This window comes from Melanostigma gelatinosum (assembly GCF_949748355.1).
Source record: "Melanostigma gelatinosum genome assembly, chromosome: 14".
NCBI classification, from domain to species: domain Eukaryota; kingdom Metazoa; phylum Chordata; class Actinopteri; order Perciformes; family Zoarcidae; genus Melanostigma; species Melanostigma gelatinosum.
In genome coordinates this window covers 7983032-8218176 of record NC_136647.1, presented here as the reverse complement: position 1 = coordinate 8218176, position 235145 = coordinate 7983032, and the positions used below count along the sequence as shown (strand labels likewise).

Sequence of the window (235145 nt, the reverse complement as noted above, 5' to 3'; positions counted from 1 at the left end):
GCGATGTCAGTGTGTAGTTTGGGGAAAAGCACAAACACTGCAGGGGGATGTGATGGTGTGACAGGCAAATCAGGTTTAGAGGGAGGAGAGGAGAGACAACTGATGTCAGCTGCTGCTTACAAGTGCTGTTGCATTATTTTCAGTCCTCTTACCTGTTCAAGTAAAAAAAAAAAAAATCAAATACACCCTTAAAATGTCCTACATGCTTTCAAACTTTATATGTGTATTTTTATTTACACATATATTTGTCTGTATTTATTTTCAAACTGCTCCTTCCAAAGTGTTCGTCATTACAGGGGGCATTTAACTATCCTCCCAAGCCCCCATAAAAGGCTGTTTTTCCCTGCCTAAGCAATGCATGATGCATGACCTGCATCATGCATCCTCCAGTGTCCAGATTTCTACTGTTAAAGGGTCAGTTCATGCAATTTATTATCTAATTTGGGGTGAACTGACCCTTCAATTATGTCACATGTGTGATTTACTGCTGTTTCATGAAACAAAACCCCAAATACAGCGAACGAAACAAGGAACCCTTGTGTGTGCTTACAGTTAAACCTCAAACCTATTTACATCTTGCACGTTTACTGTACCGTCACACACACACACACACACACACACACTGTGACACAGCCTGGCCTTACGTCATCGGTCGGATACACTTCCCTGAGTGAACCATTAGGGGGCAGTGTTGTCCCAGATCTGGATCCCTTTTGTCTGTTTCCTATTCCCACAGCTGCTTAAATCTTAAGTGTTGATCTGAGGTCAGAGTTGGGATTTCCACAGCAGTCGTAGAGGTCAAGATTTGGAACAGTGAAGCCCATCCTAAGTCAGCAGTCGGACAGGGACCGTGAAACATCTGCTGATGTTCTTTCCTGCTGCATCCCCACAGATGCATCAGGTGTAGAGTGCAGGCTGTTATCGACAACAGCACCTCAGGGAGCTGTGTTTGTGTGGGTGTGGACATGTGTGTGATGTATGTATCCATGATTGTGCTCATTGGATCTTACTGGTACAGAGAAACAACCAGTAAACAGATACAATACACAGCACAGGGGAGGGGGGGGGGGGGGGTAGATCATGCCCTCCAGAGCTGCACACGTGACTGAATAACAACCAGCTGAAGGCGTGAGTGTTTGTGCTTTCCCCAAACTATACACTGACATTTCTGATATGGCTTTTTAATGGATTTTCCTTCTCTTCTCCCGTCTGTCGTCTCTACCTCCTGAATGCATTTCCTCTCGACGGCCTTTTCGTTCTTGCCTTCCCTCCATCCCCCCTTTCTCCTCAATCATTTCATTTCTTCTCCTCCCTTTGCCCTCTTTTATGTATTTCCTCTTCTTCCAGATTCCTGCTAGTGTGTGTGTGTGTGTGTGTTTGTGAATAAAGAGAGGCGAGAGGGAGAGAGGTGTGGAGGGACCTGCAAAGCTGGAGCAGTTGTCCCCCTGGTGATACTTCTATCCAGGACAACAAGCGCCACCTGGGGTTTACATAACACACACTTGCTCACACGCTCTCTTCGTATCACTTTCTCTGTGATACTCCTTTGTTTAATCCTTGCCCTTCCGATGTCTCTCTCTCTCTCACACACACACACACTCATCGTCGTTGTGGAGGGGGGGGGGCATTGAGCTGCTGGTTCGCCCTGCAGCTACAGCTGTAGAAGCCTTGACAGTCTGTATGGGAGTGCTCTGCCACTGAGTTGTGTGTTTGTGTGTGTGATGATGATGGAAGCTCAGAATTGGTTGGCACCGCTCCTTCTATAGATTTTTAGATGTTCTATAGATTTTCTTTCTTCCCGAAGACAGACAGGAGGAGGATTTCATTGTGGGAATGATTTGACTTCAAAAACCACAGTCATACACAGGGATTATAAGACTAGAGATTTGCTTGCTTTTGTAGTTTTTGTTCCGCGCCAGGACTATATTCCTCTCTGCTAAAGAATTTATCCTTAAATTCCTTGGAAGACAAGAAAAGGGGAGGATCATTTATTTCACCATGTAAGCTGTCGGCCCTTTGAGGTCATTAAAACATGGCAGTAACCAGAAATATGGCAGATGGCTTTCTTTTCCTCTGGCATTAATTGAAATAAACAAATATGGGCAATGTTTACAATTTTGTCATGGATCGTACTGAATTATTTGGATGTATTTTAGAAAAATGTATGTTTGAAAACATTAAAGCAGTTGATGATGAATTCAGTAGCATGGCATTGCTTATAGCTGCAGATTAGTATTGGTCCCATGTTAAATTTGGACAACCTACCCAGAGGTAAAGAATGGATTTATACATTGTAACTAAATGATGAAACCATTTATATGTAACCAAACAGAAACACCAAATTCCACTTCAAAGTTAAAATTTCAATTAGGGGTACGTGTCAGCTTCAAAGGAGGTGACCACATTTATAAGGTAGCTGAAGCAATGTGAGGCAAGAAACAGGTCAAATAGTTTATACGGTTTCTTTGTTGTTGTTCAAAGAGTGCAACGTTGCAAATAATCCTCCAGAATAAAATCTGGATAATTTCTTCCCCAGAAGTATACCTCATAATTTACTGTGGGAATATTCTTAATTATGTATTTAATTAATTAATATTCAAAAAATGGAGGGTGGCAAAATAATCCAAGGCATACAATTGTGAGTTTTAAACACCTCTATAATAAAACACTTGCATTTTGAGGGTGTTCAAACAGAAATGCATCTCTGTTGAATGTCACTCATTCTTGTTGGAATGCCTTAAAGTCGGCAGATGCAAAGTTTTCTTGATTTATTCTTGCCCTCCTGCATAGATTCCATCTATACTCACAGTTGTGCCACGACGCTGCTTTATCCACGTCTCGCTGCTCTTGTAGAGGTGTAAGTTTCCACCATCTCGTTTAGTTCCTGTAGAGCTCCAATACAGACACACAAATGATCACGCTACCACTGGCTTTTTGGATCTTCGTCCTACAAAAACATGCACATTTCTGACGTGAGCATGGATTATGAAAGGACGGGTCCTTGATATCTCCCTGCAGACTTGGAGGACCAATATTGCATGATGTCAGTACGGAGCCCGAAATGTCCAACAGAAAACCTGAGGGGATGAACACTTCATTTGACGGTGTCATGATGGCTTATTCCTTGTGACAACTTCAAAGTGAATCTTTAGGCCAGATGATCTTTTTGGCATTTCGCTGTGCAATGAGGAATCTTAACAGAAGTCACTTCACACAGAGACCCTTCTTGTAGGGGCCCCTTGGCCCCCAGGGCCTCTGATCTGTGTCACTGTCTGATTGGCTCGCTCAGAAATCCACCCCTGGACGTGTGGGGTGCAAACCTAAACCCATGAGCAATGGAAAACAGTTTTGTGATCTGATGAGTCATCTATTTCCCACTCGACACATTGACATCTTCAGCACACTGTCTGCCAGTTGTGATGTGTCGGAGTGTTCTGCATAGTAGCTAAAGAACCTTAAAACAAGGTAGATGACTGTATACTGCTGGCTGATCATATTTCCACACACAGTATTCCCACAAACAATTCAAATATGGATTTAAAAACACCAGAGTGATGTCTGGTGTCCTTTGGGCCTCTCCAGTCACCAGATGTAAACATCATTTCTATTTCAAATCTGTGAACTAGATTTCTCCCTCCTTCATTCCTCTAAGACCAATACCTCTTTGCCCTACGAAGAAAGCCAAATATCACACACACAGATGATATTGTGCAAATCCAAGTGGACTGAAGTTGTCCACGAAGAAAACGCAGGTCCAACTCCTTTATGCGTCATAAATCTTTCGGGGTTTTCGACAGGTAATTATGTCTCATGCACGCATTCTTTTCTTAAAGGAATAGTTCAACATTTTGGGAAATATGTGCACTGCTCTTACAGGGAGTTATGAAGTGAAGCTACTTCTTGGTCAACAGTGGCAGTGACTTCCTGGAGTCTGTGTGTGAAATCACAGCTTATCATTTTGACAATTCTCTTTTGGTATGGTCTAAACTTACTTCCAGTCTTGCAAAACTAATCGTATCCCGGCTTCACACATGACAGTTGTCCCCTCGGAAACAATATCCAAAGTGTCCCATCAACTTTTGTTTTATAGCCTACATTTGTATTACTTGTCAATCATCCTAATTCCATTGCACATAATACATCATTTATGAATATAAGGTGCAAATGTGTCGAAACTTATAAGGTATTTAAATGAGCTTTCAACATAACATCATTTTTTTGTAAACCGTGCAGTGACTTATTTTCTCATTCTGTCAAACTATGTTGGCAGCAAATAACAGAACACTGTTAAAAGAACCGTTTGTTGCCATTAGTATGAAGGTAATGTAAAAGAATGCTGCAGTTTTAGGAAATGACAACTGGCGTGGCAGCATTTTTGGACTAATTGTAATTTTCACATTTTATGTTTTTTTTTCACATTTCCACAGAACTCAAAACAACTAAAAATAAAACAAAATGATTCAATAAGACTCCAAAAACATTCTGTTGCTCCACATAACAGCACAGGCTGGTGGAACACTGTCCCTGGAGATGAACCTCTCGTTACCCACTCTATTTACTGCCGGCTGAGGAGGGTAGATGCCATGCAGCTCTGACAGAACGACGCTTCACTTTAAGCTCCGGGGCTTGTGTCCTGTAATATCTCTACAATCTGTGGGTATCAGTGCAGCACTGGTTGCTGGAAAAAGGTCAAATGTGCTGCGTTGACTGGGATAAATAAAGGTTTAAAAACAACTGTCAGTCAACATGATGCCTGGAAATACGCTATGGAAAGTGACATCTTACTTATTCGGTGTGTCAGCATAACATTGCGGATGGATATCCCTGATAGAAACATTAAACATGTAAATCATGTATTATTTTAATTTCCTATCTGGCTTCATACCTGCCTACCTGTCAGTCTCACACCCTTATTTACGCTGTTGTTAATGATTTATGTACCGTTGATTTTGCATGGGAAACAAACTTGCAAATATTTAGTCCACATCATGTGTCACTTGCATCGTGATGTAGTCTTTAGTCAATAACTCTGTTTCTGCACATCATCTTAGGCAACTCCTACAGGCCATTTTCAATCCGTCAGCCCTGTCACATTAGCTGTTCTGTACTGCATGTCTTCTATATTTCTCTCCATACCTAATGTCATGTGACCTATAACTTTTCATGCTGTATGTGTGTGTGTGTGTGTGTTTGTATAGTTTGAGACTGCTTCATAGCTTACATGACATGAAGGGTTGTTACAGGCTGGCATGTGTTGCATAATGCTTTTATCTCTACGACACACACTTCCACAGTCCTGCCATTGATGTAGGTGTTCTATCATCTGGCACATCCAAAGTGTGTGTGTGTGTGTGTGTGTGTGTGTGTGTGATTACTACATGTCAAAAGTCTGCAGTGCCTTAGTAAGTGTGGAAAAATCTGTAGGTGTGCGCTGCGAAGGCAGTTGAAATGATGCGGAGAGGAAAAAGAGAGTGAGTGTGCAAACGAGTGATGCAAAGTCTTTGGGGTTTCGTCTTCTCCATCGTCTAGCCCTCTCCGCACTCCCTCCCTCCCTCGCTCCACCCGTCCTCCCCTCCCTCACTGCTGGCATGCTCGACTTATGTAGCAGCTTCAGGCGTGGTCCAGAGACATTCCTCATCTTGACGACAAACACATCAGCTGCATGCCGGCTAACTATTGTGGCCAATAATCAGAGGCAGACATCGCTCCAATTAGGATGTTTACATGGGTGGACTGTTCCATTAATAGTCCTGTTTCCATACTGCAGACTGTGATTAATGGTGAATGACGCATCCTACATGTCATGTCGAAATATCACAGTCTCTCTGAACTGTTTAGCCGCAAACCTAATGTTTCTCCCCGGATGCCTGAGTGACATAACCTTGTGGCTACATTCATGACAGCTGTTCTTTTGTACAAAAACATGTTTTTAAGAGAAAGGCCATCACTTGTTTAATGGCACATAGCCCCACTGGATGATGCTAGTTTGTAGCCTTGACAGTGTTCTTAAATAAACAATGTAAGGGACCTTCGCAATTGTGGTCATATTTGATTGAAGTATAATTAGTAACCAATTTAAGTGCATTCCGAGGATGCTTGTAATGTTTAAGCAGTCCATTTGACCATTGGTTTGTGATTGCTAATGTGGATTTTCCAAATCAAGTATTTACCCAGTAATGAAACCTGATTAAATCGCTGGGTTTCCTAAGAAGTACCATCAAGCTGCAGGCTGCCTGCTCGGTGTTTTTCAGAATAAGGTCCCTTTTTTAGTTCTGCCTGCAGGCTTGGAGGACCAATAGTGCTAAACGTCCAGCAGAACACCTGAGGGGATAAACACTTTCTTTGAAGGTGTCATGATGGCTTCTTTCTTGCGGCAGCTTTAAAATGAATGTTTAGGTCATCCCTTTAGTTTGCTTGAAATATATTTATGTCACTTCACTGTGCAATGATAAATCGTAACAGCAGTCACATCACACGGAATCTCTTGCTTGTAGGGGCCCCTTGACCCCCCCCCCCCCCCCCCCAGGGGCCTCTGATCTGTGTCTGGTTGGCCCGCTCAGAAATGCATCCATGTGAGGGGTGCAAACCTGAACCTATGAGCAATGAAAAACAATACTGTGGTCTGATGAATTATCTATTTCCAACGTGACAGCTGTGGTTAAAGTAATTATAAGCTAATGTAGGAACGAGCTGTGTCTCTTTACCGCTGTTCCGTTTACCTCCAGTGTTGTCAGTCAATGTTCAAGCGACCCTTTCAACCATTGCTTTATGTTTGCGGATGTGGGTTGAAACCGGCTTCTTCAGGGATTTTCAAAGAATTACCTGTGTGTGTGTGTGTGTGCGTGTGACACATAAGAATAATTTAGCATGGTGTCATATGCACTAGCTTTCAATAGAATGAAACATCAAAGCAACTAGCAGCTCTGTGGAGCTCATTATCGCACACACACAAACACACATCTGTCACAGAAAAGGGGCCTCTGACATTTAGTCTATAGTTGGAAATCTTTGAATTTAGCTAAAGTCCATCTGTCGTGTGTGTGTGTGTGTAAATGTTCCTCTGCTTCATTTTGAAATGTCCTTGAATAATTTGCAACCTCTACAGAACCATATACAGAATGAAATGAGAACTACTGTGATTGAATTACATTCCACCTGCCTACTTGCTGAAGCTAAAATATTCAACTGCTTCTCTTTGTGGGGTTGAGTTTTCTTCTCACCACCTACATATACTCATGCGCTGATTAATCCTTTCGAATGATACACTGTGTTTGTGTGTGAACGAGAGACAGTTATACGTATACAGGGGGAGAGAGATGAAAGATGAAAGCTGGTTTCCATCATTCAGGTGGGGGCTAGTATCCTAGTAATGGATTACCTTATCGCAGACCTCTAGATGAGTGTGTGTGCGCCTGTCACAGTTGTCACTTAGAGACATGACCAGAGCATTTTCCTTACAGGCGGGCGGCTAACTGCTCTTTTTCACCTGTCCACATCCCTCACTCCACTCTCGCCCCCACCCACGTGCTTCAAAAAGGATCAGACATTATATACGGTGTTCTTTAAGAGTCACATTGCATTGTACAGGAAAAAACTGCATGCTGCATGGAATTGTTTCATTTGTTGTTTTGGACGATGTAAATGTGTTACTTTGCCACCTTATGAAAACATTCTAGCCCTTTGGCCAAGCTCAGTTGTGCCTTTCAGCATCCTGGGACTATGACCGTTATGAACTCAGGATGCTGATGAACAAGATGTCCTTACCGGCCCGTTTATGTGTTAGTTTAAAGTAACCGACTTGCAAATTGTTAGCTTGGTTCATATTTGGAAGGTGGGGACACTGGATATTAGTGTATTTAAAGCATTTGTGTCCATCTCTTGTCGGATTCTTACCATTTTTCTCTCCCTACCTCTTCATTTAACTGCATACTAACTTTAGTGTCATTTCAGACCCTGGCACTTCCCCCTGACCTGCAATAATGCCTGTTCCCTCCATTCCTCCATCACCTGACTGCCCCACCCACCTGCTCACCTGTTCCCATTTCCCTCATTACCCTTGCAGTGTATATACCAGCCCTTGTTTACCGATTGTTTTCTCATGTATTCCCCAGTAAGTGTTCCAGCCTATTCATCTGCCTGCTGCCTGGCTGCACGATATTCTGCCTGTACGCTGGACTTTTGCCGAACGCAACCTTTTTGTTGTTTGCCTGCCTGGTTTTCTGACCACTGTCTGTGTTTTTGACTACAAGTAGAGACAAACCTTTATGTTTATCTGCCTGGTCTCTGTGTCATGCTTTTGGGTCCAAACCTGCAGTCGCTGAGTCATGACATGGAGAGACAGTAACACATATTAAACTACTACATTCACTAAAAAGACTGTAACTTTAGAAGATACCCACTTGATTTGTCTGACTCGGAAAGTCAAAGCCTCAATTCGTTAGGAAGGGATTTCTTCTTATGTTTCAATTGGCTTCTGACACACCTGTCCTTTAAATCTGTGGTTGTGGATGAATTGTGTCCATTCTTGTTTTGAGCACCACTTTCACCATGTGTGAAATTTGACTTGATTGTTCCCACCCACATTTCAGCTAAAATCCCACACAGTTGACATGAGATATACATATAAACACCCATATTATGGGCTTTAAAGACCACATTACCTGCTGCACTGTGCATGACAAATGTAGCTGAATGGAGAGAATGTAGCACCAGAGGGTTTGCAGGCAATTTTCCACTGGAGACAACCGTGCCAGAAATATGGATTTTGCCCTCGTACTGCGAGGTATTTTACACTAATGCCTCCATTAAATGCCCAATGGTATAATTTATTACGAAGACACCGCCTTTTCTCCTCACTGTGCTATCGTGATGGCAGGCCGAGAAATATCCACAGACGGTGTGTGAAGAATAATAAGGGGAGGAAAGTTCAAGGAATTAGATAAAGTCGGGAGGTAGGGACAGTAAAAGGAAGGCAAAAAGTATAATTAAAAAAAGGAAAATCTTGCCATGATGTAACACCTAATGTGTCACTTCTGATGTCACGGAACTGTTCAATTTTAACAGCAGAATTACAAAGTCATTCATTTACAGCGACCGGGGAAACAAATCTATAACTTCAAATAGTGCCTTTCAAAACAACTGTCCTTGTGCGTCCTTATCTGCTCTCTTTCTGTCTGAACATGATCACATCCCTGCAGCAGTTTAACCCTGATTAGCCCTCTAAAAGGAAATCTCAGTAGTTATATAGCTGCCCTGGATAAAATGAGGCTGCTGTGTAAAAGGAGAAGCTACAGTGTCTTAGTTATCTGCATTATTATTATGTTATAAAGCATTCTCTTAAATGCTCTTCTATGGCGCACTTTTTGACAGCATCTTTTCAAACTAAATAACAAAAAGTACATAAAGTCAGCTTTACCACACAGGGCAGATATAATGTGAGTACAAACAAAGTTTTCCACAGCAACTGATTACATGAAGTCTTTTAAGAGTTTGCAATTCAATAAGAAATCCATTATCTTGATCCCATTGGGCTTCAGTGCAATATGCTGTACTGCATACTGATTTATTCAACTGAAATTCAATTCTTACACTACAGGGATTGTGCCCATACTTTTCTTTTACTATAATAACACATATATGTATTGACCCTGTGGTTTATCATAATTTGTTAAATGAAAACATGACTGATTTTAACTTTTCAAGAACGTCAGGAAAAACATTTCTCTCTTGGGCCATCCTCCATCTCTCTGCCTCTAACCATCCCTATTTTCATTTCTCCCTCACTCTGCCGCTTCTCCCCCCTCACTATGTGTTCTGTCTCCGTGGCTCGGTAATCATGCAGACAACCATGTGTAATTGAAGCTCATGTGTAGGAGAGGGGTTGGTGTAACACTCAGCCTGGGCCCATGAGCCACAGCTTTGAAAGGGAAGACCCAGAGTATCAAATGAATCAATGTTGAAGTCAGAAGAAGGCAGCACAGTTACTGAGAGTACAAAAACCGATGGAAAAGGACTGAGTAAAGAAGGGGGTGGGGGGGCTGCAGGGGGATGTGATTGTGTGACAGGCAAATCAGGTTTAGAGGGAGGAGAGGAGACAGATCGGTGCCTGAAATAGTTTAGAGACAACATCGTAAACATTGTATTTTGGGTTTCTCCTAACACAGAAAAAGTATGGCGCACCTTTTTTTTTGTAAATGGTCTTTATTCTCAAAAGCAGAGTACACAGTTATACATTGCACATGTCATTTTTCATTCCCCCCCCCCCCCCCAACATTCCCCCAACACAGAACAAATCACACTGCTTCAATCATCAAAAAGCACATTACAGTATTAGCAGCTCAAGTATACACAAAAGTAAAAATGGTGTAGGAGGGTATTACAGACGAACAGAAACCAGTAATGAGTTCCTGGAAATTGGAAGTTATTGCTATTCTTAATTCCTACAACAACGTCAAGATAACTAACTCAATTTAAAAAAAAAATTTTTTTTTAATCGGACATGGCCACAGAAATGGTTTATGAGTCTAATGAGAGAGTCTTCAATTTATCAAAGTATGGTATGATCGGACCCCAAGTAGATTCGAATTTCTCAGGCTGTCGCCGCAGCGAGAACTTAATTTTCTCCAATTTTACAAAGAACACCAGGTCCTTTAACCACATGGAGGAACTGGGAGGACGAGGTGACTTCCAGTCCAATAGGATTCTCCTTCGTGCCAAGAGGGTTGAGAAAGCAATTCTGTTTTTGTGTTGCTTCATTAACGTCTGACCTCCACTCCCCTGAACACCAAAGATGCAGTATGGCGCACCTTTGCAAAGGTATAGTTCTCAAGCCGTCGGTGGAGACACTCAGATCAGGGATGGTATATTTTAATGAGCCTGCTTGTGACACAGAAAGCGATAGCCAAATGTGAATTGCTTGTTGAATCAAATGTTTTCTTAACTAGGCAGCACATAAATAATTGACTGGGTTGTTTTATTTCACAGTCTGTGGGCCGGTAGGCACTCCAGATACCCAAATGTATGTACACCAGCACTGAAAAAGCGAGTTTTTCAAGATATGTCCCCGTTAACACAAGGTAGATTTCTCATCAATGGGTTTCACCTTGTAAATTTAAGTCTGATGTTTCCTTCCAAAATGGCAACCGAAATGCCGCCTTGGCATGACTCACTCTTCTGTCTTTGTCTTGTATTTTTTCATTTCCTGTCAATGAGCCTTGTTGGAAAAGTATCAACATCTTTGCACTGCTGATACCAAACGGGTCCATCGCACCCTTCCACAGTGTTGTTTTGATAATTTGCTGTTTTGAAGCACAACTTACTGCACATACGTTGTTGAAATGTAGTAGAGAGCTTTTGAGATATGATGTTTTATCATTACATTTTTATATTGTCCAATATGCTTTCAACAGGCAAGTAGTAGCTTATTAATATCCTTTCACCAATTTATTTTTGGCACACCAAAACTTGCTTCGCTTTTTTATCTATTGGTTCCACTATTGCTGGTCTATTCTTTTGTGTGTGTGTGTGTGTGTGGGTGTGTGTGGGTGTGTATTTGTGCATGTGTGGTGACATCTCTTGTTTTGGGTTTATGTACAGGATTCAGGAGGAAATGGACAGGCAAAGAGCCAACCAAGAGATGTAAGCTGCTTTTTGTTTTGCACAGAAAAAAACATTAGCTACAAGAACAGGGACAAGGACACACACACACACACACACATACACACACACACACACACACATCCCTGTTCTTCTACCTTTGTGAGGACACACATTGACATAATGCACTCCCTAACCCCTTACCCTTACCTTAACCGTCACAACAAAATGCCGAACCCTTTCCCTAACTCTATCCAAGTCAGGCCTTGGAATGAAGTGAGGATCGACCAAAATGGCTTCACTTTTCAAAGATGTCCCCAATCTGAAGGACTACAAGTCAAATAGGCCCTCACGAAGATAGAAGTACAAGTGTACACACACACACACACACACACACACACACACACACACACACTAAAAGACTTACCTCACTGCTTTGTCGCTTCTTTAACCAGTCAAGCATGTGTTGAGAGGCTTACCAGCAGCAGTGTCTCTCTCTCTCTCTCTCTCTCTCTCTCTCTCTCTCTCTCTCTCTCTCTCTCTCTCTCTCTCTCTCTCTGTTGATTCAAGGATTGAGAAATGTTCCGCTTTTTAATCATGGGCATACAGGATTCACACATCAATTAATATAACGGATATAATTTAACATGTATCCATGGTGTTGAATCCTGGATATTGTGTGTACGTGTATTTTGTCTTGTTTATTGAGGACTATGAAGGTGAAGTAAGATTTCCTGAGATGTCAGCGAAGAGATTCAGCACCCTACACCACAATAAATATGAGGTGATGCTGTGAAAGGTGTGAGTTCATTTTTGAAGATAATAATTACAGACTTTCATTGTGGGCCTGAAGAAGATCGAAATATTGCCTTTATAAGAGAAATAAACCATTCATTTGGAGCCTAACGGTGTGCCCTGAGATTCATTCTGTAACACTTCCATTCCATGGATCTCTTCATCAGGAGTCAGTTCTACCAGTTGTTCTTAACCATTGAAGTTACAGTCTTTAGTGCAAGTCCAGTAGAGGGATATCACTCAATACTCATTCATTGATTTGATCAACTCAGATTCTTCGTATTTGCTTTGGTTTGAAAGGTCATTTTGCAAGAGGAGGAGGAATGATGATTACAATGCCCAATAAGTATTTTGCGGCACAAGTCAGCATGTGGGTTTTGTTGTTTCAAGAGAGACCTGGGAACTAATCACTCTAAACCATAGGCCTCTGGCTCAGGCCCCTACTCAAAAAGGACATGCCCAAGACGAACAATATCTCTACAAGGTCTATTTGAATACTCTTTTTATGGTAATAAAGTTAACACTTGTGAGCTTTCCGCAGAGGTGTAAGCATCAGTATATATGTTACTGGGTATTATGATGATAAAAAGCAGATGGAACACCGCCTTACAAAGCTGTGCACTTTTAGAGTGAATGTTCCTTTACAATAATGCAGTTGCTGCCCAAAACCCCTAATGGACCATATCACATTATCTGAACAGCCTGTACAGACTGATACTAATACAGTGAAGCAGAGCAAAGATGGAGAGGTTTAAGTAGAGGCATGTTTTGGTGGAATCTCAAATTGGCCATTTGGGTACATTTGGGTACCATCTATGCCTTTTGATATTTTCTCTGGCAACTGTAAAACTCAGAATTTTATTTACAAAGTAAGTACTGTCGAATGCAGTTTTGATTCAACAGGGACATTCTACTTTATCATAACATTGCACCATGCACTTTTATATATCCGGTGCATTGTGAGACAGAATAGCCACAAAGGCATACTGGCTTGCATACTGCAAAATGCGACCAGATGCAGTCGGACATCCTGGTATTTCTGGCATACTGCATTTGACATGGCAAGTATTGAGACATACTAAATAACTGTACTATATAGTGTGGTGGTATGTGTATAGGAGTATACACAACGAGGCTTTAAAAGCAAACTACAGTAGGCGTGATGAAGTCTAGCAACAGTTTGTTTTAGGACCCATAAAAACCTTCACGAGTGGGGTATATACTGACCTATTGTACATATTCGCTACATATTGAAGACAATTTGTTAAAATCTCTCAAGCTTGTGTTAACCACATACCTTTTTGCAGGCATCTAACCAAAACATTGAGTTCGAGACACAGATTTTAGGATTCATTCGTTAAGGAGTACCAATCTCAAGCCTGCAAAACGGGGCGGGGTTCAGCGTTAAACGTTTAATCCGTGATTTGATTGGTTTAACCGTTGAATTTGGAAGGGGTTAAACATTTCAATGTTTTGGACTTAGGTTTGATGTTAGCTGACAATGTCATAGGGTAGTAGAAGTAGTAAAATCGCTAGTACCACTATGGAGCATGCACCTTTAGTGTGTTTTTTGCTATGTGCTCACTTAGTTGTGTGGTGTTGGTATTGTGTTTAGTTTTGGTAAAAATGGTGGTCATGAGGTTTTAGTCCAGCCTCGTCCAGTTATGTGGTATGCGGGATGAATATGTCGCTACATTATTGAACATGTACTTATCTTCACACACACATTTAGAGATGAATTCACAACTGAATGTGAAACTTTCTCTTTGAAACAGAATGACTCATGTTCAAAGGTCAAACAGTAAGCTTCTGAGGACTGTTTTCAAACCACTTCAAAACATGGATGTAGGTTTTTCACAAGCTGCCAAAATGCACATTATAAATAGGAGACAGACACGACATGATGAAAGAAAAATGTTGTTAATCCAGTAATATCATACAACAAATAAGTACAAATGCAGACATCTGGTATTTCAATTTATGCCTTCGTGGTGCTGGACATCCTCCATTCTAATCATCAGCTCTGTGTGGGCTGCCATTGTCTTTATATCGGATTAACAATTGTCTGTTCACTTGATGTCACTCCAGAGTAAACTCCTTCTCGAGTGACATCTGCCACGGCCGTTTCTCTCTTTGAAATGCAGCCAGACCCTCTTGAAATAAGGGCCTCCTATAAAAGCTCAGAAAAAAAAGAGATGTAGAGCATTTGGCGGCCTCAATTTCCTTTTCTCCTGTGGTTATTTTTGGAAACAAACAGTAAAACTCTGGAATCTGGGACAGCACAAAACAAACAAGAACACACTGACATTCAAAATCCTGAAAAAGATTGAGCTTCACCTCACTGAACTTGACCTTGTTCTGTTAGCTCAGGTTACTGTTTGTATCAATATTGTTAGTCAGCCCAATCGTTTTTTAGTCCAATTTGAAGTAACAAACACACATGCTATAATACACTAATATATTCAGTAAGACTAGTACACTGGGTCTGGCAAAGAATGCCATTCATCCTTTAATCAAACAATATTTCAATTATTTGAATAGATTGTTGGCTCTGCCTCAATGTTCTGCCTGAATCGATTCGAACCGTCCAGTCGTCCGATGTCAATTCAGAAATACGTCACTGCACATGAACATTGCTTCCAAAAATTGGCCTATAGTGTGACATTTTAATACCTGAGTTCAACAATGATTGAATATGCGTTTGTCTATGATAACCTTTGTTATGCTAATAGGACAGGTTTGCCTGTCTCTAGTTTGCCTCATACATTGTGACATGACCGGCACAGCGGATTGGAATGGAAAGATACAAATATTTCCCGTCAGTATTGAAATATACTTCATATATATACACCTGTGTGTGTGTGTATGTGTAAACGATTAGGCTAAGATAGCTAACATGTGCTCATGTTCGTGGTCACCTTAATAATTCTGACATTGTGCAGTGTGATGGAGAGCAGACAGACACCAGTGTGGCCAGGCATAGCAGAGGCAGCCTCCTTTTGTCGCTGAGCACTTGGGATTGCGACCGAGTGAAGGGAAGTTTTCTTCCATAACTCCTCCACACAACTTGATTACTGACCAACATCACGATACTATTGTCCCACTAGCCTTTTTAAAATGGCAACCAAACATCAGGCATCTTCCACAGGGATAAACAAAAACATTGATTTTGTCCCTGTCAACATTTTTTAGAATGATTCATTCATCATTTGAATGTATTTTTTTCAGATAAAAGCTATTATTTTATTCGGCATCTTTCTAAAAGCTCTGTGGATGTTTTCTTTAATGATTTGTCGAAATACAAATGCTGACAATATGACCTTTAAAACTCAAGCGTAGAATTGTGTGTGTTAGCACCACACCTTGTATTTATTATTTAGATAATGTAACTACAGCTACAAGTCACAAGCCATATGAAATCATACTTCTAAAAAGCATAGGATATAACTGCTGCAGTTCTCATTTTGCCTGTGATTGTAGTTGGTGGAAACACTCATGCATCATTTTTGAGAAAGGGACCTTTTGTGTTGTGGTGGAGAAGCCAGAGGTAGAGGCTTGTGTAGCATCCCAGCCTGCATGTGCTGAAGGATTGATGAGAGCCAAACACCATCACCACCACCATACAGCTCATTAAAATGATCGAAAACCAGTCCCAGTGAAGTATAAAATATTAACTTGACTGTGACATTCAATATCTATCATTTGATAGACACTGCAATTAAGATAAGGAGGTTTAAATGCATTAGCACTTCTTTTTCAAACATTTGTGCCAAAGCTGCTTTTGCACAGTTCTTTTTTTTAAATGACTGTCTAATCTAAGTCAGTGTTGAAGGTGTGTGCTTTGTTGTCATTTAAGTGAGCTTGTGCTGCATCAGTTTGTATTTTAATTAAGCTACATGCTTTTTGATCTAGTCCTGTAGGCAAATAAAGTAACTTGTCAAAGTCAAACCACTTCAAAAATTGAAGCCACATTACCCGTCATTCTTTTTAGTGTAGTGTCAAAATGTTTTTAAACTAGACATGACGGATCCTTGTATAATCAAGGCTATTTATCAAGGCAACTAATCAGAAAACCACTTCGAAGCTGCATCAGCTTGGATTCTGGCGTAGGTTTCATTTCAACATTGGGGGAACACATATATATAAATAAATACAATTTACGTAATTAAATCATTCTGATGAATTTATAACCTGCACTTTTACGTAATAGCTCATTTGTGTTTCAGAAAAAAGTCTCCTCATGTTTAAACCAGGCTACGCACATCAAAAACAGGCGCGTCATCAAAAACAGGCACATGCAAATATCCCCAAAGAACACCCCCTTCAAAAATATTGCTTCCAGCACCCGCCGATGAACAAAGGGGGGGCCGACAGAATCATGAACAAAAATTTGTTATTTAATTTGAAGTTGAATGTCGCCCAACATGTTATCATTTATTTATTTCATTACCCGGACTCCCTACTGGTTACTACCAAGGTAAAAACTACTCTTCATGGGGTCCAACACTGCATAACAATGTGAAAACAAATATGTCATTTTTAATCCAAAGCAAAAAGGAAACAAGCATAATACACCCAAAACAACAAATCAAGCTCTCTCTTATAGCTCATCTTGTATCAACCCCTATGAACTGCTTGTAACTTGGGCCCTGTCCATGAAGAACATCTGGACAAATCTATTCCATTTGGTTTCAGCTGGAACAGAGGTAATAAAACAGTGAGAAAGACACTCGTGAGTTAGATGGACCACAGCCTTTGTCTGAGCTGCCAATCGGTTCTCTTTTTCGTCTGTAACCTTTAGAGAGGATGTGACATTAGTGTCTTCAGATGTGATTTAATACAAATATGGTCTTTGACATTCATCAGTAGCTTCGCGGCTCCTCGCTCATCTCTCATTGGTTCCCTCTCATAGTCTCATCCATCTCTGATTTCCAGCCTTTCACTTTCGCCCTCCGTCCATCTCTGTCTTCCTCCCATGTTGCTCCTCCCTCCTGCCTGTCAGCCACCTGAGGGCAGAGCCAGGTAGTGAAAGAAATACAATCTGAGTTTGGTGCTGAAATGGAGAGAGAGAGAGAGAGAGAGAGAGAGAGAGAGAGAGAGAGAGAGAGAGAGAGAGAGAAGGTGTAGAACAATTGTGGCTTCCATTTTAAATGGAAAAACAACAGGTGATCATTAACTCTTCGCCAAAGTCTGCTGACCTGAGGGGACAGTTCGTTAGAAAGCCTTTGTGTGACAGGCTGAGTAATTCCACCTTTCCCCAAATATCTAGGTCCCGTGTGACATCAGATTAATGGCCACTATGGAGAAATGTAAACGTTTCTGAACGATCTCTGCTCCGTTGTGGCCTAAAAATAGAAGCTGCTGATATGATTCAGTCAATACTATTCCCCTTGGGAGGGAGTCAGAAATAGTAGTGCAGAAATAATGAGTAGGTGTCTTTTTTAAAAGGGAAACTTTCACCTTCCTTTCTTAAAATTTACCGATACAGGGAAAAACTTCAGAGAGAACAGGGGGGAGTACAACGGAGCATATTACAGGAATGGGTGGCAAGAATATATGTTGCCCCCAGGGCCACACAGCGAGACTTGCCAAGTATGATACACACACCTCTAGGGTGCACTTGCACTCCTGGGGGGGGGGGCATAAGCAACACAGATATGCTGCTATGAAGGCTAAAGAACTGCTATAATGAACAGACTTCCATTTGTGTTTAAATTTGCAGCTCAATGAGGCTTGTTTTTGCGCACTCAGGTCCAAATGCATTATCAACCCGCATGGTGAAACCAAAACTATTATTTCTCAGTTTCAATCTGTACCATCAGAGCCCTGAAAATGGATTAGATGAGGAGCAGAGTGTGTGTACCGTACCTGAACATTGCAGCTCATATTGCTTATTGTATTCACGGACGAAAATGGGGATGACGGAATGTACATGAACTGTTAATGTGGAGGCACAGGGAGACAGATTTACAGTGGCGATCATTTAAACCGAAAGCAGGAAGAATCCTGACACATTCAACGATTCCTTGACTGCGATGCACCCAAAACAATTTCTCGCTCGAGTGACCGTACTTGCTTGTTCTGCAATCTGATTAAGCGGACTCTCGGTCGGTGAAGAGGCAAGCGAGGGTCTCTGTCTTCTCGCTCTCTTTTTCAACCATCCGTCCACTCGCCGCTTAATAACAGTCATCTATAAGGATAACTGCTAGATTGATCGCGACATGCCTGGGGCTAATGGCATCCATTTGTTAGATTAGCGTCTGTTCTATTTGCAGAAAAAAGTTGCCACTGCCATCAGCAGTTTCAAAATATAGATACCACTTTCCAAACCTGTAAATTGAATCATTCAAATGCCGTATGTATCCATTTATGCATTGGGCGTTGCCTGCAAATTTACACGGGCACTCACCAACACAAAGCCCACACACACACACGCACACACACACACACACACACACACACACACACACACACACACACACACACACACACACACACTAATGTACAACATGTGATGCCAGAATATGACCCGACACTGACTCAGGAGAAAGTGATGCAGATCGCAGTACTGGCACTCGGATGTGATTGAAATCTTGAATTATTTGAATTATTCTCCAAACTGGTGATGAAATGAATCTTAAAGGAGGCTGACAGCATAATACCCTATGAGGCTTAATACGAGTCAGACAGGACAATCCTGGAAATGACAAAGAGCTAAATTAGATGAGATGTTGGCAATACTTTTTTATGATGAGAACATTAAATAGAAAGAAACAAAGGCTTATTATTCGAATATTGTTGCTTTATGTTGAATATAGATAACCAATCTCAGCCACTATTTGGAACTTTATTTTTATTTTGGCAATATTGTAGAATTCTGTTTTTCCTGCTTCACATTCTGTATAAACTTTCAATTGAAGGAGCTGCTCAGTACTCAGTATTTAAAGGTCGTAAATTGGGGCAGTGAGTCACTTCTGATTCCATAAGGTGTTCAACATTACGGGGGACGAGTTAGATATTAAGGCACTCTCATTTTCAAAATAAAAGATTCCCCCGACATGGTTCATTTGACTGTAATATACAAGGTGTGAGTCAAAATTATGAATTCTACTAATGTACAGCTCACTGATAAAGTCAACTACTGTAATCACATCATGTTTGATAAACAGATGTCTGGTCACGCTGGTAGTTCTTTTGCTGAATCCACTGAATTAAATGGCTGAATTCCATTTAGCTGCTTCAGTTTCAGGGGTCCTGGTTTTACTTGTTATCTCTGGTTTTGTCCTAAAGTACTAAAATACGAACATGAACTGCCTCTATCCTTTGGTTTTCTCAATACAACAAAGTGTTTGCAGGTAAAGTATAGCAATAAGAGACAGAAATGTCATCATTTTAGTATGAATATGATGATTACTGGAACTTCGTATGTAATTTAGTAATGATGAAAGGTAAGTAAAAAATTTGGCTCATATTTTTTCAAGTCTAAAAATTCTTACAATCTATATTAGAAAATGGTGAATGTGAGTCTTTACAGTCTCTAATGCATGGTAACCCTTTCTATTAGTCACACTAAGTAGTGCGTCATTTAAAGTTAAACACAAATACCAAATAATTGAAGCCATTACACTAGACACTTAGCACATGGTGATTTTGTTATAAACTAATTGTATGACTCATCAGTTCGAGTAATTACAATGTAGGATTAGGAGGGGAAAACTGTTTAATCGTATGCGTCCAAGGATTTCCTTAAATTAAAATAACAGATTAAATTGTCATATGTCTTATTATTCTCACCAAGTACTTTGGTTTTAAGGGGAGACATAGCAAATGTCAGTCATGCTACATTTCCCTTCAAATATGTTTTGAGAGCATCTTCTCCAGAAGCAGGGGTAGAATATGATGTAAGTAACAGATGAGTTTCAGTATGGTTCACCTCAGCTTAATGTTGGGATTGAAGAAACCTTCTCATGTTTTGTCTGAAGGACTTGCACTTGATATCAGTCTGTTTGATATGTAAATTAAAATAAATATATATATCTTCGATTCTAGATGAAGTCTCTCAGCGTTATCTGCTGGAGAAAACTTTTTTCAGTTTCACCTGAGATGCTTCTTTGGATTGGACTTTTGAAGAAGCCGACTCAGACTGAGTCATAAAGTAATGCTCTAAACACTGAAGTTTTCATGCTCAACGAAGAACGAGACTACTCACCTTACCAGTACAGAAACCCATGCAGAGACACAACAAAGAAATACACTAAAAGCAAGGTGTTAAGTCAATGTGATACAACTGTAAACGCAGTATTTTGGTGAAGGTTTTCAGTTTGACGGCAACAGACATCAAATGTTGTGTTTACTTTCACACTGGCAGTCCTGCAACATCTGTAACAACTCCCCCCCCCCCCCCCCCCACACACACACACACAGTTCCAACTACCTTCTATTCTGGGGATCATAATTATTTGATGCCGGAGCTTCTGGTTTCTCAACCCCCCCTTCTGTACACACGATCCATCTTTGAATAATTTAGCACAGGGAGCTGAAAAAGGTGGTCCCTTAAAACAGCAGGTACTTCCAAACTCAGGAGGCACACCACACGGAGAGAGCTTTATCTCATCTAGCCGTCCACCCACTCCTTACACGCATCTCTTCTGTCGGGCTCTTGTACCCACGTTCTTCAATCAAGCTGTATCTCAATCCATTCTTTCATCCAGACATCCTCACATTCTTTTCATCGCACCAGGGACCACGGTGTCCGCCCCAGGTAAGGAACTCCCTGGATAGACTGACGAGCTCTCTCGACGTCCCGTCCTCAATCAGCCACCATGGAGGAACTCCAGAGAAAACTGACTCAACGCTATGAAGGCACCAAGCCCAGAAAGGTGAGTTATTTACAGCATGTGGCTTTATATTACACAGCTAGCTGAAGCTGGTGTGCTTGAAGATGTTTCTCGGCTTCGAAGTGCACCTGATGTCAAACTGCAAACTGAAGAAAGCAGGATGTTAGCTTGTACGTTGACATGCTGCAAATGTATACACCCCCAGCAGTTGTTTTTTTCTCCCCATAAATCTTCTTTTGTGTGCTAGCAAGCTATGCAAATAAGTATCTTAACAGCAGTTTACATGCCACTGCATCTTTTCAGCATGTAAAACCTTGGAGTATAAACATGTCAACTCAAAACAACAGGTGAGGTTCAAGCTGGCGTCGTCCTACAGCGGTCGGGTGCTGAAGCACGTGTATGAGGACGGTCAAGTGCTGGACAGTCCAGAGGAGAAATACCCTCACAGCTTCGTTCACCGCAAGATCCCTCCCAACCACTTGGAGGTGGAGCAGCTCTGTGGGTTTGAGGAGGCTCATGGGGACCAACCGGGTGGGTTTTTCTCATTGTGTAACACGCAACCACTGTGTCTGACTTTATATGCGCGACTGCACTGAGGTCTGTTTGTGTGGGCTGTAAGCCAGTAACCAGGGAGACCAACATGTTGGGTCTATTACATGTGTGTATGGTACTCCAGCCTATGCATTGGAGGGTTTTCCATGAAATTATTTTGGTTTCACAGTAATATGATGGCTGTGTGTGATTGAGACTTTGCTGTGCAGTGTGTTTGTAATCGTGTGTGCACAGTAGAATTGTCAGAATGCTTACAAACATCTCAAGTACAAAGTGTTACAGCAATCTTTGTGATGATGATGGGACACAACTCAAAGCCACGCAATTAGAGGTTCAACAGCCCACCTATACGTGCACTTATCATGCTGTCGTCTGCAATCAGTAAGACGTGGACTATAGGCGAATAACAACATGCTGAGCTGAAACCTGTTGTTTCGCTCACCCAGTTGTACAAGAAAGACATTTTCTCTGCTCTGATGATGGAGTAAATCTAGCCAAATCTAATATCGAGCTGATTCCTGAGTGCAAATGATACAACAGATCACCATTTTGTCAGTTGGAACGCGACCAATTTCAAAGATGAAATGCCAAGCTATTTTAGTAAGTTTATACTGTCGTGAGAATGCACATATTCAAAACATTGTTAGAAATAGTGTCTAGTGTTCAGTTAATAGATTAGTTTGACATTAAAGGTAAATAAGCTTATTTGCTTTGTTGCAGAGAGTTAGATGAGAAGATTGATACCACCCTTATATTTGTACAGTATAAATTAAGCAGCCACTTAGCTTAGCTTAGCATAGAGACTGAAAACAGGGGCAAACTGCTTTCCAAAGCCTACCAGCACCTCTAGACCTCACTAATTGAGATATCTAACTGAAGTGTAATAATTATATTTAGTCATTTCTGAGAATTGAGTAAGTGGTGCCACTTACTCAAATACATGATTGGACGTTGAATGTTGTTAAGACGGAGGATTTGGTAAGGCTAGGATGCTATGCTAACACAGCTAGCCTTGATGATCACAGTTAGTAGAATTGGGAGGCTGTTCTCTCTCAGCATATCAAAGGGAAATGCATGCTGTTTGTGGATAAAACCTGGACCCTAGTCTCAAAGTTCTAGTCCAAGTTATCACTCTATCCTGACAACATGTTTTATTCTGTATACCCAGGCGTGTACCCTCCAATGGGGCTCATTGCCCAGAGAATAAACGTGTACAGAGGAATGGGAATCTACAAGCCTGCTGCAGGCCAGACTGAGGAAGTAGAGGGAGATGCTAAAGTAAGCAATAATGCTGATTTTTAAAAGTGTCAACTTTTGTCTGAATATTAAGTACTGAGACCTATCTTTACAATCCTAATTCATTCTCCAGTACAGTAAAGCAGAAATCAGAAACCATACGATTCTGTTGAATGCTGATTACAATGTTCATCATGACAACAGTTTACTTAATTGTGATCTTAAAAAAACACAGTTTGGTATTGGAGATTGTGCTGTAGAACCAGAACAATTGTCAGTGCAACATATGTAGTTATTTATACCTATTTGTACCTACAGAAAAAGCCGGTTAACACCTTTTAAATTATGATTTTGTTTTCTGACACCCTTTGAATGGTAAGTTACTAATTGTGAAGCATGATCACTATGCAACGTCTCTGTGGGTATACTTGTATCGAGGCAATTGTAATAAGAAAGTATCACAGCTCCTTGAAAGAGTTTTTTGTTTTTGAAACCCCACAGAGCTTTGCATGGTACATATTCAGAAAATCAAACAGACACGACAAAATAAACATACGCAATTACCAGCTGACGCAAAGTAATTTAACAATGAATTCATACATCTTTAGAACAGAACAAGCAAACACAACTTTACAAAAGAATATAAGAATCTTTGGGTAATTAAAGCACCAACTGCTTGCTTTTCTGTCATAAAATTGTACAGCAATTTAAGTTGAACTGCAAAATTGTTCCTCTGAAAGGAAAAAGCCTTGCTGAGCTGCTGTGGCAGTGGCTTCATTAGTGCAGCAGGCGGAGGTCAGCGACATCGCCTGCTGGCTTCGTGTCATTTTCATTTCTTTTATCCTCTAAACAAAGGCATGCATGGCCCTGGTGACCAAGGCCAGTATTCATCACATGTATCAGTTGAAAACAGCAATCTGGCTTTAGTTTATCCTTTCAGGGCATTATTGAAAGAATGACACGGTGGTCCTAGAGGAGCACCCTGAGCAAAGTCTAATAAGTTCCTCCCTGATGTATATGACTCCAATGCTTTCTCTCTGTTTTTCATAATAAGGGAGATTCACTGGCAAAAAAAATGCACTTTATCTGATTTTAATTTCTGAATGTATGAATAAATGAAACCTATCAGATACTTTTTTTTTTTTAAAGTGGGCCAAAAAAGAGCGTTTGGAAAGTCAGAAATATCAGGGCTTAGCAAAGTAATCACTGAGTGATTGGTAATCAACAATGCAGCCCTGCTGATATGGATGTGGAAGTTAGAATCTGATTAATTTTGTCCATATAAGCATTCATTTTTCTGATTCGCTCTAGACGATATTCATTGACCCACCATTGGAGCACTTCCACGGCTTGGATCAATATGAAACTCTTCCAGTTAAATCATCAGTGCAAAAGATAAACAAACAAAAAATATCTGGTACAAGCACATAAAATGTGTCAGACTGTAGAAGTTATGCAGATTTAGATAACACACAGAAGAAAATCTGTGTTAAAAGTACTGCAGTTTCCAATTTCTCAGCTACAAAGCATGTTGTGTTCTGCGCAAGAGATGTGACTCTTCATCTGCATTCAACGAGAAAACCTCTTCTCACCCACACAAAGCCCACAGCTAAACATGGGCACTCTCTCAGTTCCAAGGATGGAATCTGGGAGTTGTCAGAAATCGGTAACACAACGAGATGCTAATGATTTAATCCGAGGATGCACCAGTTGTTGTAACTGATGTAGGATTATATCTGACGCGTTCTGTTTTCGTCAGTCCTCAGTGTTGGACTTTGGCAAGATAATCATCTACACCAGCAATCTGCGCATCATCAGAGCACCGCAGAGGAAGCCTGAAGCGTTGCGGCACACAGTGCCTCCTGTGGACTTGGAGGGATACCCAAAGGCCAGGGAGAGGGGGAGCAGGAGGAGGGCTAGAGCTCTTTGTACCCTGGATGGGGAGGAGAAGGAGGAGAAACAGATCATCAGCGACACAGAGACCAAGGTAATGATCCTTGGCCAAATTATTCTCAGCGGTGCGGTAGGGGTTTTTATCACCCTGCTTCTGTTTCTTGGTATTCTGTCTCACCATGTGCTTCTACCCCCCCCCCCCCCCTCTCCATCTCTGCATATGTCTTCAGCCGCCCTTTATCTGCAATTTAAAGAGTGTAGCTGCGGGATCGTCTGTGCAGCCATATTGTTGTAATTTTAAACTGTTCACAGAGGGCTGTTCATTCTCATCCCACAATCTTTTCTTTTTCCCTGTAACTGCCACCGTCCTAGTCTTATCTGTCAACTGTGAACACATACTGATGAGTCCACAGTTTCACTCTGCCCTTGCAGCATTTGCTTGCCACTTGCCAGCCCGCAAGGATACCTAGCTCACTATTATCCCCCCCCCCCCCTCTCACCTCCTTGGCTGATTACTGCTCTTTTCCCCTCACTCCCTCCATTGTTTTATCACCGATTTCGTTATTTTCTCATTTTCTCTGCCTCTGTAAGAGAAAAAGTTCACTCTCAGCCTTTTGTTTTTCATTATTTGGCACTCTCACTCCTCCATGTTCATTTATTTTCTTTATCATCTTTGTCTTTGTAGCCCTGCCGCAAAGGTAATGTTTCACTGTCTTTGTTTCTGTATTTCTACACAGGCATAGATTTATACACTGGACCTGCAATTTTGCAACTGTTTACACAATCTGGGCGTAGATTTCACAACCGGTACAACAGCTGATCATCCCAGTGCAATGCATGATACACACCGCTAAATGCTATGTGCATGCAGCTTAAACTAATTATATGCATCAAAACACTTTCGTGAAAAAAACTTTTGTTAAAAGAAAAGTAGTTTGTAGTGCATTTCAACCGCAAACACTTTACTTTAGGAGTCCCACATGTTTGGTTTATCCATTCAAGGCTACTGTAGAAACATGTCGGTGCAACTCCGTGAACATGACAGCTCCGTATGTAGATTTTACATACGGAGCTGTCATGAAATCTCCATAGCAATAACATCCTGGTTGCTCGGGACAATTCCCAGCCCTCATTGTGCAAAGTTGTCGCTAGAAACTGTTTCTACTGATTTACGACATAATAGTTTGTATAGATTTACGTCTTCTGTAAGTATCCTGCCTCATGTCACCTATAATCTACAGGCAGCTGCTTGTTAGTCAGCATTTTATTGTAATGACCAGCTGGCTGTATAAATGACACAGCTACTTACCATATAGGCATTTCATTATAAATAATATCGGAACGTCGTGAAGGTTGTTTGGTGTTTGCCAGTAGGCCAGCCAGTTAAACTATAGCTGTGTTGATTGTCGCTGTTTATGAACAGGATAAAGTTGTTGCAAGTTAATAATAAGCTTTTAAACAGTTGCAGTGTAAATATTAGTAATATGTTTGTTGAGCATATCCTTATATGTGTAGCAAAGCCATGTTGAGTGGCCTGTGCAGTGATGTCACATGGGAGGATGTGTGCCTGTGTGCACTGGAATGCTGTTGTGCGCATGCGCAAATAAAAGGTCCGACTTGTGTTCCCAGACCAAAGAAACAATGGCGGTGTGTTCTTTTTCTCCCGTGAATGCTAGCTACTAGGAGCTACTAGCTAACTACTTTGGCGACTGAAATAACGTAGAGAGCTGCAGGAATGTCTAACGCTACAATGTTTGAATGTAAAAGTGTGGTTTGTTCTAAATATTGATGCATGTGACACATTTAGATAAATTATATACAGCAGTTTTTTACAAAAATACAAAAAAACTTGACTTCCAACTTCCCTTTTCAGTTAATTCTCCATCCTTATGTTCCTAGTCTTTCTCACTCTTTCCAACCTCTTCCTCCCTTTTTTTTTTTACCGTTTTCCTGTTACAGTTCCTCGGCTTCACCTCCTCTCGCTCCTCCTCTTCTCCCCGCTGATGTGTTTCTTCTGTCTCCAGGAGGCCGACAGCTGCCAGCATTGTCGCGGTTCGGGCTGCGCTCCCTGCTCTCTGTGTCACGGCAGCAAGCTGTCCATGCTCGCGAACCGCTTCAATGAGTCCATCAGTGGTCTGCGTTGCCAAGCCTGCTACCCCCATGGTCTGGAGAAGTGCCAGGCTTGCTCCAGCAAATAGCACCGTTTGGCTGACACCCGTGGCTGAGAGTGAGTGAGTGAGTGAGTGAATGAGAGTGTGTAGCTGTGAGTGAGTGTAGGCCCGGTGTGCTGTGGGTTTGTCACAATTTGTCTCAGCGGCAATATTGCTGTAATCCAAAGTGTTCTTGGTGGGGTGTTTCGAGGCACTACTAGGAAACATAAGCCATCATTGGAAAGGGGAATTATGAGCGATGCAGCGGGTACAAAATTATAAAATACAATTACTGTGTGCAGTGAACATGGCTCGATAACATGAACACATAATCGCTTTTGTGTTGTCACATTATTTTGCATCTATGGCCTTCTTCCTGATGAAGGCGGCTCCACGGCAGTTATTCGTTTTATTAAAATGATGCAAACATTTTGCCTTTTAGTTTCATCTACTGGGAATGCTGCCCTGTCCATATCTCCCCTCTCTATTCACCAGAGAGAAGAACACATTTTATATCCCAACATGTTCTATTGTTAGAGGGTAACTGATGCTTTCTTTTTTTTTCACAATGAGGGGAAAAAGAGACTGGGAGATGGAAAGACAGATTAGGAACCACAGCCAGAATGAAAGATGAGTGAGTGATTCAAAAAGGAGACAGTTGCATAAAAAGGTAACAAAATAACTTGTTTGATCAATGATTCGAGAGCATTCCACCCGGTAATTGCGAAATGCACTAAGGAGGGTGATATGATGACACAATAGCAGTCTTTAGCATTTTGTGTTTAAAGCTGTTAGTGAGGAAATAACTTTCACACTTTATAAAGCCACATTTTAAATACAAAATATTGACTTTGGGTGGTGTATTACTTAAAGACGTTATGAGATAAAGATAAGAAGAAAAGGAGAGCAGATAAATAAATGACAAAATGACTGGAGGCAATAATTATGTTTTTTTAATTTTTATTAATAATTTTAGTCACAAGTTATTTGTTTTCAAATTTTTACCCACACAGTTTTGGTATATGAATGAAATAAAACACGTACTTAATCAATGCCTCTTTTTATTTTGTCCAGCAACTGCTGTTTGAAAGTTGTTGTTTTTTTGTATTTCGGTATTAACACAGGATTACCATATCAGCTTAACCCCAAACAAATCTATAAAATATATGGACTCATGCGGCTGGTAATACAGTTCAATTAAAGGTAGTGAAGTCAGACAGTAACCTTATGTTCTCCTGCAGTTAAGGATTCATTCTCTTGCCTCTTCACCAAGCCTCAGAGCAGCCAGAAGTGTCAGTATCTCATCATTTTTTATTTTCATGGCAGTAATCTGGACAAATCTAAATGCACCTGGTATTTGGATCAGCATCTTGATTCTAACCACAACGTCTGTGACTGTAATGTGTGAAAGTCATTCCTTAAGTGTTTGATGTGTTTTCACGGTAGGTTAGGAATGTTAGTTTGTGTGATCCCAGCTTGGAAACTAAATGAAACGTGACAATAAAAACAAATGCAACACGCTGCATAATTCCGAGTCATTACAGCTGCAATCAACCACAATGTTTGGTAGCGCGCCATTTCAGGATCATTTAACAGAAAAGGAAGCGCGGAATTTAAATATCACCCTCATAGTAAACTGTTGTACATTAATAGTTTTCCGCGCTTAATAATCATCTGCAATTGTGTCTGTGACATCAACATCTATTGTACCAGGATTACATTAACCCATTACAAGCTAACATAAAACGAGTAACCACATCATTTTTGCATTTTACTTGTTTGCAGATGGCTGTAGGTGGAGTTACCAATTTATCTTTTTGAAAACTATTTAATAACAAAGCCCTTTGTATACGGTAATCAGATATGAACTGCACTGAACCTGGGACGTTTTGCAGTAGCTTGTTACCACTATCCGCACGCTGCAAGGCAGAGATGCTCGATCAAAATCAGTGTTAGCAGTTGACTAAGGTGTCGGTGGCACAAAGTCATGCCAGAACAAGCACCCCCAGACCATTACAGCCAACTATCCCTGCCCCTGTACCATATCTTTGTGCTGGCATTTCCATTATTTTGTCTTATTATGTTAGATAGCCTCACACTCTAAACTAAAAAGCAGACTGTATGGCTGTACGGCTTATCAGCAGCCTGGTCAAAAAGTCCTATCAGCAATCTAATGCCTATTTCTGGGACGAAAAGAGGAACATGAGTCTTCAGTCTCCCTCTTTTTTCTCTCTCTCTCTCTCAAAATAATCTGCCAACCATGCTGAAGTTAAAACTGAGCTTTGTCATTTCAACTCCCATTCTCGCTCAGTATTCCACAAGGCAGCCTAAGTGAGGCAGAATTGGGTCACAGAACTATTGTTGGCCTCCCTTGTCCCACAGGATCTACACAGCAGTGATACTCTACATACGGCCTATGGGACAAATCTGGATAGAGTGCAGACCATTTTCTAATTCACAATGAAAAAAAATAGACTTACAATCGGACAATTCTTTTGTACTTTGAATGTAAATAAGGTGCCACAGCGCATACAAATAGAGTACTAATGTTTGTTTTAAAAAAAGAGACCTTCCCCCTCTGCAGAGATGCTCACAAGTCCTTTTTTGCAAATCCAAGTCAAGTCAGTCTTTGCGTTAGAGTCCAAGTCAAGTCTCTTATGGTTGCAATGCACGTTTTATGATGTGCTGCATGCCATCTGGTCTGCTCAGAACACATCCATATCTGAGGAATTCAAAGCATGTACTGTCTCTTCAACGTACGGTAACAGCATTGATTAGCTGTTTGTTATAACTGTTGCAACAGGCTGTTGCAATACAATATGAAAACAACTTTAACAGAGTAACAGAGTAACAAAGTTGTCAAATAAATCCCGAAGAACAATACAAACAAATGCTTAATAAAAAAATAACAATTTAGAAAGGGGGATATAGCACAAAAACGACAACATTGTACGATATTTAATGGTAAAGGCAGGAAAAACACCCACCCAAAAATGACAGAAATGTAACTCCCAAATGAATAAGATGACCAGCCAGACCTAAAGAGGTTTAAAAGAACGGTGATCAGAATGTTGGGGCACTGGATACAAATGTCTTTGTGATGAAACATTGCCTGTTCTGTCTGATATATTTTGAGAGCCACAACCTAATGTGTGGTGGTCCCCAAAGGACAAATAAAAGTGAAGTACAACACTTCTATTTGTCCTTTGTTTTCAAAAAAAAAAAAAAAAATGGATAATGTGCTTACTATGTCTTTTGGTAACAGAGCTCTTAACCCGTCTACAATTTAACCGTTTTTCAAAGCAAAACAACAAACATCTTGCAGGCATTTACAGACTAATTCACTGACTTTTGTTCAACATGCCATACGGGAGGACACACACTGCCCACATATGCGTAAAGCCACAATATCTGCTATGCTTGTGATATATTGTGGAACATTACATCAAATCATTTATTTGAGATCTCCATTAACAAATAAGGGCCTGTTTAATCACAGCAGCTAGCCTACATTGCCTCGTGAATACAGAGGGCAAGACTTTCCTCCGCTGGCAGCATCATCATTTATGATGCTTTATAGATATATCTGTGATCTCTTGTAGCCCATTTGTAATATACAACACAGAACAGAGAGCAGACTGGGTATGCATAAATCATAAACTCTCATTCAGTAATATTTTGCACTGTGTGGGGAAGTGATACACGATTAATCTGCAACCACATCCCTTTTCATCACTTTCCTTTTGTTTATCAATACACATCATTATAATGAATGAATCTCTCTTGCGTACATCACCAGCCACCCACCTTACCGAGCTTATAACATGCCATTAATTAATACACACAGTTTGATGTCAAATTCTGCAGACCTTTCACTCTGCCCAGAGAGTGAACAACAAAATATAATCTTTTCACTGGATTGCCTGGTAAGTCAGACACATTACCAGCTCTGTTGATTGCCTGTTCCCTTAAGTTGGAGCAGAAGGGGGTTGGAGTGATTGGAGAGATTTCCCTTCAGAGGATGGATCAGGCTTTAAGCCTCCATCACGGCAAGTCTCGTCCACACTGAGGAATCACTCCTAATTGCTGATCCGGACCTTTTCATGGGAGAAGAAGATCCTGCTACAGAGTATTCATATCTAGATTTTTTTCAAGTGTATGTACATTTTAAGTGTATATGATGTCATGTATAGGCATGTGTTTGTCAGACCGTCCATATGTGATCAAGTTCTCCGTGTAGGAAAATGTGGCAGATCTCCTGTGAATTGAATACGTCACATATGAAAATAACAATCTCACATCTGCTGTACAAACATTTCACAGTTGACTATACTCTGTCAGCACATGTGGTTTTCAGGTTTTACATGTGAATGCTAATGATCACCCAATGTCGTGAGCACAGAGAACACGATGTAAGAGGAGACGATGGTTCTGTCTTGATGTTCTCTTCTTCCGGGGTGTTGGGTTTTCTACCTTGTGGAATAATTGTACTTGATGCATTATGGATGCTAGGGCCAGACCTTGTATTTGCAAATGAGATTACACGATCAAATATCACTGTGTTTGTGTAACATGGGCACTTTGACATCTTGCGTCCTGATGTAATGCAAGTAGTGCCTAACACCCCTAGAGGGTCACTCTGGGGCAAACTGACAGCTTAAAACTGAATTTATGAGGCAGAAATTCAATTATCACCAGGGGCGGAAGTAACATGTTACATCTTGCTCTTGTTACAGTCACAAAGTTGTTTTTTGTGGAGTCTACTTGTACTTTTTGAATTATTAAACTTGTACTGAAGTAGGCTACTCCTAATCTCGAGTATTGACCTTACTGAGTACATTTTTTTTTTAAAGTACTCATAAAGCTTCGGTCTAGCAAATGCAACATAACGAAGAATCATGTCATGATGGTTCATGGTTCGCATTGTCAGTTGTGGAGAAAGTATTCAGATACTTTACTCCAGTAAAAGTAGAAATACTGCACTGTGAAAATATTCCACTACAAGTAAAAGTCCTGCATTTAACACCTTACTTCAGGTAAAAGTAAGCAAACAGCCCTGTTGCAGCTTTGTGAAGATGCATTTTTTTAAGAAGCAGTTTTCAATATGGAAGCAGTTTTTTAAGAAGCAACGTAGCCTCGAGTTGTGGCATTTTTTTAAACCCACAAACGAACACTTAATTGAATTCAGTAAATTAGAAAATCAAATAAGCACCAAGTTGACATACATGGTTTTCACTAGACAGGAAGGATATGAAACACTGTCAGACAAAATGTACAATAGGATATTTGCCTCTGAGATAGTAGTAGGCTTTAACATCATCTAAAATAGTAGTAAAAACAAAAAAAGTATCCTCCAAGTACCTCAAAATTGTACTTAAGTACAGTACTTGAGTATATGTAAATGCGCATGCCACCACTGCACATTATAGGACAGTTTAAGTATATTTTACTTTATCAGTGATTTCAAGCACCACCTGACAAGCATGCTAAGTGACCCAAATCAAATTGGCTTAAAACTTAAATTTTTTTTTGTTTACTTGAGTACAATATTCGTACTCCATCCAACCCTGCTTCGAACAGTGTGCTGGGGCTAGAAACATCCAGAAGAGGATACTAAGAGCATTCTTCATCTGTGGTGTCAAAAAAACTGTGACGAATCTTTCAAATTGTATCCCCGGATTCGCCCTCCGGGTTAGCAGGAACTTCTCATGAATCTATCCTTTTCCCAGTCTGCACACCTGCACCTGCAAAGAGAGGGAGAGGGAGAGGAGAGAGTGAGATTCAAGAAGATAAGGAGCAAATTAAAGCGTCCTCATTGCTTTTCAGCCACACTCGGAGAGAGAGAGAGCTCCTTTTACTGCCTCAAATTCCCATTCTGGAGGCTTGACTGACATTCTGTGTTCATGTGCATGACGGGAGAATCCAAATCCGACAATACCACGAGCAGAGAATGTAATAATGTAACAATGTATGGAGATGATTCAGAAACTATTAGGGCTGGACCCAACTTGACTGTTCGTTTGTTGATAGGTATTTGGTTTGTAATTTTGGGACTTTTTTTTAAACTCTTCTAGATTACAAACATGCATAAAACACCAAGCGTTTTTGAAAATGTGTTTTATTCAATGACAAATAACAATACAAATACGATAGAGTACTGTAACGGTACCCTTAAAAAAATAGTGCTATGTAGTAAAGATATAGATATGTTTCAGACACAAGTTCTTTCAAAGGGAAATGTTTGTCTTTCAATGTGGCTAAAATAGGATTCAAATAAATTGATAATCTGTGAATTAGGGATTCCGGATGCCAATCAGCGTTCTCTGCTTTAATGCGACGTGTGATGGGCCCACTAGCAGCTACAACTCACACAGCCGGGATTTCCTGCCTGCATGCTTCTCTGAACAAAGAGATGTCTGAGCCAGCGTCAGTTTACAGATTGAAAACAAAAATGTCTGCACTCATAATATTATGAGAGATGCAATTATCACATAGGAGCTCTACAGTCCTACAGTCTGGTTCTAACAGTGGCCATGCTCTTTGTCTGTTTTGGAAAAAGAGTGTTACTTAACATACTATGTGGGGGAATTTAGGTAATCTGCATATATTTCTCTACTAACTCTTAATCTCAAAGTGAATTTCCATTACCAACACTTTTCACATTATGCCACTGCTGTTACAGCTCACCACTAAAAGGATTTTCTTTTTCTCGAAAATGAAAAATAAAGTCCATAAACTCCAAACTGTATTAACTGTATGCATGAAGCAGAACCTCAAGGCTGCTGCTCAGAACATCAACATATTCTTCTATGAGCATTTGCATATGTTACCAACTCATTTCACAGCCATTATTTGATTAAAACGACTCTAGACACTGCTTGTTTTATGGTACAGGAGCATAGAGGACAAAAAGAGCAACTAAAACCTGCAGTGTCCTGAATCCAAAGGGCACGTTTAATCGTTTTAGTTTAAAAGGACGGAGGGCAAAATGTCCCCCCCCCCCCCGAAACAGACATGGGCCACTATCTTCATAGTCTCAGACAGAATTTAGCTTCACACTGCAGCAAATGCCAAAATTTCATCATACACTCCAGGAAACTAGAATTAATTTCTCTCTCAGTATATGTACAATGCTAAGGATGGAAATGGTGTAACAGCATTGGAAGGCTTTGTGCTCCATTTGGTTTCTCTAAATTCCCTTGTGTTTATGAATTCCCCAGTGTGGCTCAGACTCACTTACAAAGACCATGAAAAAAGAGAAATACAAGTTTTTCCCATTTATAATTCAGAGGTCTCCAGACGCATGAATTCCTCTGAACACCCTCGCTGATAATGATTTGTAGATTAGCATTGTGTAAAATGTATGTGTCTTCTCTGCCAGAAGGAAAGAAAATATGTCTTTGCTTTCTTATTTGTTCTTCTTTCAGAAAATCATATCAGAGAGGAAGATGAGATTTCATAAAAGATTATACACTTTGATTTGGCACAATAAGCATTGCTCCTGAAGGTGCAGTGAATCTAAGCAGCAGTGTCCACGTTATATATGGCTTTACAGACCAAAAGAAGTAGGGTCATTTCCTCATAGACTTCTATGCAATCAGACTTATTTTTGAGCCGCCGAATGTTTAAAGCACTTTCTCATTGGCTCCACTTTTCTAACTGGGAGGTCGTCTGGCATTACCAGCAGAGCTCATTGTCTCCAGTGGATGTGATTTTGGTGTTTGTATATCAGCTGGTGCATGCTGCTGGAGGTGTGCGTGGCAATCATCTCAGTAAATCCCTCACTGAGCGGAGTTTATGTTTGTTTTATTAACTCTCTGATTGTATAAGCTCCCACCACCATCTGTCTTGCACAATGTAAATATGAAGGCTGTTATTCCTGATGTGACGGATGACTGATGAAACATGTTTCTACTTCTGTGTGATTCATTTCAACTGTATTTCTGCCACTTTGGTATTTAAGCTGCTTAAAGTAGTTAGACGTTGTCTTTTATCTGCTTCTTTCTCTCTATTACACAATTTCATCTCTTCCTGTGCCAACTGCAATTTGTCTTTGATTGAGTGCACACATTTGTGCCCTCAAGATAGATATTACACGAGCGAATGAATAATAATTCGTGCTTAATTTACCTGTTTGATTAAATATGATTCAACAAAAGGAATGCAAACAGTTGCCAGCCCTCAACAAATCTTTTACTGCTGTTGCTTTCGCAACAGTAAAACTACAGTATTTTACCGTCTCCGTTTGCTGTCCTTTCCTTCCAAACCCAATGCCACTGCTGTGGAGTGAGAGTGACTGAAGCACACACACACACTGTTGTTTCCTTGCACAGCCTTCACTCTGTACGCTTTGCAGTTTGTGCTCCTTGCAATGAACTTGCAATTATTACGGGTAGAAATGCGTGACACACCAGAAATGGAATCCGTTTGCTTTCTACTGTGAAGACAGATGCAGCCCGTGGCTCCTTTCTGGGCGGAAAAGACACCACTCAAAAGAGTTATATGCGTAACATAGAGGTTGCTGTGATTCAAAATAGAATATGTTATCCTTGCAGATATGGTAATGCTATGATGGTAAAGATATGGATATAGAATAGTGGCTCGCTTAAAATCATAATGTAGGCCCTACTGTATGTGCTCAAGTTTAAATTGCTTTAAATGGATGCACACATCCATTTTTAACTGACAGCAACTCCAGATTGGTGGAAACGTTACTGCCCGTGCAGCTTACTTGAATACTATTTCATGCTCTTATTAACGATTCCTGCAGCAGAAGGTATTGTCTCGTTTGACTCTCTTTCTACGTGAAGCAAAGCAATTTACTGCTGCGGACGGGGGAAGCAACGGAATGTATTTTAGACACCTAAATATGAGGCTCATCTTAAAGAGTCGATATCTGTTTACCCCATTAAGTATATTTAAAACATTTTCACTGCTTTATAAGTTTCAATTTCTGTTCAGTTACCCATCGGAAATATTCTAAATATAAGCGTACACCTAAACTCATATTTGTATTTGAAGGTGGACCTTTGTGTTAGGTGTCTTAAAAACGTTTTGCCGCTGCCCTGGTCCAACACCACTTTAAAACACCGGAACCATCCCTTTAATGCGACAGGTGCAACATTAAAGATGGTGATAATGATCAGTCAGACAAAGACAATGATAAGGTCATTTATTTTCATGTTCCTATTCTATCCCATCCTATACTATCAGTAACTTTAGAAAACTTTAAAAACACTGAATGACCTGTATCCTGGAAAACTGAAACCAAATATGACTGACAAGCCAGGATTACATTGACCAAACTGTGTCCCAAAGCACACATTACGATCCAGCTTCTTGTGGACTCCTCGTAAAATCGTGTGTTTTCTTCCTCCAACCTGAAATCGTACAACCCAAGACAATGTGAGAACAAATGTATGCTCGCTCACAGTGTTTTTCACAATCAGGACAGTGAAAAGAGGAATTATGAGACATAATGCAAGGTTCTAAATCACTTTGACTGTTGTCCCGTTCCAATTGAAAAGAATTGATAAATTCTACCCGTGAAACAATTCCCTATTTGTTATCACGTCTAACTGTGAGCCAGCCAGTGCTGCCAGTGCCACAGCACCATTTCCAGAATCCCACCACGCCAGCCCCAGCCAAGCTGTTCGCAAAGTGCTCATCTTTGAAGAGCTGGAGTCCAATCAGCGAAGGAGATGGGGGCAGGGCATCAATTCTACAATTGGGCTGCTCTCCAACCTATATCTTGGATTGAGACAGACGGATGGAAGCGCAGAGATGCTGTGATGGTTGAGGCAGCTGCAGCAGTAGATTGCATTATGAGAGAGAGAGGCTGATTGACACAGAAGGCTGGTTAATTTGGATTACAATGGCAGTTATAAGAATAGTTCTTGAGAGCTGTGGGCACAAGTGTGCGGTGTGATTGAGTGTGTGGGTCTGTGGTAGTGTTGATGTGATCATTTCACACCTTTGGGACAAGTGAAATAGTTTGTCCTGTGTTTCTTATTTTTTTAAACAATAGTTTTGTTATTGCTCATAAACATGGTTATATAACCTGTTGCTAGTATGTCATCTCATAGATGCTTTTAAGGTGAAGCAGGGAAAAAGCAGCACACTTTACATTTATTTTTATATTGTTCTCTCCCTGAGCACTCCTTGTGTTATGATTTCTAAACGCTAAGTGTCAAATGTGCACTCTATTTTATTCGGATCCGATACTATGAGTGATTTAGTAATTTCCCCATTCAAGCAGGTAGCCATTTTCATAAGCCTGTGATCTTCTCCAACAGTTTCAGCAACCTGTTGGCCAGCAAACACTCTACCCCACCTGCAATTTGTTAGTTGACAGTTTGGTGTGTTGTGTCTAAATCATCTTTGACTGCGAATAATAAGCCCGAGATGGAAAATCCTCACAGAGGGTTGCTCTGCTAGAGCAGAGACAAACGGACGACACGAAAGAGGGCTCACTTTCACTCAAATTCCTTCCAGCCTTTAACTTTAGAAAACTAATCTCTGTGTGCCTGCCAGTTCCTCTGATCCCTTGGCCTGTTTCTTTCTCTGCTGGCTCCTTCAAGGGCCATCTCTCCGAGCGATTTATTTGCTGTTCATTTGTTGGCTTGTTACAAGCACATGGAGGTGGTGAGTGGCCTCATAATCCAGTAAAAGTGAAGGTGGGAGATAACTGACAGGTAGTGCTGGCTGGTGACCAACTGCGGATGTCAATTTTACAATTTCACCACCTGTGATATTCATCGGTGTAGTCACCACAGACTAGCCTCTGAGAACCGTTATGTTGTTTGCCTATGACTGTGGGAGCCACGAGATATTGACCTTCCACTTCTTAAATTACACTCAAATACAACTTTGAACAAAGGCCAGGTGTCTCTCTCTCTCTCTCTCTCTCTCTGAATATACTGGTACGCTCTTTCTGTGTTCGGTGTAGCTTTTTTTTCTGTCTTGTCAATTGGTTGAATTGAAGTAGAGCGAATTTTCAAGCTGTTCTAGGTTGCCAACTTCATGGCCTGCAGACTGCTTTAGAGGACATCCTTGATAGAATGAAGTGAATTCTAAAGCAGATGTGACAGTGACTTGTTTACCCTGAAGAACCACGAGTTATCCCTGCGACTGCTGACTTTATTACCCGTCTAACACCTCCTTTGGGAGGTAATGGAGTAAGTTGTGACTCAGGGTTGTTTGTGTGTGTGTGTGTGTGTGTGTGTGTGTGTGAGAGAGAGCTCTTCTGTGCTCACAAGAAACAAAGCTTTCATGGATAGGAAGATGGGGAAAAAATCCCCCAAAGTGAGGACACAAGCTGTGATTCAACCCACTTTTTTTGTGTGACAAGAAGATTGCTCCTGTGAGTCCAGTATTTACGGCTTGTGCCAGCGAGGTGCTCAAGTATGCCTCATCTTAATTATAATGTTATGGTTTCCAGACTTATTCTGTAAAAAACCCTTTTGCAGATACATATATTTATGTCCCCCCTCACCTCCCAAAATACACCCATGTAAACAAACACATACACATACACAGATCCTTTTTGCTGTGACCTCCTTCAGAGAATGAATTTGATATATTTTCATAAACAAATCAAAATAATAAAATAATAATGTAAAAAAAAGAAAAGAAAAAAAACAATTATATATATGTATATACATATATATATATATATATATATATGTACACAATGTTCACATCCACAATGGATGTAATAAAAGATTTTTGTCTTATTCTTTTCATGTTTTTTATTTTTTATTAGTTTCCGGTGTGTGTGGGTTTCAAGTTCAGCATTGCAAATGTAGCACACTTGGATGGATAAACACACATGGGAGAAGATTGCCTTCCAGGCTTCTTGCCTGAAATCTTCTTTCTGGATAGAAAACCCATCCTGCAAGAAATCTCCTTAGGTTTAGGCAACAAACCCACATGGTTGGGTTTAGGAAAATATCATGGTTTGGGTTCAAATAAACCCTCTCTGGCAGAATGGCCTGAAGGCAAACTTCATCCATGTGCTAGATAAACAAGGCCTTAGTTTAGAATGCATGAACTGTTTATTTTCACCAGGCTCCGTAAAGCATACAGGCATATCAGGATCACTACATCTCTACTTATTAGAAGCTCTGGGTCAATTCTGTCAACAGTTACACATCCTCAAGACCTCTAAGGTCCACAGGCTGATTTCACCGGCCTGTGTGTGACGTGTAGATCCTGATTCACTTGTAACAATAAGACATCAGTTTTCTGCCACCATTTATTTCCCTTTCAGAAAAATGCAACAACAGTAAAATATAGCAAAATCAAATGAATGTGCCTTATGAAATTCAGCATTACAATTCCATTTTGATGAATAGGAGAGAGGTACCCAGCATTGTGTTGTGCTGCATTGTTCATACTGTCAAGAAAATTCATTCAAAGTGTAATGTAAAGAATAATATAGTAGCTTTTGGGTGTTCAAGCTTTAATGAGATACTGCTGCATGTAAATACTACGTCAGACCTTGTTGAATTACATGCGTAGTTCCTTCAATGAAAAAAGAAAACATTTGTGGATACAGGAAGTTGCATCAAACATGAAGTTGATGCACTTTCTGCTTAATTGTATGTACATTCTAAAACTACAATCACCGTCGGTCAACTTTGATTTAAGGTTCTGCTGGAGTTTTTAGTGTGAACTTGTGCATCATGAAAATATGCATCGCTCAAGGCTCAGTGTATGATACGACTGGTAAAATGAAGTTGCCAAGTTAGTAATAAGTTTCATGTCCTTCAAAGAGCAGAGACAGGGAGGGACATTAGAGAGGGAGGAAGACAGACAGACAGACAGAGACTGAGAGATCTGGCAGCGGTGCAGTGTTTTCAGAGTTTGGGAGGTCAGAAATGTACTTCTCGTGTGGAGCCGCTTTGGGCGCTGGGCTGACTCTGATTTCTCCTTCTTGCAAGTTAACTCCAGCTGGCAGAGAACTTGCAAGGCGAGCTGAAGGTGACAGCAGGAGAGGCTTGAAAGAGTGGAGCAGGTACTGCTGAGAACAGGGCTCGTGTGGAATTCAGCTCGAGAGTCAAATGGTGACAAACTCTACTATATCTTATTTTATACAAGGTATCATTAATGCACATCTTCAGCAATGGCTGGCCGAGCAACTTCTTTTTTTTCGGATTTAAATTAGCTGCTGTGAATTGTTTGACATTCAGATATCATGAGACCTCTTGTTCATAACACGTACAGTATTTTTGTTGTGCGTTTGGGGGCGAAAGAGTGAAAAAAACCCCCATCAATCAATGTCCTTGAGCTACAGCGTACCACCTTAAACAAGATTTCATAAGCAAGAGGAAATGGTGGCACACTGGGAAATTGCCTTATATTGACCATGTCGAGGGCGATCTTTTGTCAAGGGTAGCAGCTCTGAGGACAACCAGAAGGGAAACAACCCAGGTATGCGTTCAGAAAGTTACCTGGAAAAGAGAATCTTCAAAGAAACACATTTTATTGCTTTCTGCTCTGAGCTGGGGTTAATCTTCTGCTTTCACGCAAACTAAAGCAGAAAACACACTGCCACTCTAGTGCCGCATCTTATGACACGGCACTAGAGTGGCACCAGGAAGCGTATTTTTACACTGTGTTTTCACTAACTTTACTGAAGTAAAAGATCCGACTGCTTCTTCCACAGCTGCTTCAGCGTTAGATCATGTGTGGATGATGATAGATAGGTGATGTCTCCCCCCAAGCTATCATTTTTTTGTCTCTACAATGACGGGATTGTGCGTTTTATAGCTTGGGGAATTTCTCGACCATAACAACGAGTGTCTCTTCATCCATTCATCGACACACATAAGAGACAGCGGCGGCAAGACTTGAGGAAAGGAAGTGGAGCTGCCATGGGAGCAGATAAGAGAGGAAACGGTAGTGAGCAGAGTGTCTGGTCTAACTCGCTGGCTACATGCAACTATTTGCTGTTAACAATTAATTTGACAACTTTGTAGGAAGCAGCACTGACATAACAATCTTTTGTGGGCACGTCTGACAGGGATGTGGTCTCTTCATGCCACAGTGCTGGCCAACTGATCTGAATAACTGTATGCATTAATTAGTAGCAAGGCTTGTAATTAGGGAATTGGGCTCAGGTGTGTCTTGATCCATGTGCCGATTGGATAGCAGCCTCACCTCACACAATTGACCCAAGAGCAGCTTGCAGCACCCGACTTGGCGCAGTCGTATCGGGGCCTGCTTGGGGCGATTTTCCACAGTTCTGACTGATGTTCTTTTGGCACCCATATTACCGTTTAACCTGGTCGGGCAAATCGCTGTGGTTAAGGCCTGTATTAGATGAAGGCACTCTGCTGTGCACATGAGACTCTGCAGTCGACTGTGGTTCTGTGCCTCTTGCTCTGAAATGTGCCTTTTGGGTCCTTTTCAGATTGAAGCAGAGGGTTTGCCTAAAAATAGGACTTTTTGTCAGTGGTGATAAAAAGGAGTGCCGTCCATTAGGCGGGTGGAACACGGCGCTCCTACATCATGATTGGCGTTTTACAACCAATCTCTGTTCCAAAGATACTTACAAATGCAAGAATAGATGGAATAGATGGAAATATATTTATCATGTCACAGGCTAAATGATGTGTTTTGTATTTTACAGGGCTGGCTGGAAGGTCATCAGAGTGCAATTTCCAACAATAGTCAAAAGACGATTTCAAATGATGTAATCTATATTCCATCAATATGTAGGGCCTTTAGGCTCCTGCTTTTCACACCGTTACTGGCCCCTGAGCAACAGAACGGCACCACCAGAGAGGGAGAGACAGAAATCTTTGTTGTATCTTTTCTACTTCAATGACCTCATAAGACCCGAGGTCTCCCGTAGTAAGCTTTAGTCATGCATGAAGCCTGTTTCTCTTTGCCTCAATGGCCATCCCTTCTCATTTCAACGAGGCACATATTGATTTCCCTTTAACCTCTGAATGATGAATACAGATTGGTACCGTTCCCTTTGACACAAGATATCAATTGTTGAGATATGTTTACTGTGGCACAAATAACTTACAGGTCTGGACCGTGAAAGGAAGCTAGAAATTGTTTGATGTTATAAAAACAGATGCCATTTACAGCGCTGACAAATATGTGCTGTGGATGACATTATACCACGGCGAGGATGTATTTTTCAGAGCTATGATGCTAGTGATGTTCATTCCATTCCTAAAACCTTTTCTCATTTGGGATCAAATTGTAAATGTAGCTTCATAATTAAAACAGTCCTTTGGTTTTTAATCCATTTCTCTGCATCCTCCATGACATATCCTTCCTTATTTATTAACAATTAACATGTCAACCAGTTTCTGCAGAGATGCACGAGACTCTGATTTGCCAGTAAGCCTTGGTTGAACAGATTGCTGTCCTCCGTCTCTTTTCTTGAATGCAGGCCTCCCCATCAATCGAGTTACAGTGCAGAGGAATCGGGATATCACTGCAAGCAGGAACACAGGTGATTAACGAGTGTTGGTGGAATCGTGCTGCGAATATAGTTGGGGTGTGTTCATGTGCGACTATTTGCTGTGAAAGTGTTGATAGCCGGGATGTGTGCACACGCTGAAGTGCTTATGCATTTCTGTTACGGTCAACAGCCGTGCTTTCAACACATCCATAAGTTTGAATAAAAGACAGCTGTTTGTAGTGTCAGTAGATGGTATAGAACTTTGATGGAGGAGGAGATAAAGGCAACGGTAACTACTGGCTCTTGAAAGGTACTCAATCAGTGTGCTGTATCTTAATTGTATCCTGAATGAAGTTATTGAGTTAATTATGGCTATATATTCATGAGATAATGAAGAATGGCACTCTAAAAGAAAATCTGAATCACCCTTTTGCAGGTTTCTTTTTAGAAATGTGTTTTCAATGGGACAGAAGTGCTATGTTCACAGTGTAACCTCAGAGACTGAGAAGCAAAAGTGAATGTTCAGAAACAGTATCTTTATATTTTAACCAACATTATTTGAACTTAACCCACACTGAAGTTCACACGAACTAACCCAGACCCCTTCCTGCCATTAGTCAGGGTTACCGGTGTAAAAACAAGGACATAATCCCACACTGGACTCTCAAACACTGCCAGTCGTGAGGGTTACAATGCCTGGCCGGGCTCCAGGTCCTGCTAGGATGAGCTAAACCCAGCCAAAGACAGCCCGTGTCACTCCACTGGCTCCCTGTCGCTGCTAGCATTAAAGGCCCTACACACACGTTTTCACTTAGTTGCCTGATTAGACCACACCTGAGGCCCGTTTAGGCGTGCACACGCTGTGCTTTATTAACATCTGCCTGAACCTTTTGACCCGTTTTGCTGCAGCTCTTCGGGTGAGAGATATCAAACAAACCTTTGCGATTCTTAGTGGTTCATGGATGCACCCAATTTCGACATGAGCAGAAGTCTAATTAACCAGGATTATGTAAAAACACCTGAGAGGGTGTGCTGGGCAGAGTGCTTGAAGTGGAAAACAGTAAGTGGCGGTTCTCCCCTTATTCACATATTAGCGTGTGTGTCGGTTGGTGTAAGCAGTCATTATAACACTCAGAATTTCTACAGCAAATTTACGGTTGTGGGTTTGAATCACACAAGAACACAACTTTAAATCGTGTGTTTACCAGAGATGGGATCACAAGTTTCATGGAAATATGTCAATCAGGATTACAAAAAGCAGAACAAATTACTAATGGACTAAAGCAAATGATCCGTCAACTAAATGACAAAGGTGCACTGTGAGTCAGGAAAAGTCAGGCCTGAATAATTTACTATAATGTATGAAGTTTAAACTGTCCACCCAAAAAGTTGATTGAAGTTTAATGTGCACATTATTTTAGATTTGGAGTGTCCCTATTCCTTAATAATAAAGAATGACCTCCTTGCCCGGACGCCTGTTCGCCCGTTACAAAATGTATTACAGTGTATGGCAGCTCTGCACTCTGGAGTATCATAGCTGGGTCTGTGGTCAGCGGACTCCTCTCTTTCTTATTCTGTTCAATTTCCCAGAGATAAAGCCACTATCGATCAACTACCCATCCTGCCACACCCCATCCCTCCCCACCTTTGACCTACCCTGCTCAAGTAAGCGAGGGACTACACTCAACTGCCTGTCTTTGTCTATTGCTCAATCCCAGCCTCCCTCCATCTCTCTCTCTCTCTTTTCTCCCCGCAAACACTTTAATGCATCATTTATTTGTTCCATTACCCTCCAAACAGCAAAGCAGAGATGCTGGTTATTGTAAGAACAGGCTCCAGAGTTCAGCGCGGAGCAGAACGCCATGTTCTCTAATGCTTGCAAATTCACATCAAGCACAGCAGATTACACAATTAGCTGTAAGATTTACTCAATAACGGGGAACGTTCTGATTGCAGGGGTTGCTGGATGAATAACTTCACCTGCCGAAGTCATGCTGGGAGCTGAGTAGACTGGCAAGCAATATCACAAATATCGGCCGCTGCACAAGCTGTGATTGATCGCAATTTGCTTGCAAAAGTCATTCTGACTGACTGATGCGTGTTTTGACAGCTGAACTCACATTCATCTTGGACTTTGCATCGATGTATTCCTATAAACATGAATTTATGTAAATGTGTACGTTTACATTCATAAGTCTTTTTGTTTATGTGGAAGTGTCTGCATCCACTTATTTGTGTGGACCCTGAGATTGAGGGAAGAAACAAAAGTCCTTGCCAACACTGGAAGCACTCCTCGGAAAATGATGAATTCAAGTAGGTACCGCAGTTGGCAACATTTTCTCTGATGGGGGTCTGTTGTCAATACAGTGTATCTCTGCGGGTATAGTGGAGAAGAAGAAACTTTGCTTAGCATTATCTGAGGAGAAAGCATTTTTAACAAAATGACAAAAGTTATTTTTCCCGATATATTTTGTCTTAATGCAAGCAACGAAGCACATACACTTACTTTTTGATTCTGTACTGTTCTGTATTTGTTGTGGAAGACCATCTATCCAGAATCCTAAATATTTTTTTCTGAAGTGCTCCCCATATTTGATTCTATTTGTTCGAATTTGTTTCGGTTTGGTGAGGCACAAAAAAAGACTTGGTCAGGTTCAGGGAAAGATAATGTTTTGGGTTAAAATGAGTAGTTAAGGTGAAGGGACCTCATTCATTGTGGTTAGAATAATACAGTTATGGATGAAGTCAGGGAACCACTGTGATATCCAGAGGAAGCGCGAAACGAACATCCGTCTTCCGTGTGAAAATTTGATCAAACCCGGCTTCATCCCCATGCGAACTTTGACACATTAACGTCGTCATTTTCAAAACCAAATTTATTCAGTGTTTTAATTGATATTGATTGTAGTGTCTTGTAGTGGGTGAACTGATTTTCCTTTTGGTTGTTTGGCAAGTGCATTATTTGCATCGCTGTTGATTCTACAAGCTGTGAAGTATGGATTTTCATGTTTGGGTGTTATGAGTTTTATGGGCTGAATTGATTAACTCTCTTGGGTAGTGGTCCTTCATGTATACCTAATTTTCCGCCACTTCAGCTGAATGAGTGCATAATACGTATGAGTGCATAATACATTTTTATTCTTACGGCTTGACAGAGACTTGAAGCCTAATCAGTTTTAATTTCTTAGCACTTCTCTGCAGCCTTCGCATTTCTATACAAAAATGATAATGGAGTATTTCCATTGCTGACAGGAAAGGATGGAAGAAGCAGAATGCTGATATTCCAGATGATGATTCCTCTGTAGCTGCTCTTCATAATCGCATCAAATGATTGGGGGCACTTTTCTGTTCACAAAGCTGTACAAAAGTTAAGAATAATCATAATTTACAACATGAGCAATCTCAAAACATGGATTGGATAGAGGATTCTAAACACATTTCTTGCTCTCCCTTAGAACCGTCAGTAGTGCTTTCTACACTGAACAGAAATATAAATGCAACACTGACATTTTCTCTGCCATTTTTCGCGACTTCAAATAAAATATCAAAGACTTTTTTCTATGCACACAAAAAGCTTATTTCTCTTAAATTATGAGCAAACATTTGTTTTAAATGAATCCGTGTTAGCGAGCACTTCTTCTTGCCATGATAATCCATCCACCTGACGGGTGTGGCATATCAAGATGCTAATTCAACAGCATGGGTATTACACAGTAGAGGCTTGGGCTGGTCACAATAAATGGCCACTCTAAAATGTGCAATTTTAGCTTGAGAGAAATACATTTATTAGGAACTCTGATATATGAATTTTGCATGACTACAGAAATGCATTTCTGAGCACACAGGATTCATCTCACTTCTCCAAAGGGCCAGACTCCATCGGCGGTGAGCATTTCCAAGTCCGTTACGATGATAGAATGCACTCAGGTTGAGACCCTGCTGAGGAATACCAGATTTGCTTCCCTGAGACGGTTTCTGACAGTTTTTGCAGAAATTCGTTGTTTGTGCAAACCAACTGTTGCGTCAGCTGTGTGGGTGGATGGTCTCAGATGATCTTGCAACTGAAGAAGTTGGATGTGGAGGTCCTCGGGTGGTGTGGTTACACGTGGTGTAACCACCCATTGCAGACTTCTCTCATTTACAGCGTTCCTATACAAATTAATTCAGCTTGTCACCTCTGCAACGTGAACACAATGTGCAATAACATACCTAACACCTATTAAAGCTGAAGTTTATTTTTCAGTGTATGTGTACGCTTTGGCAATATGTCCGTGCAATCTTGTGCTTTTCCAAAATAAACACCCCCTCGATTCCACGCAGGATTTTCTTATACGATATGTATATTTGTGTTCAGGCGTTGGAAGCAAAGGGAGAAAAAAACAAAAAGACATTATAGGTCTTAGCTCATCTCTTTGACCCTCTATAGGTTGATCTTTCTTGTAATAAACCCAACCACTATCTACCCAATTAGAACACTCAGCGATTGAAAGTGTAGCGTAAATCGAAGGTTGCATCACGTAAGAGTGGATGGTCTGCATTTAATTGATAAATGATGAATAAGAAGCCTGGTGTTAAATTATTAAAGCGTCCTCTACTTAGTCAGGGAGGATTGCATGCTAGCGCTACTTTAAGTTGTATTCTATATCATTCAGACTTGGCGGGGTTGGAATGCTACTTCTTCGGAATCAAAAGAAAACCGTCGTGCTGTGATGTGAAACACAGCCCAAACCAAATAACATTGTTTCACCTTTTGGAATTGAAGACAGTATTTGGGCTCAGTGATGAAAAGTGGAAAGAAATGTCAACACTGCCAGTGTGTGGAGTTTGAGAACAGTTCAGGTTAGACGCGGCTCGTTTTGGTACCAGCCATTTTCAGAACTTGAATGGGAAATAATATTCAGCCAGATCAAGGCTGTCATTTCAAGTGACACAATGCTACTGATTCAATATTCTATCATAGGTTCGCAATTAAAATCTCTATTGCAAGAAACTTCTAAAATAAACATGGATTTTAACCCAATTAATAACTTAAACTAATTCACAAGGTAACCGTTTAAGGTCAAGCTTTGGTTTGCGATGAGTTATTCCCATTTGGATGCCACTCGGTATCCATGAAGAAGCCTGCAAACTTCTCATCAACTTTCAGTGATGCATAATGAACAAGTGGAGGAGAAGTTCTGAGCTGATCTGAATTTGTACTGTGCTATATTAGATGAGAAGTGGGGAGTGGAGCTGCCGAGCAGTCAAAGAGCAATCAAAGTCTCACTTTTGTCTGGCACATTACGGCAGACGGTGGACACGAGGACTCGCACTAGTATGAGTGGAAGGAGGGAAGGCGAATGCGGGAAGAGAGAGAGAGCGAGAGAGAGAGGGATAAAATATGCAGTAGATGGATATGGTGCAGTGAGAGAGCGAGAGGCACATTAGCGCATGAAGCACAGGATGAGCAGAATTTCATGCTCTTGTGCTCCCAATGTCATGGTGTAAGAGCTATGTATTTCCCAAAATGTCTTGAAAAAGTTTTCAACATTGCCAGAACAATTCATCATTTTCTGCTCACACAATTAGAACATCCTCATTCTTTTGTGAGGAAAAACTTGCTATCAGAACTTTTCAAATGACAGCAGGCGTTGGCCCAGATAGGAGGACACATACCAAATCCTCTTGTTTGTATCTGATTTAATTTAAAGATGTTGAATATTGTTGTCCTTTTTAGTTGCAAGTACTGCTCAGTGTTGTACATGTGTAATACTGATGCAATAAGAAAAGCCTCAAGTTTTTGCTACATTTTGTTCCTGTATCACCAAAACATCTGCATTTGAGTTTTAGCTAAAGAAAGACTGAGTGTTTGACACTTTTCAACCAAAAAGGAGAAGACAAATTGAATTGGCCTCCAGTTGAAAACATGTGCAGTTTTGATAATTGTATAGATATTTGTTACATCTGGCTGCTGGTGCTGCGTTGTCCTGATTGTTTGGCGTGCATGTGTGCTTTCAGTGTGGGCTTGGCTGGTACGTGCCAGTGCTGTAAATAATTAGCATTGATGTAGACGGTTCATTAAAGAACACCTAAAGGGAAAGTCTCCGTTGCCCGTTCCTCAGCAAGGGGTAATTTGCAGGAGATGAGTCTACCATTCTCCATGTCAGCAGGAAGCTAATTGTTGTTTGTTTGCTTTCTTTTTTTTTTTCCAGTGGGATGTGAATCCCTCCAGCAGGGTATTGGCGGCGGCGGTGGTGAGATTGGGGAGGGGGACAAAGAAAGATACACAAGCAGCGAGACAAAGAGTCAGAGAGAGAGAGAGAGAGAGAGAGAGAGAGAAAGGGCAAGCAAGATTGCGAGATAGTCATTATTGCCTCCACTAATGAGAAATTAATTATACCACAGCTGGCTGCGCAGACTGTATTAGTGGAGGCTGAACGTAGGGGGCAGCATGCGGGATCAGTCAGCCTTGGAGGCGTTTGGGAATTTGGGGCAGACAAGATGTACCAAATTCAGAAAACGTGGAGAACAATCAACAGCTAAGAGCAAAAGAGATTGAAGTTTGTGATGTTACAAAGCCTTTTAGAAGATGGTGTGAAATCAAAGACAAACCTCAGGAAACAGGAATATGTTAAATAGACTAACCCAATTTGAGAAAACTTCAATAATAAAAGAAGCTTTTTTTCATGCTGGCAAGCTCACACAGATAAACAGTGTTCTCTTGACATTACAGCTGGACTAAAGTGCAGTAATGTATAGATGTGCATGTCTCACATTTAATTTGTATGCACATTCTGGGATTGCAAATATCTCAGCACAGCTCATACCAACTGCCAATACTTCTGCGTCATAACCCCAGCAGATTCAGCTGTGAGCTTGACATTTCAGCTTTTCTATACCTTACACATCCATTCAAATGTGATGTCAAATCAATGGACGCGCACTTTGTTTGTCTGAAGATCGGGTGGTAGCACACAGTAACAGACATGCTTTTTGAGTTTCCTCCAAGAATTTAAATTCACGCTATAGCCTAAAACATGCTTATTAAGTGTAACTAACTTTGCATTGTGGGAGAAAAAGAATGCAAATGAAACGCTCAATAGAAATATCAAAGTGGGCTCAAAATGTTTTAATGGAAAATAAATTCGAAAAATTCAAAATCCTCAAATAACCTGCGGCTCTTTGTACAATACTACCATAAAATAGTGCTTCTGAAAGATAAAATGTTTCTGTAATAAAGGACTGCACTACCCAAAAGCTCAAAATGGGATTTATCTAGCACTGACTCGGTGTGTATTGCTTCAACAAAAGATTCAAGTGAGTTCAGGAGATCCAACAGGTCTTTGCTTGTACGCAGAATTAACAGTTATAGGAGTTATTATTAATTTCTTGTCACAAAACATTGACCGGTCATTACAGATGTACGGCATGTTCTGTAATCAATCGCCTACCAAGGCACGATGTCGAATAAACTCACCCGAAAGACTCTTCATCTCATTTACTGTCGGTGTTCTTATCCACCGGCTAGAAACACCATCCTCACGGTGCTGATTTGGCATCAGACTGGAGCACTCACTGTAGCTAGCGTAGAAAAGGCCATCCACCAGCCAACTGCAAGGCGTTAACGTGTGTCTGTTTGCACAGATGCATCTTTGTGCCTGCAGCGGGTCACTCAGTTATGAAGGGCCCCGGTAGGCTTGATATTCAATTACGTGATGGAGTATTTGTGAGGCGAGGCCGATGGCGCTGTAAAACCGCTGCATGGTCTGAAGGTATGCGCCATGGTTAATTTAGCTCTAATAATGAGACGGAGGAGGAGGAGGAGGAGGAGGAGGAGGAGACTGCGGGGGCAGTGCAATATGGGGAGGGATGAAGCAGAGTGATGTTGCAGATGTGACTTAAACACGTGGACAATGCAGTAAAACAGAAGACACACTTTGCAAACTGTGCAGTATAGATGAAACTGTTTTGTCGGATAAAAACATTTGAGATGGAGAAAATGCAATGGCTGAGATTTAAAAAACAAGTTGAAAAATGTGAAGAAAAGAGAAAGTGTAAAAAAGGTGAGGGTGAGGTCAGTTTAGACGGATGAGAAGAAAATGCTGCCAGTGCTGCGACAAGTGCTCTAACTCCCTCTTATTAGAAGAGGGAGGAACATATCTCTCCCTATGGATTTAGGCCATTTAAAAAATACACATACACACACAACCTCTAAAGTAGCAATATTGATCACAATAAGCTGTTCCTACTCACTCCAGTAATTGTGTGTATGTTGTTGGCTGTCGTTGGTTTCTGAAGCAGAGAGCAGGAGGGAAGCCAGTTACACATATTTACATCTTAATTCAGTCTTTGCTCGTTTTTTGATTGGAAAAAAAGAAAAAGAAAGATTTAGCTTGTTCTGGTACCTCAAATGGACAAAGTTTTAATGAGAAGAATGTTTTCTGAGTTACTGTCCTCCAGAAGTCCTTCAATGCCAACCCAAAGGTATGCTGAATATTTTTGGAAACACATTTGAAGCAATATATATTAATGCGATATATTTTTGGCAAAATGTACATCTATTAGTGAAAGTCTGTACTTCACCTTCCAGCTATGGGTAGACTAAACCCATAACACTAGAACGGGACAGAAACTGGGAGGATATGCCGGTAGACTTTCTGCAGGCACTGCAATCCGACTCTGAATGTCAGCGATTTGGAGAGCAGCCCTATTTCCTCTGCCAGAAATGAGGTCTATCATCTCTATGAGAGACGGAGAAACAAAGGCTTGTTGTTCCCGATGGCGCTCATCAATCTGAATATAACAGTGAGTTGTTTCATATGGGTAATTCTTCCCTGCTGCGACACTCTCTACACCACTGCTGGCTTCAGGGCAGCAGGCTAGCCACCTATCTACATAACAACAATGGACCAATTACCTGAGTATCCACACACACACACACACAGAGCCACAATGATGCTCACACAACAGTGGCAGATATTCACACACATATATGCACACACAATTACAGACATATCCAGGCCTCATGCTTGCTTAAATAGTTTTACAGTTCCATATCCACAGCCATCTTATTACGAAGCCTTGTTGCAAAAGAGGTCGCGATGACTCAGTATACAGACTTGACCTCCTTTTACATTTTCTGGCAATGATTCTCTGATTCAAACAACAAGTTTTGGTGCCGAAATTGAACCAAACCTTAACCATTGTGTCTGCGAAAATCATTTTTGTAACTGTTATACACTCAGTTGCCAGTTACTTAGGTACAGAGGAGTTGTTGCTGTCGGTACACACATTACATGGGGTGGTATAGTGCAATGCAGTTGTACAGCATCCCAAACCGCAGCATCCAAAATCAGAAAGTTGAATCCCTACCTCTCTGAAACAGTTTTCCTTCACGAAGGCAGGATTTATTGCAGGACTGTTCTATTGGACTGCATTAGTTTCAGCTCAGTGTATACCTCAAAAAACTGACAGCAGAGTGTATGTTACGTAATCGCTTTGGAAGGCTCTGACAAATGATGTCGTCCTGCCAAAAAACCCTGCTTGTATGTGTTATTTTAGAAGGCAGTGACGAATGGTGAATTAAGTTTAATTTGGAGGACTTAGTAACCTTACAGTGGCTAGCATTACACGTGAGGTCTTGGTGGGGCACTTGGGTTTGGGTAATGACTAATCCATTTTTTTCCAGTGGAGCTGTTTGTCATTTACACTAAAAGTTCAGTGGAGAGTGTTTAATGTGAATAAAATAGTTGGAAGTGAGCTAATAAGCATTTACTTAACAGTGTCTATGCAAAGATGGCCTGGCCATAACCTCCACATCATGCTCTTGGTCACTTACGCATGCTGCACAAGATAATATCCCCCCCCCCTCTCTCTCAGACATTACATCACACCAAAGGTATGAACAGTATGAACACTTCTGGATTGACAGAATGTTGGCTGGCCCCTCCACACATATCTCATGGTCATCTCATGGTTGACTGAGCCAGGTGTGTGTTATCAATGAGTCTAATTAGGAGGTTGTTTACCAAGCTGCTGATATTCACTGGCCTTTTCACATTGTTTTTCTGGGGCAGGGCAGGCCCATGTGGGGGATATAGACTGCCTCAAAATAAAGATATACAGTGCAGTATACACAGCTGTTGTGCACACATACAGACACACAAACCAATTTGTGGCCATGGTTCCCTGCAAAGGGAGACACAGACCTGAAATTCACAGTGTTTCCTCTGGCTGGGTCTGTAGCGGCGAGAGACTGAATCATATACAATCACTCTGAACATTCAAAACTCCACCTGGCAGTCTCTTTAGAAGGCATACACACCTACACAAACAGATGCTTAGGCAGGCAGGGAGTTAATTAGTCTTGACCTGCGGATTAAGGGAATGAATTGCATGAAAACCTTGGAAAATAATACATGTCAATACATTACCCTGGCTATTTTGAGGAGCAGATTTTAACAGAATGACACCTGTTTGTATCCACTGTGTTTAGACCAATATATAATACCCACAAAGACTATTTCTGTCATGTTTTTGCTATCTGATGGCTAGCGGTGTCGCCTCACACCAAGGTGGTCCTGGGTTCAGTCACGACTCAGCTTTCTGGGGTTAATGTGGGTTTGCGCCACTCTGTTCATGGATTATGTGTCCAAAATACCAGCTCTGGGCCCTCGATTGCCTGATTATATGTTGATGTCTGTGTAGTCAGTATTGACTTCTATTTAGTTTGAAAACATGATTGTCGTTGCAAGTTGAGTCCATATGGTTCAATTAAGGTGGCAGTGATTGCTCGTGTGGAAGGTGAAATGGGCAATGACAAGAGACGGAGATAGAGGGAGAAATCAATGACAAAGAAGCAGAACAGGTCCAGACTGCAACCACTTACCGTTTATTTATTTAGCGAGGAAAAAGAGAGTGGGGGAAAAAGAGAAGAAAGAAGGGTGAAGGAGGGGAATGGCAATTCCCCTGTGTCCGAACAAAAGCTTACACTCGTTTTCATCATGGTGGAAGCTGGCGGTAACACGGACCAAGTCAGAGGAGCAGGGAAGTCTTTCAGTGCTGGTGTGCGTGCACCTCGTGTGTGTCCAGCGAAGAACGTTATGGTTGACCAGGCAAACATTGTGTGGGCTTACTCAGCGGGCAGTGAGGGCGCCAGAGCTGAAGAACACATTTAGTCTCAGAAGGCCGCCTCTGTCACTCAACCACTGCTGCTCAACCACTCTGAAGATACTGACCTTTGATTCTTTCTTTTTGTATTTATCTTCCTCTGTCTTCCTTTTCATCTGTGCCTATTTTCTCACTTTCTCAAGCTCTCCTTCATTTATCTTTTGGTATGTGTTTTGGGGTTTCTCTGCATCTCTTCCTCTACCTCGTTCTTTCCATCTATTCCTTTCTCTCTCTTTCTCAAACTAACTTCAAATCCATCTCACTTTTTTCCGCCCTTTCAGTTGAATGAAATCCACTTTAATTCAGTTCAGCAACTTTGGCAACATGTAATGATATTTACCAACAACAACAAACATTTGTTTGATGAAGAAGATTTAAGTGCACTTTCACAATGAAAAGAGCAGGACTGTAACAGTTGTGCTGGCTAAAGGCTAATAAAGGCATTGTTGTGTAGTTGCTACATGACTACTAGGATGTTGATATGTTACATGTGTTCTAGTAGCCTGCTAGGGCATCTCTTTATTGTTGCTATGGTTTTCTGGGTGCAGCATCAAAATGTGGAGAGGAGTAAAGAAGTGCAAGGAAGGAGGGTTGAGCCTATCTCCTCCAAAATTGAACCAAAAAGCACTCTGGGAGCCCTTATCACTACGACATGAAGGAGCCCGCAAATGGCCAAAATAGATAATTCTATGACACAAATGTTTACAGAATGAAATTAAAAAATAAATAATTAATAGTGAAAAATGCATCCTCACTACTTCCATTTTTCGTAACGTTTTGTGATCAACAACAAGCTGACTTTGAGAAGCTGTAAATTCTATATTTCAAACGCATCAAAGCTAAGGATCCTCACACTTTTTTTGTATTCAGATTTATTTCTTAGTTGGATGGAACTCAATGTTTTTTCAAAGATTATTGAAAACAATAGGTGAATGTCTTCATGTAGATGCATGTTTGAGCTGTATGGACTGTGCATAACATTGATTGAAGACTGAGGAAGTCCAGCACTTTATCATCATTGTTTATAATGATGATTATCATCACCAATAGGCTGAATCTTTGTAATTGGATCATATCAATCACTCTACTATGAATTTTGGCTAACACCTAAAGTGAAGACTTGTAAAATTTCCCATGAACCCTCTGTAAGTCAGAACGAGCCTTGAACCCCTTCTTACCCCTTACATTACAATGTGTCTTCTATCCAGATAACGTTTAACCTGATTACATTGACATTTGGTAATATGTGTCTCCAGGGTCCACATTGAGATCCGATTGAGATCCCATCTGTCCAACAACAGAACGTTACATCCTCCTCTCATTTGTGGTTGTAGCCGTTGTCCAGCATTTCTTTGGCCACTAAAACATTTAAAAAATGGCTCGGTTGTGATAAGAATTGCCAAGTTTTGCTTGTATAGTTTATTTTGACCAAAGCAGACACTTGGTTTCGCCTTGACTCCATCCACGAGTGTCTTGGATATCCATTTTGACAAGCTCTCTTGGTTGCTTTCTTGCTAGTAGCTAAGCTCGCTAAGTGGCTAATGGCTGCCACTCGCTGGTTTGGAACAGTCACATGCTAGGGCTGTAGTCGACGAAAGAAAATCTCGGCATAAGGTGTAAAGGTGGTATTGGACAGTCCGTTTGAGAACTGGACAGCTCTCACCACTCCAGACTTTCAGTCTGCAAACTTGGGGAGGTCCTGTTTGAATGTTTCATGCCTTTGTTTTCTTCTAGTTATTATACTACCTCAACATTCATGACAATAAAGCATGTATAATTTGACAGCGAGAGAGACACGGAGACGGTTTGAACGATAATGTTTGCAGCTGGGCAATCAGAATGAGTAAAGAAGTAATTGGAGAGTCACTTAATTATTATTAGTAGCAGTTGAAGTGGTCCCAGAGGGGGAGAGGGATCTGCCGGTATATTTGGGGCTCCAGCTGAGTCTGTGTGCCTAATTAAAACTGATGAGTCACATTTGGTGACTTCAGTTAAATTCAGAATGGAAGACATGTTGTCAAAGTAAAAAAAAAGTATAACTTGTGTCTTATTAATCAACACTGTTACAGTGCCCTGCATGTGACCGCCGTAGGATGTTCGATTTCAGTTTGACTGGGAGAGAATGATAGGCATGATCAGTGGCATACATTGACGGATCAGTTCATCCCAATAGCAGTCACGAAAATGTCCAACTTTGCCGTTGTAGTATCGAGCCATGCAGATATGCTCTGTTGTTTTATGTGCCAATGTGTAACTGAGACGTCTGCCACCGTCGTACAATAGGAGGTGAATGTAAATCCCTTCTGCTGAGAGCGCTCAAAAATGAATTGGAAAATGATACAACAACTGGGGGAGGAATAGTCCACCCAAAGAGTGGGATAACATAGAGGATACATGACAAAGATGAAAATAGTTGTTTGTTATTTAAAGCACACTAATCAGTCAGTATAGGCCTATTTTTGGGCCATGTTAGAAATGATATTAGATTCATGTTCATTTGAATGCACGTGGCGCACACATCATTTTTTTTACTGTCTCATATGGTAGTTTGTCATCTTGAGAAAGTAAATGATGCAGTTTAGTCCAGCCTCTCCCAGTAGGTGTGCTTTAGCGTTGCACTGTACGTCTTGCTGCTGGGGGACTACGTGACTCGTCACCGGTCCATTTCGATGCTCTCTGGCTGTGGGAAGAAAATGCTAATAAACAGCACAAGTGCTCATCCTTTCTCTGCAAAAGTGATTTGATGTTATTTTTCGAACAAAACAGTGTATAATGAAATTTATCTTCCTCTTTCTGTTTCTCAGTCATACTCCCGCACCCCCTCCCTCCTTTGTGTTAGTGTGCATATGTTTTGAGGATGTTCATTAGCTATCAAGTCAAATTCATACATATTTCCCACTTCATAACGGGCCCGGCGGCCAATTCATTTGAGAATATGAGTATATGAGAGTATGGTAATTTGAGCTGAGGCAGAGGGAAAGAATGGGCTCTGCCTGTCACTTGAAGATGTTGAATTCCTCTGGTTGCTGCATTGGGAGAAAATTAGCAAGTAATTTGATCATGATTGATGGCGGGTTATAGATTCGAAACGGAACTGAATTGTCGAGCAGGAATAATAAAGCCAGATGGCATTCATGCGATGGCATTCATGCTATGGCATGCTTTTGTTTTTAGTGTGTGTAAAAAATAAAAGTATCACTCGATTCTGCATTGTCTGCGCAATAGCTTCAACTGAACGAGTAACCAACAGGTCCTGAATTTGAGCTACACAGCCTTTCAACATATGCAACTATGACTGAAAGTAGTAATGTGTCAGAGCTGGGAGCTTAGAAGCCATTTAACTTATTTATGCACTCACACTAATACAGTAGATTGAGCACAAGTGTATTGGATGTACCGGTATGAGAAATATAGTTTTGTGGGGCGGGACAACAGGATTAAGCCTTGGATTTTGACTGCAGAAGCCATTTCAGCATCTGTAATGACATATCAAGCACAGATCAAGTATCTAATCAGAGTACAATCAATCATCCTGCCAATCAATTAAAGTCACATTGCAGTATGTGAAGAATCAATTAAGGTATTTTGAGATATGCTCTGCGGGACCTCCAGTGAGAGGAATCGTGGCAAAGCCGTCATGTAATTAGTCCATTCGAAGAGCATGATAATGAATGGGATTGTCATGTCGACTGCTCATTTGAGTCCAATAATGGATCATATAATTAGCAGAGGGATAGAAACATTGTCTTTTTCCTCCACTGTAATTCATCTTTTCATTGAACAGACTTTCCACAAAGACCTCAGATCTTACTTGAAATGCATTTGCAGTAAAATACGTAATGAAATAGACAGGCTCATGATTTACACAGAAACCCACTAATTCAGAGAAAGCTATATCAAGAGTTATCTTGATATTGATATCGAGCCTGTAATTCATAAAACGAGTCCAAAACGTTTTCAAAAGTTCAATAATTACTATTTAAGAAACTTGTTTGATTTAGAAAATGAACGACAGCTGAGTTGTACATCTGTGTCTAGCCTATTCGTTGAATCATAACATAATATTCAGCCTTTTGAAAAATCCACTGTTTCCCTACCAGAATGCTGCCATGCTGCCATATTTACTCCATCTCATCATTTTAAACTTGCAAACTGCGAAAAACATATGGCAAGGACATCAGAGCAACTTTATGAAGAGTGGCTGAAGAAATGCCTCAAAATACTCTGCAGCAATGCATCTGGAGAGTCATCAGGGAGATGCCGAGCAGCTGAGACAATTCAGTGTAGATTGAAGAATTGTCATGCGATGCAGGGCGCCCAGCCATGACATATCATAAACAAGATGAAAGGTTTCTTCTATGGGAAAATAGTCCTCCACATTGACATGTTTCTGATCGTGCAACTCGGGAAAAGAGGTGCTCGTTCTTCTTCCAACTCAGCTGGTCTTCTCAACTCGTACTGTACATCATCTGGATGAGCTGTCTGTGTTGAAACATTGTCTAGCCTGAGGCAGAGCACACTGGCATCTGGCAAAATCAAAACAGATGCTGGAACTCTGGATGATGAACAAATAAAAGTCTGCTGATAAACCCAAAAGCAACGTTTTATTGAGGGGGTCTCATGTCTCGCACATTTAGTTTTACTGTTACTGTTGTTTAATGCAACTTAGTGCTTTCTGCAGGTGTTGTTGTTGTAACTTTGGCTCACTGCTTGCTCAAATTGTCACAAAACACAGGGGATACTTTAAGCTACTATCGTCTTGTCGTAGAAAGTACATTTTCCTTGGTGTTTTCAGGCACCTGCGTAGTAATGTGCCGGCTAATTTTGTGTGGCACATTCAGTTTGACTCATTTCTGTCGATTGCTGATTTATATTTTTGCAGGTGTGTGTGTGTGTGTGTGTGTGTGTGTGTGTGTGTGTGTGTGTGCGGCACCCTACGTAGTTACTGCTAAAAGATGTGTTTGGAATGTAAAATACATTTTACATCCAAAATACTCCCAATAGATGTGAAATTGTGCCAGCTCTTCACACTGTTTTTCCTTAATTATTTTTCGTATTGTTGTTTGAAACGCCCATCCCTAAATTACACCTTAAACATCAGTGAGATACAAATTCAAAAACATTATAGTGTTTGAAATCCTTGTCTTTTTGCTTGGAAACAAGTGGTCTGACTGAGCTTTGCATACATATCGAGATCATTTTCATATCTAATGCGTTTTCAATGCATTCCCCTCACAAAGCCATTTCCCACGCAACTATTATAGATGCATCTTTCTTTATTTCAGAGCCGCACTCTCATGATTTAAGAATTATAGCTGCGATACTGCAGAATACGAACCCAAACAGGGCTGTTATCTGTAGAAGGAGAGAGGCATCAATCACTCCGAGACCAGAATAAAGGGCAGCAATGGGAGTAATTATCTGTGGTAAAAGACAATGACGTGTGACTCTGTATAAAACCTCACAGGCTAAAAACACCCAGCTCAATGCTTTCTTTATCAATTGCATTAAGACTTAAATAAGCCATGGGGACTGTTAGGGAACGTTTTATAAGGAGGTTTATAAAGCAGAGCTGACTTTTTATTCGCTATATTGGCTTTCTTTGAAAAAGTAGTTCAGATACATGAGTCATCATATTTGCAAAGTCTTTTCACAGTAGTGCAACAGTACCACTGATTATAGGGCTTGTAGTGTTACAACTTGAAGTGTGATGTATTGAGACCTGGATCAGTACATGTATTGCAAGATGAAATACAAATGATACCAATGTGAAGTAAACTATAATACTATATCTCCACAGAAGTGTGAAGTCTGGTTTCATTGCACAAAAAAAGAGCCTCTACAATATTCACACCTTTCAGGCAGTAAATATGCTGTGGACATAAATACAGACGAGATGACTCCATTCAGTTGCTTGTGGAAGAAATGCAGTGAAAGAAAAGCAAACGTAAACTTTAGATAAAGAAATCAAGCAGGTTGAAGTGAGGAACTGTGATGGAAAATAAAACAAATGGAAAATAAAACAAATGGATAAATTCTGATGTGTTATAGGCACTTGAATTACAATTAACCTAAAGTTATCTTTTTAACTTTGGTGCAGTGGCAAAATCAGATCTTCAGCTCTTATTCACAAGGCACGGAGTCATTGTTAGTCTAAAAAAACACTTGCTCCCCATATTGCCCTGACATCCTGCATAATTCAGGAAGACATTGAACTAAGAAAGCGAGATATGATTTAAATGCTGCTTCCATGCAACGTGAACACAAAATGCTCAAAAAAGTATGCTACATTATTAATTCCGTGCTGCTGCAATGCATTCTCTGTTGGCCTCTAGTTTAATTGAATCCAATGGGGTTTGTAAGGAGCTGGAGAACTGGCTTGGAATCAAGAGGCCACATGCATGTTATTCTTTGACATGCATCTGTGGTTTTGTGATTGGATGTGCCAAAAGTACCCCATGCAGTTAGATCATTCTGTATAATTTGGTGCCGCGAGCTCTCATTAAACCTATCTCGAGACTGAGGCCTTTGATCAGCCTACGGTCGAACCAAATGTAAATAGTTCAATGAGCATGTCATTTCTACTTTGCGGTCCTGAGCCACATCATTATTGACTAAACGTTTCGCTTGGTCATATTTCAGTTGACGAAAAGTGTTTTCAGAAAGGAGGAGACGAGTGCACAATATCTATCATGTTTATGACCACAGCTTTATATCATTTTTCCTAACAAAGTTCAGAAAGAGTTTAAGGGCAACATTTTGACTTTTAGTCATTGAAACTGACTTCGTGTGTGTGTGTGTGTGTGTGTGTGTAAAGTATATATATTTCTGCTATAGGTTTTTTTATTATACCCACTTACTGAACTCAAATACAAGCTTTACATTTAATGGAACAATGGCTCCTTTTGTTTGATTAGGGGAGAAATAAACATACAGCAGCCAACCACATTAGTGAACATGGAATTTGTGAAAAGATTTGATTGGTGGTTATAAACAAACAGCATTATGCTTGAAAAGCACCTCCTCAGTTGTCAATTGCAAGTGAAACACATGACATGCAGACTCACACAAAGTTAGCATCGGGCAGCCAGTCTGCTCCACCTGTTGGCTCTCAGTGGCTCTGCCTGCCTCTCCATGTGGATGTTCCTCAGTGATGGACAGTGGCTCATAAAAGTAGCCCACAGTTTGACTCGAATAACGTGTCATAAAAACTGAAGTAATCCACTGGCTCTTCAAAATACGGTTGTCAACTGCAATAGCAGACTGCTGGCGATGCCCCCAGGCGGACAGAAGAGAACGAACCTGCTCTCTGCCAAAGTCTCCCTGTTGTCCCCTCTACCCACTGACATCTGGAACCTTAGAGATTCGTGGCACATAGAGGTCAGTGGCAAATATTATACACCACTGCAATATGACAAATACACAGACATGGGGCTGGGAACAGTCGTTTTAAGCCGTTAAATGTAGCATTTTCTCAAACGTCAGACAAAATATGCTCACCTCCATTCTCAGGCTCCTTGTACAGTATTTTGAAGAGGATGAACACTAGAGAAATTCATAAACCTGCAGCATTTTTAAAACAGGATTAAGGATAATTTTAGTACTGAATATACATGGAAGCACATTGATTTGTTTTTTTCATCTTATCTCTGTTCTTATGTGGTGAAACCTCATACGCTGCCATTTTGACCAGGAATGTTATGTAAAAGAGATTCGAAATCTCAATGGGATTATCCTGGCTAAATAAATACGATGAAGATAAAAGACATAAAAGCGAACACCACCTATTTAACAGTGATGATATACATTTCAACTAATATCAGTTTGAATTTATTAAAGGACAGGTTTTTTTTTTTAATCTTAATACAAAACATGGCCATATGTACAATGGCCTGTCTGTATTTGTTTTTCCTGTCTGTAATGGCCGCCATTACAATAAAAGCGAGCCCAACTCAAAATCAACCCATTAATTGAAATATACTGTAAATCACAACCACAATTAAGTGCATTTAATTTTTCCCTCCACTCTCAATGTGAAAGCAGAAGAACAATAGTTGGCTTGCAGCTTTCGATGGAACTTCACTGTTGATAAACATCATCATGAGAGAGATTTGCCATGCCTAATTGATATAATATGCTTGGAAATTAGTCTCATTTACTTGGCAGAAAATGCACTCTCACCACCAATATTGCCTGTTACTGTATCTTGACATATCTCTCACTTAGTGGAGGCGTACAGAGTTGTTTGGAGGATGTTGGAATTATATTAATAGACAAAGGCTGCTCAGGAGCTTAATTAATGGAGGGGGAACGTTTGCTGCGTTTTCTTCTCAGCCAAAATCACACTCAAAGAGATGCGATCAACCCATCTTTTTTTTTACCACCTTGCACCTTTTTGTCCTCTGGTCACTTAAAAAATACTGCAAAACATCAAAATAATTTTCCTCTTGGACGGTCAAAACGGTTTGAGCACTGCTTTATTTAAAACATTATTTTAAGGATTTATTTGCAGCACCTTCACTAGTTGTGTAATTTCTAGCTTCCTGTCTTCTCTCACACTGGGCTGTTGTGTATGCCATAAAAAACACTGGCAGTATTCTCATTTTTATAGAAGCTCACACTATTAGTTTTCTGCACATTTTCCCTGCATGGGAATCAGTTATTTGAAGGCTGAACTGCACCACATCGTCCACTCTTCTCTTCCTCTCTTTCAATATCTCTCCTTTCTCTCTGCCTCTCCTCAGTGATGCACCCCAGCCAAGAGCCATATACAGAGAAATTAATACCCCTAACCAAACACAGAAGCCCGTTTCACAAATACTTTAATACTCGTAAACACATGTATAAATATTTTAGCATATATTTCGATTTTCTTTTTTTCATTTTGGGCTGTACCTCTTGGGCTTATCTCCCTTTTTTTCTTTAATTTAATTCATGGAAAAAAGAAAACCTGAAACATTTCTCTAGTCTCTACTCATTGCAGCTTATCATTGCTCCCCCTGGTACTCAAAGGCACATAGTGAAAGGCACATATAATCGAACTTACACACAGAAATCCAAACATACACAGTGCTGCAAGTGATTTAAAAGTGAGCACACCTTTTGAAAAGTATAACTTTGAATGTTTTTTTTTTCTCAAATAATGAAAGCTGAAATAGTGTAAGACTTCAGTTTGGTTTATTTAGAATTCTTTTTAATTATTGAACTTTGCTGTTCTTGTCCCAAAGCAAGTGCACACACCAAACTGCTTCATTGACTCCGTGAACCTCAGTAGGGCATCAGTGCATGTGGATTTAGGATAGATATGCAGGAGGACCAATTCTAATTACCATGTGTAAAGTGAGAAATAAGGCTTCTAAATCGTCTGGCTTTAAAGTCTTTAATGCTTAAGCAATTAACTGAGAATAACATGAACAGGGCTAGGGCCAACGGCAATGGGATATCAGGACTGGTGCTGTCCAGCTAATGCACAACAACATGATTTATAATGTGTTATACAGATGGTAAAATGCTGCCTTGCTAACACCTGCTGTGCATCACGCACCAGCACATTTAACAGCAAGTGTCACACCTCCTCTGTAGGAAAACTGGCTAAGGCTATTTCAATCAGGAGAGACTTGTTTCATAATTACAGGATAGTGCGGGGTTAGACAGCCCATAGTGGAATATGGTAGGATTTCAACAGATCCCGAAACATATGGCAGGGTCGGCCCTGCGGAGGGTCCGAGCGCAGGACTGGATAGGTGAGGGTCAAGCTAGACCGCAGACAAGGATAGGTGGGGTCATATTTAGACCGCAGCGTAGGATAGTAATGGGTCACGTTTAGACCGCAGAGCAGAATAGGGGGGTTCAAGAGAGAACGTAGAACAGCACTGTTGGCGGCCCCCACATGTTTGGGGTCTGACTGCCTCAGCACAACCAGACCGGGTGAGCTCACCCGGGAAACTAGAACGTATGTCATCCTTTGACAGGTCTCGCATCACTCGGACCACGAAACAGAAATGATGTCATATCTGACTGCGAAATTAGAAATTTGTCAACTCTGGACAGGTCTCTTATCATACGGACCAGGAAATTAGAAACGGGGCACCTCAGACCCACCTTTTCTTTTAGGAAAGTAAAACGGTCCCGTCGGACCAGGAAACACACGTTAAGCCAGGTCACGTTCACCTCGGAAAACAGTCACGATAAGCCAGGTCACGTGAGACCAGGAGATTGGGAAACAGTGTTAGACCAATCAGATGGAGAAAACGGTCGAGTCACACCAGAGGAATAGAGCAAGGTAAACGAAGCAGGGAGGGCACGGTACCGAACCGTGCTGAGAAATCCATTAGTACGCTAGCGACATGTCTTTCGTGCTGTTATAAGGAACACTTCCAGAAGGATATACTGCTATGAGCTACCACGCATAATGTGACCTAAACCCATACTATAACAACCAACGTGACCATGTCACCACCACCAGTTATATGCATTCCTTACCGGATTTTACGGCTTCAATGATCTTTGATTCTCGAGGACGGTGTTGAGATCGGGGCGGATGTACGATGTGAAGGCAGAGGATGACCAGCGACCCAATTTTTGTAGGGTCGTAGCGGAGATGCCTTGGTTAGCCGCTGAAGTAGCGGCCCCTATTCTAAAAGAGTGCCCCGAGTATAGCTGAGGCGATAAATGAAGTCTAGTGAGGACAACTACGAAATGAGAGTTCAACCAATGTTTAGATAACAGACCATAACCTGGGGTAAGAAACAGGGGAGACGTGGGGCACGTAATAGGCCTCAACTGTAGGAACTTAACCATGGATTGGAACGGGTAAAACCCAGAGTCTATGCGAGCCACAATCACTGAGCAAGCACCTCCGCATTTTGAATGCTTGAGCCATTAGTCATAATGATCAGTATGAAAAGTCAAATCGGCAAAAGTTGGCTGAAACACCGCCGCAGGACACAGCGGGGCTATGTGGCCCGAATTCCCGCACGAACCACACGAAACAGTTGGTGTGCCACCCGCGACCAAGACCAGTAACTCTGTATCCAGCACTGACCAGTCCAACCGGGAGTTATACTGCGAAATATACAGGGCGGCTTTGCTGGAGAACGCCTTATGGTACTGGTAAAATATGCTCCTTGCATATTTCAGCTGTAGCTCGCCGATCAGTGCCATGTAGGTGTCTATCTCCTGTCTTCTGTCTGGGTAGACCGCACATAGCACGTCCCGATAAACCCCGAACGCTACCATGAACTGCCCAATTGACAAATCTCTGATTAGCCTCGGATCTGTCGATTTAAACACTGCAGCGATGTTACCACTGCCAGCTACGCTTGTATCACACTCGGGGGAGGGCAGCATTATGCTCATCAAATTGATGTCTCTCCCCTGAAGGATTTTAGACCTAAGCCGAGGCGTAATGTTAGCTGCCTGAGGGATGTACGACCTACCCATTGGCGGAGCCGGTACTGCCGATGCCAGCGAATGTTCGGCTACTACCAACTGCGAAGAAGTGGAGGCCTGGCTCAGCATGCCGGCTGGTTGCCGCATGGAGTCCTGGGTGGCTGTGATGGTAACTGATGCCGGCACCGGAATTGCCGCGTTCCCCAGGGATTGCAGGCGCGCCTCGATGGCGTGCATGGAGCTCACCAGTGACTGCAGAGTGGAGATGACGCCGTTGTCTGTGTTAGATGGGCCCGGAGTTGCTGGTGGAGCCGTATTCCGAGACAGTGCCTCTATCCTCTTCGCCTGTGGTGCTTGGGCTGAGCCGGTTTTCTTCGCTCTTTTCCGCCCTGGCGCAGGCGCTGGCAGGGGATCTACTGGCTCGCTGCTAACTGTGAGCCTCAACAGCTCCCGGAGCTGGGATAGCGGAAGGCCTGGTGCTGGATTGATGCCCCGACCTTCCAGCTGGGCCAAGAGGGTTTCTTGCTCGTCTAGGTGGGAGCCGCTACGCCGCTACGCCGCTACGCCGCCCGAGGCGAGTGCTTCTGCGGCGGACGCCCGGCAGGCTGCATGCCAGCTCCCGCGGGCTGCCTGCCGGCTCCGGCTGGCTCTCAAGAATGTGACTTGCATGTCTGACAAACGGATCAAAATACATTCCCAGAGTTCTGTATTTGCAGTAGGCATATGGACATCCAATAATGGTCATTTAATGTGTTTGTTTATCTCAAATGAGGTCTGAACCAGTGATCTTTCAGTTGGGAGCCATCTGAGTCTGCTAAAATAAACAAAATAATGACTATTAACTTCTCAGTATAATAAATGTTTCACTTTACTTGTTGGTGCACGGAAAGAGTCAAGTAATGTGTGAATAAGTCGTTACTACAGTAGTTTGTGCTGGTTCAGAGTTAATCAGGAATGAAGAAAGTTCATTGATATTCATGAACTAATCATTACCAAATGATTCATTCACTTAAATCTCCCTCTGTTGTCTAGTAACTAATGTTTTACAATGAAATCTCTAAATCTGAGTTATTCACAAACTGCTCATTAACATATTTTGCCAAACTCATTACTTAGTAACTACTCCTCACATTTGTGTTACCCTAATGTGAATTAAAGAAAAGCACAGACCTCATCAAGAAGCTGACGATTTCAAAGTTTGTAGCCAGAATTATATCAGTGAGCACTTCTCATTGTGTTACTGCATGGCCCTGAAGGCTGTTGTTCAGCTTCAGGGCCACAGTGGTAGAGCAGCCTCACTCTACCTTTGACTACTGCTAGACTTGATTCATCTTAACTGTTTCGATTCAAGATGGCCATCTGTTTTGGTTTTTATCCTGCGACACCTGCTTCTGTCTCTCTGGGACACAGTCCCGGACAAAGGACAAAGATTGAACCAGAGCGTCACTGACAACTATTACGGGCTGCGAATCACACTGCCCAAACCACACAGTCACATGTGTGCTGGGAGCTTCTCTCTGACAGCTTTTTGAGTTTTCAATCAGGCTGTTTACGTGAATCTACAACTCCAAACATTAGTGTAGACCCCCCAGCAACTTGAGATGCTCTGGAGAGTTTCTCTCCAAGAGTTGTTCAGTGTTCACTTACATTGTCTGACTTCCAAAAGCTCCTCAAGGAAGGTAATTAGTGAAATCAGTTAAACATTTGGTTTCGAATTTAACCTGATGGTAATTATGGAGTCTCGGAGTGCCAAGTAAACATTTACCTAAGAAAGAGAGAGAGAGTTCCTGCTCAGTCACCTTGGGGGGAAACCGAGGCAAAACAAAGCGTTATCACAGTGTGAGATGTCGCACTGTTAATTGAACAACACAGGTGTTTCTTCCACCGTTTTTTTTTCTTTGTTGATGTTGCCTTTTTATCATGGTTAATCTCGGGGCATTCCATTCTCACACAGTGTGATCCTATTAGATACATTGCAAAGCATCATGGGGGACACGAGGATTGTAAACCCTTGTCATTTGAGATGGAGACAATGATGGAAAATAACCTCATGGCTATACCTTGCAATATGTATGTGTCATTGGACACTACTTCTGCTAATAACTAATACAGAGTACCAGCACTGGTAATAGACGAGTCACTGTTGTGTGAAATATGTGCAACCATATTTGTGTTCTGTTCAAACACCTTTTAATTATTTATTGCCAAGTAGGGATACATCATTTTATGTCGGAAAATTCACCGTCTGAATTGTCATTCTGACCTGAACTGTCAAATTTGTGCATTTACAGAAATAAAATGCTGAACTAACTTACCCGACAGTAATGTTCCTACAGACCCGTTGTAACGACATTCAGCCTCTTACAAGAAACAGAGGGAGCAATCTGTTACCCACTTCACCAATAAAATAAAAATATAAATAAAGCATCTGCCCTCGTAGCTCCCCTTCTGGGAATACATTCAGCAGAAATCAATAGTTCCCTCTGAGAAGCACACTGTGCATGCGTGTGAGAGTTTGTGTCAGAGTCTACAGAGGGAGACTTTTCCACGCTGACACACATCCCACTTCTCTGGCACAAAGATCGACAAGGTTCCTCCCACAGATCAGAGGTTAATAAGGAGTGGGCGCACCTCACTGACTGGCTGGACTGCTGCCGCTGTGTCCATTTACCAACATTTGCCCCTCGTTCACCTTAAATCATATTCACGGTCAAGTAGTTTCTTGAATACCGGTAAATGAAAGACGGGCATCAATATTTTATGAGACCATGTTATGTGATGCCTTTCCTTTGCTGTCCTTCATGCCTCACACCATCTTGTTCTTCTCTAATCCTTTTCCTGCTGTCCTCACATAGTCCTCTCTCTCTACTAACTATATTTCTTATCAAAGCACCCCCACCACACTCCATGTTTATCCCTCCGCAACCTCACACTCCATCCTACGCTCTATATGTGTCAGGTTGTCCAAGTGAATGTGTTTATTCAGCTCTGTAACATGCATATTTGTAGTACTGTTGCCATGGAGGCTTGGCTTGTTTAATTGATACGTTCAATTTGTCGTTATCAGACTTTTTTTTTTGTATTTTCAATTAAACGTTATCTCAAATAGTTTTTGCAGCACACGTTACTATTCCTCAGCTATTCTTGACATTTCTTTAGTGCCATTAATTGTTAAGGTAAATTAGAAAAGGGTATATTTAATTTGAGCATCATTTGAGGTAAGCCACATGGCTTCTCAGAACGGCGAACACATTACGTGCAAATCTTGGCACAGCCCCATGAGAATAACTCTGCAAAGGCAGTCAAGTGTTCTCTAGCAGATAATCGTTCCTTTCAGCTTTAAGCTCTCTCCAATAACCAAAGTGTTTTGTTACCACAGCAATGATTGAATTGCTTCGCCTCTTTCACTTGCTGATGAACCAGCCGCTCGCTTTAAACATTCAGAGAGCCAGCTGCCTTTGTCAACTCACACGAATCTTTTTTAAATCACTCTTGATGATCGATGAGCTGAAGTGTTAAAATGTGTCAGTGTATGCGGTGAGCTGTGGTTTCCTCCAGTGCGCATGTAAAGTTTACCGACTAAAATGCCATTCTCAAGTGGAGAAAACTAGCACACCCGCAGTCAATGAAGTGAATTTTTCATCCTCATGAAATATGATAGTAGTTTTACAAGGGAGTGCATGGGTCATACTTTATCGCCCCCTCTGTCAACTTAAATCAACAGTTTGCAGTACATTTTGACAAGAGAGAAAAGGTTACAGTATACACCTTTTTGCATGCAGCCCCAAGCAGGGCATGGCAGTCAGGATCAGGACATCCTCAAAGTCAGCTTCCCCAACCTTTATGATAACAGACTGTTGGAAAAAGCCCTGCCTCCTCTTCCTGAAGCATCTGACAGTTTTGAGAACTTTAAATCTTTCTCCTTTACTCTAACGTCCTGCCACACACACGTTTTGGCCTCTGCAACCACAAAAGCTACAGTCGCTGTGGTCTGGTGCTAGCTGTCTGCTATGTCAGGACTTCCTGAGCTTTTTTTTTATTTCAACCTGATGGTATTTTTCACAGGTTCCTCCATGGGCCCTTATCATGAAACACACTGACAATCTTCTGGCCACAGCTCAGAGCAGCTGTTTTGCCAAAGGAGGCCTTGGAATAGACCCAGTTGGACTGCTTAGATAAGTGTTCCAGGTAAATCACTTTCATTTCTTTTTTTTAGGATACATTACATGCCCTGATTGGGTGATTATGGTATGCATTTATATATGTTATAAATACAACTATTGGCACTTTTTATCCATAACATTTTGACAATGAGGTTGTAGTTAGTATTTTTTTTAGTTCACTGGTTCTTTAAGCTGCCATATTGAAATATTTTCTGATCAAAAAGAACTGCAGTTCTGATGGAAGTAGATCAAAGTGAATGCATTTGAACATGAAGTGACTAAACTCTAAAATAGCCACAACATATTCAGCTATCTGGCTCAGCCCTCAAGTCAGCAAGTGTTCCTCTCAGACAGGATCAATTTAAACCCTCCACCAGTGTGACCCTTATCAGATTGGTCTGCAGAGTTGATATCTCCCCCTCAGCAGTCCTTAATGCAGATTGATACCTGAATGACCATTACCAAGACATCAATCTCCATTCAATTGCCTTCTGGGGAATATAGCTTGGTAATAAGTTTGGAAAATGACCACTTTTTGCCAGCTGATGGTAATTCACTATGTATGCAGGCTGTCAAATACATGGGCTGAGATCTTTGATCAAAGCTTATGAATGTTTTGAAGTGGTTTAGAAAATATAAAGGGAGGGGGAGGGTAAGAGATGTGGGTAGAGAGGGAAAGAGGGATATTTGGGGGTATAGGGAGAAGGGGATAAAGAAAAAGGGGATTCACACTTTTAGGAAACGGGTGAATACTTTAAAATGATCTTTCGTGGAAGAATGCTTCACTTTTTTCTTTTTCTTTTATTTTACCCAGCCGTTTTTCTACCAATTAAAGGCTCCAGCGTGAAATATTATAGCGCATGCACTTTGCAGTGTTCAGTTGGATTATGTTTTTGCACACGCATATAACCAAAAAACACAGACACTGTGTTTATCTTGGCGTAACCATTCGTTTTTTCAGTCTCGGCTTCATTACACAATGAAAACACAGTTGTATCTCACATTCTTTGCTCATAATGGTAAAAAGTGACCATGGGGGCAGCAATTGCATATACTGTAAGTCATGCATACTTTACTGCAGCAATGATGCAGCTTTACAAAAAACAACAAACAAACAAAAACCACATGATGTTCACTGTGATGTAAGTCACTAAAGGTAAGTTGATTTTCCAACTGTGCAGAAATGAAGGGTGCTGCATACGATATTGGGTTCTACCTAGACTGTAGCAAATAAAAAAATGAACCAATTAATGAATCCGAACCACTGGATTAGTCCTGAATAATGAAAACTGCGCGACGTTTCCTTTCACAACAAGACGCAAAAAAGTAGTCGTATGTCATGTGTGAGCCAATTGCCAGTCCTGCGATATGACCGATTCGCACATTGGGATGTCGATGCTGAAAACGATATGCCGTGCAGCCCAGCTATGAGCCCATTGACCTTACTGCTGTGATAACAACAACAACAACAAGGTTTCAGCTTTTTATGATTTCATGTAGTAGTTTCCAATTAACTTCCTCAATGCCATAAGAAGCAACTGGCGGGAAATGAAAAGAGAACCATTCGTCTGAGTCGGAATGTGTGTGGCTTTCTGTGAAAAGCGTACTCTTTTTTTTCAATTCTAGATGGAACAGATGCGTTTTTACACCCTCACTGGTTATCTTCAAACACTTAAGTCTTTTGCCTGTCAATTTTTGAAGGAACTGAATTATTGTAGAGTCATTTTCCTGGGCTGCTTGCATTTAATGTGAGAAATATGCCCCCATTTGTATTTGTTTTAGTGTTGAGCTATCACACATACCTCCGGTGAGGTGAATTGAGTGTGTGAGCACCTTATCTTTCTACCGCTGTAAATCAGCCACATGCAACAACTGTACGTCACTGAATACTGACTAAAATAAGATTAGGGTAAATGAGATGGAGAGAAAATGGTCCACCCTATGATTCATTGTGGCAAATGGACTCTGGACATGTACACAAGTCCTTTTAAAAATGGGCACTAGATGAAAATAACACGTAACAGAGGCAGAATATACAGTAGAGGAAAAATAGAGGGACATCTGGTTTAGGAAAGAAATCAACACAGGCGATATAAAACAAAGCGAGAAGGTCATAAACAGCACTCCAGTGGTCGAGTTAATGGCCAAAAAGAGCTGCAAGACAAATGCATCTTCCGTAAAGAGGTCAACAAAACAGCATTTGGGTGTCATACATCTCCAAATAGCAATTACTTTCGGAGTTAAAGATGGAGAAATCTACCCACCCACTACAACAGTGGCAATAAACAGCATATTCAAATTACATCAAGTACACTTTTCCTTTAGAGATTGTCTTTCTCTTCCTTTGGCATTTTTATTACAAAGAGAGCCAATTACGGCGCTGTGGCCTGAAACTATCGCTTAATGTAGTCCCTAATATTAGTGCGATGCCAACGCCCAGAGGAGAATGATATGGACACAATTATATATTGCATTTCTTCTGCTTGTACAGGTAATCTTAGGATAAATTGTCATAAGGAATAATTCAATCTCCATTTACTCTGTCCATGAAATTCCATGCTCCAGTCGTATTGAATGGACACGCTGTCACGTCCGCATAAGAGAATTAAAGACAATGTAAGACCTTGAGCTATTATAGTACCTACTGTGTCCTTATCAAGGTGGTGTTCATTCTAAAATGGAGTAATCTTATGTAAGAATAATTCAGGAACTTCCCAGTTGTAAGATGACTTAGAATTATTTCTGCATAATGAGGAAACTTTGACAGAATCATCACAATCATGGCTGTACTTCTGTATGCTAAACGTGAACATGAACGAGCTATATTCTTTACTTTTTCCCTTCTGTGATCATAAGGGACGACAGAGGAGCAATCAAGTTGTCCTAATACCGTCACGTTTCTTTGATGCTCTTCAGGAAATCATGGAAATTAATTTCTGCATGACACTGATATTTGAATTTGTGAACAGATGCATGTTTGTGAAAAGAAGCAGTCAATTGTTATTTCACAAGTGAGTTTGGTAGCTGTTATTATTCATACATGGTGCATTTCTTTTTTTCATATCGCATTACATAACACATGATTATAAACATTTTTGGTGCCATTATCCAAAGCCTCTTTCCCGACCACATATTTAACACAAGTAACCCCAAACAACATGGAGCTCCAGATGATTTGCCAATACCTGTTTGGATTTAGTGCTATTAGCAAATTCCAGCATGCATTGATTCGTCGACTAAGGATTTCTTTGGTCGAGGACAGCCCTGCTCTACACAGCAATGTGTGCGGATCGATTCCTTTTAATTCAGTTTAGTATTTCTTTGATCCACCAACCATCCTATTGTTTGTTGGATTTGCGTATCTTTTTAATCGTTTCTTATTCCCCAGTATGCAACTCACATATAGCACGAGTCTGATGCTGTGGATTTTGAGCATGTCCTCAGTGTACAGTGTGGACCTTTGACCCTGATGGAAATACAGATGGACCAACAGGCAAACACAGACCTGTGGCAGTAGAGGTCTCAACGAAGATCAGAATGGATAACGCGTTCTCCCTCGAATGTTTTAGTCATGACGCCCCTAAATAGAACACTAATGATGGAAATCAGTAAGCTTTTGAATGTCCTAACCTAATAGTTATTTCTCCAGCTTCGTCTCATGATGAAACAATGAATACTTCATGAGCTGCAACATTTCCGGCTTTAAAACTAATTTTTTTTCAGCCTGATCTCTGTGTTTTGAAGCAAGAAATACATTGCCCACTCAGTTTTTAAGCCCCTCTTCCGAACTTTTTTTTTTTTTAAATCACAAAATGTATCCGATTAAACTCTAAAACTACTCTCATAACACCTTCGGTGCTCTGCGATCGCACTGAGTGCAGGCTTTGTTCTACACAAGGCGAGACAAACCTGGGCATTTTTAGTATTCTGTTCTGTTCTGTTCATCTGTGTTTTTCTCTCAAGGGTGTGCGCATCAGCTTTGGCAGACCACTTTCACTGGAAGAGAAATTAGAGATTTATTTGAAGAAATACAAATAAACTGAATACAAACAGATTTTTCCCAGTGTGATATTGTAATTGAAATTGCAGAGTACTAGACGTTTTAAGAGAGAGCAAGACAAAGAAAAAAGATAATCTCATAATTCAAACTGATCAAAATGTGATCCTTTGGGTTTGAAGTTTAAAAAAATAATTCTGGAAGAAAGGATGAATAAATAGAGGGAAAACGCTTATTCGTGCTGGGATGGCTGCGTATCTTTTCAGCGATCCGCCCTGACTTTGAAGAATCTTTGCAGACAGTCTATCCAGGCCAAACCAAATGGACATTATAATCCAGGTCACAACGCCATTACACTTTCACTCTGTTTCCAAAGTGTTTCTAGCTCTGAGTCACGGCTAACCTGACGAATCAAAAGAGACATGAAAGCGTTGCTCCTTTTGAACCAGAGTCATTAGCAGCAGCAACCGCAGGGACTCAGTGGCATTGCAAACAGTGCACTGTTTAATCACTGGGATAGTGGCTGCATTTACCCAGAATCCACACACGTCTGACAGTTGCGTGAAGTTTTACAGTCAAGTTTCGATGCAGAGCTCTGGTTGGCTTGCTGCTATCTCCAGCTGGATGTCTGCCTAATATGATATCTCATATTGAAGAGGACGGAGATGCTCTTTCTGTGGAAATTCCAACCTTCTACACCTCTGTCTACACTTACTGTAGAAGACTGTGGTGACCACTACTTAGACTGCTGGACGTATTAGCAAACTATTTACACTGAAAATCCATATAAATCAGTGTCAGATCCATCAGCGCACCACATTATACATACTGTAAGTTTGCGGTTTTGTTCACCCATCCAACCAACCCAACTTTGTGGCTCCTTTTTTATTTTTTACATGTTTTTGGGCTTTTTGCCTTTCTTTGACAGTGCAGAGAGAGACAAGGACAATGAAGCGAAAGACGGGTGTGACATGCAATATAGGTCCGCCACATGACAGTTGAACTGTGGACGTTGCAGTTACTTATGTGGTATGCGGCTTAACATATAAAGTGGCCATCTATGACACCTTTTATTGTAATTAGTGACGTGCCCTTCATTTCCCAAAGATCACATTTTTTCATCCACCATAAATCAGTGCAGACATTTGTTTTAGCGTGACTTCTATCCAATTAGTTACAAAGGGTCTGTATAATTTTCCATTATTCCTCTTGCCTTCCACCTCTTATTGGTCTTTCAGATGGAAATCATTCTCACAGTGTGTTGACACACCATTTTCACCAGGTCACATGAGTTCCTGTAATTATGCAAATGGCTATGGTTGTGTGAATTGAGAGTTCAAGCTGGTCAATAGGTTGGAGAGAGGGATCATGGGTACAGCTGCGGTTCAAGGTACTGCCAATTTTACTATGCATGACTTATTATGAGAATCGTATGCACATTTTGTCCCTGATGCAATTCTTTGCAATACAAAACTTTTGTCAAGTTAAAGGGAAACTTTCTGTGGGAGGTATGTGCAAATGAACGATGTCTGGCTTCGCTCTATGTACCAGCGCCCCTAACTATGACATTTTGGACAGCAGTTTGCAGAGGCATACAACCACGAGACGACTATTCTATTCTTCTCACTGTATTGTCCTTTTTCAGAAGTCTCCCACTGTTCAAACATCCCGCACCAACCAAAGACTAAATATCATGAAGATAAGATGTCTGTGAGGACATCCCAGAAAATCCCATCCTATCTCTCGAACCTTGTTTGTTAAAATAGAGAAGTTGCACAACTCTGTCTGGATCAGCATTGGTTGGTTATTGGTCACCATGAATTCTACATGCATACACATATTTCATCCACCCATTCACCGTTGGTACAGCACTCTAGCACTGACACAGATAAAAACTTCTCTCTTAATGATGTATTTACCGCTTATTATAGGTTGTGGGTCAATGACAAATCCAGTCCCGGTTGAAATGACAGAAAAATGATTGGTTTCTCTTCCTTGCAGCACAGCAATGAGCTAGGCATTGTGATGTTTGTCTCATCTGAATCCTGGAGAGATGAAATGACAGCCAGTCTTTTTCTCTCTCGCTTCCTGATGCACCCATGTTGTTCGCCATATTTCTATTGCCAGGACATCTCCTTCATTACGCTTTCCTTCACCATACCAAGGAATACTTTCTACACACATGCACATATTGTTTACTTGAAAATACATGTACTGTACACAGTCATTCTCCTTCCTCATTTCAACCTGAGACAGGCGAGATATCACAAACGAGAGCAGCTGTGCAAATGTCACTGTATCAAACATTGTGTTTCCCAAATTGAGGTCAGCTACTCCATTGATTTTACTCCAGGTTTCAGGTTCTTGAGGTGGCAGCTGTTTTACGCCCAATGGAGGAAAAGAGTAAGACAAATAAAAGATCTGGAGAAGAAAGGTGGGAAAAGGGAAGAAGACAGAATGAGGTGATGGAGGAAATGAGGACGGAAGGGCAGAAAAAACAGAAGAAAGTGAAGGAAGGGGGGAAAGAACAGAGAGTAGGGGGGGGATACAGATACAGGGAATGAGTTGCAGGAGCAAGAAAACGAGGGACAGAATGAAAGCAGCGATGATGGATGGATGGACTGAGATAGAGAGGGAGGGAGGTGTCCAGTTGAATGTTGGTGAGGATTTCTCTGTGTTAACACAATACCTTGTCATGTTCTGCTTGTCTGAGGGCTAAAACCTATCAGATCTATCATCCTTCATCAGCTGCAGAAATGGCGATCAATACTGCCTCAGCTGATGTCTGTGGCAGTATTCAAACTATTTGTGCTCCGTTGAGGTAAATCAAGTGATTCTGAGTGAGTGAAAAGATCACACTGAACATGGGAAAAGAAGCAGGAGAAATGTGAACGAGTCTCTCTTTCAGCTAGTTTGTGCAAATATGAATATTTGCACAAACAAATGCTTTTGCCAACAATCTGCAAAGCTGCTTTTCTAGTATCAACATTGAGGAATGAGTCATCATATCAACTCAAATCGTTGCTTCTGTTTGAAATTTTTTTTGTCATATTAAGTGAGTCCATAGTCAGATTTTTGTCTTTTATATATTTTCTAATTGAGTTTCTGTCATACCTTCTTGCCTTGTGTGTTAGAATGTCCATATCATTAATGGGACAATTGTAATGGCCTCTTTAGTTGTAAAATGCTATTTCAGGTGACTTTATTAGGTGCACCTGACCAATCTAAACCTTGCAATACAACAACCACTCAATAATCTACTGCTTCTAATACAGCTGGCTTGCAGTACATCTTGCTCGTTTGTTGACACTGTGTCAACTCCATTGCAGTTTTTGAGGCTGAAGATTAAGAAAGTGTTAAATTGGAATACATTATGCTGAAAGATGCCTTTGTTGTAATAAGGTAATAATAGAAAAAGGTGACCTAAACATACTCTTGGGTTTCATTGACTTATATATTAAATCGTGCCTTCCTGTAATGTATGTCAATCACATCCATTCACATTCCCTTTAATCAATTAATGGGAAAAATGCCAGAACAGAACAGAGAACTACAGATATGTATTATTCCGAACACGACCCGGACTCCACTGTGAGCAAAGGTGTGGGAGGCAGAGGTGTCTGTGTCCAGAGCAGAATATAGCAAACTTCTAGAAGCAGCTAATTAGAGCTAAGATGAATGCCCAGCAGGGAATGAGCCAAGGTTAGGCCCCATCTGGACCTGTTTCACACAGATAACAAACGCAATGGGCCTTCAGTCGCTACTAAAGATAGACCTATAACCTATGCATATGCCCCTGCGATCAAGTCTTTTTTTCTATTGCACACTACAAAACTGGTTTAATTTGTGGTTGTGTGTGCAGGGGGGCTTTGTTACATTGTCACTTAAGATCAGTGTGGCTCTTGTCTATACGCTAACTGGCTTGCTCCTATACAGCTGTGCTCAAAGGAGGAACATCCATTAGAACAGTTCCACGAATGAGTTCATGACTCTGAAAGAAAGGTTGCATGCTTTTTAATATGGAACCCATAATTCTACATCCACAAATCTCCCATTTTGAAATCCTGTTTTTAAAGAGACAAACAATATACATACCTGCATTCTAGACAGAGGACTTTATGCGATGTACCATATTGTTCCTGCATTTAAATTCCTCCTTCCCCATGTTTAACAAAGCGCCTTAAGCATGACAGAGATTTGAGAAGAAGAAGATGCCTTTAATCTGAAAAATACAGTGAAGCTCTATAAATACTTGTCAATCCAGGAGGAGTAAAACAAGCCAGACCGGCCATTTGACTGGCAGCTGGAATAAAGGAGCACACAAAATCACTGCGACAGCGTCCAAGTGACCATGACAAATACGCAATCTGTAAAACAAGAACAGCGGAGGTTTTTATGGTGGGTGTTTGAACAGGGGGGGTGAAAACACATTTGTGTTTCTGCCAGCAGAGACTCGAGTTCTCACACAGCCAGATGGCTGGTGCTGTCTTGATTTGTCTGTCCCGGCCAGCTAAAATAGATAATTACACACCTTGGTGCCAGAAACTGGCTGCTACACATCAGCTGAAGTGGCTGAGTATTATGAGTATTATATCGGTGGAGAACTAAATGGCCTATCTAGCTGAGTGTTTTCGAGTAAACATGTGTTTTGCCTATTGCCAAATACAAAGTATTCCAAAATGTCAAAGGGTCTCCTCAGCAGTTCTACAGGTACATAATGGTTCAACAATCTTTGTAAGATTGAAACGAGTTATTTTCAACATTTGAGGTGCTAATTCAAGGATGAAATCCACAATGTCTCTCTTATGTTACCTCTCAATATGCAGAGCTACGACACCTTCAATAGAAACACAGAGGCACACATTTACAGTGCATTGCCTTAGGCAGAAGGAAAACGCATTGAGCAGTCAGACAGCACATTAAACCACCGCAGGGATAATCTTCAAATGAAAAATATGTCTAATAGAGAGAGAACACTGGTCCCAACTGTTTTCTTCTTCCTCTGACGACAGGATAATTCTATTTACATATTTAGCTTTGTTCTCTTGAGCGCCAATTTCTTTCCAACTGCGAACACTTGCTGATTGTTATGCATAGGCGCTGTAAAGAGAACTCAGGCTGCAGGTCAGAAAGGTGTTTCTCCAATGCCCCCTATGTGCGAAACAATAGGGCCTAATAATAAATGGCGTTCTAGCTATGCGCACCATCTTTGTTATGACTCTAAGATTCTCCGGCTCTTTTTTTTAGAGCAGAACCCATCGAGCAAAAATGAGCTGCAGGGCAGGAGGTGTTTGGCGTACTGGCCCAGTGGGAGACTGAACCGAGCTTAATAAATGACTTGTTTGCCAGAAGAGGAATCTTATGAAAAGGAATGGAAAGGAGTTCACCACAGTAAAGTGCAAAGATCGAGAGGTCTGTCGCTGTCGCTCTTACTGTGGACAGCGAATGAATCAGCAAATACAGGGAAAATAAGGAGAAAAAAGGCAGAGTACATCATATCATATCGGCCCACTGTATTTTACAGATGTTGAACGTTAGAGTAGGAAAGCGAAACAAAGCCACACGTGCAAAATAAATAAAAAGTCAAAACAAATTCAAGAAGATTTATCAGGAATGATGAGTTGCTTTTACATCTTTTCCCAACTCGCAGAAAATACATTCCCAAAAAGCAACCAGACAGCTTAATAGTTCTTTTAACAATAGCACAGCATGGCAAGCCAACAAAAGGCCACATCTGTCATCAGCTCAACAGCACAACAGGTTGAAGTTGTGTCCCCCCCCCCCCCCCCATGTTATTAATTAAAGCCTGAGTCAGTGAATGTATTGATGATGAATTCCTGCATATGCCTGACCTCAGGCGGTGGCGTTAGTGTTTGCATTTTTGATTAAAAATCTTCCAGAAATACTAACTACAGTAATAATTATTACTTTGTACGGCATGTGAATTGGAGTTCTGTATGAGCACTCGCTGTGAGTTGAGCTTAGGTACAGATACTTGTAGATGATCCAGAATATAATATATTTAAATGTTGCCAATGCTCTGTTACCCATCACTTCTTTATTCCAGGTTGATACATACATTTGTAAGTACATTCAAACAATGCAATCATTCCAACATTATTGAAGCAATTTGTTTTATTTGACTTTTTCTGAATATTACTATTAATGATAACAGGAAAATATGCAGGGTTGTGAAAGAAACACGTTGCCATAAATGTAGCCGTTTTTCCATTCAGCACAAATCGTCTGATATTTTGGATATTTGAAAGAAATAAAATAAAAAATCTGAATTGAAAGTCCACTCACTTGCTTCTTGCAAAACTTTTAGCTGTATACTAACACAGTCTTCAATATTTGATGTACTTATTGTGGTGCTGAAAAGATGAATCCATTAGTTGATGTACAGATAAATAATGTACAACTGTTTTGATAATTAATGAATCCCTTCAAATTCTCCCGCTTTACAAGGGTATGAAGGGTACTATATGGCGACTGTGGCTAAGTGGATAGCAGGGCCGTCTTTCAATCAAAGGATCGGCGATTCGATCTCCGGCTCCACTAGTCGCATGCCGATGTACTTCAGCAAGACACTTAACCCCAAAATTGCTCCCTTAGCTGTGCCTACGGTGTGGAAATGTGATAGAATCTGAATTGTAAGTCGCTTTGGATAAAAGCGTCTGCTAAATGACTGTAATGCATATGAATGTTCTATTTTTGTGACATCAGTTTATATTAATATTGTTTCGTATTTTTTTATATTTGTTGTATTGGCTCTTGATGGATGGTTATCCAGTTGCTCCCGTTACGGCTGACGGGAGTCCACAGCCTGCTATCATGAGATGTTATCGCCCTCGAGGTAAAATGTCTTTTGTGCAGGACAGAATTTAGAGCCATGCTGTAGACTTGCTCCCCTTACCCCAAACCTATTGGTGACATTTCTAATTCATGTACCTCGCCGTAGTCTCCCTGAGGACATCTCACTTTCTCTCTTTTATTGATATTGATGGTGTGATGTCTGGGTGCGGGGACTGTGACAGCTCACTCTCTAAAGCAGCACTTGGATTATTTGCTGCTGTGTGCAAAGCAATAATGTATTTGTCACCTGCTGCCAAACGCCATACATTCCACCATTCATCTTTTTGTGTTCCACTTTCTGTACAACAAAGCAAAAATATGATCCTGCTTTCTGAGGGCAGGTAGGTGAATATATGGGGATCTGAAATCAGATTTTTGGGGGAAAAACTGCAAGCCGTTATTCAAGAAACAATTGGCTCAGCGTGGTGCTCCTGACTGAACGGGACAGAGGGCTCTGCATTGCCGGGTGCTCAACAGGATGCTCCTCGCATTAACGTTGCAACGGCGCCAGGGTTTTCTACTCCGCCCCAACCAGCCACCAGAGAAAAAACTCAAACTTTTTCGAGCAGCTAATATCTGGGATCTGTTCCTCTCTGTGAGAGGCGACTGATGCTCGAAATTAGAAGAGGGCTCTCCATTTACACTGTAACATAGACTCTGTCTTTCTCCCTCTTTATGCATGTTTGTGTGTGTTGTTGTAAGCATGCATATGGATGAGATGGATATTGGTGCACAGTAAGCCAGCCATTACCTTTTTAGTGATGCACTTTTCTGTATTGTATGCTACACTATGGGCTTATAATGATTTTGGGACTTGTATTTGAAGCCGCAACAACAGTTGTAGCTTGGGGGAGTAGGGAAGGGCATTGAAAAAGTCGGAGCCCCAGGGCTCATGGTGCTTTAATGTGTAACTTCACCCCAAGGTCTCAGCCTAAGTCCACCCAATACATCATTTTGGAAAATGGAAAAAAAAAGTGGGCAATTGGGGCTTAGAGATGAAACCACGGCCACTGCCGTGCGACAAAAGCCTCAAAGCAGCGTTGACTATTATGACAGCTACAGTAGCCTGTAGCTAGGTATCACGATTCCCATCGCTCATCTTATACCTAATCTTCAAGCAGGTAAAGGCTAAATATGACTGGTGAGTGGACCGTGCACTGTTTTGCCCAGCCTTTGCCGTCTGGTTTAAAGCAGAGTCTCTGTCTGTATTGCTTTACTTGGAATCGACAACCGTTATCAGATCAGTCTTACTTTTGGCGGGTGTATTGCAGAGAACCCAAAGTAGTGCAGTGTCGAGTGCAAGCTCTTGAGATATACATATTTATTAGCAGTGCGTTATGTACACGCTGTGTAGTACATTGTGAGGGGACCCCTATTAACTTATTTACAGCAAATGGCTTGCTTGGTACTAGGGCAATCACAACTGCTGCATTTTGGTAGTCACTGACTTCTCTCAAAAATTAGATGACGAATCGATTAATCGCAAGAGACGAATCCAAGGAATCCATTCTCGAGTGTTGTTTGGATGAGTGGCTCTCAAGAAAACTGCATGCAGCAATAATGGAGGCCAATATATCTTCACATTAATATCGGGCACTGCACTAGTCTGAAATACATCCATGAAATCTTGGATAGATTAAGTAGGTTATTTATAGAGAGCTGTATCAGGGGGTTATTCTCTCTGTGTCGTGGTGCGTCAGTCTCTAACAATAGTTGAAAGCAGTGGATTTGCTGGAGCAGAAAGATTGGGACTTCCTCTGTGATGCCTTGAAATAGAGTCAGAGCCGAGACAATGATGTCACAGGCGTTCAGATGGAGATCATAGGGCTGTGCCTTCTTAGAATAGTTCTCCTGTACAAATGACGCCCCGTCAACAGAAGTGCCTGGCCCATCCCTTGCTGTCTCTTTAGGGTACAGACCTAATCACTGAATATATTAAATGTGATTGGCTGGCTTTTGTGCCGATGCATCTAACCTCAATTACATCTCATTCCTGTAATGACTGAGCCAATTTAATTGGATGGATGAAAGCGAGATCTCCGCCACAGTAAACTAAGCTATTGTGTCCTATTTGTCACCCAATAGCAGCATGCACGCATCACACGGTGGAGGGGCCTGGGGTTGCTCCAAGGCTTCCTTTTTTTCTGCCAGCTTCCTCAGTAAAATCACTAAATGGAATGAACATAATTGGTGATTCTGAGGGCAGAACTGTGTGGCACCATGGAGGTCCAGACTTATCTAAATTCAAATTGAAACACAATAGCCATTTTAAATGTCAAAAGAACTGAGGTTCAGTCTTGGTCTGAAATTACCAAAAGATAGAAAACACAACAGCAGTTTGTCTGTTTACTTAATCGCTGTCAAACTGTTTACAACATGAACAACACAGACATTTTGTATTTTCAAATGGCAATTATGAAAGCACCTTTCTTTCCAAGCAAATGAAACGTTTTCCACTTTCAGTTCCAGCTATTCTCAGCTTGGGTCTTTTATGGGACCGAATATTGCTTTGAAAATGCCTTTTCACTCTTCCGCTATTTCGTTGTTGCCTGCTATTACCTTCTTGCTAAAAGGATTTGACTCCCATCTCTACGTATTCTTACAGTGGCACTCTCCTTGATTTCCTGTCCATATCAGAAAACGGAGGATTCAACATTTGCAAATATTTCTTGGTGTTTGTTTTAACTGGGATGCAGAAGTAGTGGAAGTTTTGATTGTGCAGCGTAATAAATGACACAAATCAAATACTACAGTATGTGCACGCTAACACAAGCCATGAAGATATTTTCCCATATTATGCTAATCATATCTGCCAGGATAAAATAACGGTACAGAATACAAAAGGTTTGCTTTTATAATAAATATAGGTATTTCCTTTGTCATTACAACTAGTGTCATACTACCTCTAACTTCAGTCCATATAAGCGCATTGTGAAGGCTCTGCAATACGTTTTATTACATTCACTGTGTTAATATTGACTTTCAATAACATGCAATTCAGACCTGATTGAAAAGCAATGCCCATTTCTATTCTGTTATTGCCTCTGGAGATGAAACCGATCTACTCACAGCTTGCAGGAGGGATTCAGTGATGTATTGATGGATAAAGCTTTCATTTCGGAGAAAAAGGTAATATCCGTGGTATTTCCTTTTTAAAATATTTTTGGCTTTGCATTTTTAAGTTACACAAAAAATCCATTTTAAGACTGATACCATGTTTCTTTTAGATTCAGAACCATTAAAGTTGGCTATGGCCAAGAGAAATCCTACATACTGTACCTTGAGTCTGCACTTATATTATGCAGATTAGGTCTTACTTTAAAATCAGCTTCTAAACTTTTCAAAACATCTCATTTACGATAGCAAATTCACAATAAGAAACGGCGAACAAAAATAAATCAATACATGATGATGAATTAAATCAATTAGTAACCTCAACATCTCTGAGGCTGTTTTCAAATGACTCAAAAACTACTTATTGTAAATCTGGAACAACTAAATACTGACCTGATTCAATTATCAGGTGCCTTCTAACTAATTCCTTGCTCATTGGTTCTCAGGGTTTTGTATACCTTCTTGTGACCTCCAAAGAAACAGGTTGCAATCTGCCATAAAACGGAAAGGGGATTAAGCAGCTCTGCACGGATCAAGTAGGATGTACCATGACATTTCCACCATAAATGGATGCAAATTCACCTCAATGCAGAAAATGAAGTGTTTGACGCTCAACGTTTCTTGAGGGTATACCCTTCGACTCAATATGTGTCACCCAAATGTTGAATAAAAGCCCTACACCCTTGACCTTTGCTTTACAGCTATAGTCTGTATGCTAATATAGCTCTTAGGTAAGTATAGCTCTTGAATGCTATTTAGTAAAACAGTTACTTTGTGTGTATTCACAATCGAAGAACCAATGCAGCATCATGCTCTTAACTATTCCACTAGCAATATCACGGTTCCCTCTGGCCCTTCAATATATTCATGCTTTGATTTAAGTCATAGTGTAGAAAAATGTGAATACAGTTTGTAAGGATTTGAGCTGACATTGATTTTGGATTTCACACCACTGTATTACAGGTTAGGAAACCAGCTTGACTAATGAGCTCTACGCATGAAGAAGTAACTCATTTGTCTGCTTGCACCTGTCTGCCCTGAGCTGCTGACCCTGGTTTGATGTTTGGGGATTTGAGCCTCTCTTTAATCTCAACAGCACTCACCTTGCCAATCTAACACAGGCCCCTCTTGCTCTCCGCAGAGCCACACTCAGCTTTTAGGCTTCATACATGATAATAACTGGGCTTCCATGTTGGCAGGCTCCAGTGTTCGCCAGGATTCAAATCACTAGTGGCCTTCTCCTTGGCAGCGGTTAACAGGTATCCACATGAAGAAAAGGCTGTTTCCAGATTTCTCTAGTCGGGCTCGCTCTACTACTTCTGTGTTGCTGTAACATGTTGGCTTTCAGGCTTCACACTTTGAAATAATCGGCTGGGCTTACATTTGACGTTGCTGTCACTCTGCCCAGGAGAGGAAAATAGTCCATATATAGAGTTTTCAGCCGTACAAGGAGTAAGCCCAGCAATGGATCAGGAAATGCAAATAATGATTTCGGTGATTTCTGAAGACAATTAGTGTAAGTGTTTGAAACACTGGAACTATGGTATCAAATTGTAGCGAAAATCAAAAATGGACATTTGTAAACTGCAGATACACATATGCCCTGCTTGCAACATGGCCTACCTACAGTACAGCTGGTTAATGCCATATGGTCAGCTGGTATGTCCGAAACCCTGGTGCCGAAGCAGTGATTTGCAAAGATTTTGTGACCATCTTTCAATCTCAAATATCAAAATTAAATCTGCAGTTTGCTGTTAAATTAATGAGCACATCCAAGTCCCATGGTATAGTTGAGGTTTCAACAAATGTCATTCAATTCTTTCAGCACTTTCCTATTTTGGGGAGTAATAACTTCTATGGTTTACTTTTACAGTTGCTACTTGAGTCAATGAAATATCCAGTTTTCTTCTTGTGTTTATCACAGTTTTGAGAGCTAGAATAATGGTTATCTCCCAGTAATTGGAAAATTATGAAATTTTGCACCTGACTTTATAAAGTTGAACTGGTTTAAATCTCAAAAATGGAACTGTCTTTTCAAAAATTGCCTGTTCAGCCATCAAAGATATCTCACAGGTACATGTACTCGGGCCTTTATTGCTCTGCATAAATGAAGGACCTTCCAACAGCTGACCAAGGGCCCAATCGACACGGCTGCAGATGACACCGTTCCTTACTACCTATCACGTAGTGAGAATGACAGAGTTGTGACAGCAGGCTCTAACAGAGGATGTAGAGAGAACTGGCTTACTGTATGGTTTGTAGTTAACAAGCTTTCCCTAAATCCTTCAAAATGAAAATCCATGTTTGGGCTTTATATATTTAGGTGTGACGATGGCTAAGGTCATTAAAAAGTGGCAGCTGGGCATCCAATGTAGAGCGAACCTTTTTGTAAACAGCTATTGCCGATGTTCTTTGTCTTACACACTGTGAAACAGACGATCTTCCCGCAGTGCTGCAGTGCAACGAAACAGGGCTAGACCAGAATGATTCAGCAGGTGATCAACAGACCCGACTTAAGAGGGCCGTGTAAACCGCATATCCTGCTGTGCACGTGAGATGAAGCTAAACAGCTGGTCCTGACACTTCAGTACAAATACAATTTAAAGACATTTTGAAGAAAACATACACGCTGAAGGTAGAATACATCTTCGACGGTACAGATCTAACATGATTTATTACACAACAGAAGACTATACTTACGTGCGGTACTGTATTTGTTTACCGGCCTCGCCATGCGTAGTACAATTAATCACAGTGCTTACATTAATGAGTATCCTCCATTAATCCGACAGAGCGTTACAGGAATAGTCACAGCCTTGTAGCGTAGCTAACAGGGCCTGCTCACGATGTGTAAAGCAAACACTAAATGCATCATGTGATAATGCACATACACAGCAAGGCAAGTTTATTTGTATAGCACATTTCAACAACAAGGTAATTCAAAGTGCTTCACATAAAAGCATTAAAAGCATCAAAACATAAGGCAAAAGAAAAGGAGATTTAAAAACAATTAAGAACATGCATTGCATTAAAACATTAAAAACAGTGTAAGAAATAAAATGCAGTAGTAAAATGCAAAAATGCAGGAAATTGATTAATATATGAATTGAATGTGGTTCAATTAAAGGCAGCAGCAAACAGAAAAGTCTTCAATCTTGATTTAAATGAGCTGAGGGTCTCAGCAGACCTGCAGCTTTCTGGGACTTTGTTCCAGATATGTGGAGCAGAAAAACTGAACGCTGCTTCTCCATGTTTAGTTCTGACTCTGGGAACAGAAAGTAGACCGGTCCCAGACGACCTGAGGGGTCGGGATGGTTCGTAAGGTAGCAGCAGATCGGAGATGTATTTTGGCCCTAAACCATTCAGTGCTTTGTAAACCAACAGCAGGATTTTAAAGTCAATTCTTTGTTGGACAGGAAGCCGGTGCAAAGACCTCAGAACTGGGGTGAGTAATCAGTAATGGCTACACACACAGAAACACAAGTTTTCAGCCTTGCTGACTTAAGAGATATAAAGATTTTGCACCAAGTTGATGAAGCATGTTAGATCGTATTCCCGCAAGGCACTTTAATTAACACATTAAATATTACAATGTTGTGCAATATTAATGTACCCCCCCCTCCCCCTTCTCCCCCCCACATTGTTGGTGTATGCATAAAGGCTGACTATGTTTGTGTATTTATGCATGTACTGTATAGAATATGTTTGTGTTTTGGATTTATTTTATTGTTCAAATTAATGAGGTGTTGGAAACGTGTCTCCTGAAGTTACAGCCAAAAGCACAACAGAGATGGCGGCTGATTTTAGTTTTTTTATTTTATTTTGGCATATTTTGGCGAATTTGGCGTTCCTTCTTGGAAAGGAATAATGGAACACATTCTGTGGAATAACAATGCTGTCCAGTGGCTTCGTTGATCCGGCATCAGCAGCGAAGATGCACAAGCTGTTGACAGCAGAGGCAGCCAAATATTGTGAGTCAACATATCTAAAAATATACCAGGTCAACAATGAGATAAAAATAGATAGTGGTGTGTAGTGTGCCTGAAGAAAGTACTGTGCACTCTCAGAGTGGCTTACTTCTTAACCGTAGCGCTGCCATGCAGGTTAAAGGGATTGAAGTCATGAGATTTGGTTTACATCTTCTCAACTTTCAAGAAAGCGTTCAAACAATGGAATAAAAACCTGAATGCAAGTATAACATAGCTGGCAAAGATGTATGCAGGCAAGACTTAGCGTTTACAGTCTTGCAAACCTACATTGGATTTAAGATAAGATGCTCAAAGATGTTTTATTTTGACACTAAAATATGTGTTTCATCTTAATTGATTTTGAAAAAAAAAGTAATCTCTTTCTCCTCACACTCGACAAGACAAAACTAAATCCTCTTCCATTTACCCAACACCAGCACTGCAGATACATTTAACACAGTCACACCTCACCCTATATAATTAGCACATCTGTATGAACAACAGCAGACTAATGGACTTGGGTGACTCTTCAAACTTCATTTGCAACAACACACTGTATAAACAGGCGACCATGATCCTGATGGCTTGAAAATCAGTTCTGAGAAATGTTGGAAGTATTCACTATTCACAGGTGAAGCATTTCAATCAATGCAAATGTTCAGCCACATAACAAAGTATACTGCCAGTGTTACTCTCATTACTCAATTAATGCTTTTAGACATTTTATTTTTACATGTTTTTCAAAGTTGCACATTATCCAACATTTGACTGATACATTATGCAGTCCGGAGTGTACCACTGAAATAATTAGTCGTTTCATGTTCAATTATATTAAATAAATTGATTCGTCAAATGTTAATTTAAGTGATGCGTTTAAAAAAATCTAAAAATATACCCTTTAAAAAACGATTTTGTATTCTAAAATGGGATGTATTTATTTGACATGCGTGCCACCATACTTAATTTCAATAGATTTGCCTCTTTTAACATTTACAGTTTAAGTTCAACACTGCTTTACTGTTTATAGACAGATGTTTAAGCAATGTGTCGCCTGAAAGTGAAATCTCCGACCTCCAAGAACAGCAACAGGAGCTCTACAGTATTTGGCAAACTGTCATCCGTTGCTGTTATCTGTCTTTTCTGTTCACTTCTGTTTCTTCTTTCTGTCCCCATGTGTTTCTCTGAGATACGTCCTTGTAGGATACAAGTGGGTAGTGAGGGAGGAGAGGAAACTAGCAGATAAAAGAACACACCCAATTTAAAAATGGCGTATGAAATTATCTCGGTCTTCAGCTTCAGACTTACACAAGATTGCATTTTACAGTCTGTAGTTAATCAGTGCTCAAAATATCTCTCATGAATATGTATTAAAGAAATTAATTCACATATCTCAAATCAATTTCCCCATTGTTGGGGAATGTGGAATACCAGCGATAATGAAACGTACAATAATAAACCTAAATCCTGCAGTAGACATAAAAGGCATATTAAAGGCTCCCTGTGGAGTTTTCTTGTAAACAAACACTGTATTATTGGCATTTTCTAACCAAAACGCATTGTGCGAATCATTAAGACTCAACAAAAATGTTCTTTTCTCATCAAAGATGTATTGATTGCTGATGCTGATTCATTTAATATTTTTGGAAACCTGCTTTGTTTACATCCATGTTCTTCTTCCCTGCCTTTTGATGGCGAAGAGCGACTGCCACCAACTAAGAATAGTGTGGAACCGACGGCAGAAATGTCTGCCATCACCAGTCAGCTTCTGCATATATGTGTATCATTTTGTTAATAAAACAAGAGATGCAATCAAAACAGGGACTCCCTGATCAAATAATTGCTAGTGGTCACAAAGTCCAACCGATATCACAATGACAATGCTGTTAGTATTGGCACATCAGCATCAGCATATACACTGACTAACAGGGTACGTTTTTAAACCGCTGTAATATGCTGCAGCTTATTAGCTATCTAGCAAACTGACGTCAGTGCACTTTCCTCTGGGGGTATTTAGACAGCGAGCCAAGGAGCAACTCAAGACATGTCTTTCTTTTATCTGAGATAAGACGGAGACGGTTTGTTCTTGTTCATATCCAAAATCTGTGGCTGTTATGTTATATCTCAGAGTGCTGTCTGGCTTTTAGGCAGTGTGAGATTAGCATTTAGAATTGGTCAAATTATTCTTGCAAAAAATATGCTGGAATAAACATGTATTTTAAAGATCCAAGCAAAAACGTAATTAAATAATCTTAGACAATGTAACTTTGATGTAATTGCTGATTTTATCAAATGTAATCTGGTCTGCATTTTGAGTAAGTGCTCCTCTTAAGTAAAAAGAGCATGGGTCCTCCATGTGGCCTTTGATTAAAAAGCAGCAGCACCAAAAACTAAGATAAAAAAAAGAAACTGTTATACTATAAATTCAGTATAAGGTGCGGCATTAAATGTTTGATTTTCAAATAATCCAAAAGTATTCAGATGGAATCACAATTTGTATTGTAATCCCATGGATGTCTGTACTAATTACCTCCATGTAATTTGTATTCAGTAACTGACGACATTTCAAAGTAATGTAGCTCAGCAGCTCTCAAATCTCACAAAGCATCCTGTGTTAAGCTTGCAGTCGTTAGCCCTTTGCTGACAGGACTCCTGTACTGTGTATTAAAAAGCCTGCTGTATCTATTATGTGACTTTCATTGCACAGCAGGGCCTCGAGTAATGTTTGGCTCGGTACAGTTCACATAGAAAAAGAGAATGCATTAAATGTCCTTTTACTCATCTTGTCAATGGGATAGTGGCTCCAGGACATGGTTAACGCAGGATCAGCTTATTGTGCACAAAGGGCTTGTACCATTGTTCGCTCCACAATGCCTGGCAGTGTGCATCATTCAGCTGTGTTGTTGAGAAAATCATCCGGACTATAGTTGCAACAATGGCGATACACGCGGCTGATCTGATTGCAGTGCAGGACCGCCCGCTTTCATCTGTGATGCTGGAAAACAGATCATGTTGCTGAAGCGCTTATCTTGGAGATGGATGCTGACAGCTAACACAGGCTCTGTGCGCTCCCCCCCCCCCCTAGCTCTTCATCTTTTATTTCCTCCTTAATCCCATTGCTGATGTTCTTCTGCTCCTTTCCTTCCTTACTCCTCCACCTGTCCCTACACCTGCATTGAGTTGTCTTCATGCTGCTTCTCTGCCTACAAAGTGTCTTTTCTTATCCTCAATATCTGCGACTTATTTTTGTTTCCTCCCTTTTCCTTTCCTCCCTTTTTAATCTTTATTCCATCCATCTGCCCGGCTTACTTTCCATCTATCTTGTCCATCCTCTAACCTCTCCCTCCCTCTGCCTCTCCCTCATTTCCCTCCCTTTTCTCACCTTTTATCCTATTTAATACCTTTTCCTCTTTCATCACTCTTTTAGCACCTTTCCCTTACACTTCCATCCACACCCCACACCCCACATTCTACATTTCTTGTTTCATCAGTGTCTTCATTGCTGGATCAGGCCAGATCTAAGAGCCACATGTAGCCGCCATCGCCTGATCTTGAGAAGATAGCTGATCCCAGTGATGCTATTTTAAGCCTGTCATGCATACTCTCCCTCCTCTTCCCTTCCATGGAGAGCTGGCAGCTACAAAGAGGGACTTGAAACATGCATTCTTCCCTCACAACCAGACTTTCTCTTCCTGATTGTGACTTTGAAATCAGTATAATTATCTGTATTGCCAGGAGACGAGCCAGTCGGACAGAAATAGCTCTCCATATGCCAAATGGATGACAAATTAATTGTCTTGAAGTTTTGTCAGAGGACTTAGAGGCAAGTTTTTTTTTTATGGTGAATGTGGACTTTTTAAAACGTGTGTCTTCATTTTCATTTTTAGCTTCTCTGATTAGTCTTTGGTCCTAGTGGCCACCATGAGAACTGTACCCTCAAAGACTTTGATAGACATCTGCAGGATCAGTGAAGGCGCTTTAAGTGGAAAAAGGTTGCTTTTGAAGATTGGGAAGTAATTGTCTTGGCTAGGAAATTGCACGACTCACATTTGTTGGTCTGTTTCTAAATTAAATTATTGTATGTATGTCAATATTTAACATCATCAGGCCTTCATTTCCCAAACGACCACACACACTTCTGCGTCATACATTATCCTCTTGTATCTTGTTCTCGTCTGTTCTTTTCTTTCTTCATGATTTCTGATTCCCCCTGTTCACGTGATTGATGCAGTTGCAGGGAGTTGCAGGCATGTTATGCATTAGACTAGGACAGGGGTATTCAATTAATACTCAACGAGGTCCAGTTAGAGAGAATCTCCTCATACAAAGGTCCGGAACATCACAATAATGTCTAACGTGCGCTATGATTTAGTCCCATATATTGGTTGTAGGTCCAGGTCCGGATACAACGGCGTCTGGGTCTGGACCCGGACCGCGGTCACCCTATTAGTGACCCCTGGAGTATAGGACCTAACCAAAAAGGCTGATGTTCTACAGCCAATGCCCGATAATATGACTATAAACACTAACACTTTGCCACAATAGACAGTACTTCAATGCAGCAGTTTGGTATGAGCGTCTTACCGTTTTTCAATTGAGGGGAGCTGATCAGCTCACCTTCAGATTCACTGACCACCACAGCAAAGGCAGATGAGAAGTAGGAATAAAGGCAAGTCTTAGGTCGCTGTACAGAATGTCTTGTTTATTGTTGTCGTCATACATTTTCAAAATGACTATATGCTTTGAATCTAAAGACTATTCGATGATTTGAACTCTAAATGTAGACATGGTAACACCTGGAATGCAGGGTAACTCTCACCACAGATGTTTGGCTGTTCATGGAAAACAATAATTTAGTTTCTGGACATGAATCCATGTATCATTTGATCGGCATGTTTTCCTAATTCCATAATACCAAAATACTATATCATATTTTCTGAAGGATTTATGTTGAAACGAGTATTTCCATGAACAATTTTCATATGCCTCGGGTGAGAATAACTCTGTTTTGCAGGAGCTCAGTCACACTGCAGACTTTTTATTTGATAATGTTATACACCTGTGGAGGAACAGCAGACACTATCAACACATTTGTGCTTATCTTTTTTTTTCTTCTTCTTTTTTTTTGCAAGTTTTCTTTTTTCTGTTAAATGTCAGTTTTTTGACATAATCTTTTTCACAAGAACAGACTAAGTTAAATCTGTTATATGTTTTGTATACCAACATGCTCACAATGTATCTGAACCATTTTTTCTTTTCCTTTTTAGTGTCAGAACAAAAACGGACGCCCTTTTGTTCCAAACAGTATGTGCCAGGTGCTATTGGAATCGATGATTTTGACAAATTCAAAGACGGGAGGAAAATAACAGGGCCTGCAGTCATGTACATTGGCTTCACTTGCAGGGCATGACCATAACTTCAGGAAAGAAAATCTGTAGACGGGCACTCCAAGACCACATTAATTCACAAACTAAACATCACTTCAGTCGCTCTTCTTTTTCATACATCACATTTGACTAAAAACCAAATTGAAGTCATTCTTATTCAATTCGTTTTTAACATCATCATCTTTTTTTCTTCTTTTTTTTTCAGGCCCAAAGAACTGAATATCAATTTATGTGGTCTAAAGGTGAAAACTGGTTAGCTTTCTCTCTCATGACAGACACAATATTTGTGACTGTTGTTGTGCATGTAAGGTGATTATTGATTTATCTCTTTTTCAAATACTTGTTTGTGTTTCTGTATAACTCTATACATTGTGCAAAAACAGCTGTATTCTACTCTAGAAGGCCACCGGGTGTCTTGGTATGCATTTTCCCTCTGTGTCTGTTCAACAGCATTTCTCCCGTCTTAAGACAAATCTGTGTTTGAAAATGCTCTCGGATAGATTTACGTGACCGACCGACCGACCTTGATGTTGAATCATCTCAAAGTAAACGAAACCCAACACATTTTTAAAAATGGTAGGCAGAGTCAAGCAAACACGGTTCCTAGTATCCCTTTGCTTAAGCTGGACTGAATAAAAGCAGCACAAGACTAGATCTACTGCGGATGTCAAAATTAACTTTACAAACTAAAATATGCAAAAAGCTACGCAACATCTCTCTTGACAATCCGAGATGTTCATCTTTTATATGGATCATGTTTATTCAAACTGTGTTGGATCATTTGCCCAGATAATAGTTGTGCCAGCAGCTGAAAACACACATTTATAAGTAAAAGAGAAACATCTTCATACAGTGTCTTCAGTCAGCATGCTGTTCTCAGAAAGCTTAAAGCAATAATCAAACAAAAGCAAACTATTGTCTGGCCTAACGCTAAAATTCAGCTGTTTCCTCCTGTATTTACAAGCTGTTTGAATCTAAAAACTTCTGCAAAAAGTGAACATTTTTTCCTTTGGTTCAGACCAGGAATGCTAACCGAGAATACAACACCACTACGCATTTCATATAGTGCAGTCTGTTTTGTTGTGAGTTGGCTCATAACTCCAGCACATGAGACTGTTATGTTTAAGTTCTGATTCTCAGCTTTGACGTATTGGGAAATGTAGAAATGTTGTCTTGTTGTATTGTTCTGAAATTGGGGGAAAAGTGCTGTTTACCATTATATATTGCTACCAGCCTAATCGTAAACCTTAAACCAATTCTTCACCCTAAAATGTACTGATGTACGTTATGAGGACACGATTCAGTATTCACCCGATGGGGATGTAAAAAAAAACCCAAACAGTGTTAGAAGCTGAAAGTCAGCACTTTAACTTAATAGTTGTTGTTTCATTTCAAATCCTATGTCCCAGAGTACAAAGCCGAAACAACAACAAATGCACACAACACTTTCTGACTGCACTGCACGGTAACAAACGCTTCAGGGATCGATTGTTTGTTTTAAGGCATGAACATCTTCAGATTTATTGATTTCAATCCAGCATTGCTGAAATGTCGTAGTCACCAGTGAATGCTTGTGTTGCTTGTGTTGCGCTGTCAGACAAATGTGCTGACAACCAGTTTATGATTATGTTGTCTCGGAAAGCAAGTTGCTCATCATTTGTTATAGTGGTAAATATAGGCTATAATATGTTATAGGTGTGTCCTCGTCGCTGATGGGCCAATACTCTAAATGATAAAACAGGAATGGCAGTATTACATTAGCGTCAGTCTATTGCATCACTAAAAACAGCGCGGCAGCCACACCTCATGGATTTGCGTGTTATATACAGATCGTATAATACATTATTCTGGTTAGGTATGATTTATGGTGTTTATTTACATATATTGTGTGGTGTGCATTACAGTAACATATCTCAACTTCAGCTCATAAGATAAATGACTCCAAAATGAAAATGTAATATTCCAGTATTGTAGAAAAATATGTCATATTCATTGTATGGACATGAGGAAAATGGTTGGTTTGCATCTAGCACCTATTGCAACCATATTAATGTATACTATAATAAACCACAGCCGACGTATGGGCACCACTGAATATATATAACTACAGATATCTTACTACCCAAGAACCACTTCTCTTACAGGAAATGCATGGTATGGGCAACATAAGGGCATTGGATAATCTATTCATTTAAAGGCCTTTAGATAGAAAAATAAGTATAATAGAACATTTTTTATTAAATTGGGGTATTTTTTTAAATCTTTGAATAACATTACATTATGCATATTTTATATTTGCATATGTGTGTGTGCTTTTAATTTCACTTTAAACTTTGTGCTGTGTAAAAGCTATGATTTTTTATAAGGCCCATTCCTCTACACGTTCATAAGCTGCAATAACAAAACATATTGAGAACTTGAATTATGTTTCACCGTGAAAATGCTTTCCACTGTGTCCTCTTTTTTTTTGTCCTACTACTACTACCAAGACTGCCTTTCTGAACTATCATCTGTACAAGACAGTTAATCAATATTTATAACATCTTTTCATCATATTTGTCTATCACACTATTCAGAAATAACTTGATTTTTAAGCTGGGACCGACAAACTTCTCTCTGTATGCAGTTGTTTATCTTATCAGCTACTTCCCTCTGATGGAAACTTAAACTAAATCTGATCAAATTTGTCTCACACATTAGACATAGTGAGGTCATTGAAGCTTCCTTCCACAGTACTTTGGACATCATGCTATGTCTGCCATCTTTGTTGTTTCTGTAACCACAATACATCACAATAACTGAACCAGGAGAACATCAACACAAACATGAATAATGGCTAATTTTCACGAAATACATAACCAGCTTGTCTTTGAAAGTTACCCAGGGGCTTCATTCATGACTGTAAAGAAGAACCACATCTATCAGCTCTTTCACTGTGCCCTATCGTCAATAACTATCAATCACCATGCCAACAGTCCAGGCAGAAAGCATCCGTCTGTGTTGATGGGTTAGCCTGTGTAGCCATTCTGTCTATTTACTGTAGGTGTCATATTCAGCACGGTTTAAATTACCTCATAATTGATCGCCTTCTCTGTGGGAATGAATGCGAGTGTTGGGTTATTTTTGATAAAGTTATTGGCTAAAAAGGCTATGATGTAATTGGAAAAGTGTGTGTTGAATCAGGACTTTTCTTTATGGAACCTTTCCCCTATGGTTTGACCATCAAACACAATCCTTCACTCTTTCACTTATCTTTCACACAGTAACCTGGGAATTGCTCCACATCCAGCCAACACAGCAAACATCAATGCAATGCAGGGTAGTTTGATTCACTCGGGGTACGTTTGCAACGTAACTGATATTAGAAGAAGAAAATGAATTGTGCCGCTGATGAAATTGTACCGCCTCCTGCTTCAAAAGTCCCCAAATGTTGCCTAAAAGTTAAGTAATTGACACAGCTGTTTACGCCAACCTGGCAGCGGAGCGCTCTAAGAGTATTTATAGTGAGAGCACTGTCGAGACAGCATGAATTATTAATGGTTCCTGATGTAGATTTATTCATGCCCTCTAGGCCGCCTGGGTGCTCACACACACACCCACACACACACACACACACACACATTAACACACACATTCACATACTAAATCAGTTCGTCTCTGTGGACTAAAACTGTAGCTCCGGTGATGGTTTTCCATGGAAATTATGACGGATGACAGTGTGTATAGTCCAGTAACCCTCGGTAACCCCCATTGTTGCCATGAGCAAGCCTTCAGTTGGTTGATCGGCTCATGGAGGTTGTCTTTCACCCACATTGGATTAGTCCTCAGGGATATAATTATTCAAGGCTCTGAAGCATTCAGCAAGTGCGGCACATACGTACAGTACATACAGTAGACCTAAACTACATACACACACATACGTACTATGTCAATAAGAGAACAGTCTGGTTTTTATGCTTTTTACTAGCTTCTGTGTAGACTTTCAACCTACTGGCATGAAGGTGACATTTCTCCCAGTAACCGGATTCTAATGAGTTTGGTGTTATCTCCCTTTTGTTGCAAAAGTCATGATCAAAAAACATGTAAACTGATCCTTGGCCTCATGTGTCTGCACCCTCTGTCCAGTTTCCTGGCTCAGACGCGGTACTTTCTCAGCAAGTCGGCCTGCCACATGTACTTCTTCTCGGGGAACCTCTCTGGGATCTTGATCTTGTGGAAGTCTTGAATGCACTTTTCCAACTCCTCCTCGACCGTCGGCTTCTCTTTTGCTGGACGTTTCTTGCACGTGCTGGTGTCGCGGGAGCTCGCGGTGAGTGTGCGCAACAAGTCACTCTTCCGCCGCTGCTCGGACTGCTGGAGCATGGCGATGGGGCCCTTTTTCAGCGGCCTGTCCAGGGTTTGGACGTTGGCGTGGGGGTGTGACTGGCGGCTGACCGGGCCGCAGATGACTGTTCCCTGGGGAGAGCTGGCCTCTGATTGGCTCTCAGAGCTGGAGGTGGAGAGCTCGTTGAACGAGGTGCCGCTCTCGCCCTCGTTGTCACCCTTGTGGTTCTTGCAGCAGCAGTCGCATCCAGGGGAGGACCAACGTGATGGACCACCTGGAAAGAGACAAAACCAGGAGAGGAAGCTTACGTTAGAGTTAAGGCAGAGCTATTTCTTTCCCCCTTTTCTTTCTTTTGAGGCCGATCATCATGAAGAGTAAAACGAGACGGTGACACAAAGAGAGCCACAAATTAGTCAGACAGGAGAAGAAAGACAATGTAAGAAGCACTGAAGACAGACAAAAGGGAAGGTCAGCTTTAGCCAAATGGCTATCACCTGGAACAAAGTGGCGTGACATCAGAGACACCTGGCTTGCTTCTCGTCTAAATATGGAAATGAGCTGGCTGTCTGTGGGACAAGCCTACTCCTACTGTACATTGTTCAGAGAGCTACCCTCATAGATCCATGCTGTTACTTGAAACAAGTGAAAGAGCTACAACCAATTGCAAAACACACCACGAACGTCCAGATTTACATTCTAAGAATGCTTTTACAGTAAAACTCTAATGACAATGGTATTTCAACTTCATTATACACTATATTGTAGCAATATTGTTACCGGCAAACAACGTGTAAAACTAGAGTCTGGCAATTTAATAATGAGAAGAGGTTAAACTCTACAGATATTATACATGCAAACACTAAAAACCTTCCAATCAACATGACTGGAGTCGTTTTATTAGAAATAAATAATAATATATAAAATAGCCGAGTGAGCTTTGATGTAGTGATTTTCCAGGTTCAGAGATGTCTAGGTGACATCGTTTCAGCAGCATTAAAATGATACCTTTTCAATGTATTACAGGTCTTAACTACATGTTATAGTTTAAGTACCGTGAGAGTACCGTTTTTTCAAATTGTGTGCAATGCTTGGAATTGAAGTGGTGTCAGGTCAGATGAGAGTTTCTATTAAACTGATTATCTCTCAAACATACCATCATTACACTTGAGTACCACGACTGTTTTCACCTGACCTGGAACTTCCAGTGAGTCATACAAAAGTTGAGAGATATCTCACTGATGATGAGTTTGAGGCAGCTGCCCAGAAGTTGTGGTCTTTGAATCAATAACGAGAAAAAATGCAGTGATCCGCAATCATAGCTGAAAGAAATCTGTTGCCCAGCCTGCCCTCTGTGTGGGTGTACAGCGAAAGGCTGAAAGACTCACTGGAACCAGAGCAGCAACCTCTCACTGCAGGAAGAAGCCATTTATTTTCATGCTAACCTCCTGAATAATTGAAAGGGTATCTGTTGCTGATGGACTCCACTCTGTTTAGTGAGGAGAGAGATCAAAACCCCGAAAGGCAAACACACACACACACACACACACACACACACACACACACAGGCGACGTTCCTCCATTCAGATTTTGAGACCCGCCCCCTCAAACATGAGCGCAGGCTTCCGCTTTTGATGCATCCTCTACTCATCAAGTTCAATAGCAGTGTTGTTTCTTTTCATGTGCGGCATTTCACTTCAAACGAGATAGAACAAGACTATAAATAATGCTGCTTAAAATAAATGGCGCCCCTGTTTTTACTTCCTGTCCTCAGCAATATATTTGGCTTGTTTTCGGAGAGGCAGCGTAACAGAAATCAATTCATCCAACCAATATGTGTTCCTCTGAGTACCACTCATAAAACAGTTACCACATATTGTAACTATATTTATGTCAGTATAAACTGAAGAAATATTTATATGGACGACTTTGACACTTGCACCAACTGTTATTCTAAGGACACATATTAAGTCCATAAAATAAAAATAAAATATATATATAAATATATATATATTGCTACCAGCCTAATCGTAAACCTTAAACCAAGTCTTCACGCTAAAATGTAATGATGTACGTTATGAGGGATAGATATGTTTGTCCCCATAAGGAAGGCAAATCACCACGATGTGACTGTAAACTGATTTAGTCCCCACAAGATGGATAAAACACACCCACACACACACACACTGCTGCCTACTGTATATTAAATAAACATCACAAATCCAAGCCAGTGACAGAAATGGAACGCTACATCCTTTGTCACCCACAGCAGCTCTGGATCTTTTCCATTACCACAGGCATTTTACAGCTCGCACATGCACAAACACACACAATATAGAGAATACACTAAGCTCTAATCGTGTGATTTAAAAGGTACACATACAATTAGAAATGTATCAGCCTGTTTGTTATACAGTTGCTGGATAAAGGACATAACCCCATGATGGGTGCAATTACGTCTCCCCCCCAAACCTTTGTTTAGGGACACATGAGTTAATTTATGCCACTCTGAGTGAATAGCTAGCTCTCTGATCGATGACACGATGAGATACAAACTCGTAATTGGTGTTTTGAAAAATGGCCCCAGACTCTGGTGAATTGTTTAGTCTGCCAGTAGCCAATCTGCCCGTCCAAATAACATTAACACGATGAGACGGCTAAAGCAGCTGTAACAAATGTCTTAAAGAGCCTTGCGTGTGTGTGTGTGTGTGTGTGTGCGTGTGTGTGTGTGTGTGTGTGGCCTTTCATCTGTACACTATATGACATTCTGATTAAACCTCTGTGTAGCTCATGACACAGTGAGTCTTGACAGCAAGACGCTGCTTTAATTTACAGGTAGTGTGTCTCGCTATTAGCCTAGCTAACACTTAAGACTACCAGGGAGGGGGCTGATTGATCGCTTTAGATTTCCTGTCAAACCTTAAGCTTCATGACAAATTGTTCAACAAATAATTCAATTGGGACCACCACATACAGGGACTTTAGAATCCAAGCACTGATTTGTAAAATAGGTTATTGAGTTGTATCGCCTCTCTCAGCTACACAGTGATACTTTAATTAGGTTCCCAGAAGGATGTATCAGCGTGCAGTGTTGATGCTTTGTAGCACATTCAGTCATGTTAGTGGTAAAACCAATTTACCCTGCTAATTGAAATTTAAAAAAAAAAAGTGTAAATGTAAAGACTGAATTTTCTCATTCTCATTTCTCATTTCTGGTTATAATATCTTGGTAATTAAGGTGACAATGTAATCACTGTTTATGTAATGTTCATTCAGTTATTTTTGTCTCATTTTCTGTCTGGTTGAACTAATTTCTATCTTTTATTGCTTCTTACAGGCGAATCACTGAAGTCAGGTACATTTTTCTGCATCACACAGTAACTCCTCTCCATTTTAGGACTCCTCAAAAAAAAAACGTTGCATAACTTGATCCAATGCAAGGATCCTAAAGTTCAGGCTATTTTGTCTAACCGTAGGTTAATGATGCATTTTGACAGTGTGCTCTAGAGATTCAAAATGTATTCTGATAGAGGTGCCATAATTAAAGGTCAAGGTTTCAGAGTGAAAAGGCAATAGCTGGCACATAAATTGATGGATTTTAATTATACTGGGGAGGAATTATGCATCTTGTTACTTGTGACTGGCCCAACGGATGCCTGCATCCATCACTCTAGGGGAAAATTTCTACTTGAAAGTTAGCTTCACTTTCAGCTCTTGAGGTCATTTAAACTGCAGGAACTGCGATACATTTCCCCATCATACCTTGGCACTCCACTTACTGGGGCATTGTATTTGTACATCTTGTGAAAAAAGCATACATGATCGTTAGAGAATGACCAATTTCCTGTCTAGTCATCATCATAGAAGAGGAAGTTTAGCACTCACAATGCCAGGATGTTGACAGTTTCTCACGATGACAAGTATGCGACACTACTGAATGATCCGCTCACTCAGAAAATAACCTGATGTTCTATGTTCATGTCAGTCAGGAGATACCAAAGGGAGAGCGTGTCCCCACTTCCTGTCAATCACGTGGGCACGTGCACGTGGGCACGTCAGACTTTTTGGAAAAATGCAGAATTAATGACAGGAGTCGAGGAGGAGGCGCGGCTACTGAAGCAAGAATGTGTCTGAATACTAATGTTTAATTTAGTAACTCGTGGCACCCTATGTACAATTCTCGAGACTGAGACATCGCTTTAAATCTGCATTAAAAAGCGTGTCATTTACAAAAGGATTTGTAAGAAAGAAGAGCGAACTATTTAGTAAATGATAAAAGATCCAACTTAAATCCGCTGACAGATCATAGTACCGGGAATCTATTCAAACTTGACTGTACATCGCGACATGTTCAATAGATCTCCTGCATTGTTACATGTAAAAACAGCAACCCAAAAGAAAGACAAGAGGACTTATGGCTGGAAGGCAGCCAGCTCAAACTTGGACCCTCAGGCTAAAATTGGGCAAGAAAGTGTGCCAGGAGCGCTTGCCTTGGATTCCTGAGCATGGCAGTTAATCCCAAAACAGCCACAGGGACCAACAGAAAAGACTTTGCTTCCTGAGTGAGATTGTGTTTAACTGTTTACATTTACGGCAGGGAAAATCTTTGCTGAGCAAATCTAGTGTTTTAGTGTCATATAACTTAGTTATATGACTTTGTTATGGCAAGAAGACTGAATTAATAATGTGCTTATGACTTGTGTTACGTTCATGCCCAGATTGCAAATTAGGTAACAAAAAGAGTAAAGAAAAGAATTGTACATAAAACGAAGTTTATTTGTGCGTTTCTGTACTCCTTAATCTTTCTCAGTTTCCGTGTGTGTGTTTCTGAACATGCTTCGGCAGGTGGGTGTAAATGTAGATGTTGTCCACAGTATGTGTAGGCCTAATGTAGTATATGTGGCATGCTGTGCTCTCATGTGAGAGTAACGTCACGCTTTCCTTCAGGGCTGAGGGCAGGATGTTGTGTGTGTGTGTGTTTATGCACATAGGAATGCATACGTGTACGGTGGCTGTCACAGTACAGGCACATGTGTGTAACACGTGACAGATGATGCACCATAGGCGAGAGCCTTTTTTCAGGTGTGTTTGTGTTTTTCACTGGCGCCTCACTTCCTCCATATAGGCTATATTATACATGTTGTAGTGCGGCGTGTGTGTGTAAAGTATGCACCAATGGCAGGTGAGGACGCCTGTGGTCATCCCTCTGTGTGTAAGTCACATTGGCCTTGGAACCATTATCTGTATGCCATTGGGCAGTGAAAGGGAGGCAGATGTCAGGTAGGGTTCCCATTCGTGTCATCAGAGGTGTCAGACTGTCGGCCGTGCCTCTGGCCAGCATCACTCAGCACACACATCCTGTGTGTGTGTGTGTGTGTGTGTGTGTGTGTGTGTGTGTGTGTGTGTGTGTGTGTCGGTGCCTTGTGTTGTACTGTGCAGCAGTTGATTCATGTGATCTCATGTTGTTTCTCTTCCAGGGAAGTGGGCAAGAGGTCTGACTGATGTCACATGCTATTACACACACACACACACACAAACACAAACACACACACACACAAACACACACACACACACGCACACAGAATGCTTCCTGACAGGTGCTCCGGGCTCTGATGTATTGATCTCAGCGGGTAGCTTCACAACTTGTGTTAGCTCTGGTCAGTAAAAAGACCTGGCTGACTCTCACTGTGCTCACAATTAACTAGAATTAACCTACGCTCACGCACTCAAACACATTCAGAACAAACCCAATTTTCTATCCACATATCATCAATCATGCTTTGCCACCCGGATTTCTGATTTTGAATTTTCCCTAAGATTTGCAGAATTTCGCCCCAACCATTGACCTATATATCACCACACTATCTATTAACCTGAACATAGCCATTTGACTTGTGATGCTTGTCCACATCAGGACACACTCTAGTAAGTAAGCACTGCAGTAAGCACTGAATGACTGAGCACATGAGCAAGCTTCTTTAATTATATTGTCTTCTTCCATCCCCATTCAACCCCATTAAACCCCATTAAACCCCATCAACGGTTTTAATTTCAAATGTCTTTAAACTCATGGAGCACGATTTTCTTTTGTTCCCATAATATTGCAGCAGATAAGATCATCATGTCAGGTCTTCTGTAGAAAAAGTAAATGTTTCCTCATTGAGTAGAGATTCAAAATTAGGGAAAGGCTACAGACTGTGGAGTGTTTGGGGATGATATAAAGGGCACACACATGCACAATACGTTGCCATCTCTTCTCCCTTTTTCCGTTTTGATTTATTTTCTTGTCCTCCATTTCTTTCCAGCTTTCTCTCCTCCTCTCCCCATGTATCTCTCCTGTAGCAGTCCCCTCCTAATGTCTGTATCGATGGGTTGGGGCATCACGGGAAGTGTATGGACGATTGCCCTCTGATTGATTTCTGTCATACAGCCTCTCAGCACTGGGAGGCTGTTCACCTGAGATAAATGATGCTGGCACAACAAAAGCAAATAAACCTCTTCTATCCATCACTTCCTCTCCGTCAGTTCTTTCTTCTGCTTCCCACCTCGACTCTGCCATCTGCATCCCTTCGTCACCGTGTCTCGCTCTGTACGCCTTCTCTTCCTGTCTCTCCCTTCTCGTGTTGCTTTTTCATTTGCATGTCTGTTCAATGCTTTTTTTATGTTTCGTTTTTTCTCTCTTGCTAACTTATTGTTCTTCCTATTTCGATATTTTGGCAAGTCAGCAGTAATTTTAAGTGTAATTTAATTTGTACTGAACAGACAACTGGTCGGACCAGTTGTAATATCTTGAAATAATGCAAATTATGTACGTAATCTAACAATAGGGCCAGAGAACACCAAGAACAGTTGTGAAAGATAAACTCACTGATTGTAAATAATTTAAATCCAGTCCTTTCAGCATTTGTTTTGACAATCATTGTCATTAGAGTTAAGCTACATAATGTGTGAACTTTATGCACTCAGACACTTCTTACATACCATCAAAGCTTATTTCGTGATAGCGTTGAAATTTCCTTTTTTTTTTTTCATATAATCATTGTGTCATACTGTCCTCCAGTGGATTCATGAAATTTAAACATTATTTAACATGTGGCTGTAAAATACCAAATGTTAGCTTTAGAGGATTTTGTAAAGAAATGTAGCATTTATTTCTCCCTCTCTAAACGTGTTTTACTCTGACCTAACATTAACTTGTATTACTTATAGCACTGGTCCACAGCTAATCTATCAATACACTATTTTAATACACAAGATTACTGCGGTTCTGATGCTAACTGGACCCAGTTTGGTTGATTCATATCAATAATGCTGTTCGTCCAATTTGTTTCTTTTTGTAGAGTGAATGGCAATGATAGTACATAAGGTCTTTGTCAAATGGTGCCATAACAACATATAAAGCACAAGCTTCTATGTATAAGCCTCAGATCATACAGTTACTGTATGCTAGTGATCATTAATGCACTTAACTCTCAAATGCTTTTGCTACAATCCCAAGGAAAGTTGTGATTATATGAGTGAGTGTTTAATCCACCGAGCGACAACAGTGAGAGAACAGCAAGGAAGAGTTTGTTTTTCCCTTGAGAATCAGACCGATGTGTAGCGCCATAGAGGAATCAATCAGAGAAGAGGGAAGATGAGGCGCTGGCTGTACCCCGTGAGTCTATTTTCTGGTTCAGAGCTGATATCACTGCTATGAAATGGATTCTATTTTGGTTCAAAAGCTCAGAAATGCTCTTTGGGTCCACAAAGTTGGTCTTATTTTATTGTTAATGGAGCAGCGCCCAGCGCCAAGTTACAACCTGATGCCATCACAGGATAAAAGTGATAATGTGTTTATCCCGATAAAGAGATTATATTTTATTTTATTAAATCTGCGGGGCAAAGAGAGGTCATTTGACATCATTCAGAGTCTTGCCCAAGGACACTTCAGCGTGACAGATGCTGGTCCAGTGTGAACCTGCAGGAGCCTGCTTTACATCTCAGCTGTCGGGTTTCTCGCTGGGTAGAAGCTCAGTTGGTCAGATATTGATTGAACTGTCCCTGGGAATGAGCTCTGGACAAAGACATCAGCTGCCAGATGAAAATTCAGCACATTCAGAATGCAAAAGGCGTGTGTTTCTAAGCAGATTGTTTGTTCAAGCCATATTTGCAAGGTTGACATAATAGATAATGAGAATAAAGCATTTCTTCCCCCTCCCTCTTCCCTCGCTCTTCTTCTCCCTGTATTTCTCTTGATGCAGCATAATTAGTTCGTCGCAAGGCAGCGTGAAATGACACGTTTGACTGTTCAGCTTCTTCAAACCAGCCACTTCTTTTATGCCAACGTGCTTTCACCCCCGTATTTAAGGGTCCCGCGCCACGCTGAGTGTACTTCTGCACTCACATTGTTTTGTTTTGTGTGTCCTCTGAGTGGAAATTCCTCTCTTCTGTACAAGCAGGTGTTCTTTCATTGCCCTTCTGAGAGTGACACAGCTTGGTGACAGGAGTTTCTATTTCTAGCAGCACATTTATTTCCCTATTGCTGTCCCTCATTCTTTCCATCTATTGATTTTCTCCTCTCCTCCAGCCCTAGGGTCTTTACTGTAAATCTCAGGGTGTCTATTATAAAGTGACTATAAAGTAATTGTCTTAAAATGTATGTAATACAAGCCTCTGCGTGTATAATTCACCATGTGTTTCAGAAGCACAGCCGCAGGCTTTTTCCTGAGCGTTGAGAAGAGGTACTTTGGCAAAATTAGCGCAAGTTCCGAGGATAAATGTACCGGTAATACCACTGGCACTCGCTTTTATTCTCGTTTCAAGTTGAAAATGCGGAAGAAACAATTTGTAGCAGTAGGGGTGGATTGGGAACAGAACAATGCAATGAATTTGCAAGTATGGTTTGAAGTTCTAGTAGGTTTGAACATTACCCATTAATGTCTAACCTAGACCAGCAGTGCCCCAGTTGTAACAATGGGGACTTGGGTTGATTACCAATCAAGCCTCCTCTTCAAATGTTAGTTTTTTTGGACGGGCACCAGCTTCCGTTAGCATTCATTAATGACACTTGCAAATTATCACTTTCAACCCACCGAACACAGACTGCTCTCTTAAACATTCATCATGATGCAAACGAATGCTCCTTCTCTGAAACAACAACTCTGGTCCGTCTCTCACAGCTCACACTGAGCGGCCAGGCCATCAGTGCACACACTGTTCTTTATACAGTATTTACAACTTTCTTTTAATTATCCTGCTTATCAATAAATGTTACAAGATAAATGAGAAATGTTCAAAGTTTGGAAAAAAACAGCTGTAGCATTTATTTCATAAGTTGTAGAGATGAAACAACAGCATTCATGCATTCCCCTTTTTTGGTCATATTGCAACTCCCGGTCCGTAATATTATCTTCAGGTCTGCTCACAGCCATCAATCAATCCACATATCTGTCAATGAATCCTACAGCTATTCCTCCATTATCTCTTTACCTTTGACCCATTAATTCATTATCCATCCTTTGTACGTTCATGAACTGGAACAGCAAACAATGTTACTAAAAACGTTATTGATAAATATCAATAGAACGTCGATGCAAAGGGTAAAAGTGGCTCTTGGATTTACCAAAATGCTGGTAGAATTCAAAATGAGGGTGAAATCAATTATCAGCAGCAGTCTCCAGCTGCAGTTTTCGTGCTGATTTTAAACATTCACGTCCCCAGTGGGCAAACATGGGTGATTAATGAGAGCCTACAACCAGGTGATTCTTTACAGTGAGAAAAATAGAGTGGTTTTTAATCTGAAAGCAACCGAGCGAGCAGCCTGAAGCCGCAAAAAATCTTGGCGCCGTGCAGCAGTAGAGGAAAATACAGGCCGCACATACAGTAGAGTGCTGCCACATCAATAGAGATAACAACTCAACTCTACAGTCAAAGGGTGGAAGGCGTACGGAGAGAAGGATGTGGCAACTTCTGAAAGGCAGATTTAGACAAATTTACAACACTCTGGAATAAGTATTGGTATGATGTGAAATTGAACAAAACAATATTGAGTTTAGGAAAGAATCTGACCCAAAAAGAAGTTGATTTCTGTGGCTGGGTGTTGTCATAGAAATGAAAGGACAAAACATTGAAGTTTATGAGCATACGCACTGTAAACATTTGAAAAATTGATGAAGGCATGGTAACACAAGTGCATCCTGCCAAAACTTGTGAGGAGCAACATACACAGTGTCCAGTGATAAATGATCTAAAATCAACTAACTGTAATCAAAGACCGTAATCGCGAAACAATCGCACAATCATTATCACTGCCCAGCAGAGCGCTCACCAGCCGCTATCTCTGTCACACACGTTCACTCAGTATCCATCTGTTACACACGCACACACACACACACACACACACACACACACACACACACACAAGGTTGGGAATGTTACTTTCACAAATGTAATTGCTGACAGGTTACTGAATGTCTCCTCATGACGGTAGTAATCCTGACCCTGTGCTGCTCTGTGATGGTTTCAGTCATATCTTGGATGGCTCTGCTTGCAAACTCGAGGATCTGAGGTTAAATGGCGCTTCATTTCATTTTAATTCCCCCATTATCATCATCGGAAAAATGATGATCCGTTTTTCATCTTTTATAAAATGACTTCATTAATTATTTTCTTTGTCATCATAAGCAACATTGGGCCTTATTGTCTCTCTCTTTCTTCTCATCTCCTTTTCCCTCCAGTGACGAGTCTCATTTTTGTTCAGTTTACATCCACTTGTTTCATAAATTCTCAGTCAATCTTCACCCTTTGTCTCCCCAATCTCTCATCTGACCCCTCTTACCCCTTTGTGCCAACATAATGGAGTGCCATTGCAGACTTTCTCTCTCTGTCTCTCTTTCTTTCTTTCGTCTGCAGTCTCGCTTTTTGGTTATTTTTCCAGTCATTTGGTCTAAGTCTATAGTTTGTAGCTCCATCCTCCATGGGAAATGATGATTGAGCTTCATTATCACATTGTCTGTCGTCTCGCACAGCCAGACCTATCTTCACAGTGTTAGATCCTGGGTACTTCTGGCCCGATACGGGGCTAATTACTGACTCAGCTCTCTATTAAAAGATTCTCGAGCTGGTGTTCTGGCGAGGGAACTCGCCTGGCTCCGCTAACTGCCGTTACTCCCGACGTCTACCCTGCTTCCTCCGGTCAGAGCGCACTCGGCCGAGAGACCAGTCCTGGCCCCGGGCGCTCACACCAGTCGCGTCGGTTATGGCAGCTTCCCTCTTATGGATCCGTGCTCTTGGTAAATGCCAGGTTAGGTTTTAACGGCTAGGATTAATTCTTGCTAAAACCGTAAGGGGTTGTTAAGTGGATTCGGTCTCTAGGATAACCTTTCAGAACTCAGTTGTTAGACATACAATAGCTTTAACTTTTTACTGTCACGAGGAACTCTTTACTACCTCAGCAAATTAATGCACTTGAGAATTTCACTTTAAATGCAGATTAGATATTTATTGCAGGTTATATTAGTTAGTTTTGCAAGGGTTACAGCTACAGCTCACATAAAATGTCACTACACATGATTAGTCAATTTAATTATCTTCTTCGATTATACTCATTAGTTTTAGTCGCCGAGACGGCTCGGTTGGAGCTGGATGTCCAATGGTGCGATGAAAAAGGTTCTTTTGGAGTTGTTAGGAGCGAAGGTCAGGCCTGACCCTCGATCCTCCCGCTCCGCAACGGAGCCCGTTCAGCTGTTCTCAAAACTCAGTACAAAGTCTTTCTCAGGCAGCGGCGGCTTTCTCAGTTGTCCAGATGTTAAGAGGCGAGCGGTGGGGAGAGTTAGAACCTTCGTCTTTTAATCTCAATGTCCACGAACAGAGGTCTCTTTTCCGTGAACAGAGACGAAGTCCTCAATACATCAGCTGCAGGCTTTAGTATCTTCTTCCGATGCGCTTGGTACGGCATCCGCGATGAAATCCCAGCCTTGCTCTTTGCAAGCATGTCCTTATATTCCTCATATGGGCTGTGATCAGCCCCCACCTGTTTGGTCCATTACTCATCCCCCCTCCCTCTGGAAAGGGCGTTAAGCCGAACATTGCCTGTATGACTCAACTTATTACATCAGTTTCTGGATCTTTCCACTTGACTACACCCAACATCTGGTCTTGATTACAGCAATGTCATTCTTGCCCAATACTTGCCCAATACATTTATCTCAGCTCCACAGAACACACAGAAACATTCATTACATTTGTTTAAATCATTTCTATGCAGTTAACCATTTGTTACACAATTGATTAGAACATTTCGTTATATTATTCATACATTTTATCTGTTTGATTACATTTCAACGTTGAATATATGCTTTGCGCTCTTATAGCCTGACTTCTCTCCCTTGAATGTGTCGACATGTTACCGAGGCAGCGCTGAGAGGTCAACTCTTCTTGACACCCCCTTCTTGAGGTCTCAAGCTGCCGCATTGTGCCCCAAGTAATCCTCTAGGAACTCATCGTCGTCCTCGGCGGTGATGACGAGAACGTCGTCTTCCGGCTCGGATTCGTGTTGCCAGCTGTCGAGCACCACCAGGCCTTCCATACCTGGTGGCTGGAGATCCAGGAGGGCGTTGTCATCTTCCTCGTCATCTATGGCATCCTTCATCTGCTCGTCCAGGCTCAGCACCAGGGCCAACACATTCTGGTTCAGAATGCTGTCAGGGGAGAGGGAGGCCGGAGTAGGGACGGGGCTGGTTGATGCTTTGTCCTCATCCTCGCCTGGAACTATCAATCCTTCAGGGATTACCTCCACCAGCTCTCCGCAGTCCTCGTCGTATCCCCACATCCCCATTAGATTTGGTACTACTCCTGCGAGCATCGTCTGGCTACCCACGTCTCGGTGTTCCACACCCGGGATGCTTGCCGTGTCGTCGTCTTCTTCTGGAGTTGGTAGTGGATACTGCAGGGCGGGCAGGCGTGGTCCAATGACGACGAAGCGGCCATCGGTGAGGTGGGTGCTGGACACCCGGATGCCATCAGGATACGCCCATATTTTTGTGTATACTGGGCAGTATACACCATCAGCATAGAGCAGGACCTCCGGTGGAGTTCTTCCAGCGGAAGTCCACACTGGTTTTGCTTTAGCCTCTAATTCCATACAGTCGACTACATTCATCGCAGGCATATAAGGGGTACTTCCTTTGCAGAAGAGGCCGCTGGCTGCTCCTACCGGGAATTGCCCCAGGTAGCATTGGGTGCACCATAGGGCTTGGTTTACCTCCCACAGGTGCAACATTAGCTCCGGAGGAATCCCACAGCGGACACAGCAGACCTCCTCCTGAATGTTGTTAAACACAAAGACTTCATTAATCATTACATTTTTCAGCGCATTTTTACAAGCCAAGCTTTAGCAAGCAGGGGGTGGTCTTATTTTCATTCTTTTTTAAGGCCCCCTCTCATTATTGGAGCGCTTTGCAGAGCGCCGCAGAGCCAGAGAATGCAGCCATGGAGATGCCAACACCATTGGAGGAGGTGTTAGGCCTGGGCTTGTAGGCCTAACCCTTCTTGGAAACAAAGGCTCATACAGCATGAGCCAGGCTGCTATCCCGATTGATGATCCAGAACCCAACCAGTAGATGGCGACAGTTATGCCCCAACCTATGCCCCAAAGAGCAATGGCGCCGATCTTGTGGAGCCAACGCCCTCTTCCTCTTTCTTTCATAGCCATGGTCATGACCACGAGATACGTCAGGGCTGTAACCGCCAGAAAGGCCTCGACGATTGCCGAGACCATCTTCAGGGGGTTGTAGAAAACTGCAGCGACGTCGATTACCAGCCAGATGATCACCATTCCACCTTTTACTAGACCGCAGCGAGTAGAGTCGATGTGGATTCTCCCCAGGAGGTATGTAGCGAACCATGTCAGGGTAAGCCACAGTGATCCTCGATAGATGTTTTCAATCGCTGTTTTCAGACACCCTACAACCAGGGCCAGTATTCTTAGCGGCTGATTCATGGACCATTCGCCCATGCAACAGTAGAAGAACCATATGATCTCAAGGACCCAAAAGTCCAGGTCGGTTAAGCGAATAAATGGCCTGCATCTGCGTGCTGTGTCGGAGGAGTTCTGTAATGCTTCAGTTATACTCATTCCGAAGGTGGTCATGCCTGGAGTCACAATAGTTGTGGTGTTGGTCATACTCACTCCGAAGGTGGTCATGCCTGGGTGAGAAGTGGTGTTCATGCCGGGAGGTGCAAGGGTTGTGGTGTTGGTCATGTTGGTCATCTTGGCTTTCTTAGGTTTATTCGTTCTTATTTCAGTATGAGGCTCTTGGTTGAGGTTCCGGGTCTGCAATGGCTATGGCGCTCCTGTCGTTCACTCTTTATAGGAGGGTGGACTCCTCCTTCCTTCGTGGGAGGAGTCCCTTCTTCACTTCTCCTTTATCCTTCAACTTCCCCTTAAAGCACGAGGCAACAGTGGCTGCTACCCCGCCCTTAATGGCGGCACAGATTATTAGGCCCAAGATGACAATTCCAATTATCATCAACAAATAAGGCCAAAGCCAGGAGAACAAACTCCCCATCCATCCCTTTATGACCGAGAATCCTTCTCCAATCTTCCCTGCCACTTCTTCCACTACGATGGTTGCGGTCCCGGCTATGGAGGCTCCTGTTAGTTCGATCCAACTGCACTCGTGCTCTCGTCGGCCGCTCCCGCAACTCAGCCAGTGTTCTTCTGGCTCGTAGCATGTTCCGTTCCCGTAGAGGCGGTTAGCTCCTACCCATTCAAATCCTTTGTCTTCTTTACCCTCGCAGAGGCTTTTCCTGAAGGCGTGGCCCTCAGCTAGAAAGACTGTAGGGTCGGTTACTGGGGGAATGATTTGGCCGTTCACGTTCACTCTGTCTTTCATGCGATGGCCCAGGATTAAGTTGGTACAGCTGCTAGTCAGAGGCCCTGACCGTCTCCATTTCCCGTCTCTAGCCTTCACCCAGGTTACCTCTTGCACGTGGGTTTCATATTCTGCTCCATAGTGGGTCTGGCAATGGTCTTCCCATCCTGGCACAGTCTCACAATGTCCCCCGGCCAGGCTGATGTTGCAGGTCGTGTTTCCTCGATTGCATTCCATCTTCCAGGGCCGCGGGCCCACATATGGTTCTGGTCGGCTCCAAACCCCAGGCCAGATGTCTCTTTCTTTCGAGTACACTGTGGCCAGGTACTGATACTTCACCCAGTAGTTGTTGGTTTGAGTTAGACATGGCACCACCCATTCTAACACTTCATCCTTCTGTAGGCCCCACCAGGTTGAACCGTCGTCCCGGGTGTGGGCCTCTTTCCATGCCTGCAGGGTTCCTTTGATCGTCTGGTTCGTCTTCAGGCCTGTGCAGTCATATAGCCACGTTCCCCAAGCCCGATACCACTCTTGCCAGAGTGTGCATCTCGGGGAGGCGCCGTCGGCTAGATACTCTGTTCCATTCAGAGCGATGAACATTTTGTTGGTCACACAAGTGTCAATCTTTTGGAAATCCCCTCTTGGGGCTGTCATTAACTCCTCGGGTTTCGGCAGCTTTTGTACATACATGTCGGTTGTCCGTGGTCCCAAAAGGCCGTAGCTGGCTCTGGAGTATCCCTCCTTGAAGGCTCCTTTGAAATGCTTTAGCTCGGTTATCCATATCCACGGCAGGGTGTTGTTGAGCCAGGCCTCGTGCCGGGCATTAGGTTCGGGTAGATAGATGAACTTATGAGCCTGATACTGTGGTTTGTTTACCGGAGTTATTACGAAGTAATTCTGACCTTCGCAATAAAAGAACACATTCCAGAAGCACTTATCTAGGAGAGGGAGCTTGCTTTTTATACAATGCTGCGTCCATTTCCTGCTTCTATTTCTCCGAAGACTGTCACTTGACTTGAATAGCGGCGGCGGCTGTTCTTCTTTTTCCTCTGGAACCGTCTCTGAAGCCGTAGGTTGTACTTCCACTACTTCTTCTTCCCTCTGCTGCGTGACATTCATGGCTCGGCTGGTGAGGTTGCTCCGCTGGCAGTCGGTGGAGTTTCCTAGTGTGGTGTTACCTAGTGGCCTCACTGGCCTCACTTTAACTTTCACCCGCTGTGGTTTACGTCGCGGTTGTGTGGCCTCACAGGTGAGATTGTAGTGTCCCCAGAACATTCCGTCTGCCGGTAAAATCATCAAACACGTATCATTGCGGTGGCTCGCTGCATAGGTTACCTCGGGTTTCCAGTATCCCTCGTTCCCTTGCTCTGACCATGAGACACATGCCCATGAACAGTACCAGCCTGGGACACCGTTTTCGGGGTAGATCCAATTACACTGTGCCCGTTTTTCTTCTTGTGCTTTCTTCATTATTACCGTAATCTTCATCTCCGCTCCTAGCGTAGATACTTCATCTATCCTCCATGTCGAATTCTCTATTCCCTTCTGGAATTCGCCTGCCCAGTCTGTTTCTTCACCCGTGTTGTTGATTCTTGAATCGTTGATTTTCTGATCCCAGATAGTCATCCACGCGATGATAGTAGCTGTCAGGTTCGGTGGCGTCCCACCCCCTTCTTGGACTTGACGGGTTGCATTAGATCCAACCTCAAGGTCCAACCAGGGCGAGGCGCGCTTCTGTCCAGCGAGTTGAGAGAGAACGATCGTTCCAGAGTCGACCGTCCAACATGTCTGGTCGAACGTCTTTGTGGTAGTGTAGGACACCCTCACATGAGTGAGGGCCCATGGGATACTACCATAGTAGTACAGTATAGCCAGGACAGAGCACAGTCCTGCAAGTACTGCTACTACCTTAGCCATTAAGCAAAGCCATAGTCGTTTTTCATTCCGAGGTCGTTTACTTGATTGGTCTAGTCGCTTGCCGGGGCGTCTTAAGGAGACGGGGGTAAAGGTTGAGGAGCGCCTAAATTCATGAACTCTCCCATGAAGTAGTGGGAGATCCATGGTGTCGGATTCTGCAGTGCTCTGGTCGGTAGCACCTCTGGAAGAGGAGCTAGGCATCCGGAGCTGAGGCGCGGGGGAGAGTCAGGATCGCACTGACTAATCCTGCCCTTCAGGAGCTGGTGATATAGCACCGATGGGTATCTGCCAATGGCTAAGTCCAGCCCCCGCCACACCCACTGGTAGTAGGTGACGATTAAGGAGGGGGAGCAGGGGGGGGGTGCAAAGCAACCCTCGTTCACAGCATTATTTTGCCGCAGCCATGCGTAGATCTGTCTGTCCACTGGGTCGATAAGGATCCGGACTTTGGCAAGAGATGCGTATAACGGCTGACCGTCGTCCGTCTGGAGCTCCGTTACTTTAGCCCATGCTGCCAAGGGTTCGTGAAGGTTAAGCCGGCCAAACCCCGTAGTCCGTAATCTGGAAGGAGGCAATTCCCTCATGGTCAGGCATGGGTCCGGGTTCGGTGGGCCAAGGCCTGGCAGGCGGTAATGAACCATACGCAGCTCTATGTCTTGGTTCTCAATTACACAGCGCGCGCTGTTTTTCACGTGGAGCGCTATGAGACGCCGCATGACCGGGCTGGTGGTCCAGATCACATTTTCACCCAGCGAAAGATCAACATAGTCGTTTTGCAAATAATCAGCATAGTTAGGACCCCAGCGCAACTTCAACCGCAGACCCATAACTGAGATGAAAACGGTATTCAGGATCCAGGGGGATTGGTCAGGACAAGGGAGGACTGGCTGCAGCAGCCACGGATGGGTCCGATTGACTCTGTCATATTGGAGTTGCCATCCTGTGCGAAAAGCAGTCAGCAATTCCGCCTTCCCGGGTATTGACAGGTCAATCGAGCGCCTATATTCGCCATTGCTGCAGAAATAGGCGCCGGATCCACAGAGGCCTTTTCGGTAGGCAAAATCGCGTTGGGGTCTGTCCAAAAAGACATTTTCGTTCGGCAATTGCAGATATGGCCTTCTTTGTGCGAGGAGGGACTGAGAGACTATTGATAGGTCCCTGCAATCTTTGTTTGGTGGGTTTGGCAGCGACATGTTGACAATCAAGGTCCGTTTCTTCCAGCAGCTATACTTTTCTAAGTGCTGCTACTGCGAGGCTTTCCACCCCGCTGCAGTTTGCGAAATGACTTCCGTGCCCAAGCGGTCAAACCTTTTGCGTCTGCGCGTGGGTCTGGAGGAGGCTCCGCCTCATCCGCTCTGGTCAGCTCCACCCCGACGGAGTACACACCGTCGAATGGAACCATCACGGTTTTCAGCGTCACCATGACGCGCATTGTGCGGGTCTCCCATGTAGGCGTTGGCGCTCTGGACGCCCAGGAGCCCGGTATTTGCATAGCACCGTTTCTGCGCCATCCCTCTGGGGTGACCGTGAAAATCTTACTCTTTTCCTTGGTCCTGGCACCGGTGTGGTGGAAGGCGTCCAGATCTGTGGTGGAATACTGGAGATTCGTGCCGCGAGCACCAGCTTCTGTTGGTACCGGGGCAAGCTCACGTATTGGCACATCAGGATCACAAAACACCTCCTCAATTAACTCGCGCCAGGTTGTTAATTCCCAGGGCCCCAGCCACCCCTCTCGTGTTGCCATCTCCAAGCGGCAATCGGGTAGGTTTGCTGCGGTGGCTGTGTACCCTGGGTCATCAGGGCTGCGAAAGACCCTGAAGGCCGCTGGGATCTGTACGGAAGACAGGGGCGGGTTGATAACTTCGGCCTGGCCTGGGCTGTATGGCCAGTTCCTTTGCACTGACTCCCACCAGGATCTCATGGGGACTTCACCACGGTTTCCACTTGCTTCTTGTGGGTCGCCGTCGAGTAGGTCCATAGATGGTGCCGAGGGTCCCCCAGTCGCCGCGTGAGATAGATCCACAGGAGCGGCAGCACCCTCACCTTCCCACGAGGCGGGTGCCAGGGTTTGTATTGGCTGAAGAAACTTTCTCACCTGCCATCCGTCGGCTGCTCCAGCTTGCACCAGCAGTCCATTCAGCTGGAGTACGGAGCAAGACGCACAGAGGAGCAGCCTGTGTCCATCCCATTGGCAGACACAGTCCTTAAGGTTCAGCTTTGTCCCCCGCAGATCCCACTGGATGACGAAGTGCATCCTTGGTAAAAGCGCTATACGACAAAAACCGCACACATATGCATCCAAAACCTTCACTGGTTTGTGGGTCATACGGTCAAATTCCTTTCTTCGTCCAGAGACCCGGTGTGGTTTCTTGTTTCCGGGTCCCTGCCATGTGAGGTTAAGGGTGGTCGGCAGCAGGCAGACCACACAATCATTCTTTATTTCTTTCCATGTTAAGACTTCGTTCTCTTCTGAGAGAAAGCCTTTCTTCGCATACTCCAACTTCTTCTTGGCTCTTCCTGCCCAGAGCCCCGTAGTACTCCTTCTCATGTTAACCACCCCTTTGACATTGGCCACTCTGACAAAGGGTGGTAAAGCTTGTATGTGGGTGGCCATTTTTGAGTTCCTGGTTTTCTCCTAGTACGGAACTGGCTTCAGCTGCCCTACTCCTTGGATTCCTTTCTTCTTGAGTTGAACAGTATTACTGTCCAATATCTTGACAACTATGTCTGATTTATCGTACTTGGCTTTGACTGCAGAGTTAGAAGCACCGACCTGAGCCTTGATCCAGACGCGCTGTCCTACTCGAAGTGGCACTTTTTGCTCAAGCTTGGGCTCTTTATCTTCGGAGCCCCGCCCCACTTCCTGTGATGTGAAGGGGCGGCGCATCAGCTCCTCCGCAGGGGAGGGCCTGTCACTTCGGTAGCGGTCGTTCAGGGTTTTGGCGATCTCCAGGGTCTTAGTGCTCCATTCTCTCGAGTTGGCATTTTTCCCAATCCAACTTTTCACCAAGCCAATGGTCCTTTCCACCACCCCGTTAGCCTGGGGGGTGTAAGGGGGAGAGTAAATCCTCATTACCCCATGCTGTTGGCACCACTGGTCCACTTTAGCGTTGCGAAAATGCGTTCCGTTGTCGGTCCTGAGCTCTTTAGGCAACCCTAAGTAGCCACAGACTTGGTCCAGCATGCTAACAACACTGTTGCCATTAGCTTTTCTTACGGCTTTTGTGGTTACATACCCTGACATGGAGTCCACAAGCACCAACAGGTACTTTTCTCCACATTTACCCGGTACCCCTAAGGGTCCTGCCACATCCATGCAGATAGAACCCCAGGGTACGGTACTTTTAATGGTGAGTCCTCCCACTCTTTGTCCTCTCCTTCCTGCGTTGTATCGACCACACAACTCACAGTCTTGAAGGATTCTGCGGACTTCTTTTTCAGGAATCCAGAGTCGCTGCTTTTCCAGTTCCCTTCGTGTTGGAACGGTGCCTGCATGTCCAAGTGCTCCATGCACTGCTTGCACCACCTCCTTCACGTTCTCTTCTGGGACTACCCGTCCTTTGGGCAAATCTTCCCACTTCTCGATCCCAACAAAGACAATTTGTCTCATCTGGACGAAACGATCCACTTCTTCGTTTCCTTGCCAATGAGTTCCTGCTCGCGTGTGGGCCCTCTGGTGCACCACTTCAAGCTCCATTGTTAGCCTCAATTCGGCTATTTTTCTCCATAGGTTTTCGTGAGCTACTTTCTTGTTTTTAGCACTCTCAAAACCATTTTCTTCCCATATGGACAGGTCTTCATTAAGGGCCTGAGCACAGTAATAACTATCAGTTATGACTCTAGCTCTTTTCACCTTTCTTCGCTCCAACTCGAGCAAACCTTCCAGTATTGCTGTCACCTCCCCGGTCTGGGCACTGCCGGGGATTTGGCCTCGTTGTCTGAAGCGCTCCTTCTCATTGTGCTTGAGAATGAAGCCCCAGTAGGCCTTGTCGTCTTGTCCTTTTCGCGAGCCGTCGGTGTATAGAGTCCACTCTATCGGTTCGGCTGGCTTCTCGGCCTGAGTCGCCTTTTTCTTACTCACGGGTTGTGCAGGGCCGATTTCGAGGTCTGGGTCCAGCAGGATGTCTTCCCAACGTCCCCACCTCGCGTTCGTCGCCTTCGTGCTCTCTACCGTGGCTTTTCTTAGGAATCGATGGACCTGGCTTTGCGTGAGGACCCTGATGCCCTGCCCTTGAGCAAGGTCTTTCAGAGTGCTCCAATATCTTGCCAGTACTGCCAACTCCTTCTCTTCTGCTGGATATTTCTTTTCCACGGAGGACAGGGTGTAGCTCCACAAAGTGACTATTCCCCCGCCCTCATTGCACACTTTTACCACTGCGTCGTCGTCGTTGCAACTGACCTCTGCCACCAGCTTGGTTGTAAGGCTTCGTGGCTCCAGCCGCAAAGCGTCTTTAATGGCTGTTTGGAGGTTTTCCAAATTGTTTTGATCCGTTGCGGTCCATTCCCACTTCTTGTGGGCGTCTTCTGGCTTTTCTTTTCGTAGTTTTACATACAGTGGTCTTGCATACCTCTGGTAGCTAGGGACATGGTCCCTAACGTAGTTGCAGAGCCCCAGCACCTGCTGTAGTTCGTTCAGCGAGGTTGGCGGGTCGATCTGTTCCACTTTTTCCCGGAATCCGTCCGAGAGTCCCAGGTCGTTGGAGACCTGGAATCCCAGGTAGTTCACTTGGAATCGTCCAAATTGGCATTTTTTCAGATTCAATTTCAAGCCTGCTGCTGTTAGTCGTTCTACGACTTGTCTCAATTTTTGCAGATGTTCTTCTTCGGTGTCATCCGCAATGAATACATCATCGATGTAGATTGTTGTCTCTAGGCCGTCAAGTATATCCATTACGGCCGACTGGAAAACATTCGGAGAGTTTTTGTAGCCTTGCGGTAGCCGTTCCCAGACGTACGCTTTACCTTTGTGGGTGAACGCTGTCTTGCCTTGGGAGGCTTTGGCTAGCCTCAACGAGAAAAATCCGTTTGCCAGATCTATGCAGGATTTGTACCTTTTCAGTCTTAGTGTCTTCAGCGTCCCTTGTGGGTTGATCAGGCTGGCGCGGTTGGCGACAGTCCTGCGGTTGAGGGCCTTAAAGTTGATAACAGGTCTCCATCCTCCTCCCGATGACTCAGGCTTCTTGACTGCCTGTATTGGGCTGTTTGTGATGGGATTTGGCTCCTCGCGCACCACTCCTAGTTCGCTGAGCTCCGTGACTATCAGGTCCATTTCTGCAACGGCCCCTGGATTCAGGGGGTATTGGCGGACGGGCGGGTGTACACCCCCTTCTATGGTGTGGGTGTATTTCGCACCCATGTCTCCACAGTCATTTTTGAACCTAGCCACTCCGGCTTTGGAAAGTATGTCTTCTAGCGTTTCTTTTCCCTCCGGAGAAAGGTCGCTGTCTTCGATTTGTTGCTTGGTCACTTCTGGAATGTTCACTGGTTTGTACCACTCCGGTGATAACGATCCCATCTGGATTAGTTTTGCCCCGAGGACTCTGAGTCGCTGTTGTATTGGGGTTCGATTTCCTGGGCTGCTATGCAGCTCTTTTAAGTCTGTTATTGTCATTAAATTGTAGGGTCCTAGAGCCCATACAACTCCTTTCCAGACGCCAAACGGAATCTTTTTGATGGTTCCGTCGGCTAGTTGAACAGTCAGGTGTCCTTTTGTTTCAAGGCATTTGCGGGTCATCGACACTTCTGCACCAGTATCTACCTGATAGGGGATTCCATCCACGTCGGTGTATATGTCGTCCCCCACCCAGTAGGCATGATCCACTGTGACCCGCGCCCGCTTAGCCATTACTTTCTCTGCCCTTCGCTCCCAGCTTCCTGGCGGGAGGCACGAAGGGCCTGTTTCTGTTCTGTCGTCAGCTTGTTGTAATCCTCGGTAGAGAGAAAACCGCTCTTGTTGGCTGATGGGGGCCGTGGCCCCTCCTGTTGTTGATCCGGCTGGGCCCTGTGGTAAACGCCCTGCCTCTGGAAGCCTTCTTGCCTTGGAGCTCCCTGCTCCCTCTGGTTGCCTTGTGAACCCCGCTGAGGTCCTTGCTCTCGCGGGTAGCCTTGGTAGCCTTGAGAACCCCTCCGGAATCCTGGCTCACGCTCGTAGTTTTGTGGACTCCTCTGGAATCCTCCCGACTGCCTTCTCTGTGTCTGTGAAGGACCGGGTCCCTCGGTGGGCCTTGCGTTGTCATACGAGGGCCTGGGAGCCGGCGGCTTCGGCTGGTTTCCTTTTTCTCTTTTCTCTTCCAAGTGTTTTTTCTTCAAATCCCATTTTCTTACTGTTTCTTGGATTTGTTCGGTGGTACTTTTGCTGATGTTTAGGGTCACAAAATCGATGTCATTCATTAGGCCCTTTGTCAGCTTCCTAAGGACTTGCACACTTCTGTCCGGCGGAATCGCCTGTCGTAAGGCGTACCATGCCTGGGTGAGAGTTTGCCCTTTGTCTAAGCTTTTTCTTGCCTTTTCGATGTGTGACTCCTCGTCTTCGCAGTCTTCCAACACTAATCTTCGGTAGTGCTGTTCCGCGGTTTCTTCGGGACCCATCGGTTGGTCCGTCACATGAGCCAGCCACAATCTTTTCGCCTCATCGTTTGTGGAGCTAGCTTTTACCATAAGCCATTTCTGCGTCAGGTATTCTTGCACCGATTCTTTTGGGTCTCGGTTTGTCACCATCGCCTTGATCTTTTTGAACTCACCAAAGCTCTGGGTGGAAGCCCGCATCTTTATTATGCAGTCATTTTCTTCAGCGGTGGCGAGGCAGCTGCTTCGTGCGAGGCTCTGCCCTGGAGGTGGCTGTTCGTCCTCGCTGCCCGAGATGTCTTGCCTCCGCGCTTTGTCTTCCTCCGCTGCCAGCTTGTAGGCTGCTTTCTTCAGGCGTCGCAACATGACGTCGTACACGATTGTCACAAAGCCTGTGCGAAAGTTACCCGTCAGCTCCGTGGCTGTTGCGAGGGAGCCGTAGGTCGGGGTCATTAGAAAATTCGCCCATTCTCTTTTTGTCGCGTAGACCATTGTTCCTTTCATTCCTTCGAGGTCGTGCAGCCATATTTCTGGAACATCATAATTTGTTTGACCGACCTCTGGAGCATAGGCTTTTCTTCCGTCTTTGGTGGTCATGGGCCCGTAACGATCGTCTCGGGGGAATTTCAGCGAAGCCGTGCACACTGAAACTAGGGGCAGCGCGTTCTTCTTGCCTTTTCTGCTTCCTATCCTCAGGTCGGTCATTCCTCCCGGAGCCTCGTATTCGATGGAGGTCAGGCTTGGCGCCGTTTCTTCTTCATCTGAACTTACATCTGCGGCTTCTTCCTGCGCCTCTCGTTCTGGTTCTGCTGACGGCGAGGCCGGCTGAACTGGTTCTGGTGTTCTCTGTGGAGTCCTCGGACTTTCCCTGGTCCCGCCTGGACTTTGGAACCTTATCATGGGCTCTTCTCCTCCTCCGGAGTAGCGCATTGTCTGCAGGCCGACGGACTCTGCTGGGCTGGGGAACCCCCGTGGAGGTTTGGTTGGCGCGGGGGTTTCCTCTTCTGTCTGCACCGCTACTGTCCGGGGAGAGGGGATTGGAGTTCTCTTTTCCTTTTGTGGTTTTTCCTGGCTTGAGCTGACCTGTGGACGTCGCTCCTCCCGTGCTGAAGGACCGGGTGTTGATTCCTCGTAGCTCCTCTGCTCGGTCCTGGTTTCTCTCTTCAATCTTACTGATTGCGGGAGCCGTGGCAGAACTGCTTTCGCAACTGGGGCGTTCTCGTCCTTGTATTCCGGCGGTCCTGCCCTCCAGTTGTTTGGCCCCTCCGTTTTGAAGAGGGGTCTCAGTATTCTCTCTTTTCTCTCTTGGTATTGGGCCACCGAGGTGACTATCACCAACTCGCGGATTTTGTTCCACCCGTGGGGAGCGTTCATCAGGAGGTGCAGAATCCTCATTGCCGCTTCTTCTGCTACCTCCCAGGGTAGGTTGCCGGACCTGGCGCCGTCGTTACATATAACGACTCTTTTGAAGGACAATTCGCTTGCTCGGGTGACTCCTTTTTCTAATGCCTCCTCTATGCTGTCCCGATAGGCGTCTTGATCTTCGCCATCTTCATATCCTTCGATCGGTACGTGTAGCACCGCATAATGTCTTGATTCTCCGCCGCTCGTAACCACCACCTCCTCCTGTCTTTGTCTGCATCCCGGGAGGCGCCCCTCAAGCTCTTCTTTGTAGAGGCTGCCTGCCTCTCTTACCAGATTCTTTCTGAACCGGGAGATATGAGGCTTTAGATGTGAGTTGGTTAAGACAACCAGTCCATGGCTGTCTATGTCCCAAGGCTCTCCGAAGTGGTTATATGCGGTTAACCCTGTCTGGTTCGCATATTTCTTGGTCCCCTCGGGCATCTTTTTCAACTTTTGAAGATGCTCTTCTGGGTTCGGGGAGTGAACATGTCTGGTCTTACCCCTAGCTTTCTGGGGCCGCCTCGGCTCTGGGCCGTTGTAGTCCTTCAGGACCTTTTTTACTGCAGCGGCAGCGGGAGTCCCGGATTGCATGAAGGGCGGGAGCAGTTGGTACTCGGCGCTCCTGTCCAGCGTTGAGTCTCCCTTCACATCGTCTTCCTCCGAGGTTTGCCCGCCCTCGGCGCTGTCCAGCCCTTTCTCTCCTTCGGACTCCGTGGACTCCTCTGACTCGGAGACCACGGAGACCTCTGTCCCGTTGGTGCTGATCTGATCTTCATCGGCAACCTCCTTGTAGCTTGGTTCTTTGGCTATGTATGCCGCTATGGCGTCTTGCTCTTTTTTATTCTCTTTGTAGCGGGGGGTGGCTTTTACCTTCTGCTTGATAGTCACTGCCCCTGCTCTGATTTCTGCGGCCAGCATCTTCACGACTGGGTCGTATTCTTTTGACGGGCTGATTACGGTGGTTATTTTTCCTTTAATCGTCTCCATTACCACTAGCCACCACTGTAGCCACTCTTTCACTGTCTTCTTGGTTTTCGGGGGTGCTTCACACCCTACCACTGCCAACACCATTCCTGACTCAAGGGTGAGGGGAGCAAGATAACCCCCCTTCTTCTCGCAGAACTCTTGTACTTTTTCTCCCACCTTCGCCTTATCTGTTTCTTCATGCAGGACGAATAGGTGTTGTTGGACAGACTCGTCCCAGGTGTCCCATCCTCTGCCATTCAGGATGATCTGATGTTGGACCTCGCTTCCGCGTTGTGCCCCTGGATACGGCATCGGTGTCGGTACTCCCGATGTCGCTCCGTGTGGTCCAGCGTCGTCCCTCTGCTGGTCCGGGCTGTCATTTGTTGCCTGGTCCGGGGTCGATGGCGCTGGCACGTCCTGCTGAGCCGTCACCGTCGTCTGCGGGCTGCCTCCTTCGCCGTCGGGTCCTCTCTGCTGTCCGGTGGCGATTCCTCCATCAGGGCCGTTGGCTCGTCCCGCTGGGTCGCCTCCGCCGCTGTCGGATCCTCCGGGCGATACTTCCATCTTGGACTTTGTCTTTGTCTTTGTTGTCTCGAGTCGCCTTCCTCCCAAAGCCTCTCGTCGCGCGTTGAGGAAGGGATGGGATCAGGCTCTGGTCCCTCTACAGGTCGGGCGAGTCTGGTCGATGCTCCCCGTCGCCTGCGGATTCTCCTGTGTTGGCCTGTAAATACCACACACAGCTTCGATGCGTGGATGTCTTCGCAATCGGACTTCTTCGAGGCTTGGGCAGCTTTGCTTTCTACCACAACGCCTCACCTCAGGTCTTTTCGTTCACGAACGACAGCCTCTCTTAGCTGCCGGGGTTCTTCTTTTGGACTCAACGTACTCCTTTTCTGTCGAGCCCCACGTTGGGCGCCACGTGTTAGATCCTGGGTACTTCTGGCCCGATACGGGGCTAATTACTGACTCAGCTCTCTATTAAAAGATTCTCGAGCTGGTGTTCTGGCGAGGGAACTCGCCTGGCTCCGCTAACTGCCGTTACTCCCGACGTCTACCCTGCTTCCTCCGGTCAGAGCGCACTCGGCCGAGAGACCAGTCCTGGCCCCGGGCGCTCACACCAGTCGCGTCGGTTATGGCAGCTTCCCTCTTATGGATCCGTGCTCTTGGTAAATGCCAGGTTAGGTTTTAACGGCTAGGATTAATTCTTGCTAAAACCGTAAGGGGTTGTTAAGTGGATTCGGTCTCTAGGATAACCTTTCAGAACTCAGTTGTTAGACATACAATAGCTTTAACTTTTTACTGTCACGAGGAACTCTTTACTACCTCAGCAAATTAATGCACTTGAGAATTTCACTTTAAATGCAGATTAGATATTTATTGCAGGTTATATTAGTTAGTTTTGCAAGGGTTACAGCTACAGCTCACATAAAATGTCACTACACATGATTAGTCAATTTAATTATCTTCTTCGATTATACTCATTAGTTTTAGTCGCCGAGACGGCTCGGTTGGAGCTGGATGTCCAATGGTGCGATGAAAAAGGTTCTTTTGGAGTTGTTAGGAGCGAAGGTCAGGCCTGACCCTCGATCCTCCCGCTCCGCAACGGAGCCCGTTCAGCTGTTCTCAAAACTCAGTACAAAGTCTTTCTCAGGCAGCGGCGGCTTTCTCAGTTGTCCAGATGTTAAGAGGCGAGCGGTGGGGAGAGTTAGAACCTTCGTCTTTTAATCTCAATGTCCACGAACAGAGGTCTCTTTTCCGTGAACAGAGACGAAGTCCTCAATACATCAGCTGCAGGCTTTAGTATCTTCTTCCGATGCGCTTGGTACGGCATCCGCGATGAAATCCCAGCCTTGCTCTTTGCAAGCATGTCCTTATATTCCTCATATGGGCTGTGATCAGCCCCCACCTGTTTGGTCCATTACTCATCCCCCCTCCCTCTGGAAAGGGCGTTAAGCCGAACATTGCCTGTATGACTCAACTTATTACATCAGTTTCTGGATCTTTCCACTTGACTACACCCAACATCTGGTCTTGATTACAGCAATGTCATTCTTGCCCAATACTTGCCCAATACATTTATCTCAGCTCCACAGAACACACAGAAACATTCATTACATTTGTTTAAATCATTTCTATGCAGTTAACCATTTGTTACACAATTGATTAGAACATTTCGTTATATTATTCATACATTTTATCTGTTTGATTACATTTCAACGTTGAATATATGCTTTGCGCTCTTATAGCCTGACTTCTCTCCCTTGAATGTGTCGACATGTTACCGAGGCAGCGCTGAGAGGTCAACTCTTCTTGACAACAGCGACGTTTCAGTCATCAGTTTTGGGCGTCACTTAGCCCAGGATGCAAAGTAGATAGCGCATAGTGGGAGGAGAATGCAGGCTTAAATAGTTAGCCAATGGCATGCTTGCAGTCTGCATGCGGTGAGTCAGACTACTTTTGCTGTGATGCTGGATGCATCCAGCCATTTTTGGGTATTCATAGTAGTGAGTGTCAGCCTTGACCTGCCCCTTATATCCATGAACCAGTGTCCAATGTAGTCTGTAAATTATGCATGGTGCCATGGTGCTATGGTGCAGGAAAATCCCCGCAGGCATGCAATTTCTGACCGGTAATGATAATACCATATTCCGTTACTCAAGTCACATATTTTGACCGTAGTAATGTGGCTGCATGACTTAGCTGTTTCATGGCTGATCATGCTTTATCGACGCTTAGTTTCGTCCGGGCAATCTAACGGGTCAAACATGTGTTTTGACTTGTAAGAATGATGCAAAACATTGTATAATTGTAAATGGGCAGCACAATGGATGACATGGCAGGGAAGCAAAAAAACAAAAGCTGTAAAACAAATGAGAAAATGAAGGGGAAGAAAGAGGCTGCTAATTGTGCTGTAGAGAGATGGAAAAGCGCAGAGAAGCAACATTTATTGATTTACAGTTAAGTTAAAGAACGTCACTTCCCCTCAAGGACCATCCTGTCCCTTTTGGTTAACTTATCACCAGGCCTTGGCATGTCCTTGACATTATCAGGTAAGGGATTGGACATTCCTTTACCCAGCCTTGTGGGGTGATGGGGTTTTTCCTTATTTGTTAGACCTTATTCCGTGCTGCCAGTGTCACATTCATATACGTCAGGTAAAGGCATACAACAAACATACAAATGTGTTCTTGCTATGCTGCCATTTGGAGGACACAGCTCTGAAGGAGTTCATGAACAGTCAACACACAGCCCCATGTGACCACTTGAATTTAACAATTCATGGGTCTGGCACTGATTTCCCCTGAGGAGTCTGCAGCAAGACATCTCAAGTGCCTGGGAAGTAAACGCATTGTCCATTTTGTGGCCTGGAATGTGACATGTGCATGACTGGGGCGACTGCAAGAAGTGGTGGACTGTCAGGAACAATGCAGGCAGATTGAAATATAACAGATACAGAAGATAATGAGTTCATGAAACAAACTGCAAAGAGATGTGTGCTGCACCTACAAAAGTGCAAAATTCAAAGACCAAATAAGAGTTTAGAACAAACATCAGCAATCTTGGATTCAGACAGAATCAGTGTGGATGTCCAGGATGGATGGTTGCAGCGATGAAAGGATTGACTGAAACGTAAATGAATCAAAAGATTAAGAAAGGCTGTTGTTGGTTTTGAAAGGTATACAGACTGAAAGGCGTCTGATCAATACAACCTTATCGTGGTGTTAAATCCTCTCACGTCCTGGCAGGACTCTTTGTACTTGGCCTCTTTATCTCTGATACCATCATGCTCTTTTTTATTGTTTTTACTTGCTCTGTTTTACTCTTTTTAAGCGGGCGGCCACATGCTCCAGAATTGCTTTTTCTTTATTGTGAGGGAGCGCTGAGAGAGGAAGCAGATGCGATGAGCTGGAGAGATTTGGTCTGAGGCCAGCAAGGATCATTTTCAATTTAGGCATTTAGGCAGGGCTTTACCACAACACCATCTTCTGGTGTTGTGAATCTCCCTCTATAATGCTTTATCTCCGTGCAGGTGGCTGTGAAAGTGCATGCTTATGAGAGTTTAACGTCTCATCACCATGAATTCTGCGAAAAACAAAACAGTCTGGCGCATCATCTGAAAAAGACTCTTCGTAGTTGTCCCATTTTACCTGGAGTATTCCCAGCAGGGAGGGTTTAAAAACACAGCACAGGACAGGATGTCAAGAAAAAAAGCATGGTTGGTGAACCAAAAGGGATATTCCCTGAGGGGAAGTGCCATTCTTTAACTTAACCTACTGTAAGTACATGGTGATGCTCTCTGTTTCTCCGTCTCTCCACAGCACATTTACAGCTTATTTTCCCCTTCATTTTCTCATCTGTTTTGCAGCTTTTGGTTTCTGCTTCCCTGTCAGTCATCAATTGTGTTGCCCATTAGCAGGCATTCTGTTAAAACTAGAGACATTATTTCTCTCTCTGTGTGTGGATGCTCTGTTTTAAGTCATCACTGATTCTCCCCGAGTGCGGCTTGCGATGCGATGACTGACAAACGGCAGAGAAATGAGGGGAAAAAATGAAAAAGAAACAAAATCCACGTCATGCAAGTGGCTGTGAGCTATTTTTGCGTGAGTGTTAGCTTGCCTGTCTGGACAGTTTCTCAGTTTTTGAAAATTTTTAACAAATGGAACATTATTTCAAATGTCATCATATTGGCCAGATTTGATGGCGATAATGTCAGCAAGGAAGGCCGGTGACAAAGCTGGACTGCTGGTTACCAACCACGGCAGTTCAAAGGCGGAGCTGCCTTGAAGGGAGCAGCTTTGAAATGGAGTTGGAACAGGAGCGGTTTTGGAGAACCACAAGCACTGGACAGCTTCCCAGGGGCCTCATTAGGGACTTTGCATGGTGGGTAGATTGAGAAAGTGGGGCACAGCCACCAAACACACAGACACAAACACAAAATCACGCATGTTCTCACACACACACACACACACACACACACACACACACACACACACACATATATAGAGCCTTAGAGCATGACAGAGTGCAAAAATCAATTGGCAGTAAAGTGATGTGTCAGGAATGTTGTGTATACCAAGTGCCATGCAAATGCAACAAGCAAAAGAAAAAAATGTCACTTGAAATTTCTTCCAAAAGCCAAAAGAAGCTAATTGAAACCCCAGTGTTTCGTATACGCTACATTGTTGTTTTGTCAGTTTAGTTCATTAATTGTATGTGCTTTTGTGTGTGTTCATGGGTGCGCACGTGTACACGTCTGTGTGTGCATGTGTGTTTGGGTCATTAGCTTCGACAGCTTTGTCTCTTTGTGACTTTTAGGGCGGTTCCAGAGTTGATCTCACGCTAAGTGTCATTAAGCCACTCGTCTTTTCACGCAGCTGGTGAGTGTTAGTGTGTGTACTTCTCAATGTGCATGTGTGTGTACGTGCATGTACTGGGAGCGGGCTGTTTTCCGACACCCAACATTTAGCTCTTCTACAGCTCACTGACGGAGCTCCGTATGGTGTCTCTCAGTTTCTACCTCACACACCCTTCACAATGTGTGATTTATGCTTTTTTAATGGGCAGGTCCACATACAGACAGGAGGACACGCAATGATGCAGAGAAAAACAAAACGTACCCCTGAAAATCATTATTTTCCAAGAGAGGTGTCGGCTCAAAAAAATCGACAAACGACCACATGTAGATCTATGACGGTCCCAACTGGTGAGGAAGTCAACAAAGTAAGCAAGTACCTGCTTTCATAAAGTGTGAAAAAACCTTTTTCTAAGAGATGACATGAAGTTCTTTTGGCTCAGCAAGCTGAAGCATGAGTGTTCTGTACCATTTGCTCACGATGTCAAAGATTAAATCCAACCCACATAATCATCTGCTCTCCCTCACACATAATCCCCGTCACTCTTCGCTAACAGACGGACACTGTAGAAATGTCATGTGGAATTCTATTTCATAAATGGAAATACTCATTGTGGTTGAAATATGTTTTTAACATTTTTACGAATTGATTTCTATTCATTTTAGGTATTTTAACTTTATTGATTTGTTTCGACGCAGTTAGATGGGGTAGAAATGTTGGTGTATGATATATTGTTTGCAAAAAACATATCAACGATTTTATTAAAGTATATAAAATAGCACATTGTTGTTAGTTGTGTAAATCACCAATGCTTCTCAAACTGCAATTGGTAAAACAGTGTGTTCATTGATATAATTAATTCTAATATATATAAATATATATATATATATATATATATATATATTAGTGCTGGGCAACGATTAAAATATTTAATCGCGATTAATCGCATGGATTTTTTTATAATAAATACAAATTATAATACATTTAAAAAATGCGTTAGCGCGCGATAAAACAATTGTCGGCGTTAATTAATGAATGCGTTAACTTGCCCAGCACTAATATATATATATTGAAACATGTTTCAAGGAAAATACTTTCAAATAAAAACCACTCGATCAAGACAAAACTGTGACGTAACTATTTCTCCACTGTGGGCTGAATATGTCACTTAAAAATGCACATAATGGTACAATGTAAACTGTTGCTGTTCTGTCAGTTAATGGCTGACAATGATGAGTTTTAGTGTCTGTTTGTTTTCAGTCTACAAATTGATCTATCCAGCCATTCTGTGTGTGCAGGCTGACTGCAGAGAATCTCTTACCTAAGCATCTGCAAGTGAGAAAAGAAGCAGCTCAGCGGTATTTTATGTCCCGAAGCAACTCGTATAGCTTCCAGCCACGTGGCATCCAATCAGATCTGCAGTGTAAAAAATGCTGTGTGCAAATGTATGCTAATGCACTGTATATACCACTACTTACTTCTCGTATACAGATTCATACACACAGTTCGACTTGTCTCTACGTTTCCCATCAGCTCCTACTGCTACAGTTCAATAACATACAGCCGGTGTCTTGTAATGAGCCCTGATGGCACAGTATGGGTCTGTATCCTCCCCACCAGGGGTAAAAAGCATTTACAGTACATCATACGACGCCTGACAGCAGCAATATGCTCTTAAGGAGGCAGACAAGCAAAGGAGCTTTCTGCTGTTATCAAGAGGAAATTATTCTCTGAAGGTGTTCAATGACATGCGTTGGCGGAATTAAAGGCCTTTTTTCACTGAAGTCATTTTGACATGGAAAACCAATGGTTGAATTATATTCAGCTACTTCAGTTTCCGGGTCCTGCATTGTGCGGCTCACTCTTATCATTTTACCTCAAAATGCTTTGCTGAGGTGGTGAAGTTATTGTATCGACAGTAGGCTAAACTTGCGGTCGAAGAAAACCTAATATCTGTGTGATAAGGAGACTGTAACTTTCCTTAAATGAATACATGATTGAAAGATAAACGCCACATTTCCATCATGTTATCCACATCATTCTCTGTCGTGTGATGGCGAGACACCTCAGGCAAAAACATCAGGTTTCTTTTTTTTCCGATTTTTTTCTGATTCATGGAGTAATACGCAGAGATACCCAGAGTTCCCACATAAAAAACCTTTGACTGCATGTCAACAAAATGAAATAAGAATTTTGACCATGCATGCTTTATCCAATGGTTCGATTTCTGTTCCGAAAATGTTTAGAAATGTAATTATGTCACCCTCTTTGCCTGTGGTGGTTTAATGGCACCCAACTGAAGAATAAGCATCACCAACTGTTTACCTCAATGCCCCCAAATCCTAATATTTATTGATTTCAACTTTTTTTCAGCATGACTAGCGGTTCTATTGATGGAAAAACTACCTTCACAGCCATTTGTATGTTTCTATAAGCTTTCTAACTATGTAGGAGAGGAAAATGTAGCTTGCTGAGGCTCACAAAATCTAAAAGAAATCCAAAAAGCGGCAGGTGTTGTTTGATAGATTTCATGTGCCAGATGTCAGCTCCCTTTAGCAATACTTGTGACTCAGCAGGACAACGCAGGGAATGAACTTCTCTCTGAATTGCTCCCGTCTGCATCTTTCACTGTTATGCTCTCTTAACCATATGTTGCTTTTCATGTTGAGGACTCGTACTGGCCTGGACTCCAAACCTAACTCTCCCTCTACCCTGCCACTCTCCAGCCATCCAGCTGTCTGTGTGAGGTATACCACATCCCTAATCTGCTAATTGGTAGGTAGTCTCGGCCAGTACCTGAGCGATGACAGGGTGGAATCGATAAGAGGCACAATGCTGAACGATGTGTCCCGCTGTTTCTTTCTCTTTCTCTATTACTCTCATGTCTCTTTCTCAGTCTCGAACCATCTTGCTCTCTCTATCACCCTGTGTTTAAATTCATGGTATCCAAGGCAACAGCCATTCAATCTCAACACAACGGTGAAATGAACACTCCTTTAATTTGTCTTTATTACTGTCCCGTTGCTCCTTTCTTCATCTTCTTTCCATATTTCACACACACACACACACACACTATGTGAAATAGCGGGCAAGGTTTGCAAAAATGTCTCTTCGTGCTCCATCAGCTTAGAGGTAATCAATGGGAACCTGGTTCTCAATCACTGCCAGTAATTTACCCCCACCAGAACCCCACAGCCTCGAATGATGTATTATTCACCGCATGCCACTGAATGACATGGTGCGGCATCTTTGATGAACAACCCTTTAATTGACGTTGAAGACAGATGTAGATAGAGGGAAAATGATGCAGGAGAAAGAGCAAGAAGAGATAATTGGAAAATAGAGAGAGAGGGGTCAGATAGCACATGGGTTTATGGCAAAATGAGGAGGGTTCATTTCACAGCCGACGGAGACAAACTGACAAAAAGAGAGATGAAGAAAGAAAAATATATGTATAAGCTGATTTCAGAGTTGCTCATCATTCCTACTTTCTACTCATCCCTCTTTTAATTGTATAATCAGCGAATGAACATCATTATCGCGAACATCGTCGTCGTCACCATACAGTTTACATTCATTTAAAGGCAAATGTAAATGCTTTCGGTGTAGCAGTTATTGCGAGTAAACATTTATCCGACTTTCTTTGCAATTTGACTCTTTCCACAATAACACAATGAATAAAGGCTCCTTCGTTCCAAGCCGTGTGAATAGACTGCACTTCCTGGACCATTGTCACGTCTGAGCTTCTCGAATATGTGCACGCATACAGAGCAGACAATGAATAAATTCCCCCTAGTAGAATTATGTAGGGCTGAAAATCTTATTTGAAGCCTGCAGTGAGCGGTACCGGCAGATTATTCACCTAAGCGGCGGCAGAAAATGGTGACAATCAGTGATTTTCAGAGCAGGGCAGAACTTCATGAAGCTCTGTCACGGTCGACCAAATTCCAGTAAACAAAAAAAAATCGATGATGGATGAGAGTGAGTTAGAAATTCATAAAGTTTATGAAAATGGTTTAATCTCATGGTCAATGTCAATGGATTTGACATGTTGTGACAACAGTGTGTGGTCTGAAAACATCATATATAATAGAATATAGCCTTTGGTTTACCTTTGTTTAGTTAAATCTGGATATGAATTCATGCCATTGAAATGTCAGTAATAATAATACAATAATACAATAATAATGGTAGGAAAAAAGCACCAATCCTTCATTGCAGATTGCACTACATATGGTGACAAAACAAACAAGCCAGAGGTGAAAAAAATGCACACGCTTCCCTGTTTGCGAAACAGCATGATAAATAGACAACAAGATCTGCCTGTAAAATATGAAGGTTTATCCAATGTTGGCTTCTTTTTTTTCTTTTTGAACCTTGCATGTCATCTTTTAATTAGGACATTGTCTGAGTTTCAGCCTGGTAATCTGTGAATATTCCCGAAAAGCTCTTACTGTTCTCCAGACCAATTAACTCACAGCAGCTGGATCAGCCCAGACTCACTCTGTAGCACTTGTAACCTACACAAGCCCTTACTCCACTTTCAAAGCAATGTCACTTTTAGACAGTGGTACACGGGGGATTTATGGAGCAGCATCCCTTCAGATTTATTATTAGCATCAGTGTTAAGAACATGCTGACAAGATGTGATATTCAGTCATTAAAGCTTGTCTTAATTGAGCTCTGTCAAAACGTAACAGCGGATAAATGTTGAGCTGGGTGGTGAGTTGACACTGGTAGGATCCGGTTTCAACATCTTATTTTTGCTTAGAATTCAGTGAATTCAATGATCTTCACTCTACTTTTTTGGATGCCCACGAAGGAGATGTTAGATATCAAGGTGTTACTCATACATCAGTAGATATAGCTCTTTCTTTTCAGCTTTAGAAGTTTTAATTCAAAGGGACAGTTCAACATTTTGACAAACATGCATTTGCTGTTATTCTGAGAGTGATATGTGGTTGATGTCTTATGTCTGCGCATTACGTGCAGAGCTGCAGTCAGGGAAAGCATAAACACTGGAAGCAAGTGGAAACAGCGAGCCCGTCTCGACCAACACCTCGAAAACTCACTCATTACTTACATTACATTTTTTGTTCAACTCGTACAGAAAGAGAAATGTCAAAAAACAACAATTCATGGTTTTAGGGAGAGTCACGTGTTATTTCTTGGCGGACACCATCTATTAAGAGCAGTGACTGTGCACACTGCAACGTTTTCTGAAAATCTTGTCGTCAAAGTGAGGTTGCCAGCTTTGGCACCATTATACCTGTACAGATACCAAAACCTGTGCTCACCAAAGCTATCTGAACCTGCATTATGACTTGAGATTCTGCACAGAGCTAGTTGGTGGATGGATAAAGAAATATAGCTCCAACCAATTTAGTTTAACTGCAATCCAAAATATTCTTATTTTGGAATTGGGCAAGTGTCTCTAATATTTAATCAGCAATATCATCCATAGCGTGTACCAGAAAGCCCTAATCTAGACTATGTATCAGAGAAAGGGATTTGAGTGTCTCGATGTAAAACAGGTAAACAGGCAGGGAGTGGCGTCTACACACAGCCAGGCCTTCCGGGCTGATGGATGAAATGGCTTGCAGAGGACACAAGCGCGGTGACATTGATGGACAGTCCGATATTGCCTCCCTAATCTTGCCTCCACTCGGTCTCGTACACACTTGCGCATACACACACATTTCTCCGTCCCTCTGACTCCTCCATCACCTTCGTTCGATCTTGTTTTCTCAGCTCTGCTCTGACTCGTACTTTTTTTTGGTCTCAGCTCTTCCTCGTTTCTCTTTTCTTCCTTTATTATCTCTCACTTGCTCATCACCTCCTGTCACGTCCTTTCCGGGGTCTTATGATGTCTCGTGTCTTTTGTTTTCTGACGGTTCTGCGCCTCCATCGCACTCTTTTGCTCTGCCTCTCCCCTCAACTCTGCTGCTGCTCTCTCTCTGTCCTTGTTTTGCACACACCAACATGCTCAACAAACACATAAAAAGCAGCATTTTGTGCAATATATAATTAAGGACCAGAAGACTTATGTCTACGCAGTTGTCTGCATGCACTTAAAGGAATCGTGTCTCACCTGTCTCTATTCCTCCTGGCTGTCTGTCTCCATTTGCTTTTGTATCTATTAGTCTGTTCTGCAAGCCATTACTGCTGCACTAATCAACATTTTATCCCTTGGTAATTTGACAATAATTAATTTTGTGTGGTCGAATGGCTACATGGAATGTCAGAAGTGTCGTTTGTATTGACAAACCCACAGATTATGCTCAGTCACACCACTTTGTACGCTACCTGCCCGGCACCAAAGGACTGACAGACAATGTTAGCGACTTGCCGGTGAACAAAGCGGAGCGTTTAGCAGCCAATGAGCTTGATATTTCTCTCTGGAGTTGGTGGGAAATACAACAGAGCCAAAGGGAAATCACTGTTAGACCACTTCATCAGATGCAAAGAAACAGGACTCCAAATGAATGTTAATCTTACTCCATGATGTGTCAGTATACGCTTTGCAAGTTTGTCACAGCAACTTACAGTAATAGGTTGATACTATGTCAGGCAACCCTGTGACAAAATTACATCCAAACTCTCAATTACGTTTAGAAGGTAACATGTTTTCTCCGGGAATACGGTCTTTAAAACAATGTCGTTATTTGATACAAAATAAAACAAAAAAATGCGACAAAACTACTTTGACAATTATTTGTGATATGTCAAAAGCAAGCAATACTAATTTCCTTCTTAACGTAATTTACAATGCAGTTGGCCATGTCGTGTCCGTTTTTTTCATCCCGTTTTCAGCCCCAATGGCAAAAGAAAAGAATGGAGCGGAAAAAAAAGGTTTTGTGCAATTGTAATCCTCAAAGGAAAATGCTTTGACTTGCGGTTAATGAGGCATTTCAGCCTCAAAAGAAAATCCTTTTGGCAATCGTTACCGAAAGATGTGTGTGCTTCAGCATTCAGGAGAGGATACCACCAGATTACAAAACGTGTTTTGTAACTCTATGCAGTAGATCCTGGCATGTCATTGTTGGCTTTGATTCATTACTGCTTTGTTTCATCTGCATGTATGTAACGTGAGGTTACCATCTATCCTTTTATTGATACGCCAACTTTCCCACCTCAGCCAAGTGAAAAAGAACAACACTTTTTTTCCCTCGAATTTCCATTAGGCTTTGCATTGACTTTTATGGATTGTGCACGGAAGCGAGTGGGATAAGCTCACGGGTCTCCCTCATGGCGCCCATCATCAAGTGAGAAGAGTACAACAACTGATGTGTGAAGTTTGGTTGTTTTGACTCCTGTATTGCTTACTTGCCTCTTTGCATTAGATACGGGTTGCATCACAGATCAGGCAAAAAACTGTCCAAGAGCAGCGTGAGTCTAACCTGAGGCTGAAGGTCTGCATGCTGACTGTAGCCCGTCTGTCTCTGCTGAGGAGCACCTCGTCTGCTCTGACTTCCTATCTGTTGCCGGCTTGTCTCTCTGCCAGCCGATGAACCTCCGTGCACTTACTGTCACGTGTCTCTCCTCATGCCAGGAAGGAATATTTCCTCTCTTTCAAAGAAGACAAACATTGCATTATGTGATGGAATAAATAAACACACAGCGAGGCCTCTTCACAGTTTACCTTTTCGTTCCTCTCTACCACCCACATGAAGTCTATCACAACATATCTGTGCGACTCTTTTACTACAGGGAATAGTGGGGTTTTTTTCTGGGTTGTGGGGTTCCACTGTGATGCTTTTGTTTTTGCTTTATGTTTCCCCGCTTACCTGTCACCTCATTCACTCTGTGACCTGCTTGTGCAGGAAATGGGAGTATTCCTCCCAGCATGGGCTGGAGAAGTGGAACATAGCACGACACTCTCGTACGACCTGGCGACAGCCTGCTGTTTGATTACAGCAATCAATCGCGAGAGAGAGAGCTAGACTGTGTGTGTGTGTGTGTGTGTGTGTGTGTCCGTGTGTTCGCATGGGGCATTGTGGGTCAGACAAAGCAGAACAGACAATCACAGAGGACTCTCAAACACACTCTTCACTCCACTCTTCTGCTCATCTGAAGTACATGTGGGACGAATTTCAAAGAGAACTCTGGATTATCCTGAAGGGGAGATGAAAGGACAACAAATGATATTCCCACTGGACCACAGTTTGTTTCCCTGACTCTCTGTTCTGCCTTGTACTGGGTCTGTCAGGGTGGGAGGTTTCAGTTCTACGTTAACATGCTCCCGGTGCTCTCTGTGGACATATCATTGGTTCCCAGTGATGCATTACTGCCCCACTCCAATAACAGCTTCAATGTGGAACATAGGTCGGTTAAACCATTCAGGAATAAAAATCACATCCAGTATTGGTGGGCTGGTTGAGGATGTATGACTGATTCAGAATGAAAGATATCCCAAGTAATATCAGCCTCTCACATCTCTGCAACAACAGGGCTGCATATATCAGTTTGGGTATTCCACAGCACTTCCTTTAAAGGCTATCCTTATACATCTGCACGACCAGACTCGTTTGAAAGGCACTGATCCGACCAAATTGCTTTGTGAAGCATAATGATGCAACTCAAGTTGCAGAGGTGAGATGAGTTACACACGACAGTTAGCAATAGTCTCCCTGGAAGCAGCACCAGAATCAGAATGACTGGATAATGATCTCAGGGACAGAGCGATTGATCCAGTCTTCTATCACTGTAATGAGAGACTATAAGACACCCAAACCACTCCAATTGCGCTCCCTGAAGAAGTGGCAGCAAATATTGGACAATTTCTCCTACTGACACTAATAGAGACATTAAAGGTGCCAGCAGGGCCTTTGAAAAGGGAGGGGGCACCACATTAAACGACTAGCCCTTACATCATTCCTGCACCTTCTATCCAGAAGGTGCACACTGGTGCTGGTGAGGCAAGGGATAGGGTTTACCCATCAAACAGCTGGACCCACAGGGATATAGATTCAGCCTCGAACCACAAATGCCGATACATGTGCTGGATTGCTGATGATAATTCGACTTATTTAGTTGCAATATAACAATTGCAAAATTGTTATATTTCACAAGATCTGTCAATTGATTTGGCATTACACTTCCCTCTGCTTACTGAATACAAATGTGACTTTCCTTGTGTTTACACAGCTGACAAGCTGTTAAGTAATACTGCACCATCTGGGTATATTTGTTACCAATGTACTGGATACTGACATAAATATCCCCTCTGTAACTTGATGATCTGACCGAGAATAGTATTGGTTTTCGATTGTTGTCGTAAAACGTCGCCCGTGTGTTTCCCATACTGTAGCTCTCTCAACATCATTTCACCATGAATTTACAGGAACATTGTGAATCAGAGCTATCTGGGTTCCTTCGTCATTCAGAAACAAGTGTACATAGAGCTTTTTTTGAGTTGCGCTGACCTTTGAATTAGTGTGATGAATAACTCCTTCCAGGACGTAATAAGTAAGGTAATAGCATCCCTTTTAAATTGAGCTTGTTGTGCATCTTATTTATAAAAAAGAGACACGGATCCATTTTCTGTGTCATGAAGTGTCATGAAACTCTTTAAAACAATACGTAGAGTGAAGAAGACTCCGACTTAAAGAGGATTGGCACCAAAATGACCTGTGCCTGTAATAAATAGTTCCGAGGCAGTGACAGGCATGAACGTGTTAGCAAATGCTGCAATTTTTTCTCTCGCTTGCATCCTATCCAGCATTATGTTGGGTTTCATTTGCAATTGAAACCACTGGAGAGTTCAAGGCCTCAAATTGACATCAAATCAAAGACATGGCCAGAGTGCTCCTTTCAGAGACAGATGAAGATGAAGTTGCATGTTGCAGCTTTCCATTTCTTTCTCTCATGATCACTATATTTTCATTCGATACTTAGCATCAACAAAAGTAAGTGGCATCTTCCGCAGTTGTATCATCCTCTATTCACTGCTCTAGCTTCTGCAACCATCACCTTCACCGTAGCTACCGTTGAACCAGCCAGATGCCCAACTGAGTCTCATTTGCATAATTGCTTTGCAAACACCTTTGTAACATGCATAATTGATGCACAAAGTCCAAACAACTGCACCTTCCCAATGAAAGTGAATAGGAGCATCATGCATGCAACCAGCAGTACTTCTAATATATTCATGTGAAACTGAAAACAGCTTGCGTATGTTTTAGTTGAGTGCTTCATGACACATTTACTTTTTTGTTGTGTACCAACGTCAATCGTCCTGTATGTTTTTTCACGACCACACATTTTTAAGGTTGTCTAGCTGCGTGCTTTATAGAGTAACATTTATTTTGTAGAAGAAAACTGATTTTGTGAATAAATGTGAACAACATAATGTTTCCTGTTAATATATACCCCCCAAAGTTGGCACATTCACATTCCATTCGCTGAGGCTACAGTCGTGAATGACATGCAGAAAAACTGTTGAAGAGAATGCAAAATGTCCTGTAAGATCGAAGTTTGAAGAATTCCCAGCAGCTCGGCATGAGGTGTATTTGGATATAATTGTGTGTAGTAACATTGAAAACAGAATCTAACTGCTACTAAAGCTTGTTGATTGTAACTTAATATGTTATGCATTGTGAAGGAAAACCAATTAAAAAGCCAGCTAAAATAAATCCAAGATTGTATTACGGATTCCCAGAAATGAATGCATAATTAATCGGTTTACAGACAAACGGCTTTTAAAAAGTGACCCAACAACCTCATTGAGTGTCCCTCTTCTCTGCTTATCTTAACCTTCATCACCGCCTCTCTCATCTTCTATATTGTCCCATTCACTTTCCTCCCCATTACTCTTCTAAGCCTATGCATCACCCATTCCTGATTCCCCAGTACTGCAATGGATTATTTATTCAGAAAGAACTCTATAAATCATGTCAACCTGACCAGCATGTGATGCCAACTGAAGGCGAGAGCGAAATATGAACATGCGTGTGTGCAGAAAGAATTTACTTCCCCCCTAGAGCATTGTGACACCCGTCTCGTTGGCGTCAGTGTTGAGCTAGCGTCTTCCTCTAGAAAAAAACATGAATGTTGAACTGCGTGAGAAGGACAAGCATTAAAGTTCCATAGTTTACACTTCATGAAACTAGGCCAATGTAAAGAGCACATGCAGTGCTGTAAAACAGCAATGCGTGCAGACAGAGGTGTCTTTGAATGAACAGTTTCAAATATTCAAACTACACGTCAATAATTACTGTGATGAATAGGATTAAGAAATCAAAGTTGCACTAGGCAGCATTGAAATAGGGAAGGCAGCTTTATAATATAAGGAATGTTGTGACCAGAAGTGAGCTGCAGTAGCTAACCATGCACATAATGTTCCTGTTTATTAGAATATACCGCTCCTCATCGGAACTGTATTTTTCCTTGCAAGCCAATCAGAGCAGACTTGGCTTTTTTTTTGGGGGGGGGGGGGGGGGGGGGGTTAATACAGGTATGAGAAAAATAAAGCTTTCGTAGAAACCCAAAATACAAGTATGAACCTGAAAATGAGCATACCATGTACCCTTTAAGGTGACCTTTTTTATTTCAGTTTTAAATTTCCTCTCATACTTTGAACGGAGATGACTGTACCAAACAACGTAATTCTGTCCGGGCAGATGAGGTGAATGTATGGCATTTCACTTGGATGATAGTTGTTTTTTTTTCTTTATAACATGTCTAATCTGTATTTTTCCACAAAAATCCTGTCAAGTGTTTTGAAGACCAACTCCTCTAAAATGTATCAAAACTTTTCTCGAAATTGGAAAATATTTAAGTCCGCGGAGAGTACCTTTTGAAAACTTCAGAACAAGCGCACTAAAGATGTCAAAGAGTGCGTTGGGTGACGGTTGATGACAGTGCACCTCCTCCTGCTTGCTGTCACGCAATCTGGCATTGCAGCGGCACTGTGGATTTAGATAGGTTAGCAGAACTGAGGCAACTTAGAGCCCTCTCTCCACACCTGTCTGCACAGACACAGATGGTGAAATAGACTAAGAGAGATCGAGAGAAAGTGAGAAATGGAAGAAAGGGGGGAGAGGCAGATCAGGTGGCTGTCTTTCAAAGTGAAGTGCAGAGAGAGAGAGATGGAAAAGGCAGTAACTTTGAGAGCCAAATGAGAACAAGGCCATTTATATAATTGTGGCCATTACCATCATTAGTCTTGTACTCAGATTCACTTGGCTCACACTCTGCCCGCGCTCGTGCCAGCCCGCAAAATGCCCCTAAAATAGCCCTGTGTTTTAAATTATGCATGGAGATAGAAATAGACAAATTGCAGCAGGATGATTCCCTTCCCTCTCACTCCTCTCACTAGCACATTGCTGCTTCATAAAGTCGGAAAATAACAAAGAAATGAACTGTTTTTTTTCCCCCAGGAACAATTACCATCGAAAAAAAAGTCAATGAAATAATAATGTTTTATTTCATATTGGGCCATTACAAGACCCTCACTAGAATGCACAAAATGTTTGAGTGGATACACTCTACATTTGATTTATTACAGGTAGAGGAGGTCAAGGATTCCTTCCTGGTTGGATGGGCTCTAGGAAATGGAGTGAGAAATGAATTTGTGCAGGAGATTGATGATAAAATGTGGGGCAGTTTGATACACCCCATCTTGCCTGTACTATTTAAATGTTTAATGATTGTAATTTTCCTCAGAACAGCCTCAATTGTGTCATTACCACAGAAGAGCATACTCGTACATGGACACACTATTCAGTTTATAAATAACATCCAACCAGGGCAGCTATGAAACCCATAAAGGAGATGTTGAATAGAAGTTGTCGCCGTTGTGCGTGGGTTTCGCGAACTTCTTCACTACAACAGCGACCTGCTCCCTCTTGGTGGTAACAATGCTTATGAGAGGGTTGAGAGTGAACCAAAAAAGGGAAGCCGTGGGCCGTAAAACCAGATCAATAACCTGAAAGAGGCAAAAAGACAGCACAGCTGGGCGCAGCTGAGTTGGTTTGTACGAGGGACACCTTTCACACACAGAGTGATTTGAACCATTGTTAACATAAAAATATTGAAAAGAGCAGCTGTATTTTTTCAAAATTGAATCAAATGGTTTTGTAGTTCATCATGAATAAAACTCATCTCCATGATTGTTTAGTTGCCTGAATCTAATGCTTATACCCCCTACAGCTGAACTACTTCAATACGTTGCTAGCATTTTCAAATAAAGTTGATGTCACAAACATGTCTCAAGGCCTTTATAGGGAAAGACTAATTATTTGTCTGGATTCAATGTCGGTAGAATTTGGAAGGTTTTATTCTTTGTTGTGTTTCTTCTTGTTGTACTGTAGTAGGTGGTTGTAACAGTTAAGCCTGCCTTTAGCTGCTACCAAACTGAAATCTTCGAATGTTGTTTACCTGTCAGTGTGGTGGATGTTGTCTACGGTACTGTTGCGTATGACTCACACTGTTTTCTGAGACAGGCTTGAAAACGGAGTTTCCCCCGGGACAATGTGAACATTCTGCATCTCGTAAGCCAGTAGCGTCACAACTTCTGGCCTCTGCAGCTCTGTTTGTCACAGACGGGAAAATTCACAAAGAATGGATTGCGGCCGCTGATTGCACCATTAATCGTGCATCACTTGCAACCGCTATCTGCCCCGCCTCAAGGTCCAGTTCACAAAAGATATTGTGCAAATGATATTAGGCTACAGCGCAAACGCGCCCTTTGAGGTTTTGCAGCTGAGTGGAATTTTCCTTTTCTGTTTCTGATTGCAGTTATCCTGGTGGCAAAGGATAAATGTTGCCTTTGTGCCGGAGAGAAAGGGAAAAGATTACAAAAAGATTACATCTTCAGACCACGAGCTACAGGTTCTGACCAACGGAGTCATTTCACAACTTTTGACAGAGAGAAACCATATTTGGGATTCAACTGGCCATGATCACTGGACAGTCTGGGTGTGACACCCCTTATGAATGCACTTCACTTACCACTGTAGATGCTAATAATGTCGCTGTAACTGCATGTGGCTATTAGCGCTGAACTTCGTGAACTGGACTGTTTTTGCAATGAGGCTCATTTCATTATGATTCGCAAATTCGGTGCCAAATGTACTGTATGCATATTACCTCATTCAAATATAATGCCATTTGCTTTGCGGCGCAGTTATGGGTGCATTACACCCTTTGCAGGAGCTTTGATAATTACTTTTGTCTCATATGTGCATGTTTAGCGGCTGCAAAAAGCATTGACGTATTCTGATGTAAATGAGGAGTTTGGAGGCTGCAATTCAGGTTCATGTCAGCCAGCAAGATGAACAAAGAATATTCTCTATGCATTCATTTTTTTTAAATGATTGAAAGACATTTGCAGTTATTATTGAAAAAGAGCATCTCGGTACTGCCCCTCCCCCGGGTGACTCATTGCAGAGCACTTTTCTAAAAGAGCAGGATATGTGTTTTTTGTTTATATTGTATTTTTTTTGTATTGCTTAAGCCTGTGCTGTAACAGCAAAGTGCCTCATTAAGGATGCAAATAAGCATTCACTTTTTCATATTCATTCAAAACAGAATGTGTGAGAGAGGAGAAAGGGAGTGGACAAGAGAAAATGGAAACCGACGTAGAAAAAAGGGAGCACATGAGAAGAAAAATAGAAAAAAAGGAAATGGGGAAAAATTGAGAAAAAAAAAGAAAGAAAGTGGGGCAGAGCTCCCCACACAGACTGGAACACACCATTGAAATTGTTTACAGTGGAAGTGCCTTAGAGGCAATGAAGAGATATTGTGTTTGTGATAGTGGCACGAGTTTAAATTGCTCAAGGTATTTTACATTTAGATCTTCTGTAAATCCGTGTGCTCCACCCAGTTCTTACTTCTGCGACGTTTCGAGCCACGTTTCACTCCACTGTGTCGTGCAGTATTTTCACTACACACATTTATTATTATTATTACATTATTTTTTATTGTTAGTATTGTCGCAAATGCATTCCTGCTGACTTCCACACATCATCTTCCCTCACAGGAGCATTAGCTGATGTTAGTGGCATCCCATTTTTCAGAGGCATTGTTTGTCCTCTTACCACATCAGCCAGATCAAACTGTCTGTTGCACAATAGCTCAGGAATTCGTGAGCCAGGGGTATGATTACAGTAATCTATTTTTCTTTTTGTAGGTCGTGGCGTTGTTGCATACTGCATCATTAAAGTCCCTTGTCATTTAATGCGTGTAGACTGTCAAGTATTTCATCATTCTCAAATGACCTCAGTCTCTTATGGAATTACAATTATTGTTGCTCGTGGCATGTTGTATTAATTGACCGGTACATTCATCTATCCGTTTCTTTTATACTTCCTTATACTTCCTTCATGGTTGCAGGGAGCTAGAGTCCAGGGTTGTATTAACTGAGCAGTACAACAATTTGTTATTGTTGTGAATACGAATGACTGAAAACCTTGTTTGACTGCCAGTCCCAGTCGCTATTGGATACCAATGAACTCCAGTTACAGTATGTAACAAAACAAATCAAGATTCTAGCTATAGGTGGCGTTTACCAAACTTACCTACAAAAATGTGAGCAAATTATCTCATCAACACACAATCCACAAACACGGTCTTGATCTTCAGATGGAGGTTCCTAATATGTTCCATGAGTTCAAAGCACCGGCAAAAAAGCCTTGTGAGTTGACCTAAAATTCGTATTTCAACTTTGCTTCATTTCTTCCACAGGTCAGGGCATGGTGGGTCCTTAAATGCTGGAAATTGGATGTACCAGCACTAATTCTGGCAATGAAGCTTTTAATGAAAGTTCAGGCAGGAAGGGAATTCTTATTTTCTCATCACACTGCTCTCTACCTCTCAATTACTATCTAGTAAATTCACTGTGTAATGTGTAGTGTGTGTCACTAACCAATCGAGTTAAACTACCGTACGTCTTACGTCTCTTTGCTGTCAAACAAACGGTACATTGCAGTAGAGTATTTTCTGACTGAGCTGCAGTTGCTAGCATGTATCGGAAGTGTAGCGTTACAGCAGCATTCAATCATTTTGACAGTGGACTAATTATAAAAAGATCACCAGTATTTATCAACCTCTACACTACATCTTTACAGTGCCACTGGATTTCACAGGAAACCTGCTGGATTGATTTACACAACAGGACTCTGTTCTTTCGGTGCACTCAACGTTTCAGAGTTTCTCACTCAGCCAGACGGGAATGTGTAATGGGCTAATTTAAAAACCAGTGCCGGCATGTATACCTTTGATAGCATGACGGAAAATATTTGATGGCAAAAATCGTCTTTGCAGCAGGTTTACAGTAATGGAGATTGTCTTAATTCCAAAAACACCTGCCCTCACTATTGCATAGTATTGCTGTTAATCTCATAATCATATGAAAACTAATATGCTAGATGCATGGTAAATATGCTTTCCGTGTCTGTGTGTGTGTGTGTGTGTGTGTGTGTGTGTGTGTGTGTGTGTGCTCACCTTACAGGCTTAGGCCATTTATCAGAAAGTGGTCAGGACCCAGAACAATGATGGGAACATTTGGGAAATGGAATGAGCTATTCCTTCACCAGGCTTCAACGAGAAAATTGATTATTGTGAGGAAACTACTGCTGGTTATAATGATGTTTTCACTGCAGGAAAGAAGTACAGGAAGTGTGTGTGTGTGTGTGTGTGTGTCTGGATAGAGCAGTGTGAGGGAGGCCATCGACTGGCTGCATAAGACTGAGTAAACCTGCCACTGTGATCCTGTCTTGCCTGAGTCATCTTCTTGCTTACCTCTCCACAGCCCTGCAGAGAGCCAGGCCGGCACACCTGGAGTACGGCCTCGGACACAGCCTCCACTGCTGGTACAACATCCTCCTTGACCCCAATGTGTCGCTCTCAAGAAGCTATCAGCAGACCTGGGTAAGCGAGGTTGCAGTGACAATGGTAAGCATTCAGATGTCAAGCCTGCAGGTTTGCTGGGGGCGACTCGATGAGCCATGCGGGTTGTTTTTTTTCTCGTTTGTCTCCCTCTGTCTTTCTCAGTCTCAGTCTCAGTCTTTTTCAGTTTTCTCAGTTTCTCAGTTTTAGCTCGCTGTCTGTCTTCCTAGCTTTGTCTTTCTTTCCCAGCTCTCCTCTCCCATGTCTCTTCATTTGTTTCCTCCCCTATGCCTTTTCCCCTTCCTTTTCACCAGGCCATGCTTACTCCTTGCCAATGACTTACAAATGAGAGAGGAGGAATCTTCGGGGTTATTTTAGGGGACCTTCTTAATTTCCTACTGTTTTGGGGATGCAGTTAGTGACGAGAGGAATGAGGCAACATGCTAAGCGGAACAATAACACCATTCAACCAGCAGCCAGTGCAAAGCTAGCTATCAGTGTTTATGTAATTGGAACAGGGCACCTTTGTAATTGGCTTGTTTTCTCCGAATATTACAAGGAGTGGGAAATCTGTTGAATATACAAAGAGAAAGTAATGGGACTGTTCATAGTGATTATGTTTGTGTGTAATGCCCAGTGGCACACAACGGGATGCACTCAGAGGCCTCTGCATATATGTTTATTTGCACACAAACACAAACACAGCATTCCTTTATTTGGGTGCTCATAGCATACAAGCAGGATGTGAAATACAGGTGCACCTCGAGGGTCCAACACCCCTTGATCGACACTTGAGGCCCCATGACAAGAAACATTTGGGAGGGTCTCTGGAAAAATCTTAAAAATTTTTTTTTTGTCACTTGCAGTTGTCACAAAAAAATGTATTAAAAACTATTAATACAGAAAAATATATTGTTGCGGTGTTTCCTCTTATTACCCGTTTTTTTCCTTCTAAGGCTTCTTTTCATTGGTTGCAAATAGTCCACAATGCAAATGTTGTGTAGTGAAGGAAACCTCATGTTACCCCGTACAACTTCTGCTTTGACGCTATGGTCACACTCCATTAAAAATATGGACTGAGTACGCATCAAGTTTGGGAAGTATGTCAACGACTTTTGTTAAAGTAAGGCTATTTTTCTATCTCTACCTTGTGTTTGCTGTGACTGAAATATGCATAAGGTGCAAAGTTGTACCGCGACACAAGTTTGCGTGTGTGTCAGGGTTAGAAAGAGAGAGCCAAGTGTGCTGTATCTATTCTGTTGCAGGGCATAGTTGTTGGGTAATTGTGTAGTTGTGTGAGTTGCCATGTTGTTAACAATATTAGTCTCGGTAAAGTGTGTGTAAAGCATGTAGAGCCGAGTTGATTGCCTTGGCTTGCATTTAGGAAATCTTGTGGGCCCATAATGCATGTTGAGTCTGTGTAATACGTCAGCATAACACCGGAGCATTAGGTAGGGGGGGACCCCCCGATTGCCACTGGGTATTTTGGACACTTTAAACAAGCCTCCAATAAGCTGAGATGTTATTTACAGCAGACACGAATGGGTCAAAATGCAGTTGAAAGACGGGTAGAAATAAACACCACCTGAAGTTCTTGCCCTGTGTTGTTCCAGACGCCTTTAGCTCACCTTCTGTGCGTCATCTCTGCTCTCCATAGATGAAAGGAGCTGCTGACTCCTTTTGTCACGCAGTAGAATTCACACACCCACCTTCCACCTTCTCTGCTGTCAAAACAGCCACCTCTAACTTCCACAAAGAAGCACTTTGACCACACATCAATGACAAGCCTCCTTATCATTGGCCTAAACAAGCTTGGTGCATGTCAAAACCGAGGACAGCGGGAGACCGGGAGTTGGAAAAAAATGCATGGGGAATGTGCCTCTGCAGAGAGACAAACAAACACACACACAGAAAGAAAGCCAGAGAGAGAGAGAGCGAGCGCAGTGAATGTGTCTGACATTTCTAGCTCTGGTGTTTTGCTATATGAGGAGACCTAGAGGGAATGGAATTGAAAAAAGCCTCCATTCCTCCTCCCTGCTCCCACACACACACATTCCTCCCTAACATTTGTTTGGGGCATCTTTGCATTGGCTTGTCTGGACCAATATAGCACAGGGGGATGAGGGCTTGTCATAGAGTGGCTCAGAAGCACGGAGCAAGAAAGCGAGACAAAGAAACGGTGCGAGACAGAGAGGAGAGAGTGAGAGACGGTATGAGACCGAGAGACAGCTCAAGTGATGGCAGAACAATTGCAAGAGCTTGTCATGATGAGGCACATATCTTGTGTCGCCGCAGGGGGCTGTAGTGGTGCTGTAGAATTTGCATGTCTGCTATTGGTAGACACTCTGTGTGGGGTAAAAGTCTGAGAAGTACTCTGGACACGTGCTACTGCAAAATGCCTAACAGTGGAATGCACTGCTTTTGTGCGAGATGAAATGGTCCTGTGTTTCAATGTCCCATGTTTGACCACTGAAGTTTCACACGGTTTTACCTTTTTCTTTGAGTCCTACGATTTTGACACCCTGACGCGATGTTGAAAAAAGAGAAAATCTTGCTGTACACGATACAAAGTAGCACCCACTGTTTTTAGTTGAGATGCTCTGTTAGTAAGAAAATGACTCTCAAATAGCTTGATGATAATTTGAAATACCTACAGTATCAGATAGTATTGCAGCAAGCATTGTACTCCCATTAACTTGAGGGAACTCTGAGAGACAGAAGAGTGGTTGATAGGACAGATCCTGGGATATCCAGACTATTTGTCTCTAGTGTGGGTCAGCTTCCAAAAACACTGGATCCTACGCTTCTCATAATGCAACTTAAAAAGTATCTTTTTGTTAGATGGTTGAAGGCCACATCTTTCAAACTTCACCCCCCAAGTTCGTAACAATTCATTTTGTTCATTTGTAATTTGCCCAGACAACCCTGGTGATATTCTCTCAGACTTGATAAATCTTCCTCTAGAGCCGCAAAACTACATGATACAACATGTTCACATGCTGAGTGCTACGAACCATGATGAGTGAACAGATTTAATGTGTAAAATCAGCTAAATTCTCCCTTAGGAAACCAGACGAGTTGTCCACCATAGGAACTGTAGCCAATTTCAGCCATGAGTCCTTTGTTTCTTTGCGGCAGAAATTTTCTATCAGAATATAACCATCCTTCTAACTTGAGTTATTACATCAGTAAACATTGTAAATATGAGTTTATGGTCTCAAGTTTCAAGCCTTTTCAATACATAGTATTCATTGAGTAAATGATGGTACCATTTAGAGTAAAACAGGCAATAAAACACACAACAGGGCTGCTTAGATTTATCAACTGACAACAAGCTAACTACATAAAAAGCAAATAATGAAGATCCTGTGAATGCAGAATGTTTGCTGCAGGAACCTACCGTATCTTGTTTTTTTCAGGTGATGCTCAGCTGTCTGATTCTATCATCTCAGCAAACAGCTGACAGTGATCAATGGGTACAGCATGAACTGGCCCTAGCTTATAAACCCTCGCCTCTAAAGTTGCCACCTTCTCTTCCTTTCTACCCTCCCTCCCGCTCTGCCAATGTGTTGTATCAGCAGAGTAAATGTGCCGGCGGTGATTGAGAGTTTAAAGGTCATCCACAGTCCTTGCTGAGACGAGCTGGAGGTGGGGGCGGAGGGCTAAATGTCATTCAAGTCTGGGCAGCGTAGCCAGTGCATGGCCAGAAGCGAGGTCACAAGGTCTGATGAAAACAAATCCATCACTTTGCAGCTCGGGTAACAGGCCAGAGAGCCGAAGGGCTACATGGGTGCAGAAGAGCTTTAGGTTACGGAGGAAGAAGGAGGGGTGGGCAAGGATGAAAGTAGGCTTTTTTTTGTGTGTGAGTGTGTGGGTGTGTGCTTGTGTGATGGTAGCATAATGCTAAACAAGGCTGAGCTGGCTAGAGAGGGCAGCAGGCTGAGGATGTTTAAAGTCAGGGATGAAGAGGGATGAAGATTATCGCAGCCTGGCCACCCTCTTCTGCTTGTGATCAGAGTTCTCTTTGATCCAGAATCTGGGATAACAAGGGAAAACATTACCAAAAACGCTCCATAGCAATGTTCAAACACACATCACACTCATTGTATAGTTGAGCATAAAAATAGATCAAAGTGTATGTGGCAAACATTCGCACATTGCTTTTACACATTAATGTTCAATAGGCGTTTTCACATAGATCCCCTTTTTATTGTGTCTGCACTGCGAGAACTCGGAACAATTATACTTCTTAGAAGGCTGTTTTGAGGACCTTCTTTAGCTCCTATATAGTATATGTACTCTCCCAGCACAAGAGGAACCGTGAGGTAAGTGGACGACGATTGGTTGAACACTGAGCCACTGACATTTGTAAAAAAAACAGTTTACCGTGTAAACGACAAAGAACACACACAACTGAACGTAACAAAGTATATGTAAGTAAAAACAGGCAAATTGATTGACACTGAAGTCCAGAAGTTAACCTGTTCATGAGCACACGCCCAATGAGCTGAAGAACGAGTGAGAGCCGCTGCTCAACGAGATAACCCAGTCGCACAAAGCACACACCTCCTGAGCCAAAGAACAACAGCTAATATCAACAAAAATTTTAAAAGGTACTTTTGTGAGGGCTATTTTGCTTGACTTTTTTTGATTGTGGCATGAAACAGAGTTGTTTTTCATATTCATATATTACTAAAAAAGCTAAGAGAGCTTGTGAAATGTAGCAAACTAGTTGTTTGCTCATCTCACAGCTGGTGATTCATGTGAATCACCGGCAGGTTGACGTCACTTCAACATTCTTACTGGCGGTGTAAATACGAACAGGAAAAAGCCCTTGAAGGTGTGTAGTTCTCGGGGGAGCTTCTCGGTGGGCAGCCTCTCAAGGAGTCCTCAGAACAACACACTATTTAATGCTGCCGAAAGGTTTGCCGACATCGCAACCGCCATAGACAAACAATGGCTCAAGCCAATGAAAAGCCACTCTTCCAGTGTTTTTGTGTAGAACAGCACCTGCTTCGATGTTCTTGAGCATGACAATATACTCTTACAGTTGTCTACAAGCTACAGCTCAACAGCTTTAGCACTCGAGAATACCCGGAGCGAAAAGAGAACTTCCCAATAGTGATCACCAAGATATCACATTATCAGGAATATGACTCATTCAATTTACCTCTCTTTCACCACTCTACTTCCTCCATTGCTACCTTCTGTAATTATGAGATGTGTGTTAGCGACAAAAGAAGGGATGTTGTACACTTCATGCAGGAGGCACATTGATGACGTGGTGTTTGATGGTATCAGACAGGCACATAAGAACATGTGCACCTCACCTTTGCATACTGTGGTTTTGCACCAGTGATTCTGAGAATTAGATTAAGGATGGCAAGATTGTGCTCTACATTTCTTCAGACAATGCATGTTGTTTGGTTAAAAACAGCAAATTGAACTGGTATAATCTTGGCTGAAGGCTTACACTTTCACTTTAGATCATAGTAAGAGCCATCACCAAACGCTAAGTCACTCTGGGTGGGTGGAAAACAGCTTAATCCGGATATCTGATTGGTCAAGAGTGCTGACTCCGTCAAGAAGTTTAGCCAGACAGTGTAATTGCTAATCGCTCAAGCTTGAGACACACCTAACAAGGCGTGCCGGCCCCTGTGCCTTGAGTACATGCCATTCTCTCTGGCTATAGTGAAAGTGATACGCTGTCCCCTGTGACCAGAATAATGTACGTCTTGCTGCAGCTTCTAATGGGCTAATGGGGTGGGTAAGGAAAAGAATGGAGAACAGCCTCCACTCTGACTTGTGCATATGAAGAGAAAACCCTGATACACTCAACGCAGAAAATGTGAGAAAGAAATGGAGTGAGGGCGAAAGACAGTGTGAGCGAGATGAAGTGACAAGGGTAAGAAATTGAAAGATTTTGAAGGACAAGGGAAGTGAGCAGCGCAGCAGTATTAGAGACAGCATAGCAGAAGTGAAAGAGTGAGAGGGATCAGAAAAGAAAGAGAGAGAGAGATAGAGAGGCGAACGGTAATTATAAAGATAGAAGGCGGGTGAGGGAGACAGAGTGAAAGAGAGATGGTGAAAAGTACTGCGAGAGGCTGTTGGGGGGGAGAGAGAAACTGTGAGAGCGCTAAGAGGTTCAGCGGAAAAGCCATTTAGAGCTCTAATCAGATTGCTATTGAATGTGCAGGAATTCGATTTGGCCCCAAAACCGTCTTGGCTACAACCCGACACACTCAGCATCCAACACCCAAGTACAGTTGGATCTGTGTCAGCCAGACAACACGGTAGCTCAGAACACCCCAGAAACCAGTCTTGTGTGTGTGTGTGTGTGTGTGTGTGTGTGTGTGTGTGTGTGCGTGTGTGTGTGCGTGCCTGCTCGCGCAAGTACATGAATTTGGGGAAATGCATGTGGGATTGTCAGGTGAATCAATTCCGTTGCTGTGTGTGTTTATGCTTGCGAGCCTCTGTTTTTGTATGTGAGTGTGTGTTGTGCGATGAGAACGCTGCCTCGGGGAGATTAGCGGATTATGTCAATTTGTTTTGCGTATTCGCAATGCTTGTGTTGGAAAAGAGATAAGATGCTAGTTGTGGAGTGCATTGTTCCTAAATTCGCAGGAAACAGCTACAGTAACATGGAATTCAGTTTATTCATCGCTCAGTGTTATAATTATAACAAAAGGGAGTCTTGCACTGTATGTATTTTTGTAAAAGATTAAATGAAAGCAGAAGCAATGAATACAAAGCAGACATTAAGTCATTTTGCATTTTGTCGTCATTTCTAATTCCCAGAAATGATTGGGTGGAAACCTTGAATGTCTTAAAACCGCTCCTTTTGTTGAGATGCATGTTTTGTCCCACATTGATTAGAAAGCAGTAGGTCTGCATCAGGTAATGCATTGCCTGCATTTATGAGAATAACTGAAATGACAAAATATGGCGGTTGGAGGTTTCCGCCCGACAGCGACGTAATTTCTTCCTGTACACATTTGACAAATGAAGTGTACTTATGTTCAATCAGTACCCTATATGTTTTCCTGTTCTGTACCAGGAACTGGAAGTGTTTTATTTTTGCTGTGTCCTTTACTGGCTCGGTGTTTTCCCTGCTCACACAATTTCTAGGCTGACAGCCCTTCCCATCCCGTCCTGTCTGAACCCCAGCCCGGGACGGGCAGCTCAGCTCTGGGAATTATTTTCGACACAATTCACTGTCAGGGCAAATTGGTGCAGTTGGCTGAACTTCAGCATCATGGGTGATGGCGAAGGAGAAAAGATAATGAGACGGTGTGAAAGACAAGGATAGACAGAGAGCATGATGGGATAATAGAGAGCTGAGAAACAGGACGCTGCAACTGGCTGTAGATAACGACAGAAAACAAACTAACATGAAGAGAAAAATGGACCAAAGACAGGAGTGGCAGTGGAGAGGAAGATAGGGAGATGGATAGATGGGAGGTTAAAAGGGAAATGTTAACGGAGGTGTGAAAACAAATGACAAATAAACACAAGTGAGTAAGCAGCTTTGTTGATTCTTGTTACGTGTGTGTGTGTGTGTGTGTGTGTGTATGTGTGTGTGTGTGTGTGTGTGTGTGTGTGTGTCTGTGTAACAGTGGAGGAGTGGATGGTGGAGGAGGAGGAGGCTGTGTGCCGTTCCTCAGCATGTGAGCGAACGTGGAAACAGAAATACATCCAACTGATGAGATCGGCAGTACGTTCTCTCTCTTCCTGTCTTTCTCTGTGCTCTCTCTTTCACTCTCTCTCTCTCCTCCTATCTGTGTGTAACCTGACTTCTTTGAAGTGCGTGAGACTCTGAGGACAAAACTTCAGCTCCTTCCAAAGGCCCCAAACAGGGGAAGAAACGTTTGAAGAGAGAAGGCAAACTTGCCTAATGGTGTGTGGGTGAATGGAAAGCACAGATCTTGGCTACAAAAGCGAAATGATTTCTATTCTGCAATATAAATGCAGTGAAATCCATGATATAATTGTATAGCTCGTCTGAAAGATATTCTAATTTAACATGAATTTAATTTTTTATTGTTAATTAAGTGTCTAATTATATATGTAGTCGTTATGCGCATACATCTCCCCACAGACATAAAGATAGAGAAAGATAGAGAAAGAAACATTTGAATGTTTAGACACTAAGACGAGAGACAGCGTTTGAATGTTTTAGCACCGCGGAGAGAGACAGAGAACGAGAGAGCGATAAAGAAGCTGTGGCCCAATTCACAAACCACAATATCGTTTAAAATGGAGTTTAGAGTACGTCGTGCATTCACAATGATTACAAATGATAACGTGATGTCGGTGATGTGATCCATGGCATAACCCACTTCTAGCAGATTCCAATGTGTCCCGTTGTAAAGTCTGAAAGTAGAAAACTCAGCAAAAAGATGGCGACATTTTAAATTGCTTACTACTTTCAAAAAGTAACTCGTTTGGAGTCGTTTCTCTCGAAAAGTGTCTTGAAGGAAACTAAAAGATGTAGAAGATGTATTACTCAGTACAATGACATCAAGCACACTAATACGTCTCCTCCATGGGGGCTTTATAATGCATCAGATTTCAATGATTGAAATGTGTAGATATACCTGGTCCCTGTCAAATTAACTTGTAAATAAAATATAAATAAATAAATAAGAAGTCAACAGCCATTGAGCATCGGAAACTCCCAAAAAGCAACTGAAATATCAGTGTTTGTGTAAACTAGCGCTGCTGTTCTCTCATCTAGCGTACTCTGTTAATATTATAAAAAGGGCTGTTATTAAGACACAATGACAGCACGGAATTCAGGAAATGTCATTGACTAAAAAACATCATTTGTACACGTTTGTACACCCAGAAGTGTGCTCGTATTATAAACAATGACTAGATCTGCACGTACAGAACCAAAACAATAGATGTTGTTCATCATCTAATGAAGCAATGAAGCATTGTCGTCTTTATCGGAGCTTCAGTCTCATTCCTTTCTACTGTGACTCAGAAATAAATAAACAAGGAAGATAGTAAGGATCGCTCTGTCTGGATGACTTCTCTGTAACATCCCGTTAGCTTCCTCATGTCTCTGTGTGTGTTTCTGTGTCTGTGTGTGTGTGTGTGTGTGCTTCCCCTGATTACACTCATCCTACTCACCTTCCCTGTCCACCCAGCTGCCTTCAATCTCCCCATCACCCCACACACATGTACTCTCCTGCTCTCCCTGTTCTGGTAGTCAGATCGTCCTTGTTTGTTCCATGTCTGTTTGTTCTGTGTTCCCTTCTGTTTTGTACATTTGCCCTTCTTTTGTTTTTGGATATTTTTGCCTGCTCCGTTGGAGACTTTAAGTTTGTTTTGACCTTTTTTCACGAAGATTCCTGAGTTTGAACTTCACCTCGTCTCTTGTGTCTTATCTGCGATTGAGTCCCGGATCTGCCCCTCGGCCTGACATTCTCTCCACTTGGCTGGTTGTTAAATATTTTATTCCCAGTGTCTCTCTGAAGTACACATGCGCCGGTGGTAACGTTAAGTTTCATGTTATGTCAGAGTTCATTATGTCGTTATCCTGCGTAGGGAACAAGGTACGGCGCTTGTCCCTCTGGGGCGTGAGTGCACTCCTTTGGTCAGATTGTATATTCCATGTCATCCTCCTGTCCCCTTTGCCTACCTGGACATATGCGTGGAGGCAGCATCCCAAAGAGCACTGAACTGTCACAGAAGAATGCTCTGCAAATGTCCATCCCTGTCGATCAAAATGTGACTCTGGGCCCTTGCAACCCACTCTGATAACTCACCTTCACCAATTACCACGCCAACTTACCCCAGAAACTAACTGTGGCCGAAAAAAGGTTGAAGTCCATTGACATCACAGTGACTTAAGATCCATAAACATTACATGGGGGTCCTAGACCTGCTCTTAAAATATGTTTTACATTTTTATTTTATTTTTTATTTTTTATTTTATTTTTTACTTTTCTCTGTGTATATAATTTATTGACCCTAGGGTCACATTGTGTTTTTTATGCTTTTAAATGTCTGCTCTGTTAAGCACTTTGTGATATTATTGTCTGTGAAAAGCGCCATATTAATAAAATTCATTCAAAATTCATTCATAACAGAAAATCCTCAGGAGACTTTCTTTGTGTTTATTTGTGTCAGTAAAAATCTCGTAAAAGATACGATTTGTTGTAGATTTTGTCTCATGGAGCACCAATAAGCACACTAAAAACCGATGGTATGTATAACAAAATTGTCTCAAACGTGGTCACCTTAAATAATTGTAACAGCAGCACTTTGTCTTCATCTATTCGCTCCTGGTCCTGAAGGAACTACATTAGTACAGCAAAGTACATCTGACAGAGCTAACAGTGTTCACCTGTGGGGGGGACCAGAGGGGGCGATACCCATCCATGACGACGCTGTCGGTCGGGACGGAATTATCAGCCTCAACCGCTGTATGAGTGCAGTGCAGAGTGGCAGCCTTGAGCTAGCCAGTGGAGCATGCTAATGTGCACGAACATACACCAAAAGCACACGCGGCCAGCACGGCTTTGTCAAAGCACGCTTTGATAACAACGCAGAGGGAGCAGCGACTTAATTCTCTGCTCATTACTCCACCATATCTTTACATAGCAAATATTTGTTTGGTGCTATTAATGTTCAGAATGTTAAATACAGCTCCTTTAAGAGTGAGGCAAAAAAAATTCCAAGACAGACTATCACATTAAAAAGCCTCAAACCGTCTTTCAAGTCCAACTCTTTGAGGTTGCATAATTCTTTTATAAATAAGAGTTGAAAACAACAAATAAAAAAGCTTTACTGTTGTCTGGAGATGACTGGTCTTGCACTGCAGGACAGAATCTCAGTCATGTGGGGTTAATGTGTCAATGGACAGCAAGTGACACAGTGACTCCCGCTTGTAAAATGTTACGTGAAATTCCAGATTTTTGGAAAGTTTCTTTTCAATTGTTCCTTTTAAAACCTTTCCTTTTTTATTATAATTATAATGACACCCACCCAGTTGGTATTGTTTTACCTGCAGGTGTAGCCTGAAGGTTAGATGGGTGGATATGAGCAACGCACATAGCCTCGAACCGCTCCTGAGAGGCTGCTCAGTAACGAGTTGTTGTTCTGGAAAACTCCCTGAGGTGATGATATGAATATAAAGTGTGTCGCTGTACAGAGGAAGCTTGAGGAGGAAAATTAAGATTAATTTCCTGGATAAATGAACCTTGCTGATTATAAAGGGACAACAGCTTTGATTCACTCTTCACTGTTCAAGAGAGAGGATTCACCCTCCAGTCACAAAGGCTATCAGTGGCATTTTGTTTAAAATACATTTGAACTCACTGCCCCTGCCTTTGTAAGTCTCCCTCTCCTTCTTGTTTGAGAGCAGTGTATAATTAATTAATAGCATGCAACTGTAAAATTGCTTCCACCCAGAGTTCTCTATTGTGTGTAATGCCAAGTCTCTGTGGCAATTATAATTTCTGTGGTATTGCCAGAGAAATGATTGAGCATTAGCTTCATACTTCCTACATGAACTACTTTCTTCAATGCATCATGATTCTTACTCAAATGCATCTTCAGAGCTTTAATATTCTGTATTAAGTTAAGTGCTTGTGTGTGTCCATGTATGGGAATGTACAAAAAAACCTCAAATAATAGATTTTTGGCCAACAGAAAATTGACTTAGCACCTTATAAAGATGATAAAGTGAACATGTTGCCTATACAGCAGATATGGAGTGACAAAACCATTTATTTGGAGGAGTAATTTTGTCCACCTGATGACTGTAAGTCATAATTCATCCTCTTTTTTAGCACTGCCTCTATAACCGGCTCCTGGGGGACATGTCAGCCCTTAAGCTGCTAACTGTTCCACTGTATTCGCCAGCTCGTTGCAAATTACGTTTCTCTGCTGTTTAGTGTCGTAACACTGGATTTATCAAAACTTGTGTTTTGCTGAAAACAGCTGCTGACAGAAAGCTGTGATGAGAGCCATGGGAGTGAATCAAAACACTGACGTTACAGGCTGTAAAACGAAATCAAGTAGATAAGTGCACTCAGTAGATTTCAGATCTCCGCCAGGTGTGTCTGCAACGACCACAGCTGTAATGTTTGATTCACTGAATACAAACCACAATTGCTCCTGTCTGGACCGCAAGTGTATTCGATGCGTTTCTCACTATCAGTGTGTGCTCTCAATGGAATCTATGGAGCGGACTGCAGTGGCTCTGTCCAGCTAAGCTGCAGTTCATTCTGTAATGCTTCATGCTTCCTCTCAACGGAATCTGTCAGTCCTGCTGTGTGTTTAGTTCAGTTAGCCGTTAGCTCTGTTAGCCAAACACACAGTAGGACTGCTAACAGCTAACTAGCTCTCCTACCGTCGTGAGACAACATGCTCCATTGTAGTAAGCGCTCGGTTTGTCATAAGTTGACACAGAGTTGGTTGAGTAAGCAGGCCGACTCAGTTGTAGCCAAATCAAGTGCTGATGTCTTTCATGTATGGGTTGCGTAAGTCTTTATTGCATTGCCACTGCAAGTACATCAAGCCTCTCTGAGGGGACAATAAAGAGAGTAAGTATTAAAGTATCACATTGAATCGTTTGATACTAAAGGAAAAATCTTTGACGAGGTGGCTGTAGTCATATATGATTACATATGATTTATGTAACTGGCCTGACAGCCTGAAACGGCCACTTTCTGTGATCTTTTCTGACAATGCATGAAAAGCTTCTAAAGTTCATCACTTGGTACTTTCCGAGAAAAGGAAAGGAAAGAGAAAAGCGGGGAAGTGTATGAGTGCATTCCTCCATTAGGTATTGACATTGAGCTGTGATTGAAATCCTGCACAAAGTCAAATTGAACCCAGAAGACATGAAACAAAAACTTGCTAATTCCATGCCTGTTAGGGGATATTATCTTTGACAGAGCTGTTGTGAGACATTCTCCCTTTTTCCTTATATCACGGTGACAGCATGGTTAGAGTGCCCTTTAAGAGAAAGCCTCACAATCTGTCCAACTAGCCTTTATCAAGTGTCGCCAAAAGATAGACTCTCCCTTAAGAGAGCATTCTGGACAAGATCGTCGGGTAATGACACAAAATGCTCAATCGTGTCTTTTTGTGGCACAATAGACTTAAACTGTGGGCTAATATTCATCAACTGCGGTGATCCAGTCACTCATTGGCATCAGGCGGACGGTCAGTGCATATCCAATCATGTACTTACATGCAAATTAGTTTGACTGTTGCTTATGTAATTGTGCTTTTATGCAAATCAAGATCACATGAAATTCATTAGTTGAACCAAGCGTTTAATTCATCACACATAAAAAAAAATCACTAAATGCAGAGGTGAGGACACATACAGTAATTACCGCTTACATTTTGTCTTGATGGCATAGGCTGACGGAGTCAATAGGCTAACAGCATACAGAACATGAGGTTCACTGTACGACTCAAAAAACTCTTTAATTCACGAGACAAGCAGTGAATTAATGACCTACTCGCCAATTCCATATGAAGAAAATATGTCGAAAAAATGGAAATATATCTGAGAGCAGTCGGACCACATAGCTTTCAATGTTACCTTTAAGATTTTTCTGATTACAGCTGTATGTTTTAGGATGAAGTATTATTATTTCAAAAATAATCAAATCAAACATCCACTCTCAATCTAATATCTGCCTCTTTCCCTGAATCTCTCGCTCCCTCTCCTTCCTCACAAGAGCGCCTTGGAATCGATTACACGAAACAGTTCACAGAATTAAGCACAACAGGCTTTCGTTTTCAGAGAAATAATGAAGGACCCAGCACTATTTGGGGTGGCAGTTCTATAATGTTTGCTGATTCTTGTTTTTCTTTCCAGCGAAAGACATTGTATTTTGCAATAAATCCGAATTTCTTTGAAAGACATGTCTTAGAATGTTTGTGTTCAACTTTCAGAGAAGCAGAGTTAATCATTTTGAAATATGACTGGAAATGAAATTCTCAACATATACAAGGACTGCTAACAAGCTACTTTACCTGTATTTAGAATGTTTCAACACAATAAAGGCAGTTTTGGTGTTTCAAAGGCATCTATCAGCATGAATCCCTGCTGTTAACCTCCTGCAGCAGATGTTCACATTCGCATCAAGAATTTGTTGACTTTGAACATGTGCATGTGTGACTGAAGCTCATTTCCCACATCCTTTATTTTGTAATACTTGTTTGACAGAATCAGATATTGTCTCTTTTGTTAAGCAAAAACTGAAATGGTCCCTCAACAATTCTTTTTAAGAGCGTGCTTATTTGGGCAATCTTTCGTTCTATTCGTTTTGATTCTGGGCCCCAACCTGCAGCAAAATCAGGATAAATCATCCGTACCATATATCTCTTTCACTTTATGCTATGAAGCTGGAGGTCCCCAGAGCACAGTGAGACACACATCAATTGAATTCAATAGAGAATTCCATTTGGGACGAGACATTTCCTGGAGCCATCAGCCCTGGTATCATAATGTACAAAAGACACGAAGTAGGTTTTAGCCAGAACAACCCCGACTTCAAAGGCCCCCACCCTAAAAGTGACTGGGAACAATCATTTTCAGGCAAACCTCAGGGTCATGTCTCTCTCAGAGGTTCTGTACTGGAGAGTTTATTGTGAGTGCTTTCAGACTGCCTTAAAATGAACACTGGTGAAAACAAGACAAATTATTTTCACTGGATCCCTGATCAAGCCACCTTTGAGGGCAGCGCATTTAAGAAGTTGTACTTTTCACACTTTCACGCAGACTCTCAACTGTGATTCTATGAGTTTCAGATGACATGTCACACATGTAAGAGTCATGTTTCTCTGGTTACCTGAAAGTTGCCATTTGACAACAACTCTGATACCCTTTTCTCACGAAAATAAAAAAAGATAGGTAATAAACTATTTTCTAGTAGACAAGTATGTATTTCTGTTTTTGTTTTTTTGGTGTGTAACTTTTGACTTCAAACACATTAAAAAACAGGTCGGGTGAACTGAGTAGTCCATCTGTTATTGTCTCAGTCCAAAATTCAAAATGTATTGACAAAAGATTCCAAAATTCACATCATGGTTTTTTTAATCTAAAAAGATATTCTGCTTCAATCCATATTTGTTGGCATAAGCCTTTCAAAAACAACTCTTTCACTGCAGTCAAAACACTAGTTGCTCTCCGGCTTTAAACACACAAAGGGCGGCCTATTTAACGGGGCTGTCTAAGCAGCAATCTAACAGCACCATAAATTACATTTGTATTTCCACAACAACACAAAATATGACGACAAACATTCAAAGCTTCATTTGAAAACCTCAGTTGAAGCTTTAAATGAAAAAAGACAGTCGGTGCAGCCCTAACAATAACAAATAAACATCCCTAAAGAATGAAAATGTTGCTGTGGTCACTTCTTTTTTTCCCCAGCTGTTGCTTATTCAGTCTCTCCTTCAAACTATCAAACCAGAGTTGGTGATTGTTGAACAGTGGAAAGACCAACAAAGACAGTTTAGATGAGTTTTTTTCTGTTTCTGACGAGTTTGAAGTGTTTCAATGTGAGATAAAAATGACTATTGTCTGACTGTTGCCTGGTGGCTTTGAGGAGAGCATAATAATTGTATGTTTTGTACGTAGATAAATTATAATAATTCTCCAAATCTTTGACTTTATTCATGATATAGTCAGTGTGTCATGTTGTTAGAAATGCCGTCTTTAAAATGTCGATTTTGTGTATATAAGAGATAAGATATATAAGAGAAATAGACAGAGTTTTAATACTTATATTACACAGCATGTGCATTATTATATATCTGTGTGTCTTTGTGTGTGTGTGCCAGTGTGAGCTGTGGATTGGTGGAGTATAGAGACACTGCCAGCCAATAGCTTTCCTGTCATAGTGCTACCTTATCTGATGATCCATGAGCGCGTGAAGCAGCAGTGAAAGCCAGCGCATGGAGTGGAAATACCGCTTGATAATACCAAATCAGATCCCCTCCTTCATAACACATGACATTGCAGTTTATGGTTCATATAATGCTGGGGATGCATGGGGGGAACTTCAAGGAGAGACAGATTATATAAATTAGCTTGGGCAGATGTTTGTGTGAAACTGAAATGAATGAATAATTCTCTCCCTCACTGCTGAGGTGCCTTTGCGAATTGCTTGTAACTCATAAGAGCCCCAGTAGAGTGTCTTTGATGCAAATGGCAGAAGACTGTTTGCACCCAGCAGCTAATAAAAGAAGGCAATCGCAAAAAAAATGGTTATTTTCTCAGTAAAGACTAAAACATCATTATTCTGGTAAATTGAGTAAAACCAGCACACACAAGTTATCTTGTTATCAAGACTTAACCGTTGCACTGCTTTGTTGTTAAATATTGAATTGAAACTGTGCTCAACCTTCTTTCTGAAAATCCCAACCACCTCGAGCTTGGCAGCAACATCCCATCATGCTTTGTGAGCAACTAAGTGACAGTGCTAAAACGTTATTGGCCAAGAGGCTGACAGCTGCTCAGTGGTCATTTAATTCACAGAATGACAGCAGCTCAAATATTCTACACAGCTAAGCAGTCACAACCACCTCCAAAACATGAAATGTACAACAGATCCATTTTGGAAATCTATCGTGATCTGAAATTGAATTTGCACAATAGTTTCCCCCCTGAAGTGATCTTAAAAAAAGATTGTAATTTCCTCAACCAGAAACACTATATGGTATATTTGAATCCCTTTATGTTTTACTGCAAAAAATGTGGCACACAAAAGATAATTTGACGGACGCATGCAACAGCTTGAATAAAAGAACACCAGTTCAGCCAATCAGAACTAAGCTTTTACCTGGACCATTGTTCGAATGAAAGACACTATAAAATAAAGCGACTCTTTAATATTCCTGACATGCCGTAATAAAGTATGAGTCCATACAGTTGAAACAAAATGAGAACCTGCACCCAGGTCTGTCAGTTTTGAAGTTGTTCTCAACTAAATCAAAAACAAAGTCACCGTATCCTGACGGCTGCCACGGAGGCTTCAGGCACCCCGCCTTCCCAAAATGAAGTCGTACTGACTCACATTCATCACACCGTAACCAAGTTGATCACAGGAAGTCCTCCGCTCAGCATGAATGCACAAAGTCATCACTTCAGTTGGCTGGTAGCTGCATGCAGTATATGAGAGGCATCCATTCACATTAGCACCCTACACACTCATACCACATCACTCACTCGCTCTCTGGTCTACTCCATATTGATAATGGATTCCTGTCTTACCGTAAGCATTAGAGTGTGTGTGTGTATGTGTGTGTGTGTGTGTGTGTGTGTGTACCCAGTATAGCAATGTGTTCCCAAATATCCTGCCTATTATTCTGAATGTTTGAATTGCAGTGTTAAGTGTTTTGATTTCAACATCAGAATGTCACTATGACTCATTCTGTGGTCATTCAGTGTTTGACTCACATGAACATATACATGAATGCATGCAAGCACAGCTGCAAACATAAACTAGAGCGGTGGCAAATACAAACAGACAGGCCTGAAACATGACTGACACAATCTCCGGCCAGTTGTTTAGTGTGTGCTACAGACAGACGCATGCAAGTACATGGGCTGACAGTTTCATCCTGAGATTGAAGGTTACAGTAGGAGGCATTTCTATCTGTGGTAGAGGCAAGACAGGAATAAATCACAGCCACAGAGACGGAATGGAAGAAACAGCGACACAAAGTGGAACCAAAATCCAAAACTTGCATTCAAAAGACATACTGTAGGAGTAGTACTAGAACAAAATCCACCAAGCAAACCAACAAATATCTAAAGAAAAAAACAGAAATGACAGGATACCAAAAGATAACTTTGGGCTTTTGCCCCGAGCCATCCAGCGCTGATTAAGACGGCTATCGGAAAGAATGCAAGTTTAAGGCACTTTTGCATTGGCTTCACTTTTCAGAAACGGAAGTTGCCGCCAGAGTGCATTGTCAGTAGGCGATGGTTTACACCAAGGATGTGGCAGTCGGAATGAAGCAAGGATGTTAAATACAAAACAAATTACGTTGCAACCCTCAATGATCACAGGCTTTGGGTAGTGAGGCTAGCATGCAGGTAGCATCGTAATTCTCAAACATTTTCAGTCTTGTGATGCAAAGTGTTTTTAATTCACACATTATTTTTCCTTGTGAAAACATGACACCTACATTACCCAGAATTCAATGTGTCTGCCGATCTCAGAGATTCAGGTGTGGTATGCTTGTAGAGGCTAATGTAGCCTGATATTCCCTTGAGGCAATTTGTCAGAATTTCCACACCTCCCTCTGGGAGCCACTGGAGCTTTGTATTATTCTTTTTTTTTCATATTTGCAGTACTGCTCTCCAAGACCTCTAAATAGACATGGTGTGTAAATTGAGTGTTGATTGAATGTTAAGGAAAGCAAGGGTCTTGTAGAGATTGCTTTGTGTAGCAGAAACTCCACTGGGGGAAGATTTGTTTTTTTTCCGATGTTTTCATGTGGGCAAGATGTACACCAACTGTTGAACGATAGAGGCTCAGAGATCACACTGGGATCACCAAATTACAAAGTCAGATTTCTCTCTACCACAACAATAGCTTCATTTAGTAGAAACCAAATCTGATTTTGCAGTGGAAGTTAGCTTAGATTTTAAAGAAGCTAAATTACAATAACATAAACTTCAACAGTCGCTAAAGGGACTTGAGGAATTGTTCAAAATGTGACCTTTTTTCCCCAACGTTTCTCTTTTCACACTTGGGCAGCGGCGCCTCCTAATTGAGTATAGAATACATCTAACAAGGCACCCAGCCTCACTTACAAATGACTCCCAGTCCCACTCATCCTTCTTGTGCTGACCTTTAGAGGTTCATTTTACGGCCCCCTGGACCACTGACATGTATGGTCAGTTAGGCTGAGTTTTTATGTTGTATAGGTTTGATGTTAGAGCACCATATGCCCTTCCCTTGGTAGTAGTTTTCAATGGAGAATATATGAGGCATCTAGTGAAGAAACAATAGAAAACTGGGGCCAATAGTGTAGAATGAGAGGAACAGAATATTAAATGAAACGGAATGAAAAGGACCAGTCGTTCTGTTGTTTTGGCAGGTGTTATTTTTACTCCTCAGGTGGTTGGAGAGAAAAAGAGATAGAGACACAAACCTAACAAAGAGAAACTGAGGATAAAGACATTGAAAGCAATTATAGCAACCGTTACAGAAAATCACAGTAAACTTGAGGTCTTGCAGGAAGAAAAAATCAGGGAAGAGGTGTACAGAAAGAAGGATAGACGGTAAGAGACAAAGGCCTGGAGTAGTGAAACCATCACTGACCAAACACAGGTATACAAGGAAAGGAAGACGGGGATAAGAGGAGGGTTAGTAAGAGAAATGACTAGAGAATAATACAGAATCTCAGAGCTGTAAAGACAAAAAGTCAGAAACATCTGCCAGCAGCTTAAGCACTGGCAGCTGTGCACTCCAGAAGAGATGTTTGAAATCTGCGAAACACCAGTCAGAGTTTGTTTACGGAAGACACAAGGATGATCTCTCTGCACAACACCTTGATGCTTTAAATGCTCCAGAGAAAACCGAAACATATCCGATCTACGCAGCTGGCAGAGAATCAAATGCTAGAAGCAGCATCAGATACAGAACAGGAAGGTGGGACCCAAGAAGAAGAACAACAAATCAGAAAACAAGTGCTTGTGGCATACATACTTTACTCCCACTTGTAGATTTCAATCCAAAACATAGTTCTACGTTGCCAGTGAGCCAACATGTGAGCGTCTATTTGTATTTTTGCAAACGTGTTTGTTATCCATGATGGATTTCTTCACACTCAGCTGTCTCCACTGAACATAGCTTTTAAAATTGTAAGAACTTTGCAATGCCAACAGGCACAGACATACACTGATACCATCACCAGAGATTAAGCTGCGCCCCATTCTACTAAATATGCTGTGTGTGTGTGTGTGTGTGTGTGTGTGTATTGCTCCCACCAGCTCTTCTTCCCTTCACCATCATTTCCTGTCCTCCTTTCTGCTCTCTTAAATGTTTCCTCTCTCATAGCGCATACTGCCATGTGCCTCTTGGTGTCGTACAACATATTACATGCTGTGTGCTTTCTTAAGGAATATCAAGAAGGCCCATGTTGTGATTCTAACAGCACAGCATTGTAGCAGGGAGAATACAAACCACCTGATCAGTAAAACGGGCTGGGAATCATAAACCAAACACGGCAAAGGCCTCAAATACCCATGAGGAGTTAAGGTATTAACAGATCAGCCCAAAAAAAATGTTTGAAAAGATTTGGATTTCCAAACTTTGGAACCAACTTTCCTCGACAAACACCTTGAATGTTTATTCTCAATCTTCAGTTTGGCTCATTGGTAACTGAAGATGTTTTTATTTTTTTCCTTTGACTTTTTGAGTCTATTTTTTGTTTGTTTGTTTGCACAATCTGGCACATCTCTTACAGAATCATTGACTCTTTTTTTATTTTATTTAAAGGCATAGCTTATTGTGTATTGATAAGGGGAATTTAAACTGGAGGGACATGTGCGAAAGAGAAGGGAGGTCGAGAAGGACCTTTCCAAAGGATGAGTGACATCTGAGAGTGGAAGGCAATGTGACATTTGTTATTGGGTGTTACAGGAGAGTGCGATCTGAAAAGGCCAGTGTCCTCTATTCCACCTCACACACTCAGTAACATGCAACACACATAGCAGTCCTAATCAAGATGAATGAGATCTGCTCCTCAACGAGGACACGTCATTACATTATGAGACAACGACATTATTGCTCTGATCCCAGCGTGACGTGTAGTGCGTGCGCTTATATATATGTGCATGAAGGAGAGAATCCTTAATGATTGCACCTAAAAGTCAGCCTGTAAAGGATTTAATTGGCTAAATGAGTTTCTGAGGTGATGGATGTTGATAATTGTCTTGCTCCATTTGCTTGTTTCTCGTCCCAGCGCACACGAGCGTGTATAAATGAGGCGTACCGTGCTCCAGAGATCAGATCTAGACCCTCAGTGTATGGTATGGCCATGTGGTGCGCAGACACAAATACAGTGTTGCTTTGTGTTGATACGGTGTTTGTGTTGCCGTAGACAGACGCATACTGCTTACTAATCCCTCTAAAGCTTCAGCCAGGTTCATCTTGTGGTAAATGTGTCTCTAGCTAGACTGCGCTGTCTGATCTTATCTGCATAATGTGTGCGTGTGTGTGTGTGTGTGTGTGTGTGTGTGTGTGTGTGTGTGTATGTCCTGTCGAGTGTTCACACCCTGATGTGCGAGCTGTTGTCCTGCAAAATCAATTTACTAACACCTCCTGTCTGCAGATCATAACCACACAGTTTCAAAGCCAGCAGATCATTATCTACACACACTTAATACAGGCTTGTGTGGTTAGGAGACCATAATACAGGTAGTACGTGTACATAGGAACCCAGGTATCAACCCATTACTTTTGCAAACAGTCGGGCCCTCTGTGTGGCTGCCACAGACTGTGTCCTCTGTGAACAGTACTCAATTGTTCATTGCATCGTGAATAGTAAACAGGAGCGCGGGCGAGATGGGGTGATAGCGGACACTCGTTTTCTATAAATCGTCATCGCTATGAGACAGAGAACACAAAGTCATGAGCCGCTAACTCTTCAAATCTCACTGTATGTGTCATGAAGCACAGCACGATGACACCAACCAATCCGTTGCTGGTGTTTCCTCCTTTATTTGTTACAATCTCAACTTATGTCGTAAACAAGGACTCATTACTCATACATGTGTAATGCTTTCTTTGCCGCGGATCTGTTAAACTAATTGTATTCAGTGTGCATTCGAAAACAAAACTCTGAAGTGGTCATGGTGTGAAAGTCTGTTGTGCAATGTCCCCATGTTTGAATTATAACGACAGGTTCACTTCCAAAACCATCCAAGTTTTAGTCCAGCCAACTCCCAATGACTGCTGGCATAGCTTGCAAATTTGCAAGATGTGAAATTAAAAACTGTCCCACCCATAAATATATGTGTGGATGGAAATGTCTTGGATAAATGTGAGGCTGATTTCTGACTTTGTCAAATGCAACTGTCTTACCGTGACATCAGTGAATTGAAGGTGAAGTGAGGCAGCTGAGGACCCTTGAAGCAACGGGACCATGTCAACATAGTTTAGGACTGTCGTCACTTCCTTGCGTTGTGCATCAACCCAGTGGACTAAATGGTTTGCGTTCAATTGATTGATTACATGTTGGTTATAATTCATTCTAACTTGATTTTTTTTTGAAAATTCCCCATTTAGCATCGCCAAAACAGGCTCGTACACCACACGGAGCCGAAGTCAGCCTTGTTGTTGCATAAAGCCTTTTGTGGCTTCAGAGAGAGCAGCAAAAAAAATGACAAGTGACTCGAGGCAACGTCAGCTGGTGTTGAAGACGACAGACGTGAGCTCACCAGACCTCTGTGGTCCTCTCTTCACCTCTGCTTACAGATCATTTCTGTCCTTTCTTTTAAAACGACATGAGTCTGATCATGTCATAGTAGTACAGTGATTAGTGGAGTACTCTTTTTGTCCAAGCTCGGTTTTCAAAAATACAAGTGGCTGTTTCTAACTTAATCACATGGCCGATGTAGTGAGGCGCCTCCTCGATACCATGTGCTGTATTAATACAATAATAAGAGTGTGAATCCAGAAGAATTAAACAAAATCCCAGGCAAAATGGGTTGCAAGAGTTAAAACTCCTTCCTGTCCCTGCTTTAAATGAATCGGTAGGATGGACAATGAGAGATGTAGCTGATATCTATGCACACAGATAGAGTGCCGATAGATCTGGAATCGTTTCTGTGTGTGCTTTAATGGACAGGGAGCTTCACAGACACTTAGAAATGAAATGGTGACGACAGTGCGCTCCAGCAAGCAGCTGAGTACTCTGGAATGACACCGTGGGATTTCTAATGAGGCACAGTATTGGAGTTTTGGATAATCCTCTGCAGTGGAATAACTTCATGCGCTGCCTGGTGTCATGCTAAAGACTATTTAACGTGTTTTATTTTTATATATATATAGTATACAGTCCTATGTGGTAATCAACATTTGTTATAAAGTGTTTTCACTACTCTGGAAGGAAACCTGTGTTGACGAATGCTTCCCAACTAAATTCCAAGTGTTATGTCTTTATTTATATCCCCACCTGTGAAACCAACTGCCCTCTCTCCTTTGCTAGATATGAAAAAAACAAATAAGATATTTTATTTTCATGAAACACCAGGACTAGGCTTTTATCACAAGTTACCATCGGTGGTTTCAGTAATTTCCTCTGGAGTTGTGATATTCGTGCCTCTAGCTTTCTTAATGAACATTAGGACTTCATTGCCACTTACAAATGAAAAGCCACTGATATTCTGCCCTAGGAAGCTATAAAGCACTGTGGAATGACATTACAGCAGTATGGCCATATGCTCAATCACGCTGTGGACCACTGCTGTGTGAGTGACAATGTGTGATTCTAATGAGGCACAGTGGAATACGGAACGATCCAAAACGCGATCAAAATGTGAAATTCCATCACAATGTTTCAGGACTTAGTCTGAATATTGACGGACTGTTTCATCAGTCACACTATCTTTAGACTGAAGAAGATGAATGAAGGGCCTGGTAGAGGTAAGTTAACCATCTAGAGAAGAAGAAGAAAAAATAAATAAAACACACCCTAGTGAAGCCAAGACGCCACGTAACAATTCTCTCCAACAAAAACTTAATTTATTATTGTGATATTTCAGAACAACTCTGCAATCAGAAGTTAGGTATTTTACCTGATATTATTCCCAGGATGTAGGTCTTCTTTTGCATGAGATCATCAATTTGAGAAACTTACAACGCACTTAATAAATGCATGAGGCATTGATCTGAGCTGTGACATGCACTCCCACGGTGGAAAGAAAAGCCTTTGGTGTGATTAGGTGATGTAATTACCGATGCGATGGGAATTCTGTGCATCCTTTACATGGAGTTTCCAGCCAATCTCGGCTCGCGCAGAGCGGGACTATTAAAGCATTGATGCATTGCAGCAGCCAGCCGGTGTGTTGAGCGAAGAGGCTCTCCAGCTGCAATTTCTGTCATTATGGCAACGCTCTACACCTCGTCGCACCGCAGAGCACTTATTCCAACACAACAGGGGAAGAGCATCAGCATTATTTCAACTGTGCCTACCACCGCAGAGAGAATGGAGTGTCAAGAGTCACAGAGGACGAGAAAATGGGCTGATAGACGGCGAGGAGAGGAGGGAGTCACAGAGGGCTGAGGGGAACCTTGTTGTTGACGCTACGGTGTTGGCTCGCTTTTCTCTCTCTCTCTCTCGCTCTCTCTTTCTCTTTTTCTTTCTCTCTCTTCTTCTCTCTCCCAGAGCCTTGCAGTTCACCATATCCTCAAGAGGCCGGGATTATGTAAGAAATTTGAGCAAAAAACTGTAGTTAGTAGATATAATAAAAGTGTTTAATAATTAAGAATTAAGAATTCATAATTAGTCATAATCATAAGGGTTTTGGGAATGCATAATTAAGATAAACATAAAGTGATGTAGGATTAGTAGCTAAAAGAAATGAAGCTTCTGCCAAGGTTGCAGAAGTGTAACATTGATACTGAAGGATTATCATAGAAGGAATTAAGCCATAACTGAGGATTTGAATGTGTTAGCTGCTCAGGGAGAGAGAGATGTGGAGACAGGCGTTTACAGAAGTGTGTATGGAAGTTAGCCAATAGAAATTGAGATAGACGGAAGGGGAGGAGTCGCGAACGAATATGTGGGCGGGTTAGAAAGTGTTTTTCTGCCTCTGTTAGCGTGTGGATCTCCGGGACGGCTGTGTCCTGGGACCAGAGGTAGTTTTTTCCAAAGGGGGTTAATATTGTAACATTTCATAGGAGTATGTACTCCAATGTTTAACTGTAATCGTACTTGCATCAGTGGAATTAAATTCCTTATAATTGTAAACCAGTCTTGGTAGATTTCTTATTGGAGCGTGTCGACTGTACAAAGCAGCGGACACACGTGCTCCGGCCTTCTCTCTGTGGGGTGCGAGTTTCAGCCCCAACAATTATGGGAATATACGCTACGTAACTACACTAAGCTTCCAAGAGAGAAGGTCAATGGGAGGCTAGACAAACAAGCCGCTTTCCATATTACCCACTTGCCCTCGATCCATTATTTCTTCTATAATGTCCTCCACTTACTTTGATACAACCCCACCTGCACCTCCCACGATGAGCTATTATGCAAAATCAATGAAAAACCAGCAGTATGCAAACAATTGTTGTTTCAGGATAAGGTCCCTTTCGGTTTTATTTCCCTGAAACGACTACATTTTCCTCACTCATCTGTCACCTGCTTTAACACTGTTACTGTATTCAGTGTCATTTCTTCCATCTGAAGAATATTGCCAGTGTGAAGCCGTTTTTAATGTTTCAGTGAGGAGGAGATAGGTTCATCTGTTCTTTTGTTTCTTTACAGCCTTCTGTATTTCTGACTCAGTCAAAAGTCTCTTCCTTCCCTGCAGCTTGTACAAAACGCAGCAGCTGTGATTCTTACTGGACAAAAAGGGAAGCTCGTGCCAGTTTTATCTCACTCTCCAAAGCAGCGGATCAATATGAAAGGCAGCAACATAATGTAAGGAATTTGTGAATAGAGACGACTGCTTGACTACTCACTACAGCCGTAAACCATCACCCAGGTTGCTTTCACAATCAGCACACAGTTAAAAAGGCTAAATATGGGTCATCTTTTCAAATGCAAATTTTTGAGAGCCGTTCCTATAATGTAAATAATTACCAGCCGCTACATTCACGCCGGTATTGTTTTCACCTTGTGACTGTGTGTGTTTTGAGTACTTTCTGTCTGGTGACCGTCGAAAGATTTTGTGACCACGGTAGCATAGAAACCGTGCAAGTTGCAGTCACAAAACTTTACAGGCGTGTAGTTAAGATCAAAATGAAGGCGGACTTGGCCATGGTCCAAGCGAGGAGGAGGAAGGGAGGAGAGGCCATTGGCGTACCCGCTTTACCTGGCCCGATTTGGAATCATAAAACTTAAAGGTGTGTAGTTAAAATCAAAAGGGAGCCAGAAGAGTGTCTCATGAATTAAACGGTGTTGTCCATGGGCTCCTCTCTCCTTCCTTTTGGTCTCAGCCTGAATAACGCAGAGTTGAGGTGTGTGGTGGTGGTCTCCCCTGTGGAGCTGAGGCCAGGGTAGCAGCTGCCCCGATCAAGACTCTCCTCAGAGCTGTCACGGCCTGTCTGCTCCTCGGCTAATCACTTCCTACAGGCCTGCAGCATGGGACCGCCGCTGCTAATGTCGCCAGTTTGTGTGTGTGTGTGTGTGTGTGAGGGGTTGGTTGGTTGGTGTGCAGGTGTGTTTAGCCAGCGGCTCAACGGGTGTGCCGATGCCTCAGGTAGTGCAACATGGGTCAAGCATTAACACACAAACGCACACACACACACACACACACACACACAAACAACATTACCATAACCACGGCCCCTTGTTTCCCACCTGCCAAACACATTTGCTACACAAGGAGTTACCCATCTGCGTGTAACAAGCTAATGGCACAGTGTGTCACACACCAGCACACATGGTCATATAAGAATGGCCTTTTGTAATGACACACACTGCACTCTGGCATGTTCGGCTGAGGTGTAAAAAAAAGATAAAGCCTGTAAAAATACATCCTGAGCCAAAAAAATGTGATTTTCCTATCCTTTCAGTTGACTTTTGAAATAAATATTTCCTGTTTTTTCCCACACAGATGATGTTGTGTTGTTCAATGTTTCTGGTGCAGTAGGCTCTGTCTGGCCCTGCGGTACCACATCCAACTATCAACAGTGATGATTCATTGTCAGTCACTCTAGCCATGCAACAAATTGGTAAATATATTTGCGAGATAAAGGTGGTTCTGGCTTCTGGCAAGAAAAACATGAAACTTGTAAGTATTGGGGAATTTGTGTCAGTTAACCTGGAAATGGAAAGTGAGTTACTGTTGTTGTGCCCTTCAGCACTTTACCCTAAACATGTATAGCTCCATTATAGAAGCCACAAGAAGGCATTGATGTGTCTATAATGTATAATACTGAGATACCTGAAGAAAAAAAAAAAGATTGCTGTGACCAAAACAAACAGCGAGGTTTTGGTCATATTAGCTTGCTAGCTGTCCAGCAGGTAACTTTAGCAAAGCAGGGTTAGGGTTAATGACAGATGACTGGCAACCTGCTGATGACAGCTTCTTGTAGATGATGCTATCCACTTTTCAGCACATCAAATGTGTCAAAAGAATGTGGAAAGATGTGCATTACACCCGTGTGTGGTTGTTGCACATCTCTTTTCAAAATAATTAGCATTAACACCAAACAGCCTCCACTCCTCTGGGAAGGCTTTCCACAAGATTTTGGAGTCTGGCTGCAGGGATTAGCTTCCTTTCAGCCACAAAAGCATTCGTGAGGATGGCCACTGATGTTGGGATAAGGCATGGCTCGCAGCTGTTGTTCCAATTAATCCTAAAATGATTTCAGGAGGGTTAAGGTCAAGGCAAGATGGGAAAATCACATCTTTAAGGACCTCTCTTTGTGCAAAGGGGCATTGTCAAGTTGAAGAAAAAAGAGCTTCCCTAATCTTCCTTAAAAGCTCAATTTAGGGGATGTTGAATGTGGCCAATACAAGGCCAACAAATAGGAAAGACAGACTCGTTGGCATATGTACAATCAGGAGAGGCGCAAACACAAAGAGGCAGACAAAAGACTACAATGTAGAGTGAGAAAGACGAAGATGAAGGTAAACAAACAATCATGGAGATGGACAGGCAAGAGATATGAATAAGAAGCGAGACAGGAGGCGTGACGGAGCAGTGAGGCATGTAAAGGCAACTGGTGCCGCCACGCTGCTCCTTGCCCCTGCGGAGCACGGAGCCAAATACAGCTGGAAAGCGGGAAGGGCGGGAACCGAGACGAGAGAGAAAAGCTGGGTATGATTGACGAGACCAAAATGTGAAGACATGAAAGGAGAAGAGGGAGAGACGAGACGAAGAGGGAGGATGGGGAGAAGGGAAAGACTAGCTCGCCAAAATGTAACAGGCAGATAAACAAGAGACTGCCAGTGACGACATTTAATCCACTGGGTGACTGCAGCATTTAACAAACTCCCTGCACAATTTGGTGTGTGTGTGCATTGCCAAACCTCTGTTCATGTGTGTGTGCGCGCCTCTGTGATTGTGCCCGGTTACCTGAGCTGCACACTTTTTCCCCTGTGTGAGTGCGTGTCGGCTTTTTGTCTGCCCAAAACATCTGCCACTGTGCCCTCGCCTTTCAGAGTGCGCCCTCTAACAAGCGGAACATTTGTCAACAAAGCCAGGAAAGCAGTTGTTGTTTGCCAGCAAGCAAGAAGAGGCCTGCAGAGGACGCCCACAGACACACTGCCAGATATTGCACAAGCAAGGTGTGTGTGTGTGTGTGTGTGTGTGTGTGTAAGTGTAGTGTGCGTGTCATTAGCCGCCACCACCACTTGATTTGGCTTGTTCGTGCTACTTCTGGGGTTATAAGAGCAGAGAGCCATCCAGGCATTGGAGTAGCTTCATGCAGGCCCTTAATGCAGAGCTCATCTAAAATGGAGCTATAGCTCAGCAAATCGGTCTCATGCGTTTTTCTTTTTACTCCTGTTTGCTCTGTGGCCATGTGATCTTTTGACTGAGGTGATTTATGGGGCTGGCAGTGATTTCCCCTAAAGTGGTGGTGACTGCATGCGTGGTCAGTGGTCCTGGCCCCCATCCCAATCATTACAAGAATATTTTGGAACAAGATGAATAACAAGTATTATTTTGGGGATGTGAAGAATTTCCAGATAACACTATAACATTATAAACATAACTATTCCTACTTGACAAACTACAAATTATCCTTTTAAGAATGTTTGCAACACAACTGATTTTACTTGCCAAACATCTGGACGCTTGGGCACTGAAATCAAAAGCCAGTAGGAAAAACAAAACAAAGGGTTAGATGTCCTTCTCCTTGAACCGAAAAAAAATATTTCTTATGAACATAAAACCGCATCAATACCCAAAAATACAGACCACCAGGGAAGTTCCATGTACTCTTGTATTCAAATAACAATGAAACCCACTAGTCAGTCCCAAAGGTTTCAGTAAAACAAGTGTTCCTGGAGAGAAGTATGTGTCACAAATCACTTTTCAAATGCCGATCTTTTAAGGGAAAATAAACCATATTTCTAAAACCAGTGTAACTTTGAGAGAAACTATTACTCTATGTTATTTACCAATATCATGATAGCAGCCTTGACACATTGATCTCAGTACTGTTGGCAGCCTCTCCGGTTTTATTTGCAGCTGTACTGTATCTCAGTTATGTAACAAGACTCCATTTAATGTTAGGGAATTTTAACATAAAAACCCACCACACAACACAAATACTAGAAAGTCTATATTTTTGTTGAATGGTTTTGCTGTGGTACATATGTGACTGAAACAGGGTCATTTTATACTTGAAAAAAGACATTTCACAGAGCTTATGTGGGCAAAAGGAAACATTTACAGAAAATAAAACAAAGAGCTGCAACTATGTTGGAAAGCCAAAGGGGTTTAGTTTATTACAGCACTTCAATACACTTAATTAAGTGTCAGATTAATTATAAAAAAAGCAGAATTCATTACTTGTTGGTTATATGCAAGAAAAATAAAGAGTTTTGCTTCATTTTTAGAGGCCTGTTTTTAGTATTTTCATAATATTTCATGGCATCTCAGAAATGGCCTCTGCTACAGATTCAGCAGTTATTCCTAAGGAAAGTTTTGTCCTATCCAAGTAGTGCATAGGTACTAAGCGCTAAGCACAAACACACTGTAACACTGTCTATTTCATGGCAGCAATCAAGTTTGTGACAGATTATATCAGAGAATATGGATTATTTGCTTGCATCATAAAATCTCACGGAAGCTCATTTAAAAGTCATGATCTCTTCCTCACTACTGCTCTTGTGCTTGCTGCCAGCCAGTGAGCAAAGATGGAGAAACGTAATGAATCAGAAAAGCCAGAAGGAAATGCACCAAGTTGAAAGGATGGGCTGGATGAAAGCAGACAGGAGGTGGAGTAGAAAATTGCACCAAGATGAGAAATGGGAAGCGTTGACAAATCATTGCTCTGACTGTTGCCGTGTCTCAGATGGGAGTGAAATTATCAAAATCGAGTGCAATCTTATGAAATATAAACTAGCCTGCAATAGAGTGCAGAATGCTGCAACATGCTGTAATAGATTTGAAGAACACACTGTGATCAGAACATGAAGTAGTCCCTCATGTTTGCTGATAAGGTTGCATCGCTTCCAGGGAGCGACAGCAACACATTGGCTGAACCCCAATTGCCAGGAGTGATTTTATTAAATGTTCTATCGTTCCACAAGGCTCAGACAAAACTTATTCCACTTACGGAGCGTGTAAGTTTGACTTTGCATTTGTGTTTGCATGAAAATGTAGCAAATGCTTTTTTTTTTTTTTTAAGTTAAAAAAGTTACACAATTCCAGGAACTGGAGGTTAAATATGCAAGTGGAAGCAGCTTTGTTCACACTGTCTCTAGCAGCCACCACACTGAAGTGTCTGGCACACCCACATCATTCAAAACAGGGGGTGTCCTGTGCTAGAAACGCCCATTCACTCCTATAACCACATGTCTCTCTCACGAGCAGGACCAGCAAAACAAGTGCGCCTTCTAGCGGTGACTCCAACTTTGTGTGCGCGCACGTGAACGATGACCTGCTGTGATAAAAAGCAAAGGTGCCACTTACGGTAGAAGACGTATTCTGTGTAGCTCGACCAGATCTTGTCCTCCGTGTGCTGGTTGACAAACGAGGCCGTGACTGACGAGTTGCAGGCCACCATTTGGAAACCGCACTCCGACAGCATGTCAAAAGACCTCTCCAGGTGCTTGAACTTGAGGTAAAACCGGGAGGTGTACCGATCCGGGGTCCTGTCCGGATCCCGGCTCTCGTTCAGGGTCTCCCCGAAAACTTCTTTGGCGAGTGCCACCCGACCGCATATCAGTATCCGAGGCACCCTCCTGAACTTGCCGTCCGTCTGAGTCTCTTGGCCCATGGTGCACGACCCCCGGTACCCCACCGTGATGAAGCCGCTCTTTCTGTCCGCGGGGACAAGAGAGGGAGGCGGACACTGCCGGTGGTCGCTGCCCTGGGAGCCTTCTTCATAGTCGCTGTGGAAGTAGTCGTCCGGGCTGTGCTTGATATCGTCAGGGGTCAGGAGCTTCACCAAGTCGGGCAATTGGAAGTACTCCGCCTCTTTCCTGAGCCTCCCTTTCTCAGGGAAGTGGTCCGGGAGGACGACTTGCCTGTCTCGGAGGTAGTCCAACACATACCGGAATAAAAAGCCGTCTCTGTCGATGAAATAACGGCCCTTGGGGTCTCTCGCCAGGTCATTTGACGCATCTTTTTTGGAAGAGAACAGCTTGCCGAGTAATGAATTCGGGGTACCCACCAAAGTTGAGTGACGCGTGTAATAAACCTGGCCCCCCACGTTTAATTCAACAACATCTGGGAAACTGTTCTGAACCGATGCTTGCTCTTTGGTGTTAGTCCTACAGTTCCCACTCAGCGCCATCGTTTCCGTCATGAATAGCTCGAAACAGGCTACACGCCTATTACAGCAAGTCTCAGTGAGGGAAAAAAAAAACGATGGCTCAGGATGTTAAAAGTTCCTAAGCTGTGTCCTCGGTTATTTTGTGTTGATTCGGTGCCTCCAACTTCACCCTACAACAATCTGAATATGCATTCTTCACCGATCCATGGCCATTATCACCTACTAGTATTTTGCAGTTGTCGAAAATGAGGGGGGGGGGGGGGGGGGGGGGGGAGAAGATGGCAGCCTGGGGCGTCCCCGCTGTGAATGTTGAATTAAAAGAAGGCCGAGATGGATGACTGGGAGGAGGAAAAGAATCAGAGCTGCGAGAAAGAGGAAATGTATCAAAAGCCGTGCATCAGTGGCAAATGTAAAAGCATTACAGGGTGGAGGGGTGGGGGGCACCGTGGAGGCTGTGAAGCATATAGCACCGAACGAAAAAGTCCTACTCAACAGACAAATAGAAAACCTTCTGCACACACACGCACACAAACATCCAGGACATTAAGCAGAAGAACTGAACAAACGAGAAAAGTCCAACAACTTAGGACACAGTCCAAACTGGAGATGGTGCCGATGGTGCTGATTTCTCCTCAACTTCCCTAACACACCGGGCTGATTATCCGGGCTGTGCCGACGAGCGGGAGGAGGTAGAATCCCGTTCAGTGGCAGAAACTTCACAGAGAATCGCACGCGCAACAATCGGGAGTCCTGTAATGGTTTTTGGCTGTAGCCTGTCACTACAAAGATGTCGCCTGATCCAGACTGAATTAAATGAAGTCCCCTCCTCGAGAAAACGTATCGTGTTCGCTGCCTTCAAGAGGTTGTTAAAAAAAATCTCTTTTTTTCCACAGCAGCGGAGAGGACCGACCCGCCGCTGCTGGCTGCTTTTACCCGGAGCTGTCCGCGGTGCTGAAACGAGCTTCCCACCCCCACCTCTCATCACCCTCCCTTCCATACTACCCTCCCCTCCCCTACAGAGCTGGGTGGTGTCTTCACGGTTGCTCCCCCCTCTTACGCACACAGACACACACACTCACACACACACACACACACACACCACACACAGGGTTCTAAAGGCTTATGGAGCGATTCCAGGCTTCTGGGTGGGAAACAACAAAGGTCTCTAAATCATCGCCAAGAACCATTGAACAGAAATCAGCTCTATTGTTAGAAATGCCCGATATCACATCACACACATGTATACTAATTTGTATAATGTTTAATTTTGCCACCCACTACCTAAATTTGTAGAATGCCCCTCTTTAAAAATAAAGTTTTAGGCTTTAACAGCAATATCCGTGTATAGTCGTGGAAGCGCTGCATCAATCGTTGTGCTGAATGAGCTAAACGCTCACAATGCTGTAATTTGACCCCCAGCTTGAATCTATTTGCATGACATTTAGTCTGAATCGCTAAATACCGGACACATTTTGGTTTCCACTGTACAGACTGTTTACATCGTTCCCAGTTTTCCATTTTGATTGTTTGTAGTTTAAATTTTGGAGCCCTTTTACACATTAAAATATATCAACGAAAATACTCTCTTCAAGACCCAGATAAATGGCTGTAACTGGCAGTGAGCTGTAACATTGTGTGATGATTTTGTCTCGGCTTTGTAAGGTGAGCAACAGCGCCTCCCTCTGTTTGTGTTGTGACAAAGTCAGACTTCTTCTATCAGGACCATGAACAGATCCTTACACAGAAAAGTGATATAATGGGTGCATGGTAGCTGTCTTTCTACCTACTTAAAAAAACCTTTCAAATCCATTTTTACAAAAATTTGACATAAGATTGACCTTTTCCTGCTACGTCATGCTTCACACACACACAACAGTGCAGTTTGTGATCAATCAAAAACACGATAACTATAGTTATCGTGTTTTTGATTGATGTTTTTGATAGATATATCTGCAATGTGGTGTCATGCCGTGTTTCAAAGGAACGTGACAAGACAGGAAAAAACGTTTCAAAATTTGAATCTTGCAGTTATTCAGAAAATCGCAGAGCTGAAAGGACATATTTACACCAAAAAGTCTGTAACGTTCATTTTAGTTTCTTGGTGTCTTATGTCTTTGAAAACTATTTCAGTTCCATATTAGCCAATAAAAACACATGACGAAATATTTACTGCACAAGCACAGCGGCAACATTAACAATGTATCGTTTTTCCAAGAGAGAGATGCAATTTCAGACAGATTTTGAATTGTCGTTTGCAAAAGGAGTCCACTTCTTACACAAGTAAAATCGCAAGCCTTTGGCTTCCTTGACACAAATCAAATCGCAACACAGTCATTTTCTTCCTGTGCAGTGGAGAGAAAACTATGAAAGGGAATTTATCAGGCTGGTCACAGATGGTTGAAATAAACAGAATACTACTTCCACTTCCATCTCTCATGACATCCACACTGAATTATGCCAGGCCTTAGATGGGAAATCTGCTCGTACAGCAGGCGAGAGTATTTACTGAAATTAGTTTCTATGTAAGATGTAGTTATCCCTCGAACCTGGACGGTTGTTATTTCTCATTTAAAATGTATTAAAGATTTTCAAAGGTTTCAACAGGCAGAAACTTTAAATGTCAGTGTAGATTTAGAAGTATACAGGGGGATAAGTCTGTTGAAAGTGAGCGACACCACCAAACCGATCAGAGGAGAGGGAGCCTGAGGCTGAATACGGTGTTTCTCAGATGGAATATGGTATTTGGGGAAAGTGATTATAGATCTCATGGAAACGTCAAACGCCGTTGCTCATGGCAAAATGTCAAAATGTTTATTTTTAACTCACCGGTGCATGTGTGCGTACATGGGAGAGAGAGAGAGAGAGAGAGAGAAAAAGAGAACATCAACACATGTACACATATAGACACAAACAACATCAAAACACACTTCCACAGTCTCACAAGCAGACACACAGAGCAAGGATTAATTGTCAATTGTCTGCTGCTATTTTCTTGATATTATGAATTGTACTTTTTTCTATATAGTCTATTTATTACTTCAGGCTTTGGCAATATTGTCCTTGTTACATTCGTGCTAATAAAGCATTTACATTTGAATTTTAAAAAGTGTAATGGCATCAAACCTAGCAGTCACGGTGGCCTGAAGGTTAGAAGCAGCCTGCCGGGTTATGTCTGGGAGGGAGAAAAAAAGTTCTTCCTATTGTACGGGGCAGCTTCCAGATATAAATGTATGTTAGTGTGATTTTGCCGTTTGTACAGAAGTGAGCATCGTTCTCAGTGAAACTGCCCCGAGGAAAGCAGCAATGTGTGAAATCAATTAAAGTAAAATGAGCAATTAAAACAACAATAGGAATAAATACATAAGATAATCACCAATGTTGCACAGACAGCGCTTTGTATTTCGAAGCAGGTACAGTTCTCGTGTCAGGGAATCTGTGGCAATTCTTTAGACAATCCATGAGTGAACCTGACGTCTTTCTTTAAGAAATATATTTTTTTCGTTTTGTAATAATTTATTTATTCATTCTGTTTTTGCGTGAGACACAAATACCCTGCTGATGCTCAGTCCCCATGAGATCATCTTAGCAGGCTGGTGACTGGACTGAGCCCCTGTTGTCCTACTGAGCAGGTACACTCCAACACCTCCGGCTGATAATGCAATGAGTCATCAACCGCAAATGTGTCTTCAAAGACTGCTCGGCAAGGTTTTCAGCTTATTATAGCCAGCCGATGAACTCACAATCATTAAGAAACTTCTTCTCTCCGCAGAATTGATCTTCAAACATAAACTCCATGAAGTCCTTGTGGGAATCAACAACAAGTCCCAACGCCCCAGATTTGGCATCAAAACAAGATATTTTTAGGCGATTCAAGCAAACAGCGAGCTTCTTACCCCTTTCACTCAGATGTGCTACAGGAATCGATTGAACTGAGGAAGTAGATTTAGTTGCCAGCTTCATTACGTCTCAAATGATGGCATCAAATAGTACGATCGACAAACAGTTTCTTGCAGAAGGTTATTTCCTCCGTGGCTCAAAACACAGTCTAAACGCTGTGCAGAATGACAAACTGGGGGCACATTTGTTGTGATGTTACAGTGTGATATTCTCTTGGGTACTGGGCATTTAAAATTGCAATATCTCTGGATTTCTTCCCAAACCAGCGGGTCAAAAAATGAGTTTCTTCTTGCTTTGTGTAGCTTTGCGGCCCCTCAATCCCCTCCTCATCCACTCTCTGCACAGGCCAAGGCAGCTTACCCTGCTACTATAGGTCCACTGCTCTCCCTGGAGACTAGGCTATTTAACAGGAAGCCTGCTGAACATTAAGGGCTTTGGCAGCCGGAGCAGAGAAGAGTGGTGAGGGACGGACAAGTGACTCCTGGAGCCAGGATAAGTATAAGTCTGTAAGACGCCACAGAGATTCGGGAGTTGAACGTCTCAGCTTGTCTTCCGGCCAGCAACACAGCAGCAGAGCTGTCATCCCACTCGCTAACACTGACTCTTCAGGTGTCCGTGTGTGTGTGTGTGTGTGTGTGTGTGTGTGTGTGTGTGTGTGTGTGTGTGTGTGTGTGTGTGTGTGTGTGTGTGTGTGTGTGTGTTGTTCTGTTTACTGGTGAAAGCATCAAGAAAGAGAGTTTATCCTTGCAGCCTAGTCTACACAGGGAAAGCAGGGAAATGTTGACCCAGAGCTATTTAGTATGCAGCCAGCTGAGCTAGGAGTTACTCCTGTGTGTATATGTTACTTCTAGCATGTGGAGCTGACAGCGGAGGCGACGCTAGGTGATGATGCTAAATTTAGCTCAGGCAATTTCTCTAATGCGTTTGATTGGTTATTGACTTTTGGTGTTTACAGTAGAAACAAATGTTCTTCTTTGAATTAATTATTGTGTTCAGTGTGTTACTCAGATATATATATATATATATATATATAAAATGTGTATACGTATTGCTTTATTTGAATGTTCGACTTGGTTATTCTTTTTTTGTCTTGGCTTCTCTGTTTTGTATTCGCTAGTGTAGTGTGGCCACATTTGCTTGCTGGTGGCATTTGTCGACCATGAATGACCTCTCTATCGACTCAGATCATTGATCTAGATCTGTTGTCACATACACTACAGATTTTCTCGTGACAAAATCGAGATTTGTCAAAACCTGATCCCAGAAATGTGTCGTGCGTGCAAAGCTCTCCCCTCCTAGCCTGTGAGCCATTCACTTATTAGAACAGGTGTATGTTTTTTCCTTCAGTTTGTAACAAGGATGATGCTATATTCTGGACATGTTTACTGATAAACAATGTAACTACAAGATACCCAAAAAGCGATAGATAATTTATCCATCCACCAAATATCTAAACCCCTTTGTCCTATCAAGGGTTGCAGGGGCTGGAGCCTTAAGCCTCGGTTATATTCCCAGAATGCACTGGGTCAGAGGCTGGGTAACTTCAGGTCTTCACTGTGTGACAGGCACAACTGATGAAGCCGAGGAAAATGGCCATGTCCCTCTACTTCTTGCTTTTTATTTTTCAGCCACATAGTTGTGATATCAGTCAGAGTGTGTGGGCTCGCAACACTTGAGTCACAAGTGATTGTGTGAAATGATTGCAATGCCCATGGCTCATGGATTGTAAGGCAACAATCAGTTGTTTGGATTGTTCGGAGAGATTTACACTTCCTTCTGTAACTTGCAATTTAAGCAAAAAGATAATTGTGGCTTTTAGAAATATAATAGAACTGATCAATAAGCAAAATGAGTCTTTATTTCCACATGGAGACAAACACTAATGTGCTGAAAAGTGATAATAACAGCCAGACCCAAAGTTCCTCTCCACTTTTGTTACAAGGAAGAAAGATCATTTGCACACAGAGATAATCAAAGTGGTACGCAGGAGGTTTCGTGTGCATCTTACAGTACAGTAGCTGGCGTTTGATTCAATTTGCAGCATGTGGGACTCAGAAAGCAGTTGGCCAGGATCATGTTGTGGGTGTAGTGAAAGGATGGGAGGGGGCGCTTGTTAAAAAAAAGACATCCATTAAATCAGAGTGTGTATGTGTATACGGACTCATATACAGCTGGGATGAACATGTACAGAGTAACCATTCATTCAGATCATATAAATTCACCGGACATTAAACTCTTGGTGAAATGTCATTTGCAGCATTTTGTGGTTTTCAGTAATGTCACATAACCTTATTAGAATAAAACACAGTGTACATGCTTTAAGTATAATGTAGAGCTTCAGGATTCATTTAACAGCATGAAAACGCATTCATATTGAACTTGCTAATTGCATATTAAGTTGCCCTTGTTATTTAATTGTGTTGTGTTTGGTTTGCTTGAGTCTTATGACATTCTTGAGTTGCTGCACATTTTTCAGGAGAGAACCATATCAGCTGGAAGGATGAGAACGTTTGTGCAAATGAAGGGATGATTTTAGCCGATAAAGACTGTAATGTGACTTGTTGCCGGTATCTGTCATTCAGCCTTGATTTGGGGATGTAAGCAATCTTTGGCTTGAGGAGGAACAGACTGGTCTCTGTTTGTAATTAAACATTTGAAAATAAATCAACCAGATTGTAATAAATCTACCTTAAAAATAGACGTTTTGACACAAAAAACAAAAACTAAGAGCGACTGTACTTGAAACGGATCACCTCCCATCAGCAGACTTTTTCCTGTTGGAAGAAGAATTAACCCTGGAAGGCTAAAGACTAATATCAAGAAACTTAAGAGGGGATTTTTTTATTTTTCCAATAAGAGAGTCAGCCCTTGTCCATATCATTCTCTCCATCTCTGAGGCCACTCCTTGGACAGTGCACCGCGCAACAGAGTTCCCCAAGCCTAAAGGGATCTCGACCCTGTTGATTTGGTAAACCATGCAGATGAGGTGTTGCTATGCACCTGCTCTGCCTCTGCCAGAGTAAAGGCCATGTGGGAACACTGTGGAGGGGTCGATAGCTGTGCTAGTTTACTGCCGTAGTCAGCTCTCCTGTGGTATGTGTTTCTGCCTCTGTCTGCCTCTCTCTCGCTCTCACTCTCTCTCTCTCGCTCTCGCTCTCTTTCTCTCGCTCTCTCTCTCTCGCTCTCTCTCTATATCTCCCTCCCTCCAGTATTTTCCATGCTTTACTCTCTGCCTCTTGGGATTAAAGGGTGGTTTCCACAGGTCCTCAATGTGTGTGAAAAATCTCTGGATGGAGCCAAATATCCAAAAGCCCTTAGAACTGTAAAAACCCATTTAAAGGTGTAGTGTCCATTTTTACTCTTCAGCTAATACCATCAGCTATTTGCTGTAAATGCTTTAAAGGGTGTTCAAATGGAAATGTGTTGCTGAAGTGCAGGACATATACTCGCCTTACATACTGTATACTCATAGAATGTAAATGCACACCTCTCTCCAAAATGTCCTTCTATCTTCAACAACATTCTCAAACTGAGATTCAATACAGTATGAAATCCGATGACTGAAGTGCGCAATCAAGAACTGCATGGAGCTCTCTGCACGCACAGGCAAATCAATAATTTCTGTCAGTATGGAGAAAGTGAAGGCGACAGATAGTGAGTAGGCCTAGAGGATGTATAATTGAATGTGTGGGTCTCTGTTCACTCCTGTCATCAGTAATCTCATCAGGAAAGCAGTACATCCAGTGGGATCCAGTAACTGTGCATGTAACGAGTTGCTGTATATTTTTTGTCATCTTTTTCTACCCAAAGTTAAAGGTAAGACCACCTCAAATATTGTGATAATCAATTATTTTCAGGGTTCTTTGCATGTGTGGGCGTATTTACTCGTTCTATCTAATTCTCGTTGAAATCTTGGATGTTGCCAATAAAGCTGGTGTTCATATTCCAGCCATCTAAAACAAAAATTGTTAACTTAAGTTTTTGTTGTGTCGGTCTCACAGAATCAGAACGACTTGTGTCCAGACTCATCCTGGAGCAGTGGCGTTCAACTGTCACATTGAGAGAATTCCATCAATACGGGACATTTATATATTCCTCCATTGACACTAGCTTCAATAATGCAACAATGCAACAGAGCCTCAAGAAACGCTGTCATTTATTCTCTATTGATGTCCAAATAAGAGAAGAAAACACAGCTGAAGGCAACAAGATCATACCTGTTCTCAAAGGATTGTCAAAAGCCATTCTGGGAAATATGGAATGAAGTAGAAATGGAGAAGGCAGTTTGAGGCGAAGTGGGTCTATAAAAAACACAAAGGAAATTGAGACACTTCATCATAACGTCTGAAACTTCTGAAATGTGTGAAACATCATAAAGTGATAATATAAAACCATGTGAGAGCATCTGAGGGAGGATTTGTTTTGATACTTAGTGGCCAGACTGATGATCAGATAATGTAAGTTGGGTCCCAAAAGAAATATCTGCCTCTTAGTCTTGGACCCGCTCTTACCTCTGTCATGTCATTAGTTTCAGTTAGACGGGAAAGAATACACTTGAAGAAGAGAGAGACGCTTTCAGATGGAGAGCTTTACAAGCAGACTGACAATATTGGCCTCTTGTCAGCCTGTTCAGAGTGATTGAACATTCATTTATATAATTGAGTGTGCATGAAAATGTGACATTAATACCCCTATTATTATTAATTGAAATAGAAGTACGATACAGTAACTTAAACTGCTAGTTTAAGTATGTTACATATTGGAACAAAATATTGCTTATTAGCAGCTTTTCAAAATCAATGTTATTTTTCAGGAATCAAAGCGATTTGTTCTGAATCGAGAGAATACTCTAACGAGACAAACGTGCAGATTATTTCACAGATTATAAAACTGTTTCACATAAATGTCCATCTTTTGCTTCTTAGCCTATATTGTATTCAAATAAACACATGCACCATTAAATATGTGTCAGTTCTAATACTGATACAGAAGTGATGCTTTATGACGGAGTGTGGAGTTTTGCCAGCCCTTTCTTGTCTGCCTCTGGTTGGCATCAGGGGACAGCACCATTCAACCCACGAGTGTTCAACATGTCAAAAAGAGATTTAGAGGCTTCTAAAATAAGTCTCATATAAACAGTAGCGTGGCCTTGGCACTTCTTTTTCTTCCATCCCACCTCAACAGCCACTCTGCCAAGTTCCCAGTTCCCTTAACTTTTGTTACAAAGTTTGGCCATACTCATTCTTTTCCCTGCAAGATAAGTCATGCTTGACATAAATTGGCTTTGGCCCGGTGGGTCAACGCTACAGTATTTTGTTATTGCCGATCAAATGAAAGAAAGCCAATCATTTTTTCCCACTTCACAGCATCTCGGGGGTTGTCTATAACGTTTCCGGAGTGCAGACTCAACATTTCACAATTATAATCTCATGTCATTAAAGTTCTTTGGATAGAGAACAAATGTTTCCTGATTTCTTACCAAAATAGTCTTACATTCAAGCAATTGCACCCTAATATTATATGTTTAAATGCTTTCGTATCGGCAGCATTGTCACTAGATTCCAGAAGGAGATGTATTTTCATAATGACTATAATTTTGTTAGAAACCGTTAAATCTCGAGTGGGTGGAAAGCTCATTTTGGAACAAACAAGGTTCACAAGCTCTTCATCTGCTGATTGTTATTTTAGTTCTCATGTAGCTCACTCACACAGAGAAAAGAAAGCTGCTTCAGAAAAAGGACCCTGCAAAGTACCAGATGCCTACTAATTTATGATCTGTGCAGCTGTCGTATCAATGGGGTGGCAGGAAATTGAATTACCGGGAGATGAATTAAAGTATTTATGTGATCTTGTAAACGTCTTGAGGAAATGTGCGCGTCCATTTTTGTTAAAAATAGAGGTGTGTTTGTTTGTTTTGTGTTGGTTCACATGTTGTGTGCAGAAGGAGAAGAATGATCTCCCATCTGCATCATGTTTTTGTCCAGAACAACATGTGATTAAATAGCTTGATCCTTTGCTTTCCCCCCTCTGCTATAGCCATAAGAGGCGGAAAGAAAAATCTTACAGTAGGTGGTTGAAGATGAGGGGTTGCTGCAGTGTAGGAAAATTACTCGTTTTAATCCACCGAGGCAGTTGCAGCAGGATTACAGCAGGGACTTTATAAAAGAAGCCAATTATGACAGCATACGGCAATACAATGCCCTAAATTCAATTACCCTCTCTGGCACTTTTCAATTTCCGTTAATTAAGTGGATGAAGTAGAAATACATGTTCTTCAAGTTTAGAAATGATTAAAAGTATGTTGAGAGGCAATGGAGGGGAGGAGACTCATTTCTGCGTGTGATGTTTTTTGCAGGAATTCATGTTTCGTGCATCAAATTGATTTTGTTCATCGCGAGGCAGAGGAATGATCCATGTCGGGCCTGCACAGCTGAAAGGTTTGTTAATGACATTTTTTTTTTCTCCATTTTCTGGATTTGTTTGTTTGGTTTTTCTCATACCGCCCCAATTATTTATGTGTCATGTGTTGCATTTGCCTGTCCTTCAGCTTAAAAAGACGCCTGCAATAGAACTATTCTTGGAGCAATATCTGACAGATGGTCACAAAGTTTTCTGGCAAGGAAATGTCCTCGAAAATCATGCAGCCTCACTGAGGCAACTGCTTTGTGCAGCACTGACCAAAAGGCTTCTGTATGTATTGTGGCCCTGAGACCCATAACTCAATCACAGTTTCTCTGTCAAAGACGGAAGAGGCTCAATACGTCTCCTCTGAATAATGACAAAGTTTTCTTCCATGCCTTTTTCCATTTCTCATTCTGGAAAGAATTCTGTAACTCCAGGCAGGGAGCAGAGACAAGTCTGTAGTTCCTTTTCACACTGCGCCAGTTAATCCAGTTAATATATGCTTAATAAAAGTTATACATACTTACGTTTTATTGTAATGGTTGCCAGAGGTGTTTTTGTTTCAGTACTGAGGCAGGGATAATCTCGTTTTAATAAGCCATGGGTAGGACGCCAGGATAGTAGTTTTTTACAGATGTGACAGAAGGATATTCGTATGAATGTCCTAGTTTTCCAATTGTGTTGTTCCTGTTGGCTACTTCTCTTTTATTTTTGATTAAAGAGTGTTTTTTTGCAATGATTCCATTTATTAAAGTTCAAACCATCTGAGATGCTGTCTGCCTCCCTTGTTCCCTCCCAACCCTATTTCCTCTGAGCAGGGGTCATCAGCCTATTATTTTACATTATCTGTCATCATCAAAGAGGATGGATCTACCGGCAGTACATGGTAGCGCTGCAGTTCTCCTGCACTGGCAGAGTGATTGGTCTGCTCCTCCGCATCCTGATGAAAGAGACTACCTTTGTTCTTGCCAGGGGCCCAGCGCTTGCCCTGTTAAATCATCTTCTACCCTCTGTCTCTATTTGTCTCCATTAGACCCAGTTTTTTTTACCAAACTGGACCCAGTAGGGTTTCATACATTGTGTGGTGGGAAAACAGGAAATAGTTTATGTCTAACCATGGCCCTTTGTGAATTGTATTAATAAGAAGAGCTCAATATTTTAAATAAGGGGTGCGGTGAACACGTGGTATGACCTTTAGAAATAAAACATTCATGCTTCCATTATGTTTCCCTATTTTCTGTATAAAAACAGAATTTCAAAATGTGGTAAGATTTTAGGTAAGGTCTATAATACTCGGCACTGCAGTATTTCAACCAGGAAATTGTACTATATAATGGTATTCATTTTTTGTATATGTTCATACTGTGTGTAGACTATACAGTAGCCGAGCTTGTAAATTAATGCTTTTTGTGACTATAATGTAATACCACCAGTCGCCTGCAGATAGCGCCCCATTTCCATGCAAAGGGAAATTTGACAATGTCCCTAACGGCTTCCCGTCTGCTACGTACCATACCGGAAGATTTACCTTTATCCTGACACGTAGCAACCACAACCAAGTTGGCAGTGCTCTGGGTAGATTTGTCGAACATCACGGGTAAGTATCAGCATTTGCGATGCTTTGAGGATAGAAACTGTGTAATAAAAGTTAACTAGAATATTAAAGCTACTACTGACATAATGCGTGAGGTATGCATGCCAGGTCTCCGCAACTGTTATAGCTAGCGTTAGCTAACTGTTAGTCAACGGTGCGTTAGCCAACCAACGATCACTAGCTTGTTTTGTATTTTTACAAGGATTGTTGAATTATCCTTCAAAGTGATTGTAATTGTCCAGCCATCTGATAGTTGATACTGACATTCGGCTCACAATAGACGAATGACATTTAATTGTATCTTTGTTTTTGTGTGTGTGGCCAACGTTGCGTTAGCGAAGGAGCTAACCTTAGCTCTCAGTTACATTAACGCTTGTTATAACGGTCCTTAAGTTTACGAGCTATAATGTAGCTTTAACGATCGTTAACCATGTCATGTGTTCATGTGAATGTGTTCAACGATTCCTCGTGTGATGTAATGTTATGATTTAAAATGGTATCTAACTTGTGCAGCGTCAAATTATGGAAATAGAAATGTTTGCTAGAACATTGTTAAGCTCCATGTCGTGGCATCACCAATAGCAGTGTTGCCTCAAACTGAGGGACTAATTTTAGATGATAAAACCATGTTTAAATGTATTGATTGAGTAACAATGTGACTTATGTCGTCTGGTTAAATCTGGGACAGTCATTGTTGTTTTGATGATCAAAGTGTACCAAAACAAATGTCATGGCAAGATATATTTTTGAGATGATTCTCTCTAGATTGTGCTCTATGACAGAGAGCATATTTGTTCAACATAACAGTACTTTCAAATGTGTGTATATGTGTGTATATATGTATATATATATATATATGTATATATATATATATATATGTATATATATATATATATATGTATATATATATATATATATGTATATATATATATGTATATATATGTATATATATATATATAAATAATCAACCTAGCTGATAAGTTGTGTGCCTGTTACTGTCTGTGTTTCCAACAGAGTGAGAGATGTCAGGGTTTGACAATTTCAACACAGACTTTTACCAGTCGAGCTACAGTGTAGATGACCAAAGCCAAGGCTACAGCAACACTGAAACCCCCTACAACAAGTAAGAAGCCTGAAAGCCTCCCTCGACTGATGCTCCCTCTGTTTTGAGCCATTTCAGCTGCTGAAGACTTGCCTACCGAACACTTTGTTGCCTGGCTGAATACATTATTTGACATATTTTAAGTGCATTTGTGATTAAGGTGAAGGGTGTTTCATTCAAAGATAACTAGTGATTATTATTATTATTATTATTATTATTATTATGTGTTTCTCAGGCAACACGATGGTCAGTATGACTATTCCCAGCCCATGGGCTACTCTGCCCCAGGGATGATGCAGCCCCAGCAGCCATACACGGGACAAATCTTCCAGCCCACACAGACCTACACCCCATCCCCGTCACAATCCATGTATAGTAGCAGCTTTGAGGACGAGCCGCCGCTGCTAGAAGGTAGGCCAACCACAGCCTGTAGTTTGTGATTTCTATTAGCTATTGCACTGTGTATATCGTTAACTGTGCTAATATATGCTGGTTATTATCCTGTCAATTGATTGCTGTTGGTAGTGTCAGAAGGGATAAAACACTTCATCACAGCTTCTCAAAACTGCAAATTGAATACCGATGTAGGTCATGCTGTGGAAATTGTTCTGCATTGTCAGTTCTTAGCCATGGACCCAAGACATTTCTTAAGGCGTGAAATTAAAGTTTCGTTCGACAGTTGCAGTCGCTTACAGATTAAGAGGATGTCATATCTACAAGAGAGTTTTAATAGAATATAAATGGCTGACTGATCAAAGGCTGGCTACCTGTCAAAGTGACTCCTTCTAGTCGCACACATGAAAAACTTTTCATTGGCATACATGCTGATACTGAGCGACACCGAGCTGTTAATTATGTTGGCCTTAATCTGTGGACCGAGCCTTCCAGGGTTCCATGTATGATACTTGCACTTCCTGTTTCTCACACTTTGTCAGGTTATTTTTTTCCAGACTAGAGACTAAAGCTGAGAATACTTTGACCTAGACGTCAGTCTCCATTGCTCTCATTGTGTCCATTCCTGGGCTTGTATACATGTGTGGCACCGCGCGGCTACGTCTCAATGTCAGCTTGACAGCGGTGCTGTGGCACTGAGACCAGGTCAATTTAAATGTTGACGATCAAACCTAAATATAACTCTTTAGACGAAAAGGAGTTTGACCTAGAAAGGTGAAGACACACATCGAGTCTATTCTGAGAAGAAATCACACTTCGTCAGACGAGAGACCTTTCTGTCTACATCCTCATGCAAAGTGCTGACTGAAGCTTCTGAGCATTCGTGGAAGAGAGATGTTTCTTTTGCTGTATAAAGGCCTAGTACCGGTATTTACACGGCAAACCTGTTGCATGTACTCTATACCAGTATAACTCTTCCAATTCTTTATTCTGTCACGATCTATTTTAAAGATCCTATACAACGCTTTCCTTATTTGTGTCATATTCTGCCACTAACTATGTTTGATCATAGTTCTAGCATCCAATGTTTCCAATGTGTGTTTTCTCTGTTTTAGAATTAGGAATCAACTTTGACCACATCTGGCAGAAGACTCTGACTGTGCTCCATCCATTGAAAGCAGCAGACGGCAGCATCATGAATGAGACAGACCTGGCTGGTCCCATGGTCTTCTGTTTGGCCTTCGGAGCGACGCTTCTCCTGGTAAATCATTTGGTTAACCGTCGTGAATAATACGTCTAAGGACTTGTATTCATACATTTAGATTTAAAAAAAAAAAAAAGTGGTGTCTGTGCATCCCTATTGCAAATATATATACACATCTGTACACCAACCTGTGCATTATTGTGTATAAGTGTGCATATCTATATCTGACTGGATATATCTTTTTACCCCTCTCCGTTAACAGTCAGGTAAGATCCAGTTTGGCTATGTGTACGGTATCAGTGCAATTGGCTGCCTTGGCGTGTACTGCCTGCTCAACCTGATGAGTATGACGGGTGTGTCCTTCGGCTGTGTGGCCAGCGTGCTGGGATACTGCCTCCTCCCCATGATCCTCCTCTCCAGCTTTGGAGTCATCCTCTCTTTACAGTGAGTACACAGGAAAACGGTAAAGCTCATGAATGTTGATATAACTTGCATATCAAACAAAGGCTTTTCTTTGTTTCTGACGCCACTTCTGTCAGTAGTTTAATGATCATTGGTTGTTGTACAAATAGTTTTGCATTTAATAAAACAGTTTAAATGCAGTTGTGCTACAGCTAACAGTTAAAACAGTGAAAGGTAACTTCCTGCTCCCTTCTCGTCCTCTTTAGGGGCATGGTGGGAATAATACTAACGGCAGCAATCATTGGCTGGTGCAGTCTCTCCGCCTCAAAGATCTTCATCTCGGCGTTGGCCATGGATGGACAGCAGCTTTTGGTTGCTTACCCATGCGCTCTCTTATATGGGGTCTTTGCACTCATTTCTGTCTTCTAAAAAAATCATTGTGTAACAGTTTGAAAAAGAAATGCTCCCCAAATGGCACCAAGATATTTTTCTTTTCTTTTTAAGCCTCCACCTCTCACTACATTCCGACTTGACCATCTGCAGGCTGGAGTGTATCGTCTCACTCCTGTCTTGTCTCCACTTTGTTCCCCTCATACACCTAAAAGGAGAAGACTGTCAAATAAACTCTCCTGTGGACCATGTTGAGCCTTGAGCAGCCTAGTGCAGTCGTATGATTTTTAAGGACATGATGGCTCAAAGAAGCTAGCAATTATAGTTAATAGTTCACACACGGGGAAACCCAAGGAGACAATTTAATATGGACACCGACGGGAGACGGTTCTCAATTACTAAGGACTGATAAGGAACCCTCAGTGAACCCTGCAGAGTGATTTGAAGCCAGTGGAAACGTGATTTTTGCAAAAGCTGTATAATGTGAGCCTCGTCCGGCAAACCTCTACAGATTCGAAAGCCGCAAGACCAAGACCACGGTAGCTAATTGTGCTTCACCAATCTCCAGGACTGAGCGAGTCATGACTCTCATCATTTGCTCATCACAGCTGTGATCTGATCTTTGGTGGAAAATCAGCAGCGCCGCTATATCTTCTCATGTAACGTTTTGTTATTCTCTTTAGATTCATTTGACACCCTTCGATACCCTTCAAGAAGAAAACCGTTTGCAAAAAACCAAACGCGTTTGATAAGGTATTGAGAATTCAAACTCTTAGAGATACTTTATAGTTCTAGGTACACACACTTCTATATAGGTTGTTGCTATAATTTGCATCCTTAACTTTTCTCAAGTCTTTATTTGAGAGCCGACTCTGTATGCTTTGATGTTTCATCTGTTGTTCATGTCTTCTCATGCACATTAAAGTTGTCTTTGAAAGTGATCTGCCTTTGTGATATTAAAAACATGCATAATATGGACCTATAGCTGTCTGCTCTGTTAGAAGAAAGGCAGGCGTGCACTGGAAGAAGTCGGCGTATGATGCATGATGACACTTTGTCACAGCTGGTCGGTAGATGACAGGAAATATCCTGCCTGCTTTTGTCCTTTTCCCTGCTTCTTCGCTCATAATTTAAACAGATTAATAGAATTTCATGGTTAACTCTTTTTTTTTCATCTCCCTTCTGGGTTTTCTGTGCCCCAACATACACTAAACATATACACAGGTAAAGGTATACACAGAGGGGCTCCTTGAATGCACGATAACTCACTTAGAGAAATTAATAATTCAAAAATGAATATGGGGTGCTTTTCGTTTTCCAACAAACTCAACATCAAGGAGGATACTTTGCATTTCATGTACACGGGCAAAGTCTGCTCTCAGGCCACTCTCTCATTTGGCTAAGTGTTTATATATCTTCTGTATGTACATTCTGTTTGTATCTTTAGTGTCTATTCGATTCTCAACGTATGAAAGGCTTCAGTGTTGCACTTTCAAGGGGATTCTTTAGGGTTTCTCTCTAAATAGAACATTGCTTGTACAGTATGTGTCATGAATTGCTTTTTCCGAGTTATGTTATGCACGCACCACCGTGGTCTCGAGTGCTACAAATTGTTCTGCATCTTCGCAGCTCTGGGGAGCTCAGAAACTGCTGAAGATTTTGTGGGTATGATTGAAGTGAGCAGGATGTTGACATGCACGCACCCCTCGTGTATGTGGTATCTGGTTTCAGCCAGTTGTGCAGTCGGGTTTCAATGTCTTGCATCTGGATTCACTCAGGGGTATCTCAAATTCTCACATTTTCCCTCTTGGGCCTAGCGAGGGAATTAATTCCAAAATTCCATGTTTGCCTTAAATCAAGTCCTTATTTGATCATCCTCCCCATCTGATTGTCCAAACTCTAGGGGTTCCCGAATTGACCGTAGGTGCTGAAGTGAACATTACAGATTCTCTATTTTAGTATGTTATCATTCCATGAGGCCGATATGGTTTCAGAATTTGCTGAATGTGCTGCTGCGAGCCAAGCTTTGACAGCTGCAGGACTTCCTATCCACAATGTTTTGACAATATTACCACGGAAACTTGGATTATTTATGTTCGACAGAGCTGGATTTAACCGAGTTGTCAGTGCGTATCCATCCATTTAGATCAGACGATGAGTCAATGATTCACTGTGTTCACAGCACGCTGGATGCAACAATAGAAGCTTGAAGCCAGAAAAGTGAACCTCAAACAAATTGGCTGTTTGGGATGTTCATGGAGTGTTTACAGCAGGTGATGGAAAGCTTGATAGGAGCCAGATGGCTGTTGAAACCACAAGACTTCCTGTTTTTCATCACCTCCTGAAACATTTACACCCAAGCGCCTCCAGATGACAGTGTTGAGTTACAGCCTGTCCTCTTGACTGATTGGAGGTTGTTATTGCGGTGTTCACTGGCTTAGAGTCTGACATTTCCCCTGGAGAAATAACTCCATCCCCACATCTTTTTTCGAAACTTCCTTATTGTCATAATCAGGGAAATGATGGCTCACTCTGGATCAGATCATCTTGTGAGGCGCTTCAGTCTAACCCTCCCAGCTCACTACTCAGACTGCATTATGGGTCTTATGTCTACACATTTGTTAGGTTTAGTTTGTAGGATCATCTCATTTTACATAACGTAGAGGAACATTTGGTGGGCACATTTTATTTAGGTGAATCAAGTATCCTGAATACACATACTGTACTTTGACTGTAGGCCCTGAGAAATCCAAAACGGTCCCTGATGTTGTCTCTGTGAACACATATTGCACAATACAACACCATCACTGTCACTAAACCTAAATGATTTGAGTGAGATTAATGTCAACATATTGCTGAATGGTGTAAGGCTTTTTACTCTGGTCCTGGAAAGAAAGTTTTATTCATTTTAGTCGTCACTTGAATAAATACATCAAATTAACATGCAACAACGCTGCTGCTGCTCCCACTGTTCCTCCCGTCACTGCTTCTTTAAAATGTAGCAGCATCCTAACCTAGAAGCTGTTTACGGTATAGCTCACGAGTTGACTGCCGCTTGTCTCCGGGCAATAATGCCCACCGTACCATTATGTTCTCTAATGGAGGATAATCTCACCTCCATCTGGCCGGCCTGAGCCACAGTCTGTTCTGCCCAGCAAACTGGCCCGGCTGACTGGTGAGTTATAGAGCAGCTCATGATGCACTCGTCTCTGCTAGAAAGAAATGCATGTGAGACGAGCTGGATGGATGAGAAGAGGAGGGAAACAGATGGGAGTTGTACTAAATACTAAAAAATTTAAATACAATTTTCACAACAAGTTTTATCAGCAATTCACAGCACTTCACAGCATCCAGATAAATATAAATATATGTTAAAGCCCACTAGATTTGGTCTACATGTAACTCTTAGATTGCTACTGCTCTGCATTTACAGCTGGAAGCTGTATAATACATTTTTTTTATGACATTTTATGTCTTTTTAATGTAATCTCATGCACTAGTCATGAGCTTAAAGGACAACTCCAACCTTTTTTCCAAATGCACGGTCTAGGACAGTCCAAACAAGAAAAACTCCCCCCAATCCAAAAGCTAGAGCGCTAAAACTCAAATTTATGATGTAATCAAAGTCTGAAACTTCTCCATAGAGAATGAATTGTGAAAGGTGTCATAGATCATACTGAGAACACCCAGAGGAATGTTTTGAGTACATGAGCACATTTCCTGAGACCTGAGAACTTCACAATAGAATATAGCTCATTTGGAAAATTAACTAAAAACGGCATGTCCGTTTGGAACAAACCTATCGCTATGTGTTCTATGAAAGATGTAGCTGATATTGACAAACCCAAAGTGAAATGTCATCCAACTCTGCGTTGTCCCACAGCTATCCAAAGCTCTTTAGCCCCAATAAGTATTGTTTTGGTTTTCCGGCCCACAGACACTGCTCTCATCAATCTTTTGTCCAGCCAGATGTTTTGTTTTTAAGCTTGTTTCGCTGCCTCCAAGTGGCCAAAAAAAAGAAATAAAATACAACACTTTGTTTAAAATACACAGAATAACTAGTTTTTTGGTTAGCCTGTGCAGCAATATTCTCTTTGCATACAAATTCATCACTCAAAAAACAAAAAAAGAAACTCTGAAGTTGTACTGAATGACTTCTGAGAATAAATGCATCAACTCATTAAAGCCCACCATACATAAGATGTAGTATTTTTAATATGTGTGTCTTTGGTAACTGCGAGTGATAAAATACAAAAAATACAAAGTGAAGACGGTAATGCAAAAAACAAATGCAACAGACACTTTTCTTGGGATTGTTTATTTTTTACACACTTGTGAAATCTGAATATTTTAGAATTAGCTATAATCACATAAAATATACTACAAATTAAACCATGATCTCAACAAAAGCATACAACCAGTTTAGATTATATTGTGGTCTGCTGCACGGGCAGACGTGTAGCCTACACTGTGATGTGTCTTTGGTGAAAGGTGAGAAAGTGTTTCTGTTTTTAAACGGCGGCCAGCAGCAGATGTATCTGGATAGCACATAATAAACGTGGCCTGTGTTTGCGATGCGCTCTGAAAAGCCTCGCAGCATTGAGGCTGATTAGGATGTTATCTTCACAGAGACAGCAGACAAGCCACAGGTGGAAATGTGGCGATTGGTATTCAGCGCCGCAGCGCCGCCTTTTAATGCATCTGCAAAGCCAACAGCACATGAATATTCACTAAGCAACTGTTAGCATAGCACTGAGTGTGATTTCCTCCTGCACTTCATTAGGCTAATTGTCCCCCCTCATTGCACTGCGGCCTCTTCGAACAGTTGATTCAGAACTCAATGAACCAACGCAAACACTGCAAGGGACGATCAGCAGAGGGAACCCGTGTGTGCGTGTGTGTGTGTGTGTGTGTGTGTGAACATTAATGCTTCATCGTGTGTGTGAACATTAATGCTTCATCATGTGTGTTCAGCGGTGGGTGTGTACGTAGTGCATGTGTTTGGGGGGGGGGGGGGGGGGATCTTCTCCAGTGCAAAACAATATGTGCCCATACTAAAGGTGTTGGAGGTCACAAATACACACAAAAATACAAAGATGCAGATATGTTCCACGTAAGCTCTCAGTGCTTTTCCGCGGATGCATGTGCAGGAACACACGCACATAAGCCTTGAGATAGATTGTATATTTGAAACCACAGTGAAGAAATGGTGCAGATTGTTTCCACATTATTTTTATGTAGGTTAAAGGGGACATATCATGCTCATTTTCAGGTTAATACTTGTACTTTGAGTTTATACTTGAATATGTTTACATTCTGTTCAAAAAAACACATTGTTTTTCTTGTACTGTCTGCCTGAATATACCTGTATTCACACTCTGTCTGATCCGCTCTGTTCAAGCGCCTGTCTCTTTCATTAACCCCCATTAAGTTGTGTTCAACTTGTGACAAAATGTGCTCCAGGAGACACTACTGCAGCGGGAACTACCGCAGAAGAGGTTTTGAGTACTTTGCCAGGTGTTTAAATTACTGCCCGTCTATCTGACTCTATGAATCACTGTGATAGCATTGCAACAAGATGCAATCAAGAAACTTTACAGGTGTGTTGATGGGCGCACGGGCCATTGCCACCCCCATTGAGAAAATGCTCTCCTCTCCACCATAGAAGGCTTTCAATGCGGCAAAGAAAAGGAAAGAATTGTGAAGGCCGGGATCATGAACAGATTTTGAATGGCTCATGGTACAATTACTCCTGAGACAGAAATAAAACCCAGACAGAGGAATTCAAAAAAATAGAGCACCTGATGGTGAGTGAGCCAAGCATTGTCAAGTGGAGGACAAATAATTATCAGATTTAAGCACAGTATTACATAATCATTGATATGATATATTATCAAAACAATTTAGCTTCGACATAATGCGAAGGGTATACATGACAATGACTCTCCCGTCATTACAGACCATTTGTCAGTATTAGCCTCTCAATAATCTGTCTGAATGACAGGATTCTACTCTTCGCTCTGGCCAGTAGAATTGTGCGCAGCTCCAGATTAGAGCAGCTACAAAAGCTGGAAACCCATCTGGTCTTGCTGGGGGCGTTCTTATTCAATATGCATGACATAAGCATAATAATTCAGAACACCAGCAGCAAGCAGCAACTCAGCTGCCATCATTCCCTATGTGTGCTTTCATTAGTAGAAATGTGACTCATCATTCATATTCCATTCTTGTGTTTCCCTCTAACTTTTATGTTGTATTATATGTGTGCATAATAGACTACTGTTAAAAAACGTAGCATTACACATCAATATTTTAAGTTCATAAAGCATTAATGTTCTTCAGTGTCTCCTTTTACTTGCAGTACCCATCTGATGAAATATAAATATACTTAATCGTCTTGCCTTTTTATTTATTCATGAAAGTTATTGCTATTTATAGAAAGCGCTGTGTTTCTCTGTAACTTAGCTAACAGCCCCATACCATTGCAGCAGATCAATCAAAACCCCAGATATATTCACAAAGAGATGAATGAACAGGCGAAACAAGTGTTCGTGCTGAACTGATTCACCCCTTACTCACTGGATCCTCTGATGATAAGCAGCAGGCCCTAATATATTTTGAACATTAGATGCATCATGACGTAGTGGTTCAGAGTGTACAGTGGTATGACCCTGCATTTGAAATGCTGTATCTTAAGACAGCACAAATGTAGTGCATTGTAAACTTGGCCCTCAGAAAACATGTATATCATCTATAATATGGAAGCATGCACGTTTCATGTTTTTCTGCAGTAAATAGAGAACACAGGGCCTTTTTATTCTCTGGGTGAACAACTTTTGCCCCAAGGGGTGAGATTTTACTGTAATTCTTTTTTTTCTATCACTTTTTCTTTTTTGCCACAGCCTACCCATCGTATTGCAGTTTGATTTACGCTGTACTGCTCAGTGGCGTGAGGATAACATCATGATTATTTCAGGAGTCATCAGCTCAACAGTGAAAGTAGCAGAAGCTAAGGCAGCAGCAGTAGTTTGAACCACCCCCTCCTTCCCTCTGGGATCCTGGAAGTAATTGGCAGCACATCAGAGAGCTGCAGAAGGATCTATGGACCTTATTGAACCTTAAAAGGAAGAGCTCAAGCAGAAGAAAAACACCCTGACAGGGCCTTGTATAACCTTGTGGCTTTAACTATGCATAAAATGGCCAGCGAAAAAAACATAATGCGTTTGACAGGCTGGAGAAACATACACAGAGAGAAAAAAGACAGAATTTAGATTTTTAGATGGAAAATCAAACCGATGCATCGTTTACAGCCTAGATAGTACAGGGTCAACCATTGTTACAAGGTCCAGCTCTCATTCGATAGACCTCCCATGCTGTGTTATGTCATAGAACATGTCTTTAACTTTGCTGGCACCAAACATTCATTTAGTGCATCAAAATTGGAGAAGATACAGGGACTCTTCAGTGGAGGTGGTACAATCCGCTGCAACTCAATGTGCACTGGGATCTGGGAGTCCGGTAAGTTTCGTTGGCATATTAAGCAATTAGAACCCCTTTACACCCGTCATTAATGTGTGTCTCATATCCAGATTGTTGCAGATATAATACAACCAAATTAACCTGCACACCTACAATGGTTGCGTATCCTTTTTAGAATTGAACAAACCACTGTTTACTTTTTTTCTAATTACAGGAAGACTCAGTAAAACGTAAACAGCTAACAAGCTAGTGATAGCAATTTCTTTCCAGTATGGCTCGGGGCGTTGAGCGTTAGAATTTGACAACCAATCAAAGCATGCTCTCAGATACTGGACAATGACTGGAACGTTTCCAGGCTGTAAAGGAAACAGCTCACTGTGCCAGGCATTTACTTCAGATGAATAGTTTGTAAATGGCCTTATTGTATTTAATCAGTTGAGTTTTGTGACAATTCTTAGTAATCTGTATGTTGCACAATACATTTATATGTATGAATATACTGTACATGCACACACAGATCCACTCTCCATTGTATATGTGTGTTTTTGACGATATACTCATGAACACTCGATGGTTATCTCAATGATGCAGGTTAAAAAGCTCTGATATTAAACAAATTGCACTGCTTTTGCCCAACAATGACTTATTGTTCTCCCTGCATTCCACTCAACCTATGAGAGACTGTGCAAGGTCCCGAATTATTGTGAAGAAACTGTGCTGAAATAATCCCTGCCGTTCACTGAGTTATATCATGTACTAAAATCTGTCAAATGGTATATTTACCGTAAAAATGATAGGTTTTTATTTACATACATACAATTATGGTAATCATTTGACTGTTTCACTTCCTCGTCATTATCCCTGTCTCTCTCCTCGCAGTACTGTGCAGGCAGTGCCTCTCGCTGTCTTCAGCCATGCATCCATGATGCACAGCTTAATATCAAATGAGATCATTGTGCTCTGTTTGTTAGGACACTAATTACACAGAGCAGAGAGCTACTGCTTCTAGAGCAAAGTAGGCTATTACATGTGTTAATTACCTGTACTCTTCTTTCTTTCTCTATTATTTATTCTGGTAATATTTCTGAATTGCACTTTATGTTTCTATTTTGTAAATTGCCCTGTAAATCTTCCGTTTTAATGTCTGTCTGGAGATGATCACACTCACTCTCCATGTGGCATAAAAATCCATAAGGAGAGACTATCTGCTCTCGTGTGATAAGAGAACGTCGCTATGTAATGCCCCACTAGCAAGGGTGCATGTTCCCATTGTTGGAGGTGCTTTGTTGGAGATGGTGGCTGGTGATCAGCCAACATGTAGTACATGTCATAAAGCTGGAGTGAGGCTTTGTATTTAATGTGTATCTCGACACAATTTGTTTTTTGCATTGAGTGAATGTTTGCAGGGATTGACGAGGTCACAGCCCAGACAGCAAATATCAATTATATACATATTGTATTCTGTATTCACATAATACATTCAAAACCTCTGTTCATATTTGGACTAAACACTACAATATCCTCTCTGTTCACATAACACTCCGATTAGTAGCACTCGTCCTTCTATCTTGGGGCAAGTTGTGCAACATATCCTTCATAATAACAGTGTCCAACCTGGAGAAGGCATGGGAACATTCCCTCTGGCTGCATCCTAATGGCAGATTAAAACACTATGGGTCTAATTGATGCTAATCAACACAACTAATTACTCCTCCTAGATAAACAAGCTTCTCATTAGTACAGCAATTAGCCAGCTAATGAAACCCTTGTTTTTGGATGACTTCTCAATGTCATAAATGATAAGGGGGATCAAGATCAAACACTTAGAAAACAGGGACATCTCCTAACAAAGGGTGCATGAGGAAAAAGTCTTGACTCAGTAAGGGTCTTTGTTTGTTGATTTGTTTGCTTGCGTTTGAGGTTCTTCGCACCACTAGCAGCCTTAATTACAAAGCAACAGTGCTTACTCACACTGAAGTCCATCTTCAAGTAGCTTTCAAATAATCAAACTTTGCTGACTCGATTTTGCTCGATTGTCAGTAGAGGATCTCAGATACCTCAAATAATGCAGAGTCCACGGTCATGTCATGTTTTTTTTGCTCATTTGGCGCAAAAATGACTTGACTGCTGGTAATGTATGCTTAGGCATGTAGTATGCTGTGACTGACCTCCCCTTGTTAGATAAATCATACTATGTGTTCTCTAGTTAGGTGTGTTTAAAGCACACTTTGCCGATGTCAAATAAATGATCTCCTTCCAATAACGGCTCATTAGTAATGGTATTTTGCCATTAAGTTTGCCATACATTGCATGTCCGAGTACGTATAACTGTATATTTGCCAATAAATATTTTAAAAAGTAATTTCTGCTTATTGGACAACGTGAAGCTTTGTGCTGCAATTTAAGAGTCAAATTGGCTGTTTTACAGTGTATTAGTTGTTTGATTTGTGCAAGTGTTTTTATCACTCTGTGCTGGTAGTTGAGATTGATCAGTTTGTTCTTGCCTAGATGACCGTCCTCATTGTTCTTCCACTTTGGAGTGTCTTTATTTTTTTTATTTTTTGTCTCCTCACTTGTAGGGGCGTTGGGTAATGGTGACTCATAGGAAGAGCATCACTGTGAATAAACACACCAAGGTATTATAATCACAGACTGATTTGCCACCACAGATTTAACCAACACAATCTTCTTCATACATGAGGATATGTTTTTTAGGTCTTTTGGAAATTGTCTTTTGTGCTTATTATTGTGGTTGTTTTAAAATACTTGTGCCTGATTGTTCAGCGAGGCAATTTGCATTTTACTGAATATATATTTTTAATATGCATGCAGTCTTGTGACCCTGTGAAAGGTCAGTTTCTCTTAGCTGAAGAATGTAGCAGGGTGTATACGTATTGTGACTAAAAGAAAGAGAGCATCTGGAGAAAAATGATAGAAAGAGCTCTAGTTCCGTTTTTGTTTTGAGGCTGAACTATTAACATATGCAAACACACTCCATACTTAGTCATTGTGTACGTGGCTAGCTTGCAGCTAACCTCTATGCAAATGTTGTATTGGCTGTTTGCGGTGAATAAACAAAACAAAAAAAAACAACGAGACAACAACGAGAAAAGAAAATCAGTCAAAGAGCTGTTTGCACAAATAGCAGTGACGCGATCATTACATTTGATCCACAGCATCAGATGAAAAGAATGTTTCAATGTGTTACAACTGGTGGAATTGAGTCGGAGAAGCACTTTGGCCGATGATGGAAATTTCAGTCGGGGTGGTTTTGCCGCTGTGTGACTCATCCTACCACATCATCATCCCAGAATACCTATTTCCCAATTGGGTGTGTGCATATGTGGGTCTGCCTATTCGTGAGATCTGCACATTTATAATGCACCAGATAGCATGGAAAGAGAGGGCAGAAAAAACGTGACGTACTCCAAAACGTCGTCGACCTTGTGTCCTTAACGAACGAGTGATTATGCATGATGAGTTCATAAAAGGTGCATTTAAATCAATATGAATATTTTTTTAAACCCACTCCCACCCCCAGAATAATAGAAAAGGAACAATAAGTTATGCGTGCGTATTCAATTCACAAAAAAAATTATTAACATATTTTTCAGTTTCCCAAGGTTTTTCTCTTCAAACATTTGCTGAGAAGAAGGCTGACTCATTCATCCCCTTTTAAAGCAATGAACTCCATGGAAACACCCACCTAATTTCTTTCAATTGATCCTTCAGTGGCTCTAAACTCTTTCAACTGCCCCTCATCCTCCTTATGTTAAATCATGAATTTATATCACATTAAATGGTGTCCAAACTGAGTGCAGGTGGGTTTATCCTCAATTGCATCCATGTTTGTGTCCGCAATCAGCAGACGCTGAGCAGTCCACTCAACACTCATCCAGGTATGAGCATTAAAAAAACCATCTCTCGTCCAGTGTTTGCTAACAGCCAGTCAACTTCTCGCTCTCTTTATCTCACGGAAACATTTTTCTTTTAGGTTCTTTTTTTTCGGTTCCACTGGTTGGAAACTGTCGCAATCTTTAACGGCATTTTGCCGTGAAGTCTTTTATAACTGGAAACATTTTTAAACACTCGGATCAGGGGCTGAGCCAGACGTTGTAAACATTCGGGGCTCAGCCCAAGCCTTGGAGGGTCCGAGGGCATCCTACCCTCGGGATATTATTTTTCCCCATTCATGGCAGCTACAGCATATGCACAAGCCATTTAATATAAAAATGCCTAAAGATATATACATCATTATGGAAAAAACACGATAGTTGCTGAGGAAATACTAAACCCATTGAGCCTACATCCTATATCCTACACCCCCACACCAAGCAAGTGTGTGTGTTAAGGTGTGTGCGTGTGTTCCTTTGGGTGAACACAACTCTACACTAAGCCGTGTTCTCAGTGCTTAGTTCACACCAACCACTTAGCACATGATAGGTTGACCCCGAAAGGTCACAACACAGCATGTATCCATGGTGACAGCTTAGCCTGTAGAAAAACGAGCTGGGATCAGAACTGCAAACTGAACTAAATTGGCACGCAAATCTATGTGTGCAACCCAATAAAAACACAAACATATGCACACACATTGCTGTCAGGACGATGTTGGAAACGAAGGAGGAGAATGACATGAGGGAGAGAGAGAGATGGAGGAAGTAAGGATGACCCTGCTGAGATCCTCTATTCATTCTTCCCTTTTATCCTCACTGAGCTGCCCAGAAGGGACGGACTAGCAGACGTGTCCACTTCATATCCACATGACTTTTTTAATAGACTTTGGTAATTGAAAAGACGTGTCAACTTAATCTAAAATTATTTTACTGCTGCTCTTTGTGATCTCAGCAACTGAGCGAGCTTAGCCATCAGACCGGGTAAATACAATAAATGGTTGGTGAGACAGCGAGACTCATTTTTCAAGCTTGCTTTTGCAATGAATTTGCTCAATCTTTTTTCACGGTTATAAGTATCTATTTGTCCTTTAAGGTCCTAGTCCTTACTTCAAACATACATTACAGGAAAACTGGATGCTTGTCAAATTTCATGCTTCGATTGATTTAAAATCCTGCCCTCATAAATAAAGATATGTCTTCACTTCCCATGAGTTGTATTTATTTCTTTACCGTATAGTGCACCAGTTATCAACACTTAAACACAAGATCCTGCTCTGCTCACTGTATATGGATCACAATCAGTCCCTGTTCCCTGGAGGAGATTGCCTCTGTTCATGCCAGGTTGGACAAGTGTGTTGTATCAATAAGCAAGCTCACGCAGGAAATACTTCATCATATGCCAACACAATCATCCATCCCCAAGGGCAAAACATTGCAGATTACAGGAAGTGAAGTTATTATGTTTAGACAGACACACAGTTAGCGGCATGAGTTGCCATGCACTTTATTCAACAGGAGAATCTGTTTTTTTGCAAAAACAATTTATTTTGAACTGCACACAAGCTCTCCTCCCTATCAGACCACAACATATGTAAAATGGTGCATCTGCAGCGTATACTTTCTGTTCCATAACATTTTTTGAGGTCGGCGTTTTAAAAGGTTTGTCTTTTTTTAGATTGCAGTGGCTGTGAAACCTCTATAATCCATTTCCATCGAACTGAGGATTTGTCAACCGATCCCGTTTCACTCTTTTTCTCTCTTGCTTAAGAGAAGAAGAGAGTAGGATCTCTCTCTCTCTCTCTCGCTCTCTCTCTCTCTCTCTCTCGCGCTCTCTCTCTCTCTCTCTCTCTCTCTCTCTCTCTCTCTCTCGCGCTCTCTCTCTCTCTCTCTCTCCATGTCAATCTGATTGCCAGGGGAATGAGTCACCCTGTTAAATAGAACATCTGTGTTCCACATATCAGCTGTGAAAACAACAGCTGGGTAAATCATAAAAACAATATAATTAAATAGCTTAACGAGGGTTGCACAAATAAGACAGGGTGGTCAAAATTATCAGCAAAGAGCATTCCCTTCTGACCATATAGTCACAGGTGGATAGTTTTACTCTTTTAGAAAACGAATCTTTCATTACGTATAAAGCTGATCTATTTTGAATGCCAGTTTGTTTACTAGCAAACCATCTAATACCAATTACCTTGGCTTGAATTATTCAAAGATGCAAATAAAATGGTCCATGTGGCCAGTTGCCACAATGTGAAAACCCAACTTATGTTTTGTTTGCATGTCGTGTTTTAGTAATGCAGGCAGTGTAAAGCATGTTGAGACTGTCACTAAAAGACAGTAAACCTGAATTTGTTAAGGTAAAAACTACATTAACTGTCTGTATACTGAGACATTGTTGCAGATCAGATAACCATTCTGAACATTTACACCCCAGTATTCCCACTATAAACAGGCCATTTAAACTCAGCATACCTGTCATCAAGAGCTTCTTTGGTCAAAAGTGAATATTTATGATCAAATATCTGTTGGGATCTAAAGGAGCGTGTTTGGGTTATCAGCATTTAAGAAACTGAATTCTTGACATCAATAGAATTATTGATGTATGTAACAATTATTAATGATTATTAATATAAACGGGGCACCACCCTGCGAACAGGGACCAATAACCAAACGATAAAACTAAGTCTCATAATTAGTAGTCACTCATAATGTCAATAGTCTGCGTATGACTACACATTCAGTGACAGTGAAGGTTTTTAAGTTCGAGCACCGGCTACTACATACAGTCTTATCAAATACATATGCACAAGTAATCACAGACGACTGCTCCTGAAAGTATAACAGAGTTTATTGAACCAAAATAATAAATGATCAAATCAATTAATATTGCAACCAACAACGTTATCATACAATTTTATATGCCTAAACTAAAGAATGAATAAAATGGATGAGGGTGTATGTCTGTGTGTGTATGTGTATGTGTGTGTGTGTGTGTGTGCAAAGGAGGGAGTCTTACAGCTACGCTAAAGACTACAAAGATGGCGGCGTCGAGTGACGCTGGCCAAAGGGGAGGGGCCTTAAGAACTACAGCTAAAAACTACAAAGATGGCGGAGTCGAGGGACCCGGACAAAATGGCAGTTAGGCTGCTGTATGTACTCACGTGTGCCTGGGCAGCACGTGATGTGAGGCGCTCGTTTGAACGAGGTTCCCCAGGAGTAGAACTAGGAGCTATGTGTATGTGCGTGTTTCGTGAAAGGAGGAACGAGAAAAAAGGTGGGGGCTCATGGATCAGACTTCTGCGTGCTGTCCGCGTTGTAGTGATAATGGGGGTGTCTGGCGTATCGTACATAACGTGCCGTTGTCGGTAGAACTGCCAGCAGTTATGTACAATAGCCGAGATTCCACACTTCACTCACAGAGCTGATTTAATGAGCAGAGAATACTACACGAAGTGTAGTAAAACCAATGAAAAGAAATCAAATAAATCCAAGCAAACAGTCACAGTTAATACACGAATACAGCGGAGCTTCTCTCGTCCGCGAGGAGTTCCGTAATGATTGCGTAATACCTCAATATCACGCGACAGTCTTAAACACACAAAAACACGGGAATATCAACATATAAATGAATGGCCTGAATTAAACTTACGTTAATTTAAGCTAAGCTATGCCCAAATGCCAAGAATCTTACTTGTAGATGCTTCGTTGCAACGTTGAAGGGTTCGTGAGCAAAGTTGTCCTTTTTCTTCGAGAGGAAGGGGGGGGGGGGGTGCTTCTCAGCGCGGCGTTGAGCTGGCGCTGTTTCGGTCTGTCGTGGCGTGGCTCGGCTGGAGCAAACGCAGACGTGATCTGTCCTCGCGGCAGGGAGGGTGATCTAATTTCGGCTGACGGCGTGCGTCTTACCGGGAATCGTCGGTGAAGGAGGGAGGCGTTGTCGTCTTTCCTTCGCCGGAATGTGTGCACCAAAAGAAAAAGAAACAAAAAGCGCTGAACTGATCGCTGAAGCAGATTCGTTATCGCGGGCTGTTTCATCCAGCGAAACGGCTTGCCAGGGTTTGAGTAGGGTTGAAGGGCCGTTGCTTCCTCGTGGCCTCGTCGTGCTGGAGGGGGGGGAGGAGAGGCCGATGTGTCTTCATGCGTCCAGGACAAAGGTCCGGGCGAAGAGAGCGGTTGTGTGCCTCCTAACTCAACCGAGGTCGAAGGGGGAAAGCTATGAGGTGGGGGCAGCAGAGAGTTTTATAGAACAGTGGCCGAACCACAGGGGTCCTGGGGTCTCTTGGCTCTCGGCCAATGAGATTGCCGCGGTTACCATGGTTATTTGGGGGGGGGGAATTCACACCTGAGTGTGAAATCCCTTTGCTCTCCTCAAACTACAAATCAGGATGAGACCTTTGCTTGACAAAGTGAAGGCCTGATTTTCTTTGTCCACAGCACATGTTTAAGCCACATGGTCAGAGCCCAACATCCCCCCTTTGTTCTGAAGAGCGAGGTGTTGGCTTCGGTCTTTAGAGCAAACCAAGGGCTGGCATGTGCATCCATGTGGTGGGGAAACCTGAAGAGGTGAGACAGTCCAAGTGTTCCTGAGACCAAAAGCAGTGGTTAAAACAGGCAGTGTTCATTGTTCATAGAGTTCAAGGTTCATAGTGGTCAAGTTCATGGTGTTCAAGTTCAGAGTTCATTGGCATCTGGGCAGATGACTAAGGTGGCATCTGGGCAGATGACTTTAACTACTTCTACCTACATCTACTATCATACACAATTCAAATCATAGGTGAGCAAAACATTATTCCCAAATAATTCAATCGCTATTATGATGTTGTGATATTCTAGCATTGTGGCACAGTGTCAAAGAAAGTAACAACCCAAATAAAACAAAACAAAACACAAAAGAGAGAGAAGGAAAGAATAGAAAGACAAGAAGCAGGTGAGGGGCAAACAGTGGTTACTGGTTCAACTCCTAGACAGGACTGGAGTCCGTCGGCGGAGCAGTCGTAGGTTGGCTACGTGGTGTTATGAATAGGAGGGAATCCAGTTAGTCTGTTGCTTCTGGATCTATTGGTACATGATATGTGCGTCTACCTCTCTCTAATCGGTAGATTTAGAGCGAGTCCTGTGTCTAAGTTTTGGAATCTATCGATATTGGAGTTGCGTTTGCCAAGACTATAGGCCAGAGGTACCTGTGAGGGTTGCATAACAGTAGTGGTAGCAGATTTACAGATTTCGTTAGCACGGCTAGTGTGACTAGCTAGGCTGGTCTCTCGCTGCTCCAGCTGTTGACAGCTGAGCCTTCTCGGATGAGGTCCTGGGTTAAATCTGACTGCTACGGCAGAGGTTATGTCTTCTTTGGTTACTTCTGGTAGAGTCTATAAAGCATGCAAAGGGTTCTCTATGAGAGTGGAGCATCAGTTTACAGTCACAATGGTTTGTCAGGTCATGCAACTGTTCTGGTTGAAGTTGGATGTGTTCGCGGTTAGTGCATGTCTACAGGGTGAGTTGAAGCATGCAGTTAAACGTTAGTAGTCAATAGTAAGCTGCCATTCTGCCGGTTGGTTTCGGCACTGGCGAGATTAGAGTGTACTTCCTGTGAAGTGCATCTCTCTAAGTTTCTGTTGTCAGAGATCCCACCCCCCTCGCGCTGTTCAAGTGGCGAGGGCAGATATCCCACGTTACCGTCAGCACTCAGGGAAACGTCGCGAACAGTTTCACTCTGGAGTGTGTCATGACGGGCTGGTGATATCTCCCTCCCCCCACCCTCCTAATTAGAGATGGAGACAGGTCCGGCGCACAGGTCAAGTTCAGTTACCTACGGCACTGGCGACTTGACAGGCCCGGGCGATGACTCGGCTGAAAGAAGGCGGTGGCTTCGTTGAACAAGCTGGAGGTGGCTCATGCTGACAGAGCAGGAGAAGAAGGCTTAGTTGACGAAAGATCTTACGAGCTTGGGTGCTCGAAGGGCCTCTAAGGTTGTGGCACCCTAGAGGTGTATGCGAAAAGGTGGGGGAACACATGAGGCTCGTTTCTGACCCGGAGTCGGGTAGAGCAAGAGTGTTATGACCCCCCAGTAGGACTGAAGAATATGTATAGATTTATACATAACGGGCATTGCCTTTGCGAACAAGGTCGCCCAAGAAGGTTGAAGAACGAGGTGCGAAAATGGGAGTGGTCGTTTCCGGAAGTGTGCTGAGTTCTCTTCCCCCCCCCTACCACGTCGACTTGGCAGCAGGGGGAAAGGTCACTTGGCTGAGTCAGGTGGGCTGCGAGTCAGCGTTACCTGATGGGTTGCCCTTGAGGGCGTCTTTCACCCCCCTGGTTCCGTTGGTCTTTCGACCGCCAGGGTCGTTTGTTCCTCGGGGGTGACCAGGGCTCGCTAGGCCAAGTCCTCTCGTCGTCTTCCGATGCTAGGTCGGAGTCGCTCGACTGTTGGATGCCTAAGACTATGGCGGTGTCTTCGTACCGATTTGTCGGCCGTCCGCGTGTCTCCCATGCAAGTTGCGCGTACTTCCTAATCTCTGGCATGGTGAGGTTACTCGTTCTGCAGTGCATGGTAACATCGTATCTCACGTTGTCGTGGAGATTGTGCCAGAAAAGCGACTTGAAGGCATGGTCTTCTTCTAGACCTGGGGCGTTACGTCCTTGGAAGTACGCAGATCTCAAGCGCCTGAAGTAGTCTCTCGGAGACTCTAGCCTTTCCTGGGAAATGGCAAAGGCGCAGAGGGTGGCAGAAGCTGGGTTAGAGTACAGGGAGTACTCCTCCCTAAGGGCGTGACAAAGGGATGAATAGCAGTCGCGGATGCTCGGCTGGAGCGTTTCCATGAAAGCGTGGACGCTTCGCGCAGTGGTTTTCCACACTAGCTTTAGCTTTTCGCGCGATGAGGGGCGCGATAGGTCGAGGAGGCAGCGATCGATCTCCCTTAGGTAGTCATCGATGCTCGAGTCGCGATTATCGGGATTGAAGCGCTCTACGTCTTTCACCAGAGACTCAATCTGTCGAGTACGCAGGCCTCCAAGGTTGATGGGGCCTGGGCCGTCCGAGTCGTCTGAGTCTCCATACTCGTGATGGTGGTAACGACTATCATCCTCCCTCCCTGAGGGGGATGGGGTCAGTTCTTGTCGCGCGCGTGAACTGCGTGGAGGATTGCGTTCGCCTGAGGTGGTTTTGAAGCCACCTGGGCCGACTAGGACCTGGTGTTGGTCCTCTCTCCTCCTGGTTGGGGAACGCGTTTTTAAGAAATGCAAGGTGGTTCGGGTCTCGGGGAATGAGGGAGCCGAGACCAAGAAATGACTGGGCTGAAAGGCTCGATAGGGGGTAGCGGTACCTACCGGGGTTGCTGTAACACCTTGAAGCGCTTTCAGTTTGTCATCACTTTCTAATGCTTTAGAGAGTTCTAGGTTGACCTCTCTGAGGTCACTGCGCAGGCTACTATTTTCTGACTGTAGGGCTCTACAGTCACGTGACAACTCCTGAACCTCTGTTCGGAGTGTCCAGATCTCGCGTTGCTGCTCGTCGCTCTGTGCCCGGGTTTGGGCAGCTTGCAGCTGCATTTTCTGATGGTAGATGAGCAGTATTTCGCCGATTACGTCCTGAATCAGGCGCTCTCTGTTACCTGCTGGGTTATTTACATAAGCCACCAGCTGCTCTAATTGCTCGTCGCATAGGACAGCAGTGTATTTTGCAAAGTACTCTCTTTCCTTTGCTGTGAGTCCGAGGACATCAGCCACTGCATCTCGTAATGCGGTGTCTTCTGGAGCTACAGCTCCAGGAATGGGGAATTTCTCGTTGCTCATTCTCTCTAATGAGTGCGACTCCCAATGGTTGTTAATTCCCTAGTGTTAGAACGGAAACTGTTAGTGTTTACGGTTCTCAGTGAAATGTCTAGTTCTGTAACTTAGGATTTCTACTGTTAGATGTTTATTACTGTTAGTGTTACGGTTCATGCAGGCGCACAGTGAAATGTCTAGCTCTGTGACTTACGTTTCTACTGTTGCTGCTCTGAGGTATCACTACTGCTTTGCAGCCAGAGGTGCGAAAATGCTAATGTGGTTTAGCACTTTGGGCCTGTGACAGCTGTGTGTAACTTCTTTGGAGGGATTTAAGAAAACAAGCAAGGTATTACAAATAAAACGATCAAATCTACTACACAGCTGGCTGTTAGTTTAAGAAATGACACGAATAATTAAACCTGGAAACGAAATAAAATTTCGAGAAGGGAATTAAAGATTAAGATTAAAAATCTGGATTTAAAATCAAAAATTTAATTACAATAAGACAAGATTTTGAAGATCAAAGCCTACCTATTTTGGGAAATAAGTTTCAGGAATTTGGATCATTCAAAAGAAGAAAAAAAATAATTTTTCGAAAAAAAATATTTTTTTGGAAAATTAATTATTCAAAATTAATTATGGATTAATGTGCATATATACTGTAACAAAACTGGAATAACGTACCCTCACACGGGGCACCATTATGTTGGGATCTAAAGGAGCGTGTTTGGGTTATCAGCATTTAAGAAACTGAATTCTTGACATCAATAGAATTATTGATGTATGTAACAATTATTAATGATTATTAATATAAACGGGGCACCACCCTGCGAACAGGGACCAATAACCAAACGATAAAACTAAGTCTCATAATTAGTAGTCACTCATAATGTCAATAGTCTGCGTATGACTACACATTCAGTGACAGTGAAGGTTTTTAAGTTCGAGCACCGGCTACTACATACAGTCTTATCAAATACATATGCACAAGTAATCACAGACGACTGCTCCTGAAAGTATAACAGAGTTTATTGAACCAAAATAATAAATGATCAAATCAATTAATATTGCAACCAACAACGTTATCATACAATTTTATATGCCTAAACTAAAGAATGAATAAAATGGATGAGGGTGTATGTCTGTGTGTGTATGTGTATGTGTGTGTGTGTGTGTGTGCAAAGGAGGGAGTCTTACAGCTACGCTAAAGACTACAAAGATGGCGGCGTCGAGTGACGCTGGCCAAAGGGGAGGGGCCTTAAGAACTACAGCTAAAAACTACAAAGATGGCGGAGTCGAGGGACCCGGACAAAATGGCAGTTAGGCTGCTGTATGTACTCACGTGTGCCTGGGCAGCACGTGATGTGAGGCGCTCGTTTGAACGAGGTTCCCCAGGAGTAGAACTAGGAGCTATGTGTATGTGCGTGTTTCGTGAAAGGAGGAACGAGAAAAAAGGTGGGGGCTCATGGATCAGACTTCTGCGTGCTGTCCGCGTTGTAGTGATAATGGGGGTGTCTGGCGTATCGTACATAACGTGCCGTTGTCGGTAGAACTGCCAGCAGTTATGTACAATAGCCGAGATTCCACACTTCACTCACAGAGCTGATTTAATGAGCAGAGAATACTACACGAAGTGTAGTAAAACCAATGAAAAGAAATCAAATAAATCCAAGCAAACAGTCACAGTTAATACACGAATACAGCGGAGCTTCTCTCGTCCGCGAGGAGTTCCGTAATGATTGCGTAATACCTCAATATCACGCGACAGTCTTAAACACACAAAAACACGGGAATATCAACATATAAATGAATGGCCTGAATTAAACTTACGTTAATTTAAGCTAAGCTATGCCCAAATGCCAAGAATCTTACTTGTAGATGCTTCGTTGCAACGTTGAAGGGTTCGTGAGCAAAGTTGTCCTTTTTCTTCGAGAGGAAGGGGGGGGGGGGTGCTTCTCAGCGCGGCGTTGAGCTGGCGCTGTTTCGGTCTGTCGTGGCGTGGCTCGGCTGGAGCAAACGCAGACGTGATCTGTCCTCGCGGCAGGGAGGGTGATCTAATTTCGGCTGACGGCGTGCGTCTTACCGGGAATCGTCGGTGAAGGAGGGAGGCGTTGTCGTCTTTCCTTCGCCGGAATGTGTGCACCAAAAGAAAAAGAAACAAAAAGCGCTGAACTGATCGCTGAAGCAGATTCGTTATCGCGGGCTGTTTCATCCAGCGAAACGGCTTGCCAGGGTTTGAGTAGGGTTGAAGGGCCGTTGCTTCCTCGTGGCCTCGTCGTGCTGGAGGGGGGGGAGGAGAGGCCGATGTGTCTTCATGCGTCCAGGACAAAGGTCCGGGCGAAGAGAGCGGTTGTGTGCCTCCTAACTCAACCGAGGTCGAAGGGGGAAAGCTATGAGGTGGGGGCAGCAGAGAGTTTTATAGAACAGTGGCCGAACCACAGGGGTCCTGGGGTCTCTTGGCTCTCGGCCAATGAGATTGCCGCGGTTACCATGGTTATTTGGGGGGGGGGAATTCACACCTGAGTGTGAAATCCCTTTGCTCTCCTCAAACTACAAATCAGGATGAGACCTTTGCTTGACAAAGTGAAGGCCTGATTTTCTTTGTCCACAGCACATGTTTAAGCCACATGGTCAGAGCCCAACATATCTGATGTAGTTGTTTAGGATGTACATAAGGCCCAAAACACCAAACTGTGTTTGGAAGCAGCGAACAACAAAAATATATTTAAATATAGGCCTACATCTATTTATCTTGCATCATTTGTATTCATTATGTAGTATTTTAGGCCTGAATGTATCTCATATATAAAAATCTCACATCACTTTCAGCAGCATTTCAGTGAAATGTCTAAAAACCATGCGTGTGAATTTATCACATGTGAAATACATGATATACAGGTTTCTTTTGCCAGTGAGTGGAGGTGATTCTGAAACCAGCTTATCATTTTGGTAAACGTACTCCTCTGTAGATTGAAAGATAGAGTAGATTCTCAGAGATCTCCTCAGATTAAATATGACCATTTGAAAAGCCACGTTTAAAGTGTCTTCTGAGAGTGTTTTTACATCTTAGATTCGATCAGAGAGTTCACGGAGAACAGAGAAGACGTAAGGATGCAAAGGAGATGTAACAACTGCTCCTCTTGGAGGTTGGCTTGCCCTGGATGTGTCGGAGCAGGTACAGGCGAGCATTTAGAGTCCACTATGGGAGCGCAGTGTTAGAGGGGAACTATGTTGTACAAAGCGTCTCGTGGCTCCAGAGGGAGCCGTGTGAACTCTGATGATTTGCCTCAGTTTATGTCACCTGAGGTGACATCGGTTGGGGCCGAAAACTAGAAGTTTGAAAAAGACATAAATCTTTTCGAAGCTAGCAGCTTGAGGCTACATTACCTGCTGCTAGCACAACATACTTGAATCTTTGTCTACATTTTGTATTGTGGGTAATATACAAAGTAATAAAAAAGACGATACCTCTGGTTCTGCTGCATCAATTTTGATCATTTTTGATAACTGTCCATCGTGAGTCTACCAATGGTATAGGAGTGCAATGCTAAATCCGTGGAGTACCTTTTTAATGATTGTACATCTTAATAGAGTTGTTGCCCTGAAGTTAATGTAGTTTGTCTGACTTTACCACAAGAAGATCTTTCAGGGAAACTACAGTCCCTTCCTCAACGCAAGTGTTTTGCACGTACAACAGCAGCGGCGGTTGACTGTTTTCCCCCTGCAGATGCAAATAATAGTACAGTGAGCACACCACGCTCATTCCTATCTTTTTTGTTTTTACCTGCTCGCATTTGCTGTTCTGTCTCATCGCCCTGTGGGTGTTTGTGTGTCAGCCTTGCATCAAAGAACTGGTGCACGAAAGTCGTTTCAGGTTGAGTTTACCGTTTAGAATGTGAGGAACACACACCTAATTAGCACAATCACCATTTCCATTCGAACATCAGATGTGCAGAAATCCAAATCAAGTTTTCTGGTTTCGGAACAGAAACAGTGCAGTATATCTGATGAAAAGTTACACTACCAGTGAATTAAACAGTTTGCTCATGGTCATGAAGACACTGTTGGTCAATACAGTTTCTGCACTAACACCATGTTGGATTGGATTCTTTCACACAGTGAGCACAGAATCAGTAAGTAAGAACATCTTATATGATGATTTCCCTTGTAAGGAATCATGAAAGGCAGATGAGTTTTGGAGCAGAAAAAAAGCTAAATGCGGCCAATGGTGAACCTGTCCATTCTGCAGCCACTTTGTTGTCAGCTGATTGGTGTTTGTAAGGCTGATCTCCTCTAAAACCCTCTTTTGCAGCCAGCAGATCATATTGCCTCGTCAGCTATCGAATCCAAAGGTCAATGTGGTCAGTTCACTTGAAGGTTGGATTCATGCCTCGCTCCCCTTATGCAAAGCAGATACTGATACGGAAGATCAGAATCTTTTGGCCTTGCTTTTAATGTGGAGAGTACATTTTGCACAATAGAGCATCTGCATCTCAGACATGGTGGTGGTTTGTGTTGTGACACTGTCGCCATCGTGGGGCAAAAATGTCACAATAAAGCAATGAGTGGGAAGGAGCAAAGTCAATTTGCCACTTTTTCTGAACTTCAAAATCATTTACAGACATTTCTTGTCTGTAAACTGGGGTCCTGTAATAAGCAGCATATAATTCCTAAAAACAGAATTTCCATGTTAAATCTGACAGTGTCTACTGTAGGCTCAACCAGTCTAATATTTAGAGTACAGGGCTTTAAAACTTCCCAACATAACGTCCCATAATAACACTGGGTGTGGCACGGTTATTGTGAAATTTGAGAGCTTGTGTGCCATTAACCACAGTTCAGTTTGACCTGTTGTTTTTATATTGGAGAGGTTGTGCTGTTCCAGTACAGTCGTTTCAGAGCTGATTGACATGAAACATAATTGCAACCAAGAATAGTCTTTTTAAAGTGATATCTGCTGCGTGCCTGTGTGATGGTAACTTTTAAAGGAATGTGCTTTTGGCTCAAACACACATTATATATCAAATTGATTTATGGTTAAAATATGTTGAGAGAAAAAAAAATTGACTTTTTTACAGTACTTAAACTGAGACAGCACCAAATGTCTTACTGCAGCGAGTTTCTCACAGAACACTGGTGGTGCAGGCAACATAATGACATCCGTAAAAGTACAATTTCACACGCAACATAAAAAATGTGACATAAAACAAATCTGAATTCATATATTTAATGCCACATTGCTATGGATATCAGTTGTATATCAATGGGGCTCATGAATGAAAGGTCTCTTATAAGTAGTTGCGATTGTTAATTACTTTTCATTTAACCTGTTGGAGTAACTTGACTCTGACTTTACTCAAAATAGATTTGGTTGACACTCACTGTATCTCCCGTTTTGGCACGCCACACCCATCCTGCCCCTCATCTATCTTCGCTTCACAAAACAAAACAATTTGCAACCACAGTTAAATCCACAAAAGATGGAGAGACACGTTGTGTCGGTATGGAGGTATGTATACAAGCACTTACAGTTAGAACTTACAGAAGCATAAGAACACTTTCTTTTGTACGGCAAAGCAGAAATGCGTGCCAAATGCCATCCACAAAATGGTAAATTATCATCCAGACTTCCTGCCTAACAGGGGCGGTGTAGGCGTGTTGGAATATAGACACTGAGTGTGTGCTCTGATGACTAAATCTGCAGAATACACAAGAAAATCAAAGACATTTTTACACGATTCACACAAATAGCACTTTTATTGTGTGTATTGGCAGAACATGCATGTCTTTTTATCGTGTCTATTTCAAAGCGTTGGTAAATGTCTCTATTCACAATCAAACATGTGGCCAGTATAAAAAAAACTGGCCACATGAATGGATGACATTGGTTGCTTCTGCTTTAAGTTCGTTTTGGGCAGTTGGACCCATACGTCCCACAGATCAATAACTGGTTGTAGTCTGTCTAGACATCCTTCCTCGCTGTGTCATTTTCATCTTTCTCCTGTAGAGGTTTCCTCCTCATTGTCTTGTTCAGCCTTCCTCTGTCTCAGAGAAGAAATACCAAAGTGTGTGAACTGCCTGTTCACCTTTGAAAAGAGTTCCTTCCGTCCTGTCTGTACGTCCTTCTCAAAATAAATTCTTCCTTCCTCACTGTGTTTCATCCTCAATGTCTGACAAAACTCAATTGTGTAAGGTAAGTCCTGCTGTTTGAATGTTACCAATCCTTTTGGGGGGGGAGAGTGTGAATAACTGATTTGAGTGATTATAATTGCTTCTTTGACTTTCTTTCTTCCTTTGATACAGAACACTGGTTATTTAATATTAGTTTTGGATGAACATACAAATTTATCACAACTGCTATGAAGATCAACGACTGTATTAAAAGGCAACCAAATTGACAACAAAGTGTTGATTTGTGCACAAATAATAAAAAAGGGTGTGGAGGGAGAAACAAAAAAAAGTAAAATGACCAAATGTAATGAATGCCAACACTGAAGATTACATTATTAGTGATCAAACAGGAACCCAGCAGATATTCTTCACAATGATAACTTTAAGAATAACAGTAGCAACAACAGCTATAATGCTGCATATAATATTATGTAAGATAAGCAAATAATAAGTCACGGCTTGGAAAAGAGGCATGTGGACTTGTTCATTGGACATGCGGGGTTAGAGATTTTGGAAGACGGGGGAGTAAAAACAAATATGTTTCCAGCCATGACCTTCATTGACATTAAACTAAACGCTCAGAGAGTTTGGGAATGCGCCTCTTTTGATTTCATCGATGAGAGGATGCCCTATAGTGGCCTGCATTGTCGTAGGTTCAAATTCGACAGATGGCATTTGTTGCATGTCATTCTAAATGTGTCTCTACCCTCATTTCCAGCCTAATAGACAGCCGAATAAAAGCATACAATGTTAACAAAATGATTAGGGATGCACAATATTGTTTTTTTTTTTTTTGCCAATATCCGATATGCTGATATTTTTCAACTCGCTTGGCTGAATGCCGATACCGAAATACGAACTCTTTTTTTTCCCACACAAGACATGCAGAATCAAGTCGCTCCAGTCGTGGAATTATAATATTATTATGCTTACTGTTATGGTCATGGCCCCGTGGCAAATGCAGACATCAAATACAATGCTTTTCAACATGTAAGCCTACTGAAATTAAAACATGTAAAACATGTAAAATACTCCTCAATGAGGTTAATAAAGAATGAAGAACACAGACATCTGTCAGTACATGTTTGCATGCCTGTTGAACAGGTGTTTTAATGCTCTTGCAGTAACAAGCATAGTTTTCACCACCTCGACTAATTATTACTTCTACGGTCTTAATAATTTAGCCCCGGGGCGTGTTCTATTCCGGGTTTTGGTACCCATCCCAATACATATCGGCCTGTGAAAGCGAATAAAATGTTCATCTCTGGCTGATGCCGATATTTTATCTTCAAGCTTTTATCTGCTGACACTGATGATGTGCCGTTATCATAGTGCATCTCTGAGGAAAAAAAAGTTAGCGTTTTACCTTCGCCAATTTAATTTATTCTTCCAAAATAAAAAAAGTGGTGTTCATTAGTGAAGATTATCTTGCTGAAGTATACAAAAACTTATTTATGAGCTTATTTTATGCATTCAAATGTTTTATTGTATCCAAATAATTCATTGATTATCTAAATTGCTGTGAGTTGATTTTCTGTCAGTCAACTAACTTTAATCAACAAATTGTTTCAGGTCTACAGAATACAAAGAAAAATCCCAATACTCGAAGCATAAGAGGCCAAGAGAGGCACTCTGAATGTTCTGACTTTGCTAGTTATGATCTTTTGTGATAGTCCCAATCCTAAAATGCATTTAAAGGACCTACTTGAGTCCAACATGAACTGACTGGTGACCTTTCAAGGCAAGGCAAGGCAAGTGTATTTTTGTATAGCACATTTCAACAACAAGGTAATTCAAAGTGCTTTCAGTGATATTAAGATATATAAGATATATACATAGCAGACAAGGTCTTCAGTCAGAAATGAATTTCTCATTTTTATGATGACACAGTGGACCATAACAAGGAGTGATTTGAGTTGTGTGTTCTGCAGAGTCAACCTAGGGTGAAGAAGAAGAAGAGAGGAGAGGAAGGGAGGTGGACAGTCCAGGCTGTGCAGACCGGCCCAGACGCCCATGCTGTTCCATCTGCAAGAAAAGAAACAAGGATGGGGAGATGCAAACCAACAGGCCAGGAGAAGAAAGAAGGAAAAGAGGTGGGGGGGGGGGGGGGCAGTTGTGGCCCTCCATGCAAGTCGTTCGATTAGAAGGAGCAGAGAGTGTCCTGTGCATGTGGATGTCTCATTAAGAGCTAGCGTGGCTGGAGAGAGGCAGGAGCTCCCCAGGGCCCGACTAAACCACACTGTTCTCAAAACATCACAGGGAACACTGTGAGTTTTTAATGCTGGGTAAAAATGGGTGATACTATTAACCGATAAACAATAAAAACACTGGACGTGTGGCGCTTCATATGTATATGTGCAACATGGGAGTCTAATGGAGAAGTATGTTACGGTGGTTGTGTAATACACCTTGCTCTGGGTGCATACTAGGTTACACGAGTTACATTGAATGTGCTGCCGCAGAGACAAACTTCATGTGAATATTCATTAATGTGCACTCACATGTGCTGGTGACTAATAGAGGCCAACGTTTGGATTTCAGATGTTCTGGTTATAACACTGACCTTTTGGTCCCTTGCAGAGGTAGGTGGCCTACATGTTGTATGTACACACACACACACACACACACACACACACACACACACACACACACACACACACACACACACACACACACACACACACACACACACTGTTGGCTGCCCATTTGCTTTTAAAAGTATCTGACTAAATTACAGGTACAAGTTACAGTTAAAGGGCAGCTCATTCAAATCAAAAGCAGACTTTCTCATTGTTTTCTATCAAGTCATGTGGATGTTGCATCCATGTTGTTGTATCTGTCTGAGATTTCTGTCACCCAAATATAATGGAGGTGAAATTAATTTAGTTTGCGGTGCTCACAGTATTGAAAAGTGTCCTTTTAAAAACTTGTGGATTAAGGTCCCTATTAGGATGCGCTACTTTTCTGTGTTTTACGTCATTATAAATGTGTTATCTTTGAAGAAATCATTGACCTTTGGAGATTAGAAATCAGGTTCATGCTTTATGTTTCAGGAGTGGTACTGACAGTCAACCTGGCCTTTGACCCCTCACTCTGTGCCGTAGTGAATAACGCTGCGCCCCCATTTACAACTCTGCTTTGTTGAGAGCAGAGAAAGATCTCGCCCCCTCGTTCACGGTTCTGTTTGGACGTTGTTCTCTCCTTGACAGGATGTCTAGTTATTTCTGCCAGAAGAATCACACGATCCCTCGTGTGTGCGTCAGTGCACATCTGTGTCTGTCCACGGCTAATCTCGCGTTCTGCTGCAGAAAAAACCTCACGAATACTTTCGGGTGGCCAGTTATGGCTGCATGCTCAAGGACTTCTCGAGGCTACTCGCAACTTCTCAAAACACCTTTTCTTGCCGAGAGAGGTTGCTCTGTGTATTCAACCGTAGGTCAAATCAAAATATGTCGGGTGCTTTTGAAAAAGAAAATCAGCATAAACAGGAAGGCAAAACAGACCAAAGAGGAAGGAAATATCAAAAAGCCTTTATTATTGTGGCCAAATCAGTAAAAGCGGCAACATGTTTCAACAAATGCTCTGTGTTGACGGGCACAATAAGGGAACAGCTTAGTGAGTTCAATTTTTTGCAAAATCGTATGAAGTGTCTTAGCCAATACGACAACGTTGAGCCGCTTGCTTGCATGCATCACTGCTTGTTCTTTGAGACACCTTACAGGCCATTGGTGTCTCGAAGGTGGGTTGGTCATTTGTGGGTTGTAATAATTCAATCACACATTACAGCAGTGGTCATTGCAGACACACCTGGCAGGGATCTGCACTCTATTGAGTGCACCTTCCTAGTTTAAATCTGTCCTGGCTGTGCTTCCTCTTTTCTTCAACAGTTCCTTGTATGCTTCTTGTCTCTCAATGTCAGTGTGATTCCCAGAACTTTGGTTCTGGGAATCTAATTTCAGAACAACTGAAATTAGGTGTCAAAACCACCCGGGGTCATATGTCTCGCTTACAGTAAGCATTCACAATCTGTGTCTAAGCATCGCCAGCCGCCTGATGTGGACTCGGTAAATCAAGACCTCTCATGACCAAAATCGATTTAATTGTGATAAATGTCATGGACTCCATATTTGAGGAGGAGAGTTTTATTCATTATCGTGAATTTCATAGTTGAGGAGATAACAATCAAGTAGCATAACCTTGTATTCTATTGCCTAATTGTGATTACATGCTCTTGTTTGAGGAAAAATTGACCTCCCTGTTCTTTGCTCAGAACCTTATTTGACTCCTAAAGGGGCCCTCAGAAAGGGACTTAACTTTTGGAACTCAAAGCTATAGAGGGCTTTGCGCAAACGTTGGTGGTTGAAGGCTATAGCAGAACACAAATGACTACCTATAGGTCCTTCCTATAGGTAGCCTTCCAGCGAAGGCCTACGGAGACACGTTTTGACAGATTCCTCAGCAGAGAGATTCAACAGGGAAAGGGGCGTTCACAGGCAAGTGTCAAACTAGCAGCTGCGTCAAGCTACCACAGTTATTTCCGCTTTAAAATAAAAGCAAAACAATGTTCGTCTTAAAAAACAGAACTGAATAAAAAAAACAAAATCATGCCGTGTACTATGCCCAAACTGGCCTTTATGGTAAAAAAACTACTTTAAAATGGCTTCGGATGTAACTTTAATCGAAGATGGCAACAACAAAGGCTTTTATTCTGAAAGGACAAGGCAGAAGCGATCGACTTTGTTTCATTGAGCTTGACACCGTTTCACTAACTGTCCGCCCTGCCCTGCCTGAGTTTTCAGTTGAGTACGCGAGGGCAGCACGGCTGTGTTATATAACTTTCACGTACTCACGGGTTTTAATGGCGCAAGAGCAGAATATCGCGGCGCATATCTGTGGAATCACTGCGGAATTACTCTGAAAACGCGAGCGAGGAGGCGATCGATCACTTTTTTTTTCTTCCTCATGCCGGCGACGTGCGTCAAAAGTTATCGACAGATCGGGCAAGCAGGCGCGCACATACGGCGGATCTCGACTGCGCCAACCAGGTCAGCGACGCTGTTGACTTTAGTTCTAAAATAGTTGATATTGCGGACGATGTTTTTCTGCCGCAAAGGGAGAGAGGCGGTGACAAACCCAGCTGACATTTCACCGCGCAACATTACTGCAAGGACCTAATCGAGACCTTTGACTGTGTGTGTGTGTGTGTGTGTGTGTGTGTGTGTGGACGTCGCGTATTTTGGCATATGTTTTCCAACTTGGACTGACTGGAGATGACCTAAGTGGAAGAGCGCATCCTCTCACTACAGGTACGATCTGCTTATACTGCAACAACCACTTGTTTGTATCGCTGGAGAATTATCGAGGGAGGCAAACGCTTGGTTGTGTCTCCCCCCCCTCCCCGGAGGTAGGCCGACGAGGAGCGTCCCCGGTGCTGCGTGGTGTGCGCACTGACAACCCTGCACCGTGCGCCCCGCTGACAGATCCCCTAATACTTATAACCGTCTTATTTCTGTATAAGAAAAGGAGAACCGGTTGCACAAACGTCAGCTTATCTCCCGGCCGTGGGCATGTGATCGGTGCAATTTCCCATCGCAGCCAAAAGGTTGCACTAATGCTGTAATGATGTGTTGTGCTGGTTGGTGGGAAAAGTACAGCAGCCTATGATGGCAAGTCAGGAAACTCCAAACTTCAGGGGACTTTGATGCACCAACGATCTTCCTTAACTTCTCTCTTTAAAAAAAAAGAAGAAGCATCACACCAGCAATCTCAATTAGGAAAGATTGTGTGTCCCAGCCTGAAAACAGTCCTGACATTAAAATACAAGTTCAGAATGATCTGACCGATGCGGGCCCTGACACTGACATTGAAACAGAGAATTTGACGCAGGTGACCGCTTCTGCTACTGTTGAGATTCAAATGAGTGAGCCGCAGTATAAACACCATAGAGCTTCTTCTTTGCACATGTTGTTGCCACATGGTTTTGCTTTCATTCTTTTGATTGTGTTACAGTTTTATTTCTATTTCTTATTTTGGAAATGGAGTTTTGACTTGAGTTGTTAATTTGCGCTCTGCTGCAAATGGAGATACACGGTGATTGGTGACTGCTGCAAATACCCAGAGACCCTTAGTGCGTTCATCTCCTTCGACAGATGTGTGTGCTCGGCTGTGCAATGCTCTGCTGTGCCTGAGCATTGCTCTTATTGACGCTCGAGTTGAGTGGAGGGCACAGTTCAAAGAAATAACATGAGCATTATGGTCAGTCATGTTATGTAATGGCTGTGGTCTCCTTTTTTTTTTTTTTCCCCTGGACGGATTTTTCTTAGCCTGGTTTGTGCCATTGGTGCCTCTGCCATATTTCTCCAGTGTGGGTGTGAGAGGAGGATATGGCCGGTTAAATACGACTGCTGTCATTTCTTGAAGATAATAAATAAATCATAGAATAGTGTCGGCAGAGGCATACTATTATATATGGACCTTGCACCAATAGTGATTTTAAACTGCACCGTAACACAATTTTATTGCAGATGTTTCAAGACGGCTGTGAATGATCTATGAGAGATTTATTTAGCATCAACTCTTTTTTTTTATAACTTAACCTTGTCTCTTTTCTCTCTCGCTCTCTGTGTGTGTGTGCACTCTCTTTGACTCACCCTCACTGTCCTGTCGGGATAAAGAAATGGATCAGGGTGGACTGAAGCGCAACGGTAATCGAGACGACAGCCTGACATTTGGAGAGACAGGAGACGGAGAATGCAGAGATACAGGTGACACAGCTGGTTCACTGCTCCAGTCTGCAACGCACCCGCCTGGCCAGGAGTCTCTGCCCCAGCCCACAGTGGCCCGAAATGGAGGGTGTGGAACCAAAGACCAGGGGGAGCTAGGAGGCCTCTTTGACTCCCCTCAGCATCATGTCCTGTTTGAGGGGCCAGACATGAAGGAGGGTAAAATCATTCGAATGCCGAAACAACACCAGGATATTGGCGGATTCAACATGGAGGGCGACTTGCCGTTGCTGAAACAGGGTATTTCCGATCTGGACAGGAGGGCCACCTCTGTCATAAGCGCCTCAGTCTCCTCCATCCTGGGCAACCTCCCTCTGCCAGACCTTTTCCCCCAGCACATCAAGCAGGAGGCTAATTTGTCTCAGGATAAAGACCCAGAAACCTACAGCGGACACACAGGCGCGGGTCCCTGTGATTTGGATGGCAACAGCAGTGGCCAAATCGAGGATATCGAAATTTGGCAAGACCTGGACCTTCCTAATTCCCTGCCAGAAATCAGCGATTTTGATTTTGATTCGGAAGTGGCACACTTTGATAACATCCTACATGACAGCAGGGGTGGAGGTGGCGGGGGTGCTGTCAGCGGCTTCCTAAAGGAAACAAAGCCCGTCATGGGTAACGGAGTGAACTGTACCAGTGTGAATGGCTCGGATCAGCAGCACCAGCCCATACACCAGCAGCACCACCTTCTCCAGCAGCAGCAGCAGCTTCACCATCAACAGCAGCCTGCATCAATTCTCTCCAGCGTTATGATCAAGGAAGAGAAGGATCCGGACGACTCTGTCATCCACATCCGTACTCCTGGTGTTGTCAAACAGGAGAAGCAGGAGAGCGCCGGTTTCGGCCAGGCGCAGTGTCTCCAGAGCAACAGGAGCTCTCTCCATGGAGGTGGTGGTACCATGCCCTCATCTATGAGCGTAGGAGCAGGATCTAGCTACCACTACAGAGCCAACCCGTCCTCCACAGTGGGCCTACAAGACCAGGATCTTTTTGGCTTGTACTCAAACCGGCCTCTGGTGGGGGAGAGCTGGGCCAGGGGGAACCGTTTTGGAGCGTCATCCGGGCTACAGAGGGGCGACGATGGGCTCCCCTCTGCTGCAGCCCTGTCAGCGTTTTCTGTCGGCTTCTCCAGGTAGGTGTCATGGAATTACTTTGCTTTCTTTCACGCTATGCTTGACTTTGTATTTGTGTGGTCGGAGGGTATTTGCTGTGCTTTTGTAAATGTTCAAATATGTGCGTTATTCTACGGCAGTCTTAGCTGTGATACGTTTCCCAGAATAGAAACTGTGATCTAGGACTCGGCGACCCTTTTTGTTTTTTGACATTGGTGACAACTTTTCTAATCTCAAACACTGTGTCAGGAAAAATAAACATTGTCCTTAAGCTGTTCGCAGTCTGACCCCAGAGACACACTGGATTGGACATTTAATGACCTTCTTTGGTTTGACTTGTTGGTTGATCGCTGCAACCTTTGGAGTAAATTTCATTCAATTTACAAATATGGGTTATTCTCAATTTTAGCTTTCTTTCCTGTTGAAATACAACAAATCAACAAAGTGTTTGTAATTGCATCCATTTCATCAGTCCTCAAGTCCTACTGAACCAGTGATTTATATGGGGTTTTACCATTGTGACTATGTTTACAATCCACTGTAGTCAGAATTACCTGACCAAAACAGGGCTGTGCTTTGGTCTCCCGCAGCCTCAGAAAATATCTGGTCTCTGTTGACGCTCCTGAAATCAAGTAAAGCTCAGAGTGATGTATCAGGGCACTTCATTTCCCTGTGGGACACCTTGCATTTGGTAAATGAAAGCAGTCGGTGCGTTTCACAGCGGTCATGCCCAAGTCTGTGTGATTCAAGCACAAAAGAAACATCGCCTCAATAAGACCCCCAAAAAAGAGTACTTCCGTGGCATTTTTTTCTTCTGTGAGGGAAGTGCTAGCACCCCTGGGTTGGAAAGCATCTGGCGCTTATCGCCTCCACTTGGCAGACACAGCAGGACACGCATTTCCCCAATTCATCCACATCACATCACACTTTAGGAATGCCATGACATGACAAATGTAATATAGGAATAAATTCTCCTGTATTTACATAAATAGTGTCAGAGAAGGCAGATGAGGTGATACATTAGCTGCTAGGTTGGAAAGAGACAGTAGTGGAAAGAAATACAGGTCAATAATGAAGGGAATATAACTAGTTGAGTTGGCGATAGTCACCCTGATGACAGTGTATACATATTTCTAATCTTGTGTCTTTGGTTATTGAAGTAACCTAGAGCACTTTCTCTTTTGTGGTTGTTTGCAATCAGATGTTGAAAATCAATATTATTTTGGGCACAGTTGTGAACTTGGTCTCATACACAGTATCTCGTCATAGTTTGTCCAAGTTCCGCCCTCTGGTATTTTTCCAAAAATTGTGTTGTAACACGGTGCTCGCTATAAAGATATCGCAGTTACGTAACTGTGTTATTCCTACAGGAAATGATTCATTGAGAAAACATGATGTGTGCATTTCTGAGGATGCAGGAGTGTGGGTCGTGTTTTAATGCGTGAGAAAGTCATGGACAGTGAGAATGACAAGTGTCATGGTGGACACGCCTCGCTTCTGATCTGATAACTGAAATGGCTGTGTGAGTAGAACTCTGAAAGAAAGATATGTGTTTCCTGTGTTATGAGCGTCTTTGTGACCATGGCTTGAATGGGAAGACCACAAGATGTGTTTGGATTAATGAAGACAAAGCTTAGAAACGCAAAGACGGCATCCGAATGAGCTGCTGTTTTAAATCACTTTATGGAGTGTTCTTTATAACTTCATAATTCATTCAAACAACAAAGTGTTGTTTTTAAAAACAAATGTCGGTACTTGCACCAGGAATCTGTGCCACAGTGCTGCCTTTTTCAGGGGAACTGCTTGCTGGTATGTTGATGCTTGTTGCGCCAGCATGGTGTGTGTTTCCATGCGGTGTGCCTGTGATGCAGGGCACCAAGGTCTAAAAAAAACAAACGCATTACAGTATCAATAAATGGCAAAAACAAACTACTGAACGACTCACCAATGGACCACCAGACAAGCATAGTTTGCCAATAATTAATTATTTCTCAAATTATCATGTTCTCTGAAATTATCATGCTGCACAAATTATCACAATGATCCAACATATCCCACAAAATAACACGTTGAGTCATTTAGATTGTATTTCATTTGTAAGTGAAATAAGACGAGTGCATTTGATTGATCTTCTCACTTTGAATAATTAATTGAAAGACTAATTGTTTCAGCTCTGCATGAAAGCGAGTGTGTTTGTATACTAAATGCAGACTCTGAGGTTTACTGTAGACAGCACTGTTGTGTGACGGTGCCTCTGAGCACATTGCGTGATATTGTTCTGCATATGACGCACAGGAGCTGTTGACGACATAACACAACACTGTTGCACTATTTGATGTATACTGTATCTCACAGTAGGAATGAAAACAGGACAATGAACAACTCCCTGGTATCCACATGTGTTAGCATAGCAGCTGACTCCATGTACTGTATATCAGGGAGCCCACCTTGCTGCTCTATGGGAATTTACATATCGTTATGTAACCGATAATCAGATGTTCTTGCTTCATGCCCAGGGTGAAATACGGCCTTGAAACATTGTTTGAGACCAATAGTTTAAGATGCATTTAAGGAGCATGATACTTCTTCCATTAAGTATATTATATATGTTTTACTTGTGCTTCATTTACTTTCTTTACATGCAGCAGCTAATGTTTACCTGTACAGTACATAGATGTCTGTACTTCACGCCTATTCATTTTTTTCATCTTAAAATATGTAAGTCATACTGACGCATACTAAATGTTAAAAAGTGAATTCAAACCCTCCATGTTGCTGTGCTGCATGCGTCAGTGTGTCCCACAGCAAGACGGACTCTGTGTGTGTGTGTGTGTGTGTGTGTGTGTGTGTGTGTGTGTGTGTGTGTGTGTGTGTGTGTGTGTGTGTGTGTGTGTGTGTGTGTGTGTGTGTGTGTGTGTGTGTGTGTGTGTGTGTGTGTGTGTGTGTGTGTGTGTGCGTGCGCGCGCACACACACAGGGATGCCACGTGTACATATCTGCTCTGGTGTGCTGCTCCCTCGCTCTGCTTGAACGGTCACTCAGTCGTGTTTTTATTCTCACCTACTCACCCCTGATGGCCCCTCAGAGCTCTTCCTATTTCACACCGGCATAAAAAACCTGTAAACAAGAAGATGTCACACACACACACACACACACACACACACTTTTTGAAGTTTTGAGTGTTAAAATTAGTGTTGAATGTTTTTTGCGAATGCATCATTCAGAAAGTGTTGAGTTCTGCTTTGTTGATGGTGAAGTTGTGGTGGTTCAGTGAATGTTGTGCTCCTCATCAAATAACCTTTTGACATTATGTGAACTTGGCAACTTGGTTATTTAAATTGTATGCACATGTTATTTGTTCTAAAGTGTAAAAATGTATTCTACATTTTATTTTGCTATGTCGACATATTTTAAAGTGGCGTTTCATTCCAAAGTGAAAAGCAGAACAACCTGAGACTTTTCCCACTCTGGGTTCTGGAAGGGTCTGAGGTTTCTGATTGTAATTGTACATCATTTTAGACAGAACTATAGTTAAATTATTCATTTATTACTTTACCCATATCACAGCCTTCAATTGAACATTTCATTTCTCCCAGAAATATTTTCCCTGTAAAATCATATTCTATAACTTAAAAGAGCAGCTTCAGAATTTTTTTTAAATTTTCACAAATTATTTTACAAAAAAGGATCTTGCTTATGATGATAATAATAACGGCGTGAAACCTGTGTTCCTAACTCAAGACTAACTACTATTATTGTGTTATTGATATATTTTCAGACAGAAGTATGTACGGTAGATCGGCTACCGTAAAAAACACTGTGAATTAATAGAAAATTAACATTTATAACACAGGCAGTGACGGTGTGTTTTTCAACTTATTTTCTAACTTTCGATGACGGGACCCTCATTCTCACCTTCCCTGTGCAGTGCTTCGGCTCGTTCAGATGCTCCCCACATTGCTTTAATGTTCACACGGAGCAAAAACATTTAGGCGGTGCGCCTTACCCGTTTAGTGGCAGGGAAATCCCTGAAACCGACATTCCGGTAAATATCTGCAGCCAACAGCTCGCACAGAGAGATCACAGCCTGAGACATATGTGGCCTTCGTGGATAGAAGCCTCAGAACAAAGTGTACGGTCTATTCACAGTTTTGGGGACAGATCCAAGTGGCCAATAGACGGGAGACATCGTGCAACAAAAACATAAACACGAGTTGTAGTGAGGGATTTCAATAGTAGTTGGGCGAGTACCATGAATATGAATAAACGAGATAATGATGCTGGTGATTGTGATGATTCATTGGGTGACGATTACTATTATAATTGCCCCTTAGCCACACTCAAAGTTTGGTTTCAGTGCATGAGGTTGTATGCCCGGCTTCAATCATTACAGTTGCCATTTCTTTTACATGCTGTTGCTTGTTGGTAACTGAGATATTGTTTAACTTTTTACTGGCGGCGGGCCTTTCGACTGACTACATTGTAGGGTTTTTGTAGCCGTGGGTGCTAATTTACTATCGTGCACGATTAGGTAACTGAATCTAATTGATTCAACATCTGTCACTTACTGGGCGTCAACATTTGTGAACACGTTTCTAGAAACCACATGAGAGGTCTGGCAGGTAATTCGACATCATCATTAATTGCATCGTCATCATTTCACACAGCTCTGTTGTCCAAATGAATAATTCCAAACTAAATTGCAATTTAAAAACTTTTAAATGGGGTTTTTGCGTTTGTGAAGACTTTTGTCTGATGTGATTATTAACAGTGGAACATAGTTTATTCCTCTGAACATCAATTTGATCATTTACATGTGATATTGATGTTGTGGTACAAAGTCGGCCCTTTTTATGTTCATTGTTTTACATAAAATTCCACAATTATTTTTGAACAAGCCATATGCTTGATAAAAACTGCAAAACAGTGAATTTCAAATCTTACCTTAAGTGTCCTCAATAGCCATTTCCTAACAGCCAGATAAAACAACCCAGAGCCAAACTAGGTCAGACTCATGCCTGTTGACTCAGCTTCCTGAATTTGTAATCTCTAAGATTATGCCAACCTCAATTCACATTGTTTGTTTGAGTTCCTGTTGCTGAATATACTTACTGATAACCTTTGCTGTATGCAAAACAAGTCACTCTTCTTTGCCTTTCACTGAATATTACTGTTTAATTACCACTTTCAATTTTTTTCCCCCGCTGGACATGCAAACACTTTTTGCTCCAAGCATTAACTAGACAGGCCTAACATGTTTATGTGGGGAAACGTGTTTCATCCATGCTACATGTTGTTGAGTGTGTGGAAATGTGCTGTGATGCCTTGCAGTACTCTGTGTGGAGTGGTACCTTACTCCGAAGCCTGCTTTTGGACTCGTATGATGGCCCCCAGAGGCTTGTGTAAAGTCAGATTTTCAAAAGCAGGTAGTTTCCAACTTTTCGTCATTGTGGAGCTGAAAGATCAAGCGGATTCCATATCGCTACTTTTTCTTAAAGGGGCTTAATGCATGCGGCCTGAACTTACAGCGGACATGTCGGATCTGATCAACGGCCAAGACGCATTTCCCAACAATATTTCTTTCATTCACTCTATCTCGTCGTTCCTCTTCCCTCTGTCTGCCTTGCTCGCTCTCGCCTCTTCAGAGCTCTACTGTACTGAGTCTTTGATGTACGCTTCGGTTGGGGGTCACTGTAGTTCAGGGAGCCAAAGGAGGTCTAGGCCTCTTCGCAGCCAAGCTAGTTCTTTTTTAAGGCTGTTTTGGTGTCTGCTGGCATGTTTACGCTGGTGTTTGGTGCCGTGAGCACATCTAAGGCCTATGTATCGGGTCGCATGATGGATTTTAACCTCTTTTTGCAGGACAAAGCTAGTCCTTTTTATTCACTGCAAAATATGGAAAGAAGTACAAAATTAAACGAAGTAAATGAGACACTTGCCATAATGCATGTTATGAAGAAGCAGTCCTACTGCGTACAGGACATCAGTCATGTAGTGGTTAAATTGTGATGTATGTTTAATGCAAAAAATAATGACGTTCTAGCTTCTTTTTTTTTCTGGAGCTTTCAACCACTCTCTTCTTTGTCCTTTTTTAATGATTCTTTTGTGTGTCCCTTGAGGTGGGCAGAGAGTGCCCAACATCCTAAGCAGATGGAATTTGCTCATTTGACATAATAATGATCGTTCATCAAGTATGACACTTTCCCATCACATGATAACAGGTTGTCATATATATGCACAGTTCTACTTATTACAGAGCTAATGTTAACAGAGGTTGCATTGACTTGCATTATGGTGCGTTCAAGCTCTACTCAGTAAAAATGATATTGGGAGAAGGTAACTTATATCGCTATCATGATTTGTTCAAATTTAATCTTGTAAAACTGTGTTGTTGGCGAGAAACTTGAATAAAACCGGTTGTCTGAAGGGAGAGGTTTTCACAACAATATAAACTGTTTTACTTCCTAACGCTATCTCTAACCAGCATATAATACATAATTAAAACTACTAAAGCCAAGTTTTTTTAATTAAAGCAAATATACTATCGTTTGAATTCTGTTTCCATGCAAATAACCACAATAGATTACAATAACGTTAAATCATTTTTGACAGTTTACACTGACTTAGGGATGATTTGAAATTATTTTTTTGGGACAGTGGTGAAAAGTGTTAGTCTAGGACCTCGCTGTCAATTATAGTTCTTAAAAAATAAATCGGAATCGGCAGGTCGGACTTAAAAAATCGAATATCGCAATCGGCCAAGAAAACTGCAGCCGATGCATCGCTACACATTACACCCACATACTGTGCACTATGAGCAGACAAACGTGCACTCACCAATGCCTCATTGCACATCATGTGATGGCTGTGGATGCTTGGCAAAGCTAGCTGAGAGGCATTTCTTGGTGTAGATTACTAATACTCAGAATAGAATACAAGATCTTTGGTGGAGTTTTCTTTTCTAAACCCATCCTTGTCTAATAAGCATGTGATGGCCGCTAAAACTAAAGCATAGTTTAATGTTCCTGTCCCTGCATATCTCTCCCTATGTCATACGTTTAATGGCTTGTGTAACCGAGCTCAGCTTGAGACATTTAGACCATAAATAGGCCGCATTAATTCAATAATCCTATCTGTTTATTGACAACATTTTAAACATTTAATCAGCAGTGTTTTTGTTTTTTTTGGAATATTTAATTTTTCCAAGTATTTTAACAATGCAAGAGAACATGCAGAGCGTACAGAACACAGTACATTAAACATTACATCACAAGTTAATAAACAATTGAGAAAAAATACACAAATAATGAAATAAAATGAAGTAAATAAATGAAGTAAATAAATAATTCCCCCCACCCAAACAAAACAAAAAAAGGTTTGTGCATAGAGTGACACAGCACAAAGAGATAGAGCTCTAAATAGTTACAGTCCTATGGTACTGTTCGTGTTGTACCCATGTCCTCCAAATAAGGCTGCCAGATTTTCAAAAATAAATTATATCTTTTTCTGAGACTATATGTCATCTTTTCAAGAGGAATACAACTGTTCATTTCCACAGACCATCAGTAGTGTTAATAGTAAATGCAGATATCAACAATTGCTTTTTTACTGAGCTTGGAATTCTAACAAATTCTAACATATCCAGAATGTCATTTTAACGAGGAGCAATTCTAATTTAAGAAATCCACAGTTAATTTCTCATTGGTCAAAATGTTAATTCTTTATTTCAGTTATTCATTTTTACTTGTGGAAATGTTAATTGTAGATATCTGTGACTAGTCAACTTTTCCCATTGACGGATATTTCTAATGCAATTTTGAGCTGTTTTAATTCCAAGTTGACATTATTATGTCATTTTGATTCATTGCAATTCTGATTATCATTATCTAGAAAATGTTAATTATTGATATCTTCAATTCATACGTATGTCTATTGTAGATATTTACACTTGTTCTTACATTATATATATCATAAATTACATTTTAGATATTGATAATTTAACTGAATAGTCAAATTGAAATGATCGATAAGTCTGCTTGGACATGTTCAAATATAATTCCCACCACTAAGTAGTTACTAGTTAGCCCTACTGATTAAATATTAGTATGGGTTGCCATAGTCTGTTTGTGAGGGCAGCAGTCGATTTGTTTGCCACAAATGCTTCCTCTGCTCCAGTCACATGAAAGCCGTTGCTCTGATAGGTCAGGTGTGAGCATAAATATAGCCCCGAGTGATCTGACTTACTGTACTTCATAAACAAAGGATTGTGCTTGTTATGTTTAGCAACAACCATCAGGAAACAGGAAGTGAGGTGTCTAGCAGCTGGAATGGCTCAGGCCGCTGCCCTTTTTCCCTCTTGGGGTAAAAAAAAAAGTAAAACTTCTTATTTCAGATATTGTTGTTGTTATTTCAGTATTTGTTCTGAGAAATTGTGTCTGATTTGCGTGTTTCTCAGAAGTTCTCAGAATTTCTAATTGAACACCTAATTAGCATACAGCCAGCCATGTTTGTCTTTTGCATTGTGGTCAGTGTGTTTGAAAATGAGCACGAACTGGCTTTTTTGTTTTTGGAAATGTGGTAATTGGCAGATATAAAACAAAAAAATAATCATATTTGCATAAACTAGAAGCTGCTAACTATCTCAGGGTTTCCCCAGGAAACTGGTTGGTGGAAGTGGTTAGGTAGTCCGCCCACCAGCAACACCAAAAAAAGAAAGAACGTGAAATGCATGCACGAACTTCCCCTTTCTTTTGAACACACCTTTGGCCAATAAATGTAATTTTTGCTGGTGATGATGATGATTCAACTTGTCACCATTGAGTATAATCAATAGACCAACGACAAAATAATAATATCATGAGATCTAATTTCCTTTTTTCTTTTTTTTAGATTCACAAGCTGAATCAGGCAGATCCCAACGTATCTCTGTAGATGAATTCAGTAATTGATCACAGCATAAACGATTACCTCGCTCACTCATGAACATATGGCTTGGCTATGTGAGGGTTAGTGTCATCTTTTATGGAAGCTTATCTCTAGTAGCGTGCGTTGTAAGCCTACTCGGTAATAATGTGTTGTAAGCCTATCTCTACATCTGTCAATGGTGTATTCAGTTTTTTGTTGTATCTGGTCCTATCAATCCATGTAATAAACCAGGAATGAATATATCAATACTAGTTCTGTGATTTTGCTGTCGTAATATGCATATATATATATACCGTACAAATTGTTTCTTGACAATCAAAATTCAGGAAAACTTTGTTTTCTTTGTCAAAATATTTATATTGAATATCATCCCACCCTCCTCCTGCTCTGCGTCGAACTAGCTTCTTCCGCTTCACCATCTTTCTACATTCCTCGTTTTGCATGATGAATGTGTTTCATCATCTGTGGTGTTTGAGTGCATTTTAGAAACAAGCGCAAATCTTTGAGGAGACAAATGGAAGGCTCCTACAGGAACACATAAATATACCAGGACTTTCTTAGTGCCGAGTTTCACTGCAGGTCCTGTAAAGTCTGATGTGTCACGACTTGTTTTCTGATCAATGAATCAAGTTGGAGGAATTTGCTGCCTCTACGGCTTTCCCGTGATAGCCTGTAGCTGTAAAAACCCTCAGAGCAGTTGGGCACTGAGCCATTCTGTGGTTTTCTGTACTCTTTCTTGTCCGTCTGATTTCTTTCTTTTTTTGAGTGCTTGCTATATATTATATACATATTGTCTGCTTCGTTTGTGTTGAGCAGCCTGTCTGCCTTAAAGTGGGTTTGCCAAGTCGTCTTCTCTCGCCTAACATGCGATCATCTTTAATCCCTCCTTTCCGAGTCAGCAAGGCGGGGAATGCCCTTCACTGTCGAAGGAGTACACTCGTCTTTCTGTCCACGTGTCCCTTGCTTGTTGGGAGATTGCTGATTGGACTCAAGGAAAAGTTGTCCCGATGTGCCTGGGTTTGATTGCCAAGGTTCAGTGATCACTGTTAGCTCATCTCTTTGTCTTCCTCACAAACGGAAGTAAGATACTCTTAAAGGCATTGTGGAATCTCAGTTCGTGAACATGTTATTTTTGTCTGCTGTTTACAATTTTGCATAAAATCCAGTCCAAATTCCAAACCATATTTTAGGATCTCTGATAAAGGCTGTCAATCTCATGACGTTTTATTGACTGCGTGAAGTATAAAATGGAGTCTGTAAATACGGCTTTGAAGTGGAGTGAATATGCACAGTTTACT

At 42.1% G+C, this 235145-nt stretch overlaps 4 protein-coding genes across 5 annotated transcripts in view; 3 read left to right on the top strand and 1 right to left on the bottom strand.

The window, feature by feature from the left end:
* Positions 1–21212: 21212 nt before the first annotated feature.
* On the top strand, positions 21213–27106 carry grxcr2 (glutaredoxin and cysteine rich domain containing 2; the record flags this gene model as incomplete). Its single annotated transcript, XM_079284156.1, has 5 exons — positions 21213–21269; positions 21575–21758; positions 22948–23057; positions 24775–25002; positions 26933–27106. The coding sequence occupies 5 exons, from the start codon at positions 21213–21215 to the stop codon at positions 27104–27106; spliced, it is 753 nt and encodes a 250-aa protein (XP_079140282.1).
* Positions 27107–96639: 69533 nt separating this feature from the next.
* On the bottom strand, positions 96640–176371 carry kctd16b (potassium channel tetramerization domain containing 16b; the record flags this gene model as incomplete). Its single annotated transcript, XM_079284196.1, has 2 exons — positions 96640–97103; positions 175534–176371. 2 exons carry the CDS (start codon positions 176369–176371, stop codon positions 96640–96642), a joined length of 1302 nt encoding a protein of 433 aa, XP_079140322.1.
* Positions 176372–188134: 11763 nt separating this feature from the next.
* Positions 188135–192656, top strand: yipf5 (Yip1 domain family, member 5). The gene is made up of 6 exons (XM_079284006.1): positions 188135–188234; positions 189246–189354; positions 189569–189744; positions 190842–190987; positions 191193–191374; positions 191599–192656. The coding sequence occupies exons 2-6, from the start codon at positions 189254–189256 to the stop codon at positions 191759–191761; spliced, it is 768 nt and encodes a 255-aa protein (XP_079140132.1). The 5' UTR covers positions 188135–188234; positions 189246–189253; the 3' UTR covers positions 191762–192656.
* A 29192-nt stretch (positions 192657–221848) lies between these two features.
* LOC306788256 (glucocorticoid receptor-like) overlaps positions 221849–235145 on the top strand; it is a 55759-nt gene continuing 42462 nt past the window's right edge. Inside the window, exons 1-2 of one of the 2 annotated variants that reach the window (XM_079283698.1) lie at positions 221849–222077; positions 223707–224946. In XM_079283698.1, coding sequence (XP_079139824.1) covers positions 223709–224946 — 1238 coding nt within the window. In that variant the 5' untranslated portion in view covers positions 221849–222077; positions 223707–223708. Of the gene's footprint in view, positions 222339–223706; positions 224947–235145 lie in introns of both variants that reach the window. The other variant, XM_079283697.1, reaches the window with a different exon arrangement.

What these genes read in the sequence shown, in the direction of transcription:
- yipf5 (XM_079284006.1), top strand. Translation starts at nt 189,254, where the DNA reads ATGTCAGGGTTTGACAATTTCAACACAGACTTTTACCAGTCGAGCTAC. An exon ending in CGAGCCGCCGCTGCTAGAAG is followed by an intron (nt 189,745 to 190,841) that starts GTAGGCCAACCA and finishes TCTCTGTTTTAG; the next exon opens with AATTAGGAATCAACTTTGAC. An exon ending in TCGGAGCGACGCTTCTCCTG is followed by an intron (nt 190,988 to 191,192) that starts GTAAATCATTTG and finishes CTCCGTTAACAG; the next exon opens with TCAGGTAAGATCCAGTTTGG.